The following is a 281658-nucleotide window of genomic DNA, read 5'->3' as shown; positions in this document are numbered from 1 at the left end:
TAAGACTTTTCGTAGCTTTTAGGATGAGAGAAGCGGACGGTTAAGTAACCGTTTTAAATGCAGACGTATTATCAGGAGTGTCTTCCATGTTGTGCGATTAAAAGTCGTATTTTTATTAAATTTAGAAAAAATATTTCCCCATTTGTCTGCTTTAATATTAGTAAATGCTAGTTTGATAAGATGATGTGACTAAAATATGTCGTCCATCGTCTTTAATAAAGCTGCTCAGATCTTTTTATTGTTCCCCTCCTTTCACAGAGAATCAAGGTGCATGAGCTTTAGTTGTGTCTTTTTGTGTGGAACCCAAATAGATGGGCTCCACACATCTCTTTTATCTTCCGTCTGGTCAGAGGGAAGATAAAGAGGACACGCCAAGGACTACCATGATGCAACACGGGCCTCACTTTCTGAGCCCTGCAAACATCAGCAGGGCCTGCAGGCTGAATTGACCCCTGAACCCCTTCTGAAACTTCCAGATGCCCCCTTCCTCTCTGGTTCTCTCTCTCCCTGGTCTTTTCCCACCTCTGTCTCCCCTTAAACGCAACTCCCCAACGCTTTCACGCAGAGGCACCAGTGAGCGCAGAGCAGCCAAATGGCCTGCCCTCTGCTTCATATTGCTGGTGGTCAGGTTTTGTTTTTTTGTCTTTTACGGTTTGACTTTCATTCACAAAGTCCAGGAGGACTCGGATAGCCCAGGGACAGACACACACACACATGCACATGTACACTTGCACCAAGCTGAAGAGTTTCGCTCTGAAACCTCGGGCATCTTCTCCAGCTTCTGTCAGAGCCATGATGTCATTATTAGGAGACACAATGCCTCTTCATCATCCCCTATTCACAGTCTTTCTCACACACTCACCCTTACCACAGAACAGGCAAACACACACACACACACAAACAAGCTTCATGGTCAAACACATCAGGACCAGCAAAGAGCTAGACACAGGTGAACAGTGGTGTGAAAAAGGTAAAAACAAGCGCAGGTACATTAACCTTTTGGATTCACTATTTCCTGTCAGTGAGTCTTTGTTAATTTGAAGGAAGCATGTATGCAAGATAAGTCCCAAAGGCATGAAAAGGCCCTTTATTACTCTTAAAGTCTTTATATAAACAGACACATCTTAATATCATTTAAACATTTATGCATTTTATAAGTGAGCCCTTCAGGGAACTGAAAATGATCCAATTAAATCAATGGACCTAGGAGTAAAATAGGCCTTTCTTTTGAGTGTTGTAAGGCCTTCTGACAAAAATACATAAATAAAAATGTTTTAAGGAGAACACGGAACATGCCACTATAATTGATTTAAAGCTACAGTCTTTTGTGGCACAAACATATAGTTTTATAATAAATATATTTTGAGCAGAATTGTGCAACAATGAGAAATTAATTAAATTTCTTGCACTTTACAGGTTAATGTTTTACAATTATTTTTGCCATGCACTTTATGTTAATCTATGCATTATAATCCCAATTAAAAATACATTGAGATTTATTGTTGTATTGCCACAAAATGTGGGAAAAGATCAAGGGGTGTTAGCACTTTTGCACATCTCTACAACAGTCATATTAAACCATAATATGACCAGTGGTCCTGCTATACATTATAAAGAAGATTTAATATCAAAATCTAAGAGAATATCCAAATGTTCGCTCTGGTGCAACAACAGTGACTGAGCGGATTTGGCCCTGCAACTCTAGAGAGCTTTCAAATATGCTTAAAAACTCTTCCCAGTTAACAATAGGTAAAGACTCTGGAGGTAAAAAATAAAGGTCTAACTAAATCTCCTCCTGGTCTGACTTTAATTAGCTGCTGTTATTCTACGTGTTAACGTGGGTTCACTGCTCTTCTGCCTTAAGGCTGTGTCACGTTTTCATCTGATCAGATGGCACAAAGCAGCTCTGTCTCTTGACTTAGCTCCTTTCATTGGATGGAACATGTAAAGCACTCCTCTCGTAATAAGGTTACCATGCTAAATACTTCATCTGTCAGCTTACAATCCATTTCTCATTGCTGTTTCAGCCACAGATTAACTATAAATTGATCGTAATGTCAGAGCGATCTTTGGAACAGATCACCCAGTTCGTCCCCCCTCCTGCAGTGGTCCTTCGTTAGCTGTATGGAGGCCGAATGCGATCTGATCTTTGCCTCAAGACAACATGGCAGGTTCACTGACAGGCCACTTGAGAGTTGTTTCTTTTGTAAGGCAATGGATAACTAGTCTCTAGTCTCTAAAGTTTGTGAAATTACTCTGAATAAAACTTTTTCCGTTGTCATTCGGTTGGAAATCTGTTAGACTGAGAATAATAGTATTTCTAGGTACAATTTACTGCGGTTTTTCTAAATAATAATTTTGTTTTCACAAGTGCTTGATACACAAACCTAATTGTTTCTGATGAGTGATTAAATAAACCTCCAAATTAAGTTGATGCAATTAAACAAAATATAACACATAAATTGATATGTAGAAGGAAATACGTCACTTTGGCCACAATTCAGACACATTTCAGGGCCCAGATGATGTCTGTTAATCCTACAGTGTCACAGATAATAATGAGAAATCTGCTTTTATTATCACACAAGGGATATGGCAACCACAGAAGATAATATAGACCTTTAATCCTAATCCTTGGAATAAATTATTCGAAAGTTTCCTGAAATAATTGTGTATTTTTGCTTTGGTTTGCATTTCAGTGGGTAGCATGTAAAATGGGTTAAAAGTACTCAGCCTTTTAACCCATTTTCTCCCACTGTGACCACTATTGTCAATGGATTTTATGTGGCAGATCAACACACAGCAGTACATAATGTTCTCATGGCAGGAGGATACATGACTTTCAAAGCAGTTTACTAAAACAAATCTAAATTTATTTTAGAGGTGTAGCTGGAATAGTCATTGCTGCAAGGTTAGAGATGACAGGAACATGGATGGAGCACAATGTAGGCGATTTTGGAAGAAAACCTGTAAGAGGATATAAAAAAACTGGAGACTTTAAATGAGGTTCAGTTAACCTAGAGCTGGAGCTAATTTGAAAAAAAGATTGGGCAAAAATGTTGTTATATTAAAGTGGTTGAAAAACACTTACAGTAGATCTTTACAGTAAAAGGTCGTGCTACAAAGCATTGTCCCTGGGGAGACTTTTTTTTCCCTACAATCACACACTTTTGGTTTTTGTGTTGGTGCATTGTATACAGTACAAATAAAATCAATAAAATAAAAAAATAAAATTCTTGGGGTATTTTTAAGGCACTTTCTTAGAATGACATAAAGACAGGAAACAGTAGCCGTTTAAGTCTGGACTAAATGCCTGCCAACCCTTGGAGATCTCTCAATGTGCTCCAAGTCATATTACCCAGGGTGTCTTACTGCATAAAGTTGCCTCTTTATACCTCAACTTGAAGTGCCAGTTATTTTCCCTGCTCTGAGCAATGTTCTACCTCACCTTCCCCGCCACATTGGATTTAAGGGTCTCTTTATATAACCCACATGCCTGTGTGTGAGTCATGCTAGAAGAGGCTCAGATGGTAAAGGAGTCCCAACCGGGGCCCAAAAGATGTGTCACTAGTAATACCGCCCCCCAGGCCCGAGGTGTCTCCTTTTGTTGCGCTCTTGGCTCCAATGATTTGTGTGGAAAGGCAGTGCGCCACGGCTCAGGCATGCCGTTAGCGGCTCACTAACATAGCATTAGCTCCGCGGTCATCTCAGTGGGTCCTTGCTGTCGCAAATATTTCCTCACGCTTGACTACACCCCGCCTTCTGTGGCTTCACACCACTTGTTCGCCACAGACCTCCTCTGTCATAAGATCACCCTCCTCTCACTAATTTCCTACGATCATGTCTCCTTCATATACCCCTTCCTACTTACTTTTGTGCTTCACCAAAGGATGCCATCAGATCACTTTTTCCTCTCAGTGTGCTTGGGGTTGCCAATTGCTACCCGGGGGGCAATGCTTGTTAAGGAGGAGACATTGCTGGGAATGCAACTCAAATGCTGTGCTTGGAGCTATACTTTGGACGCTTATCTGTCTGTTCCTCCAAGGGGCAAGTCTTCCTGGCAGTGATACACATTCTCTTACTGGATTCACACACAGACACACACAGTTCAAGTTAAAGTACCAGCCAGATGACATCTCAGTCACCCTGAGGGGAAAGAGCAAAGGAGGATACTTGGAGGGGGTGGAGAGGGTGGTTGGGGTGAGGAAAGGGACAGCAGATTAAGGGAGGTAGATGACGTCTCACAGATTTATACACTAGGGGCATTAGGTGGAAAAGAGGGGATAACAGAGAGGTTTGAGAAACCTGGATGGGAGAAGGCAAAAGGGGGGGAAGAGATTAACCAAAGAAGGAACCAGGTGGGGTGCCCTCATCTGCCTGAGGCTAGAAAGAAATGGTAGTACGTCAGTGATGAGTGACAGGGGCAAGAAGGAATATAGACCAGCTTTGGGGCATGAAGAACCGAGGCTGCAGAGTTTAATGGACGTCACGATTTCACGGCGTCTGAGGTAAAAGTAGAGAGCAACATCTGACAGTGAGGTGGGAAGAGGGTAGAAGGGGGGTGCAGAGTGAGGTTAAGCAGGGCATAGAGCGGTGTTCTTGAGGGGGTGTGGAGGATCCTTGGAGTCCTGGCACCTTATGGCATGGCCTGCAGTCAAACAGATGCTGCAGGCCTTGCCAGCCTTGAGCAGGGCACAAATGAGACCATTAGTAGCACAGGAGGAACGTGCCTTGTCTTACAGAGCAGTGAGGGAGCATGTGTGTTGCTGCAGACCTGTCTTTCAAAGAAAAAAAGAACATGATCTGTTTGTTGATAATATGCTAATGCATCCAATTTTCTTCAGTTAATTGTACTCAAAGTGGAAATTGTGATGTCCTGGCTCCCAACTGCTTTTAGAAGGTTCTTGCTCACTGAGTACACATACACAGTGATTAGGAATTTATTGATTCACTTTTTCACATTTTTGTAATGTTACCAATAAAATTCCATGTATTTTGCTGGAACGTTGCATTAGAATGCTGCATTCCACTTCCATTAAGTGCATTAATGGAAGGAGAATTATAAGTGGTTTTCAGGACTGCTTTACAAGTAAAACAATAAAATGGTTGCTGTTCCTTGGTATTTGGCTCCCCTGAGTCAGTACTTTGTAGAACTGCCCTTTGCTACAGTTCCAACTGCAAGTATTTTGGGGCATCTCTCTATCAGCCTTGCACATCTAGATATGTCAAGTTTTCTACATTCCTTATTGCAAAATAGATCAGGTTGGTTTGAAAAAGTTGCTGAACATGCATTTTCACTTTGACGGATTCAAAATTGGACTTGGGTCTAGACTTTAACTGGGTCATTCTCACGTATGAATATGCTTTGATCTAAGCCACTCCACTGTAGCTCAGACTGTAACGTCTTAAGCCTGCTGAAAGGTGAATTTCCACCCCCTCTGTCTTCTCACAGCATAATATTTTCACAGCATAATATTTTCACAGGGAAAATAGTGTGCTAATTGCTAAACTGTTTTAAAGAAGATTGAGTGAACGGGACACTGTGTGCAAACCTTTTATTCATAACAAGTCTACCATATGACTTTGTCTTCATTTTGCTGTTTGTCCACTAATGTTTTCAAAAAAATATGTTAGGACTGTATATTATAAATGGCAGTTGGTTGCAATGAACTTTATTAGGGGTATCAGAGTAAAAGGGAGCTTAGTACAAATGCATTCATATTTACAAATCATATATTGTTATAGTTGGTATTCAAATTATGAGCTAATTTTTGATGGTTAATCAACTAAATATCTTGAAATGTGTAAAAGTTCAAGGGGTATGAACACTTTTGTAATGCACATACTTTTAAATAAATATACCTTCGGTCCATCCCATCTAGATTTTCACATCTTTCCAAATAACACTGCTACGCTTGGAGGAGGTAGTAAAGCCAGGAAAAAAAAGGATCCTGAAGAATCTACGCCTCTGTTTTGGAAAATACTGACTCTAGTGGGTGGAAGCATGAAGTAAGTGGAAGAAGAGCAGCACCAACTCTCTCCTCACTGTCTATTTTCTCTCTTCCATTTCTATTTTTTCAAGTGTAAGTGATAATATCCCCCCCTTTTTCTACCTCTCACTGGCTTGAGTGATTTTGCTAAGGCGGTGTGTTCAAGTGTGTGTGTATGTGTGTGAGCGTCTCGCATTAGCCTTTTTCCATTAAAGCAATTTCGCCACCCATTGTATTCCTGAAGAGGACCTGGGAAGTCACTAATGGTGCCTTGCGTCCACCCTTGCACGTTAGCACACACACCGGCGGCGCACGCACACAGCAGAACATCTCAAAACGTGTGCTATCATCACCTGTCGCCTGATTGCTGTAAAACACACACATTAGCATAGAATGAGACACATTATCACTCCTGATTATGGGACGCTAAGAGGTTTCACAGGGGAAAAAAAAGACCTCACACCTTTTCTCCACAATGCCCGCTGCTAGTGAGATAAATGCATGTTGTCCAACATCTCTGATGCTGCTGGAACAGCCTGAAGACTTTGCTGATGGATTTAATGGCCTCTTGTTGTTCATGTTCATAACTGCTCAGATTTGTCATGTCAATACTAATTTTATTTTTTTTTTCAAACCCAGACAGTGCCGTGATCCAGTTGCCACTATGAAAAACATGTACTTTGTGTGTTTCCGGCTGTGTTGAAAGTGGAGAGAAAAGCACCAGGCTGGTGGTGATTTCAATAGGTATTTTAGTGGGATCAAATCAAAGCAGAGACGGAGAAGGCCCAGACATAATGAACACATCTGCTGTGAAGAAAGACGGTTTCATGTCCAGCAGGTGGCCTCCTCTTCTCCGGCTTTAGGTGTGCAGAAAGTGTTACCTATTCTGTCCTAAGCAGATAATTTAGGTATTCAAAGTAAGATAAACATTTCGGCAAACCAAGAAATCATCTGCAGAGAATGTGACTCGTCAAATGATCGCCTCGTCAAACTCCACAATGTAATGAGTCCGGTCAAGATTTATTTCAATTTGTGAAAATGGAGGACTGCACGTGTAAACGATATGCTAATTCATTTTATAGCAGTGTCACAGAATCATAATTTATTTATTGTGGCAGTCAGAATGGCTACTCTGTCATATCAAATGCTTTGTGGGCATCAAGAGTGAATAGTGATGCCCTGTTACCTTTGGTGAGATCTGCATATGAGACAGAGAATTTTATTTGCGATACTTGCGAAGTAGAGGAAGTACTCTGTCTATCTTATATAGAAGATAGTGGGTAGAAGTGTTTGAAGAAATTCTGTATAGACAGCCTTCGCTCAACTAGTAGATCACCTTGACAATCTCTACAATTCTGCGTGATTGATCGAGATTTATTTGCAAATGAGCAGGCTTGTTAATAAAAGTGTTCCCTGATCCATTTTTGGTGTGGGGCAGTTAGAAATGACCACTCTATCATACCAAGTGCCTGAAGAACATTCAGAGAATATTAATGCTCTTTTGTCCTTGTTGTTGTCTGCTTGTAAAATGATAAGAGTTTTGTAAATGTTTGAAGTATTTAAGTTAGATTAAATCAAAGCAGAGAGGCAGCGGACAGAGACTAAAGAGCAATCGTCTGAAGAGGTGACTCTGCATGGCGAACAGGTGGCGTCCTCTTCCCCAGCTTGATGAGTTCAGGATGTGTTGGCCATGTACAGCGGAGGCGGGAGACACTTGTTTGCAGCAGAGGTCATCTCTTTCTGCTTAATGCACTGTTTTCTTAACTTGAGAGTATCTAAAGAGGTCCTGTCATGTTTGACAACCTGCACTTAGTTCATGGGTGAAAGGTGAAAAGGAGGAAGGAGGGATGATGTTGGCTTCTATTTGCTTTTGTCTTTCCGGTATTTTTTCAGACTGGAAATGAGGAAAGGTCTTGTCTGCATCCCGATTTAGCCGAGAAAGGTCACAAGGTAACGGGTGGGGGGGGGGAGGGGACTGAGATGGGAATTCCCTTGTGTTTGAGTTTAGTTTAACTTGTGAAGAAAGGGGACTTTCCTGGCTGGCAGCAGATTTATGTCTGCAGAGACTGAACTTCATGATGTTAAAATAGAATCAGTGCTTGGTTAAAGAAGGCCTCTGGCTCATTTGGTCTTTTAGTACAGCCTTTATTGAAATATATTTATGTATTTTGTCATCAAGGTTTAATTTAAACATTGCATTTCACACAAAGGCTCTGTTTAAGATGCTTTTAAGTTTAAGGCTTTTGTTTTTGGTAAAAATAACAAATATATATTAAGAATCAGACATAATCATTATTAAGTACCCGTGTTCAATTTTTAGATTAAAAAAAAAAATCATGACCTTTTAACCATTTCAATTAAAAAGTGGCACCCTATGGCCACTTTTTTATTTTTATTTTACCATCTTTAGACATAATCTTTTATTATTATTATTATTATTATTATTATTATTATTATTATTATTATTCTTTAAATTCTGGAAACTTCTCTCAGTCACTTCATGTACTCTAGTTGTTAAAACAAAACTATCCTAGAAACCCTCTTCATGGATGGTCGTGGTTAGAGCATTTTACAGTTTTGAGGAATAAAACCAATGGAAGCTGGTGGATTAAACCATGAACACAATGTTGAGAAATTTTAAAAGCTAACACAAAGCGAGTTCAGATTTCTTTGGCACTAAGTGTCTTCATTTTCCAACCTGTCACCCAGCACACACACACACACATGTTCACGCACACACACTTACGGAGGTCTGTGATAATGACATAATTGTCCCAGAGCACACGACCATGCAAATGGGGAAGATGGTTTGTGTTGCCATCTGTAGGTCTCTGCCATCTATTTCCATTATTCTAATGCACTGCTACTTATGACCTGCTTTTACACGATTAGCAGTTAGCTGGAGAGAGGCGGTAAGCAGAGAGATGATCGGAGACAGATGGAATGCGCGGTGTTTGAGAGAACCATTTTCCCATCCATAGTTGTCCAGGTTTTAAAAAAAAGTACCACTAAGGTCTAACTTTTTTTTTTTTTTTGGTGCTTGACATCTTTACTTTTCATCTCAGAAGAAAGTTGGAGCAAGTGAAGAAAAAGGTTAAACTACTCTTGTCTGCCCACACCTCTGACTCCGTCCTCTCCTCTATATTCTTCTCAGCATCCCTTCATCCCTCCATATTTTCAGTGTGTTTGCGTGTGTGTGTATGTGTGTTTGATCTTGAGAGAATGGGCTGTTGATTCTGGTCTGTTCCTTGGCTCCCCATCTCGTGGTCTTGGCCCAGGTCTGATCCCTGTGATTGGATCGGAGGGCTTTTGTGGTGGCTGATGGGACAGAATTAAGCCAAGTGGCACACAGTGAGCACGCTCCGTGGCGGGCAGATGGACGGAAAGTGAAAGAGCTGTGATTTCTCATTGTGTCCCACCATCTTTTGGGGTGTGTGTGATATCCCCAGAGCACATCTTCCGTCCAAGAGCTCTGTTCTCAAATCAGTGGCCACCGCTTCCTGAGTCCAGGGACACGCCTCTCCAAGATTTCATCTCCGTATCGGGCCACAACTGGGTTGTAAGCAGCTTAGCGAAGAATAATGTAGGGCAAGATATGGCTGCTCAGTTTTTGTTCAAGGCTCTGTCGACTCTGTCAGAACTGCGACTGATTCCAGAGAATTTCAGGACTATATAATTAAATAACCCATTTCACTACATAGGTTTAAGCTTCACATTTGTATATATACACCCTTTTGGGTATTTTTGTGACCAAAAATTTTTTTTTTTACATTTGTCTAAAACAGAAGAAAAAAATTCTAAGCAATTGATTTTGTTTTTCTTTTTACAAATGGAGATCTCAATAGTGCGGGATGTATTAGTATTAAGCTTCATGGAACCATTTCATCTGCGATTGCTGCAGCAATCCTTTCAAATGCAAGCTGCCCGCATTTAAAGATGGACATTTTCTGCTTTGTAAAATAACTCAATCTGGATGAAGGGCATAAAGAACATGACGAAAAATGTTCAAGTCTTGCCAGAGGTTCTCAACTGGGTGTCGGTCTGGACTTGGATTGGACAAATTGGCACATGGATATGTTTTCCTCTACAACATTCCCTCTCCATCAACTCTGACCAACTTCCCTGTCCCTGGAAAAGAAGATGATTCCCATACCATGGTGTTGCCACTTCCATGGTTTCACTGTCGGGGTCACATGTTCAGGATGATGTGCGCTGATGATGGATTGAACAGCGCTCTGAAAGATGTCTAAAGCCTAAGATAATGTTCTCTACAACTTTGTCTGTGTTCCTTGTTATCATGATGCTGTTTGTTAACTAATATTATCGAAAATATTGGAATTGGTTTCTTGGGAATTTACACAAGTGCATCAGAGTAATGGAGGCAAAGTACAAATGCATGTCATACTTGTTTTTGTTCATTAAAAATGTTGAAAGCAATTTATAATTTTTCTTTGACTTTGCTGAATCCAAATCCTGATTCAATGCAATGGATTTAATTTTATCCAAATAAAATCCATTGCAGTGTGCACCTGTAATTTGACAGAATGTGGAAAAATTCAAGAGGTAATGAATACTTTTTCAAGGCACTGACGTTATGGGATTTGCGTTCTACAAAATGTGCCCAGCTGGTAATAACAAACTCATATGCTCTTGAGATTTGCAAAGTTAACAGATGCTCAAATTGTCTGTTTAAACATTTCCCAAACCCGATTACAAACACATAGAGGGGTTAAATGACTGAGGCGGTAATAGTTTCCTCCGATAATATTTAACCTCTTCCCTCTAACAGCACCCCTGCTGCCCAGCCCCTGCAGCTTAGCCTCAATGAGATTTACACCACAAAGTGTGTGTAGTAGTAATATGATTCACTCCATTTTATTATGCGTGTATACATGTGGATGAGTGACTGGGTGAGTGTGTTTTGGGGAATTTTCCGATTAGAGCAGATTACTTACACCGATGTTAAAACAGGAATTAGTTCCCAATAAGAACTGCTTAAAGGCCCATAAAGCATCAAGGATAATCATTAGGCCAAGAGTAACATCACACATTTCATCACGTAAGCATGTATTCTCTGCAGCACTCATGAAAAAAATACCTCCATCGTGAGGATTTTCAGGCTTTTCAATCCTTCGAAAATTTTAAAACTGGGTTGTCAGTGATTTGGAGCACTGTGAAATACCAAAAACCTATTCTCCCGGAAGTTTGGATCATTGAATGCTTTTGCAGGAGAAGAGACAGAAAAAGGTGACTATCAATGGCAACAGGGCTAACATGGCATCACCAGTAAGGGGCTGAGTGATCTACTTAGAAGGGTGATGGCAGGGCTGACCAGCAGCAGCCAGATAGATGCCTTAGCAGGCTGGCAGAAACCCAGACACCCCCTTTAAATCTGCTACTATGGCTAATCTCTAATCTGGAGATTTACTCTATCTGTTCCCTCTCTGTTTCTCTTTCTTTCTGTTTCCACGCCTCCAAATCTAAAAATGGAGCAATCTGTGAATATTTCAAAAATGCATTTATCCGTCCCCCTGAAATGTGTTATTAAAGACCATCTAATTCCCTGTACATCTCTCAGCTCTTTTAGCCCCACCCCAACAGACTCACACACACCCACACGCACAACCAGTGTTTTGCAGATGGCCACATAATGCACAATCAGCCAAACAAGACGGCTGATTTTGGGGAGGAATGTTGGACTCCCTTGCCTTTGGAGGGCATCCTTGGTGGACATCGCAAGCTAGAGACCATTACAAAGCTGGATGCAGCATGCCAGCACCAGCCACAACCAATCCCAAATCATCTTCTAACTGAACCAGGTTTGAGTCCAGGACTCCAGCAAGGATAAGCTTCCCTGCTTGAGAAACAAACAAATTAAAATGTTTTTCACTTAGTGAATTGAGTTAGTGAAATAAATTCACTTTTCAACACCATACACAATTATTGAATGGAAATATAAACACCCAATAATGAATAGATAATATATGCAATCTGAGTAGGAATACAGGTGTTTTGTGAAGGCCTCAGAGAAGATCCGTCATCTGAGAATATAGAGAGAGTAACGCATCTGCAAAGCCTACCAAGACATTATTCAGAGAAACAACCAATATGTCTATGGTAACACTCAAACCAGTGACTCTATTCGTTCTGCATGCCACAGATCTGCTCTTTGTGGAAAAATGGTGAGAAGAATGTTGTTGAAATAAAGCGCTAAGATGTCACTTTTAAAGTTTGCCACAAGCCATGAAGTGGACACATTAAAAACTAGGGCAAAGGTCACTTTAACAAACTTTCTGGCCTACATGCAAACTAGTGTTGGAACATTAACATTGCACATAACCCTTAACACACTTTTACTGTTCTGAAACCCGGAGGTGAAAGCATCATGCTGTGCAGGGACAGAGAAGCTGGTGAAACTTGATGGGAAGATGGATGGAGAAAAATGCTGGGCAGTGGAAAATGTGTAAGAGGCTGCAAAAGACTTGAGCGCAGGATGTAGATTAATCTTCGTGCAGGAACACAAACATTTTGATGTGTTACAATGGCCCAGACAAAGACCAGACCTGCAGAAGATTCTCCTGGGAATCTGCATCAATACATAGAAGCTCATGTTCAGGGATCCAGATCATCCAGTTGGATAGAGATTGAGGTAATTTGCTGAGAATAAGGAGGAAAATATGTAAATATGCAAAGCTACCAATGGCATGCCTCCAAAGCATTGTAGTGAAAGTGGTAGGTACTTACTTAATGGGACTGAATATATATATATATATATATATATATATATCTTTTTTTTTGTAAAAAAGAGTTAAAGCCATGTACAGTTTGCTGTTGGCGTATCACATAAATCCCCATAAAATACCTAGAGGTTTGTTGTTGCGTGACAAAGTGTGTAAAAGGTTTTGGAAGGCACTGTTGTTGGATCACAGAAAGACACACTGTGTCCCATCAATTATCTGCATGATTACTTCACCATGCATCAAATAAAACGAGAAAATGTTCCTCTTTCACAACGTTAATAATAAATCTATTAATAAATATTGCACTGATTTGGTTTGAATACACTTTAGAGCCATTCACAGCTAATAAAATCATCTTCCTCCCCGGTGGATTCATCACATGGCAGTCTTGAAACTTGCATGATGAAGACATGATGTGCGATATTAATTAGGAGGTAGACAAAGACCTGCTGTTTAACATGGAAATTTATGCAGTCCCTTGTGTTTTCCACGCAGCTAAATTCTTGCGTTTTCTTTCATATAGCGTGCTCGGGGTCTGGTCTTGATCACTTTATTTTCATTGTCCCTCCACTGAGAGTCTGCAGCGTTCAATGACACCGATGTGGTGCAGGTCAAGAGAGGAAGGGTCCTTCCTAATACATATCTTCTTCTGAACTGTTCTCTATCAGCGCTGCCAAAACAACAATGCCCCCCCCCTCTCTTGTTCCCGCTTCTTCATACTTAGACCCTCTCAGCAATTATGCCCAATCACAGGGCCTCAATAGGAAGCAACCAGGGCTTGTTTGTGCCTCTGCGGTCATTAAGAGGGAGGCGAAGAAAGGAATTAATGACTTAATTGAGGAGGAGAGAAAAAGGGGGAAATCACACAGACTCTGGGAGAGTATGAATGGGGCGCCTGGAACGCTCCTGGAGCAAGGGATTGTGGGATTGCTGAAGTGTGTCAAGATTTTGGTTGTCCTCCAGAGCAGATGGTGGCTTGTCGTTCGCATACCATCTATTCTCCTCTTTGTCAACCAAGAGCGGCGTCTTTTGTCACCCCTTAACGCGCCCCCCCCCCCCACACACACCTCCCACCTCGGAAAAGTTCATGCAGGAAAACAAAAATGGAGTGGAAAATTTTTTTATAAAAACACACAACACAACAAGACCGAAACATCTCTCTCCCCTCCCTGCTGAAAGTTTTGACCAAATCAAAAAGGATGTTGTTGTCTCAAGTGTGGCAGTGCCAGGCTTGGCGCATTGCTATTCATTCCTGTCTAATGTGGCAGTGCCTCCCCACTGCCAAGCTTCCACTCCTGCTCCACAGACACCTGATTACTGTGGATAAACACACAGGAGGAGATTCCCCCCCCCCCCTCCTCCACACAGCCTCCTCCTCTGCACCTCCCTCCCCACCAACTGAGACTTAGGAGATGCGCTACCTCCAGGAAATTCTGGCTCGACCCACTCTCGCAATTACTCCTCCTGTCCAAGATTTCAAATGGATAAAGTAATCAGGAGGAAGCCGAAAACAGAGTGCGGACTTACTGTTTTTGTCTGCTGAAGAGAAAACATCTACTATTGGACGGGCAAAGCAAAGTTAGGCTTCGGGGTCGGCAAGCTGACGATGGCAGGCTTTAATTGTCTCCTCTCTTTCATGTGTCCAGCTTCCTGGAAGCATTCCTTCTGTATTGAAAACACAACAGAGGCCCGTTTAGGGAGCGGCTTGCACCTTTTGCAGGGCTGAATAATTAATGCGTGCTAATGTTAACAATGTATTAGTTATTCAAATGTAATCCTTTTAGACAACAGAGCTGTTTACCCCCCATTACTCCCTCTGATCATCCAGTCCAGAAGGGAAGCCCATAAAGGGAAGAAAGCAAAGGAAGAGAGGAGGAGACACCGGCCAAAACAACAAAGAAATGCTGCAGGATTAGCATGACAGAGAATACCAGCGCTTCACACATTTAATACACAACATGAACTATAGCCATAACCCTCCGGGGGCCCAATCCAATGTGCATCTCCTCTACCTCCTTCTGTCTTTCTCCGTTCACACATCTCTGTGTTTTGGTCCTCTATCTCTTGTGTCCTTCACCGTCTTCTTTCCCACCCCTCTGCCCTTTCTCAGTAGACGTCTGAAGGGCCCTTCAGTGCAGAGGAGTTGAGGACTGGTCTCACTGGGGCAGAGGCCAGTACGTGTGTGTGGGAGGGGTGGCACAGAAGGAGAGGAAAGAACTGTCTCTCTGTCTGGAGGATGGAAGAATGATTAGGAGTCTGAATGTTGGGAAAAGAGGGCCTCCCATTGATATATTAAGGACCAGGTTGGCTCTACTTGAGAGCTATAGTGCTCTATCGCAGGAGGTGAGACTGGAGAGCCAGGTCATGCATTAGCATGTGTTTTGTTGTTGGCTTCACCAGCCTGGGTTTGGGGGGGTATGTCACAAGCTGAATGAGGAAAAGTTCCACAATGTTGTCTGTTGAGTAACATTAACACTGTTCAGCATTCAAAGAACTCTGACAAACATAAATATTGTCATAAATGTCCTGTTTATTGCCAATGTTTGTCTCTATCTGATAGACTTTTGCTAAAATAAAAATAAAAACCATTGTAAATAAAAGTTGAAGGAGTATGAGTGCAATAAGGTGTAAAAGAGGTACAAGTTTAACTTTTTCACCTTTTTCATCTTCCGTCTATTTTGTGTGGCTTTGATGTGACAGACCAGCACAAAGTGGCACATTTTTGTGAAGTGGAGGCAAAATTATAATAAAGCAATGTTATAATATGTTTTCATTCCAATATACAACTTAAAAGAATCACAAGCCGCCAACACTGTGTTTAACTGACAGATTTTAGGTTTGACAAAATGCCAGCTTTTGCATGTGTGTGGTCTATTTTTCCTCTCAACACATCTTGCAGGCATTAATTATCAAAAAATATATATTTTGACATAGAAGTGATTTTTAATTGTGTTTCAGAGTTTAAGCATTGCAAAATAATCCTAAATTATGACAGTAAAACACCAGGCACGAATCCCAGCAAGAAAGCTGCTCTGAGAAATTAAACACATGGGTTCATATCTTTACTTTTTTTTTCAATAACTTCCACAAGGCTTAGAGTGGCTCTACATATGTCATAAAGACGTTCTCTGACAAAATCATTTGTTATATATTTGGAGCTAAATACAAACAATTTAAAAAAAAACTGTATTTAATCTTCACGAGGGGAACTTTCTTCTCTCCTTTTTACATAAGGTTGCAAAATATGATAGATGTAGTTTATTTATAAGCCATTGCAGTTACGCATATAAACAACGTTGATATGACTTTATTCTACGTTTAAACTATAATAATTTCAGGTCACTGACAATAAAGTAACAACACAACTTCTCTGCTTAATTTTATGAAACAGCCCAGTTTCTGTCATTTATGATGATTTTGCTCTACGGGCTACTGAAAACACAAGATTAGTATATTATATCAGACCAATAAAAAACATTTATAATTCATACATTTAATACCTGCTTAACAGTTGTTAAAGTTTGACAAACCTCACAGCCTCTTAATGTGGACATAAGCTGGAAAGTTTTGTATTTTGTTGTTGGAAATGTGTAATTATCTTGGGTTTTACAATTTTATTGCAATTTGGAATTATATCAAATTGTGTAGTAACAAGAAGATGTTGGAAAGAAAAAGAAAACATTTAAAACTAGTAATTAACAAAATTAGAAACTTTGTCCCAAAACACTAACTTTATAGTGCGTGGATAATGGCCATCTGCCTAATGTTATACAGTTGATAAAAAAAAGAGGCTATTATTCAATATGGACCCAGCTCTATAGTTTATTGATTGAGTTCAATCTAGTTAACAACTCCTTTTGAACTAATCCTTACAGGGTCTCTTAAACATGTACTTTGTCACATATCAGACTCGGCGTTGCTAAGAGTACCCGAAGCGAGATCTTCAAGGTGGCTCGGTCTGCCGAATGTCTTTGAACCGCCCCTGCGTTTCTCCTGCCGACACAAAAAGATCAATGCGTTTGGGAAAGTGCAAGCCCAGCTGAGTTTATCCCACTCCCCTCCTCTTTCTCTTCATCAAAGTGGGACTTAAATGAGGTGCAATTAAGGTGCTTCCACAGTCACCATAAAACAAAACCCACATGATAGGAAAGCCATGGCTTCAACATTTACAATAATCTCCCACTAAGTTCACACATTGTCACTCAGCAGCAACAAGGTTAAAGATGTGAAGCTGACCTGCTAAAATAAAAAGTCGTTCTTGCCAATCATGGCAGCAGTGAAATCCCACTAAGGGGTTCTGAAACAAAGTCATTTAAACATTGACAGCTACACCCCTCCACAATACCCTCTTTTTGATAGTAATATCAGTAATAGGGTCTTTTGTTTAATAATGAGAACTGCTATAGTGGATAGGGAATAATAATACATTGCTATTATAGTTTCATCTGTTGGGAACAAATGAGTGGCAATGTGTCGTGCAATATTCAGCATGACACCAAAACGCACATGCTGCACGTCTGTAATTGTGGGGCTTCTGAAGTGGACGGCCACTTCGGTCAGGCGGAGAGAAACACAGAGGTCCTTGGAGGTATTGTCGGTGGTACAACAATGAATGAGATTTGGAGTATTAATCAAACACTGCCTGTATTCACCCTTTGATGAGGCTGTTTTCATACTAATTGAGAAAGAACTAATGATTAGGTTAATGAAATTGAGCTCTTTGGGAGTGATTCAAGAGGATGTGTTTGTGGTGGAGGTGGCGTGTTTTTGTGACGCAGTTCTGTCTGCAAAAGTTGCACAGGTTAAGATCCTAGCAAGTCTACCTTAGGTATTTTTTTTCATGAGTAATGTTATTTCTTCAGCTTTTTCTCAAATTTGCATCTACATGAGTTTACGTATGCTACACCACTAGATGATGAGTAAAGTTAAAGCTGTGCGATAGAACAAAAAATTGTTTCTCATGTTTCTTCTTCTTGTAACTCTCTGCTTCCTGACTTTTACGGACTGCGTAGGAACCTGTTTTGTGGCACAAAAGGCAAGAGATGTTTTTTTTTTTGTGATTTCTAAATATGCACACCAGTGTTTTTAAAAATCTCCACTTTGCAAAGGGAATTAAAAATATCGCCAATTGTTGTTTGGATGCAAACATGGGGAGCAAAGGTGCAAATGTTGTTTTGCACAAAAAAAAAAAAAAATTCCGGGATTGAAAGGACTTCCTGCTCAATTCTAAAGCTCTTGACTGGAGTGAAAATCCTGCTGCTCAGAAATCCTAGCTTTTTTTTTTAAGCAAATCAAAAGCAATAACTGAATGCAGCTTCAAATATTTCAGAGCAGCTGGTTGAGCTTTCCACGTTGTAGTGTCGAAGAACGATGAGCAGCTCCACAGCAAACTGTCAACTTTCTCCTGTGCCCCAGCTTCCTGCCAACTTCAGCGACTCCAACCGCGAGTGCCAAAACACTGATTCACAAGCTGACAAAACTAGATGATGACAAAAAGCACATTCTTAACTCTAAACGCTGTGCCGATGCTTGAGATCGAATTTCTCTCCTTTGTGGGGTGGATGATAATGGCTGAAAACAAAGAAGCAGGGTGTAAAATGCTTCAGCTGAGCGTGATTACAGCTGTGGCCGTCATTAGGCAGCCTCTTTAATGTAATTGATGGAGTGGATTCTCATAGCAGACCTCAATAGACTGGGCAGGGTCTGCTCGTTTGTTTGGACTCATCTGCATTTGGTCTGTGTGTGTCCGTGTGTTTGCGTGTGTGCGTGTGTTTATGTGTGTATATAAGCATGAGGTAAAGCCAGAGTGTGCAATAATTATGACTTCACACTCTTCAGACACTTAGAGAAAAGAGCAAAACAAAGCCCAGTAATCAGTGTGGATGTGTGTGTGTTTGCACATTTTAAGTGCAAATGTGGCCTTATTGTGTGTGTGCTACACACACATACATATATGTGCGTGTGTGTGTGAGTAAGGGATAGAGAGACTGTTTGCATTTGCTCAAGGATCCTGACCCTTCAGAAATGACACGTTTTCTCTATCTACCCCATCCTTTCCCCACACATTAGGTGCTTACAAAAGACAGAGCACTAATGCATCATCTAATTGGCCTAGGCTCCTGCCTCTGCCTCTCCCTCCATCACTCTATTAGCTCAGTAATTACCCATATGCCTCGGCGAGGCGGGCGTCCAGATAATGGCCGCCTCAAGGGCCCTTGAGCGCGGCAGAGAGGGGCCGCAGTCTGTCGCAGCGGGAACAGAGCAAGCTCTCGAAGCTATCCCAGCATCGCACTGGGAAAAAACACAGTGGCGGGGGAAAGAAGTTTGGCAACAATGTCCCCCCCTAACCGAAAGCAACCCCCACCCCACAAAAGTTATGAGTGGAATGAGCAGTGGGAATATCAACTGGTGACGGGAATTTCTCTACATGACATAATGCACACGTTTTACTTTAAAGTGGAGGCAGGGGATTAACCAAAGCTTCCAGACCAAAGAACTCTACGTCCCAAAATGTATAGTCTTTACTTTAGCTGCTAGTCACAGACTATTGGCCAGGATCTCTCAGTGTGACATTTCACAACTAAGACACGTGCATTAGCAGACTTCTTTCATTAAATCCCAGCATCCAACAGGCAGAAAACAGAACAGGTGACCAACATAACCACGCAGGAGGCAAACAACAAGCACACAGACATCCACCCAGAAGGTCAATAATTGTTAAGGAACCTAACAAGATGGCTTGCAAAAACGGCTTGAGAATATCTACAGCCATGCTTTGCCATTCTACTTTGGGCAACAAAGATTTATTTTAAATCTTTAGCTTTTTACGTTAAGTGACAAAGAATACAGGATTTTATCCCCTGTAACAAGTTCCCCAAGGTCCTGGGAAAGAGAAATTGACCCGTAGTCTTAAGTACTATTAATTGTACTTAAGAGTCGACATAAAGTGTTTTCCACATATCCTTGCTTTGTTGAACATTTTGATTAAGAGTTTCGTAGAACTATTAAAGGATGTACTGATATATGTCCCCAGGCCCATTTTACTGGGGCACATAAGAATTTCTGATTAAATCTGTGGATCAATACAGCAAAATATTGAATCTGTTAAACAGAAAATGCCATACAAATCCACTTAAAAAATTGCGAGAAAGTCTGAATGCACCACAATGTGGGAGCATCAGGATATGGAGATTCATTTCTTGAACCCCATGTACCATATTTTTTTTTACTCCAGTTGTTTTTTTTTTACTTTAGCTAATATTACACACTTCCTTTCTTCCCTGCACCCTAGTGAGTGGTCGGCAACATAATATATTGGTCATTGGGAAAGAAGAAAGTCACGGATCAATACTTAGTTCCAAGAACTTCCGATCAATCTTAAAAAAGGTGGGAAAAAAAAGACAAAAAAGCAATTTCCCCCAATAAATGTTCTCTAATTAAGGTTGTATTTTCTGTTTTAGATTTTTCACTATCTTAGCACATTTTTATAAAGCATAGTTGTGTCCACCAATAAATCTGGCAACCTCTGTGAAAGCTGAGATACTTTAATTTCTATTAAAAACTAAACGTTACTTTCAATTTTATTAAAAGTAACAGCAGTGTCACTGTTCAAACACTGCAGGTGTACTACGAGTAAAATGTGTTATCTAATACGGAAGATAAACAAATGCCCTGGGGAGGGTTTTATATTTTAAGTATTCAAAATCTAACCTAAAAAAGTTAAATCATCTTGTGTAGGTAGGAATCCTGTGTCCACCAAAGCAAAGCGCTCTTTCTCTTTATTAATCTCTAAATTACATTTTTATTGAGGCACAGTTAAGACTATATTTATACTATTGTGGCTCTTTTTGTGCTTCTTTCTTTATCTAAATCGCTCTCTAAATCTAACACTTTTAAAAACAACAAACTTCCCAATCTTCATCCTCTTAATTAAAATCACATAATCTACAACAGAACAGAAGGAGCCATTTTCATTCCATCCCAATGCAACACTTTCAAAAAGAGCACAACAAAGAGCTTCTTAAATAATTCCCAGGATCTGCTCAACATATAATATGGATTACAGAGCTCTCTGCCTCTTTCACTCTCTTGCTCCCTCAATCTGGGATATGGTCTCATCCCTTCATCCTACCCAAGGCAGATTTTGGGACACTCAGGCTGACCAGGCAGCATTATCTGTTAAAAAAAAAAAAAATCTGATAAGTATACAAATAAAGCATCCAGCAGTAATGCTAATATACGTCCTAAGAGGGTCTAAGGCTTCAGATCTGTGGACTTAATCTGGATTTTGGAGAGGTATCTTCCCTTCGTCGTTCAGAGATTTGTGAGATCGCTGTCAGCGTTGGGCTGGCTGAATTATCTTTGCGCATTGTGTTAATCTGTTGGCATGCAGATTGCGGTGGACTAAGGTTCAAGTGGGAAGGATTAGGGGAGATCTGAGCAAAGCTGATGCAGGCAGCCTTCTCAAAAACGATTCAAATGCTCAGGCACCTCTGAGATTTTTACTTTTTTTTATTGCACACTGACCAACGGGACCACTGGAGCTCTGTCACATACACACTCACACAAATCGCCTTCATTTCACCCTCTCCATTCCAGATAATTCCCCTCTTAAAATCTCCCTTCAGACCGACCACTGTGAGAGCGGGACCTGAATTGCAAAAAAAAAAAAAAAAGGAAAAACAGTGACCGTGCCCACTCCACAAATCCCAAAACCTTTTAGAGCTACTTGACAGATAGAAATCCATCTGAAGAGGATATCTACCATCCATTACTTAGAGACTAATGTCTAGTTTTAACTCAGCTGTATTTATTTACATCAGAGCATCTAAATAAAGCACATTTCATGCCCACAAAGCCTTGCTGGTAATGCCTTATTAAGACGTGTGTAACGTAGAGCCAGGACAGTGACGAGGCTTCTAACTTTAACAGTACAGTACATTGTCAGTTCGATAAGTCGGACTCTCCATGATTATCTCTGGAGAGTGATAAAATCACTTCAGGTAAATGAGTGATTGGACTGGAGGGCCGCTAAAGTACAACTTATCAGTCCTTCAGCAGCTTCTGTTTGCTAAATGGAGGCACGGAGTTGGGAGGATGAGGAGGCTGGAAGGGTCAGAAGGGTCCATGTGGACCAGCAATTGGATGACTCTCGGAGGGACGAGCAACCAATCACGTTCTCTACTAATTCTTAACCTCAGAGGCCAGGAGATCCAGCAGAAGAGGCTTGATTTTGTTTCTACCAATCAGCTTCAACAAAAGCTGATTGAACAATGCTAATCTCTCAACTTATGTTATTTGGTATATTTCTTGATAACAAAAACGGAAGACAAATAATTGTGTTAGCTGCTTGTTTTAATGACCAACAACTTTAAAAAAAAAATTTTTTTTGTTTTATCATAACATAATTACATTTCTTTAATGACAGTCATTTCGAGTCATACATAAACTAAACTTGACCTCTGACCTAAAATACAGATTGCAAAACATCACATTTATGTTTGAATTAAAGAGGTGATGATGTCTACTACTCTTCCTATTCATCATCACCAGGTCCCCACCACTCTGCCTGAACTTTAAGATCTTGATCACAAAGATTTATATCAGGTGTGGGTACAATAGACCGTGAAAGCCCATTCTACCGGTGAATATATATGGAGCCTGAAATAATTGCCTCACAACTGTTGCATCCAAGCAATCTCTCGCGACTGCAATATTGCGCACACACTCTTGTGTAGATGATTCAGCTCTGGTCCCGATTTAACGTTGATAGTTTAATCATTTCTGCTGCTTGTGTCGGTGCTGGAGTCATATTTCTATGACTGTGTAACAATAAACGAATCTATAAAAATAGTGAAATTGCAAGCGAGCCAACTGGAGAAGCCAACTGTTTGCAATGGTTGAGAAGAGGCAATGAGTTTAATCGCCACCGCAATTTATGTCGATGTGCCGCATCATGCAGCCAGTGACAGACAGACTGGGATCAAAACGACTACATAAAACAAAGACTGGGAGCTCACAGGCTGAAGGTGTAGCGGCGGAGGACTTGAATGCAAGAGCGTCAGGAAAATTGAAGAGAGGGGAAAAGAAGAAGCATTATCTACATTAACTGGAATTGGGATCCAAATTAAATTCTGCTTCTGGACCCACACAATCGCTAGCTGGCTCTGAATCAGAGTCTTATCCAGACGTTTGGTTTAAAGAGCAGTTCAGGGCAGTGATTCCTACAGTTGTCTCTGTGCACTGCCGGCCAGCTGACTGAAAGAAGGCTCCTGAAATTTTTCTCACTTAAATAAAAAGTATATTTGGAAACATTTTCCAGGAACCAAAGAAGCATCACCCATCACTCCTTTAAAGATAATCCTATTTAAAAGAAATATAATGGGTACGCTATGAGGCATCTCTTTCATCTTTTGTGCAAAAATCATGTTTGTATGCGAACTACTAAATTCAGTGAGTGTTTATTATATTTCCTTATTTAATTGCATGTGTTGTACAGAAGAGAATTAGGACCAATGAAAAAAAATGTCAGAATTCTAATGGTTTTTTTTTTCTCAGATCTCTGACTTTGTTCTCAGAATTCTGAGAACAAAGTCAGAATTCTGAGATTAAAGTCAGAATTCATTTTTTTTCAGTGGCCCTAATCCTCTTCCGTAGTGTAAGCGAATCCTATTTATTTTGTTTAAATCCTTGTGATAAAACAATGAAAGTGTTGTATTTTTCCTTAAGGCACTCCAGTTCCTTGAAAAAAGTAGAATTTACCTGAAAAGGTTTTCAATATAATTGATTTATTTCCTTTTCTTGAGCAAAATTAGAAATGATTGATTATTTTATATGTACCTGCATCTACATTCCAGCTATGTTTTTTTTTTTTCTGCAGACAAAGAGATTAACCTCTTACCCCTAAGGGGGTATAAATAATTTCCGCCTGACAAAACCACAAAAGTAATCACTTATAGCTCACAGCTATTAGATTTATAAGAACTTTTGGTACTCTGTAAAGGTAAGATGTCATAGAATGGTTTTCTGGTGTCAGCACCATTGTAGCTTTGACCCTGCTGAAATATTAGGGACAAAATACAAATATTTTGCATTTTTTTGAACCTCGCCAAAATTTTCTTTGAAATAACATTGAAAACACTACCAAAATAGTATTTGTACACAAAAAGTAGTACAGACTTTTAAATCTAATGTTGTGTAAAGTATACCAATTTGGACTCAATCAGATGAATCATATTTATTTTAGAATGGTATTAGTGAGAAATTTCTTAGGCGGAGAGGCCATTTTGGCACATTTATCCAAAATGTCACCAAACTGTGCCAAATGTATTTTTTACATCAATACTGGGGGTTTGTTAAATTAAATAGCTTATTACCACCTAATGACACTTTCTACATATAATATAACCATTGGTCATGACATTTACCCATTTATATGCAAAATGTACCATTATGCACAGTGTAATATGTATAATAATGATGATGTGAAAGCTCTTTCTTTGACTCCAATAGAAAACTTTTATTGAAACAAGATAAAACAGTCAAAATACTTTTGAATAATTTAAAAGAGCAAATAAACAATTTTGAAAATCCATCACCACCAAAAAAATGGACATCTTACCTCAAAGAAGGTGAAGAATCATGAGAGGTGGGGGAGGTGGGGGGAGGTTCAGCGTCACCCGAGCTTGATGGTTCGGCTTCCACTCGACTATAAATAAAATAAAGTATTTGAAGAATTAGAGGTTTATTACAAAGTAATGAACCAAAGTAAACATGAAATCCTTACTAGTAAAATAAACATATTTTAGTAAAACATAAATAAACAAATAACCACATGGTTTTACTTCCTGCCGTTATTACAAGCATATAATCACTGAAATAAATAAATAATAGAACCAAAACATCAAATATTTTGTGTGAAATTGCGGGGGGAAACTTACACATCACCGAGATCAAGTCTGTCTGCTGTGTCCTGCTCTTCCTCTTCCTCCTCCTCGTCCGAATCCCACAGCTATCAGAAGATTTAGCTCCACTCGTAGCAAATCGAAAACTGTTGTTGTTCAAAAGCCTTCAAAGCCTCTAATCGTCAAGTTTCTGCTGCTATGATCGATTTATCATAAAAAATCAAACTGAACTCACGGAACCGAGATAACTCCACGTGCTCAGACTCCGTATACCACACATGCTTACGCACGGAGAACGCTTGGAGAGCGCAAGAATTACGCATTCATTTAGATGGGGTTCCGGAAATACGTTATGATTTGCGTAGCCGACATCTTGTGCCATACTCTGAGAGTCTTTCCACTCTCACGTGAAGCCATAAAATGGCCGTGATGATCAGCTGATCGGGTGTTTTCCAGGCAGTTGCGTCATCGCCCGAGGACTTTAAATCTCATCAGCTGTTTTTAAATAGCTCTAAATCTTAACATTTTGGGCAAACCTTTATGCGGAATAGTTTTTGAAAGATTAAAGCCTCTTTTAGCGGATAATAATAATAAAAAAATTTAAAGGCACACGGAGCCTTTGTTTACAGAGCGAGTCGAGGTCACATGGCAGCTGGAACCCTCGGAGGTCCGTCGGGCTTAACAGGTTAAAGAAATATAATGGGTACGCTATGAGGCATCTCTTTCATCTTTTGTGCAAAAATCATGTTTGTATGCGAACTACTAAATTCAGTGAGTGTTTATTATATTTCCTTATTTAATTGCATGTGTTGTACAGAAGAGAATTAGGACCAATGAAAAAAAATGTCAGAATTCTAATGGTTTTTTTTTTCTCAGATCTCTGACTTTGTTCTCAGAATTCTGAGAACAAAGTCAGAATTCTGAGATTAAAGTCAGAATTCATTTTTTTTCAGTGGCCCTAATCCTCTTCCGTAGTGTAAGCGAATCCTATTTATTTTGTTTAAATCCTTGTGATAAAACAATGAAAGTGTTGTATTTTTCCTTAAGGCACTCCAGTTCCTTGAAAAAAGTAGAATTTACCTGAAAAGGTTTTCAATATAATTGATTTATTTCCTTTTCTTGAGCAAAATTAGAAATGATTGATTATTTTATATGTACCTGCATCTACATTCCAGCTATGTTTTTTTTTTTTCTGCAGACAAAGAGATTAATGTGGGGACAAACCAAGACAGATAAAAACTGATCTGTGCAGTTTAATCAACCCATGTGCTCCATTATCCAATCCTGCTTTATTAGAGACTGAATTTTCTTCATCTTTCTGCTTAGATTCATGGAGTTAATAAGTCTGTAATAAGGTAATTGCCTGGTCGGGGATGAAGGGAAAAAAAAAAACATTTTTAATTAAGGAGTAAGTGGCCTTTTTGTTGTCCTAAATTCATTTGTTCTCCGGTTTCCTTTAATTTACCTCCTAGACATGAAGACTTCAGGATGCAGTTGTTGTTCATCTCGCTAATTAAAACAAGCAGGCAGAGGAAGTCACTGCCTTATTTCTTACTCCTGGTCGTGATGCATGAGCGGGCAGCGTGGATACTAGTAAAACATGATTAGCAGCGGAGAGATGGACTCCTTGATTTCCGTCTCATAAACCTAATCAGGTCAAGACCTGAATGTTAATTTAGCTCATTATTTCACCAACATTTTAGTTTTGAAAAACGTTATGCAACTAATTTCCTGCTTTTCGCAAAATGTTTTCCACCAAAAAAATAAATAAAGAAAGAAAGAAAGAAAGAAAAACGCATTTAGGGCTTAATGAAGAGACAAATCCATGTAAGTCTGGCAGAAGAGTTAAAAAGAAAGACAAAAGCTTGATTTGCATTAATGTCAAACAACAAAAGCAGGAGTATTCATAAAGGGAAGGATCTTATTAACTGGAGAAAAGCAGAAAGAGCCAAAGCATTTCTCAGCTGCTTAAGCTTGAGAATTACCCAACCTTTGGTGGCGGAGAAGAACAATGTGGCTTTTTAAAAACCATTCTTCAGAGGAGCATCTGTTTGACAATTATATGCCTCTAAGCTGTTTAATAGGTGTTTGAGCGAGCTCTTTAAGTTCCTTATTCAGTGGCGGTGATCTGGCCCCCTCTGTGTGTCAGGCAGCTCTTGGAGTGGGTCTGTGTGGCGGGCGTAAGGGGGTGTGGAGAGGGTTTTAGAAAGAGCCTGACATAAGGAAGAGAAAAATGGCAGAGTTTGTAAGCCCTCTAAGAAGATCAGCGTCTTTGTGTGCGGTCAGCAGTGGCACTCAAAACTTTTCGTTGGCCCCAACTGTCTGGAGCTAATTCTTCCCTTTCTGTGTTGTGGTATGATTAGGAAAAGGACATTTACAGAATACTTGCAAAGCTACTGTTTTTGTTTGTCCAGTATATTCTGCACCAAAATGCAACATATCCGATGACTGGCAGTAAATGCTATCAGTGATGTAAAGCCAAACAGATTTTTGTTAAATTAACACAAAATCACCTATTTTGACCTCTTCTGACTCCTTAAAGCAGACCGTTTCTGTTTACAGATCGATTTTTCAAAAGAGTCAATAATCTGTTTTCCCAAACGACTTTTAATCACCCTTTCAAATATTTGTGCCGTCGCTTGTGCGGAGTCGTGTCCTTTAGGATTTCAGATGGCCACAAACAACAGCAGTAGAGTGCGGAAAAAAGAGGCAATGCCGAGAAAAAAAAAGAAAAAAAGATCAACAAACAGGCGAAGCATAGAGACAGAACAGTTTGAGGATGAGCGCTGCTAATCCTGACCCCCAACTAATGCTAATGCAAATGCGTGTTTATCAAATATGTAATCGACATTAGTTAGAAAAACAAGGATCTGCCAGCACTCTGCTCTTTGTTCCGTGATTGTGGAAGAGGGAGATTAAGATGGGCTTTAGTAATGCTCAGATGAATGGAAGGAGAGAGGGATGGAGGGACGGCTGGGTGCATTTGTGCTCATTGTCAAGTAAAAAAAAAAAAAAAGTCAACCTTTGCAATTAAATTTGCTTCTCTTCTTCCTTTTAACTGAATCAAACTGCAGCAATATCTGCTGTGATATTATTGATTTTAAGGACACTTTTAAAAATGCATTTTGAACTAAATTTATTTGAATGAATTAATTGGTCTGCGTTCATTTCCATTAACTGTGACTTGTACTGTTTGAAATGTCAAGTCAGGTCAAGTCAAAGTCTATTTATATAGCACATTTACAACTACCTCAGCTGACCAAAGTCAAAACAATAAAATTAAGGTTGATTAAAAAAAAAAATGACAGAAACTTTCCTAGGAGGAGGACAACAGGCAAGGTAAGCAGAGTCTGCAAACATGAAGAGAGGCCTGATTACCACTAATGCTATGGGACTATCTGACGTCTCCCTCAGGGGATTCAGCTCCTCTTAAACTCCTGTCTGATTGTTCTTGTTGAACTACCACTGTGGGAGCCCACCTGCCACCTGCACTGTAAGAGAGGGCAGGTGGGAAAACGGCGCGCACATACACCCGCCACTGCTCAGGTCTGTGACTATGGCACACAAGAGTACAAAACAGCACAAAAACAGCAATTGGTGTCACTCAAAAAACACCCACAGTAAAACATGGTGGTGGCAGCATTATGCTCTGAAGTTACATTTTGCCCATGCTCTAAAGCAATAAACCTGATCTTCTTTTTGACTACCTGCTCTGTCTCTTTTCAAAGTCCTTTTCTGATAATAACCTCATCATCCCTCCAAACTTGATCTCCAATCATTGGGTCTGATGGGATTCTGCTGCCGCAACAAGTCTGGCATCTTGAATGATGCAGTGTTTCAAGAGTTAGTATTAGGAGTTTGTCATGTCGAGCTTACACACTGAGGTATGCAAGTTATGTAACATCTTTGAAATTGAAGAACGACAGGAACACATTAACTTGTGCAGGTTTTTTATGATTCTGCTTGGATTCAGCTGAAACATCTCTAGTTTGTTTTCTTGCCCCTTTTTTGTGTTCATTTTCAAAGAGACTGTAAAGGATCATTTTTGATGCTGTGTACTTTTTACATTATAATGTTTACAGGGTCACTCAGGGGCAACAGCTCTTGCCAATTAGTAGCTCCCTCGAGTCCCAAGAGCAACAGAGGCAACTTATTATATTTGGCAAGGTTGAGCAGCCACACAGAGGCTGGGTTTCCCTTGTTTGATTGTGTTGCTCCGTGAGGACTCTTCACTTGCTTCTTTTATCCTCCTTTCCCTCTTTGGAAACACTTTCTCCAATTTTTTGCATCTTGATTCTCCTTTTCTCCACTGTCATAGAGGAACAAAGCACAGGTCTTGTGTGTTTTCCTGCTTGGTTGCAGGGTGTGTTGCTGGTGACAAGGTCAATAGAAGACACTCTGACTTCACCAAAGGCATTCGTCTGAAATCTTTTTCTTATACTATCCTCATCTTAATATAAATCTAGACTTTAGATGAGCTTGGAAGATGCCGGGATCATTGTTCTTTAAGTCTGCCAGAAAGTGACAGTAAAAAAATGTGCTTACATTTGTTTTTACTCTTTAAACAGTTGTGTGAGTCAGGCTCACTGAATACATGTCAGATGATTTAGATGATTTGGTGCATCTTGCAGTAGGGTGGCAGCTCTAAGTGAGCCTTTGGGCCTTTGGGTTTGTTCTCTGCCAGTCCCCCGAAGACGCCTGTGAGCTTTGGCGGACATCCTAGTGTACAGTAGCTGTTAGCGGGTTTTATGTCAAACAAAACACCGACACAATGTGTTCTGTCTCACTACAACTCAACCGCTTCCTACCCTCAAATGACTCCAGCCCTCTTTCTCGTGCTCACAGAGTGGTTGCACCTCTTTCTGTGAAGCAAACACTGCCAGTGAATTAGTCTTTCTCCCCTGCATGTCAACGGGTTTTAATTATCGGTGAATGTCAGGGATGTCTGCGAGGTCCGCCTCATCCCCTCTCCAAGCCAAACCCATTTCTTGTGTTGTGTAACACTGTCCTCCATTGTCTGAGCGCACTCATAAACATACTTCATGTGCAGCATCTCTGGAGTGTATTCCATTGTTCCTCAAGTGGCGAGACGAGTGTTACTCCTCTCCAAATGGACACTGGCGCATCTCCTGAAACAATGCGGTTCCCCCGCGCCGCATAGCTCGCGCGCGCTTAAAATCGCCAGACCTTGACCACTTACGCCTGGAAAGAAAATTACCTGAGTACAAAGCACGAGCTCTCGTCCGCACCCTAAAAAACGCCGTAGCACTCTTGTGATGGCAAGTGGAGGGTCTATTATAAACAATTATTTTAGCCCTTCACGGACAGTTTGGTCTTTTTGACGCATTGTGTTTTTGAGTGAAGAAGTACGAGCGGTAATCAATAGAGGAACCGTTCGGTCAAGGTAAGGCTGCCTAATGATCTAAACATGAGCATGGCAGGGAGAGGGACTCAGTGGACGACACTTGATTTACTTCAAACACGAAAAACCAAACAACTGTGGAGAATACTCCGCTCAAAAGGCTCACAGATTAGGTAGAAAAGGATATTTCAAATCTCCAACTTAGTTTTTAGCATCTATCGAAAGACAGAAAGAAAGAAAGAAAGAAAGAAAGAAAGAAAGAAAGAAAGAAAGAAAGAAAGAAAGAAAGAAAGACAGAAAGAAAGAAAGAAAGAAAGAAAGAAAGAAAGAAAGAAAGAAAGAAAGAAAGAAAGAAAGAGACTTTCAACAGACAACAGGAAGGTGAATAGTCTACAGGAAAAGGTGTTCTCTTTTGTCCATTTCAGCTGCCAACCTGTCGGCCATGAATGTACTGGCAGCCTTTCGGAAATCATTGATTTAAGATAACGATTTCTCTTCTCTACACAAAACACTCACAGACTGCTGTTTAGACTTACACAAAGCTGAATGCATTAGTGTCTAGTAGAACATACTAAACTGTTAAGTCCTTTGTCATGTTCTTTTTGTTTTAAAATGAAAATAAACTTCCTATTCCTAATATGAATGATAGCTCACAGCAAGAAGGCTAGAAAATGAAAACTTTGAAAAAGAATTTTTCATTCCTTCTGGTGTCATTCTTAAGAGAAATTGCAATTAAAGTTTTTGTAGGCCAGGCAAAGGAGAGAGCTAGGAAAAAGTGCCTCTAAATGGTTGATATTAATTATTTGGGTCTTGGCTTACATGACAGAGGAGCTGGCAGCCTCTTTGGTTGTTTTGTTTGTCTCAGCACTGCCACATAATTTATTTATTTTCCCCCCCCCCCCTCCCGCCCCCCGAAAAAAAAAAACAATAAACAATAAAAGGCCTAAACAATGTTAAAGCAAAAAGAAAAGTGTCTTAAAGAAGGAACAAGTGATTTCAGAATGTAAAAATCATACTTCTTAAAATTTTATAAATTAAATTTACAGTTGTTCTGGAACAACTGTATGTGAATTGCAAGATGAATTGTTGACATTTGGAATGTTTTTTTATATATTGGAATGTGAATGTTCACTGGCATTATCCACCCAACTACCCCACATCAAACAAGTTTCATCAAAATTTAATGCAAAATATGTGCTTTGTTTTCATTTTATTCCACACTTTAGTGAACAACGGGATTGTTTTTAATTAATGTCACAGATAACACATTTCATGAACACCCCTTGTATTCTTTTTATGGTTTCATTCAGACTAAAAACTTAGATTTTAAATGTTAATTTGATGTATTGTAACTGGTCCAGGGGACGTAATAAGATAGACACAACAGACAGCAGGACAGAAATAAGAGACAAAAAAAAAAGGAGGCGGAGAGGTGTGAGACGTGTGGGTGGACACCGGGCATGGTGGCAGTGGGCACAGGGGCTTAATGAGAGGTGAGCCAGAGGAGAAACGAAGCAAGGGCAGACAGGGAGAAGGCAGAAGAGAGAAAGAGAGGTGAGAAGGAGGGAGAGAGTGATAGATGGTGCAGCGGGAGAGAGGAGAGGATCGGGTACGAGAGACCGAGGACGGGACTCTGGAAAAACAGAAGCAGTAAACAAAAGCCAAGAATAGAGTCCAGATGTAGGAATCAAGAAGCAGGTGGGAGACGGGGATAAAGAGGACGATGTCGACAGGAAGAGCGAGGCAGGCAGGGTCAGGGAGAGTTGTCCTCTAAGGTAACCGCTGGGGTAAAGGAGCGAATGAAACCTCAGAGTAGCAGAGAATAAATGTGAGGATAGTTGTGGAGGCTGAAACGACTGCAAAATACCTGAAGTGGAAAAAGTGTCATGAAATGCCATTTAGTCATACGGCCACAAAACTGCTAAAACCAATTTTATTTAAGGTAGGTAAGCAAAGTAGGCCATTGCCAAAAAAAACAACGACTAATGTTAACATTTTAATAACTCTAATTAAATGAGTTACAACAACATTTAATTTCCCTCTGGGATCAGTCAAGTATTTCTGAATTTGAATTTTCACTGGATCTCAAAAGTGTATACACTACTGTCAACCTGCCAGGTTTATTGTGATTATAAAAAAATTTATACAAAACTACTTAAAAACTTCAATAAATTATATAATTTATTCTGCACAACTAACCAGATTTCTTTGAAAAAAGGTGATGTCACTTGGTTACATAGGTGTGTTTTTCAAACATCATTAGTTGGAGTCTCTCAGCCCACAGCTTGGTTTGTTTAATAGTTCCATTCTCAAATATATATTATTTGTATTTGCAGTCTCTAATGTGCTGATCTGATGAATTAAGTCCTGGACTCTGACCAAAGGTAAAGTAAGGTCATTTTATTTATATAGCACATTTTCAGCAACGAGGCAATTCAAAGTGCTTTACGTGAATTAAAAGGAAATACAAACAAAATAACAAACGAAAGGAAAGAAAAAGAGCAAAAGAAAAAAAAAATCTAATGTTAAAGTATGTAAATCAAAGTTGCTCCTCTGGTCTAATTCCTTTTCTGGGTTAAAAGTAAGTAGTCACAGTTTCTAAAAAGTAGTAATATAAAAGTAACTAAGCAGTGAGTGTTCCTGTTAAGTATTTCTGGATTCTAAGTTCGTAGTTATTCTAATTCTAATTCTGAGTCCATTTCTGGGCTGTATATTGTATTGATCAATATATAATATTGATCTAAATAGTGCGTACTCCACAATTTCTAATATTACTAATAAACTAAAATGACAATTTTCTGGGTTAAAAGTGAGTACTCCACAGTTTCTAACAAAATAAAGCAAAAAAAGAGGAAAGGACACATTAGGGCAAATGGCAACATTCACACAAAACAAAGGGCAAAACAAAGGTAAAGGCGTTTGACGTCACAGGGCCTTGAAACCACGTTGCTCAGTCTCCCGGCAGAAGTCCAATAAAGGTGTTGTTATCAAGGAACGTCCTTGGGAGCGCTCAGCTCCACAGCTGCATGGATAACAGGTGGAGGTGAGGTGGGAAGGAGCGTTATGTTTACAAATCGTTAAAGAGATTGGAAATATGCAGCCCTTCCAAGGCCAATTGGAAGGGAAAAGCCAATTCAGATACCGAATGTTTTAGGTCGGGAAGAATTTTTCATCATGCAAACATGCTGTTTGCATGTCACTCTAAAGACAAAACTTAGTTTTTTTTACAAAGTATTTTTCAGACACAAAGGAAAATGGCCGATGGACACCCATGAACTTGGCTTTGTCCCAACAAATGAAGGAGTTTGGGACACCACTGCGTCCCCCTTCACTGTCCCCCCCATAAAGGTGATGTATGGTTAGGGGATGGATGTGCCCTTGTCAGAGCCCTGTGTCTGAAAATGCTGATGGATGGAGAGAAAGCGAAAGGAGAAGAAGGAAGGCAGGTGATGGGGAAATGACATTGATGAAGCATGGCTGCGCCACACTGACACTTCTCAGACAGATGTTTAGCAACGGGGGCTGACCCTAAGTGTGTGCGCCTGCAGTATCTGCAGGTTTGGAGGATGTAAGGGACAGAAGACTTACTCGATTTTGAGAGAAAGATGATTAAAAAAAATGCATCCATGAAGATGTGAAAAACTAAACTTTCCCATCCCATCCTGCGATTAAACACAATCTCTGTTTTCAAAACAAATCTGTTGGCTTTAAACAAGAAAGTAAAGAGGGAGCTTCTCCTCTTTTCGTTTCTCACGTCCTTCGAGGCCTGACGGTTGCCTCCAGGCAAGCCTCGGGCTCCAAGGCTCCCCTCGTGTGGCAGGATACCAGATCGGACTCAGACACTCGCAGCTGTGGCCCAGGGGCCTCAGCTCCGTCCAGAGAGTGACACTCAGACTCCCCAGAGGCATATTTAAGAGCAACATTTAGTGATTATGTGTGTGTATTATCTGTGTGTTTTTCTGTTGTTTTGAGAGTGACTTTTAGCCTCCAGCCAGCAGGTATGTGAAGTCTCTTTCAAATTAGAAGTAGAGGTTGAAGGGGGGGGTGAGACGAGGAGATTAGCCGATTCCCCCTGGAGCTCAGTGGGTTTCCGAGCAAGGACTCTGGGAATATCACCCATATCTGTCAAAGCTAAACATGGCAAACATCACAGCAGCAGTCATAAATCACACAGCTTGTCCTGTTCACCAACCGCAGGCCACAGGTTGCACTGTGCGACTTTTACTGGCCCACATGTCAGGAACAGCAGATAATGACATAAAACAGGACAGAAAGAACTGAATCAGCTGGATCTAAAGAGAAAGTTTATCCCCAGATGAAATCTGGCCTGTGGAGCCACGCACTCGTTCAGGTGGTTGACGCTACTGGCTGCTGAGACGCTCGTGCTCGTCGTTCTGTTTAAAGGATGAAAGCCAAAAAAATGTTCTCACTTTATTTAACCAGCTTTTTAGACCCACGGAGATCAAAACAGGGAGACCGACGTGAGATCACCAACAATAATACTTGCTTACGTTAAAAACACTTTCCAACAGACAACGTGAATTGAAGTGATTTTGTCATAGCATCGAACTTGTTCATGCTAACAACCTGAAGTTCAGTTTATAGTTAATGCCATGAATTTCATGCTGAATTTGCAGTTCAGTTCTTGCATCAGGGATGCTAAATTTCAGAGCTGTCATGGATGGTTTGACTTCCATGTTTTCGTGTCAAAAGCTGAAATAGGAAAGGATGACACCCAAAATGTTTTTGTATAGTTGTCAGGTACGTATAAAAGTTAAACTATCTTTACAATAAAGTGCACTATGGTGAGTGGAGGCCAGGTTTGGTGATACGTCTCAGTGCTCCGTCCAACATGTGAAGACTGTTCAACATGTTCACACTGAGAGAAAAGCAATATTTGATTCCATATTAAAATTCAAGTCATTGTTTCAGGCAATTTTATTTAGTTATTAATTTATTTTTGGACACCAGCAGTTTTCCCTCATCTATGTCTTCTTTGTCATGATTCTTTTAAAGTCCTCAGCAGGAGTTGGTGCTCTGCATCACTTATCGGTATAATCAGCATAGAAATAAAAGTATGAATCACAGTTCATGTTTATATAAACAGTAAATAATGATGGACCAAGCACAGAACCTTGAGGGATGTTTCTGAGGGTATTTGTGAGATCATTTCCAAATCACCCAAGAGAAAAAAAATAAGTGATAACGTCCAAAAGAAGATCCATGAACTCCTTCCAGGACATTACAGAGACAATTTCCTTTTACTCATGTATGGTCTTCAGCTTTCTCAGAAAAAAGGCTCACTTTAACAACAAGCTGTTGATCTCTCTTGTATCTGAGCAAGACAAAATCCCTTAGCGCTGATTTTAATGTTGCTAATCCTGCTGAGACGTTTGAGTTGAAGTGATGCAGGTTGTGATTGAGACATTTCTCTGTTTTCTAGGAGGGGCTGTTGTTCAAACAAACCTCATCATTATTTGATTTATCACAAGTAAAGACTACTTAATTTCTCATGTTCGAGGGACAAGGGGTATTGACATACTGAGCTAATTTCTTTATACATTTCTACCAAGGAGCCAGACCTTCTTGTAATCTTTTAAAGTGGTCATGATCAATACTTCTCAGTTCTTTCTGAAGGTCTTGCAGGTTATTTAATGTCAGTTGATTTTTGACTGTTTTTTTTTTTTCTGTCTAACTAATACGTATGTGTACCTAGCTTTGACACACACAAAAAAAACAAGCAAGTAAAATACAAATGTGGGGGACAAAAGAAGTGTCCGGGGTTGAAATGATCTTCAGCAGATGAACAGCATCTGAAGGTTGTGCCTTTGAGAAACAAAAAATAAAATTAGCACAGTCTGAACCAGGTATAAATCATCAGTGAATCATCATGAGTTCGATGCGCCTTGCTCTTGAAGAGTTTCCTTGTTGAAGCGAAAATGTTACATATTGTCTGCTGAGCTTTGTTATGTTTTGTGCTGTTCAAACAACTGCAGAAATGAGAATACATTTTGGCTTTGTGACTGGCTTCTTCCTCTAAAGTGGTGCGAGAACTGATTTAAAATTGGATTTCTGCTAAATTGTATTGTTTGCGGAGACAAAACTGTTTCCTCCCTTTGAGTGTAGGAGCCTTTTTTTTATCCCTAAATGGGTTTCAATTAAGTGGTTTTGCAACAAAAATAAAGCTGAGACACGTTGAGCTTAGTTCTCTAACTGGAGCTGGATGGGTCAACAAAGCCGTTTCATACAGTGGTACATTTCTTTGAACTATTTCAATTCTAATCTAGACATTGAAAACAACAGAACATGGGCAGTGGGTTAAAGTTTATCACATGATATTAAGATTTCAGATAACACTCTTCAACATTACCGCCACCTAAAGGGTCACCAGTTGCAGTTATTTTTTATTTTAAATTCCTTTTATCTAATTTCTACCAACACATGAAAATACATAGTGGCTCAAACTCAAGCTATGCTTTTCCTTTACATAAGTTTAAAATATTTCCTCCTTAAATGAAGGAAAGACTTAGGAGATGAAGTTAAAAGACATGTCATGTGTAAGTTAGGAAAAAAATTGGAAGTTCATCTAAGAACTGAGGGAGCGGCAGACGCGTGTTTTGAAGAAGTGGGCAAGGGGAGAGGTCCGGCTTCGGAGAGGGAACTAGAAGTGTGTTTGCGTGTGTGCGTCTGTGTGTACAAAATGCACTTGTGACACAGAGCATTATTGACAAGTGGGTCTGATGCCCCTGAGAAAACCTTCAGAATTCAATCTCATTGATTCCCACAGAGGAGTAGAGGACGCTGCCTCTGGTCCATACCCTGAGTCATTACACACACACACACACCCGCACACACATGCCCCCAACCTGTACAACGCTGGCACATTTTGTTACAACCCACATAGTAGTTAAAGTGGAAATAGAGCCTTTAAACTGTTATTTTTTTTTCCGTTTTACTCATTTAGGAAGCTATCAATCTATAACAATCTGCATCCACAACTAAACCTTCCTCAGTCCTCAAAGCCTCATGTTGAGCATCAATATGGTTCCTTTTTTCCCCCTACATTTTCTTTGTATGTCAGCATGAGCTTGATAGAGAGAACGCATTCGCATTAATTGGCTCACGCATGTTCTCACTTCATGTGTGTTTGTGGGCGCATTAAAGGGGAGGAAGAGATTATGGTGGGTGTTGAATGGGATGTAGTGGCGGTGGAGTTGGAGGGGTGGATGTATGGCACAAAGTCCATGTGTTGTATGACCTTGGTCACCGCTGAGGGGACCTAGATTCTTGCCAAGCCAATCAATAAGCTAAACAGGCGGAGGATGGCTATTTGGAGCATGGGAAGCCAAATTCAAATACTGATAGTTTATCTGCCTGTCCCAGCACCACTTCTGTGCAAATATTGGACCAGCACATTTTTCACGGTGACTTGCATTTGGAAAAAAAAAAAAAAATGAGAGAGAAAGAGATTCAGAGAGGAGCAAAGAGGGGAGGAGGCTGGGTGTGAGAACAGATATGGTTGAGTGGATACGTTTCAGGGCAGAATCCTCCCTCCTCCCTTCATTTCCCTCAGACCCCATCAACCTACCACCCGAACATTCAGCCAACAAGTGCATCTAAACTCTTTGTTCACATTTCACACAAATTATAACAAAGTAACAAAAAGACAATCAGAATCACTCTGTTTAGATTTTTGGAAATGATAATGGATAAAACATAAAAGATTCTGTGGATTCAGGCAAGTACCAACTCTAGAAATAAAAAGTGGTTGGAGGAAAGCTGCTCTATTAGTAAACTACACAGATTGGTTTGCAATAAGTGGGATCTAAGTTTCAGTAGCTAGGGATAAATAATCTAAATAAAAGCAAGGGAGGCAGAAATAGAAAACAAAAAAAAGAAATAACTCAGGTGGAACATAAATAAACGAATAATGAAATTGCAAGCCTCAAAATCTAAAACAACCAAGATCCTTACAAGAACTTTGCAACAATAGAACCTTCCCAGGAACTGAGTGCCTACATAGAGATTTCTGGAGAAAAACATTATCAACAGTCGAGCAACATATTATTAAAAATATGTATTTCTTACTTCAAAGAAAAAAAGAGTCAGCATTTAGGTCAGGTGTGTTATGATTTTTTTATAATGTAAGAACAGATAAATTAAGCATAAAGAGTTTCCACAGACCATGGAGACCAGAAAAATAGGGAAATATTAGAGTTTTTGTGACTTTTACAATTGCCTTAAGAATATGATTTTGCATAATTACAACCAAAGTGCTTTTCACAGTGATCATAGCATAAAAGGTGTAGATAATCGCCATCATTTTAGCTTTTATCCATCATCCCCATCATTCAAGGAGTTTAAAGCTCTCTCCGTCATTACATGCACTTCGATTAACTAACTTAGAACCCGTGCTTCATTCCCTGCTATTCATCCCTTCTGCATAGTCTGTGTTTTTATGACTGTTTAAGTCAAAATGTACAAATTAAATATTTATGCTTCAAGTTCCAAAGTGTGGAGAAGGAAAATCTGTACATTTGTGCCTGCAAAAGCCTTACGCTCTGAAACACGACCTAAAACGCGACAGAACTTTCACTTAAACACACACGACGATGCGTTTCTGTGTGTGTGTGCGAGACAGAGAGAGACAATGATGTTGCTCAGAGTGATCTGTAGTGGATGACGGCAGCTGGATCTGATCAATAATGAATGAGTGACACATGCCAACAACTGTATCCCTTCCACTCTGGAGAGACGGCAGCCAGTCCAAAATGTGTGTGTGCATGTTTAAGTGCAAAAATGTGTGAAAGCAGCAGAGTGAGTGAGTGAGAGAGAGAAAGAGAGATAAAGAGGGAGAGAGAGAGAGACCCCTCTGAGACAATTCAAAGCTCACAGAAAAAGAGGGAAAAGTAGTGGAGAGGTGGATAATTAGACAGACAGAAGAAGGGAGGGGAGGGAAGTGCTTTGCTTTTCCCATCAGGTGTAGAAGTCAAAGCCAGCTCATGTTGTTGCGGCAGAGACTGGAACAATGACTTCAAGAGCAGCGGCAGCAAAACCACATTAATTATTAGAGAGGAGCGATCAAAGCGCAACTGTGACATGAAATAAATGAATTAAAGCCGGGAAAAAATATCGCCATCTGGATAAAGGGTTTCACATCCCGAAAGCAACTCAGAAGTCTGCCTTTGTTTCATCAGCACTGTGTTTTACCTGCATTAAAAAAAAATGCAGATGCAACATGGATGCAGCAGTGGAAAAATTCTAACTCTCTGCTAATTTGAAAGTAACTTACCATCGCTTATTCTTCACGAGCGAAAGAGGATATAAAGTCACTCAGAGGGAAAACCTTTTGGATTCTATTCATTAATGAAGAGTTACAACAAGTGACACTGATCTAATGTACAAAGAAAATGTACACAGTGAAGTTATTTGAAGTGGGTAACCCTAACCGCATCAGTAGAAAAATGAAGGAATCCTCAGGGCAGAGACGGCTACCAGCTAGACAGAGGAGGGGCCGAAAGCAAGACTGATGTTAAATTTTATCAGCATAACAACATCCGTGTCACCATGTGAGATTACACAGCCTGAAGATGCCATCGAGTCAATCTGCCCCAATCGGCTGGTTGTGAGTTTGCTGGGACGTTTTCCAAGCAGCTGTGCGAAGTGGAAAAGCTTGGAAATGTTCAGCTGACAGTCTGATGCAAAATCAAAAAGTTTACTTCACTTTTAGTTGACTTAAATCTTAGGGGCCAACTGATGAGGGGGAATGTAATTTTGAGTAGAAATAAAAGTTTAATAAATACAATTACACAGTGCCATTCTAGTCATACTGTCTTCTTTAGGCACTTTTACACTGGACCCACTTATATTCATACACTGATATCAGTAGGCAACTTTGAGTTTAGTGGCTTGCTGCCTAACAGCATGTCGATTTGTGGCAGGAGAAGACAGAGGAACAGAATTTATGACTTTTTAGCATATTAAACTTTTTCAGTCTGCTATAGTAAGACACACAAAAAAAATATAGAATACTTTAATAAATATATATTCTCTTTAGGGCCCTTTGACAGGGGTATGTGTTACATGTTGTGGGTGTTTGGTAACAGAGATCAGCCTCTTTTTCTGAAGCTCCTGCAGGCTGAACTGCTGGGATGTGTTCTTCCTGTTTCAGCTCCTCCACTTGCTTCTGGCTTTTGTCCCTCGTCTGTCTGTTTCCAGCTATCTCACTTTCTCCCTAACTCGCCCTCTCTCAGTGTCTCTCTCAGTGTCTCTCTCTCTCTCTCTCTCACTGACACTGGGCATCGCTGTCCTCCCTGACCATCTGGGCTTCTCCTCTACAAACGTGCGTGTGTGTTGGTGCACCGAGGGCTTGTGTGAGGCGGTTAGCGAGGAGTCGCTCCTCAAGAGGGAATACATGTGCATGTCTCTGTTGGTGTGTGTGTGTGTGTGTGTGCGTGTGTGTGTGTGTCGAGCGAGCCGTTTTGTGTGTCTGTGGAAGGGTTTTCCTCCGCCAGGTGGACAGCTGCTACTTAGTAGCCTTCCAGGCCAGCCAAAAAAGTCAGGAAGAGAGATACGATGGGTTTAACCCCTAGATGTCCAGAAGAAAGCTGTATGTGGTCAGCATTTGATTCTGTGCATTAGATTGACTGATTAAAAAAAAAAAGAAATGCAGTGTTGATTTTGCAATTTTTAAAGTTACGGGGTATTTGGGTAGCACTATGCATAGATTTGGTTATTTAAAGTGCTTTCCAGGAAACCACTTTAACCTCTGATGATGCTTTAATGCACAACACCATCAAAGATTTTGTACCCCATCATTATTTAAACTAATGATCATAAATCATCGTATTGACAGGAGAATAATCTTACACTGTTAAAACCCTCACCCATTTAAATGAATTATGCAGAAGCATTTTGGATGCAAGAAAATACAGATTGCGATCTATTTCTGTGTGGGAAACTTCTTCATCAAAACTTAGCATTTTACATTATGCAGACGATTAATTACTATTTGTTTCAAACCTGTGTTCTCATTATTCTTCCTTATTACTTACCCAGGAAACAGAATAATGTCAAAACCTGAATTATAGGTGGGTATTTTACATTAGTAGGACCAAAGATTATACTATTGTAGAGCAAACACTTTATTTTTTGAGTAAGCAGTTTGACTCAACGAGGAAGAAATCCACTTGCATAATAAGAAAGAGGCAGATAAAAACAGTCTCAGTCAAAAACTGTACCACCACTGGCTGGCTTTATGTGAATCTACACATTGTATATGATGAACATCTCTGTTTCTGAGCCTGGCAGTCAGATTTAATACTCTTATCCATCCCCATGGTCCTGCCTTTGTCTGGTCCTTAAATGGAGGTTAAGTCTCTCCATCGCAGGCTCGGTTGCAGGAGCTTAATCAAACCATTAGGGCCCTGAGCTCTGAGGAACATCTTTCCACCTCCTACTGAGATCTGCTTTAAGACTTGGTGGCAGTGGCAGGCACTCAAACCTCTGGATTAGATAAGCTCTTAGCGACTTAATGGCGTCCCTCTTGCTTTCTCCTTTCTCGGTGCTGCTCTCAGTCTGTCTTTATCCATCTGCCTGACTAAAAGCACCTTCTTTAGAAGCATTTTAATATAGTTTAATAGAGTCTTACAGCAAATGCTAGCAGAAAATAGCATAGTGCGAATGCAGCTCTGAGCTGTTCTGATTATCTTTTCTAGAGCACAGATTGAAATTTTCCAACTAGTTTGAGAAGGGAGACCTTCTGAAACAGAGAACTTATTGTATGTTATGACCTCGACAAAGTTGTACCATGTCCTTGGATTTGCAAAATCACCAGCACTTCTAAAACTTGGACCTCTTAAGTCTCCCTCAGAGTGATGATTGAGCCCTGTTTTCCATGGTCTCCGTCCTTAATTGATTTCCTATATAACATACAAGAGTGCATTGTCTCCAAAATAAAAACGATGAGTGACAATACAGCCTTGTCCCTGGTCTCTTTTCTTGGCTCCTCATGGTTCAGTGTTCTTGCTTCGATAAACAATATAGAAACAAGTTCCTTCTCACTCCCAGAGGACGGTGGGAATTAGTGTTTTCTCTCAAATCTGGAGTCCACTTCCCCTTCATCCGAAGCAGAGCAACATATCAAAACACTCCCCACTCGCCATGACTGATGCTCCATGTTAGGAGATTAGAAACAGTGGCTTTATTTGAAGGGGACAGCTTTGGAAATATCAAGAAGAGGCCACCATCCCTTGTGTTTAGCTTGTAGGAAGTGGACGGAGATATCCCCCCCATTGTGTATCTCTCACTGTGACATTTGTTTCAACAAGAAAAAAAAAAAGGAGACAGAAAAAGAAAGAAATGGGCCACATCCTAAAGCCTTTCCATTTTTGTAGGAATTAAACAAATGCAGGGAAAAAAAGGGGATAAAATCGGCTTAGACTGTTGAGACAAGTACATCTAGGAGAATGTACAATAGGAGGGGTGTAAACGGTGGATTCTTACCAGCTAGAAACTTATCAAGCACAGGCTTTGTGCTCAATCCATTTAAGTGAGTCCCTAACACACCCCTATTGTATGCCTTTAATGGTCGAAAAGTGACTTGTGCAGGGCTATCGCCTCTTCATGGGGATTACAGCTAAGTGCTTAAGTTGTAGTGAAACCCGGATTTACTGATGGCAAAGAGAAAAGGGCGAGCGAGGGAGGGCAGGAAAAGGACCCTTACGAAGGATTTGTGTCTGGATTGTGCTGTTTGTCTCATCTGTCTGTGAGCAGAGGATGACAGGCGTTTACAAACACACGCACACACACACACACACACACACACACGCACACGCAGTTATGACAATGATACTTTAAAAGATCAGTTTATTGTTTTGTATGTCTTCCTTGCCACCTCATTCAACCCTCGCTCACTCTCTCTCTCTTGCTGTCTCTTCCTCTTGTCCTATTTCAATTAATTCCTAGCTGTGCTGCCATGTAAGACTTGGCACTGGAAGTGTCTGTTTCCGCTGTTTCAGACATTATCTCCTTCAGCTGCCAGAAGATGACTCGATACTCCTTGCTTTTGGAGAAAGAATGGCGAATAAGGCAAGTACAACTACAAAGGCAGAAAACAAAATCATAACAAAGGAAGAAATTAGCTGCTCATGCACTTTGCACATTTCAAGATCACCTCTAAAAAAAATGTCAATATAAATAAAATGCATGTTTTTTCCACAGAAAAGTTTTAAACTTTGCATGCATAATAAAATCCAATTACGTGATTTTAATTCAGAATTGTTAAATATGACCCAGGTGTGTCTAATTTAATCTCAGTTTAGATACAGCTTTTGCAAAAGCTTCAGCGGCTTGTTGGAGAGCATAAATGAACAAACATCACGAAGAGAAACAGCAGATAGGTAGGGGATTATGTATGAAGCAGGATTAAAACGAAGTGTCAAGCATTGAACAGCTTATAAAGTAACTATTGATCCATCTTCTGAAAACTTACATATTTGAACAAAAATTCAAGACAACCAAAGAATGGTCAACCACAAAAATAACAATCTGGGAAAGGAGTAAGGAATCGGATTGTGCAGATATCCACAGCATCATTAGAGGGGTGGAACCATATTTAGTTATTTTAAAAAAAAAGAAGAAGCATTTTTTCAATTAGGTTGTGGATACTCTGCTTTGACCTGAGTGGAGAAGTGTGAGTGAAACAATTTGAGGCTGAGGAGTGGGTTTGGGGTGCAGATGGAGTTACTGGCCCAAGGCTCCATTCATGCAAGAACCATCACTGAATACACTTTTCAGATTTCACCAGTAGACTAAAAACAATGAAAATCACTTTGGAGTCATGCTCTGCTTCATGTTCTGTGAAAAAAGTCCAGAAAATATAAATACTCTATCAAATAATGCGCATACCTTTGAAGACATATTAGTTATTAAAGCAACCCCCCCCTGAGTAATTCTAATTCTAATTCAGTTGAATTGAGAGCGCTGCGTGTTCATTTTGTTTCACCACAGCTACTGAATGCTTGTCATCAGCGGCAGAGCTCTGAAAGTGCTGTCCTTTCCAGACATGAGCAACATGATACGCATTCATTTAAATAGGAAGACACCCTGATGACACATAACAGATGAGTGCGCAAGTGTCATAGAGAAACCCATCTCCTTGAGCATTGTGTGTTGTCTGAGCTAACAAACTGAATGAAGCCAAACTCGGGAGCACCTGCTCCTATTGTAAAGCTCGCACCCACCCACACTCGCACACCTTTCCCCTCAGCACACAACACCCAATACTGAGCAAAGATGGAAGAAAGGGACCAAGCCCTGAGCAAGGCAAAGGCCTACCTATTCATAAAAAGTCAGCAAACCCTGTGTCTTTTCTCTCACTAAGCCTTGATATGTTCCTCAAAGCCACCGAGGCTCATTGTGTGTCCACCTTTGTTGCCTTGTGTGTGAGCAGGATGATTATAAAGATGATGATGATGGTAACGATGACGGGAACGGCAGCGGCTTAAGGAGAAGCAGCTGCTGAAGGGTTGAGAGAAGCGCAGACAATCAACCTGTTTACTCAAGAAAAGGTGCGCTCTGGATCATCAAAGTGGCGGCTGCTGAATGGTGACTGACCTCCATGTGTTTGTGTACCAGTCTGTGTGCCTTCACGTCCATCTCAGACAGTTTGCAATAACTGCTTCGGGTTGATTTTTGTCTTCCTTTTTGTTTGTCTTTTAACAGAGGGCTCATGTGTGTGATATTGAATAGGAATGGGAGAAAGCAGAAAAAAATTATGACTCACTAGATAAACAATAAAAAGTGGTTATTCCTTTCCTGCAACCTGTGTTTTTCCTTAACACCTCAGAAGAGCCACAGGCCGATTGGCTCCATGCCATTCTACACTGGCATAAAAGGAGCCTCATTTAATTATTAAATGCATGAGCTGTAGAGTACATATTACTATATATTTCAGTTAACATTTCAGCATTAAAAATTATTTTCTGAGAAATTGAGTTTGGGGTTCTCATTAGCTTAAGCCAAAAAAAATTATAATAATAAAAGAGATATAGTGATTTTAAAATTGGTTAGTAATTATCACAGTGGAGGCAGCTAATACCTGCTAAAGAAAAAAAACAGCATAGTAACACAGAAAGAAACTGTAATTCCTTCGTAAGGCAATACCAGAGAGCATTTCACCTGCATCCGAAGAAAATGGCCAAAACAATCACAAAACAGCCAACACTTAAAAAAAAATCTCTATTTATTTGATAAGCTCTGCCAGAGTCCTGGCCCCACATGTTTTTAAAGACCAAAATCAAGATGGTGAAGGGTGTTACGTTTCGCATCACAAGGCCTTCACAGTAAAAATGAGTTCAGATTCACATGAAACTTCAGCATACAAGTTTGATTCTTGTAATAGTAAATCACAATGTTAATACTGATTACCAAGAAAAACTGTGTACCATCACTATGAGTAAAAGCGGCATCACTGTGAAACAAGATAGTGCCAGCGTTGTGCTGTGGGGAATGCATTTCTTCTGAAAAAATAGGAAACTGACAAAAGTTGTGAGAAATAAAAAGAAAAATGTACAAAACAGATGAGATGAGATGAAAAAACATTTATCCAGCTCTGTGCAACTTTTTTGGTTTAAAGCAAAAAGCCTCCTTCATAAGGCATGTCAGATTTCTGTGTGTGCTGCTACATTTGTGGTGGCATGACCTGCTGTCTAATCTTACAGGCACTTCTCAGGATTTGCTGTCCCCTCGCTGTGGAGGCAGTGATGTTTTCGCCCTACTTAAGCTCCAGATGCTGAGAGGCTCCTTGCGCTGGATCTGCTGCAAGTGCGCCAAAGAGGTTAATGCACCCGGGGAGGGAGACACAACCAGCTGTTGGCCTTCTAATATTTAAAATCTCCCCCACCCCACCCCCCATCCATTTCTGCTCCCCTCCGTCTATCCTTATCTTTCTCCCTTCCTCCAACCCTCAAAGGAAGACAGCCAAGGCGATCAAGAGTGCTCGAGTGGTGAAACATCTGCTGGGAGCGTTTCAGTGCAGCCGAGAGCGTCTTAACTCCTCCTGAGCAACAATACCAGTCCATTCTCTGGTCAGGGGCAATAGGGACTTAGAAAGAGATAAGATGAGATAATGGCTGGATGAAGGACTTGGGGGCTGCAAATGCACAATCAGGAGGTCCACACGGAGATGAGGGGTTGGGGAGGGCAGGAAGGGAGAAGGGGTGGAGGTGAGAGGATATGAGAATATGGGGCCGGCGGAAAATTGTTTGGTAAACAATGGCTTTGCATTAGCAGCATAATCTGAAACATGTATTAGTTTGATACAGATGTAGGTTATAGTGGGGGAGGGGAACATGTATGTATTTATGTATGAATATATGTTAAAGACTTAAGATGTTCCATGTGGTGCAAAGTGATGTCATAGCACAGCAAGGCATAAAAAATGAGCTCTATTTAAGTTTCTCACACACACATACACCACTTCACCACCAATCACCTATCACTTAAACTGTTTGCAGTATTGGCATGGCACAACTTATATTATAACAAAACTGTAAATGTATCTGAAATATGACAACTGATTAAATGAACAAACTATCCGCCAGACATTGTTTGTTGAACTCATTTCACTTAATTAATTTATAGAAGAGAATGACTAATTCATAAAAAATTACTTGAGGTTATAGGTTGCCATAAGAAATATCATCAAAGTGGGTACATTAAGCCATGGTTGGTATATAAAAACTACTCCTATTTCATACTTAAAAGTCCAAAAGAACAATGATTTCAATAGAACATCACCCTCAGGGCAGGGAAGCAGAACATCCTTGTACACAAACTGATATTCATTGTTTAAGTCTCACTGAAGCCAGTTTGTTTCATTATACAGTGTAAGATCCAGTAAAAGTAAGATACGGTGAATAACGCGTTAAAAAAATTATCTTTTTCCGCATTGTTTTGTTTAAGTTTAGTTTACAAGGAAGCGGGAGTCATAAAAGCAAAATCTGCAAGCAGTGCTCCTGTTAGGCTTCCAGAAGCTGCCTGCTGCATGTCCTCTTCACATGTTCTTGTCATGTAAACTGTGAGTGAGAAGGAGCAACAGCTGGGATTACAGTGGCGTCTCGACAGGACCGGGATGTGTGACTTTGTGTGTGTGTGCGTGTGCTCGCGTGCGCGTGTGTGTCGTGGGTCGCCCAGCTTTCTTTTGTGATAAGGGGTTATCTTTTGCCTGTATGTTGTGAAGTGAAATGTTTTGTGTGTCGAGAGAGAATCTAATTTAATGCATGAGTTTCACTTGTGAATGTGTGGGCGGCGTGCACGTGTCTCAGCGTCACTCGGTCTGATAAAAGCCCTTTGACACTCAGCTGTTTAGCTGCACAAACTGTCTATGCATGGCGGATTAATTGAGCACACACGCGGTTCTAGTGACCTTCATATAGCAAGGAGTAACTCACAAGTTTGAGCCTGTGTGTGCTTGTGCAAAGAGAGCAAACCTCCACACATGTTCAGCAGCCTGCTGAGGGCGTCCTTCGCAGCGACAGGTGCTGGTCCGTGAGACAATAGAGCTCCTCCAGAGCTGGCAGCCAGCGCACCACAGAGACTACAGAAACAGAAGAGGGTGCCGTAATTGTGTGCTCAAGAGAGGCAAAAGAAGAGACTTTCCAGGTCTTTCCTTTCTTCCCAGTTTTGCCTGAATTCAAAGGTGAGAATAAGAGGCTTTGGAAAAAAGTGAGAGAAGAGTTTAAGATACTGTTGAGATGAGAAATGGAGTAAGTGCTGCAAAGAAAAGGAGAGGTAAATAGAAAGGGAGCATGAAAGACATGCAGCTACACCCTGCTCACGCTCCTTTCAGCTCAAAAGACGACTAAAAAGACTGTTGAAAGTTTTCAGCAAGTCTTTGATTCAACCGGTCTGCAATGTGACTCCCGACAGCCGCAAAAAGTAGACATCAGAGGATCTTTTTTATCCCCCCCACCTCTCTCCCACTGACCACACAATACAAACCCCTGCTGCCAAATTGGATTTGATTCAACATGTTTGGTGGTTTCTGTTAGTGTATTTTTAGTAAGCGTGTAATGTACTGTATGTTTCCGGGGTGAGAGCATACACAAATAAAACACCACCTTATCTCGTGCTTTGCTTGTGGATAACATTCAAAGATATAAACAGACACTTTATAATTCGTAGACAGCGTTGCCCATGTGCTTGTGCCTAATTTGTGTATTTGAATTTTTAACAGATTTATATTCCCACCGTCTTTAAGAGGCATGTTTATTGTTGCCTGTTGTGCAATAGATATTTCTATTCCACCCATAATATAAACTTTTGAGAATTATAATAATAGATAAATCCTATCTTGGACTAGTACTGTTTTTTTCTTTCATATTTCTGCAAAATAAGGTCATCCTAGTCACTTTTGAAAGAGTAAATTCTGAATTTGTCCAAAAGAATCTCTTTTTTTTTAATGTCAAAATCCATGATGAAGGTTTTCTTTATTAAAGACATTTCTATATTGCAAAGACTTAGAATCAAAATATTCAAATTTCTTTATGGTGCATAATGTGAAAATGTTTCCATTGTTATTCTTGTCTTGTTTATAATACCAGTTTGCTTAATAAAAATATCACACTGCAATTTAAATAGCTCTTTTCTTAGCTTCATGTGGCTTAGATTACTCCAGAACAATATGTCTGGATAATGATTACATAAATAAACCTTGTAAAAACCAGCTGACTCATTGTTGTCAGATTACCAAAAGCGCATCCTGCCATCCTGAGATGCAGGACCATGACGAATCTGGTCCTGACCCTTCCCTTTGCACGTGCAGCTGCTCAACACTCCCACTCAGTTATTGTTCGGCCCACTTTTTGGTTTTTAAAGAAAACACACTGGCCTTTTCCTCCTCGCCTTGATTGTATAATCTCTTGTTAAATATATAGCAACATCAAAGAGTTTATTGTGATTTGTTCCAGAAAATGTGTAACTACATAACCCTAAATATTAAAAAATAAACTAATGATAATAATTAGGACATGTGGCTGCAATTATATTTTGTCCAGAATATAAAACTAGGAATATCCCAACTTTGGCAAAATAATCAGTATGTACATTCTTGCTGCTGAGTGTTGTAAAAAGCAATTAATACTTATTATGCTACATTGTCTACTTTATTATTGCTTTTATAACTGACCTCAATCAGTAATGACCTTCTGGACGCTTCATTTTCAGATTTTCTTGACATCACCAGCAGTTGTTCACAACTGGAGTTTTTTAAATGTTAAAACATGCCTGACTTAGCACATTTAGGGAGTTGTTAGCATCAGTGTGTTTAGTCTTTGTTTTAATATGTCTTGTTGATGATTCGGATCATAATGTTGTTCAATGTAGTTCCATTAATTGTGTGTGGAAGTGGCATGCAGTGAGGTTCGTGACTGGTGAGGCACTTGTTCCTCTGGTGTAGAACCTGTATAAAAACCATAACAGAAGCTTATATTTCAAATTTAACCTTAATTGAAACATTAGTTCTCTTAAAAGCCTGTATTATACTTTAAACTATTCCATTCTGTTGACCTGTACAATAGCAAAAAATATTTTCATGTCTCGTTTTATTGCTAAAATTGAAAATTGTGTATGAGCTTTCCTTTCTTTGTACATGAAGTACAAATATCTCCAATACTCTGTTGTAAAAGTCACCCTTGTTTACCTTAATTTTTAAAAGTCTGACTGCTTCAATGAAAACAATCACCAAGGAGGAGAGTTGTCCGGCAGTGCTTTTATTCTTGTATGTCTTCGGTCTTAATGCATAGAAGAAGAGCATTTTTGCCTACTTTCAGACACAATTAGAAAAACTAAGTACAGTAAGTCACACAGGGTCATGAAATATTTCAGACAAATTGTGGAAAGTGGGCATGTACAGTACATGAACTCCAGCATATATGTTTGCAATATACAGAGAGACAGCAGTGGCCTTGCACTGACTGACTGCTTCAGTTAAGTGAAGCATTTTTATAGAAAAGTCAGATGGTACTGAATGAGAAAATGTAAATAAATAAAATGTTTCAATGATGTCTAAATTAACAGGCACATACAATATGACCTCTTGCTACAATTATTAACAACCTTATTGTTGTGGAGATTATCTGAAGTGTTTAAATTAAATGATATAGTTAATTTAAAACTTAAAAATGTAACTATGGATGAAACAGTAATATTTTCGTTAGATTGAAATTATGTAACTTTAGCTTGAGAAGTCAATGGAAAATCCTCATAAAGGGGATGACAGCTTCATATTTTTTGTCTTTAAACATTTAAGTAGTTTTCTTCCTGATATTATATTTTATAATATATTTTATATATTATATTTTATGTGTCAATGCTTGGGCATCATCTTAGGATGTTGAATTAAATCTGCGTGCATATGCGTTTGGGTAAGGTCCTCAAAGGGTGCGTACTTGGCATGTCAAACGGGGGCCAGGTGCAAGGCTGGGTCACAGTCACGAGCTTCGTTTTGGCTCAGGATAAACAGGGTCTCTTTCTCATCTCTCCAGGGGCCACCGTTTCCTGGTGCTCTTTGTAATGGGAGGAACACGACATCACAACAACTGAGACGATCAAACAGCATTCATTTGCTGAGTCAGGATTAAGAAAAACCATGAAAGTAGAAAACACGTGTGACCTAAGAGGTTTGTGAGCTGAACTGTGTTCTGCCAAGGCAGCAAATAAGAGAAAGCCACTATCTTATGAGGCCATTTTCAGTTTAAGTGTGTCAGTGTGTAAACTGACTGCTTAGTGTCTTTTGAGTTTGTACAGATGTAAAGCAAAGTTTCTGCACATTGTTAAACTTTTATCTTTCTTTACAAAGTTCAGCACTGACATTTTTTTGCATCAAACTATTTTTAGTCATTCGTTTATCTGTCCAAAACTGAAAATATTTTTCTCTTCAAAATTTTCCTCTTCAGGCTGTGATTACCTGCTGTCCATCACTTTTGTGCCCCAACCCCCCCCCCCCCACTCCATAACCTCTGGTGGAGCAGGAAGTGGAGCAGCTTAGACGTACTGTACAGTCCCTCGCGTCTGGGCCGGAACCAGGATGTGTTGCTAGGCGCAGGGATGATTGTGTCAGCACTTGCTGGCCGCTTCGTTTCCTTACAGGTGATCTTCTGAATGGACAATGACAGATATACGTTTCCTGCTATTTTTCAGTGCTGCAGGACGGGATCAGAAAAACACAGCACTCAGTGACCACGGGGCCACCTTTGCGAGCAAGAAAGCGGGACTCCTGCAGTCGGTGGAGCTTGACAAAGACAATCATCCCGTCAGACACGAGAACTCGAGGTGACCTCGGGACCTCAGACTGGAGGCGGGTGCTGGGTTTGGTCATTGGTGGCTTCAAATCCAGGAGATGGAGGGTGGATGATGAGGAAATATTGAGGAAGTTACTCTTGATTTCTGACGCGTTTGATGAACTCTGATGGGTGGAAGGTCGAGGAGGATGAAAGGGGTTACGGTCTGGCAGGAGGGGGTTGGGGGATGGGATGAGGAGGGGAGAAAGGTGGGTGGCGTGTGGCAGCATAGCTGAGGCCATTTACTTGATTTATGGTTTTCTTTATGCTTTTTTAAGTGGGGAGACTGCAGAGTATATGCACATCAGGGTAAAGGTGATGTTCACGCTTTTCTGATTTATTAGTTAACTGATTTATGCTAAATGAGATCCCCTTTGGCAAAACTACTGCCCCCTTACCTAAAGCTGTATTTTGCTACATGTCTTGAAAAAAGCTATTAGACCTCAGTTTGTTATTTTTGCCTGAAGAGGGGTCAGCTCTTCTTCACAAAATGTGAAAATAAGAAGGTGTCATTACACTCACCACAGAGATTTTGAATCATGTCAGAATGTGGCTTTCAATTCCAGTAAAATTGCAAAAAAAAAAATTCTTTAGCAAGGAACATACCATATTTTCTGCACTATAAGGCGCACCTTCAATGAATGGCCTATTTTAAAACTTTTTTCATGTATAAGCACACCACATTACAAGACATATAGAATAGACGCTTCAGTTTGGTTTACCACTTTTTACCCGTATTTTATTTTTACACATCCACATTTGTAAAATAGTGGTCCCCGAGTACATTATATAGTAGGCTGCCCGAGTCAATGTTTCACTCACGGTGTTGGTGTTGCGATATTGTGTCCAACTGCTTTCTTGGTAACACAGACCAACCGACACGCTGCCGCCGCAGTCTCTGTCTCTCTTCCCCCACCCCTCCTGGCTTTAAATGTATTATCAAACTTTATTAACAAACCAGCTTTCTGACAACTATCCCAGCATGCACCGCGCACTTCTTCTTCTACGGGGGAAAATGCAGTCGGCGGCTGCTTACCGTAGTTGCTAGACCTGTTGTGGCTCAATATTGGTCCATAAGGCGCACTGTCGGCTTTTGAGGAAATTGAAGGTTTTTAGGTGCGCCTTATAGTGCAGAAAATACGGTACGCTTTTCAGTGTCTTACAAATGTATTCATTCACTGAATGTTTTCACTATTTGTCACATTGCACCCAGAAACCTGAATGGATTTTATTGAGAGTTAATGTGTCAGGCCAACACAAACACTTCAAAATGGTGAAATGAAAAGAAATAGGTATAGGTATGGCATGGCATGGTACTGTATGGTATGCATATTTTACGAACCATCTGCTGGAAAACATATGTAAAACATTTCTAAAATTATTGTTTTTCAAGCTTTGCTACAAATTCTCAATTAAATTTTGTCCTGGACTTTGCACCAATCAAGATCAGCTTTCTAGCACCGTAATGCTATGACCATGAGTGTACAGTTTCAGCTTTCCACAATATATCACGTTAGCCATGAAGCTTAGCTATATTTTTTGTCACCCTTGTTGGTGTCTTTTGTGCTCCCCTCACTGCTATCGTTTCTCGTTTTTTTTGTTGTGTCATGCCCTTTTCTTTAACAATGATCGATTGAACTGTGCTGTATGAAATCTTTCTATTATCTCAACATATTGCTCAACATGTTACTGTTTGTTTATTAATGTTCTTTTACAAACCTTTAATGCCTTTAATTCTGTAATGCCTTTACAGAACTGATGCACTTACGCTGAGATCAAATTACACACAGTTTAAGTCTATTGCTGCTTAGGTGATTTCCACCTCAACGCACTGAATTTCATGTAAAAGAGGCAGAACTCAACTACTTTGAAGTTTTTGTGGCTCTAACATGGTAAAGTGTGAAAAGGTGTAAAGCACATTTTTACTTTAACGTGCCTAACTGTACTTTCATATGTGATGGTAAAGCCACAAAAAAAAAAAAGCTGCAAGAAGTTATAAAAATTGCAACAAACGTTGCTTCTATATATAAACAACTTCCCCTCATTCACTCTGTAACTTGCTGGGTCAGACAGTCTGGAGTCTCTAAAAACAAACAATGCAACAAATCTTAGCATTTCTCATTTGATTCTAAAAACCGTGAATCATGTTTTTAATTCTGGTGCCCCAGTTAAACAACTTTTTCTCCTTGTTCATGTAAAGCACTTCATGTACCGGTTGCTTGTCTGCTCATACTTATCCTTCAGAAATGTACATGCACTTTGACAAGTGAAGAGGTGACAGGAAACCCTCAGGTCAACCCTGGTCTGGAACCTCTGCTCAGCCATCGTGTTTTCAGAGGACATAAATCACATGAAATCCACCGGTTCCTCTCGTCTTCAAAGGCCTTTGTTTTACAGCCTCGGCATAGAGGTTATCATGGGGGCAGCAGCAATAGTGTGCATAATAGGTCTACTTATGCTCGCTGATAAGATACACTGAAAGTGTTTTACTCTCACTCTCTAGGTTGTCAATAAAAAAAAAAAAGCCAATCGGGTGTTTTTTCAGGCTTTCAGTTGTATCAAGTCACTGTGTCAGGAGCTCCATTTTTTCTTTTTTTTGACTTGTCTGCCAGTGTAAACAGGGGAAAAAATTGTTTGGGTTCCTGTCTGTGGGTTTTCTACGACTGACCCTGTCAGGATGATTAAAAAGACTCAGTGCTGCAGGTCTCTGTGCCATCACCCCCGGCTGGATCAGAAGTTTATGCACGCAGACGAATACAGCAGAAATTGATGCTGTCAATAAAAGTGTCTCGGAGTTATGCTAACTGATGAGACACTCCAAGGTTAAGAGGTGTTAAGCACACCTTCTCGTCCTTGTTAGACAATGTTTGCCTCGGTGTCAATCACACCATATGTCAGAAGATTTTATGTTTGCGTGTTTACTCACACAGACAACTTTTCTTTCTCCCACCACCGAGACCCCTCCTTCCCACTAAAACATACTCATCTAGCTAATCGTAGGTCACCCTCATGGTAGAGCGTTTGTTGAACCAAGGAGTGCTGATGAGTAGGAGGGGTTGGGGGCCATCAGCTATCGCTAATCACTAACACTGTGGCTAACAGTAGCCCTGTGGAAGCAGTAGCCTTGCAGCCGTGTGATCTCCAGCTAACCTTGCCCACGGGCCTCTTTTGTCTGCACGCCGCACACGGCTGGCTCCATCCTCTCTGTGTATTGAGCGGGTTGTTGGTGAGGCGGGGGCTAAATCAATGGCAAATCACTGGCACTGTTCTCAGGACAGTGACCGAAGCTCGGCATGTTGGCCCCCTCCGTCTCCGTAACGCCATAGTTCCCCCTCTTTCTCGTGCATCCCTCAACCGGTCCTCCACCCCTCAGTCACCCCTCCAACCCCTCCCGTCTGATTGACACTTGAAAGGTGGCCGAGGACGGGGCCGGAGGCGATGTTCCACGCTCTGGAACCCTCCGTGCGGGGGAACAGCTGGTGACATCTGCAGAGAGGCCCACAAAAGGCAGTTGAAAGCGTGCAATCGCGCCCCCTCCTTCTCTTCTTCCCTTGTTTCTCTCACTCTCTCCTTCTCTTTCTCCCCCCCCCTCTGTCTCGCCAACCCCTTCTCACCCGCCTCGTTCTTTCTCTTTCATTCTCCCCTGCTCCTGTCTCTCTCCCTCTTCCTGCTTCAGATGTCCCCTCTATCTCCGAAGAGCCGGCCCTTTTGTCTGAAGCAGTGATACAGGCACCCGTTTGCCTTTGAATTGTGTGCTTTATACTTGAAGAGCGTACGCGGGAGCATGTGTGTCTGAGCAAAGAGAAAGAGAGAAGACAGAAAGAAAAAGGGGGACAAGCGTGAAATAAAAGTGTTCTACCACAGCAAAACAACAACACATAAACGCCTTTAAATCAAACTCCCCCTGGTCATTTGATTTATTTATTTGCATCTTTACGGAGAACCCCACCGCCCCCTCCGAACTCCGTGTGTTTGATCTCCTTACATGGAAAACTATCAGCTTTATTGATATCCATGAGCACGGAGCCAGTTAAAAGCTGCCTTTTAAGAGGTCCCATTGTCCCCGTTCAATGGCATTAACCCTGGCTCAGCTCGCAGTAAGTGCTTGGGAAGCGGAAGGGGGTATCGACTCCCGTTAAAAGAATCCAAACGCGTTAACTGACGAGACACACATCGCCCACAGGAATGTCAAACTTCCGAGCCGTTCCTTTTTCTCTCCTCTCTCTCTCTCCTCATCCATCTTTCTCTCACATCCCTCTGTTTCTCTATCCTAAAGAGTCAAAGACTAACCCCAACACTATCTGTCCTCTTTTTAAGACTTTTCTGTCTGACTTTTTGCTAAAGTAATGCACATCAAGGCCACCGAATCTTACGCCTGCACATCATTAGCAAAGCAAATTCCATGAAAAGCTCCCTTTTCCATCCAACCACACCTCACAAACCCTTCTATCCTCGTCTAAGGAGAGGTCAAAAGGTCGGCGTTCTCCAGGTGCCCTTTTGGCATCAATATTTCAGAGCTGTGTGAATCCCTCCTTTCAGGAAACTGGCCGCGTTGACTGAAGGTATCTTCAGGACTCAGGGGTTGGCTGATGGATGAGCACAAAGCACCCGTCAGGCTCTAAGCAGCGCCGCAGCGCACACTGTCCACGTTCTGTGTACTTGTGTGTGTGTGTGTGTCTGTAAACGGAAGGCTCAGGCAGGTCCCCCGCGGTCTCCTTTGTTGGACTAACTTGCCATTTGAATGGGACGGGAGTCATGAGTGACAGAGGAAAGTGTAGCTGGTGGTAAAGTGAGATATTGACCTCTCAATCGCCATGGAGAGGTGAGCTGGGGGAGTTAAGCAGTCAAAGCTTTGGCTTGTATATACAGGAGGTAAAATGTGAGTAAAATTCAACAGCAAATACAGTTCAGATAAGAAACAGACACTGAAAGAGGCTGATTTGTAAGAGTTTGTCTCTGATTTTTCTCAAAAAAATGAATCTCTCCTTTTGGTCGAAGATCCCGTTTGCTATTCTACTGGCTGGGTGTGTAGTAACATGAAACAAGATTCCCCCCGATGATAATATTCAGTTTCAGCTCTGCCTGCATGTCCTGTCTGCCCCTGTCCAGAGCCCCTCCAAGACAAAAGGGGAAGGAGCCTGGCGGGGGAACAGTAGCTTCTTGTTATTATGACATGTGGTAACATGAACTCCTTAGAAGACTTCTCCTGTCATCCTGACCTGAGGTCCTCTTTATTCCACAGTCAGGGGATGTGGAGGTCACAACCTCCTGGACAGATTATGCTGGAACATGCTACGCTGTGTTGAAATTGACTTGAATAAGTTTATTGGTTAAGCAGCTGACGGTCCTTTGTAGAAGTTCTCTCTGGAGACTGGATACAGATTAGTCCTTTGATTAACCATTCATATAGGATTGTTCTTAACCAGAGTTTAAGCTGACCTCAACATTGTCTCTGTGTTTACTTTGAAATGTAAGAAACATAAAGTATTACAGCCATTGAAGTGTTGACTTTAACATTCTGATCTTTGTTACTTCAGATGTAAAGAAGCATTCTTGGAGCTTAGCACGCCAGTGGCATATGCAATTTCCATTTCCGAAATGCTGTAATCAATTTTGACGAAGCTGCCACCTTACAGAACCCACACATTCCACATTGTGTTTTCTGTTTTTGTCTAGTGCATGACCCTCAATGTCCAACTTAGCTAATATTCTAGGTCTGAACTTTAACTGGGCCATTTTATGCTCTAACCTGGTTGGATGTGTAGAGTTGTGACGAATGATGAATCTCCATCCCATACTTCCTTCTTCCAGGTTTGCTCTGTATTGTACTCCATCCCTCTGCCCATCAACTTTGACACCAGCTTCAATTTTTATCTCATCTGACCAGAAAATCTTCTTCCACATTTGTCTTGTGTCTTCTACGTGATTTGGCAAACGACAAATTGTACTTTTGATCGCTTTTTTCTTGACACTTCCATATTCGACAGGTCATGACTTTTCTGCTAAGCGATCATCCCACTGTTATTTGAGAGTCCTTGCAGGTTTTCATTCCTGCATATGTGATTTGTGTTCTTTCCATTTTCATATTTTTGATTAATTTTGGCAGTGGGATATTTAAAGTTCATGACATTGCTTTTATTTACTTTCACAAGTAGAAAATTTCTTAAAGTATTTGTGAAAGAGACAAATTAAAATTTCACTGAGATACTTTTAAATTCGCTGTGGTAACATTACAAATTATTAAAAAAGTTTGAAGGGCATGATTACTTTTTAAATGCACTCTAGTTAATATGGCACTGCCTCGCCCCAATCACCTGGTTTTCAGCACATTAAGAGTTAAAGACAATAGATGAATCTATCTTATGAATCTACCTGAAAAAGTAAGTTTCTTTGAAATGGCAATTAATTGCCACAACAGGTGAGCCTGCTGGACACCAAAGTGTCATTGACACTTGGCGTCTGACAGAACCACGCTTTTTATTTTTATTGTTGTCTTTGTTGCACTATTAATATTCTTGCTCTGTAGTCCGTGGCAGGGTTCAAAGGCGCGCGTTGCAGTGTTGGAGATGACAGGCCTGCTGTGGCACTGAGCAAGCCAAAAAAGTGACAGCGACGCGGCCGCACTCTCTTGTTAACGAAATAAATAAATGTGCTCTGAAAAGCCAATAAGCACTGGGCGAGGAGTGAAGCCAAGGATTGCTGCGTCAAAAACAACCGATCTATCCATTAATCTCTTGCTCTCAGACCACCACCACCCCTTTCCCCCCACTTTCCCCCCACTTCTCACTTTCTCTCTTTCCTCTGAGAGAATTATTGCCATAGATGTATAATTCACGGTGGTTTGGCTTTAGAAGGCAGCGGTTCTGTTGGAAAACACGGTGACAGCCAAGTTAGCGCACCCTCTCATTCAACTCAGCCACCTGTTCACTGGGGAGGGGGCAGAGAGGGACGCTTGATTTATATTTCATCTTTCCACTGAGTCTAATGACTTTGTTGCACACTCGGGGCTGGAAATTGTCTCATGTATTAAAGATGACAACTTAAAGGAATCCTAAAGCGCCGACATGATTGAGCACTTAGGTGTCCACTTTTTGTTGTAGTTTAGATTGCTTGTGTCAAGTTTAACTTGTCAGCTTTCTACTCCCAAGGCCACTCGTCCCTTCAAGTCCAATATCTGTCATCAAGTTTAACAGCAACGTTTGTTCATTTACTTGTACTACGCTCTCCCTGAGCTCTCCCCTGATTTGCAGATTTTATTGCACGATTAATTTCTTGCCATAAAAGAAAGGAAACGGAGAATTCGAAGCGGAAAATGTACTTCCTTGCTTGTGTTTTATGCATGCAGCGTTGCATCTGTTTGCATGCACGCGTCACGTCAGCACCATTTGTTTGTGTGGCTTCAATTTTTTTTTTTATTTGGAGGTGAAGAGGAATAACAAGTTAGAGCCTTGGCAGCCGCTTGCGCTCGCCCATCTGCGCGGACCCTTCATCGGTCTCAGGATTTCCTCGTCCATGATGAGGACTGTCAGGGGCTTTTTAACCTCCTAACTGCCACTCCCCATCGGCCCTAATCATGCATTAATGACATGAGGAGGACCCTAGGGCTGGCCACGTTGCTGCCTGCGCAGACAGGATACTGATGAAGAGGGCAATTACTGACCAGCAAATAGCATAACCTCCACTGATCTGCAAAAGGGGTTAGGGGCTATTAGCTTGCAGGTTATACTCTCGAGATCCAGGAGGGGGTTTAAGGAAGGATCTGGTGCTGAGAGTAATTGGGGAGGTGACTGTGTGTCAAAGGAAAAAAGAAATGTTTTCATGTGTTTGTCATCCTTTTTTTGTGACTGTCTCCATTAAAGACATGCTCGAAGCCTGTCACCAAAAAAAAGTGTGACTGCTAAGAGGTCTAGCTGTGAAATACCTCTGAGTGGGAAAACTATTCATATTTCATCAAAAAGTCTTTGATTAGTCCCAGACACATGCACACACTTGCCCCCTTCACACTCTCATTCATGCTGCGCTCTCAGTCATGTCCGTTTTCTCGCTTGGAGATGAGTGAGAGTGTTTGTATGAAATATTAACAGGCCATTTGCTTCCCTGCTCCTCTGTTCGAGAGCTGGATCTTGGCCCCGTTGTCTCTAGTTCCTCTTTGAGGCCATCTGCTGGGTACAGGCACGAGGGAGGCTTCCAGGAGGGTGGCGGTGGTGGAGGGGGGCCCTTGTCACCCAGGCGGGCAAGCCCAAAAAGCAGCGGCGCCCTGGGGATCGATGCACCCGACCTGTGAGGTGACGGAGCATCAAAGCTCCGCCAACCTGCCAGATCACTGTACACGCCACAAGGACCACTGATATGTAAACGGCGCTGCTTACCATCAGACCCGTGGGGAGCCGACTGAGTCTTTGTGACACTTCTGAAGGGCTGTTTTCAGCACAGTTTAGCTGCTATTTATGTACGGCTTTGTAGAACGGCGGTTTGGTCACAGAGGCCTTGACAAAAAGCCCGGGATCCCTTTGGAGAGGCTTTCTTTTACTTTAAAGGGCTGCTTGCTTAGTTTGGAGGAAAAAAGTGGAACATTTCTCTTTCATCTTACAATAATTATTCTTAAAAAATCTGTTAGAATTACTTACTCCTTTTAAAACAGTATTAAGATTTAAAAAGATACACACAACCTGCTTCTTTAAAAAAAAAAAAAAGACTTAAGAAGGGAAATGAAGAACAAAGTTTGTTTCTCTACAAAAAACATTCTGCTTTATTGCAAAACTTGTACTTCTTGAACTTTTAACACATGTTGTCCCAACCACAAAGTTCAGGTATGGACTTTGACTAGGGCATTTTTACATATGAATATGCTTTGATCTTACATTGTAGCTCTGGTTGTACATTTAGTGTTTTTTTGCTAAACATACAGTCAGATCTACATCTAAGTCCAGATCTTTTGCAACTTCCAGCAGGTTTTCTTACAAGACTGCAGTGCATTTTACATAATCCATCTTTCTATTAACTTTTGTTAGCTTCCCCGTTCATGCTGGAAACTGCTAAGTTTCCAGCATGAACGGGGTGGCACAATGCCACCACAGTGCTTCACAGTGGACATGGTGTGTTCAGGGTGCGCGGTTAATTTTTTTAAACCGTAGTAAATTTTGAATATTAGCCAAAAAGTTTTATTTTATTTTATTAATCTTTGCTGTATTCACTAATGTGCTTCTCCCACCTTAATTGTGCACCACCTTTCTTATTCTATCACACAAAATGTTAATAATATACATTAAAACTTGATACTATAAACTGACGAGACATGGAAATGTTTGACTGGTGAATACTTTTGAAATCTGCTGTAACAGACATATTTTGGCATTAATCAACCCACTTCAATGCAAGTGTGTACAACTGTGTGTGCTCACTGACATTTGATGTCCTTGTTTGGGTAATGGATTTGTCAATAGCAGTGAGAGGGTTGGGCCAGATTCAGTCTTATGAGGCCCCTGGGTTAAGAAGGGTGCATTAGCTCACTGCTAAGTGATTACTGATCGCACAGCTGGTACACACACAGGGACATGCACACACACACGCATACAAACATGGCGGCAGACATACATCCAATATGCACACATGCGCATACTTACATTCATGTTCATATGCGATTAAAACAGTTCAGTTCCTGTAATGAAAGGGTCCACAAATTAAAAGGTTTTAATGTACACGGTAACAAGTAAATGATGGAAAGACGTTTTATGGGTCCTTAAGAAGCCCCTGCATTAATCGTGCATCCCTCTCACTGCATTTTTTTAAAATAGATAATTTGCTGTCTGCAGATTTTATTGATGAAATAAAATAAATGGTCGAAACAGAAACTTTTGTGCAAAAGCATTCATCTCTCTTGAACTTTGAGGGATTTTGCCACTTTACAATATTTTATGCTGTTCTGATTTTTATCTTTTTTACGGAAGGAGAACTCATACGAAAAGTGGAAGAAAAGGATCAGAAATCCTGACAGATAAAAATCTGGTTTGCAATCGTAATAAGAACCATTTTCTGTGTTGCGTCTAAATAAAAACCAAAACCAATTCACCTGTGAGTAATGTAAGTCCAGCTGTTTCTGAAGGCTTCATAGGTTTGTTTGAGATCGCTAGTAAGCAAACATGTGCATATTTCATTTTAAGAAGTTTGCATTCATTTATTTCTGCTTTTCAATTATACATCTGTATTAGATGTCCTAGCAAAATTGTGAAAATTGTGCATAGGAAAATACATAGTTTACAAAAGAAATAGCATTTGTATTTCTCACATTACAAAATGGACTGCAATTTTGTTCATCTAATTTCCACAGTAATTCTGGCCTGTCCTCTGATGGACCAGTCTTCATGCATGCACACTTGAATGCATTTACACATCTTGGCCCTTCTCTCGTGGCCGTTGCGTCTGTGCCAGCACACGGCAGCGCCATGCGTGTTCATGTGTGATGCTGGCAGCACCTGGGGCCTCGCCATAAAAAAAAAAACACAGACATCGTCAGAGGTCTTATTCACAGAACAGCTCACCGTTACAGAATCGGAAACACAAACTGTCACAGTTTGATCCACTACAGGCTCACACTTAGCTTGACAGTGAAGTTACTTTTATAATAGATTTGACAAAATATGACTTTGCTTAGACATGATGTACTTTTTGTCTTTCTTGAATTTAAACCCACAGAGAGGGATTTCCAAAGCTCTGCCCATGAAGACGTTAGGGAGACTGCACATTAAAGGCGCTAAAACCGTAAACAATTTGTAGAAGTGTAATACGATGGAGAATAAGTGATATGACAGTGTATTAATGGGTGATTTTGGATTCAGATTTACACCCTGCGGGAGCAACTATGTTCTTAAGGAGTCCCAAAGTCATCAACTCAATCACACAAACATGCATGATTGTTTTTTTTTTCTATAATTTTACATTGAATAAAATAGAATGGAATTAAATTTAAAAATATATATATATATATTGGATTTAGTTTCTAAGTGGCTTAGATTTGTGTCTGGCAGGTTTTGCATAAATGGAGAGGACGGGAGGATACCAAAACTGTGTCTTCCTATGAGTCTGTGTGCGCAAAAGTGAGCCAGGGAGACCGTATGCAATGCTTAAATAAGGCAGATTGAGGTGTTAACATCATTATTGCACATTTCCTCCCATGAAATAAAGCATTGTTTCCTCTGTTGCCGTCCCAATGGGAATAGCATAATCCCAGATTAAAAAGGATGGGTTAGCAGACACACAGCGACGCACAATGAGGCTTTTGTGTTGGTGTGTGTCTCTGTGTGTGCCGAAGCATTTTTTGTTTACTGTACAGCTTAAACACCTGCGAGAGGGAGAGGAATGTTCTCATGCATGCACTTTAGCAAAATGCAGGCTGCTTTTCAGCAGCGCGTTTGCTCAATAAGCGGCAACAATAATTTGTGACGAGAAAGAGCTGGAATGATTCATTTAATCAACAGCACAGCATAGAAATAAATATCTGGCAGTGAGTAAGACTGTGTATTATCGGCTTTCCTAATGTTATTTTACATATCCACAATTAGTATGAGGTTTCCCTAGCTGTGTACAGGGGCAATGTCCCCCTCTACAACTTTTATAGTTCTTGATCATTCATGCAAGAGAATTTGTGGGTCGCACAGTAAGCAGGGGGGGAGAGCAGCTAGCAAGTTTCTCAGTGTGACAGATGTCCCCTGGAACATTTCTCCATCGGTTCCTGCACCCTCCCACTCTGTTATCCACCTCCGGCACCCATCCCTCCCACCCCCAGAGGGAGCGTTGCGAGGTGATCCAGGCCCGCTTAACCTACTTCCCAAGACCTGGCTCTGAAAATGGCTGCACGCGTATCTCTGCTGGTGCTCTAGGATAACCTCCATGCAACATGTTAACGTCTGTGGTTGCAGTCAAATCTGCAGAAGAACAAGTCTGATTCTGATTGGCTAACGTTAAATCTTATTTCTTATCGGCTAGACAATGTGTCACAACTCCAACCTTGCCCAAAGGTCTGCTCCTTTGTGGCACAATTACTTGCTTTTGCAGTCATTTTGCAGTGAGACTGTTCTATGCTTAAAGTTCTGGCTTGTTCTTTGTATGGTTTCTAAAATTGTGTCTTCCTTCCTGCCTTTTACACCCAAAGTTTCTATAAAATAACTATATAGTGAAAAAAAAAAAAAAAAAACATCTGAGAGCACCATCAAAGGGTCTTGCTCTTGACACCTGAGAATTGAACAGATATTTGTTTAAATTTTAAATAAGACTTAATTCTTCCTGGAAAAGAAGACGCATTCCACTTTGAGTACAAATACACCAGCTACTTGTTCATCATCTCCATTTTTATGTTTGCCTAACTGTTTAGTAACAAGCCACTTAATTTTGTACATCACATTTTCATATAGTTTTTTAATCAGCTACATATATACATGAAGATCAACATATCTAAATATGTTTCTATGGAATATAATCTGGAATGTTAAGTGATTATTTTATGTCATCTACAGCTAACACTGCTATCTCCGTCAGACACCATTGATGCAGGAACCTTGCAGGCATCAACTTTGCGATGTCATTTGAGACAGAGATCAATCAGTGAGATGAAGGGAGAATGTCTTCAGCTAAAGAGAAATTAAACAGTGGGAGGTTGCGGCGATGGGAGGAGGGCATCCTTTAAATAAAGAGAAATTAAAACAATGACAGGGGTGGTGTCTTTAAATACCGCTCGGTGCTCCGTGCAGCTTCCCTCATCCTTTAATGTAATGAGAAGAGGTGGAATAAAAAGGCTTGTCCCGAGGATGAAAAGGTGATGCCGGTTTTTTATTCTTTTTTTTATTTTTTCAGCGTGGTGAAAGCCTTATACTAATGTAGATTAGAGGTTAAATCTGACAGAAGGGTGAAGCTTTTGTAAGTCCTCATCTCACTCCGCTCCCCCAAGGTTATCGAACAATTGTATTCTGATAATGAGAGGGAAAAGAAACGTAAAGTGGTATTACATGGGATACAAATCAAGATTCCAAAAGAGGCTATTATGTTTTGTTTTGTTTTTTCTGTAAGATGAATGGACAGCAGTTTTGTGTTTCTTATTAGTGTACCACAATGACTGTCTCTTACACCGACTTTCAAAATAAATACCTTTTGTTGGTCAAGCAGTTCATTAGTGACTGACAGAGAAGGTAAATCTCTCTGAGTGTGGGTGGGTGCGCATTTTCACCGTAACAATAATCCCCATGAAATCCAGATTTCTCAATCCAGTAGCTCAAGCTGACACTTTAAATAAAATCATTCTAATCCCACACATGGTCGGAGAAATGAAAATGAGGAGATTAACATGGTGATGGGAGTTTCACCCTCCTCCTCCTCTACTCTGTTCTTCATCCCTCTCCTCCTTGAGCCTCCCTAGAACGATGCCGACCGATTCCCAATGTAGATACGGAGAAAAACAAGATCAACTACACTGCTCAAAAAAATAAAGGGAACACTTAAACAACACAATATAACTCCAAGTAAATCAAACTTCTGTGAAATCAAACTGTCCACTTAGGAAGCAACACTGGTTGACAACGGGGACCCTCGTCGGGTCAATCAGTGTTGCTTCCTAAGTGGACAGTTTGATTTCACAGAAGTTTGATTTACTTGGAGTTATATTGTGTTGTTTAAGTGTTCCCTTTATTTTTTTGAGCAGTATATTTTACTCAGATACTATTAGAAATGACAGGATTTTGGACATTGTGCAGACTATAGTGTAACAACTTTAGAATCTGAATTAGCTTTTATACAAGTCAGTATTAGTAATTCCGCAGAGCTCCAGTGTTCAAATCTACACCTTCATGATGCAACAGATATGGCAACCTGCTTCAATTTTGCAGAGAAACATCTTAGAAATTGCCAGATGAGGAGGAACAACATATTCTGGTTGGAGTAGAACTTTTTGGCTCAAGCCCCAAACATCATTTTTTGAGATAAACAGCCACTGCTCAACTTCAACCCCACTGTGAAGCATGATGGGAGCATCATAATGTGGAAAAGTTATCATTGGACCAGAATTGGGTGACTAGTCTGTCGGATAGGACAACAGCAGCTAAATTCGGAGAGAGTCTAAGAAAACATGTTTTTTTTTATTTTGAACGTTAGAAATTTGAAAAGTACTTCCACTAAAAATATATACTGTTGATTCACAGTGACCTTCAAATGTAAGGCAGATTGTGTAAACTAAGAAGAGTCTCCTTAAGTTGAACTGTGAATGTATGGGAGCATTTTTGTTAAAATCTGCTTGTTCTTCATTTAATGAATTAAATACAGCCAGAAATTGTGCTCTATTAAGAGCACTTACTTCAAAATTGCACTGCTCAAGTTAAAATAAAATGGATGGAGCAGTAAAACTACTAAACTACTAAAGTTCAACTGTTTTGAGTCACTCAAGTGTGTATAGCTGAATAGTTGTATCTAGTTACTACTCTGCTCTGATAGGATGCAAACACAAAAACTGTTTTTCCAGTTTAATCCAACGCTTGTCCTCATCCTTCCCGCTTCCTCGTTACTTTATCTCTCCATCTTTGGCTTCTCTGCGTAAACCTTCCTCTTCTCTCTCTGGCTAGGGCACCGAACCTCCACCTCAGCTTTTCATTTAGGTATTTTCCTTCACGTCGATCTCTCTTCTCGCTTTTGCGTTAACCCCTCCCACACTCATTTTATCACTGCATGATTCATTTGCCCTCTCCCTGTATCGCTAACTGTCCTCCCAATATCACACTCCATCCACAACCCCCCCAAACCCTTCTCTTAAGCACATCCTTTTTTCTTTTCGATGTCCTTTTAAAGGATAATCTTCACATAAGTGGACAGCAGAGTCTCTCTTAGGAGACCATCCGATAATCTCAGGACTTGGTTGAACAACCCTGAGCCGGAAGAAGGGAGCAGATGAATGGGGAGGGGGTGGATATGTCAGCGATCCCGGAATGGAAGCCCAAAACTGGGTCAAGACGAGGCCAGTTCCTGGGTCCTGTGGGGCTGATTGGGCCAGAGTTGGATTGAGAAAAGGCCAATGCCAGATAAAGTTGGAGAGAGATCATCACAGCAGATGGACATAATCTTTCTATAATTCTGTCCATCCACTTTGTTCTCTCCCTCTCTATAGCTCTTCAAGGCTCAGTAATCTTACTTACATATGTTGGCCTCTGTTGTTCAGAGCTCGGTTTGCTTACAGGAACTCCAAAAATGGGCTAAAGACAGGAAATAAGGATGATGTTGGCAAGGTCAGATAAAGACTGGGTCATGATACACACGCAGAAAAGGTTGTCCTGATTACACAAGTACTACGTTGTCTCCTTAGTGGAGAGAAAAGAAACCCTTAGTCAGGCTACAAAATGCCCACTAACACACCCACTCATTTTTTGTTTTCTTTGCTTCCTCTGTTGTCTTCACAGGTCAGCAGGCGAGTAAAGCCGTTGTCACTTTCCTTTAGGAAGCGTCGGTGACAGTCAGGCCGATCAAAATAAACTTCCGAACAGGAAGAGGAGATTTTTGTAAGGAAGAGGCCAGAAGGATCAGGAACAGCCCCGGGCAGCACTTGTCCGCTGGCTTAGCAAAAGACACTGAAAACAGCAGAGTGTGTGCGTATGTGTGTGTGTACGCAGCAGGGGAACCTGGCTGATTCAATCATCACTCTGCCACTCAAAAGAATAACTACATAGCCTGAATAATAAAAAAAAAAGCTTAATGTGTTAAGGAAGTAAAACAGGATGATTTCGCCATAGTTATGCAAACTGTACTTGTATTGACAATGTTCCAAAACATAGAGAAATAAATGTCATTTTGACAATATATAGAGCAGTGAAGTTGATAAATGTGTGAATTTATAAAGCTGATTAATGAAGAAATCAGTATTACTAACATATCAAAGTCACAAGTCAAAGTATTTATATACATATTTGTGGTTCATTACATAGCCTACCTCATAAAGTAAAAGTTTAATATTTTGTATAAAGCATGACGCTCGCTCGTCTTTTTGTAATTCTTTCCAAGGTAATATGTTCACAGAATATGACAGATATATTCCACCTCCAAGTATTAACAGGGACCAGCAGGAAACATTGTTCTTATATCTATTTATATCAGTGGAACAAAAGAGACAGCTTTCTATTACTGGACTTTGTTCTGGTCTAAAACTGGATCTCTACCTGCCTGTGTGACACTGAAGCACTTTTATAGTGAGGTTAGGCCACGGCTGAGGTATGAAGTTACGGTGCACCAGTCATACAAATTATGTGTGTTGGTGATTGGGAGTTATTATTTCACAGGCATCCATTTGACTTTTCTCTGTGTGTATCTCATTGACCACACAAGTTATAAATTGCTATATTTTATGAAGTGCATTAAAAAAGACTGCATTTGGATTCTGGGTGGTGCATTTACTAAAAGAAGCACAGCATCGTGGAGGAGAAAGAATATAGTTCAGTTTTATAACTTGCTAAAGGAAACGTGGTGTGCATCAGTGTTCAGGGACCCTCATCAATACTTTGACCAACTTCTCAAGGATTTTTTATCCTCTCATGGCTGTTATTCTATGATTACTTAATGTCAGACATAGTTTTGATTGTAAACCAAAAAATTACATTTTGATATAATGAACTCACATCACTTTCTTCCACAGATGTCCTACGTCCTAGGCCAGATTGAGTACACAACCAGTGGCTGTTTTTGAAGTAGGCCATTTGGGTAGTTGCCAAGGCAGCATTACAAAAGGGGTGCAACGGATAACTAGAAATACCCAACCTGTCAGTTGGCACTTTAACAAGTTTTCTATTGCTTTGTTCAGTGAATAAGAGTTTGAACGAGAATCCCATGTTTGTCACCGAGGATAGGGAGACTGGGTTACAAACTGTTTGCTGGACTGCACTGCATTTTGCCACCTTAGCATCACAGACAATTTGTTGCAGTTTAATTAGTTGGGGGAGTGGCAGAAATAATGGGCTCTGTGGATCCCTGCAAATCCCACAGCGTTAGTATTGGCCTCTTAGCTGCTCACTGATTAATGCTTTTGTTCTTTGTTTGGGTGTGTTGGCAATTGTGCACTCTTTGCATCTTTGCAAAGGTTATGATAATTGGATCATAATCAAGCCTTGCTTGAGACCTCTCCATAGCGCTATTCCTGACCTATCTGATAAGACACTTGGTGTTCATGGTATTGTTTGTTCTCCATGATCTCCAACAAACCTCTTGGGTATTCACGACACGAAACACTAACTGGTGGACTTTACTGACCGACTGGTTTACTTTTGAAGGCTAATGGTTGCACTGAGAGTCAGAGTAAAAGAGGAATTTTCAGATTTTGTTTTTAATAGATGCTAGCAATCATTTATCACTTTTAATTCAACTCTCAAGTTATAAGCAGTACTTTTACACACAAATTCTGTAAAAAAAAAAGTATTTTGTGGCTGATAAAATGTTTAAAAGTTGACAATTTTCCCACCTATAAGCAAAATGTCTAACTATCCTGTCCCAAGTCAAGTGTCGGGAAGAGATTCCGACCTTTTGTGTGAATGCTTTGACATGCAAATACCTCTTTGCATTCACTCATGCATTTATCTGCATTTGTGTTTTGAACTTAAACAAACAATCCGCTGTATTCAAAATTCAAATCACATATTATTTTACTCAGAAAACATGTTCCATATCAGCGGAGCAAGACTAAGTACTTCTAAGGACGTGTGTATGTAACTGTACAGGAAAAAAGTTAATATTTATATTGCAAACAATGCATAGCAGATACTTTTTCTTCCAGACATTTCTTTTTTATATATATATATTAAAATCTTTCAATGGGATGCCAAGAATCAAATGTTGCGTGAATTATTTGCTCAGATTCTCCCTCTGCAGCACTAAAAATCAGGGGAAACAATCAGCAGATAACTCAAAATTTCACTCATCCTTTGTTCTCTTTCATGTGTCGGATGGCTTGTGCAGCCCTCTCCTTCTTTCCAGAAATATTACACCTCCTCTGGAGAGGGTCACGAAGGAAAGGTGCACCTCCTCAGCCAAATTCGGCACGCCCTGAGGTAAAAGCAACAGAGAGAGCTGATTGGCTCTGAACACCTGTGCCAAGCAGGCACACGACAGGATGAGGGCGTTGGCATCCTCCTGGTAACCACTTGCTTCCTGCTGTTTTGCACTGCTCCTCTTCACATTTTTTTATTCCTCTTTTGCATTCCCCTCTTCAAAGCAGGAAGTCATTTTAGTGACAAAAAACAAAGTCGGGGAGGGGAGAGGATTCACTGCGGACAAATGTTTCCCACTCCAGCAGGGGAATGGAATTGAAATTCCTACGGCTTAATAAGTTACTCTTATAGTAAGTTGCAATGAAGAGAGGACGGGCAAATGATGGGGATGGAATGAAGAGGAGGAGGTCAGTTGGGGGCATCCAGAATAGAGGCGGTGGTGGTGATGGCGGGGAGGGTGGGGGGTCTCCTCAAAGGTCATACTCAGAGGGCGTCGGGCAGCACGAGAGGCAGGATGTTATGGTTTATTCAGCCCAGGATTGGGGGCGACGTGCACAAGGTGCGCCTTGCCCTCAGCACCATCCTCAGCTTGATTTATAGCGGTGCTGGCAGACGCCTCTGTCCAGAGGGAAGTCTTTGAAAGTGCCGGGAGTGTGTGTGTCTCTGCGTGTGTGTGCGTGTGTGTGTGTGTGTGTGCCACCGTGCTCGTGTACATTAACCTAAGCTTGCGTGTATGCACTGTGCATACTTGTCTGAGGCATTTCTGCATATGTGTGTACTTGAGCACGTGAGCACTTTATGAGCTACTGACATCTAACCTGTGGCTGGAACTTGTTCGTGCATGGCCCCAACAGAGGATAGGTGGTGGAGCTTACTCTGATTAATTACAAGCAGCACACATACATTAAGTATCTAAATCCTTATGGTAAGGCACAGTCATGGGACTATAATCATTGTGTTTCTGTTAATATGTATGTATTATTATGTATGTGGCCCAAATTTTTTCTGGACACCAACTTCAAATTACCGCGCGAGCCTTCACAGCGACTGTTTTTTGTGTTGATAGCATTACCGCATGCTCCTGGAACAAATGCATCACAACCATTAAGTGGAAACCAAAACAAATGTCAGCAGAAAAGAGCATGAAGCAGCAACTCGTACCGGCATGCAGTCTTGACACGGTTTTTGGTTTTACTCTAAAGGATTAGATACTGTTGCATTGTCTCATTCACTGGCCTTTGGAAAATTGTAGGAGGAAACTTTTTCTAAACTTATTTGCGTTTTCACATAATGCAATGTAAGTATGCTGCTATTAAGCAAGAACACGGCCACCATTAATTGTCAGTTGTGATTTCAAAATGTTTTGTATAGAAAACATTTGTAATATATTTTTTAAGGTGCCTTCCTCAAATAAAAATCCTAAAGTTAAGGTTGAATTTTGAGTCTTACGCTATGCTAGTGTAGAAAAGACTCCTAACAAATCTTTACTAAGAGTGCCAACAAACGTGGCCAAGGCTAAATGTGCTATCATCCAGTGATGCCAGAGGGAATAAAAAATGATGGCTTGTTAATATTGATCTTGTGGTTAAAAGCATTGTTTGTTTTTTTAATCACTGAGGTCATTCAAAATTAATTCAAGACTTTCTTCTAAAAACAAAAAAAAAGATAGTAAATTACTAAATAAGTCATGATTACATTAAGGTTATATGTTTGAATTTAAACCTTGAAAATATCATATGTCAGTAAAACTATACAATGCAAACAATAAATAGGCATGAAGATATTTTTGTTTTAATTCAAACTCTTATTTGTCATCTGATCAATATCAATTAAATAAACGTATCAGAGTCACATGTACACCGTTTTGATAATTCAGTAATGTCTTGTCAGCCTCATACACTGGAGACATAATAAATAGCTTTCACTTTGACAAATGAGTTCTATTCAATTATCAAGCAACACACTCCTCAATCTGAATGTCTGTGTTTTCCGTCTGTCTGCGTTCGCACTCACAGACCAATTATAACTCTTACCCTCGTCCCGACCTCCCCCGAGGCGGCAGATCTCCTTTGGTGCAAAAGGTCAGAGAGATGTCACCAGAGAAAGCCTGCCCTGTCGGGTACTGCGGGGCCAAAGCTCCAAAGCAGAGGTCAGAGGTCATGCAGATACATAAACCAGACAAGAGGGTGCCAACAGGTACAAGAAGTGTGAACATTTAACTGCTGTAACACGAGATGAGACTGTTGCAGAGATCTAAACTTGTACTGTATGAGGTGAGAGAGCCACTTTAAAGCTATAGTTCGTTTTTTTTTTACATTTCACTCAATATCCTATAAAAGTATCTCTTTACAGAATTTGAGGACTAAATCGCGGCTTAATTCATTCTAAATAGAAAAAGCTTTGTTAAAGTGAATGCATGCGGCCCTGTTAACCAACCGTGTATTCATACAAGCTATTATAAACTCATTAACCTGTGTTTTATTTGAAGCCTCCTGCCCTTGTCCATCATAGCCCTTGATGTGTTTTTCCAGGAGGGTTTTTTTTCCCCCTCTCTCTCCCTTTTAGATTTAATTTAGCCACTCTTTGATTTTACGGCTCGCCTCTGTTATTGTAAGGATATCTTCTCCTTTCCTTGTAATTTTATTTTATGACATGGAGTGAGCGGAGTACAATGCGCCCCCCGGGGAGGGCCACTTACCTCCACGCCAACAAATATAATTACACTGATCAGAGGAGTGAAAACAGACCGCCGCTTATCTGCCGCACCACTTGCCTCTTTTTTCTCTCTTCGGCTCTCTCTATTTTTTTCTTTTTTTTTTATTCATCACCATACTCAGGCAGGAGGATGACGGCTGTAGTGGAGGGCTTATGAAGAGAAAAGAGAGCACCAAACGTAAACATTTTGTGATTTGATCAGACTGATGGATCACTTGTACACTTCCTGAAAATATTTAATCAATCACTGTAGATTTAGACTCAAGAGAGTTTTGTAAAGGTGACCAGATGGGGACTATTTTTAATTTTGGGGGATATGATACACTAAAATCAACATTAAAAACTATTAAACTTTCCTTAGAACTTTTCCTTAGCACCTGCAAAAATGGATTGTATCCTTTAAAAATGGATACAACACCCCAAACGCTTTACTTAAACACATGATCCTATTCGAAAAGGGGCACTTTAATATGCCTGGAATTCCTGGTTAAATAAAGGTAACAAACAACTGTTGTTAGAAAGGAAGAAATAATGTTGTTTATGGTCACGGTTAGGTCAGGTCCTCCTTGAGTAAAAAGGGATTTTAATCTTGAGGGACTCTTCCTTGTTAATTAAATAAATATTGAAACTGCATAGTAGTAAGTAATGACTCCCAGCCCCCGTTTGGTGGCGCCACTGGAAAAAAATGACACCCTGGGCAGGAGCCACAAACAGAGATTATTGCTTGTACTTTTGAGAGGGTTTAACCTGGCCTCGAAAGGCTCTCTCTCTCAAGAGAGAGAGAGAAGCAGCAGCATCACACAGAGTCGTAGCTGTGTAGCTGTGGCCTTGCAGTGACTAAAACAGGCCAAGTCACCGCCAGACGTAAACAGCTAAAGTCCTTTTGTGTTTACCAAGTAAAGTCCTCTCCTCCATGTTGACAGGTGAGAGTTCATAGGAGCAAAGTTGGACCCCTCCTCCTCCCCAGTGGAACTGCGAGAGTGTAACCCCCCAAGAAATGGTGTGTGTGTGCGTGTGTGTGTGTCAGACAGAGGGAGAGATAAACAGGGAGAGTTGCTGAGGGGGCTCTTTGACTTTGAGCACATAAGCCCTTATTTCATGGTGCCATTGTTTGTTTTAAGGACGTCGGGCTTAATACAGTTCCAGGCGATTTCCCAGCATGTCTGTCCGCCCGAGCACCTCCAAGGCGCTGCATGTGTGTGCGTGTGTGTGTGTGTGTCTGGGAGTGTGTCAGTTTACTTTTGCACATCCTACGTTCTAGTTGACTTTGGTGTAACTTCCATCATAAGCAGAGATTTAAGCACTTTCTCAGTTATTTGTAAGGCATATGTACAGGGCCGGAGTGAGGGGGACGTGGAGCCCTGGGCTGCAGACAGTTCTGGTGCCCCAACCACATGTTTCTTTTTTTCATTAAAATTACGTTAGATTGATACTTAGACACAGATGAAGTTCAAGATTGTTTGTTCTTGCCAACAGGATATAATCTCTGTTTTTTATGCTTTCTAAAAATATTCCAGAAAAAAATCTTTATCTAGACAAAAAGAGCACAGTATGCTGTTAAAATGATTTATGTTTTAAAAAAACTGGTTTTTCCTACGTCGTGATGTGTGGTCTCCAGCAGAGAGCAGCGAGGCTGAAATCTCTGTGTGGGTTTTGTTATAAATAGATGAACTTGGTAAAAGACAGGAAACATTATAAGACTTGTAGTGGAAAAAGTTGCTGTACTACAGCAAGAATTCAATTGCACATTAGGCTTTAGCAAATTCAGCTATGTAGCTAATGCTAATGTCAAACATGCAGTCAAGCTGAGCTGCTAGTGGTGTGTCTGATTTGTTAGCTTGGACTTTTGAGTGATACTATGTACAAGATAGCCTGTGATTTTGCTAATTTTGCAACAATTATTATTAGCAAGAAATAATGACAACAATCTCAAACAATCTCAAATTTTCCCTAAAGGATTCTGATCACAAACAGAGGTTTTGAAACAATCCGTGTTCAGCTATTTCAATTAGAGGAAAACCATCAGAAGTACTAAAAAATAGTTTACACATGCAGCTTTCACTGCATCTTAACCTGAACTAAGGGTTGCCTGGTTATTTCAAATTTGAATTCAACCTTCATCGACAGTTGTTTCATTTCCAACCTGAAACACAGAAAAGTCAAATTCACTCATGTAAGTGGAATTTAGTGACATTGGGGGACACCATAAAACCCTGTCAGGCAATCTCTTACATAAAATATTTTATTATGAATCTAGAAAGATAGGGGACACACTTAAAGAAGCTGTAAATCTGTAACATTTAATTAAGTAATCTATGCATTTGTTTTTATTTATTTAGTAAGTCAGCAACTCATTTATACACGTCACGTCCACAATAGCGTGCCAGTAGTTCTTAAAGTTGATTACTCACTTCTACTCCCAATCCCCTCCCCCTAAATTCGACCCCAGCTCAACGAAGCACCTGCAACCCCATGATCAACCTCGCAGTCCCCCAGCCCCAAAAAGGATCATGCATAATTCCTGCCTGTCCCCTTTTGAAAACTTATTCAAGCTGTTAGATCGATTTCTTAGTTAAATTCTAAATTAGTGTAGGATGTTTGGCAGCAACCAACATTTGCTTTTAATGGAACTGCTGCATTTTCATCAGCCACACTGCACAATGTGGCTTTGATTGTCCATTACTTCCTCACAGGCCTGATTTTTTTTTCAACTTCGAGGTCTTTATCTAAAATGTTGAAATCACAGGGTTCCTATAATCCTGAAAGGTGTTGCAAAGTGTTGTCTCTTGGACAGGACGATACAAGTGTCATTAAAGAATTGTGTTCATGTTTTGGTTTATTATTTTTGTTTGTTTGTTTTTTTGGGGTGGACATGCTCTCATATTTCATTGTGAGGTTGTGTTTAGGCCATGTATTATATTCTGCAGCGATGGCCAATAGGCATCCATGCAAATAAAGCATATTTGAATTTGTAGTGTGTGTTCATTCAGTGGACAGCCATTAAAGAGGCCACAGAGGATGACCCCCTCCCTTCCCTTCTCTTCTCTTCTTTCTTTCTGTCACGCACACACACACACACACACACACACACACACACACACACACACGCACCCCCCCCCCCCCCCCCCCCCCACACACACACACACACACACACACACACGCGCTCACACACGCAAACAGACACAAACATAAACAAAAATCACCACTACTTGTAGCCTAGAAAGAGAGACGTGAGTTGTGGGGGTTCGCAATCTGCCAATCATCTCTGCTTTGAAGGTAAAAATGGCATATATGTAAATTGGTGTTATTTCACTGCAGCAACAAGACAAAATAGTTGGTTCTTATTTTATGTTCTGGTCATGCAGGCTCCTTTTTTTAACGAAAAAACCTCTCCAAACAACCCAAAGAAGAAAAAAAAAACAATCTCTCTTCCTCCAGCATCCTCATCGTTGTCATGGATAACGAAAGCTGAATACATTAAGTCTCGGACACGAGGTCCAACAAGGACTTCAGACTCCTACTCACTTATTACACTCAAATCCTCTCCTCCTCCTCTCGGTCCTGTCTCCTAAACCTTTTTATTCAGGGACCCGGAGACCTCACCGGAACAAAACAGCTTTTAGCGCTACCATCACTGTACGTGTGTGTGTGCGTGTGTATGCGTGTGTGGCGGCGTGTCTGCGTGCATGTTTGTGTGTGTTTCTCTCTGTGTGTTTTATCTCGCCATCATTTCTCTGAAAACTGTCTCTCTGAAAAGGAATGGAACTGTTGTATGGAGCTCATCAAGTCATTATCTGATTAAGGTCATTTTTATAAGAGATTGCTTCCTCTTCCAAATAATGTTCACTAAGTTTGCTTACACTTTGCTGATTTCCTGCCTTCGAATGGCTGGGAGAGTGCCAACAGAAAACAAAAACCGTAAAAAAATATTAATCATAATAGTAATTATTATTAATGTATGTCACTCATATTCTAGCCAAACATAGATAGATAGATAGATAGATAGATAGATAGATAGATAGATAGATAGATAGATAGATAGATAGATAGATAGATAGATAGATAGATAGATAGATAGATAGATAGATAGATAGATAGATAGATAGATAGATAGATAGATAGATAGATAGATAGATAGATAGATAGATAGATAGATAGATAGACCAAATGAAGAAACACATTTGACAACACATAAGGGTTTGTGATCCTGAAAAGTTTTTAAGTGTGTCAATCTAAAATGGTTTTAGTGCCAAAACCACTATAAATGCTCCTTTTTGTACCGTCACAAGTACAAAACCAGTTTGAAATCTCTGATTACTTTTGAAAACATTTCTGTTTGTGACTGAATAACATTGTTCTGGTCTGACAAGTCTAACTCGGGAGACTTCTTAAATTATTACAAAAAAAAAAACAAAAACTTGAATGTAGCACCGAACGATATGATGCTGCTAATCAGACAACAATGTTTTAATTGTATTTACACTGTCACACCAAATGGGTTTAATTTTATTTGACTTATTTTTTTTCCCGTTTTTATTATTGCCTTCTCTAGGTAGAGCTGCCCTGGGCAGATAGCCATACTGCCAATATCACTACTCATAATAAAAATAATATAATAATTATAATAATATTAATCATCATCATCTGACACGTCATTGATACAAATTATATGAAATAAATATGTACTCTTTGCGCCGCAGGCCTGTTCGTTACTGCTCTAAATTTGATTTACAGTAAGTTTACAGCACCTCTGGGGAAAACACTGTGTTCACGGCCTTCCTCATTTCCTTGGACGATGCTCCAATAAATATCCCTGTAAATTTACCCATCAGCGCGGAATGCCGCTGCGCATTATCAGTCTCGGCCATCGAGGTGTGTTGCGCTGGACCGCAAAAAAAAAAAAAAAAAAAAAAAAAAGAACGTGGAGGTGAGGGGGGGGTGAGTTTGGAATAAATGCGGCGGGTTGATCCACCTGGAACGGGCCGCGATAAGAGCTGCCAGGCAGTGTTAAAACCATCACGTTTCCTCTTCACCTCGCCCGAGTCTTTCCTTTTGCAAACAAGCTTTTCTTTAATGTCCCGGCCCTGTTTTTCCAGCCTGTGTGCGTATCGACGGCACCCAGGGGAGCCGGAGGGCCAAATCGAGCCACGGAGTAGTTTAGGGGACTAAGGGGACCGGGACACCTGCTTTGGAAAAGCCACTCCAGACACTAAACTTTTGCTGACTTCGTTGCATTTTGTTCGTCCTAAAAAAGAAAGAAAGAAAAAAAAAATCCCACTTGCTTGCGACATGGAAAAGAGACTCGCCTTTTCCTTTTTGGCACCTGACAGAGGGGTATATGGAAAATAAGAATTTTCGTTAAGTACTTTAGGATCCTGTTTGTGCAAATGATTATAAAATGAGTGAAAGAAAAGCTGGAAATAAAAAGCAAAAGGGATGGATAACTTAAAAGAAACATTGGAAGAAAAGGAACACATTTTTGTTCCTATTTCTTAATCATTTTGACTACAATTTTAATAATAATTTTTTTTAAAAATCAGTAATAATGTTTGCATTAGTTTGCTTAATATTTTTTTTAATGTAGAAATAAGAGTTTCTCAAAATAGATGGTTCTGGCCACACCGAAAAAAGAGTCCTATGCAAAATAAACATTTTATTTAAAAAAAAGTAATTTCTTGCACATTAAAGTCGGCAAACACCGCGCAACAGTTAGGCGAAATCACCTGTTGTCGGCACCATAGACTCAAACGTTTGTTTTCCGGAGCTCACAAGCCGCACTGTAAATTTGGACATCGAGTTTAAAAGAATGAAGGAAGACCAAAAAGCAACAGCCGTCATCAAGTCATAAATCTGAAGCGTCATTTTTTATTATTCTTTTTTTTTCCACTATGGAAAAGATCGAATGTCACCGTCCGCAGGCTTTCGGGAGTTACAGGTGCGGAGATGAGGAACATCCAGCAATTCATCCAACAGAAAAAAAAAATCATTTGCATCCAGTAAAGCAATATTTTCAAGTTTACTAATGAAGCACTTTTGATGCTCTTTCGGTTCGCGGCTGTGGGTCACATTGACAGTTAAACGTTTCAGGGATAATGTTTATCACTTAGTCAAGCTGTGTCTTTTTTTTCTCTCTCTTTTCTTTTTTTCAAGAGAGACTCTTAGCTCTCCTTTTATATAGATTTATCTAGGATAATCGGAATTCCAACGCAAAAAATAAATAAAAATAAAAATACTCGAATCCCCTGTGCTGCCCTGCTACTTCATTAATCGGACTGTCGCCCTTTTTTTTGTTGCAACCAATAGGAAAACTCTGAGCATGAAGGGTTTCAGCATGCCTTGCTAACGCGCATCAGCCAGATTTGCTGTGGAAAAACGTCCTTACATTTCTGAAATATTGAAAATGTATTAGAAATAAGCATCAACAGCAGCAAACAAAGAGAGAATTCAAGAATTGGAAGAATACTTTCATTTTGGATTTTGGTGCAAAAAAAAAACTGAACTCAACTGGAAGATGTCAATAAAAACAGAATATAAATTTAGGTTTTCGTAATTTTTATAACTATTTTGGAAAAATATAAAGTTATGTTTTAATATCGTATGTTATTTCAATACTGACGTTTATGGTTCGTTTTTTTTTTATTTATTTAAACAAATTTGTTGATATTAATCAGCTTAGGCAATTTTCACTTTTTAGAACCTTTGCAATTAAAAAGATGATTAGAAGCCAAAAGACTCTTAACGGCTGCGGATAAAATATGAAATTTTCGAGCGTAGCGATGCTTACTCGCATTTCTGAAGAAACAGATAAGCAATAAGTTGTATTTCCTTTTCTTTTATTCCTCCCACTCCCTCACTTTGGCTGCACGATCAAGTCCCGTTCCTCTGGTCAAGTTCAGCGTGTTGTTCCCCCGGCCCTCGCGGACGCTTCTTATTGGTAGGCTGCGACAGTTACATCACGACGCTCGTGACGCGCACGTCTTCCTGTTTCCTTCAGCCGCGTCTTAAAGTGAATCTTAGTGGCGGAGGAGCGCTCCAGCAGCATCCAGTCCTCCGCTCTGCATCCAGCGCGCCTCAGAGACGCACACACGCACAGCTTCTCTCTCACTCTCTCTCTCTCTCTCCCTCTCCCTCTCTCTCCTGTCTTCTTTCAAGGTCTCTCACTCTTTCGACCACAGCTGAGGATAGAAGGAGAGACGGACGCGAAAGAGCCAGTTTTTCCCGTTTTCTTTTTGTATTTTTTTTGCCTCTTTTAGTTCGCGCCGCTCACTTTATTCCAGCTCTTCCTTTCCTCATATTTTTGCTCCAGCTCCTCCGCACAGCAGTCCGCGGCTCTTTTCTCCCTTTCCCCGCCGCAGGAGTTCAGGTTGTCCCCTCTTAATCTTCATCTTGGACCGGGTAAGTTACCTTGTCCTCGGATAAGCTCCCTCACTTTTCTTGTTCAGATATTGAACTCTAAACTAGCATCACTTATTCTGCCAATCACCAGCGAAGTGAATAGGTGCGATAACAAGGGCTGCACTTGGTTCCCTCAGCTCGGTGTGTGCGGAGGGTTGCGTGAGCAGCCAGTGTTTTTTGGTGAGGATGATTTGCGAACGTTAGCCCAGCCTTCCTCATCAAAGCAGAGCTCGAGTTGATTTGCAACTCTGCGAAGTAAGTTTCAGAAGTGTGATTTATTTATTTATTTAGCACTCCGCGATTCAAACCTGTTTATTTAAGGCGGAAATTTTGATTTAGACTACTTGCTTGACCTGTCTGTTTGTAGATAGATCTCTTTGTCCCGTGGGGTATGTGGTGTTCTGTCCCCTTTATTATTATTATTATTATTATTTGTTGAAAGAACTTTGCGCAGATGATTGGAGAGCGTTAAGCGCCTTCTTTTTGGCTTTGCCTTTATTTTCTATCTTCTTTGAGGTTTGTTCTGAAGATGACCAACCAGTTTGGAAACAGTGTGCGCAACTGCTGTGTGTGAACGAGCAAAGACATCCCCATATCTCAGTTGTATTTATGCAGAGCCCGTTTTATTGTCACTTCAGTTTGACTCAGGCAAAAGTTATTTTTACAAGTATGGTGGTTCGTTTACACATTTTTGCCAGAAATGTAAAATTTTTAGTGAGGAAAAAGTTTGTTTTTAAATGCCTCCCCCAAAATCCGCTGTATTTGCCATCTCTGTATTAGGGAGATGGAAAGGGAGAGGGGTAATGTGGGACAAGTGCTTCAACATAAGAAAAAAAAGACAGGTGCTGGTGACTATTTCAAGCTCTTTGTTAAGATCCCACAGCAATCCAGTCAAGTTTTAATCCTATGTGTATTGGTTCTTCTCCGAGCTGCTGTAAATGGCTTTCAAGACATAATAAGTCTTGCCCATTTGTCAAATGGTTTCATTTAAAATACTTGCTAAGGGAGACATTTTCAGAAAATCTGGTTTTCTATTCTTTTATGCAGGGTTTAAATTTTATTTTTAATTTTTTTTTAAGAAAATAAGTATGTCACGTGTGTCAGAGTACAACAACGCCAACAGCTCTGAGAGGGTGTGTGAAGTGTAAATTTGTGGATTAGTTCCATTACAGTTAAATTTATCTTGTAAAAGTGTCAAAAGGTGGGTTATTTTGTAATGCTTGTGTAAATGTCACTGGTGCTTTAGGAAATGTCTTCCAAAAATGACAAAAAAAATAACTATGTCATATAAAAAATAATAACTGATATAAATGTGACTCAGTTTATTTAACTCCACACGTCTTAAACGCTTTTATAAAGATTTAACTCATAATAAGCCTACTTTGTGGAAAAAATCCTCGTATGAAATTTGGTGTAGAGAACGATTTATTTTTTATTTTTTTGCAAAAGTAAAAAGAAAAATAAATATAAACGTCAGCTGTTTTAGTGATGTTAAAGACATACGGGTAAATAAATTGGCATGTTTAATTTTTACATTTTGCTTTTACACTTCCTTACACGTTAAATATCCTCCCAGAAATTTTTTTTAAATTAAGACAAGAAACATCTGATGTGTCTCTGACTAAGACTCCGCAACCGCTGCTTACATAGCATTATTCGCGCAGACCTGTACTGACAAAACGTTTTGCTTTCAGAGGGGCATTAGGGTTTTTGTAAGAGCGCTTTAAGTTGCTCTTTGCCAGAGTTGACCCGTGTGACCTATTCATTTGAGCAGAATTAACTGCCCTTGCCAGATGAAAAGACAAACAAAAAACACAGAAGTGAGCTCACGCTGGCACCAAAATCAATAGGTCTATTTTGTGCTTCTTTTTTGTGTCATTCTCCCTATTGAGTAAGATATGATGGCCGTATTGATCAGAGTGAACACAGGACTTGTTTTTAAAAACTGCACAATTTATAGGCACAGTGTAAAATAATTTCTTGAAGCTGATGAAGCTCATTTACTCAGCAGAGTCAAGTAGTGTCTTTATCGTGTAAAATATGTTTTTCCTCTATCTGTATTCCAGTAAAAAAATATACCCCAACCCTATTTCCTTATTATTTGAATTTGTGAGCTTCTGCCTCGTATGTGGGCTACACTGCACAATCATGGAAATGAGGACAAGTACTTAAGTAATTATCATAATTTTATGCAGCTTTGTATTCCGTGGGAACTGGTTCAGTGTCGCGCAACGTGTAACAGGGGAGAGGATAAAATGTGGGACTTTGCCCTGGAATGTCGAGCCAAGGCCTAAATCTGACCCCATCATGCTTATCTTAATGTAATCAAGGTTTTTTAAGGTTTGAGCATCTTATTGCTAAAATTTCTAAATGCAGTTGTTCATTTCAACTAGCTTACAGTTTTAGATTGTGTGTGTGTGTCTGTAATGACAAATTGCTACCTTTACAAAAAAATAAAGCCTTCGGGAGATTTCACTTTAGTGTGTCATGCCCATTTATTTTCTTCCCCTGCATAGATACTCAGAGGCTTTGACCCTAGAGGACTGGGTTTGTGGGATATGGCCCAATAGCAGCAGCCCGTGATGCCGGACCATGACAGCGACTCCCTCCTGAACAGACAGACCAAGCGACGACGTGTGGACATTGGTGTCAAGAGGACAGTGGGTAGCACAGCCTCCTCCACAGCAGCAGCTACTACCGATAACATCGCCCGCGCCAAAGCAGCCATTTTCAGTGCCATGAACTCTCTGAGCTCCCATTCTCACCACGGATCAGACAACGACTCCATGGAGTGCTCTGTAGTGCAGCCACATGGTGGGCCTGGCGTCGTGTCAGCAGGCGACAGTGAGTCCAAATCAAATGTACTCCGAAAGCTACTGAAGAGGGCCAACTCATATGAGGATGCCATGATGCCCTTCCCTGGCACCACCATTATCTCTCAGCTTCTCAAGAATAACATTGCAAAAAATGGAGGCGGACCTGAGAGAGGGGAAAGAGGAGATAGAGTTGAATCAGGTTTCCCTGGATCAGGGCTCTCGAATGCTAGCTCTGATGCCCCGCAGGAAGATGCATGCAGTAACTCCTCCCAGGACAGCACCCCTCAGGAGTGCTTGTCACCATTTGGTCGTCCTCCTGGCCTGGCCACCTTTGACATTGAACGTCTCAATGATGAACACCTGCGTGCCAAGCGGGCCCGTGTAGAGAACATTATACGTGGTATGAGCCACTCGCCAAGCGTGGTGGTGCCTGCTGCTTCCCGTCATGAGCGTGACCATGAGATGGATGGAGAGCGGGATCTAGAACTGGATTGTCCACCTCCTCAGTCCCAACAGCAAGCCCCGAGCAGTCCACGGGGAGGTGAAGTGTGCAGTAGCAGCCGAGAGAATAAGCGCAAACAGCGACTGCCTCAGCAGCAGCAGCAAAGCTTCACCCAGCTGGTGTGTCAGAGAAAGGAACAGAAGCAGGAGGAGCGGCGGCAGCTCAAGCTGCAGCTGGAGGACATGCAAAAGCAACTACGGCAGCTCCAGGAGAAGTTCTTTCAGATCTATGACTCCACCGATGACTCAGAGCACACCGACCTTCACAATGACATAGGAAACATGTCAGAGGACAGCCCTGGCAGGTCCGACACTGGTGGAGATGACCGGGGCGGAGATGACTTGCGCTCTGACAATGAGATGGCTGATTTGGATCCAGGCCATTTCCTTGACAGGGCGCGGGCTCTGCTTCAGGAGCAGGCCTTGTTGGCCAACACTGAAAAGCCAAGAAGAGATGGCCTCAGCCGAAACAAAGGACAGGGAGGTCCAGGTTCCTCCATGCATGCTGAAGGTAAACAGCTAGCAGAAACACTGAAGCAAGAGCTCAACTCAGCCATGACCCAGGTGGTGGACACAGTGGTAAAGGTGTTTGCTAAACCTCCTCGCCCTACTCCTCAGCAGGCCTTCCCACCTCTTTCTATACCCCCTGAAAGATTTCCTGCTGCTGTCAATGGAGACAACCCAAATTTCCACACCGCTAACCAGAGGCTGCAATGTTTTGGTGATGTCATCATTCCTAATCCACTCGATTCCTTTGCTAGCATGCCTGGCATACCAGGGCCTATCAATGACCAAACTGAGGCACTGCCTTTAGTAGTACGTAAGACACCCAGCGAGCATCACCACCAGTCTTCAGCTGTGGGTGCACATGGTGGTAGCCACCATCCAGCTCTCCATCCATCATCTCTCTCTGCCTCCATGGGCTTCAGCCCTCCCTCCTTTCGACATCCCTTTCCACTGCCACTCATGGGTTACCCCTTCCAGACTCCCATTGGCCCACCCACAGCTTACCCAGGCAAGGACCGTACTTCACCAGACTCCATGGACCTGCCCAGAGAGACCACCAGTTTGAGAACAAAGATGGCATCAGGTCACCACCTGGGGCACCACCATCGCTCTTGTTCACCAGCGCACCCTGGCAGCACAGCCGAAAGCCTGTCCTTGTCCCTAATCAAGTCAGAGTGCAGTGATCTCCAGGACATGGCTGACATCTCACCTTACTCAGGCAGCAATGTATCCTTTTTTAAAAAAGAATCAATGTGGGCTGTAGATTTTTAAAATTGTGAAAACCAACGTTGTTACACACTGCATTTTTCATTTTGAACTAATCTTTACCTACGTAAGAGAGGAAAATTTGCTCTCAGGTGGTAGAAGCCCTTACAGACCTACAAGAAACCATGTCTGATACACCAAGAGTTAAAAATCAAATCCTTTTGATTCTGTTTGAAACTAGCCTAAGAAAATGAAAAATTGTTGATGAATCACTTTTCCCTCCCACTACTGTTCTCTTCTCCATTGTTGTATTTATTTTTATACCCGTACCTCTTCTCGCAGCACCAAAACAGCATTTTCTTCCATCTTCAATCCTAAGTGCTTTAAAAGCTTTCTTTTGGTGTGTCACTTTATTGCAAGAAGATGTGATTACCCCATTTCCTTTTTATTAAAACATGACATTTAAAGGAGGGAGACGACATCCTGAAACTTGGGACACGAGGGTGTTGTATAGCCTAGCGTATAGTTTAACTCTAGTTTGCCCTGATGCTGCCCTGTGGATAAAGAGACTTTCCCCCTGTGGGAGGCTCAAATTGAATCCCCTATAGACACAGGGCTAATAGCTTAAACAGTAATGTTCAGTCCCTTCTCTGTTACCCTTATATCTTCTTAGCATTCAACACCCCCTAACCTTATGAAAGTTTGATTTGTCTCGCACCGGATGCCCAAAAAGAGCTTTGTCTTCCAGTCATTAACATTCATACTAGGCTTAAGAAATGAATCTTACAGCTTATTCCTTGTTGAATATATATTAGTTAAGTGAACATCTCGTTTTTGCCTTTATGTGCACCTGAATGTTTAGTCTTTTTTTGTGTGTGTACGGTATGCGTGCGTGTGCGTACGCGTAAGCATGTGTGTGTCACAAAAGGTTTGCCTGAGGACTTGGGGTAAAGATGTATATTTATGATTGCTTGTGTTTTTTCTTGTGTTCCTCTTATCATCCATCGCTGTTGTAAATGCCCACAATCATTGTCGTTTCTTTTCTCTTTTTTTCATTTCATAAAGATCTGTCAACAGCCCGGGGGGCCCTTCGGCTGTTGCTTGGCAGCCAAATACTTCTTTTTTTTGTTTTCACTCCCTGCAAATTCCCCCCTCCCACCTCTCCGTCTTTTCTTTGAAGCGGACGTTAACAGGTGTTTGCAGCGAGCTGTTTATCTTTCATTACCTCGCCTTGTCTTGTCTTCTGACCCAAGGGTGAACGCTTTCCAGAGATCCATAATCCTTTGCTTCTACGGGCTCCCGATGGAGGGATGAAAAGGAAACAAGGGAGAGAGACATGCATTGACTAAGAGAAAGTAGAAAATAATCAAACAATAACCGCATATGCCAGATGCTGTGGCTTTCATGGCAGCATTTATGAATTCAGAGCAGTAACAGATGTATTACCCTAAATGGAAGGGACAGGGAGAACATGTCCACATTTTCTCAGGTTTTGTTTTTGATTCGCCTAATGAATATTTCACTGAAAAGCTTGGCATTTTTAGTGACATTTTTTTTTCCACCTCTGAAGTCAGAGACAGCTTGTCAGACATTTAGTGAGGTCCGTTCAAGTTCACCAGCATTTTGGAGCAGATGGCCGCTATCACTTATCACATTTGTTCTGAGTTCGACTCCAAATTTTCTTGTCCTTACACCTGGAATTAGGAAGTGTGGCAGCTATTCCCCCCCCCCTCATGACTTTGGGCTTTAGGGAAGTGATGTGAGAATGATGATATCTTGTCAGATGTGGCAGGCGAACAGTGGGCCAGCTGGTGTGAGCGTACCATCATGACAAAATAATGGCCTCGCACACCACCCTGAAGTCCAATCACAATTACATTTGCAAGCTGTGAGTGAATTGGAAATGAAAATGTCTAATCAGGAAGTATGAGGCTTTTTAATTGGTAGCTGAAGGGAGATAATATTGAGCTGAAGGCTGAGGAAGTTAAATTTCAATGCCCGATAAGGGGAAGTGTGTCTAATCCTAATTGAAAAAGCATAAACAAATTAGTCTGAATATAAGTACACCTACGCTTTAAGAACAAGTTCTCTTTCTCTTTCTTTCTTCCTCTGTCTGAGAATTCATTGTATCCTCCCTGGTCGTAGCAGATGGTGTGGTGTGGAAAGTGAAGTGCTGCTCTTTTGGCCGGGCCTGACTGAGTAACACCAGCCTGCCAGGGTTTCCCCCATAAGACCCTCGCTACTTTCTGTCCCCCACTCCCTTGAATCAGACAAAGTAGACTGGGTCTTTAAGGAGCCAGAGCCCAGCGTGGTTCAGGATTTGCTGGCTCTGCTCTATAGCCCAAAGGCCAAGGGCAATCCAATCTAGCAGCTGATGCCTTCTTCCCACTCTACAGCTACAGCTACATCTGGACACTTGACTGACTTTAATGGTGACAGCCCACTCTGTACATCAGAAAGCCACTCAAGTGTAAAAGTAAAAACTTTGTGTTGCTCATTCTGTGTCGTTTTAAGTCACCCCCACCCACCTTGATTTGACTTATTAAACCAGTTTGGGGTTTGAACACGCACCCAGCCCCACCCCCGTTCCCTTTTCATAGTCTTATCCTCCAGACTGAAATTATCAGATGTATTATACGGCCGTTAATTCACCATGGAAATGGCTTGGGCCGTTCAGTGGCGCAGATGTGTTCCACTCTTCCCATCGCTGGCCGACTCCAAAGCCTCAGTGCCTCTCTTCTTCTCCTCCTTCTTTTCTTTTGCTCCTCCAAGGGTTTGGCAGCAACTGAGAGGCTTGGGGGCCAGGGGTGGAGCAGAGGGAGGAGGAGGGGGAATGTAATTGAAGGCTGGAACCATGCTATCCCTCAAGGTGCCCCCAACAGCCTATCTCCATCCTTTCCGCTGTTCAATCCAGGGGATCCATTAGGAAGACAAGGCCTCTATTTGAATATGTGAGTGCGAGAAGGTTTTTCATAGTGCCTGGAACAGTGTTTGGGATCTCTTAGACCTTATTTCGTAGCTGATGTGGCCAGCAGCAGACAGTCATGTTCAGGCTTGGCATGTGTTATCGCCAAGCCATTAGGCCTTCTTGCCCGCCACTGGCGTTAACTGCTGTCTTTGTCTGTGATATGCAAATGTCTCCTTTTTTCTTCCTCCTTTTTTTGGGAGGAGTTTGACGCAGGGTGTAGGCAAAGGCGCTTGGTTGCTTTGACAGTGAAATGAGTCTCCTTATGTAAAAGCACAGGCTGTACTGCTTTATTTACCGTGACTCTCTCACACCTGATCCAGACGATGCTAATTCCAAGCAAATGGTTTTGCTTCGGTGCACTGTCTTCAGCTCACCCCTTCCAGCAGCTCTGCATTCACGCTCATGAGAAAATTTGGTTACCCTTCATCCAAATGTACATTTCAAACTTACACCAAGTCATTAGCAAATACAAACAGTATTTGTAATATACCTATGTTTGCTTGATGTACCAGAGGTTCTTGGCCTCCAAACAGTTGTTAACATCCTTAACAGCAGCTGTTTTCAGATCCAGGAGGGCCTCTCCCCTAATCATCTGAAGAAGGCCAAACTCATGTTTTTCTACACCCGCTACCCAAGCTCTAACATGCTGAAGATGTTTTTCTCTGACGTCAAGGTGAGTCTCAGATAGCTTTTGTTCTAACTGCTTCTGTGGTCTTATACCTATTTGTTTTATTTAGCTTTGGGGTAGTTCATGACCTTATTGCAGTGATAGACGTACACAGTGTTGTTTGCAAATTTATAGGGTCTCAATATGTTGCCCATCCATCTTTACAAAATACCTCAATATCAGTCAGATTGGATCTGAACCAGTTCTTGTTTAGACTGAGGTCTGAACTTTGACTGGGCCATTCTAACATCGTTATTATTTGATCAAAGCCTTTCCAGGGTAGTACAAGTTTTATGTTTAGAATCTCACAGGTTTTACTCCTGGATTACACTGGCTCTCTATTTGCCTATCTGACAGCTTCCCTGTCCCTACTAAATAAAAACATTCCCACATCATGATGCCGCTACAACCATGTTTCACTGTGTTGTTGAGGTTTTTAGGGTGTTGTGTTAGTTGACCACACGAATCAAATTTTTACTCTCATCTGACCAAAGTCTTCATCATGTTTGCCGTTTCCCCTACATTGCTTTTTGCCTGTCTTCTCAGCATTCACAACATACAGTTCTCCCGTCTTTGTTCAACTCTAATTTAGGTTTAGGATTCCAGTTATGCCACACTGTATCCATTGAGATGAACTGAACAGTCCCCTGCGAGATGTTATTTTTGAATCCACTTAGTTGCACTGGATTTTTAGTTGGTATCAAAGTAAAGAGGAATACAACAATTTATAGTTAAGTGCTATTTTGTTGGTTTATCACATCAAATCTAAATAAAAAGCATGGAGGTGTGTGACAGTGACGTGAAAAAGGGATGAAAAATTTTAAGTGATGTGAAAACTTTTGCAACGCACTGCGTAAATGGAAACACACATTCACATACACTGTAGCTGTTGCTTCGTCTTTGCTCAACTTCTTCCTTATATTATGTTTTTGCACCTGAGTCAAAAAAGGGAAGTTGGTTGGAAATTGTGATGTTCCAGTCTCAGTTACAATGAACAATGTATTCTTGTCTGTCTTGAAAAAGGTGGATTTTCACTCGCTGCCTTATGTGTTTATGCAAAAGATGATAAAAGAGGAAGTTGAATAGGTCTGCACAATGGAAAAGGAGAGCTGCTGAGTTCTCCAGAGGTGACGCGAAGGATGAGTAATGGAGGGACAGAGGGGGGCAGAGAGGAAAACGGAGCTGGAGATAGTGGCTCTCAGAGCAGGTGTATGGAGGATGGTTTGATAAAAAGGGAGGGGCATAGAGCAAAGAGCTGGTTTAGAGACATGGCGAGGATGCACATTAGTCCCGCTGGGAGTTTAATGACGGAAAATTTGGAAAACAAAGCACGATATGTAAGCTGCACAGGAAAACAAGAAAAACAACACAATAGCTCTTGTATTATGTGCGGTGAGTTTGTGGTGTTGATTGTGTGTGTGCGTGTTTGCGTGTGTGTGTGTGTGTGTGTGTGTGTGTGCGTGTTTGCGTGTGTGTGTATGCTCCTGGACCATGATCGGGGTAAATACTGTGACAGATCCAGGCCATCTTATTCAAATCAGAAGATAAAGGCTTCCTTTCCTACCAGCTGCCCCCTCATGTATGCCATCACCAAGAACCACAACTCTGAGCTCACATCATTCTTTACAGAGGATTTCATTGGACAACTTTGAAAATAAGTGGCAACAAAAAAGGTGATTTTATTGAAAGCAACTTTCAGTGCTGATGCCCCCTCTTTTAATGATCGACATAATACCATCAAACTAATACTTAAAAATTTTTGAATAAGAAGTTAGATTAAATTTCAGCTTTGCCTAACTCATTAGGCATTCCCATGAAGGTGGCCTCGTCATGAATAGAAATCTTAATAAGGTCAAGATATTTAAGGGATTAAGTACCACATAGTTTGTTTTTGTTCTCTGTATATGACAATGGACTCTGGTTTTAAATTAGTGTATGGGAATGGGACTATCTAATTAAATTCAGCCAGCACAGCCTCTCAGCAAGAGCTTGTCGTCAAACAACAGTCTTTTAAGGTTAATCGGGTCTTGTCTAATCAGATCTGGACCTGGGAGGCCCTGGAGCTGATGTTCATCTGGAATAAGCTTATTTTAAGACACTGTTTTTTTCCCCTCTAAGTGTTTCTGAAGTGTTTTGACAGATTTTACTTAAAACCCTTGTTGGTGTCATGAATGACAGCTTATATAATCCAAGTGGCTTTATGACATATATTTATTTAGATAGACAGGGTTTTAGAGTAAGGGCCAATAGATCAAAGATCAGTTCAAAATAATTTAGTTAGTTTAATAAATCATCTGACATTGCTTTGCTGGCATGTTTTTAGAAAACATATTCATGTTTTTTTTTTGCTTGTTTGTTTGTTTTCTCCTTTATGCAAAACAATATTTGTTTTGTCAGGACTTTTGTGACGTGGCAGAGTAAAATTTTGTTTCAGGTTCTCTGATAAAGGAGCAGTTTGCAAATTTTACAGAAAATGAAGGATTTATAAGAATGTCTCCTTTGATGCATCAAGGCATCACTGATTTTTATTGAACTAAAAAAGAGACAAAAGTACAAAGTGTTGGTTGACACATTTAAAAATGGTGGAAATTGGGATAAAAAATATATCCCTTTCCAGAGTTCAATCTGCTGATCACAAATTAGATTTTATCAATGGGATATCAATCGATTTATTACAAGTAACTGCATAGCTACTTGATAAAGAAAGAAAACAAAAATCAAAATTAGATGTTTCAGTGTTCGATCTGCTGCTCCCAGAATCTATCAAGGCAAAATTGGCCGTTTCGTTAGTAGCATCTCTACTCAGCTTCTGTGTTTACGTCAGTTATGTGCCATGGTGCAGCGAATGTCAGGAGGGGTTTTGCATTTTCTGTATGTCATTCCTTCCCTTTTCTTTTTTTTTTGCTGATGTTGTGGCACGGCATGCGCACCTCGGTGGGGCCGAGGCCTGGAAAGAAAAGCCCGTGGCTGGATTTTGAGTCACAGCAGCAGCAGCAGTAACAAAAGCCCGCTTTCCAGGGCTGCGTTTTGTGTGCAGTCAGCCAATAGACAGCCCCAGATTATCTCCCACAATTCACTCCTGCAAAAACAGGAAACGTTGGAAAGCCCTGATGGCTGTGAGGGGGCTTATATGACAGAGAGAGAGACAGAGAGGGAGGCCCGTGCAGGCTTCTGTGTCTTTCTATCCTCCTCTCCGGTCGTTTTGGATGTAGCCGAGCACTCTGAGGTCATCTGTGTGTTTTCTGCTCCGCTGTTGAGAAAGCATTTGCTTTTTATTCAAACACCTTTCAGCCCAAACCGCAGCAAAAAGGAAAACACCTTACCAATTTTACCAAACCTGATAATGAGATGTGTGTACACCTGAGCACTTTCTGCAGGCGACTACAGTTTAGACATGAGATACCTCAGTTTTTTTTTGTTTGTTTTTTTTTGTCTATTTTAGACTCCAGCATCTGCAGAACATATGCATGTGAGTGTGTGTGCATGCCACTTTCTATCTTATGCTGTTAGCACTAAGCACTGACCTTTCACAGGCTCTTGAGTGTGAGTGTGAGAAACACGCTTTCACTGTCTCTCTCTGCTCTACCTCATAGCCAAGCGCGCGCACCCACACACACACACACACACACACACACACACCCTTGTATGTTTAAACACATTGTATCAGATTCAGCGCACACACTTTCCTCGCTGTGCCTCATGTCTGTGCTGGCTGACCCCTGCCAGCTCTGATTAAGGAGCTGCAGTGATGTGCTCCTTTGAACCGATTCCCTCCTTTTACAGCGAACACACCCGTCCTTAGCTGGTATCAGGGGGGGTCTCTGTGCCCCCTACAGCAACTTAATGAACCAAGACCGCTGGAAGCTGTAAGGGGAACCTGCCAAAATTTAATCCCTGAGTGTGATATGTGCAGTGAGCATGGCTGCAGTTCAGTTTAGCATATTTACCAGCACTTGCAGTTGCACCGGCCGCAATACGTCTTCTCTCAAGCTGTCAGCATAATAAAGTGATTTTTGTCCAAAGTGACAAATGCATAGAGTCACTCGGCGGCAGTGACACTAAAGGTCTCCCGACATGAGCAATAGGAACTTTCACAGTCCATAATCTCACTGTGCAATGCTCAGGTCTGTATGTAAGCACACTTTCGTGGATAAAGAGTTTCAAATGCAGCGACGGTCAACGTTGCACACAACACAAAAGGTGGTTCGGCGTCTCTGCTCTGCTGTCACTCGCCGACTGTCTGGCACAATGAGAGCCATGTGTTTAAGAATAACTCTGCACTGCCAACGTATTTGTAAGTGTCAGTAGTTTGTTTGATGCTCAGATGTCATGACCCTGGCTTGCTGACTGCTCACGTTCCGACCCCCTTATCCTCCCCTCACCCCTTACAAACTCCGCCGCCGTTACCACCACGAGCGATGCGCTATTGTCCGGTGGTGCTGACCTGCACCCATCCCAACCCCGCCCTCTCTTTTTCCCTATTTATGCTCACCCTGCACTTTAGGACACAGCCACCATCCCAAACACTTCCTCCCTATGCACACCCACCCACCCAAACTCCAGCCAAACAAACAGACTTATTCTTCTCCGGTCCACCATTATCTCATTTGCAGATCCTTCCAGGAAAGGCCACCACAGAAGAAACGTGTCTCCTATTTATCAACTTTCCCCACGGTCTTCATGAGTTTGACTGTGCTGTACTTTGTCCCAGATCACGATGAGTGTTTACGTCTGTGTTGTCGAACAATAGTCAGAGTCTAATCTCCATGTCAAAACCACTCTGCTCCCCCCAGTGAGCAGTGTGCTCAGCGTTTAGCAGCATTTTGTCTCCCTTTCTTTCTGCTGCAGAAAGAGCAGAGGGGAGTATGAATGATGTCTGCAAGGTAGAAATTTCACTGAATTTTAGCGAGTTTGAAAAGTGAAACAAGAATCCAAAGCACATAATATTATTATTAGCTGCCTAGATTTTTAGACACGGTTGTTTTCCCTTTGAGGTCATGATGAAAAGGAGCCAGGACCAGCTGAGGCTCCTAATAGGTTTACCTCACCCTATTGAATTCACCCGAGCAGCACTAGATCAGACAGCCACTGCCTCCTCGGCAGTGCTTATCGCCTCTGTCTTCTTATTTTTGCTCCCTTTTTTATTTTTTCTTCATTTCCGTTTCTCTCTGCACGGGAGGTGCGGTGAGAGGAGGAGGAACAGGGTGTAATTGGTGAGCGGGGTTAAGTACATGTTTGAGCCCCCCTGCGGGCCAGGGCGCTTCAGATGATGACTTAATCGTTTTTCTGGTCAATTATGTGTTTGCGGTCTCACTCCTCTCTTCCACCTCTCCCTCCACTCGCAGGGTTATGATAGGGGGGAGGTCTGCTCCCAGCGGGGAAGACGAACCACACACACACACAGACACACGCACTCTCTCTCTGGCGTTTATTCTTTTCTTCCCTCGCCAACCTTCTCGCTTTGCTGTCTTACTTAATATCTCTATCATCGTCCCTCACTCTGCAACCTGTTTTCTCTTCCGCTCCTCTTTTATCTCTCCCAGCTTCCTCCCACCTTACCTCACGCCTCAGCTACCTGACATAAAACAGGATTCATTCAGATCCATGTCAAAACGTTGTTCATAAGAAGCACATTGACACATCGGCCTTGTCTGCTGCTGACCTCTCTGTTCCTCCTCTGTCTTTTCCTCCAGTTTAACCGCTGCATCACCTCCCAGCTGATCAAGTGGTTCAGCAACTTCAGGGAGTTCTACTACATCCAGATGGAGAAATTTGCCCGGCAGTCCATCAACGACGGTGTTACTGGAGCCGAGGAGCTGAGCGTCAGCCGGGACTGCGAGCTCTTCCGAGCCCTCAACATGCACTACAACAAGGCCAACGACTTTGAGGTAAATGCTTCAGCGACTCGACGTAGGTTGCAGCGAAAGGCTCAGTAAGAGGAGGAGCTGAGAGGGAAAACTGAAATTTCATCGGACGCCTAATCCAATGTGTATTCTGATACATTCGCGCTGCGTCCTCGATGACTCTGGATCTGCTTTTTATGCTGAGTTCAAGTCTGATGCAGAATTATTCAAAACCCCTAAGCTTTTGTCACATTACACATGCTTATCTGGGTTTTATCTGACAGCAACACAAAGTGTATTGTGCGTACTGTATATCCTCAGTCCAGTTCAAATAACTGCTTACAGAAGTCTGTATCTTGTAAATTCTGCTTCTCTCTGAGGATTGTCGTAGAATAGTTATGAACAAACATGATCATGAAGATCAAGGAGCACAACAGACCTGCCATGATATGACCATCACCTAAACTGGCAGGGTGGAAAAGGAGAGCAATAATCAGCGAAGCAATCAAGAGACACAAAGAGGTAACTTTGGGTGAGCTTTGAATTTCCACAGCTCAGGTGGAAGAATCTGTTGACAGAACAAATGTGACCTGTGCATTCTACGAATCTAATCTATGTGGGAAAAGTGGCAAGAAAAAAGCTGTATGGCTAAGTCCCATTTATAGAGGACACAATAAAAATGAGTAAGAATGAGGCTGAGATTAAAATTACTGTCCTGCATGCATATTGCTACCTAGGACGAAGGACTAATACTGCACACATCCTGCATACTCAGTCCCTACTGTGAATCATGGTGGTCACAGCATCATTCTGCAAGGATGCTTTTCAGGGAGGCTGGTCAGATTTAACATAGAGATGGAAGGGGCTAAAAGAAAACCTAAAAAGAGCAAAAAGACTTGAGACAGTGGAGGTTTGCCTTCCAGCAGGACAAAAATCTGTGACTTGAAATTTGCTGTTAACACACACTCACCATCTAAACAGACTGAACTTTAGTTGGAAAGAATAATGCACAAACAAATCAGTATTCAGTCAGTGAGAGAAAATATAAACTACACTTTTCAGGTTTTTAAAAATAGTTTTTTTTCGATAGTCTGTCACATTGAAGCCCAATAACATACCTCAAAATGTGTGGCTGTAATGTGATGAGTTGTGGTAAAGTTTTGGGGCTATAAATACTTTGTATGTACACCCCATATACTGGAAAAGGCAGAGGAATATTTCAGCACCTTTGGCTAAAAATAATCAAGCCAGTAAAATTTCACATTTGTTTTCAGTCGTGTTTAAACCCGTTTGAGGAAGTTTCTTCTGATGAGGAAGAAACGCACAAACACCTTGCTTATTTCACCTTTTCTTCTCCTGCAGTTTCCTCTCGACGGTTATTAGCTTACACTACCTCTCTGTGTGGGGATGTTTTAATATTTTGAAAAACTACGTTGTACTTCCCTGTCCTCATTTGCCTATGAGCATCAGTTTGACCGTCCACTGCTTTCCGTTGATTGTCGTAAATTCCTGGCAGGTAGCTTCACCTTTAATATGTTCCATTTTTTTTCCTCACTTCTCCTTTTGCCGACGTCTCTTTGTGCGTGCGAAATGTTTAAAGATGGACAGCGTTCCTCTCAATGTCAGCTGACAAAAGAGCTTTAAAGGACTTGGTGTTAAGAAAGACCTGGAGTGAGCTGCCTGTGCGCGTGTGTGTGTGAGTGTTTTGTTGTTGCTGCATTTCCCGGTGTCCTGTTCACCTCGAAGGGTACAGCCGTCCCTTGGACCGGCCTGGCATGCTGGCAAAGCACTTCTCCGGTGTGTGTGTGTGGGTGAGAGAGAGTGTGTGTGTCACTTTGAGGGGGGAAAAAATCTCACTGTTATCAAGGTTAAGCGTCCTACTGTTTTAGCTAGAGGAAGGGGAAAGAAAGAGGGGGAGTGGTGGACAAGGGAGATGGATAGATAGGGGACGGAGGGTGAGAGCTCGGAGACAAAAGAGAGACCGATGAAGGGAGAAGGGGAAAGGGGGGAAACCGATGGGGAGAATGGAAGGAGAGAAGAGGGAAAAGAGATGACGTGCAGGAGCGAAGTGCCCTTGCGAGCAGTGGGAGTTTTGCAAGCTCTCACATTTAAAGGGCTTCGCTTTCTTTCCCTGTGTTTCCTTCTGTCTCTCTCCATCATTATTTGTCCACTGGGGCTGCTCTGTGTGCACCCAAACACTCACACAAACACACACTCTCCCCCACATCCATCTTCAAACCTCTTAAGGGAGGCTTTGAAAGACTCTGGCAGACAGAAGCACTTGTATATATGAGGTCTCAATCAACTGAAAGCACATCAGGGCAAAGCAAGATTTCTTCTATTTAGGCAGGGCCCTAATAAGTCCAGAAATCAGTGAGATAGGGAAATAAATTAAACAGACAGTATGTTAGAGTCTCTCACCTATGAGTTTGACTCAAATTAAGCTGCTAAAGTATAAAATATTTCATACCGTGCCATGTGTCTTAGAAAATAGGACAGATATCTACATATTTGAAGTTTTTAACAAAATAAAAAGCCATCATAAGGACTTAGTTCAAGTGTGACACCACTTATTTGGGCATTCTAGGCTCATTTTTGTCACAGTCTGTTCCTATAAAAAATTTTATGAATAGACATAGAGAAATATGTTTTCCCTCTGAGTGATGTGAAACTGCGGTTGAAAAATGAAAAACAAAGAAAAAGGAAAAGAACGCAGTTAAAAAGTGGACAGAAATAGCTAAGTAAGCCTCACATTAAGGATATTTGATTGGCTGGGACAAACAGACACATTTTCAACATTTTTTTTTTTTTTTCCAAAATAACAACTGCTTTAGATCAAATATCTATAAAACTGACATCCAGTGTTTGTAGGATTCACTTTCAAATTATTCTCAAAGCATTATGAGACTCCGATGGCTCACAAACCTCATGTTTACTTGTTGTTTAATAAATAATTGTTTCAACCTGGCTGTTAAAATAGCTTCACATCAACAGGGAACAAGTTTTTAGTCTGTGCTTCCTACAGAGAACAGCAGCCTTCACATTTATTACCCTGGTAAAACATATTAAAAACAGCTTTTCGAAAAATTATCTGCCTTAATTCGTGGCACCCACAACTTTTACTAGGTTATAAATATGACGTGACACTCCCATTTCTGTTAGACACTCTTTAAAATGAGAAGGGCCTTTCATTTAAGGCAGATGTGTGTGTTGAGGTTTTTAAGTCAAGAAGCTGACACATGTACAGTCAGAAAAAATAATTTAAAAGTTTTAAACAACTGGAACAAAGCTGGACGCTGGCCGAAGGCTATTTTGCCACCATGTCTTGGGAGGATGAAAGCAAAGGGAGGCAAAAAGAAACACAAAGTTAATTGTGAGATTACCACAAAAAGCTTTTCAGTGTGAGATTAGGCTACTACAATAAAACATACATCTTCATTATAAGTACCAATAAATATAGAGGGCAACATGAATGTAAAGGCAATGAATGGCATAGTTGACTTTCTGAAAGTGAATTGCACTAAGTTACTAACTTAATTCTCCAAACATCTTATTGTATATTTATATTTTGACCAGTTGCGGTTTAACGTCTTTCAAGACGCCTTTTAAATAAGAAGCGAGACATAAACTGTTATGACAACATTATATTTTTTGCATTTGCACATTGTAGCCACACCAACCTGCACATGAGCTTGAACGTGAAAATGAAGGCGAAATTAAGTTTGAAAATGTTGATCCTACAGGAACTAACGACTGCATTTCACCTTAAAATGGACAATCTTTGTCGCCGGTCACAGAAAACGTGGACGTGTCCACCTGTAGAGATCGAGCTGGCAACACATCCGCTCACACAGAGGAGACATCTTGTTCCCCCTTGCTAATTTTCCTGCGATACCTTCAAACAAGTCTCTCATTCTTCGCCGGGCACCAGGAAGTTACTGTTGAAACAGGCTTAAGGGGAACAGCTGATTTGCATACATAAATGTAAAAATTTGCAAGAAGACAGGCAGGGTGGGAAAGAGTTAGCGAGGCCAGGTGAATAAGTCTTCTGTTGGCCGAGGAGCTGCCTCAGTGGAGGAGGGTGGGAAGGTGTTTTGCATATTAAGGTTTTTTTTTTTTTTTGCACGCTGGGCAGGTGTCTGAGAGATACAGAAGCTGATTAGAGTTTAGCACAAGGAAAATTTGCCCAGCCATGCAAATTTCTAACCCCCCTGATGAACCGACCGCCTTGGTGAGCGCTAAGACTCTTTGTGTAAGTGTTTGGCTTTTTGGTGTGTGTGCGTGTGTGTGTGGGTGTTGTTTGCGTGTGTGTGTTTGCGAGTGCGTGGGTTGTGTGTGTGTGCTTTTTTGATGTTTGTGTGAGGAGCAGTGTGTTTGCGTGTGCTACACATGTGCGCGGACACACTCGTTATGTTTCCCGTCTTGTGTGTGTGTGTGTGTGAGTCATAGAGGTAATGTGGAGATGGAAATGTACTGCATGTGTATCAGGATGCCTCCGAGGCCCTTTTCCGTGGATCTCTCCCCTTTCTCCTCCTCCTCCTCCTCCTCCTGCTGCTCTTCTTCCTCCCCTACCTGCCTGCACCACCACTTGAAACAGGAGCCTACGCAGATTCAGCAAGCAAACACACACACACACACAGAGTTTTCTCTTTGCCAGACTCTGCATCATCAAAGTTCCATCCACCTTGGTGGCGTCTTTGGAATGAATATGTCCTCTGTTTCTCTGATCGCAAACACACACACACACACTTACACACACACGTCCGTGGCCTTTCTTGTTTGATGCTAATCTGCTCTGTCACTGTGCTGGCCTAATACGCTCCCCATCTCCCTCCCAGCTTCTCTTTTGTCGTGATTGTTTCCCCTTTCCCCCCCTTTTCATATCCCTCCTCTCTTCCTTCTGTTCCCTTCCTCCTTTCATCCTCCTTTTTCTTTGCATGTCTTCTGTTCTTGCCTCCCTCACTTTTCTCCCCTCCATTAGGAAGTTTTAATGGCATAATTGTCACATTCCTTCTGGCACAATGAACACCAGCAGTAATTAAAGAGCTTGCCGTTAATTACCTAGACCCCGGCTCTACTTTCCTCTTTTCTCAGCGACCCCCTCTTTCTCCCCTGATCCTCTCTCTTCTTCTCTTTCTTCTTCGCTTCACATTCACTCCGTCAGTTGTCATCAAAGTCCTCCGACAACACGCCCGGCCTCCCAAAGCCTTGACTTTGAGCAAGCGCTGCTTTCATGTAAGGACTCAAGTGAAAATTCTCACTTAGTGTCCTTTTCTTTGCCGTCCTTGCCTTTGAACCCCCCCCCAACTCAATGACAACAGACACATTGCCTTTCATAAAACAGGAATGTGTGTGACCCAGTAATGGGTTAGAGACACAGAAGAGAGGTGAGGTCTCTTTATGATGTCTCTGGGAAACTCTCAGATTTCCATAAGACAGACCAGGCCAAGTTTTCTCTGTCAGCTGCTGCTCCTCCCACAGCAGACACACACACATCTTGGCGTTTAAAGAGGAAGTCCATATGATCTCTATGCGAGAGGGAGGCACCGTGAAAAGTGGTGAGAAGCCTTCTTCTGCGCACTGGGATCATGTGTCCTCTCTTATCAGCTGTTCTTTCTCTTGCTGCAAAGACGTGTCACTCCTTTTGTCTCCCGTTGTCTTTTGTGCATCCTTCCGTCTGTCATTGCTGTATTTTGAAATGTACTTTCTCTGGACATTTATAGGGTTCCTTAGCCATTTTTCATGTAAAATTGCCAAACTTTCCCCAATTCAGGTTTACAGGGTTTTCTGTCACTTATGGTCGTTTTATGTACGAGAATGAAATTAATAAAAGAAGGAGGGGGGAAAGGGACAGAGGGAAGGTTGTTCAACAATAAGAAATAAAGGCAGGTCAAGAAAGAAATGGAGGTGGACACAAGAAAGGAAAAAAAGATGGGTGTCTTTTTTCCTTGTCAGGTTAGGTATGACAAGGAAAAAAGAAGGATGGGAAGAGGAAGGACAAAAGTAGGAAAAGGCAGGAAGAAAAGATGATTCTTATCTTTTTTTGTTTTATACTTATCTAGTGCTTAAAAATAGTGAAATCAAATTTCAGACTTTGTAGGCAGCCTGGACAATCCCTGAAAAAATAAAAAAGAAAATGTAAGATTTTACACCGTCGCTTCCACTTTCCTGTCTCTTCCCTTTCCATCTTCCCACTTTTCCTCCCGCCTTCCTTTTGCTCTCCTTGTCTCTCCAGCCTTTCCCAGAGCCGCAGAGAGCTGAGAGCAGATGCTGTCTGTCCAACCGCCTTGCCCCATAGCATTGTGTGCTTCACCTCTCCTTCCCCCTTCTTTCCCCTCGTTCCTCCTCTTCACGTCCCTCTCGGGGCTCCATTTGTTCTCCACCCAGAGAAACTAATGTCTGTTTTCTCCTCCTCCTCCTCCTCCTCCTGCTGTTCCACTCCTTCATTCCTAGGCTTTTTTTTGTGATTTTCACACCACATAGACCATAATATGTGTGTGCGCGTGTGTGTGTTTGCGTGCGTTTACGTGGGTGTGTGTGTTCATGTGTTTGGAGTGTGTCTTTGACCAGCGTTTGACCTCAGGGAATTTGAGGTGAAAAGGTCACAGGCGTTTCACTCTGATGCGCAAGCAAAAGACGCAGATTCAAACATCTTGAAAGATACATAAGTACCTACAAACGCGCGCTCTTACACAGGTGTGGCTCCTCCACCGAACAGCTTTAGGGTTCTCTTTGAAGAGCGATTGAAGACAAAAAAGGTAGACGAAAGAAGTGGAAAGATGAAAAAAATAAAGCTGGCGGTATAGATTTAGGTTCAGACCTGCCAAAAATACGAACAAATACAGTGCGACTTGCCAGTGGGTTTATTTCCACAGCAAGCACAAACACCTCTCCTCTCACCTTCTTCTGCCTCCTCCTGACTACAGTCTCACTCTCTTTCATTTCCCTCTCATTTAGCTCTAAGTTAAGCAGAACATGCATTAACAATGAATGCATGTTTGCACAGGCTGCAAGTAGTTAGAGGATTTAGACAATACCTGTAAGCCGGGTTTCTACACAGTCTTGGAAAATCTGGAAATCTGGAGTTTTGTAGCTAAGCGACAAACATTGATAGATAATACAAAAATGATGAGCTGAAGGATGAAACATCTTAAATGAGCCTCATTCAGTAAGCGGTGCCCTAAGGGTTTGAAAGCAAAAAAAAAGGAAAGATATCTGTTGCCTTGAATGACTTTTCTATTATTAATATTATTCCTAGTTAAGATTAAATTGAAGGTGGGTTTTATATATATATATATATATATATATATATATATATATATATATATATATATATATATATATATATATATATATATATTTTTTTTTTTTTTTTAAGGAATTTGAATAAATTATCATCTCATCAATCAATCATTTAAATATCTCTTGTTCAAAATCTAAATCAAAATCTGGTCAATCTTGAACGAGAGCGTCCCAAGATTTGTCAAAAGGAAATTTGACATTTTTGAAACCCATGTCACCCAATGCACCATTCCAGCAAAAAAGTGATTATAATCAAAGTTATAACAAAAGCACCTAAAATATTAGTTGACTTATCAAACTAATAAAAAAAGTCCAATAATGTGCCTCACCTCCAAAACTCAATAGACGAAAGTCATCACAAAAACAGCCTTATTTCCCACTTGCCTTTTGGGACAAATCTATATAAAGTTGGAGATAGTATAAAATGGATCAGCATTTAAAATGAAATGAACCTCCACAGTAGATATCCAAGATGTTTTTCTTGTTTCATTTCTGTTATTTTTTTGTGAAATTAAAAAAAAGATAATCGGCTTCTCATCTCACTGCCATTAAACCCTCCTGATTATATATGTCTTCTGACACATCCTTCCCTCATTGTGTACTGTTGATTCATGCGATCAGATGTGATTAAATGACCAGAGTGTTGTGTGTGTAGAACCTGGGGCAAAATTAGTAGCAAAGATACGCTTAAGCATTAAGACTTATATGATGTTTTCACTCCTTTTCCACACCTGCTCATACACACCTTATCTCACGGCACTTTGCTAGTGCTAGATTTCAGCCCACCTCCTCCTCCTCTTCCTCCGTCCGTCTTCCCCTCCTCCTTCTGTCCCTGGTCACCTTGTGCGGGGCAGCCTGCTCTCTGTGGCACAGCTGCTGATTATGTCATTATTTCTGGACCATTTTGGTCTCCGTCCGTGTGTGTGTCAGACTAATGAAGCGTGGCAAAGGGACGCACGCCAAAAATGACCAGGGCGTGCATCAGAGCTGCAGATGTGTCAAGACACCCCCCCGCCCCTTCATACTCCCTTTTTCCTCCCCCTGCTGATGCCAAACTCCCTTTCCTTCAATCCAATCTGCAGTTTATTATTTCTCCTTTCTTCCCCTGCCATTTCCATCTTTCGCTTACCCTCACATTCTCTCTCCCTCCCTCTATCCATCCATCAATCCATCCATCTTCCAACCTCTCTCCTGCGGTCCAGCTCCTTACCTCCCATCTTTTGTTGTTTCCAAACCCACCCACCCACCCTCCATCCTCCTCCTCTTCCCTCCCCCTGTTCTCCTCCTCTCCAGATGTCCTGCTCCTATCTTCCAGACTCCCTCGCTCCTTTCTTTCCCCACTGCCTCCTGCGCTCTCAGTCTCTCAAAGCTCGGTTGACTTCCTGACCTCAGAGGCCCAGCACTCAGTGACCCCTGTCTCTCCTCCATCATTTAGATTGTTTTCTCTCAGCTGGGGACACCGTATAATATCAGGCAGTGAATTTCTAAGTCTTTAAACAAGGCTTGAATCTATGATTTCAGTTTATTCTGAAATCATAGATTCAGAAAAAAACTGTAGATTTGTAGATTTCAATGTAGTTCCTTTCCAAATGTATGTACACTTGAACTTTTTCACACGATAAAACCACATTTTCAGTTTGTTTTATTTGGGATTTTAGGTGTTACATGAAACCAAAGGACTTGTAATTGGGAAGTGGAAGAAAAAGAATTGGCCCAGTCAAAGTCCAGAACTTGACGAGGCTTAAAATTTGAGCCCCACAGGCAATGTCTGTCCAATCCAACCGAGTTTGATATATTGCAAAGAAGATTGGGCAACTACTTCAGTTCCTATATACAAAGCAGGCAAAGATGTAGTCTCAGTATAATTGATGTGCTACTTTTAGCTTTTTATTATGGAAAATCTCAAAAGATTACATTCAATTTCTTGATTTTAAAATGACTTAGTTTAGTCAAACTCAGGGTGCAGCAGAAAAGAAAATGGATGTCAAATAGATACCAAATACATGTTCAACTAGCATGTGGCTAAGGGTGGAAGTCCAGGCACAAAGGAGAACAACTTCAGTGTCTTTGACCCTGTCCTGTCCTTGACTCTCTCTTGGAGGTGCACCTTGAGAAGACTACCATGTGACGCTAATGCTTCTGCACACAAAAACACACCAAGCTTTCCACTAGATACAAATCCACATACACATATATACACAACGGCAGCCCCTCAAGGCTCTACATTCTCAAGGCTATCAGTGGAGTGAGGGTGGCTGATGTTTGCTCAGCTTTGAGGCCCTTTTCCCGTCCCAACAGTCTCTGAAGTACAGACCTCACAAGAGATAGACCTGAGGAGCTGAATTGTATCATGGCCATGCAGAAGGCTGTGAAGACGAAGAATGTAAATCGATAAATTAAGAGTGAATTAATTTGAGGAACCGTTTCCTCTTGCCACTTGCTTTGCTTTTTGTGGCTGTTTGACGTTTCAGCCATGGCACAGTGTTATCAGTGCTAAGGGGCCAGGGGACAAGCATGGTGAGGGGCAGCAAGAGAGGGGACATGGGTTGTGTTTGCATAAAGTGACAGTGTGGGCCAAGGGCTTATCAAGGCCTTTGTAGATTATTGATTGGAGCAGATACGTGAGGTACACGGGCCTGTACGTACCAGAGTGTGTTGGAGGTTTGGAAAACTCTGGCTTGACTCAAAAAAGATGCAAAGATGTTCAACTGTGCTTCTTTTGTGAACTATTGAACTTTCTTGCAACACCGCAACCGTGGACGCCATCATTCAAAAATGTTCCTGCCACACAGATCTAAACAGGCTATGGAAAACATGGGAAGTGCTGGTATTCCCGGGCTTGGTTGGAGTTAGGAATTAACCTGGCTGTAGCGTGGGGCTTGTGTTGTGTCCCTGCATTTCATCCTTCAAGGCAACAGCTTGCTAGCAAACACACTCTCTTGTGCACGCACGCATACACACAACCTTATCTTCCAGGGTCTTGTCTTGTTTGGCTAACACTGTGCAAATAGAAGGTGCAATACATCTCCTGACAGTTCCCAAAAGCAAAGGGGGGAAACACGCTGGTCAAACAAACAGCCAACCCTGAGTCACCCAGAGAGAAGAGATTTCTCAGGCTTTAACGAAACACAGATACACGCACACACATGTATCTCTACACTTGGTGTGTAACAGTAGCCTGAATTTGAAGGCTTTGGGGCCTCTGGCTACCTTTTTAAACGTTTGTCTAAGCAGTCTTAAGACAGGAGCTGCTGCTCCTGGAGTGAATGGCTCCCAGCAAGCCATCCACAGGCTCCCTTTGTCCTCCGTCATATTTTATTATCTCATCAAAAAGCAGGAAATCCGATTCCCTCTCTCTGAAAAAGAGCTTATCCTTCTGTCTCAAAGCAACCTGTCACAAGAGGGAGAGATGGAGAGAATGGGGGAGAGTTGTTGGGCCGACGGGGAGACAGTGTAAAGGAGTGATTAACTGCCTCATTGCTATCAGACTCTCTTTTCTTTTTTCTGTCTTGCTTTGGTCCGTCCCTCTTGATTGGTATTTATCCAACACAGAGCACAATGTGAGGGGTTAGGAAGGCACAGATTTATCACCTTTGTGGATTCTTTCATCAGCCTTTCGTCCTTGTCTTCTTTTTTTTCATATAAAGTTACATAAGGTAATAGCTGCACAAATATCAGCTTTCAAGAGAGCTGTTTTTTTAACATCCTGTCACTTGTGTCCTTTGTGTTTTTTACACTAAATATTGAGTCTATATTCATAGAGAATCTGGTAATTTCTATGTTATGGGCATAATCTGGCTCCTTTCATATGAAAATTGCTGCTTTTATTTTTTATAAACGGGACAGAGGGACAGAAGTCCATCTGATGGTTGTCCCAAACAATGGTGGTTCATTCCAATCCTTGAGGTCTGGTGTCCTGCAGGTTTCAGATGTATGCTATAGGTGTGTTTCAGTACAGCTAATTCACACACCTCAATTAACTGAACCAGAAGAAGATTTAAAACCTGCTGGGCACCAGTCCTTAAAGACTGGAAAGAAATCTTTCCTGTATACATTTTTACACTTAATGGAAAATGAAGTCATTCTTGCAGCACAGAGGGGGAGACAATCAATTTCAGCTAATTGCTACAAGTTGCCTGGAATCTTTCAACTGGTTTTTGTGTTAGCTCTCACCATCAAAAAAATATATGAATCTTGTAATTTGTCAAGAATTATATGGCAAGTTATTTTTTTTTATTGCTGTGTTTTTCATAACAAAAACAGAATACTATCAAGTTATCTTGAATATTATCCAAACTGGTCACATATCTACTTCATCAGACACTGAACACTTTAGAATAATATCTGGAAAAGAGAGTGTCTGATAATAGCTGTAGAGGGAATACTTGATCTTCAAGCAAAAATGCACGACAAGGCCAAACAATGCTCTAGATATTTCGGAAACTTTTTCTTTAAAAAGATAAGATATGTGCTTACAATTTTTTTATTTTAATCAAAAAGGTTGTAAATATAAACAAAAATTAATGAACCAGTGCGTGGCAACTACATTGAGAGTAGCAGTTCAAATTCAATAGCAGAATATCCCGAGCATGGATAAAGCAGTGCTGGGTTTGTTTTTTATGATGCATATGTGGGGTTTCCTTACTGAGAGTTATACTTGAATTTTCTTCCATTTGTTATAGTGTTTCATTGGTCAATGCTTGCTGATTTATTTATTTTTTTATTGACTTGACTAATGATTTGAAAGTTTCTTCCAAAACAAAATGTAGCTTTTTTATTGTCTTGCCTGACATATTATGTTTTTTTGGTTTAAGACACTTTTTAAGCTCACATTGGAAACTTTATGAAGAGAAAGTTGTTGTGGTAGTTGGCCTTTATGCACATGGTTTTATAACATCTGGGTGACCGGTCCACACTTCAGTAGATAGTTTTTTAATCCTCCTTCCTGTTTTTGACAAAACTATGTTGTATTTACTCACTAGGGGCTTATCATCAAAAATGCTGCAAATGGCCACAGTTGGTATTTACACCAATTCTAACAGCTTTGAAAATAAAGGAGTGACACCTTTGTCTAATTTGACACAATTTACCCTTCATTTTCTCTAATAGAATTTCCTGATTAGAAGCTTATTTCAAACAGTGTCAGCTCTGTATAAGAAAGTCATAGTATTTGTGTGTGTGTGTGTTTTGGGGGAGTTTCATCATCTAAGACTCAGTTTATGTCCACATGTGAGGCTGTAAACGCACCAGAAAATTATTTTTTAATTTTTTTGTGTGTGTTAGAGGACTATGCCTCAGTCACCTTGTTTGCCTTTTCCAAGTGCTTGCTGCAAACCCCACAAAAAAAAAAAAAACTCTCCGTCCTTTATCGCCCCCCCTCCTCGTGCATCTGTGTTTTAATTTTGGGCTCTGCTGAGAAGTTGTTAAAAAGCCCTATGAAATATGTATGAAGGATTGTGAGCCACGCGATTGGCCCCATTTACCGGACAGCAGAGCAAATGAACAGCCACACTGGATAATCCCCCACAATGCCTGTGGAACAAAGGCCCAACAGCTGACCCTACAGAGAAGGATGGAGACAAGGGGAGAGTCGGGTAAAATGGTGGGGGGTGCAAACAGTTAGGGCTCACTGGTGGTCAGGGGGCAGTTCACTCGTATGCGCCTCACATGTAGTGGCAAAACAAAGGCTTGTGGGACAGGAATAACTCCCTCTGTTCTGTTGTTCCACACTCTCTCCTTAGACTCTTCTCAGCCCCTCCTTCCCTCGCCATCACTCCCTCCCTCCCTCCCCCTCTCGCAGTCAAGAGGATCTGAAATACCAATACCCTTTTCTCCTTGACATTGCTTTCTCCTTGCAGTCAGCGTTTTGCTGTCCTTTTATAGTCAAAACGTCAGGAGAAATTCCATGCAGGAATATTCTTAGTAATGCAGCACTGCCTGCATCCAGCGGCCAGGGTGCTGCGCTCCTTTGGCCAGTCAGCGGAGTCTATGGGGAACAGCGTGCGCGGGCAATTGCACAAACTTGCCGCGGCACACGCATTACCTTGCCCTCGTGCCAGGGTTATTGTGCCAGTATTTCGGAAGCTACAAACAGCCCAAACAATGAATTATATCCTCTTCCACTCCTCTGGACAGGGGGATTCAATATTTGGGGAATTGGGTTATAGCATCCAAGCTCCTTATTCATGACTCACCTTTTCACTTCCACAGAATAACATACACACCACACGCCATTCATCACCCCTAGAGGGGGTGGGTGGGCTGTCCCATGTGTGTCTAAGAGTGTGAATAAAACCCTGCATGTGTGTGTTCATCGTGTGTGTTCACTAACCTTGCTGTGTCCTGACACTCCTGATGAGTATCTGCAGGACACTAGGAGTGGAGCGCGCACTGTCAGGCGTTTAGACTAGCTGCTGCTGTATCTATATATGTGTGCGCGTGTGTGCGTGTGTGTGTGTGTGTGTGTGTGTGTGAGACAATATGTGTTTGTGTGTGTATCAAGAGAAGCGGGCAGGGAGACAGTCAGCACTATCCAAGCAGGTGACCCCTGAAGGCTGCATCGCCCTGAGCTCTGAGTCGAGGAAAGAGCCAAATACACCAGGGTAGCTAAAGTGTGTGTGTCACCATACAGGATGTGTCATCTCCTTGGCACAAGAAGGTGTGTGCGCTGGTGTGTGTGCTCACGCCTGCATAGGTGTGTGTGTGTGCGTGTGTGACAGAGTGTTGGCTTGGGGGAAGGTGTCACAGATCTTTGCCAGACTAATCATCTCCGCGGTGTCGGTGAGCGCTGCTGTCAGGGACACTAAAGAGGCGGCGTGTCTCCCCGTTCCCAGAGCATTTAGTACTTCCTCTTTCGCCAGCACCTCTCTGTCGCTCTTCAAGTCGACTCCGCTCTCTCAGTTGGTCACAGATTCGCAGCGGGAGCCATAAACATGTCACATGTGCCATGTTGCTGCAGAGGGGCCGGGGAGTGAGAAGCGTGATGAACCTGAGTATACACAAGAAGTTACTTTTTTTCTCAGGCTGCCACCTCAATCGCGTTTTAAGGAAGTACACAGAGGAGATTTATGGTTTTACATCCACAGTGAAGATATCAAGATATACTGCCCTCGAAGATATTCAATTCACAGTGGCATGCAAAAATATTTATAACTCTTTAATGCTTTCACACTTTGCTGTGTTACAACCAGAAACATCAGTTGGCCTGAATGGAGAAGTGTGTTTTCCGATCCCATTTAAAACTTTCTAAAGAAGGCACTCTAATCAGATTAGACTAACACTGAACTCTTTGTCCTAAATGGTGGTAGCAGCATCTTACTATGAGAATGCTGTTCGTTGACAAAGATAAAAATGTCGGTTGAAGTTAATGAAAAGATGGATCGAGCTAAATGCTGGGCAAGCCGGAAGAAAACCTGATAGGTGCTGCAGGCAACTTGAGAAAATCGCCCCAAAAACTAAATGCAAATGTTCCCGTCTTCTCTTTGCCCACTAAGGTCCCCGATCGCTTCCTGGAGGTGGCTGAGATTACATTGCGGGAGTTCTTTAATGCCATCGTGGCTGGCAAAGACGTGGACCCATCCTGGAAGAAGGCCATCTACAAGGTCATCTGCAAACTGGACAGCGAGGTCCCTGAGATCTTCAAGTCCCCAAATTGCCTTCAGGAGCTTCTACATGAGTAAAATTCCTCCTACACCTCCATCTCTGCTCATCTCTTTGCGCTTATTTTGTTTGTCGTTTCTGATTTAATTGAATTTTTCAAAAAAGTCCCCCTTAGTTTTTTTTTTATTATTATTATTATTTCTAACTAAACCTTTGATTTTTTTTTTCTTTTGTTCTTTTATTATTATTTTTGAATGTATAAAAGTTATGGAGTAGCATTCCCAAACTAAAGCCTCTGTGGCATTTCCTAAATGATCTAGCTATTGTGTTGTTGTTCATATATTATTATGGTTATTATATGTTTTGTTTTTCTAACATTCTGAAGTGAAGAGACTTTTATTACTGGGTGTTTTTGGACCGTGTGAGCCCTCACCTGAATGGCCTGTTTTATGAACAATTCTACCTGAGTGTGCAGAGGGACTTTACATTTACACCACTACGAACACAGGCAGGGTTTACTAAGAAACTGCATCCCTCCAGTTCTAGGGGCATCCTGACAAACTGTTTCCTGCTTGGCTGCCCAATAGACTCTTCTTTATAAGATGTCACTAAGAAGACACACATGCACACAAAATCGAGGCCTACTGTGGTTATTGACTGGACTAAAACTGGACTCGTGTTACTGGTCAGCACTGGTCTGCAGAACTTGGACTGGTTTTAAGAGGCTACTGAAGTCTACCACCTTTTGAAGTGTATTTTCCCTTAAAAGCAGGGCATTGTGTTTATTGGGTGTACATTATTTTGATTAATATTCTTATTGTTGTTTATGATTATTTGTCATTTTTTTGCTTGCTGAAGATTGGCACTTCAAGACTTGTTTGTCCCTTGATGCCGTTGCAGAAGAAAAATAAATTATTATTAATATTACTCCAAGCGCACTTAGATTCCTAAATACTTTCTCCACCGTATTTCCCTCCATCCTTTTCTTTGCTCGAGTTTCTTCATGAAAGCAATCATGTCAGGTTTTCTGTTTGATTGGAGTAAAAGATGTCCCTAATTAGTAACACTGTGAAACAGGGTCTAAAGAAGGTTGCAGTAACACTTCACATAAAAGAGTACAGAAATACAAAGTAAACACATTATACTTGTGTTTTTTTTTCTTCATACTCATCTTTAAATCAGCAACATTTCTGAAGGTGCTCCATCTGAAAGTGTACAACTGCTCATCTGTATCTGTATACTATCTATATCCAGATGAAGGAAGCCTGATTACTATTTAGGCTTCTGTTCTAATAATCCTATGCGAAGTGAAAATGACGTGCTAAAGTTGCTTTATTTGCAGATGATACTTGAATATTTCAGGATATTGTAGAGAAACTTAGGTTGAAGCAACACACACACGCACACACGTGTGCACACACACACAAACCAACTATAACAATTTGACCAGCTGTTTAGTGGTATATACAGTCAAAACTATCCATATTCCTGGTTTTAAATAATCTTTTACCAACATGTTTCTTATGACTGGAAGTGATGTTAACCAATTAGATTTAGGTAAAACTTGAATTCCATTGAGAACCTGTGAAGAAATCTAAGAATTAGGGTGGTAACTAAAAGGCCTTCCTCTCCTAGAGACACAGAGTTGATCATCACCAAAGATATGTTATCAGATACCAACGGAAATCCTATGAAAACTGGTCAGCAATTATAAGAAGGGTTTGTGTGATGTAATACAAATAAAAAGATGTCTCTACCTATTTGTTTTAATTAGGTGCTTCTTTTAAATCACTTTATTTTCTTTTGAGTGAGACTCTTGCCTACCATAAACAAACTTCTTGGTTGAACAATATTTACTTTAAACCAAAAATCTACCAGGGGTAAAAATTATCCAACGGGCGACAACCAACTCATTCATTATTTCTGACACATGGACACATGCGGCAGTGGCATCTTTCTTCCGCGTTCATCTGCCTGTGAGTGATCTAGCTTTTTCCTACAAAGCAACAGTTCAAGGTCGGAGGTGAGCACTCACCCTGAGGGTAGACGGAGAAGTTCTCACCACTACAAAGATCAGGGACAAAGGAGCAGAGCGTTGTACAACGCACACCTGGAGCTCTCCTCTCTGCCCCGCTGTCTCAAAGCGGCTTCGTTCTCAGACCCAAAGTGTAATTTGCTTGAAAGCCACAGTGCCCAGATTGCTAAATGGCAGCCCACAGAATTTTACCTGTGATTTTTTTTTTCCCCTCCTTAATTGCACTTATTTTTAGAGTTATTCATGTGTGTGTGACTGTGTGCTTTCATCCACCCTCTCTCAGGCTTAATAAAAGTGAAGGAAAAAGTTGACTTGAAAGTGCGTGCAAGCTAGCTGTTGATCTCACCTCGGAGTCATTATCTTATAGGATGTCTTTGTGTTTCACAAAAGATCAAAAGGACCAGGTTGCTTGACCTGCTGACTCGTCTAAGCGAGACAAAGCACCTGACAAAAGGCAGCAGCAAAAGACTTAGAGCTACTCCCTTCATTATGTCCCCCTCTCCTTCCCCTCCCTGGACAGTGTTTCTTCTTAAGATTGGGAGCCCTGAGAAAACGACCCAGACACTTTTCGCACTGAAGGATGCCTGAGTCTCAAAGCACCAGCCAAGGGCTCTAAAGCGTCACAAACAAAAGGGAGAAAGGAAAGACAGACTTTTATCTGATGCGCAGATTATTATCGCTCCCCGCCCTGTCCTTCCTGAAACTCCACCCTGATGTAATATAGTTTCTATGCCTAAAAAGTGTGGAAAATTTTTTTATTTTTGTCAAGTTTTCCTTTTTAATTGTCATTTGATATTTATGATAAAAAAATATATTGAAGTTCAGTTCTGGCATTTTCTGGTAATTTGTGAAAATATATACAGTTTCTCAAGGCTCTTTGAAAGCAGCTACTGAGGGTAATTTAGGAGGCAATTTTATGGAATTGAATACTTGGAAATTTCTCAACTAGGAGGAATAGGGGTAGGTTTTTACGCCTTTTTTGGCCAGTTTCCTTTTTTTATGTGTCGTTATTTTTCTTGCTACGTGTTGAATTAATATCTTGTTGAGAAAGAAATGCGTTTAGAAAATTTAAGCACATTTCAAGAGTATGAACTATTGTGGCAAATGTCAATATGTCAGGATGAAACAGAATACTTGTACAGATTTTTTTTATATGATCGGTAAGAGTGCTAGAGAGGAATGAGTGATTAAAAGACTAAGTTGGGGGCAGGGGGTGTGGGGATAAATCTCCAAAAAAAAATACAAAAACAACCAGCCCCCGAGAGTCCCCCACCCACGCACACCCCTGCCAGGCCTTTAGCGGGAGTCCATCTCCCAACTCCCATCGGCAGTACTCTTGAAGTTGCACCAGCGTTGTGGTTTCTTTTACAGAGCGGTGGGGCCATCATGGCACAGGCGGTCGCCGACATAGACTTAGACCGAATCCTGGAAATAGATAGGACCTTGCAGTCAGATTTGCCATGGAAAGGAAATTTGTACATATATGCTTTGATTAAAGAGGCTGGAGGCAGACACAAAAATCATATAGGGCCTTTTTTTTTTTTTTTGGTAAATATTTGTGGATTTTGTGTGTGCTCATCCGTACATTTGTTTGCGACACGTACTGTATACAAGTGTTTGCGTCTGTGTGAAAGAAAAGACCGATTATGAGAACCTGTGAACCACTGAGTGACACAATTCTCAACACTGTGTGCCCTCCCCCACCCCTGGGAGTACCATCCTGACATGTAAATGATTCTCATTAAGCATTGGCAACATGTGTTTTGGTGTGTGTGTGTGTGTGTGTGTGTGTGTGTGTGTGCGTGTGTGTGTGGGTGTGCGTGTGTGTGTGTGTGTGCGTGTGTGTGTGTATGCGTGTGCGTGTGTGTGTGTTGTGATAATTTCTTCTGATCTGTTTTCTGACCTGTTTGAAAGAGGATTTTGATTTAAGGCTTTCAGTGGTAAATCCTTTCTTTAAATTATTATTATTATTACTAAAATTATTACTACACTGCTCCTCTTTTATTGTAAATAATAATGACGTGGACTTACGTTGATAAATACGGCCTTTGTATGACTTAGCAATATGTTTATGTAAATAGTGTTTTGTTCATGCTTTTTCTATGACATTATTAGTGCAGTAATTCCAACTGGAACAGCCATGTTTTTCTACAGTCTGAATAGTGACACAGGTTGTAAAATAAAACTCATAACATGGCTGCTGTATTTCTTTCTCCTGTTACTGGTGTCTATTTGTCTCTGCAGATTTTGTGTAATTTATTGGTTTAATTTATCCTAATTTATTTCATGTTGTTCTATTTTGATTTCCTTCCATCCAGCGAAAGCTGCACTGCATTGAAACAAGCTGAATCAATTTTAAAGAGTTCAGACTTTTTTTTTTTTTTTTAATAAAACAAAAATTTTAATGTAATTGACAGAAATGCCGAACGAAGATCAGGCAGCTTAAAGGAACTGGATAGATAATGGGTTTGACTGGGTAGAGGGTGGAGTTAGAAAGCTTGAAACTAGTTTAAAGACTTTTTTTCTTCTCTTGAGACGTTTTATTTTTTCCTCCCTGTGTTGTTTTGGCCCAGCCCAACAAAGAACCAGTAGTCAAATTGCCTTTTGTGCCTTCACCCTCTATGAACTGAATGTATGTGCAGTATATATGCAAGCTTGTGCTAAATGCAGAAAAAGATAAATAAAAATAAAAAACGAGAGTGGAAAATGTCAACGGCATGTGGCTTGTTTATTTATTTTTTTCAAAGCATCTGCAAGATTGTAAAGACTGACACTGAAATGTAATTCTTCATTTCAATTATAAAACAATGTTTAACACCAGGAGTTCTCTAATATTTAAAAGGTCTAAATCTAATTTCTAGAGAAAAAAAATCAGATATCCAGATCACTTAGAAATAATTTCTTTTTAATACATTCACTTTCAACATACAAGCATTGTGTTCCAGCTATATTTTAACTTGATCATTTGAACTCCAAACTCACCAAAAATGACTCAGACTGTTTGACAAAATACTTTGCAAACATTCGTCTTATTCCACGTGAGATAGATGCACGTGGCAATTTCTGCTTTTTACACTTTTTTGTACCATAAATAAGTGTTACAATTTTTTATGTTGTCATAGCAGCATAACGCTCATAATGAACTTCACCTTAGCATACACTTTGTACACTGTCTGGCCGCAGTTAACACCTGTTGACTGGGTCAAGACTGACTGGCAGTTTGGCCCAGATCCAGATCAGAAACTGACCTTTGAAAATTGTTTTATTACACTGATATCTCAAAACTTGTTTCTCCAGCATTGAATGCTCCGATGCATTTAATTCATGAACCACGCCCTCTGTTATTGTGGAGAACATGCCTCTATGATGTGGCAAATAAGAGTTGCAAAAAGTTGCTTTTTTTTGTTTTTAATTAAATCGTTTTTCATCCTTGAATTAACAGCTGAAAGTCTGCAATGTTGGAACTTCAGGAATTTGATTATTATAATATATAATTATTCACATATTAGCAAAACAGATTGATATGGTATTTCCATGTCTATTTGACATGACACTGATACTTATTTACTGCAAAGAGAGGATATTATTTTTATTCTATTATCAATGCAAAGTCGTCTTAAATTGTCGAAGACATAGTATAGTAAAAAAACTGTGATCATACGAAAGCAATTCATCTCTCCATTAAGGGATTCCACTGCATAGATAATTATTGTTTTATGTATTTTTTTTAATCAAAGACTTACTAATTGCATTTTATTTACAGTGACAATAACTATATTCTGGTTTCATCCATTTATCAACTCTGGAAAAAGTTGTAATAAAATGCACAATAATCCTTCAATGATAGCTGTCCAGACATTAAATTGTTTTAAAGTTTATAAAAGAGAACATGTTTAAGATTCGCCCACAGACGTTACGTTTTTTGGTGGGGGGAGGAGGGTGGTTGTTCTGTTAGTAGTTTGGGAATTGTTTAAGAAGGCTATTTAAAAAAAAAAAAAAAGTATGGTGTTGTTCTCTCTGCGTCATTTTGCTGTTTTCTTATCGTGACCTCCTCTGTACTTTCCAACATGCCAGCCCATCGCTCTGTTCCTTTTTTTTCCTTTGTTCTCGCCTGACTTGCTTTTCTCTCTTTTTTGCTTTGATGCTCATTTTTTGGAGTTGCCTCTTTTGTGTCTTTCTTGCTCGCTTTTATTCTTTTTTACTCCCCCCTCCTTTGCTCCTATGTTCCTTTTCCCTCTCGTCCTCCGCCCGCCTCCCTCCGCTCGCCTTAACCGGAGGCTACAGCTCCTTAGGTTGGGCTGAGACAGCATCTTTGTACAACACCGACCGTCTGCTCTGTAATCAAATACCATCTGTCGCTACATCTGAAGACTCACTTTCTCGCTTCCTGCATCTCACACACACACATGCACTCGCGCACACACACCCCACATCTGTGTTTTGTAAGGTGTGTGTGAGTGAGCTTTTTATGTACAGTGACCCATGTACTTACAATCATTACACCTGGTCCATTCTTGGCCTTCAGGGTGGAAGTCACCAGAGTCACTTTCACCACTTCCTGTTTTCCCCCCGTCTCGCTCACCTAGTGGTTCAAAGGTCATTGTCTTCAGGTATCCATGTTTGTTCTGTGTGTCAGCAAGACCTTGGCTGCCGTATCACACAGGAGATAGCGGACTTTAGCTTCCCAGTCTTCAGATCAACGGCCCACTATCTCAAAAGGTCTGCCAGCCTTTCCCAATGTTTGCCCAAAGTTTGTCCCTGCTCCGGCACACAAAACGTTGACACGGCTCCCCAAGGTCCCTCGGCGCGCCCCTCCTCCCTCCGTGGTCGCTCTTTATCGCACGCTCGGGTTCAAGAGCGTGCGATAAAAAAAAAAGGCCTTTTTTTTTATAAGTTAGACAGGTTTACTTCGACATTTCAGTGCAGCTAGTACGTAACAGATGGCAGATCTTCTGTTCAGAAATTATTTTGTGGAAAGGAGGATACTAAAATTCAAAGCCAGAACTATAAGCAAACTTTGAAACCGTTTAGGGCCCCCTGCTGGTCTGGGGGCCCACAGGAGCACTTGAATTAACATAGAACAGGTTCACAAATGGTTGTAGTCATATTTGGTTGCCACTGTTTTTAACATGTAGCATTTTTTTTATTTTTTTTGCATATTAAATAAAAAGCACAGCCAACTCTAGCACAACAGATACAATTAAGTGCTTATTATTTTTGTGTAAAAAACAGAAAACATCCTGGATATTCTGCAAGATGTGAATCTCAAATATTAAACTAAAATAGACAAAGCTAACAAATGGAAAATAATCATTTTATCATACACAGTTTTATTTAAGATGTAATCACAAAGAATTTTCATATCAAGTATGGTCTGAGTCCTTTCTATAAACTATATTTATTATTTATAAGTTTGATGCTTATGGTGCTGCCGTAAAACAAGAAGCCACATGATCCAAACTCCTGTACACTGCAACAGGGGCTCAGTTTAAGAAATTTTAAAAGTTTATGAGTTGATTAAAATTGTCCTCTTGATATAATGATGTTGACATTATGACACAAAGATGGTCAGTCACTGCAACACTTATTTACATACAGTAAGGAAGCTGTTCACTATTTGAAAGTTAGAATAATGTTTGATCGCTAATGTAATCATTTCTGCAGCTTGTGTTACATGTAGTGCATATTATAAATCAGACCAACAGACAGTACTTTGTTTTTCCAGTTGTTGCTTGTAAAGAAAAGATTAAACTTAGATTCCCAAGTTGATAATAATTGAGATGAGATTCAGCAAGAGTGAGAGCCTCAAATAAACCTCTCTTTAGGGCCTTACACACCCTGGGGCCGTCCCTAGTAAAGGCTTCATTCCCTTTCTGTGTGACATTTTAAGCTTTTTATCACCCACTCCTGGGTTTGAGTGTGTGTGTGTGTGTGTGTGTGTGTGTGTGTGTGTGTGTGTGTGTGTGTGTGTGTGTGTGTGTGTGTGTGTGTGTGTGTGTGTGTGTGTGTGTGTGTGTAGGTGTGTGTGCGCGTGTGTGTGTGTGTGCAGTGGACCATGAGAAAAATGTTTACATACATTGTTGCTCCATTTTTATTTTAGCAAAAATCCTCTTTTTTTGCACAAACCGATCCAGTTTTAATTGAAGATCTTGATTTTTTTCTTTTTTTTTTTTTCTCTCTTTTTTTTTCTGGCACAGTAGGGTGTTAATTCTGGCTCACCCGTTTGTGACACCAGTGTTGGAGACACCTAGCGGTCACTATGTGTACTTTGATAACATTTTTGACTGACCCTCAGCCTTTTCTCATCCTGTTTCCCCGTTGTCCTCTTCTGCTAGTTCTTCTTATCTGTGCTTCTTTCTTCCCCCTGTTCTTCATCTGTTTTTTGCATGTGTGTGTGTGTGTGTGTGTATATTTGTTAATAGAAGGATTCCAGTTGGACAGATCATTGTGCCCTCTTTTTCTTCCCTCCCTCTGCCACTCTCGCTGGAAGGCTTCAGCGCAATTGGAGCCTCGGAGGCTCAAGAGAGGAGCCTGGGAAAGAAGGAACAAAGGGCCGTCCGTCTGCAGCAATCACCACTCCGCGCCTCCTCTCCCTTTTCCCCGTTCTTCCCTCCCTCAGTCCCCCTTCACTTCCCTCTCTCCACTGGCCAGCGCCCCAAATTAAGACTTCAGACAAGAAAATGGGCTCACTAAAAAAGGAGAGGAAAAAGCGAGAGAAAGAGAGGGAGAAGGAAGTCCAGAACAAGCCAAGAGGAGCAGTGCAACAAAGCCTCTGTTGTTGGAGAGCAGGGCCCCTCTGTTGCTCCGCGAGGAACTGTCACTGTGTCAACTTGGACCCCCTTGTTTTGAGGAACACAAACCATAAAGAGCACACACACAGAACACACACACCCAGAGACGGAAATCATGCTGCAGAGGACAGCATGCTCACATTCTTTCATATTCACCAAAACAAATGATGATTTCATTTATTAAGGACAAAAGCGTTCAAAACCAGTCTGGCCCTAGATGAAAAGTAATTGCTCCCTAAACCAACAACCAGCAACAACCGACATCAAGAGTTTGCCGGGATTTGAGCATGATTGATCAGATTTGAGCAAGAAGATCGCACCACAGCAGATTTAGGACAAGACTTTGACTAGGCCACTTCTAAACCTTTTTGTCACTGTCGTATGGTTTTCGTTATTTTGAGACATTCAGATGTCTACTTCCTGTTTTCAATGTCTTGTTGCACACCTCGCTGATAAAAAAAAACTCAAAGTAAATTATGAGTACATCAGGGAATGAACTGTTTAATATTTGTGCATATTTTTGATACATTAAAAGGAAGAACCTCCAAACAAGAGAAGTGCTAATTTTACACAATTACTCCCAAGAAGATTTCAAATTGCTGTCAAACGTACTTGAGCCAAATAAATCTGATCAAAATGAAAATAGGGTACTTTTGTCTTTTGTTTCTTTATCGAATAAAATAATTAAATATTATCTCTTTGTCTTGTCCTTGTGAGGTAAAGATGCGAACTTTGGTTCTTCTAGAAACTTTCTGTCTGTTTTGTCAACCCAGAAACGCACGTACGCACAGAGACAACATGCCAAACACGTGCTGATTCTCCAAATTATTCTAGACAGTAAAGGTGAGAGGACAGCAGCTGTGAATTCCCAAAGCAAACCTTCCCGTTGACTGCCAAGAAGAGTCAGAGGGGGGCAAACTGAGGCGGGAGGAAGTAAACTTAAAAAAGAAGCAAAGTGAAGGTTGGGGAATCTGTGCACCGAAGAGATTGAGTGCTGAAGGTAGACAATTCAAAAGGTATTTATACTATATCAGACCATTTGTTGATGCCTTACAGGTGAAGTCTGGACTCTGAGGGAAAACAACTGTTTTTATAAACAGAAGAGACCCCAAAAATACAATCCTTGTATCTTTGGACAGATTTTCCACAAAGACACAGAATGCAAGAGTATTTTCACATTGAACACATGATTTAATGTTGCAACTGGTTTATTTTTATTTATTTATTTTTACTTAATCTGGAGGCATTCAACCATCCTGAGTCATTGCTTTCTAAAACCACGTTTCACTGCAATGAGTGTCCAGTTCTGTCAATTTGGCTTTACAGAATTGTTTCAATTAGACGAAGAGCATCTGTGAACATCAGTTTTCAGGTCTTGCTACAAATTTATACCTTTGGACTTTTTGTAATGTATATAATTTAATTTAAACCATTATTGATGTGTTTCTCTGACTTTTAATTGCCAGTTGCGTGTTCAATTGATTTGGTCGTTTTAAACGATTGCGTCTTTGTCTCCAATTGTTAAATGTCCGTTTCTTTTGTCAAGAATCTCTAAAGCTTTTTGTGGCACACCTGACTGGAGAAAACTGGTTTATGAGAAAACTAATTTTTCTCTTTTGTTTGTATTTTTCATGATTATCCCGTATTTAGCTGAGTCCATCTTTCCATTTCTTCTGACCAGCTTCTTTCTCCTCCTGAAGAAATGCATCCCCACATTTGCCATGGAGAGGGTACGTTCAGGATCTACAGTTCAAGTTCCTGTCCACAAATTGTTTGTTAATTTTTGCATTTTATTGTAATTTTATGTATAAAACAAGTTTCAATTTGGTCAATCACATAAAATTATAATAAAACACACTGAAGTTTGTAGTTGTAATGGGACAAAATGTGAGTGTTTATAGGGGTGTGTATTATTTTTCAAAAACTGTCATACGTGTTCTTTACCATCACCAAACACCTAAAGCAAAAATACAACTTCAAGGATAGAAACACAACTAGCTTTAGACATCACAAAGCTATTTTAGCAAATAAAATCAAACTCCTTGTGCTCTATATACCAAGAACAAACTTTTAAAATATTTCACATTGAAATGACAGAGCTCCAGGTTACATATATTTTTTCTAAAAGTGTTTTTCTTCCCTGCGTAAAAAGAAACAGATTATTGCGAATGTGTGTGCGCCGGCCTTTGTGTGTGCATGCATAACTGTACATTGGGATAGAGATAAAAAACTGAACTAGTTTGGCTTCTTCCAGTGTAAACTGGGTCTGGTGGGTCCAAGACAGATGGCTGTGAGGGCAAAGCCACTTTGGGCTCCCTCGCTTTCACAAACACACACAAACATGAATACACATCTTTTAATAGCCGTTATTGGCATCCTTTGCCTCTTCCAGATTCCCGAGTCAAAAATCACAGAGGCCCATTATATTTCCTTTTGACCCATTTGGCGAGACGACGGGAGCATTGAGTTCTGGATTAAACGAAAAGCAGTTTATAATCCAGTAATTCTAATGTTTTAATTACTTAGATGAACAGGAGGTGTTTGAGCAAAGGCTAATCTCCGAGACATAAGGGGGGAGAGAGTGAGAGGGAGGGTGAGATTTGTTTTCTTTGCAGTTGCAGTGCACATACAAACACACGCACACGCATGCGCACGCCCACACACACACAGACTTCCTCATGGAATATTAGCTGTGTGTTAAAGTTTATCACCTGTTATCAGCACAGATTAAAAGATTCACAAACTATATTAAGGTGAGGCACAGACTGGAGGTGCAAAATCATTACCGAGCTTGTCTGCCACTGTCTATCCATGTAATGAATTGTGGATTCCTACAAGATACCACACTCTGCTTTGGAAAACCTGCAGTTCTACAGTAAAGATAGAACATCACGTTGTTGTTTTTTTGTTTGTTTTTTTATAAATCAAGATCAGCTGTATCTAGAGTGACGCTCTGGTCACAGTTGTGACTGATCCCGTGATTGTCTTTAATAGCCACCCTTCCTGTCAATCAGGCAGCAGGACAAAGGTGGCTAATGCAAGAATGATGACCTCATGCCTGAGGTTGCGCCGCACTGAAGGGGTCTTAACACCGTTCAACTTGCCTTTTGTGTCTGGTGCCTTGTTGTTTTTTTGTTTTTTCCATAGTGCAACGAATTTCATCCACGGTATTGTTCTGGAGTTTGAGATGCACGCACGTACACAGAGGCCCTTGATCCATGGAGGCTGGAGCGATTAGCCAGGAGTGAGCCTCAAGACAAGGAGTGACAAACGGGACAGCTGCAGGGTTTGGAAGGCTGTCTTGGTACCCCACAACCACCCTTCACCACATACAGACACACAGCTTCACCAGCACATCTTCAAGTCAGCCAAACAACCTATTGTCTCGCTGTGGTATTTCATTTGTCATGATATGGATATGATTATAGGTTAACTATTAGGCTTTTTTTTCTCACAAAAAACACACTGCTGCTGCTGTAACTATAATGTTTCTCCATCCTCAAACTCCTTATGCAACAACCCCTACGCTCCTTCTTCTGATCTATTAACAGATCAGCTAGAATGAAAGGTAGAGGAAGGTCGGTGCAGGAAAGTCATCGCTTTGTAAAGGTGAGAAAAGATTTCTCGTTACACCCATTTTTAATTTGTCAACCAGCATTAAAAAGGTTAGGTGTGGCCCATCGTAGCATGAATAGAGACTTACTGAGTGTTGAGTAAAGCTTGCTTAATTTACATGCCATGAAAATGTAGATGTTCTGCAACCAAAAATATTCTCCAAAAGCTCAATATATCTTTTTTTTTTTTGTATTTAAGGAAAGATATATTTACCCAGCTGACCAGCAGGTCAGAGCAACAAGCTGAAGAGGTGTAGCACAGCAGATGGACTAAATCCTTATAAGAGCTAGAAAATGGCTGTGGTCACTCAGACAATTTCTATGACATCTTGAAAAAAACTGTAGGAATGGTTTATTGGGCAATTTTAACATATCATTTTAAGACCACAGTATACCTTGATTCCTGTTAGAGGCTCATGGCAACAGTGGTTGGAAATCTTTGCCCGTATTCAGTTAGGGGGTCTGGATATTAATTCAGATCCACTGAGTAACTCGGCAACCTTTACACAGGTACTTTGATGCTAACATTCTCACATGTCTTCAGGAAAGTAACATCACTTGTGTATGTTGAACAACATGGCGCTCGCTGCTCTGTTTCTCCTGGCACTAATGAAATCAGTAAAGATGCTAGAATGTTCAAAGGTCCTTCAACAATAAGTCTCCACGTCCAAAAGAGTTCATGGGCATATAAACAATACCCCTCTATCTCCGTCAAGGGCATTCCTTGGCACAACAATAGGACTATATCCCCTCACCCCCTCCCCATATTTTCCTTTCCTCCCCTCCCTCCTCATTCTCCAGCCCTTCCATCAAAGAGCATTCCAGCTCCAGAGCCCCCTAAGCCCTTCACTCTAGGCCTGTCCATGTGACACGGCACACAGACAGTCATCTTTAAGAATTGATTCACTCTGGTATCCAAAGCCTAGGGAGCCTGGCTGCCAAGATACCCAACATAGGCGCCACTCATGGGGTCCAGGTATACGACAGCTGCTCCCCAACAATAAAGGCAAAAAATGGAAGGCACTCAGGGGGAAGATGCAGCCGTAACCTCTCTCTCAAGCCTGAACTGGTCACCTTGAGCCAGTTGTTGCCTTGCTTACTTTCCGAGACGACAAAGGATCCAGTCCAACTTTGAGATGAGAGCGGTTAAAGCGGGGTCGGGAAGGGGGATTGTTGAAAGACAAAAGGAGAGAGGCACAGGGCAAATAAGGGAAAGAGAAATATTTTTTTCTTTCCTTGGAGGAAGCACACAGTGACAGCTGTGCAACCAAGATTGTACAGTGACATGCCGAAGACCGTAAATAAGACAATGGCACGTTGTTTTTTTTCTAAGGCATATCTGTGAGCCTGGAGGTCAAGTAAAGGAGATGCAAGCTTGTTCTCTTGCGCACAGAAAAATGCACATGCAGGAGTAACCAAGGCAATGTGGTGATAGTGCAGATTGAGATCACAAATCATGCAGAAGGAGACAGGAGAGATATTACTTCACCTGAAGTGTTTCCATAAACTCCCCGCATACTAAAGCCTTGGGATGCGCCATCACTCTTCAAGCAGGTCCTAACCCCCCAACATACAGTGATTTATGCTTTTAGAATCCAGCATATCATCCATCATAAATAAGAAACATTAAATTAATAGAGGCAATGTATACAGCAGTTCAACCGCTGAGAATTTGTATGATGTTTCTTGGTGGTCTAAAAGCCAAGACACAATTTCCGGGGTCATGTGGGACAGAGGAGACATCAGTCCCTCTATGCTTCCTGTAAGCTAAGGAGCAGAGCGAAGGCAAAGGAAGAGAGTGAGGAAATAAAAGACAACAAAAGGAAGAGAGATAGACAAGGGCAGAGAGGAACTTGGCATAATCAGTCTTCCTGTTAGAGCGGAAAGACCGAAGAGGAAAAGCAAGAGCACTGGAGAGCCGCAGAGTGGGGAATTTACCAAAGCAGCTCAGGAGGGCCCTCATTACGATATTAAACAAGATTTAATAAGTGAGAGTGATTTGATGAGGTGATTATCCAGGCCCATTAATCAAGCAGGGTTCTAGCCTCACTGTAATATGGCCCATCTTTCCAGCTATTCCAAAGCCTCTTTAGATGCTGAGCTCCTTACTGCACTAACGCCGCTTCAGAAACAACACCAGCCAGAGAGGAATAAAAAAAAAAAGAAAAAAAAGCGGTATATTGCGTCTCGTCTCTCAGGCCGTAGGGTATTTTCGAGGCTCACTCATCCCTTTACCTCCCCGTCAGCTCTTCTGGTGCATCTGATAAATTGAACTCCTTAACATCTGGGTCAGAAAGTAAAGTCTTATCAGAGGCGGCTAAGAGTGATAACTGGCATTGGTAGCAAAAAAGCATCTGTTGGCTTACGGCTTTTGGTTTGAGAACAGAAGAAAGTTGTTCAGACCCCACTGGATTGTTGGGCTTTGGGAGTTAGGGACTGCATGTGTGCATGTGTGTGTGAGGAAGGGCTGATTCATCCAATGCTTTTGAGGAAAAACATAAAACTGAAAGTTGCATGTGAAAGTAAATGTATTCCACTATTTATGTTTAAACAGAGTTAAAAAAAAAATCTTTACTCATCTTTTATACAATAATCTATTGTGCTGGTTGAAATTTTCAAAGCTCCAACTTGCAATACTGACAAGAAACTGATATTTTCAGATCACAATGCTTTGAATTGGTAAATATTGTAAATTTGAGTCTTATTGAAAAGTTAATCTATTTCAATTAGATTAATTAGACAAGTGCTGTACAGGCCTGTCATGGTGTCCTCTCCTCTATGGTCATGATCTTTGGGTAGTGACTGAAAGACCGATGTCTCGCATACAAGAAGTCAAAATGTGTTTACTCTACTGGGTGTCTGGACTTTCCTTGAGAGAAAGGTTAAGAAGCTGGGTCGTCCTGAAGGGACACAGAGTGGAATCATGGCTGCTCCACATCCAGAGGAGCCAGGAGTCATCTGGTTAAGACATTACTGGATGCCTCCCTGTTGAGGTGTTCCAGGCATGTGACACCAGGAGGAGACCCAGAGGAAGACCCAGGATATGATAGAGGGACTTCCTGGGAATGCCTTGAATGCTCCTAGAGGAGCTGCCCAAGTGACTGGGGAGAGGAAAGTATGTGTCTCTCTGCCTAGGCTGCTGCCCCCACAACAACATACACCTGTTTATCTAATTAGATTCCACCACAATAGGAATGTATTTACCATTCCAACAAGTTCACAGTGATGTGACATACAGGTAAGGAAACTATTACCAACTTTAACTTTACAGGACCTGACTGTGTAACAGAAAGTTGAGTGGAACGAGAAAGTGCCATTATCAGGAGGTATCAGCGCAGCATAGAGAGGATTTGCACATCCTGAACAGCACATTGACTTACTTTTTAAGTTTTTAATGATTTTTAAGGAATTTTGCCTATATTTGATCTTCTCCGGTTCAGCTCTAAAGAACCCAAATCTGGTCTGAGTAGGTAGGATTAGTGCCTGACCTTCATTTTCAACATGAAGGTCAGGTAGTGATTATCTGACACCAGAATCAGATTGAATCATTGGTTTTGTACAAGTCATTGAAGTCTGTAGAGTTAGTAACAAGTTATGTCTTTTTATCATTAATTAAACTTTTTTTTTCCCAATCCAACTCCCAGTGATACAAAACCTTCTACAAGATTTCATCTCATTGAAATCCATGGGTAAAGATTTCTGAGACAAAGACTAAGACTAAAATGGTTTTTAGCCTCCAAAATCAGTATGTCCAGCTAAAATTAACAGTCTCTTTAGGTACCTTGACCAATCAAAATTATTGATATGTGGAAACTGCATTGCAAACAGAAAAGCATTGTATCAAACTGACTTCTTTCCATTTTCTGTTTGACCATATAAAACCAGAAATACAAACATTACAAATGTTTACCACTCAGTGGGATTTCTTTTAAAGGTGAAGGGTTTTGCCAGTTTGCTGCCAACATACAGGTTCATAACTGCATCTGAACTGAAGTGTGGGATAGAAGACAAGTAGCAATTAAAACTAAAAGTTTGGAGTTAAAAAAACTTTGGATTCCATAACACTGATCTCAGAATGTCTTATTATAAAGGCAATTCAGTAGGCTAAATATACAAACTGATCAGCAACATCTCAAATTTCAGAGAATAAAATTATTGTGATCATTATTTCATGTCAATAAACTAAAAAGGCGATTTTAGATTGTGAATAAAATGTTTAGTTAAGATATAGTCACATAGGAATGTCACTTGTTCAATGCCGGAGGGCTTGCATCCCAATGGTACACTATGTTGGCATATTGAAAGTCATGTATGACTAAGTCACACAAATCTGCCAAACATATTTGTAAGGCATTGCTGTTTTTCTTCTGAGTGAAAAACAGCAGGGTTTTTCCACTGCTGTCAATATTCTTATCAAATATATATATAATTTACAGCAAACAACGAGAAATGACAAATATAACCTTGAGAGTGAAGAGAGTAGGTATTACAAAGACAGCAGCCCCCCTCCAAACATTTTAAAAGCTCAAGTGGAAGAAGATTACCTTAGAGCAGGCGTGGGACGGAGCTTTTTCAGGGAACTGCCTGAGAGTATTAATACAATAAGCACAGAAATATAATACAAGAATGTTTTTATGAACATAATCCAGGGAGATGAGTCTGAACCAACCTGGAACATAATCCCAAGGAGAAGGTCCCCTGGTTATCTTTCATCAGGGACACACACCCTCCTACATTCACGGAGACTGACTCACACACACGGCCTCTTTTCAAGTCTCGACATTGCTTCAAATAATCGGCAGATAATCTTCAAGAGGAAATTGTCATTTCAGTCTCATCTTTATTATAATGTTCTCCTCTGCAGTCAAGAACAAGCGATCAGCTGCTCAGTTTAACTATAAATAAGAATACTTACATTCATGCAACATTTCTGACATGGTACAATATAATTCGGATACTTTAAATGATACGTGCAGCATTTCACATCTAAGATAAGTTATTAAGTTATTTAAAGCTGAACTGAATTCATCCATTACCTGTTTTTTTTTGGGGGGGGGTTGTCCATAAGGTTCTAGTAAAAACTTTTATTTAGGATACACAGAATAATTGCTTTGAGATATTCATACTTGTTGTAACCATTATGTCTGCTAAATTGTTAGTGCAAGGTGATTTAAACACTTTGAACAAAGATTAGTTTATATACTAAATATGGATATATTTTACAACGCATCATAAATGAAGCATGATTTTTGTTTTGTTGCATTAACCCCTTAACTGTCACCCTCAAATATTTACATGTAAGTCATAAGAACAATGATGTCATCATGACACTTAATGGGTTAAAATGTAATCATTAAAATGAGTTTTACCCAAAAAATGACCTCTTTGGTAACGTAGATTATGGGAATTTCTTTTTGTCATCCCACTTTTTGTGAGCCTTTCTCTTACTCATTTGTTATCTTAACCAAATTATTTGGGGTTGAAAATCCCAACCTTGTTGTTAGGTGAAATCTATAACCTAGGTAAGTAATACTGTTTTGTTTGTTTTTTTGTTATTTACTAAATTATTACATTAGGTTTTAAGACACTGGAAGTGCCGAAACTGCATTTGTTGGCTTCATAGAATATGGAAAGTCTTCAAATCAGCTTCTCTTCATAATAAAGACGTTAACGAGCATTTACAGCTCTCCTAAAGTAACTTCGAAGAGGAAGCAGGGGTTGTCTTAAAACACGGTTGTAACAACCGTTTTATAGTAGATATTTTGGAGGACTGCAAGACAATGTCGCCTTGGCGAGTAACTTTCTCTCCCTCCTGAATCCCCCTCGCTCTCTGTCCTGTATCTAAGCGGCGTAATTTGAGCAAATGACAGGGGAACATCTGCTGTGCATAAGAGAGAGGCCAACACTTTAACATGCAGATGTCTCTCTCCATCTGCATTAATTCAATAATTACCGCAATGGAGGGGGGGAGGCAAAAATCTTTTTTTATAGCTTAAGACAATGTTATGTGTGCCAGTTGGTATGGGGAGGGCAAACAAGCAGGAGGAGCAGGCAAATGCACAAGTGTATGTGTATGTATGTGTGTGTGTGTGTGTGTGTGTGCGTGTGTGTGTGTGCGTGTGTGTGTGTGTGTGTGTGTGTGTGTGTGTGTGTGTGTGTGTGTGTGTGCGTGTGTGTGTGTGTGCGTGTGCGTGTGTGTGTGTGTGTGTGCGTGTGTGTGTGTGTGCGTGTGTGTGTGTGTGTGTGTGCGTGTGTGCGTGCGTGTGTGTGTGTGTGCGTGTGTGTGGGGGTGTGTGTGTGTGTGTGTGTGCTGGAGATTTGCAAGAGGAGGGGTAGATTATTACACCATTTAGCCAGAGCAAGCTGTCACATTGCAGAGAATCTCACTAATACCATTGTGTCCTTGGTGAGTCACTGGCCGACTCCAAGTGACTGATGATACCTCAACGCCACCACTTGGCCACCTGATGACCAGCTCGCCTCACCCGGCGTGTCACCGAGTGTGTTTTATATTGAATGTGACTGAGCGTGTGTGTTGGGTGACTTATCAGAGTATTTTAATATCTGTGTGGGTATGTGCTTGGACATGTGTACAGTATTCCTTACTCTTCAACTTTTTCACATTTTGTCATGCTTCAGTTTCAAACGTCAGCTAATTTTTTATTGGCATAATACTTGGTAGGCGAACACAAACTAGGACAAAATTGTGAATTTTGATGGAGTTTTTCTTTTTTTATATATATACATATATATATATATATATATATATATATATATATCACAAAAATCTAAAGATAAGTGTGTGAATTTAAGCTTAGTAAGTGGAAATAAAACCCAGAGAAAGCAACTACCCTCAAAAGTCACCCAATTTATTACAGACAGGATACTTTTTGTATTAATTTCTGAGTGTCCTCCTCATTTTTTCACCTTATGAATGTGATTTTGAACATTCTCCATGAACATTCTCAGAAAATGTGAATACTTTTAGATAAATGAACTTTTGTAATGTCTCTAAAGGGGCAGTCAAGAAATTGTTTTTGTTTTGTTTTGTTTAGCAGAGAGATTCTGAACTTTTCCACTCAATGTACACACTTTACCTAAACTGTGTCCAATCATTCCTGTTTGATTCATTCGGGAGGTGTTCCAAGAATAGCTAAAGAGTAAACTGGTGTTGATTGTTGCCAACTCTGGAAAGTGAAGGTGTCTGAATGCTTGTGTCCCCTGTCAGTCTCTAGGTTAAGGTTTTGACATATTTACAATCTAAATACCTCAGAAGCCTGTTCCACTTAGAAAATGGCTTACCGTCATATTCTGGCAGGACACTCTGCAGAGCAGTGAAATGACTGCTTTATTTTACATTTAAACATCTCACTCCAATCAAAAGCATTTGCAAAGCATCACTGTAAATCTATTTGTAATTCCCATGTGTGAAAAACGCTTTCAAATCGCCGCCCTTTTACCCAAAAAGGCACAGAGTGAGAGACATATGCAGACAATGTAAGGATGTATCACTGTACACATATGATAACAGGCATAAATAAACAGACATCCTGAGATAATCCCCACCACCATGCACACACTTACTCATAAAGCCCCAAAGTACCTTCATCCATCCAGTATCTCACACACACATATCTGACTCTTACATGCCTGCTAAACATAGGGACAAAGGAAAATAACTGTATACTTGGCAGGCCAACTTCCTTTGATTGGAGGAGTGCTGCTGTAGGAAACAATGCACAGGCGCTATTAATACACCAAGGAGAAAGAGAATTCCTCTTAGAGGAAAGCTCAAAGGAGCCATCGGCTTGGCTATTTACAGACCTACTGACTGATTGGATGACTGACTGCACTATACTTAACCGACGTCTTTGCATCTTGTCTTACTCAACTTATTCTCTCCAAGGGTTTTTCCTGGGGATGCATTCGGTGCAGTGTGCAAGCGAGAGGTTTATTGTTTTGCACATGAAAGATTATAATACAGGCAAGTGTTTAGGAAATCCAGCAGATCTCTACGTGCTTCCACTGCTGTGCTACATCAACACACTCGTGACATTTGACTGGTGGCAAATAGCTGCCTGGCCACACTTATGATCGCCTCTCTTTTCTAGAAGTGCCCAGTTAAAGAGCATCAAATCCCATCCCACTAAACCCGCACAAGCCCAGCCTTCATTAGCATAGCTAACTAACTCCCTGAAACAGCAATAGTGGGGGGAAACAATGGCAGTCTATTAAAGGGGGAAGAGGAGGAGAAGGAGGAAGCTATTGTTCTGATCGCATTTAGCCGCTGCCGTCACCCTGCAACTGTTGTCACATCTAACTTTAGCTGGATGCTGAAGAGTAGGAAAAGAGTTTAAAGGAGGAGAGAAGGAGGGAGAGGAGGAGAAAAGGATGGGAGAACAAAGCAGGAAAACATCAGATTTTTGGCAAACTTCAAAACCCGAATATTAGCAAGAGGTTCACAAATTTCATCAATTCTCATTACCCTAATTATTTCAATATATGCTTCATCAAGGTAAGATGTTGATAAGACATTAAGGAGAACAAACTGACTTATGTAGAGGTGCAATGATTTATCAGCCAGTTGATCGGTGCTGATTTCCTTAATTTTGGGAGATCATCGATCGGAGATCGGAGATCGGAGATCGGTGATCGGTCGATTTTTAAAAAAAACTCCATCAGTGCTAAAAAAAAAATATGAGACTAGACAAGACAAAAACAGAGAGGAGCTAAAAGAAGAAACAAAGCAAAACCCAAGGAAAAAAAAAGAAGACAGGGGAAGACAGATTAGCCCAGCTGTCTGCTCATAAAACAGCCGAAGGGTAAGGCGCTAAGCCCTCCAGTGAAAGCAGAGCTTAGGTGGGTGACACAGGGCAAGGACCCCACTCAGTCCACGGTGGCCTACAGCACAGGGCCAAAGCCAAAGCAAAGACACATGGATAAACAGTGGGAGATGAGACTCCGTGCCTACAAAGCCCACAGGGTTAAGACGGCCGTGCGGCGTCGCTCTCCCCCCCACAGCCATGAGTGGAGACAGAGGGGTTAAGGCTTAAGGCTTGGCTCCCTAACCAGCCAACGAGGGCCGAGCAGAAATGCTAGACATTGTCTCAGTAGAGTCAATGAGTTCATCAAGAAGAATGTGGAATGTGTGCAACGCTTTGGCTCTTCTTGGAGGAATGCAGAGACAATTGCGTGCAGTCTTGACATGTGTCCACTCATAAAAACAACTCAGCCTCATCAATTACGCTGTCTCTACTTTCTCCACTTGAATGGAAACACAGTACTGTCCATCTCCGTAGAGCTGCCCTGCTCCTGACCCCTGGTTAGCACCAACATTAAGTGGAGAGGTCTGAGTTCAAAAGCAGAGATCTTTAACCACTCTGGACTTCACACTCAGCCCTCATCTATGACCTGGTGGCAAAGAGGAATTAGCAGCAGCTGTTTTATGAGGTCCCCAATGTGGCGGTGCTCTGTATCAATCCATCAGCAGTTTGGCCGTGAGTTATACATTTACATAGTGTTTCTTACTGAGTCTCGGCACTCAGATGGGCAGGAGAGAAAGAAGGAAGATATGAGACCATGAGGGTTAAATTTGTTGAAGGCTTTTATTTTTAGTTTGGTTTTTATCAAGAGGGTTATAGAGCATGTCTTCTACACTTCTTACACATAGAGATTAACATTAAATATATAGTCTAGTAAAGTTATGCATTTGATTGCTTCATTAATGTTTCATGGAGCACTGGGTATCTCTTGTAGAGCAGGAGAGAAAGGCAGTGGATCCAGTTTTGAAGAAAGGGGACCAAGAGTTTGTTCTAACTACGGAGGGCTCACTCTTCTCAGTTTCAGAGGGAAAGCTTTCTTTATGATGTTGTAAGAGATTCAATTATAAAACCTTGGATTCGAAGGAGTAGTGTGGTTCTTGTTCTTGCTGTGGATTTGAGCAGAATTGATTAGTAGGGTTTACAAGTTTTAAGATCTATACAGTCATTGTATATTCTTAGAATATTTTCCTCATCTCTGGTTCAGAAAGAGCTGAGTCAAGCAGTGAAGCTCTTAATTTATAGGTTTATCTATGTGATGAGTCTTTACCTGAAGTGATGATGGATTATTACCAAAGTTCTTCAAATCTAAAGATGTTTGTGCTACATTTGCGCTACTTTGTGCAGCAAAATGTCTCGTTTGTGTTGCTTTAAACTTTGGTAATAGCTTTTGAACTTTAAACTTTTTGAAGTTTAAAGTTCAAAAGGTCAACCAGTTCCCTAACATTATCCAAATCACAACTTTTTAGACCGTCCAGGAGGCGACCAAGACCCTTGTTGATCTGAGGATGTTATGCAATCACCTTTGTTGATTTCTTTTGATTCAGATAAGTAGCAACGATACAGCAAACTCCCCCTGATGGTGATTTTAATCCTCTCCATAAGCTGAGTTCATACCAACCATGAAGGATTTCAACCACTCAGGATCCAGGATCTCATTCTTTCCACCCATGACCACTGGTGAGGTGTGGAACATGAACAGACAAGTGAATCGAAAGCTTTGCTTTTAGGCTCAGTTTTTTTTTCTTTGCCACTCACAAGCATTGATGCAGATGAGGCCCCAATTTGTCTTTACATTGTTTACCCCATCTATCATTTATAAACGAGACTGATTGGTGCCCTTAGATTTTGCTTTCCTCACCCTAGCAGCAGAAATGTTGATAAGGACCTGCCTTTTTCACAAGGCCTAAACCAGAAGCTGAAGTGAATCTAATGTCTAGTTGCGGGTTGTTTTTCTTTATCCTTTCCAAGGTTGTGAAAGTTAACTTTAACACCCAGAAAAGTTTTAACAACAACAGAACAGCAGAACAAAAGTCTCCATTTAATTTGTGTATCAGATCAGTTATTTGACAGGTTTAGCTTTTTTTTCACACAATCACCTCAGGTTCAAGTTAAAAATCCAGTGAATTAATATTAATAATTCTCAAGTAAATTAAATCAACAAAATGTTTGAGTTGAACTTCAATCATATTATGGCTTGCAAGACAAAGAGAGGGACTGATCTTCTCCCAGACCAGATTCAGGATCCATTTAATTTCTCTGTCCCTGTTTCCTATTCTCTTGATTTACCCTAACAGGGTTTTCTTGAGAACTAAATCTACTTAGGATTTATTGTTTTCTTATTATTTCTCATCACTGGAAATTATAATCCTTTTGCCTAATCCTTCTACCTCCCTCTAGTTCAGATCATATTCATCAAGATCATCCCCCTCGTCTGTGAAAAAGCAAGAACCCGGCACAACAGGGAGGTCTAAAGAGATCGGGCACTAAAACAAGGGGGTTTCTTCCAAATCAAATCCGGTTCCTCTGATGTAATCAAGACGAGACGCCAGAGACGACAGTATAATCTCCCTGGGACATGCCTCCCTTGCTTGCATGTTATTAAAAAACAGGGAGGAACAAATCTTTAGATTGAAAGACCAAAAAAAAAAAAAATGGAATTATAATAAATCGCAGAAATCTGGGGCAAGGTTGGATAAAGCCTTCAGATACAGATGAGGGACAAATCTTCACTATGTGTTTGTGTGTGTGAGTTTGAGAGAGTGCACAGGCATGCACTGTAATGTGTCTGCTTTGGTTGATTATAAAATATTTCAATTCACTCAAGGTCCACCCCCTGACCTAAGCCCTCCCTGTCTAAATTTGTGGGAGGTCTGGAGGTGGGGGGGGGGGTGTATCAGAACTCACTTTGTGCCAGTCTCATAATAACACTCAGATCTGTCTATTTTCTTTTAGACTTCGTGATCCCTTGATCTAAATTCAACTTTATCTGCACTTCCAAAAACAGCCACATGATGGCACAATGCGCCAAAAGTGGACGCCTGAATGTAACCACAGGGCTCTCTATACTTTGCTGATCTTTCCTGCTGACTGTGATTTATCAAAAAAAAGGTTCAGTATTATGCATATGTCATCAAAAACTGCGGTGTTGGCATATACTCCTAGATATAATTAACATTTAAGGTACGTAATTAGATGACTATCTAATATCTCTTTCTCACTGTTTATTTAATGTCACATGCTGTTTTTATTTTAATTATGTAAAGCACTTTGAAATGCCTTGCTGCTGAAATGTGCTATACAAATAAAATTTGATTGATTGATTGATTGACTATTCCACAATCACTGCAGATGTTATTGAGAAATTGATATTGCAGTACAGACATCTACCACCAGATGGTGCTACATAGTTAAATAGTGCGACGTTTTCTTTTCTTCTCAACTCATTCATCCAGGTTGAAAATCAACCCTGAGTCAAACATTTTTAATTCCTCTAGGTATAGGATTATTTATGTAAAATTGTATGACATTTTTTTGAAGTTATAGGTTATTACTGTATTTAAGTTGTCAAAAAAAAGGTTTAGGAACTGTTTTGTTGTTGTAGTTCATTGCATTCAGAGGTAGATATAAGATCTGCCCTTTCTACTTTTTTGAACTCTGAAGCTCCTTTCACCCTTTCCTCCCTCATTTTGTTTTTGTTTTTCCTCCAGTAAATTGCCCATTGTTTTCACTATCCACTATTTATTCTGGGTCTTTGACTTAAGGGAAAAAGCAAAGACATTCACTCATATGAGTAAAGAAACCAAATTTTTGATACTTTGATTTAACTTATTTGCTTATTTTAGATTAACACAACTTGCATGTCATGATTCTTAGTCCTCTGATTTTGTGTTGTGGTTATTTGGGGATATGTGACTTATATTGTTTCATATTTAGTTCAGTTTATTTTGAGATTCCCTGTTCTTACTTGTCTTCTGTTCTTCAAGTATTTATATTGTGATTTGTGTTGTAGACTTTTATACATCCACTTTATATAATTCTTGTATTTTTATTCTGGTAATTACTCGCCTTTCCCCAAGACTTTTAGTCCTGATTTCCTAGCATCTGGCCCTGATTCAGTTAACTAGACTCACATGGTTCCCATGCCACTGATTACATTGATAGGGTAGAATGCACACTTCCTGCTAAGCATAGTGAAGATGGTACACTGCTCCTCTTCCTTAAAGGGTCATAGACTCTGTTGTCCTAAGAGTAAATTAGTCTGATAAATTGCTTATTAAGGACCAAGCAGGGATTGTGTCATAATATGACTTAAGAATCTAAGTACAGGCTTTGCATTACTGTTTTCATCATTCAGTTCTGTAAAGTATTTTAAGAGAGAGAGTTGTCAGTAACACAACACCTCCCCTGACATTTCTACCCATGAAAAAGCCAGCATTTGCTGATAAGTTGCAAACCCAGTTCAACTCTCAGATAAGCTAGAGCACATTTTAGACACAACCATGAAGACAGAATCTCACAACCCATTTAAATTCATTCACTACATTTTGCAAGACTTTTGCAAGTACAATGCGGCTACAATAAAGGACAGAGAATGAGAACCTCATAAGCTAAGAAATAAAAGAAAATTACTAGTGAAGCATAAAGTGTCTTTTGTTCTTCCTTTCTCCTTTCTTTCTGTCTTTCATTCTTTCTCCTTTTTTCTGTCTGTTACGCTTCTTTATCTTTTTCTTCCCTTTTCTTTTTCTCTCTTTCTCATTGAGATTTAAGTATTTTAATAAGATTATTGATTTGGTTTGATTGTAATACAAACCTCTTTTATTAGGGGTATCCCCTCCAATTGGCCCCAAAGCATGAAAAAGTAACATAGGTAGAATCCCTAAATGATCTCCCCTGAATAATGTGTAAATTTGGTTCCAACACTAGGGGGTACAATCAGAGCCATTACCGAAGCCTAAAAATGCAACCGCGTAGGGTGACATGCCAGCACTTAACAGCAGTGTGTCTGCCACAACCCACTCCTCTTGACAAAGCCCAGGCTCACACTGAAAGTAGTAAAAGCTGCCAGGGTTACAGAGCAATGACCGGTCTCATTGAGGGAATTGAGAAGTTCGACAGTCCCGGGAAGGGACGAGGACTCCGGGTTACCAAGGCCTTTAAAGTCGGAGAGCTCCTGTTTTCCAGCCCACCATACTCCTATGTGCTGTCAGTCGAAGAGAGAGGCAACTACTGCGAGTTCTGCTTCACCAGGTAAAAAAAAGCCCAACAGTTAATGCATTTATTTATTACTATGAATGAATGAATGAATACAACTGGAAATGTCTCTTCGAACTTGAATCTTAACTCAGTAACTCTAGATCTACCAGAGCCACAGAAACTGTCACAGCATAAAATCTATTTTAGTTCTGCTTGTGGTTCCTCTTTCTGTGGCATGGATATATAGCCTACTTATCTGGCTAATTACCTTCTAAATAATGCCAAATCCACTACTATGATGGTAATTTTATTATTGTACCAGAATATGAGAACGTGATCAGCATGTATTGTTTCGTTAAAACCACCTTATAAATAAGTTACAACATTTTCCCAGGATGAACTTGTTCTGTCAGTCAGGATATGTCCGCATAGGCCCATAAACTAATTTAAAACAAAAGCCAGTCAATGATGTAAAGCTCTACACATGAACAAATAGTTTGTACTAGTGCTGACTTATTTGGAGTCAAGGCATATTGTAACTAAAAAAATCCACAGCAGGTCAGTTTGCTAAGCATTACCAAATGTTTTCTAACCTGGTATTTCGTGAACATCCATTATATATTGCATGTATGTCACCATGTCCGCAGATTAGTTAATTCACTGAAAATGTCTCAGAAATCTGGGCTGCTTTGCTGTTTCTATGTCACGGAGACAACTGGTCCGACTTGAGGCCAGATCTATTAATACCACAGAATGCTTGAAAACTCTTTTGCAGGCCACCAGCAACTGCTTGCTCTTGTACACGAGGCATGACATTTAAACGATTGTGATACAAAACACTCATTGCAGCCTGATACAGTGTAAAAATCAGATGCAGTCAAATAAATCACGTAAATACGGGTTCATTGACTAGTTTTAATTGATTCGCGGCCTAAAAACTGTCAACAAATGATATATGAAGAGCAATTTAATAATAGCTCAATCAATCTATTTCTTTGGGAGTTTGATAGTGTTTAATTGTCTCTACTTGGATGCCTTCCAAACTCTAATAAACCTTTCTGTTATAGGAAAGAAGGCTTGGCAAGATGCGGGAAGTGCAAGAAAGCTTTTTACTGCAATGCAAAGTGCCAGGTAGGAAACATTAGGACACAGTGGGTAAAATACACATTGAACATGTCAACAACTTTCTAATTAAATACAATTTAAAAAGTACAATTGACAAGAAATTATCACCAAGTGGTTGTAGCAACATATCCAGGCCACACGTACAAAGACATCACAGAGGTTACAGAGGATGATGTGTGTCTTGTGTGATCAAATGGAATAAAATCTGGGAAAATAGATTTAAACGTGCTTACTGAAATTTATTTAAGACCTCCCACAAAAACCTGATGACAACTTCAGTAAGTAGAAATAGGTTGCCTTTATTTCTCAGTTGTGACTTTGAACCATTTTTCACACAGAAAACCTTAAACTCCTGAAGGATCTGTGTTTTCATTTTATGACTTAAACAGATGGTCAAATATCAAGTTACTTTTTAACATAATTATTTTTACTTTTGGTACTGCATCACGTAATCAGAGCAATGAAGTTATTCTTTGGTTGGTGATAGTCTTTTCCTCTAATGCAGCTACAAGCTAAACTATGTCTTGATGATGGTAAATCAACAAGAATTCAACTTAAACTAAGTAGAATCTCCAAATACACTGGGAGGCCACTGGTTGCCTAAGATGTTCTAAAGTTAAAAAGTTAACACATTTCTAATATTTCTGTTGATATAAAATTATTTTTCTTTGTTGCCAGGTGCCTCTATTGCAGTGGTTCCCAAACTTTTTCTCCTGGGCCCCCCCAGTGGTTTTCAAACTATTTCTGGGCCCCCCCTAAGGCTTACAAATAGCTGTCTGGTTGAACGATGTGTGTGAGCGAATGGGGTGGGAGGTAGATTCTTAGAGACTCCCTGTTATACTCAGACCTGGCTCCAGATGAACAAAGGGGGGGATCAATTTTTGGGGGGCCAAAATGAATCATAGCTGAACAAAGAAAACAACATCAGTAGCCTACCAGCTTAAGGTGCTGTATTGATATTAGTTAGCTAGTCATCTTTTAGCTATCATTACCTGCATCCAACAGCTTAACTCAACAGTCGGTAAGTTTGGGGGAAAAACTGTGAAAAGTTCTTTGTGTTTTGCTGGTTTGCTGCCATGATTCTAACACACCTGTGTAGCTCTGCCCAGTAGCAGCAGGTCTCCTTCGCTGCCGCACAGGTGTAAACCCAGCGCTAGCATTGTAGCGCTCATGTTACGTTTAAAGGCGGCTCGGAAAAACAAGTTACAACATGTTAACGGATTAAAAAGTTTTAACTGCTGATAAAAGTGATAGAGGACACAGATATGGGAAGTGTGGAAGCCCCTACGGTAACAAATTGACAAAGGAATAACAGAGAATTGGCCATTCTAAGGTAAAAACCCAGGGCATACAGCGTTCATGGTTTTTTTTTTCATCCAGACGGCTTCCCGCGGCCCCTCTGCAATGACACGGGGCCCCCCTTAGTTTGGGAACCTCTGCTCTATTGTATGATAATGTAATCAAACCTCCAGCAGCCCCATGAGCAACAAACTGGATATTTGAGAGCAACATTTAAAATGAAAATGCAGCCTTTAAAATGAAAATTTTTTTCTTTAAATTTATTTATCTTCTATTGCACATTTATTCACATGGGCACACCTCAATGAGAACCAGAATCTCATTTTTTTAGGGATTTGTTCATGCAAACAACCACATTAAAACACAACTGAACACGGGAGACTCTTAATACCAAGAAACAAATATATGTCACTTAAATAGTGTGTTGAGAATGAATTTAAAAAGAGTGAATAAGTTGGAGAGTTTCAGGTGTTGCTGTTGAGGGGTCAGGATATTAGATGACCATTTTATCCAGCTCTGATAAGACAGATGGAGAATAGAGGGTTATAAAGTCCTGAGAGTGCAGACTGCACCGTTAACAGGATATAAAAAGAATGACAGAAACAGTCTAAGTATTGATTTATACATTAAGTTACTCCAAAGAGATGTTTCTGTTTGGATGATGATGTCCAGTTCCCCAAAGAATGTAAAGTGCTTTGATGGGTGAGAGGATTATTTCCTGTAATTAAAGCACTTTGAAAGACTGTGTCTCCGTGTCAGACAGCTGGCAGAAGTATTCCTGTAAATAAACTCTAAAATAGATAAACTTGCTGAAACTTTTTCTTCGTTGACTGATCAAGCATAAGGTATTTTATGTGCTTTTATGTGAAGAAAGGAGACTGGGCCATGCACAAGCTGGAGTGTTCAGCTATGAATGCATTTGGAGAGAACTGGTGCCCATCAGACACGACCCGCCTTGTTGCTCGAATCCTTGCTAAGAAGGTTGGTCTCAACATGAAAAAAAAAAAAAGTATTTTTTAACAATTTCAACCAAGTACTGTTTTCCAGTAACATTATGTCAAATGTGCTTATCCTAAATCAGAAAATGATGAAAGAGCGATGTGTATCGGAGAAGATGTTGCTCATTGAAGAGCTGCAGTCGCGTGAGTAAAAACTTTTATTACATACTGATACAGAGCTTATAGGCTTTTATTGTAACTACACATTTACTTCTATTATCTAACGCAGCAGAGGTTGAAATATTTTGAAAAGATGAATTGACAAATATTTACTTTACAAATATGGCACAATGTGGCAAAGTTCAACGGGTATAAAGACTTTATAATACACTGTATGAATATATGTTTAGCTAAATGGTGACAAAATTGAAATACTTACCTCACTGCAACAGATTTAGAGGATGAAGATAATGAAAAAAGAGAGAGAAACGACACCGACATTGCTGCCCTCCATCGATTTTACCCTAAACATTTGGAGTTGCCTGACAACAAAGACCTGCTTACACTCTACTCCCAGGTACCACAAAGACTTATTTATTCCTTGTGTTTTATTAATTTAGGTGAGCGGATAGCATTTTTCTTATTTTTCATTTATTCCGATGGTCTGTGTTTAACAGGTTGCCTGTAATGGTTTTACAATAGAAGATGATGAACTGTCCCACATTGGTACTGCAGTCTATCCAGAGTAAGAACAAAGCCTCATATGCATGCTAACGAGCGTGAAATGCTGTTATAACATAGTAAACCTATGAAGAAATTGCAAAGGCAAAACAGGAGAGGCTATTGCTGAATGGGATTTATTGGTCTTGTGCTTGTTACATGGTTTCTTTCACACCAGTGGAAAACCACTCCAGTGTCTTCGGGAAAAAAAAGTAACATTACTGTATTGAAATTTGGAAAAGCTCATTTTAGCATCAACCAAAACATGACTTTTTTGTACTCTGCATTTGTTGTTCTATTTTGCTTTCTTGGCCGTCCAAAATCATAACAATAACAACTCTCCCACATGTATCACATCTAAACAAGAATGCTTCCTCACAATCTGCAGAACTTCTCTATAAATCTGTGGAGGTTTCTATGTCTCCACCATCAGTTTCAGCCTCCTTGAGGAGGAGAAAACACAATCTATGTCACATAAGCTTGTCTGCGTCATGAAGGGATGAACGTCACTACACGTCACTGCAGTAATAATTCTAACCTGTCATTAGGTACACGTTTTGACAAGTGTAATTAGAAGTCACTGTGATTATTGCTATCAGCTATTAATTCTCCAAAACCCTTTGAGCCCATGCTTACTCTTTTCTCCTCATCCATACAACACAGGGCTTCTATATCATCTGTGACGTTACGCATTAGAACTCACGGCCTTCTTTGTCTCTGAGTAACTTATTAATGTACAGTTTGGAGGTGTGTATGTGTGTGTGTGTGCTTCTTCCCAGTCAAGAGCCTCTGTACAGTGTTAAAAAAAACATAGATGTTATCAATTAATCATGCTATTGCTGTGATCAATGCTAAGTTAAACTTGTTGTGTTTTATCCAAATTAAAGCTGTTATTTACAACATTTTTTTCTCCCACAGTGTGGCACTTATAAACCACAGCTGTCTTCCCAGCGTCATAGTAACGTATGACGGCACGTCGGCTGAAGTCCGGGCGGTGCAGGACATGAAACCTGGAGATGAAGTGAGGAAAAGGCATGAATGCCATTAAAGGGGGTCACATCCTGTTCTAGTTTTGCATCAAGCGTTTGGGGAATGCTTGTTATTTTTTTTATTGTTCCAGAAAATATTCAGCCAGGTAAATGGAAATTCACTCGTAAGTTTTTCAAGGCAGCAGGGTGAAAGTGTTGTATGACAGGTGGTCGGTTCATAATGTTATATTTTTAGGTGATTATAGGGCACCAAATAATGAGTATAATTTCAAGGACATAGAACGTGCTCAGTGGTAAATGTGTGTGTTAAATCTCCTCTAGGTTCTCATCAGCTACATAGACCTACTTTATCCAACAGATGATCGAAACAACAGGCTGAGGGAGTGCTATTACTTCACCTGTGATTGCTTGGAATGCAAAACCAAGTCCAAAGTAAGACACTAGGAACAGTAAATGCAAAATAAAATTTCAGCCCCCTCCACATTTATTGGCAGCCATGGTAACAATTTGTTAAAATCCTCATAATACAGTAAGGATTTTATGAGGGAATGTTTTAGTTTTATGTATAAGACTTGTCAGGGGTGCTAACAATGTGAGGAGCGCTATAGATGGATGTTTTTTTGTGTGTGTCTTGTTAATTATATGAAGATTTTCTGACATGTTTCATCCACAGGATAAGGCAAAGCTGAAAATTCGCAAGCAGAGAGATCCAGTTGAGCCACACGCGGTCAACAACATGATCCGCTACGCCAGGAACACTGTCAGGGAATTCAGGGCTCTAAAACATGTCAAAAATATCTTTTCAGCAAAGAAGCATTATTATCTTTTAAATCAGAAATATATATACATATTTTTTTCCCATTGCCATGCATCTTAAAAACTTACTGCCTGAATTAATAGATAATGAATTCAATATTAATCAATATTAATTGATAATATTGACAAATGACTGATGCACACCTTCCTTTCAAATGGCAAAACTGGAAGAGCTAAACAAAAACTTTTGAGGACTCTTGTGAATCCTTAGCTCAGCCTGTGTGTATGCATCCTTGACTCAGTGGCACCTCCTAGTGAGTTGCTGGACATGTGTGAGCAGAGCCTGGAGAAAATGGGAGCGGTCTTTGATGACTCCAACGTCTACATGCTCCACATGACGTACCAGGCCATGGGGGTTTGCATTTACATGCAGGACGCAGATGGAGCTATCAGATACGGCGAGAAGATCCTCAAACCATACAGGTACCAAAACACACACAGTCCAGAGGTGGTAACACGCTGTATATATTGGTGCAGTTTTGTTTTAGCCATCTCGTTTTCTTTCTTAAAAATGTGAATGGTTAAATGAACATTATATTTATTCAATCAAACCATTTAATTGCAGGGGTCCTTTTTTCATTTTGTATTGGACAGCCTGCGCTGCCTTGAAAAAGTATCCATGCCCTTTGAGCTTTTTGTTGCATTGCAACAAGGATTAAATGTCAGAGACCAAAACAAATTGGTCTCAAAATGTGAAGAGGAAGGAAAATGATGCATAGTTTTTAAAAATGTTGCAACTTAAAATTTTAAGCGTTGCTAGATTTGTGTTTAACCTCAAATGAATTCTTTGTTAAATTCAATTTAGTCTCTATCATCACATCCGCAAATGTAGAGGCTGAAATCTTTGAAAAGCATGTTTCCTTTACCAATGAATACGCACTTATAGATACTTTACTGTTGGACTACTAAATAAATATATAAACCTTTGCAGTTTGAATCTACTTTTAATCTGACAAAATGTACTTTTCAAGGGCTTTATAAAGTAATTTGGTTTTCAACAGCTACACTCTACTTCAGATTATTGTTAATCTAAACATTCACATTTTTGTTTCAGACTAAGTAGGCTTTTAAAGTGGATTGAGGAGGGGTTTTGTGCTTTTGTTTATTTTGTAATTTCCATTCTTGTAGGAAATAAACACTTTCTGTTTATGTCAGAAAATGTACATAAAATATATACTTCTCTTCAAGTTTCATCAAAACCTTTCTTTTGTTTTTGTTTTTTTGTTTTTTAGAACATTCATAATCTAAATTCAAGATATTACAGACTTTTGCTTTCAAGTTTTCATATTTCTTCATAATTTCTTCCAGTTCTTTTAGACCTGGCCATAAGAGTATCTTTACTATTATATAAATAAGTGAATATGCTAAAAGATTATTTCCTTTAGCTTATTTAATCATTTCTGTAAATTTGATGTACACGATTTCTCTGATGCAGCAAGCTTTATCCGCCCTACTCGCTGAATGTGTCCTCAATGTACCTGAAGATGGGCAGAATCTACATAAATATGGACAGGAACTCAGAGGGCATCAGTGCTCTCAAGAAGGTAAGGTGGCTTCATTTAAACTTCGCACAAATTGGCATTTTGCGTTGTTTTCTTCTGATAAGACAATGAATTAAATAGTAAATGCGATGTTTGCACAAAGCAGTGTTAAGTTTCGCTGGGCATTTAGATTTGGTCACAGATTTGATTGAACTGTATTTACCATCAGCATTTTTGTCTCATTTTATGAGTTACAGTCAGCAAATGTAAGTGTTTGTGCTGTTTAACCTGAATGTTTTGATGAGGGGAAAAAGGTTTTGTTGACACAAAGAAAATACAGCTGGAAATTTGCTGACTTTAACATCACAAGTTAAAAATATGCATCTATGTGAATTACTTTAAACTAATATTTTGTTTGTTGGATAGGCAATGGCTATAATGGAGGTGGCTCATGGAAAGAATCACCCTTTCCTCAAAGACTTACGTAAAGAGATTGGACAAAAGTGAAGACAACATTGGGACTGATTTGATCTGAGCTTCATGGAACTGTGAGGGTTTTTTTTTATTATTATTTTGCTGATGAAGAAAGAGGAAGGATTTTTTCCAAAACAAAATATGTACATTTGGTCTCTTGCAGCTATGTAAGTTGTATATCATGTTACGGAGTGAAATTGTTTCTTACCACACTAATTTCACTAAAGTAACTTTTCCATGTGTAACTTTTTTATGATTATTTCTTTAATGTAAAAAAAATAAAATAAATCAATATTAGTACGGTATTTTTTTAGGCTTTAAGCAGATACTTTTTTCCCACATTTTGAACCATGCGGTTTTCTGTGGATTTTTCTTCAACCACCAGGGGGCTCTTTAGTAGGAAGTGAATCGTTAGGAGTCAAAATTGGAAATCAAAGAAGAAAGCGCTAATTTTGACTTAGAACAAGCACATGCTAGCAGCAGGCACGACGGAGAAATTTCTTCAAACTCATACCCCCACATCATGGAAACAACAAGAAGAAAAAGATTGTGAAAGTATGTGTAAAAGTAAGCTTATGAACACTTCATGGCAAAATGCACATTATTTAAATGTCACTTTCTCTCTTTCTTTGGACTTCAGTTTAACTCCTTGATATTTTTTGGAGGTTTTATTACATTTTACGTTATGGTTAAATGTAATATATTTGAAGTTACTTATATATATATATATATATATATATATATATATATATATATATATATACCACCAGGGGGCTCTTTAGTAGGAAAATAACAAAATAACAAATCCAGTTCATGCTCAAATCACATAATGGAGCAGTAGCTGGTCTGTGTGCTACACCAACCAATCATGTGTTTTGTCTGGAATTACAAATTCATACTTTGTACATGTTTATAAGTCCAAGAATGAATGTCTCACAATTTCTTTTTTTTTTCTTTCCCACAACAGGGATCAGGTTGTTAATAAATCACAGATAAAACTCAAATAATGTCACAATTCAATTCAGGGCCTAAGAAATTAAAGAAAATAATGCTTTTATTGCATAATAAGCAAGTACAAGAGCTCAATACATGTCTGGGGAGAGAAAACAAACCTTAATGCACTCAAAATGCGTATACAGAAACATATGTACATATAATTTGAAGCATATTTTGAAGGGTTTTTTTTGCCAAAACAAAAGAGAACAGAACGTCAGGCAAAAATTAAATATAAAAACAAACTGTGGAATGAAGTGACAAAAATACTGTTGAATAGAAAAGAAGTGCAACAAAAAAAAAACCTTGAATGTCAAAATTTTATAAAGCTTATACATATCTGAGATCACATACTAAAATATATACACTGAAATGTAAAAATGCATGCATAGTTTATGTTTCGGTATTTTAAAGTTACCAAGTCAATAAAAGCAAACTATATAAAACATTTGGACATGACCGTTTTGTACAGCGCAATAGTTAGCTTAAAAGCAGAAACATATGGGTTTAGGGTTTCATAAGTAGCAGTTTTTCTTCTCTTGGCAAGATGTATTGTGCCTTTTATTTTGTTCAGAGTAAAACAAGCAACAGGATTGAGATTTTGAAGCAACAAATTAAATATCAAATTTAAATTTTCTTTTCTTTTTTTTTAAAGAAATCAACAAATTCCATTTCAATAAGGCACAGTTGTAAAACCATTAATTATCTTCAGTTTAAGCACTATGACGTATAAACTTGAAACGTATAACAAAACATAATATATTATTTCTGAAATGTTCTTGTGTTTGCTTAAGCTCGCACAAAACGTCTTAGCTGGCAAATCTTCACATGAAAATTTAAGAAATCTCAGGAAAATTTCACCAAAAGCAGAACAAAAAAATGTTAAGACAAGTTCAGAAGAACAGCATGTCTGCCAATGGCAAAGTGAAGGTGACCACAGTCTTCATAGAAATAAATAAAAAACACTTGTTACAATATTGAAGTAAAAAAAATTTTTGCTGCATTAATTATTATTGTGTTGAAAACAAGTGAACACTTCTACTCAATTTGGCAAAACAGAGTAAAAATGTAGGTTAGAGTAGTAATACTGCTGCAATCTACTGTTCATGCAGCATATTGCAGGTTCTAACACTGGCTTTTAAGATTGTTGTAGAAACATGTAGCAGGTAGGAAATCTCCCACATTCACGCTGACAGCAACAAGCTGCCTTTTCACCTGACCTACATGGAGACGACGCAGTTACATGTGTGGTCAACAGAAAAACAACAGAATCAAGATGCAACGGGAAAAACAAAGAGCTAAATCTGAATAGGATATGGAAAAGTGGTTAATTTTGGAGGAGGAGGAGGGGGTTTACACTTTTTGAGTGGAGTTTGCTTTAAACTCCACTAAAATGTACACAAACTTGCTTAGTAGAAAGCTCAGCGAGTCTCTATATCTTCTACTCATCAACTTTCTAGATCTAACTTGGGAAGTACCGATCTCATCGTCTAGTTGAACACTGAGGAGTCCAGCTCAGATGAGGCGCGAGTTCTTGAGGAACTGGATGAGCACCTGGTAGACAAACTTGTACTGGGAGATGGTCTGCACCATCAGCATCCTCTGATGTCTCAGCTCCGACAACATGGTGGGAACTTCCACTGGCTAAAAGGAAACAAAGACGATGGAAGTTGATGTTAAGTCATAGAAAAGAGATACATAAAACGGCCCAGTAGGTTTCCTGATGCCCCTCATATTTTTTTAAAATGTGTTTCCTTGGTGACTCAGACACCACAGGTTTATTTCCACCAATCTGAAACTGGTGCACCGACAGCAGTTTAGTTACAGCCACCATCTACACACCTCATTGTGCTCCAGGCAGCTGATCATAAGCTCAGCCAGGATCACCACGCCGGTGCGACCCACGCCGGCACTGCAATGCACCACCACTGGAGGATTAAGGCTCTTTGAGGTATCCAGCATGGTGTTGGTGTGCCTCCTCACAGATTGAATCTGCTCCAAGTAGGCTGGAAAAAAAAAAAAAAAAAGAGAAGATGGGTGTTTTAGTAGGTGGCGTCTTTTGACATTGATTAGTAAAAGTATTGACAATAAGACAAGTCCTCTCACAGAGAAAACCAGGAACATATTCAGGGCAGCCCTGCTCAGGCCAGTCGGTGTACTGCAGGTGCCAAACCGTCCTCTCCTGGCCGGAAAGCAGGTGTTTGACCTTCAGACCCGTGGTGGCGTAGGAGTTGTACTCTGTGCGAAACTTGGTGGTCACCTTGAACTTGCCGTAGGTGGCGGAGTTGTGTTTGGAGCCCAGTTTGGGCCAGTAACGGTGACTCTTGGACCTGCCGCCCTCCTGGGTAAAAGATTGATGAAAATAGTGTATTAATTATTTACTTCTACCATTTGTAACCTTCTCTTGCACAAGTCAATAACAAACATTGTGTTGAAGAAACAAAACATAAAACTAATACATCAATAATATTCTTGTCAATGGGAAATAACACGTGAAAACAAAAGACACGTGTAAATCTGGAGGGGTGGCCGAGACGACAGCTCATGCGGGACAATCGGTCAACAAGACAACTATTATACAATTGAAGATAGTAGCAAAATGTAAAAATAATTTTAAAAAAACAGGTTTAATGTGCTTTTACCTCCTCTGCTGTAACCATAGCGATGACGTTGACGCCCTGCTCCCAGATCATCTGCCAGAAATCCCCACAGGTGTTGGCCAGTGGGCCTTGTGTGGCAATGTAGTGCCACTCCTCCCCTCTAATAATAACCTGGGAAAAACAACAGACAAAATCCAATAAGAGGGCATTAGAACAACTAATACATTTCAATGTCTTTAAAATTTTATTTAGATTAGAATAAATTTAACACCCTTAATTGGCAGACATGTGAAATGTACTGACAGTTTATTTATGTACCAGTAGAGGGCAGTATAAGGAGTTCAAAGTCAAACCCAAGGTCTTTTTTTTGTCTTTATACTGTTGTTAATTCCTTTACGGATAATAAAACGAGACACAAAGCAAAAGCAAAACTGACAACCTCGTGACTTAGCATAGAGACATTTTTACTAGTAGAGAGGTCAGAGGTTGTGAAGGTGCACCTTTGATTAGGCATATTTTTAAAAAAAAAACAAACGGTTGTTTATGTCCCACAGTTTGCTGTCAACACTGAGTTTATTTTTCTCAGTGTTGAAAAAATGAGGGCAACTCAAGTCGCTTAAGATGTTTGGACAACATTCTTTTGTAATTCCAAGAACTTGTAGGGATTAAAGTTCTGAAAGCAATGACTGCTTTTCACACTTTTCTCCAAAATAAAACCTAACTTATCGGAGAAGACAACTAATTAACTATATTCTTTACTTAGTTTAGGACGTATGATACGAGTGCCGCAAAGGGGCTTGACTTTGTTGTCCGAAAAGTTATACAGATGAACTTGATTTTTGATTTTTTTTTTTAAAGCAACAATTTTCATTGTGTGGATTTGTATTCATTTGTTTATAGCAAAAACTAAAATAACCCAAATTCAGGATGTCTTGTTCTCAAAACAAACACATAATGTGCCACCCCACAGCCTTTCTGAGCAAAAGCAGGATAATAGGCTCACACAGAAACAAAGTAACGCTTTGGAAAGCTCTGATTTCTGTCAGCTGACTGTGTTGGCTACAGTAGTATGTAAGAATGATAATAAATAAAAAATGATAAATAGAACGAGATAAAAACACAAATAAGAAAGTTAGACATAAAGTGAAATAAAGTAAGATAATAAAAACAATGTGATGACAAATTAAACTAATTATTAATAAATAAGATGATAAACTATTAAGTAAGATAATAAAATAAATAATTAAAATGAAACTGTTTAAAATGTGAAAAATCAGAAAACCGGTCTCAAGCGAATTATATGGAGTATGACACATGTCAAAACCATATTTTAAAAAGATTTTTTCTTAATAAATGCTTAAACTATATTTCATCTGTTTATGTCGATTAACACCTGAAGAATGTGAAAATAATAAAATAGTTAACTTTATGCTGAATTGCAGATATGTTTTTTTTTTTTTTACTGCTGCACTGAGAATAAGGGATTCCCATCAGATGGGCAATCTTTATGTGAAAGTGGTGTCGCGTAAAGATGGCTGCTGCAATCTTCCCTAAAACCATTTTCCCCATCTACCACTGATGCACCGAACGCACCTTGATATGTGAGGCATTAATGTAGCCCGTGTTGTTCTCTTTGTTGGGTACCAGTTCGACCCGGTTCTCCTCATATGGGACGACATCACGGAATCGATTGCGCTCTGCGTTTTCGGGCAGCGTTGCCGTGGTGAGAAGGCAGTCGGTCCTCTTCTTGGGCACCTGCTCGTACTCTGTGAAGACCCGGTCCTCCTCCAGCTTCAGCTCTAAGGTTTCACACTGAAGGTGATCAGACGGAAGAGGTTAGGTTACCCTCTTACAAACCATTCATAACAAAGAGGCTGTTAAGTCCCAAGCATTTCGGAGCAAGACCTTTGGTATCGGAGAACTTCAAACATTTAAAGTGCATTGCCACTGCTGAAAGCAAAGTGGAAGTCTACAGCGTTCATTATTGAGACAGTATGTGTTTATTAGGGTAGTCATGTCTATATGACTAGCAGAATATCTTTTCTTTCTTTTTTTTCTCGCTCACACTCTGCCGGGTCACATTCTTTGCATAGCAGCCAGCCCAGAGACAATAAGCTGCACCGTGCCACACGTTCCACAGCCCACTTAGGGGATTGCCCCCATTAGCCTGGCAACAGCCTGGGACAAAAACTGGGTTTCACAGCCCTCTAAATCAAAAATGGAGCAAACAGAATAACGAGTTGAAATTTTAGATTCACGGTAAACAAAAATGTTTACAAAAAAAATTTATAAAATGCTTGAAATTGAGCTTGGCGTTCTTTACAATTGGCTGAATGAGTTTGATGTCAGTCACTTTTTTGTTCTAAATAAATATTTGCATGACTGAGATTCAAAAGGAATACACAAATATTTGGCTTCACAGCCTAGTACACAAGCAGAGTCAGTTTTCCTGCATAATAATATCAATTAAACAAGAATGTAGTTTTGTGACATTGACTGCCAATCATCTTGTTGGAGTTCAACCAGCATGAAGGACATCATTCTAATTCATCACAATGTTCTGATGAAAGCAGAGATTTTACCCGTTCGTCTGACGTCGACTTGGCACCTTCCTCAGCTTGATTCCTGGAGACGGGCATCCTCGCCACATAAAGACCGTTCAGCGCTGCCATCATCAGCGGCCTCCTCATGGAGTCCACGGACATCTTCTGTCTTTCAAGCGTCTTCAAGAGAGAGGAAAATCCAGGTGTCATGGTTACTGGCGGCAAAGGCAAGCGACCTCTGTCTGCACATGCGTACGAACAGAACCAGGGATGGAGGTTTTAATGCCAGTCCACGGATCGAATCCTGCGGTATCAGTCATGTGTCCTGCTTTCTTTTGCCCATACTTATCTTTACTAACATACTTTTAAATGTCTGTTCTTCTTTATTTTATCCACCTACCTCTGAAGCTTTGTTCTTACAAGGAGCTCATCCACTTTTGTCAAACTCTGAGCAACATTGCCCAGTCCCTCCTTCCACCAAGGATTACTTTGCCTAATCTGCAACGCTGTTAAGCCATCAAGACAGCCCCACCCCCTTCATCCTCCGTAGGACAGTCAAAACAACAGCTTGAGGGGGTTTGAGGGTCAGGGGGGTGGGTACTGCTGCATATCAGATAAGGCAGAAGGTAGATATATGTGCGAGCAGCTTTGGACAGGAGTAAAGCCTTTCAGAGAGAATTTCAAACTAAACTTGCATCCAGGTTAGTCGTACAGAAAATGGTTTGTCACCAACAGGCGATTAAATCCATTCCAGGATTCAGACGTGGGGTCGATAATGCCCCACTCGAAAAAATAAGCTAAGGTATTTCTACGGGCTTCTGGCTGCCTGCGGGGATTGAAAGGCCAGTGCTGCCTTGTTGTGTGCTGAAACCTAGATTACTGCTAATCAAAAGCTGTGAAACCAGCAAGTAAACAACAAAAATGATATCGTTTAACATCTGTACCAGGACGGGTTCATTTGTCCAATTAAAGGCGAGTCGGTGCCTAGATAACAAATACTTAACTACAATTGGAAATGCAAATATACACAATAACACACAAATACAAATGATTAGAATTTTTGTGGTAGATGAAGGACCTTAAAGCATGACTCTAAATGATACCGTCAGTTAACTCATAGAAAACTGAGGAAGAAAGTTCTCAGTCTGACTATACGAGAACTTACTCATATGCATTTAATCATAAAAGCAGTTTTTTGCTATTCTTAATCCAGCACTATTATTATTTTACTGAATTACTAAGAGTATGAGTCCTGTAAAGTGAGACAAAACAAAAGAAACAGAACTTTTTCCTCGATTAATTACAATTAACGTCGACATAATTTTGCAAGTACTCATCACCTTCAAAAACTGCAAAAGTCTTAGAACTTTTAGAACGAGCCGGTCAGATGTTTAAGTGAGTAGCATATCTGATCGAACTTGAACTTTTTGCAGAGTGGGCAAAGAATTCAGTCCTAACAGCTGTAAGTGACTTACGTAGGCTGAATACAAATATTCAAAACATGCACAAATAATCATGTCCAAATGAAATGCATTAGCTGCGATTGCAATGTGAGTAAAAGTGAAAACGTTCTTACCCTCTGAGCAATCTCCCTTTCCACTATGCTGTCTTCCAACGAGAACATCTCGGACACCGGCCTCTCTTTCACCGGCTCCTTCCTCACCCTCTCCTTCACGCTGGTCAGGTCTGGTTCTGAAATGGACGGCCCCAGCACTGCTCCGTTTACCCCGCTCTGATCCCCTCTGGTCAGCGTCCCGCCCCCACCGGCACCACTCCCAGCCACGGGTCCGCCGACACCTTGTGTCAGAGTCAGGTCCATAGGTCCTTGGTTGCAGTGTGGCGTCTGATCGTGGTTGTGGTGGTGCGCGGCGCTGTGACTGGACCCACGGATCTGAGAGCCGGCGTTAGTTCGAGGAGGGCCCGGGTACTCCGGAGGGGGTTTGTTAGGCAGTTTAGCCAGAGCCGCCTGGAGCTGAGCGCTGATGCTGATGTTGTCGTTGAGGCCTGGGATCTGAACATCCAGCTCGGGCCTCTCCTCTTCCTCCTCCTCCTCGCTCTCACTGCTGTGTATGAGCATGGTGGCATTGGACAGAGTCTTTTGATGCTGGTAAGCCACTCCTGCGGGAGGCGCCCCTGCAGCCTCAGGTGCATTTTGGGAAGGTTTCTGCATGGGAAGCTCCTTTGGCTGTTGAGGCTGCTGAGGCTGAGGCTGCGGCTGCGGCTGGGGCTGAGGTTGAGATGGCATCACTTGCTCTCTGAGAGTATTCCTCCGGTGAAGAGCCGTGTTCATACCCTTCATCACCAAGCCTTCGATGCCGCCTCCCCTCATGCTGCTGATGAACTCCATGCTGTGCCTCTTGTCCAGGGCGGAGCGGTGCTTAGCGCCTGCAGTTAAAGGCTCACTAACTTCCTGCAGGGACTGATGCACCACGGCCGAGCTGTCCGGCTGGAAGGTCTTGACTGAGAGCTGCACCATGCGGGTGACCAGTTCTGGGCTGCTGCCTCCAATGCAGCGATGCCGGTGGCTGGCCAGGTCTGGCGTGCTGGTCGCCGGGCGGAAAGAGCTAGAAGGATACGGTGGTGGAGGTCTTGACATATGGTTTCTTAGCATATTAGCATTAACTGCATAATTTCCCATGCCGGCTCCTTGTTGTTTGGTGTTTGCAAGCTCCGGTGTGCTAACAGTGTGGGAGATCGAGCTTCCAACATCTCCGCTGCTGTCTCCGACACCGTTGATGCAGGGCGAATGACATGGACCGTGGCTGTTGGCTGGGCCCCCCGAATGGTGCCCATGGGACACTGGCTTACTGTAGCTAATCTGTAATAAGAACAATTGTTACCGATTACAAAAAGGTAAGGCTTATTTTACCAGAAGGTGAAGAAAAAGAAGTTAGTAATCTGGGATTTAGCTCTACCTGTGGAGTGTAAGGTCCAGGGTTGGGTCCTGGGCCATGATAGGGGCCCCTCTCTCGCATTTCTGGCTGGCTGTACACCAGAGCCTCTGGCTTACGGTAAGCACAGGCATTGCTAATGTTCAAACTGCGCAGCGACTGGCTGTGGAGGTCGTGGTGAGTGGGGACGACCCTTCGCTTCTGCCGCATGACCGCTTCGTACTCAGGAGTGGGCCTGTACGACGGAGCGATGATGGCGCTGTGGCGGTGGTTGGGGATGTAGTCCTGACGCATGAGCTCGCTGCCCGGGATGCTGAGGTTGGACGACATGGGCGAAGGGGGGATGAAAGTCTGGGAACGATTGAGGGAGCTCAAACTGGGGCTGCTGTACATGCTTCCGTTGGGCATAGTCCCGTTTCTGAAGGTAAGATCAAGACTGGTCTCCGACTTGTAGTAAAGGTCCTCATGAAAGATGCTGTCTGCAAGACGGAAGAGACCATTTTAAGATATAAATCACTTTTATAGGGGAAACATGCAAAACACTGTGTCGTGCAAAACTGACTTCCCATACAGAGATGTGAAAATGTGAAAAGGTTTCAAGGCAAAGCCTCTTTGAAAGACACTGCACGTCTTTCTTGAATGAGTTGTAACAAACGCACTATTGTGAGCAATTTAATGTAGAAAACAACTGTTTCGAAAGCAAAGGAGAAATGACCTAATCTCTTTGGAAAAGTATCAAATCTCCATTTAGAAGGGAGTAAAAATTAAAGACAGCAAAGAAAGCTGTAGGCAGAAGACCTTGTGTTGTTCCCATTTCTATTTCTCCTTTTTAAAACGAATGACATTTAGCTTATGGGGAAAAATACAATAAAACCTCAGATTACCAATGCGATTGTATATATCCGTCTTGTTGGTGGATGAACTGAATAGTAAAAAGGTATAGCTCTTCCTTAAGTCAAGAGGAGTCGAAAGCATTTCACCGGGGCTTCACTCTTTCTCCCCTCAGTCACAGTATAATTGTGAAACAGTTTGTTTTTTTTTTTCTTCAGACTACAGCCATACCATCAATATGCTTTTCCCCTTGGGATTAGTAAAGTATATTCATTCATTTCAATCATTCATTTATTTATAGTTGTTGCACCTAAATAGTACCAGTGTTCACATGCTAGATATGCTGATAGAGAGATGGGAGACTCGCAGGCGAAGCGCTGGATTTTAACAATGTGATGTTAAGAATAAATTTAGTTAATCATTTAGCACAGTTTTATAATTAGGCTTTACAAATATGACCAAATGCATATTGTGGTAAGAAATAGCCTTTAAGCCTTTAAGCTGTAGTTCTATACATATTTTGAAATTCATAGTGCTTATAGGGTAGATATAATCCGAGAGGCCAACAAGCAAAACACTGGTGTGCAAGTCCAGGTGCTTTTTAAAACCTCACCCCAACATGTTGTCCCTGATTCTACTAAACACACAGAAATTGTGTATGTAAAGTTCAGAATTTGAAAAAAAAAAAAGGCAGCTTAAAATTTCTCCAACAATATCTACAAGAAGAGTTTAGTCTAATTTAATAAAAACAAATGAAACAAGTAGGAGCTAAATGGTGTTTGTTAACTCAGAAAAATGTCAACGGTATTTTATTTGAAAGCAAAGCGGATACACAATCTTGGTCCGCACAAAGAAACTTAAGAGTGATGCTTGAGATCAGCCAGCGGAATGATCCCACACCCACGTACAGTCTCACACCCTGAATGATTTTCCACTCCGTTTTTCTTTTTTATTGTCAGCCCAACGTGAGTAAAGCAATTTGGATTATAAGGCAGTCTGACTGAGCGAGCGAGTCGATGAAAGAGCGTAGCACGCATGAGGTCACCGCTCTGCCCCTCTCCCATCAACAAAAAAAAAAAAAAAAAAAAAGTCAGGCTTCTAATTGGCTGGGAGACTGTTAAAATACAAAAACGGGCCGTGAGTCACACGCCTGATGGGAAAGACACAATTAGCCAAACTCAAAATGTTTGAGTTATTGTCGGGGAGGCAAATAAATCTTGAGGCGGGCTGTGGTCTAAGTGGTAAAATAAAGGCAGTGAAACTTGCTCTAAATGTGTCTACGCGAGAATGTGTTTCACAATTACCTTGAGAGCTCTGCATGTCCTGATAATGCTCGTGCACGGACTGGAAGTTGCAGGACTGGGGCCGGGGCTGAACAGAGAAATGAGTTTAAATACAAATAAGTGACAGCATGAAAATAAGGAAGCGAGCGAATGTGACAGATTTAGATGTAAAATCATCTTCTGTGACAATTTTTAGCCGAGCCATTGTCTGGTCTGCTGGGAAGAGGAAGCAGAAATTACTGCCGTATTTGTCTCACTGGGAGCTACACCCTTAATAACTTTTAAGACCAACCCACATTCAAGCCGAGGCTGGAAGAGCCACGGCTTATTGTGTAAGTAAACTATTTCATTCTCTCTCTTCTCACTTATAAACAGTCATTAATTAGGAATAAATGGAAATTACTGGTTGCAGACTATACCAGAGATAGGCGATGAGTCCATGTGGGTCTCCTTCTGATTGGCGCAGGAGAGTGAGTGGGCCTGCACAGAAAACCAACAACATAAATGATGATTCAACAAGAAAACAGAGCAATGAACTCCATTATAATAAGAAGAAAAATAATAATATTAAAGAGTTTTGTAAACACCTGTGTATAATCAATTTATTAACAAAACTGCAATGTAAAGTGCTGGAAACTTTTATTGGCATCCATGGTAAGAAAATGTAAAAACAAAATAAAATAAAAAATTTCACGCTGAAAATTTTGGACAAAATTTCTTCCTACGCTTTTTTGAACTGGATATGGAAATTTTGTTTTTATGTTCAACACTTATTATGATTTTTTTGTTGTTTTCTTCTTAATTCTTAATATTTTTTTTTCTCTGACATTTTACTTGTTCGTAATAAATAAACATTTCATTTCAAAAACACCCATTTTTTTTCCCACTATTTCTGTTGATTTGATTTGGTTGACATTTCAGGCAGAGGCCACCAGAAAGTACTTCAAGAATTCAAGACACCAAGAACTTTAGCAAGTTCCTCAGGAACCACGGACCATCCACCGTACTTAAGAACTTCCCTACGTGTTCATTACTTGTGCCCAAGAATGCGTCATTCTCATTTGACCGAAGAACGACATTCCAGCTCATCCCAGTAAAGCTTTAGGAAACTGCATGTTAACATTTCTGATGGTAGAACATGAACTGTCACCCCAAACCAGCCAGCAGGCATGATAAAAACATCATTTAATGGTTGTTAAGGAAACGTTTTGTTGCAGTTTTCTAACAGCGAGTTTTAGTGATTTATTTCTACCTCCTTGCTCACTGTGTACAGTCATAAGATAAATATGGGTCTTTGGCCAGCCTGTTAGCCAGAAATATTGGCTTATGTATCATATTACAGTTCTACCCCACGAAAACTTAAAGTGATTAATTACTAATTCAAATTTCCCTGGATTTTCCCCCAGCTGGATAACTTTACTCAAAGTAAGCAATGGGTTTTCTACATGTCTCACTGTGAGATTATGTCACTGCAATAAAAGGTTAATTCATTTTAAGGATTTATAGAGATCTTTAACAGAGCCAGCAAAAGAAAAAAAAATGTAGCTGGCATCGTATGCTTAGCCATTACATAACCTTCAAAAGGTTCCTGCACTCGGTTCTACAATGGCCTTTTGCTCGGCCTCGAGACTTACTCTGTGCAGATTTTGTTTTGTTTGTAGAATTTGTGTCTGGCCGTGAAAAGACGAGCAATGTACTTGGCCATTTCCATATCCTCCTGCAGATACACACACACACACACACACACAGGAAGGAAAAACATTTTAAAGAACATCAACCAACACAGCAGTTCCGTTTATTGGAAATTATCCTCCGCCCCCATATGCAGTAGTAACCTTCCACCTCCTAGGATGTGTTTTGTGTATGAATACCAAGAGCACCTGCAGACACAACACTCACCATGTGAAAATTGATGGTGTCGTCTCTGCTCGTTATCTCCACTGTGATGGCTGACTTGTTGTGTGCAATGGTACCGATGTCCTTCCACCTGTTGCACGCGTGGAAGTACATCCAAAAGAAGGAATGGCGAAAGAAAGGGGAAATACATTTTTACCACTTGGATTTTGTGCATTTAAACCAGCAAACTTTCTGAAAGACGGGTTCTGAATTGGCGCAAAATAGGCAAAAACAAAAAAAAGGGGGGGGACACTAACTTGTGGAGCATGATGGATCTGCCATTTCTGTGTTTGACGAACACTCCAACAAAAGACATGCCGATGAAAATGTCGTTTGTGTAGTTGTCCTGCAGGAAAAAGGAGAAATTTGATAAGAACACAGTCAAGAATTACTTCTAATAAATTTTTTTTTCTACATATGTTTGGTTTTATAGCCACCTTTGCAGGAAAACTCTCCTGGCCAAAACCGTCCAGTTTTTCCACCTCTTTGATGTACAAAAGTTCTGCTTCAGCTGGTGGCCTCCCGCTTTGTGGCAGAAACAAAGCATAAGACAGAACCGTCCCTGTTATCGGTGTATGTTTTTACACCATTTAAATCAAGGTCAGGCTTTTACATTCACTAATCTTCAGAATAAATGTCATTAATTTCCAGTGTTTTCTGAGGGGTAAAATCTTCATACCTCAATTAAGTTAAATGCATTTTATGAATAAAAATTAGGTGCTCTACTATGAATTTGTTGTTCCTTTTCTGTATTTCACCCAATGTCGTAATTATACATGTGGCTCAGATACATAAATACATATTGTAGTTGGATGATAGTCACTCACTGCATATTGGATAAATTTGATCTTCAGAAATGGTCAAACTAATTTAACCTGACTTTCCCGGTACGCATACCACACTTAAGCAGAGTTCATAAATTTACAACAGCACTAAGTCAAAGCCAATCCAAATGCTTAATGTTAGCATGCTCTTTTTTTATTTTTGCAAAACAAGACATGATGGTTGTTTGTGATTTCTGCCCAGTTGGAACATGCAACTCTGTCAAAGTTTCAACCTGGAAGCTGTTGCTCTTCCACTTGCAGTGGAAAAGCTGTACAATAAGTTTTAGCCTTGGTTGTTTATTATCTAAGTAGAACATTTTGGGTTATATGGATGAAACTATGGCACATCTAGCACAGTGACCCCAACAATGCCCCAAAGCATTGAACTGCATGTAAATCTCTGACCGGAACTGTTAATACAGATTAAAATGTGGAAATGTGTACCAGTGACTCTTATGCTCCTCAGCAACTTTCTTAGTCCACTCCTCCAGCACTTCATCCCCATTGGGCCAGTTCTACAAGGAAGAAACAAAGGCAAACAAAACAGCAAATTAGACAAAAAAACAAACAAACAAACTAAATATCAGCCAAGTAGAGCGTTAGATGCTGAAGATCAGAAAAATGATAAAACTACTCAAAAAAGAAGATACCAGTGCAAACTGCCTGTGAAGATTCAACAACAGTTTTTGTAGCTGCATTAATAAAAAGCATCTAGTTCTCATATGATTTCAACAACACCACACACTTCAGTAGCAATCTAGCCTGTCAATCAAGTGTGCAGGGGAGTTAACAGCACACAAGAATGCATGCCCTCAGGCAACGCATGCATGGAAAGAACAAGGCATGCGATCCTTAGCTGAGCAGTAGTAGCAGTTTGAGGACTCACCACTGGGAAGAGCACATACTCTCTGAGGAAGTCCTGAGATGGGAAGTGGGTGAAGTCTCCAAAGTCAGCTTCAAATCAGAGACAAGCAATGAGAATAATTTAGACCAAAGCAACACATTTAATATATAAAACTTAATTCCGACAGATCGTTTTGTATGAGATCTGATATTGAATACAGCAGGAAAGCTTGACGTGTTATCATTTTTATTGTAGTTTAGATTGTTTTGTGAAATTTAAAATCAATTTGACATTTAAAGCGGTCTCAATTGCCACTGATAAATGTCCTTTGCAAAACGGGGGATCATTCTGACACGTTAACCACACCTTTATAGGCTAGTGTGGCAAAGCAGCAATGGCATAAAGAAAGAGCCTTCTTTTATACAAGGCAGTTGAAGGGCTAGAACAGAAATAGTGGCGTTCTCATTTGAGATGAGTCCTTCAGGTGACTTGTGTTTCATATGAAGTCTTAAATTTACATCAAATAAAGGAAAAACACTCCTTCAAAAAAAAAAAGTTGATCATAACAGTTCAAGAAAGTATCACATTTGATGTACAAAAGACTTATCATCACCTTGAAAAGAAGTGAGTCTAAGCTAGTTCAGCTTGTTTTATTTTTTAGAATCCCTATTTCGACCTCGTCAAGATCAAACAATTAGACACCGCTACAAAATATTTAGTCTTCATTACGTAACTCTGTCGTTTGTTTTTCTGTTTGAAAGCTTATTTTTGTGGATGTTCATAAACAACAATTTGGTGCAAAATATGCTAATAATTTGTAATAATACATTTGTGTTAACTGTTTTGATAAAATGAACCATTCAACAATTTTGTATTGTACTTGTAAAAGATTACAAAATCTTTTACAAGTACAATACTTGTACATTTTGTGTTTGGACACACAAAAATGTGTGTCCAACACATTATCAAAGCCTCGGGCAGCAAAATATCTCCATGACCTGCTCGTTCCTTAGACAGCGCTTGTACTGAGCACTAAGTGCTGCCTGTTGAACAAAAGGAGGCCAAGTGGAGGATCTTGTCTCCTTACAGATAAGAGTTTTCCTGATGCTATAATGCTAACCTTGGAGCTGCTGATAAGCTAGCACTCTGTTTACATTCCGCCCTGGGACACAGACTGCATCCAGGAACAAGCCAGAGAGCACTAAAAGGGCATATTTGTGTGTGTATGTGTTAGGATTGATACCATAGGAACTCAAGTGGACTGGATTCCCCTCGTGGTATGCAGCCATATAAGGTAGGAGAGTCAAGACGACCCGAGCAACAATGAGTTTGCACTATCTTTCTAGGAATTTATTCACATGATTTTTTTGTTGTTTTTTTTTTTACCTTGTACTGCTAGTCCGGCTAATCTTATCCCCCGCTCCACAGTGCACTGTAGATGTCCATCCAGCACCTCCTTCTTCACTTGCAGATAATACTGATACCTACAGAGAAAAGAGAGTACATAAAAAAAACCTCTAAGACTCTGAGGCTAAAAATTAATGCGTTTAATGTATAATAACTGGTGTGCAGAATTATATGTTATACGTCCAAATGTTTTTTGGCTAAGTAAAATGGATGAGTAGGGAAAGACAAAAAAAAGGGGGAAAAAAAGTTTTTAAAAAAATTTTTTTACAGCCATTTAACAAATGTCAAAGGTCATATTTTAACCTTTTAGGCCACCAGCTTAAAACAAAAATTTCAATTTAATAAATAAATAAAAATCACTTCTTTTTGAGAGATTATTTTTCACCAATCCAACCAAAACAGCTTTAAAAAAAAATGGCTGGATTACAGTAAATTTGCTACAAAACCTACTATAAAGTGTGAGTAAAAGTAAATTTCTTAAAATCATGAACTGTCAAAAATAGGTAAGAAAAAGTCTCATTTACAACCCATAAGTGGATACTAATATTATGAGCTACTATTTAAGTTCCATTTGGGATGAGTGAAGTATTCTTGACTAAAGGCATTCTAAATAGTACTTGAGAAATTTGACTCTTATTTTGAAAACAGAAAGGAAGTATTTTGGGAGTTGATGAGTGACATTATATGACCATTAAAATATTTTGGTTTTTATGGTAGCAGATTTTTAAAAAACAAACCAAAAACAGTGACAGTGTATAGCAGACTAAGGATAATATTTATGAATTGTGTGAGTAAAGGACAATGATTAGCTACTTCACAATTATGTCGCGAAGTAGCTAAGGTGTGGATATACTACACTGAGCTGTGAGCAGGGTTTTCTAATAACACAGTTGCAGATTTATGAAACTTTTATTTCATTTGCCAAACATAAAAAAGAATAATTGTATTGTTTTTCTCTGCACAGAGTCAAGCTAAAATTATTCAAAACTAAAGCCACATCAAATCAAAGTTCTACAACGGTTACAATTTTTTTAAAAACACAGCGTGTGAATTGTAGACAATTCCCTCTATTTGTGTAAACTAACAAACCCAACTTCTTCACGCCACTGATGTAGGTTGACGATGTAGGTTATGCTATTTTCAGCCGGGCAAACCTCGTTAGTAAATGTTTAGTTTGCCAAAGCCTGCTTGCTGAAACCGGAAGTGCTATGAAGTTAATGAACAGCAGCCTTGGAATCGTTAGTAGCTTTAAAAGAAAAAACTGCGGGCAAAATAAATCCGAGTAGGTGGGTGGTGACTTATTAACTCTCAGAAAACCTCCAGACTTTGTTGGGAGTTCATTGTTAGATTTTTCACCAAGCCACAGTCTCTGAACAGCAACCTATAAAAGTCCCATGCTGGAAACTATGATGTCTTGAAGCGCGACACATTTCTCCACAGAATGAGAACGGAGCTTGTGTTTTACCGATGGAAGGATTGCAAACATGCTGACAGCACACACACAGAAGACGTATTCTTCTGTTTCTGGTCGGTGCGACAGAAAGTGTGCGTCAAGACTATTCTGGCTCTCCTGAACAAAGCCAAAGAGGCCTGCTGCAGAAGTGAGGGATGAATGAATCACCCCTGTTTGAAATACCACTGACTCATTTTTGACTCTTGTGGAATGCCAAGTGGAAGCTAAACTAAATGATTTTGTAGCTCTGTAATTGTTCGTGGAACACAGAGCATGTTGAACTGAGTCGAATATTTAGCACAACGAGAGAGAGGAAACTTGAAGTTGCTTTCTAAGGCAAACTATGACAGCTTTCACTGTGGTTTTGGACGGCGGTGGTTTCATCAAGTGTAAACCAATAAAATGACAGAGCTCGGACTGTTAAAGCCACGCTCTGCTATCAGAAAATGTGGTGAAATTCACCAAAAGAAAGAGAGAGAGAAAAAAAAAAAAAAGCCCCGAAGGGAATAAACAAAACTCCTAAAGCTCCAAGCTGCTTTCTGTCCACTTTTAGCCGCCATCCTGCTGGATGTTTGTGTTTTGAAGAATGAAAGTGGCCACACAGGAGGACAGGAAGGCCCGTTGGGGCGACCCGGCTCAGCTGCGTGAAAACTCCCACAGTGTTTCCCATTGTGCTGTCATGGCACACTATTCTTCCTGATGTGGGCTGTGAGCCACCTTCTCTGACACATGGTCAGACGTAAGTTAATACACAGAGAGCAACCAAGGCGCTTTAGAAACCACACAGTCGCATGTTTGGTCACTCCCTCAGATGAATAAAATACACGAAATCCAGGATTTTTTTATTTATTTATTTTTTTTAATTTGTAAAACTTTTCATTTCCCACCTCGCATCGCTCAGAGTTCATATACTGTCACATTCTCTCTGCTGTTTCTTTGTGTTTCTTTTCTTTTTCAAGCTCCTCTAGGCATACTCACAGACCTATAATCTGACCCCGCCCTCCTCCCCTCACCCTGTCATTACACCCCGTTGGCTAAGATGCCATTCTGTTCCCGTGGCAACCCTCTAATTAAGCCAAACCCAACCACAGAGGAGGCTGGAGCAAACGGAGGGGGGCGGGGCCTGATGTGGTCAGGAAGGGGGAGGAGCCTTTCAGAACACAAAACCTTTCAAACGATTGTGGACTTTGTTTTTCAAAACCCCTCCATGTTTTCCCTGCTGTCTCGGTGCGGCGCTCGGGGGACGTTAAAGTTGGCAGCGGTCGGTTCTTTTCTGAGGTTGGATGGGAAACAACATGATAGTGTTTACTCATGGTTGAGGCCAGATGAATTAGATGACAAACTGTTAAAATAGCTGTGAAAGTAAAGATGTGGTTAAAAAAAACACACAAAAAAAAAACAACAAAGGCTCCACATGGAGCGTCCAAAGAGAAAAAAAAAAAGTGCTATCACCTTTTTACCAGAAGGTAAAAATGGAGATTGTTATCTCAGTTAGATCATTTTATAATCTATTGAAACTATTATAATTGACAGAGGCAGTCATTGAGGTAACAGTAAAAAAAAAAAAAAAAAATCCTAAACGCAAATTCAGCCATTAGTGAAGGTTAGAACTAATCAGACCAAAGTCTTAAGCTCTTTGAAAGACTAAAAACTTGGCCTGAACTTGCCACTCAAAGACTTTGAACTTGACTGGGACTTGGGAAAAACTACTTGTTCCTTTAGCCCCTCTTCAAATAGACAAGACAATAGAACATGTCAGGAAATGGCGAGAAGAAAACAGCAACTCCCTCTGAACGTGACTACATGTGAAAAATTAAGTAGTTTAAGCAACTGGAAGCACTTAAACTTCAGCTCTTTTCACAGCATAATGGAAAACGATAATGATCTTGGGGTTAAAACTGTAAATAGCATAACAACCTCCCAGGTTTCCTGGAGAAACCTTTCCTGCCCTGCCATTCGACAGATAAATCGGTGGAGTTTGGAAGGCTCTGCTGGGACTTTAATTGGAACTGTGTGCTCTGGACAGATGAGAAGGTTGAACCTTTTGGCAACACTCTAGGTCAGCCTGCCATAAAGCAAAGGATAAATATGTGAAAAAGAAAGCATGTCATGCTCACTGTTAAGAATAGATCAGGATGCTCTGGGCCTGAACACCTTCAAAATGCCAGGAACTTTAATAAATAAATAAAAAATCTGCTAGTGAGAAAACAACCGAAAACATATGGCCAAATCAGCACAGGCTAAATCTAATTTCTTTTACATTCGTCTACCGGTACATAATGGGCAAAAAGAGATGGGTTATTGGATTCTTCAGGGGGATCGTGTTGTGGCAAAATATTTTAACCCCTCACTATTTCAAACAAAGGACCAGCAACCCACTAAAAAACTAGAAGCAGAGGACACACATCTAAATTTGATTGAGTCTAGGAGCAGAATGGCATAAAGAGAATCGTCTGACAATTAAGGAGTAAACTCATACTCATTAGTATTTGCCTAAATGACCCAAACACATGCAGAAACATTACTGCATACGCTCGTTCACATAAAAGTACCTCTGGAATCTCAAACAGGTATGTCAGAATGACTTCATGCTGCTGTAACAGCTGGTGAATCTACACACCTATACATGAGGTAGTGCTTTCCCTCTTGGAGTTTCTTCCTCAAAGCAGAATATTCTGCTGGATGTCCAGGCGCAGTAACAGGAACAAAGAGCCTTTTATACACCCACGCATGTCCAAGCCCCGGTAGTAAAAGACATGCAACCAGATGTCCGAGTGGCTTGGACAACAATCCTGTAAGCATGTGTGCATGCATGACTGGATGTCAGTATGTGTGTACATATGGTTGAGATCCCCCGGGCCCACCCCCCCCCGTGCCCCTTCACTCCCTCCATCTCTGCATGGGTATCACCCTGAGCACCCCTCAGCCCTGTGAGGGTTTGTGTGGGTGGCAGGAGAATTTCACTTTGAAATGTGTTGAATCAGCAAGAGGCGCAACAGAGTACAGCTGCTTGTGTGTGCGTGTGTAACTGTGTGTGCGTGTGTTGGTGAAAACTAGCTGAACAAAGCTTCAATTTCAAGGCTGCTGCTTATGGTGGCCTCGGGGGTCCGCCGGGGCCAGCTGGCCTCGCTCCGGTCAACAACTCTCGTTTACGGTCTTCACTCTCTGTGAGACGCTTTTCCTCCCCTTCACATGGGGGAACAGAAGGTTTGGACCACACACCGACTGCAACCCGCTCTCTGAAAGAGATCTTCTGAGAAAAGACCCTCAACATATCTAATTGCAAACCTGGTCGTAAAATGTGTCGGCGTATTAAGGAATAAAGCTGTTAATCTTTTGACAGAGGAGAACTGATTATCTATTACAACAAAAGTTCTGGTATTTGTTTTATTGTAGCCTTTGAAGCCAGGATAAATGGAATTTGTTGTGTTTTTTATTTTTACTTTTTTTTTTTTTGTATGTGCTAGACACAAAAAATGGTCCGGACAGGGACACTGATTGTGTCGGCAGAAACAACAGAGGTGACCAAATATTCAACTACAGCATCACTGAAATCAGGAAATAGCGTTCCTCTTCTTTCAAACAAAATAGTTGTTATAAACCAACTGGCTCCTTTCCTGTAATCTAAATTTGCTACTATAAGGTTTTCGATTCTTTGAACACTTTTTAACGTCTTCAATGAGTTCTTGTATTTCAGGCCCTTAAAACTGAACACTGGATGAATGTGAAGCGGATATTCATTTGAAAGACAATTTGCTTCCTGACAACAAGCAAAAAAAACAAAAAAACACTAAACTAAAAGCTCCCACACACTCCGACATGCCTTGCGTATTCTGTGAGCCACTCAGACTCTGCACACTCTGTGTACGGATAGCTGAGATTTCATAATCAATTGTGCTGACTGCCTACATTTCTTGTGACAAATTCCTTCACTTCCCATAATATGAATGGATAATACCAAAATTTGAGCACCTTGCCATGGACACCTGTCAATGTGGCATAAAGTGGCAGTCTGATGTGGAAACGCTTGACCTTATCAGTTTGGTGTCTTATGCAAAACAGTTTCATGTGGACACCATTTCTCACTGAGCAGTGTACTGTGTGACACTGTGTAAAAAAAAATCCTTTTTTTTCTTAACTATTACCAATTAAAGAGCATCCTAGAGAAATGGACCTGTGTCTCATCATATTCATACCCCAGTGAAGCAAGAAGTTGTGGATTAATAATTAAAGGTTCCTAGAAATGTTCCCTGCTTAAACAGTAAAATATAAACTGAAAACTTGCATCAGTTAAATTTTCAGTCTCTGAATGGATAGAGATGTACATAGTTGTGACACCAGTGATTTTCTTAACTATTAAAAGACTTTTATCTAAGAAAATAAACGTTTTCCGATTTTCTTTCTCATTTAAATGAGACTAGAGGCAACTTAAAACTTGCTTATTTCAATGAGTTTTGAACATCTTTACCAGGAGTGACAGTAATTGTTGAGGTGGGTGTAAATCTATTTTAAAAACACATCGAAATACTCATCCAATGAGCTTGCATGGTGGAAATGGATGTTTGAAAAAAGTAGGAATGATGATGGTTGCAAAAACAAAACGGTATGACCGGGATTGTTACCTTTCCTGCTTGAGCTGCTGCTTTTCAACCAGCGCAAATATAAAGTAAATGTTTGTTGTTAACTACAAACTACCTGGAGAGTAACGATTATTTTTAGGACATCATGGCAGAAATCCAGTCTGCTAATTTATAAAAAAAGAATGAAAGAAAAATACAAAATAATGTATTCGAGGTGAACTGTAAACTAGCTGTAAACTAACATTCTATTAAACTACAGCTACACATATACAGCACAGAATTCAAGTCCATGTTTAAAAGAAAAAGAAAAAAAAGCGTGCAGAGATTTAAACAGTGCTGTGGTTCATTTGTGCAGCTGCATGGAGACAGGAAGAGAGTGAGATCCAGTTTCAGGTTACATATCAGTCAAATCCTGCACTTCAAAGACCTGACCACATCAAAACAAGTCACATTACACTCAGCAAATTTACACAAAGACACTCAACGCTTTGCTTTTTTAGGCAAAAAGGTTTCGATTTTTTTTTTTCCTTGTTTTTTTCTTTCCACTATTAAAGTTTAAAGAATGTTTTTCTGTTTTGTCAGCGGTTATTTAATAAAGTAGACCATAAATCCCGAAAAACACAAGAACATACAATTCTCACTATCTAAAGCCAAAATTTGCAGCCAAACTTGTACTCTCTCTGTCTCCACTTGTGCCTGTCACTCATTTAGCTAAAGTCTACCCTCCCCCCTTTTCCCTGAACCAGGTATGTAGTTCAGGGAATTTGCAATTTGAAGTCAACCTTCAAATTGCAAGTTATCTGAAAGAATTGCACTTTTAGAGAAGACGGTGTTCGGTCTCGTGAATTCTACAAAAAAAAATCTGCAGATGCATAAAAAAAAGGTTAATTGCTCTAAAACTTTTCAAATTTCTTCAAAATGGTTAATCATTCTCAATTTTTAAACTCCCAGGGAGCATGTATGATCTTACACTGCGCTGCATTATAGCTAACGCCTCTGACAGGGCTGCAGCTGGCTTCTTAGGGCAGTGTGAGAGGAGTGTGTGTGTTTTTAGTAAACCAGACGTCCCCTCCCCCTTTTATCCCCGGCACTTCTGCTGTGAGGAATGTGTGGTCCGCCTCCTACGCTGGACGGCTGTGCCAGCATTCCTGACAAACAGAAGAAGAAAAAGAGGGGGGAGGAACAAGAAGGACGATGAAGGGACACTGAGAAAATGACTGAGAGCTATCGGCCCTCAACTTGGGGAGTTCTGCTCTCAAAGAGGAGTAAAGGTGACACCATGTTCAGGGTTGGCAACAAAAAGAGGGTGGGCTTAAAAAAGAGAGAGAAACCATTGTTTCCTAAATTGTCCTCAAGCCCCCATCATAACCTCCACCAACCCCTTTAACCCCTATGAACACACATCATAAAACCCTACAGGGGATTCCTGGAATACCACCCTTTAACCCGACTAACTCCTGGTTTCTGTGTAACACGAGTGTAAACACCCGCTTTCCTCCGCTGTCTCAAGCACAAGTTGCTCAAAAACAGCTCATTCTTCCACTGAAGCCACATCAGCTCATGTCCCATCCTGCCTTTCTAGAAAAACCGAGGACATTCAGCGCAAGATATGGCTAATAAACAGACACACACCTTCGAATTCTCTCTTGTGTCAAGTCGTCAAGCTGCGACCTGCCCACCGACCTATCCCACATCCAGTGGGGCAGAGGCCACAAATTCACCGGCTCGCCGCGAGGAAGAGCCGCAGAGTGCGAGCCGCCGTTTGCTTTTTCTGCGTAAATCAGTCTGACGTGCCAGACTGTCCGCTGCACATTGACCCCCGCGTGCACTCTTCACAGCTACCTAACATGTTCATTCACAACCCTGCTAACACACTCCCAGACTACACACGAGGTGGCAAGAGGAAATAATGGCAACGATTGACGACGTTGAAGCTATTTTTGTTCTGCGCTCTCGATCAGAAAATATAGCAAATTCAAAGAATAAATCTGCTGTGTATAAGAAAAACCTCATTTTATCAACTTGCTAAAATATCTACAAAAATATGTTAGCAATTATTTAAATGACTGAATAAAAAAAAACAACTCTTTGTTGAATTAAAACTCAAAGAATTACCACAGAGGATTTTAATACTTTTGCAAGATGCTGGAAATGTGATCAGGAACATGCCGCAACATATTCCTCACACAGCTGCAGATGTTTTAACCCACAATAACAAACAACAAAATTACAAAATGTAAACTTTCAACATTTGAACCATCTGCCCCCCATTGTACGCCAAACAGCCTCATTTAAAGTCACACTCTCTTTCCCCATAAACCAGAGATTTATTTAAGATTTTTTACCTGGTGGCTTCCTGTTCCAGACGGGAAACATTGGGAACATAGAACATGACTCCAAAAAACAGCTGAGGCTCATTGCCAAACTTGTCCAGCTGTTTCTTGAGGGGTTTCTCGAGTTCTACCCAGCGCTGCGCTGGTGTCTGGGTCTTTCCTTGGAACCACAGTCCGAAGTAATGGGTCTGCAAACCGAAAAGAGAAAAGAATAGAAGGTCGTTAGGTGGAATAAAATGTCTTGTCTGTGAGTTAATACCAATCAGCCGTCTCTTGAAGTTCACAAGAAATTACACGGACCTTACTGGCTAAAATGTATTGTCACCACACCTGTACATATTGCCTTTTTCCAACACAATGAAGCTTCCCAGGGTTGTGGCACTTCACAGTTATGTCAACTAATAGAAAATAAGACTGAGATTATCATTTCGGGGCCTTCCCAAATGTTAATTTTAGTCTACAATAAATGTAGTTCTGTATCTAACAATGTGAAAGACAAAAAAGCGATTAGATGCGCCAAAAGGTTTTGCACTCGTCTTTGGTGACTTTCATAAAACTAGCCGATTTAGTTATTTTCCGCCCCGAAACAGGGATTAAATTTTATCTGACAAAAACATTTTTTTTTTACTTCTACTGTCTTCAAATGTAATATAGTTTTTGATATATTTTATGCTTTTCAAGCTGTGAGAGAAATATTTTTGTTATGGGATTTAAAACCAACACTGTTGATCGAGCATTAAAAACTATAAACATTTACCTTTAGATTTTTCCACATTTCATTTTCCACCTACTTTGCTTTAACTGCAACAACTCATGAGCGTTAGGTATTATTGTTTGTGTCACTTATAAAACAGCGACCTGATCCGTGTTGCTAATTTTAAACTTTTTTTTTCCCCACTAGCTTGAAAATAACATTTCTGCGTGTCATTTACAGAGAAGCGTTGACATTTATGTGTGTGTGTGTGTGTGTGTGTGTGTGTGTGTGTGTGTGTGTGTGTGTGTGTGTGTGTGTGTGTGTGTGTGGTCATCTGTTAGTCACCGGTACCACAGAGAGATAAACACATCTGTTTCCTCTGTGTTACTTAACCTTCCTTTAATAAAATTACTCCAGCTCGAGGCATCAGCTGTCGCATACAGTGCTCGCATAACAAAGTCACTCTTATGTATACTGACGGTAAGAGATGAAGCGACAAATCCACACAACGTCCTGAGATAAAGTGCACAAAGGAGGCAGATGGCTGCTAAAGTTGTGGTGTCACGGCCCTTTCTTCATAGCATCGCTGACACCTGGCAAATACTACAACACTGTGTGAGTGTGCATTATTACACCACACCTCAGAGACTCACTCAAACACACACATTCATCAGTTTCCATCATGCTTCAGGCAAACACACATCCCCATAGCATGATTCTGCCACTACCGGGTGTCGCTATACAGACGATGCATTCAGGGTGCCGTGCCACACGTAGCACGTCACTTTAAGTCTCATCCCCGGTCAGTCTGGCGTGTTCCTTGGTCTTTATAGTACAAATGTTAATTAAAATTTTTTTTGCTTTTTTTTTTTTTTTGCTGTTTTTTAAACCAATAGGGCTGCATGATATCAGGAGGACATGCAATTGTGATGCTGTTGCTGAATATTGCAATAATATAAATTGCTATTAATCCACAATTTCCTAAATATCTTCCTTAGCTTGCAGCATTACATTTTCAGAGTTTTAGCATTTCAGCCACTAAAGCTAAGCAAATCACTCTCAAAAGATTGCACCCAAGCAGTTTGTTGCTACAGCAACATTGTAAATGTTTGTTTTAAGATGTCGACTGCGCAGCTCTACAAACAAACCTCTGAGTCCTAAAACATCTATAGTTATAACAAAAAAATTACACAATGATAAACCAGTCATTGGATAGATTCACTAATCTGCACTGGGTTTTATTTTGGGGATTTTAAGTAAATGGGACTGAACACAAATGAAGGTCAAACTTTCCAGGTATCTAATCGTAAAAACGCTTAACTCCATGTATCGAAGCACATTTCAAAAGATATGAACATTTCTGACACAGTATAGATGAGGAAAACATCAAACTCAGGACGGAAACGATGAGGGTTTAAAACCGAGAACTACAGAGGAGAAGGAAGAGAGGAGCACACAAAGGCAAAGGGGAGGTTAATTGTGACGAGGTGATGAGCACCATTTCTTTCTTGTGCCCTGACAAGAGGATGGAGGTAGCCACGCTTCGTTAGAGACAAACAACAGCGACAGCGGAGGGCAAGGAGACACACGCTGGGTGTCAGGAGCAAAGTGTGACAATCACACAAGCAAAGACAATAAGCCAATACTGTCTCTAACTAATGCCACATTATGTAGGACTTCAATTAAACCCCAGTAGATCGCACAGATTACATTCTGACCTATTATTTTGTGTTTTTATGCAGCGTCAGAAAGTAAAGCACTGACCTCCCGCAGCTCCAGCCTCTGGGCCACTGCCTCCAGACATTCCTGTCCCGTACTCTCCACCGACAGGGTGCATTCAATCACATTGTTGTCCAGCAGCCGGATTCTTGTTACAAAGTAGTTCTTGCTCAGGACGTTGTAGCGCCGTGTGCGCCGCAGCTTCAGCCCGAAGGGCATGGCGGGTCAAGGCGGGGGTCGCGGCTCAGTCAAAGGCCAAAAGTCACCCGAGGGCAAAGCGAGTGACGACGAGGAGAGGGGAGGCTCTATGACCTGCCGGTCGCCCTCCTCACTCTCGCGCGACGCCGGCCACACCACCGGGCAGAGAGATGCACCCAGGCAAGGCGCTGGCCCATTCCCAAAGATGTCCAGAGAGGAGAAGGACGAGGAGGGTTAGGACGAGGAGGATGAGCAGATGCTGTAAAGACAGATAAAACACAGAGAAGAAAAAAAAAAGTCAATAACGACATAGCAAAAATGCGTCATATTTTACCAAACTTCTTTGAACCTTATTATGACTCTCCGAACCTAGATAGAAGGAGCAATAACCCTGGGCTCTTATCAGTAAACAAACTTCTTATCAAAACTTCCCACATCACGGTTTCCAGTGATACTGTCTTGTCTTCTCTCATGAAGAAATAGAATCATACAAACGGAACTAGCAGAATTACTAACAATAGCAGCAGACGTAGTATTACGTTGAACATAAAAGCTTCACATGGATTTAGCCTAAAGCTCGACACAGCTTAGCTCTCCTCAGACCAGATCAGGCAGAGACGATAGACAGAGGCAGCGGTCAGCAGCTGCAAATATCCATCCAGAACAAGTAGCTTAGTTAAATATGCCACATCGATGAGAGCGATAGAAAACTTGTTCAGGGCGCAACTGGCAGATTGGCTATGTTTCTTTACCCCTTTCTAATTTCACCCTGTGTAACTGCCCATAGATATCCAAAACTGGCATTCCTCACGATACCAACAAGCACAATGTGATGAGCACGGAGTTTTGTTCACTGAATACATAGAAATTGCTAAATGAAAAATCCCAAAACCTGGAAATTTGTGCAATTTCAGTCCTTAAAACTCTAATCAGAACCCTGCTAAGCAGGTTAGACAGTGACAGTAGCAACTTTAAAATACTTGATTTTAATTTCTAAAGTAAATATTTGAAAGATAAAGAAAGAAATGTACAAGAGAAACTTAGCAATGTTAAAATTCGACACACACACACACACACACAAAAATCCCCTGCGAGAAGGAGATGAGCAGCAGAAAGAAAGAGAGAGGAGGAGGAGTGGATGTGTTGCTTCTTGTCCCGGGTTCTGGCAATGCGCTTCTCCTAATAGTCAGCTTGGATCCCGGCCCAGATTCCTTTCTGCCCTGACGAGGGAAAACAGAGCACACCTGACACGAGCATACACCACAAGAAGGAGCAGAGTGCGAGTGGTGTGTGTGTGATGTGGCTGAGTGAGCAGGAAGGAATAAAAAATAAAATTGAAATTTTAAAAAATCATGTACCGCAGCTTGAATGAAAGCTGTCGAGAACCTAAAAAACATTCGTGTTGATTGCTTCAATGTGAGCCACACTTTGCTTCACGCTTGCCTGTTGCAACAGCAGTAACCCTTCTGGAAGCCAAAGCACACCACATTCCTGACCTCTGAATCCAACTGCAGGTTACGCACAACAAGTTATAATCTTATTTGTACACTTTTGGGAGGCGTTCATCTGCACACACACACAACGCGAGAAAGCCACCGATGGGTTATATTTGGTGGCTAAACCAGCGTAGCTTTGGGATATGTGGCCATCGTGACCCCGGCGGTCGCCTTCGCCCCCATCCGGCTCTGGCTTAAGGGAAAGTGACATCATTACAGTAAAACCTTCCCAAAGCGTCTCAAAAAAAAAAAAACGGTTCCCAGGAACACAAATCTGCAAAATCACTGTCGACAATTATACAGGCGTAGATAAACATACAGAGACATACTTTCACTGCAGTGTGCAAACGTAGACATGCATGAACAGGGCACACCACAAACACATACAAATGATCTCTCTCTCTCACACACACACACACACACACACACACACACACACACACACACACACACACACACACACACACACACCAAGTTCCTCGGAGGTTAGCCGAAAGACTAGACAGCACTTGGTGCTACCCTAAGCCAGTAATCAGCGGAGCGGTTTGGGTGTGTGTGGTGGGGTAATGCAGACGGAGGGACGGACAATAGCTTGGGATCAGACCAACTCCTTGATGCAAAAAATAAATAAATAAAGAGAAAGAATGTTGCTGCAAAATCCCTGCCATCGTGTTTATTTCCAAAAACAGCCCCATACGCTTAGAAATTTGCACGTTGTAATTTTGTGGTGTGGCAAAAACCGAGGGAGAAAACTGAGTGAACAGGGTTTGCTTGTATTTTTAAGGGGGAGTGAGCGTTGTCTAAATATACGTGAAACCGTTTTTTTTTTTTTTCATTCTCTTTGTCCCCTCCGAAGTGATACGACAAAGGCAAACCGCTTTTTTTTCCCTCTCTGTGTGCTTAAACCGCCAAGACCATCAAGAATTATACAGGATCTTTTCTTTTATAACAGTTTACAGATGCATTGTGGGAAGTTTTTGACCTTCATCATTACGGATAATTCAAAGTGGTCAATGGAAGTCAGTTTTCCACGGAAAGTTTTATATTTTCACTGAATTAATTAAAACTGAAGCTGGACCACTGTTCCCATAGCAACGTAGAAATTGTGTTGCATTTTCCTGTCAACCTTGCAACAGATCGATATTGTATTTTTGTGTTTTTATGAGGTAAAGCACTTTGAAATGCCTTGTTGCTGAAATGTGCTATACAAATAAAATTTGATTGATTGATTAATTGATTTCCTTTTGGTGATGCACCAGGTTCTGGAAGAGACGGCCTGGCAGGTGTGCAGCATCAACTATGTAAGAGGGGGGTTAGAATTAATGTGTCAGCAGCCGACAAAAGAAGTTATAATATGAGCTAATAAACAATGTTGATACAGGTTTCTGCCCTCAGGGTTGAAACTTTTGCCGCTAACCACCTTTGTACAAAATCAGGTGTTTTTTTTTTTTGTTTTTTTCTCCCAAGAGCCACCTGGTGATATCACAAACCCAAACTTGCAAAGATATGCACTACAACCAACCAGGTGGCGTTACGCAATCAAAACAAATTGTGCATAAAGTGTAATAGCATACCTGTAGGCAAGACTAAATGACTAACCTTAAATATGATTGATTGGAAAAGGCCCCAGCAGCTATTACTGAAAAGCACTTGATTTAAAACAAAAAAAAACAAAAAAAAAAAAAAAGCAATTTATTATTCACTCCAGCATCTGCTCAGAACCAGAGCCGCTGATTTGTCTCTGCTGTTGACGCAGGGCAGCCCCATTCAGTCCCACACAATAGTGGGAACAAAACAGCACTTTGTCACCTACCGCCAAATCCATTAGACGAAGGCCACAGAGAGCCGAGGAGGCAAGTGTAGCGTGCGTAACTCAATCAATCTGATCTCTGTCGCTCTGCTATGTCTCAAATACCAACACCGTCTCATCCCGCCCTCCGCTCCCCCCTTCGCCCCTGGTCACACATGAGCGCTGTAGCAAAACAAATGGCCAGAGAGCTTCCCAGCTCATAACTACGCTTCCTCTGGCGCACTCTTTTTACTGTTTGAAGCCAAACTAGACCTGGATCGAATGTCGGGACTGCGTATCAGGCAGTGTTTAGAGGATGTGGCTTAAGAAGGGTCGGGTCGGTTATGCAAATTTAGTTTGTTTTTTTTCCTAAAAAATGAAACACTTCCAAAAAAAAAAAAAAAACCTCTGATTTTCTGACACCTCAGCCAATTAGACTTTATATTTATCTCAAATTTGAACTTTATCAAAAGTTTTTTCGTGTCATGTCTGGTAAATGAACAAGACGTTCCTCTGAACGAAAGTGAAACAATTAGAGCTAACATTGTTAAAGCCTTGGTTGTGTTATTGTAAGAACACATTATATTCGGGTGCTCTGGCAAAACCATTTGTCAGTGCGGTTGCAGGTTATCTAGTGAAGAAGAGCTTTTTGTCAGCATCAGTGAGGTCCTGATGCTGGATGCTGGAGATTAAATCAGAGGAAGCGCAGAAGGTGCAGAAAGCCATTTGGAAGAAAGCTATATTTTCTACAAAATATCAAACATGATTTTGGGTCATTCAGGCTGTAAAATACTGGCGACACCAAGGCATTCAGCAGATAACAGGAAGGTTAAAGAGAGTATAGCACAGGTGCTCTTTTATCTTTGCAAGCATTCAACCTCTGCATGTCGTGGAACATGTCAGATTTGGAAATGCTTGGAGCCTTTTAATAACCTTGGCTTTTATAACATGTTAGCTCCATAATCATTTTCTCTTTGTTTCAGTACAGTAAAAACCCGCTCTACAGCAATTGCCCCTACATCCGCTGTTTGATTTGATCTCTTCACCCAATAAAAAAATTTTTTTTTTAAAAACACGATTTACGACCGCTTTACAGCAACAAGGCAAGAAAAACCATGTTTAATGACATTATTTTAGCTTATTTTATTGTAGCCCTTAAAGAAAAAAATTCAAAAAAAACAAAATCAGTATCAGCAAGTGTAAGTGTGAAAGCTTCGGAGATGCATGTGAGTGCGTGCACACAGTTATAAAGACAGAAGTATGCACTCTACCACGTGTTGTCCACAGACACATATATCCCTACTGTCTGGCACACGCAAGCATGAGCAGCTGCAAACAGATGGTGGAGCCAGGCGACCAGACAGTGTGCTTCTAACAAGCGCATCTGCTTTCTCACTTTGCAGCCCTTTTTCTCGCCCCCCCACCCCACCCCAACTCCCTTCTGCAGCTCCGACTCTGGGACAAAGACTCACACACACACACACACACGCACACGCACACACACACACACACACACACACACAGAACATTCTCTCCGCTACGTGAGAACGCAGGGACAGCGACGAACACACAGAGTACAGCGTTCACACAGAGGTGACGTCCAGACAGTTGGGGGGAGCCATGTCTGCAGCTTTATGCAAAATGCACACGCAGACCAGATTCCCACCGATACGAGTTCATTTCACAGACTTATCCTTAAAATATAAGTTTGTTCAGAAGAAAAAAAGATAAGAAAATAAAAAAGAAAACTCCACCACACACACAACTTCAATCAAATCCTGTTTCGAAATTGCTTTTACTGTGGTTTACTGTAAGGTGATACTCTGTACCAGCCACAAATTCATGCTAAGTGTCCTGAAATCTCTACTGAGAGACTTGAACTTGGTGGATATATGTATTGGAAATAAAAGTTACTATTTCAATCATTTAGATTTATGTTTACTGTGCAAATACAGAGCAAAGATTAGCATTCTCACTAAGTTAGCTATCCACAGCCCCTCTTACTGAATAATCTATCAAGAAAAACCTAAAGGCCTTAGGGTTCTTTTTATTTCATGGAACAAAAAAAGGACAAATCAGTTTTTTTCCTAATTTCTCCAAGGGCAATCAACAACAACCACAGCAAATTAATATTTCTGGTTCAGCAGCACTTGCAGTTTCTTACAAATAAAGGTTCTTTTTGTGTTTTTTACAGTCCACTGACTTCTCACCTATAGCGCGCCTCTTGCATTTTTGGGTTTGCAATGCTAACCACTGCTGCATTCCAGTTGTCTAAGAAGTCTCTGCAATGGGGATGTCATCACACCTGAGGTCAGAAAAACCAAGGGAATTTGCTAATTGCTTTGTTGCAAACGACTACCACCAGCACAAGCCCATAAATCATCTTTCTCTCCATTGTATTTATAGACTGAAGCAATGCTCATAAGTAAAGATTCACCAGTGCTATATGCGACACTGGTTTGACAAACCATAAAAGGAGCAAACGAGCAGTGTGTTCCTGCAACGTCGCCTAAGTTTCGTGCACATGGCAGCCGCAACGAATGTTGAACTTAGGGTTGTGTTGAGGAACCGTCAACCTTACATGTTTGAATCACGACTTGCTGGGTATTCTGGTTAAGTTTGCTGACTTTGAACTTGAAAATTCTGAATACATAGCGAAAAATGAGGCGGTAATATATCACTGATGACTGTGATATATTCCATACCTACTATGAAAACAACCAATACTGTGAGAAGTAAGGAGAGAACAATATGATGAGGTTACATCTAAAGCTTACTTCATGCCTGAAACACAGGAAACGTGCTACACATCTGGGATTGAACTACTACAAACTGGCAGTTTTAGAGTAGTTCAGAGCAGGTCCGGCTGAAAATTGCACCTCCAGGGGTATTAATGAAAAACGCTCAACTCCCATACTTTTGCTTTTCCAAAATGCTTTTCTAATTAACTACTTCCTGGAAGGCTATGTGGAATAAAGCACCTTGTGCAGCATGTTAGGAGTTAGAGACAAAACAATATTTTCCTCTGTAACTGACTTGTATATTTGCACAGCAAACATGACAAACTGCTCCTTAGCACAAAAGGTACAAATAACGCATGAATGGAATAAGAGCATACACTGCAAAAAAAGAAATTTGGAAGCGTTTTTTTTTTTTTTTAAACTATTAATAAATAAGCCCAAAGTTATTCGAGATTTAGATTCAAACTTCCTGTCAACAACTGAGCAGATTGTTTCCGATTGGAAAATAGAGAGGCATCTCTAAAAATAAAACAAAACCGTGCAAAGAATTATAAATTAAAAGAAATACCTATTTTAATTTACAATTTCTAAAAAAAAAATGTTTTCACAAAAATTACTTTGGCCATTTTAAATGATCTGGGAAAATAATTTATTGGCATTACAGCAATCAAACTCATCCTATGAATTACCACCAGCTATTTGAATGTTTCCACTGGCATTTTGATGATTTTATTTTGAAAGGTGTCATTACCTTCAAGTTACTACTCACCTCCTTCTTAAGAAAACATGCAATATGAGAGAATGTCAGGATAAACAAATTGCTGTATAATTAAACAATTAAAATAAATTCATTTCTTTCTGCTTTTCTTTCTCACACTCCGACAATCTGCTGATTTGTTGCAAATAAACTCATTAGCCGTGTTGTCCTAATGACTAAACCACTTTATCACCAATCTACCTTCTAAAACCTTTGAGTCTGAACTAAACAAGCGTCACCTGAATGCATGGTAATTAAAGACTGAGCCAATACGTATTGTATTTCAAGCAGTTGTGTATTGCATAAAGGAATATTGCAATAATACTAAACTTGTGATATGTTTTAGAAAGCAAAGACTCTCCATCTGACTGGAGTTAGAACCCTGGTTGGGCCACTACACAGTTAGAACATATGCTACAGTCAGAAGAAACATGCTGGTCAAATATGCTTTCTAGTTTTAAGAAAAATGTTTGGTTGCAAACATAAAGAAATGTTGTGATGAATGTTTTAAAACATTTCCACAACATAGGTTCTCTTTTAGCCTATAACTTTTAAGACATAGCAGCAATTCATCCGCATTTATACCATTCAGAGGTTAAAATATATTTCTTTCCCACACAAATCGACACGGAAACGTCAATCACGTTGTGCTCTTTGAAGGACAGTTACTTCTGCCTACTTTGAACTAGAACAATATTCAGACTTTATTTTGGTCATGAGATATTTGTCTATTATTCAATATTTCTGAATTTGAATATCTGTAATGTTTTTTTATTATTATTATTATTATTTGATTTTTATAAAATTACAGTTTTAGTTTAATAAAAATCAGAAAGATCAGAAACTGCTTTTGAACTCTTCTGTTTTTACATTTCTGTTGGTTTTAACTCTAGGCCAAAGTAAAAAAAAAAAAAAGAAACTTGCAATCTAAATTCAACAGAAATTCAAATGGAGTCATATAAGTATATAATCAAACTCTATATTTGGCGTGCTGAATTCATATTCCAACCACAAGATGCGTGGCGAACAAGTAATGGTAAGAGGTTTTGACAGGCACAGGGAGAGTAGAACCAGGATAAATGCCAGAAACTGATTTTCCAAACTAAGATTGTACAATTACAATAAGGGCAGGAGATAAAACAAGAGTGGGTGGCGTGTAAATGTAAAGCACCAGTGATTCCCAGCACCTTGGTGAGAAAAGTAAAAGCGTTTCGATAAGCTGGAAGCAGACAGGATGTAACAGTGGCCTTATCGTGTTGGTGCAGTTGGTGAGGAGAGCAGAGAGTAAACATGGAGCGTCACACAGATAGGAGCAGAAACCTCGGACCATCAGCATGGCAGTCATCAGGCCCGCCCGCCGCTGCCAAACCACGGTGCTCCTCACATTTTCCATCCCCACCACCCCGCACCCCCTCGTAGGAACCGCACTCACCCGACTTTACTCCCAACACACAGCACGTTCTTGCAGCCGAGCCCTCGGGCACCAGCTCTGATTTTAAAGGTCTGTGAAGGCAGCAGTTTTGCTACCGTCTACTACGCTGACTACAAAGGCCAGAAAAAAAAAAATCACACTCTTTCCTAAACAAGAGATCAAATGGAAAAAATGCCTCTTGCTTGATGCTTGAACGCCCATAAAATACCACGTGTTGGGCCCCGTCCTGGTCGTGAGTGGAGGTGTGATCTGCGGAGGGAGTCGGGGCCCAGCAGCTGTGACTGACAACTCGCACGAAACACCTGGTGGAGTGTGGGAGATTTGGGCAGGTCGCTGCACGCTCTCAGCCATGTTGTTGTTCGCCAGGCTGCACGACGGCACACAACCTACAGAGCGGCAACAAAGGCGTCCCTGTGTGACACACCACTCCAAGCATCTAATTAAAATCAGCCTGCATTCTGCCACCTTGCATTACTACACAGATGGCAAGTCGGAGGTTTACACACATGGCATTGATCATTTGGGGCTTTAAAATGATGCAAATACAATATATTTTTTAAATTGACATTAATAATTAGACATCCTCAAAAGATAATGAAAAAGAACAACAAAAGGCAGTCTTTAGATGTCCGAGGCGTAATTCTTCGATGCAAGAGAAGCACACACTCAGCTACACTCAAGGGTGAAGTTGAAGCTATTCCATAAGCCTGATGTTAGCCAGCTTTATTTAGCGAATCAGTTTCGATGAGTGTTTGGGATTGCTGTCCCACTGCAACATTCAACTGTGTCCAAATTTCAAATATCAGACCCAACATGTCATCGCAAGTAAAACAAAATAGGTCAACATATTTTAGAATGACCAAGGAGCCACCAAGCCTATCTACACCTGGAAGATGGTGGGACCATTGTCCAGATTGAAATGATTCAGCATCAAAGTGAGCTGCAGTTGTGTTGACCAAGAAGGAAGGCCCTTTTTCCAAATGGGAAACCTTCAAGCATGAAGGTGTACCACATACACAAGCCTAATCCCTTACGAAGAACGGTTCTATGGTCAGGCAAACTGCGATGACGAGAGAAATGTTTGTAAGACAGAGTCAAGAGTATATTGGACTAACTGTGAAGCACGGAGGTGGTAATGTTATGCTGAATTTTTAATTTACTGCCCGTGGTACCCACAAAGTTGATGGAAAACAAAAGGAGGACAACCCCAAAGTGCTTTACCTTCAGCAGAGATTAAATAGACACAATGACCACATACAGATGGAATGAATAAAAGCAAGCTAACATTTTTAACTCTGTTGGAAAATCACACAGGCAGATTCAAAGTTTCATACATTCCCAACTGATCCTCATTATCAACAAAGGAGCCAAGTTTACTTTATTATTCAAATTGGTTCAAATGTTTTCCAATTTGATTGATTGTATTGATTTGCTGAAGGACATCAGAATATTAGTAGTGTGTGTGTATAAATGTAATTAAATACACCTTGTGCACCAATATGTTTGTTCCCCAAGAAACCTGGTTTATGTTTTGGTTGTATTAAAAACAAAGACTTATTAACCAGTTTAAACTCTATTTTTAAACTACATAAAAAGTCACTTATGTTCAGATTTAAGTTAAAATAATTGAGAGGTCTTATGTAGCAGCTTGTGCATTGAGTCACTTCAGTTATTGCCTGTTCTTTTGTAAAAGGCTGGAATTGATTTTTTATATTTTTTTTTGTAATTCAAATAGTTTCCTCAAAGATGACAGAGAAAGATACAATGCTGCGTAGCTCAGGTGTAAAGTGGATTTGGGTGACATAAAGTAAACTAGGTCAATAATTGTGTATGAAACTCTGATCATTTGTCTTTAGCTGGAGACTTTTCACAGAATTCAAATTGAATTCATAAAAATCAGGTATTACATGTTTATAAACTTATATATATATATATATATATATATATATATATATATATATATATATATATATATATATATATATATATATATTTCTTTTTTTTTTTTTGGCTCACAAAAAGTGTAAAAATAACAACAATGACCAGAGGGGCCTATTTTCATTTTTCCCGCTCTCTTTTCCTGTGGTGGGCTGCAGCGTGCAGCACTTGACCAAAATTACAGGTGTGTTTTCCCCTATATAGTAATCAAGTGGCCTTTAGACTCAAATGACCACTGCCAGTGCAAACAATAGCCACTTTTCTCTCTGAATGCAAGCACACATTATGTGGTAAACACCTATTATAGTCTTACCAGGCTGACCTTCAACAAAAACATGCCTCTGGGACTCCACAAATATCTGTAACTTTCCTTTCTTACAACCTGACAAAAATACCTCTAAAACAGGAAGCATGGGTGAAGGCTACAGCTCTAATAAGTCCCGGTGCTTTAAATTCCCCACCAGGGTGTACTCCCAAGTCACTTGCACCATGTAATTTACACAGCAGGCCTCTGAGCTTTTAAAGATAGCCAGATGTGCGTGCGTGCGTGCGTGTGTGTATGTGTGTGTGTGTGTGTGTGTGTGTGTGTGCGTGTGTGTGTGTGTGTAGCCGACGCCTGCAGCAACTATGTTCTCCGTTACAAAGCTCTCTGCTGCTTGCAGTCCACAATGTTGCGTGTCCAAACACATCCTTCTTCATGCAAACTCTGCTTGCACAGTGTGAGGGTGTTTGCATCAGATAGGGCAAACCCCAGACAAGCTCACGTGAACGGTTCCACGCATTGATGATCACATGCGTGGACTGAAAGAATTAATCCAGGTGTTTGACATTGGATCCACACTGAATCCTGACTAATTCAACAGTGAAGTCTTCCAAGTTCTCCCAGGCGCAATGATCATATTTTTCACTCGGAACGTCCTGGTTACAAAAAAAAACATCTGATTTCTACACTCCAATTAAACATGAACTTGATTTCGTTTGAAAAGTTCAGAGTTTTAATGCAGTATTTTTTTTTTTTTTTTACGCGAAGATCTGATGCAAAAGGGGAGTGGAGAGGTCTTTTGGCATAGAAATATTTCAGATTTGCTCCGAGCCAAAGCCATTTGGCCTACATGTTGTACAGTTTGGGCAAGTCTGAGTTTTCCCAAACTATTGCTTTAACTTTATAAGAGCAGAGAAGCAGTTTTCCCAAGTTTAAAAAAGAAAAAAAGAAAAACCTCACCTTTTATCCTGCGCTACATCCTGTTTTTTACTCCCAGTGGAAGAAAATGTCTCTTCGCTGCAGATAATCCGCATACAGTCAACTGAGCGACTTCAGTCCTGAAAACCTGAAAGTCTTTTCATCGTTTCATATGAGCGCAGCATTAGGAACAAAAAGCATGTCGGAGAAGAATAGGGAGTCCCGAAACTGCTGCAACTCGTTTGTTGATGAGTATTTCAAACTGATTGTTGCTGAGAACGACGGAAAAGTTTGAAATCATCTGCAAAACTTCTCCCACTTGCGTAAAAACGACGTGGTCTCACGTAGTCTTCTCGGTGGGATTCTCGGTATGTTTATAGTACTGGCCCCTCTGCTCCAATGGAGGCGTTCAGACAGGCGGAGAGAGAGCACACGTTGCGTTCAGCTGCTGAAGAAAAAAATAGGAATTATAATACTTACGCAATACAGACGTGAAAATCAGTGTCAGAGTATTTGATAATACTATTCTGTATAAAAGTGGATAGATAGATAGATAGATAGATAGATAGATAGATAGATAGATAGATAGATAGATAGATAGATAGATAGATAGATAGATAGATAGATAGATAGATAGATAGATAGATAGATAGATAGATAGATAGATAGATAGATAGATAGATAGATAGATAGATAGATAGATAGATAGATAGATAGATAGATAGATAGATAGATAGAAAAAATAAAAATAAAACTCCTTTTAAAAAAATACCAAAAAATATTATTAAGTAATCTCTTGTACCTTTTACGTTTTCCTCTTTTAAATCACCACAGACTGTGTCGCTGTTTGAAAATTTACTCAAAAAATTACTTTAAAAAATGATTAAGTAATTTCTTGTACCTTTTCCTCTTTTAAATCACCATAGAAAGGCATCGCTGTTTGAAAAATATCCCCCATGGGAAGCTCAGGTCTCCTGTCCTCGTCGCTGACCGTGAACGCATCCGTGAGTCCAGACGCCACTGGAGCCCCGTCCTCTCTGCTGTGACATCAGACACGAGGAATCCGAGAAATGCCGGGCTCCTGGGAGAAGTCCTACTCGTTTAATGGTTTTCCAGGGGCCACGGAGGAGACTAAACGCGGAACAAAGGAGACCCCTCACATGTCCATGTCCCTTCTGTCTGTCTTTAGGCGGGCAAATGAGTCACACCGTGAATGGGGCGACTTATCTGCATATAGCCTACATTTTTTAGCATGTAGGCCTACTTTTATGCAAATGTAAAACAATAAGGTGAAGTTACTTGAAATATCTTTATATTGAACAAAAAAAATAGAATACTTTCTACAGTAACAAACAGATCATATATTATAGTTTACTTACCATAATAGAGCACTGTAATATAATTTATTTATCTTTCTAAAAGCCCCCCCAAAAAATCTACATGTAAGTCAATGGGTTCACGAGGACATCAGTGTCATCATGACAATTAAGGGGTTACGTTTATTCAACTGAGAAGTAGTCAATGAAATGTCAAATAATTGGAAATTTACTGGCTTTGTATTTCACGGTTATTGACAAATCTATGAGAAAGAGAATATTTCATAGAGGTACAGGAGCAAAAAAAAAAAAAAAAAAAAACAGGTATTTGCTATCAAGAAGAGAGTGAAAAATGTGTTAATTAAAGTGAGACATTTCTATTCAGAAGCAGTGTGAGGCTCATTTGTCAGAGATAGCTGACAAATAAGCTATCTCTCACACATTTTTATTTTTTTTCCTGCATTCTTGATAATGATTTTTTATTATTATTATTTATAATGATTCCCTTGCAGAATATCCTGTAAAATGAACAGCTTCACTCTGAGGAGACAGAAGTCCACAGCTGTCGGATTTGTGAACAAATTGCAACCTCTTGTGGCTCTCCTGGAAGTCGCAGCAGCAAAATCCCAGTGACAATCGTGTTCCTTTGTCTTCAGATCGTTTTTATATATTTTATGGCTTAATTATAGGGCAATGTATATATTTGCATACGCGAACAGTATTGCACATGGTTTGAAAAGAAAATGTGAAACAATTAGCGTTTTACATTCCCTTTAATGACATTCCCAAACAGGTCCATCAATTTATCAGAGGCAGCTTTGAGTCTGATTAAGCTTTACAATCCACAACATTGCTGAAACATAAAAAGTATTCACTTAAAAGACAGCATGAAAAACGAAAAACACCAGCATAAGATAACAAAACATTATTTCTTAATCTGTTTGCAGTTTCAGATTCTCATGAAAAAGTAATTTGATTGTTTTTTTTTCTCACTCTCTCGCTTTCTGCAACTTCATTGCTTAAAACCTAGCATTATCTTTAATAATAACAACAATGACGTATCATTATTGGGGGGGTTTCTCAGCATTTCATCTTGTATTGCTTGGTTCGTTCACAACTGTCTAAACAAGTGTCTCGGTTTATAAGGAGATGTTGGATACCAAACTGCCTTTTTAATGAGGTATTGAACTTGACATCTCTCTTTTTATCTCTTAATAAAAAGCAACTTGATGAGAGATGAGAGCAGAAGATAAAAAGAACCTGCAGCATATCAACAAGAATCATGACAGAAGCAATGCGGGGAATAAAATCGAAGGAAGTGACCAAACGCAGCGGCACAAATACTACAGGGAATAGTGGGAAACAAACATGGCAAATGATTGACAAAGGACAAAAACCAAAACAAAAGTAAAGCATAAAGTCCACAGAATCATGACCTTATGAAGTTTTATCATATCCCCTTTCCTCTTTGCTTTAGATTTGCAACAGATCTCATGTATTAATTCAGCCTAGTTTGTTTGTGTGTGAGCGTGCAGTGCTGAAAAAGAGGTTTACCTTTAAGGTTAGAATCTAAGTGAAACCATCTGGAGAGATATGTTCAGCCAGAACTCCCTTTTCTAAGCCCCAATTCCTCTTTTTCGGGTTTATCTGCCACGGTGTGGGCCTTACGTAAATGTATTATATCAGAACCTCAAGCACTTGCTCCCCCCCCCCCTTCCATAGACTGCGAAGTGTCCACGTCAGAGAAACACTTCACACATATCGGGCAATAAACTTCACTTGTTTCCTGAAGGAAATGGAATTAGTCATCAAGGAGACACATAACCGTGTCTAGCAGACAAGCATCAGTATTAGCAAGCAGCAACAATCCATAATCTGAGTTAACTGGCCTGAGGGTTTGAGACACTGATCAGACCATGTATTCACAATTTAACTACAACATTGTTACCTGATCTCTATCCAGTAATTTCCTGTAAGCTCTCCAGTTTGCTTACTTTAATAGTAGGCTGCTTCATCTGAAGTCAGACCAATTAGATCAAGATTTATAATGGTTTACAAATATATATATATCGTTTTTTCACATTTGTGACGCATTTGCATAAGTCTTTCTATCTCAAAAATACCTTCTGCATTTATATAGAACCGTGACTCAAATTTACAAGCAGGACCTGTGAATAACAATCAAAAACTGAAAGTCACGCCACCCTGTCCATTTTCAGGCCACAAAATTGTGAATAAACAAAAAGTAAAAGTGATCATCGGTTTAATTTTATTTTTACCATCAGAGCCTGAGGCAACTTTGGACAAATATTTGAGGAGTCATGCTCTTCTCCTCATGCAGAAAGGTTATTCTTGCTGTTTATGATTAAGGCAACAGAATAAGGATTCGTCTCAGCTTTGAGAAGGGGGAAATCGTGAACACTTGACTGTCATATTCAGATTAACTTTGAAGTTAAATTCATCTAAACTGTTTCCTTGCTATCCCATCTTTGAATTCGCTCATGTCTGCACTTTTTTCATCTGTCTTTAGTAGAGTCGTATTTACCGATAAGGATTTGTTGCTGTCTCACCAAAGAAGATTTATATTTGAATGTCTGATATTGTAATCGTGGGAGCGACTGCCAATGCTAACTAAAACAGTTTGCTGCCTTCTAGCACCTCTGCCTCCTCCCCATGTGCTTCCCTCCTCTTCCTCCCATGCTGTGCGCGTGGGGGTGTGCACACGGGCCTGGCAGACAGCGCTAAGCTGGAATTCTTTGCACATCTGTGGTTTATCACTACAATCAAGCAGCAGAATATCTACACTAATCTCTAAGCCTCCTCCGTTGTTTCCAGTACACTTAATATTGTCGTGTCTGGCAGAAACTTGTTGCAAACGTACAATGAAATGCTCCGTTTCTACTTTAGAACTCACTTTCCTGCAAATCAGAAGTACAACGCTATCTGAAGGGCAGATTTTGCCTCACATATTTTATCCATCTATTGCTGTTGACTTTCGGTCATATTTCTTGTTTAGGTGCCTACTTGTTTTTTACAGATGTAGTGCAAGTGCTGATGGGAACTTTCTCAGTTTAAGGAAATGAATGCACTCTGATTTTAGACAAGATCTATTTGGTTTTGTATTGATTATTGTAATTCACTTAACAAGGCCGACTATGAATGTCTTCTTCAGAGTGCTTCTCCAAGGTCTCTGACTAAGTCTGCTGAATTTCCAGTCACACAATGGTTATTGCAGTTGCTCTGCGTTCACATTGACTCCAAAGTCAATTTTCAAGATCTTGCCTTTGCTGACAGAGTCTGACATGAACAAGCTACAGAACGTAGCTGCACTTAAAGTGTTTCATCCCCCACTGAGAGGGGGTGTTTGTTGGAAAAGTTCAAATTTGTTCAAGTATTAGCAATGAGCAATCCACATACGAACTGTTTTTGTAGTCGAATTAAACTGACATTAAAAGGGTTGTATTCAAATACAATGCTCTCTGCGAATCAGGTCTGGTCCCAGACACACATAATCCAACCAAAAATGTCATTGTCTTCTGAACTTTTCCCTGAGAGTAGCTTCACAAGTTTAAAATCAAGGAGATCGAGACTAAAGAAGTTCAGAAAGAGGAAGTTGTCAGTGGCCGCCAACAGATTCTCGAGGAGGCTGGTGGTCAAAAACCTCTGACTGACTGCAAAAGGGCAGACTCGGTGGCAGCAGCCACTGAGGTTTCACTTTCCACAGAGAGGCATAAAATAAAAATACCGGAGGGCTCCATGCCTGAACGCCGCAAGCAAAACAAGAGAAGACAGCTCCAATGTAATCTATAAACGAGGAGAAGGAAAACATTTCAGGCCTATGAAAAAGGGGCATGTCTGGAGGCACAAGGATGAAGCATTCACTGACAAGAAGAGGTTAGCATGTGGGTGTTTCAGTGATGCTCCGGGATTGCATCATTTCCTCTGACACTGGAAACCTGCAGCATCTGGACGGCAAACTGGATTTAATCAGGGCAGTGGTCCCAAATACACCTCACAGTCCACCGAAGCTTGGCGTCAGAAGATGCCGGAGTAGCCATCATTGTTGCCTAATTTGAATTGTTAAAAAAAAGAGAAAAAGAAAAACTCTTGAGATTTAGAAAAAGTCACCTGCAGCACCCAAAAATCCAAACCTATGACTACTGATGAAGTGGAGACCTTCCCCCGTTCCTCAGTAGGTGTGTCTGACCGTGAGAAACGTTTGTTGCATGTCGTAACAGGAAAAGCGTGCTCTGCTGAGCGGTGTTTTGACACAGGGTTGTCATTTAAAAGTAACCTTTTGTGTTGAATTGGCAGAAATTAGAAATTCCAAACAACTTGGAATGTTAGCTGTGTCGTGCTATTTAAATTGCTATGATTCAATTTGTTGATAATTTGTTGCGCACACAACCACATTTGCAGTGGGGGGTTAATAATTTTACCTGCAACTCCACATTAAAGAGCTTTCTTGTCTTTTGACATGTTGGTCTGTTTTAAAAAAAAAAATGCAGATAACACAACAATTCTAGGCATCTAACTTCAGAATCTGTTTGTGAAATAAGGTGTTCAGGTTTTGCCATCGCTCAAGTCCCCGTTTGCGGGTTCGAAAGTCCCGAATCTGAGCGAGTCAGCGAACAGCGTGAGGATTAAGCACTTTGTCGTATCTTAAGCCCAATCAGGGAACACGGCAGCAGATCAATGTGCTGCAGCAAGCTTTGATTTCTATGGCTGAAAAAGCGACCTCACAGAAACTGAGTCTGATAAATACAGCAGGATCACAGCCTGAAATTCATTCTCATCACATTTGAAATCATGAAACCCTGTCTTTTTTATTATTATTATTATTATTATTATTATTATTATTATTATTATTATTATTATTATTATTATTATTATTATTATTATTATTATTATTATTATTTATGACTACATAAATATTGAACACCTATTCAATATTTAGTTCTTTTTGGATGAAATTTTGATATATTGATGTCCAGTCTTACTTTGTATTTATCTCTGGAAAGGGATAAACGTCAACAAATACAGATTTTCTGAGTAAAAGCTCAGGCACAATACTATTGAAAATGTCTTACTGTTTGTCCAGATGTTCTTGGAGAGCAAGGGTTTCCTTCTCTCACTCTTCCCTACAAGGTGCAATATCTTCCTGATTACATAAGTCTGCAACTCTACATCAACAACAGCAAAAAAGTTACCTGTTCCTCAGCAGAAATGTATTCCCCCCCACATTTTACAAAGAAAATTTAAATGGTCTCTTCTTTAGGTTTAATAGTTTGATTAAATTCATATAAATGTTCATTATTGTTAAATTTGATAGTAAAATAACCATGTGTTCAAAGAATTTACAAATGTGATGGGTTATTTACTCAGCAAGTGTCCTAGTCACATACAGCAACCTGAAGAAAATAAGGTAAATCTATTGATTTTTTTGGGGGGGGGAGGTGGAGAACGACTCCTCAGTTTAATCTGTAAATGATCAGTGACCCCGATCCCAGCTGGCCTTTTGAAATCGACCCTGGAGAGGACGGGGTGAAACTCTTCCCCGTCCTCTCCAGGACGTTCTATAATCTCAGCTACAAATGTTGCTTTGATGTGGAAAGATACGTTTAAGTTTGAGGTCATGGCTATTTCAGGGTTTTACTCTGCAACAACAGCAACAGGAATCAACCTATTATGGTGTTATGGCTGCAGAAACAATACGAAGCTCTCAAACTAGCTGCAGTTCAAGCCTCGAGCGGAAGAAGATGTAAGACTCAGGATTTCCGACGTGCAAAGTTTAAATATCTTTGGTCAGAGGTCATGATGAACGAGTAAATAAAAGACGAGGAAGATGAATGGAGATGTTTAAGGACACGGCAGAATGGGTTTAGACTAATAGAAATTCTATTCAGCTATTCTATCTGAATTTGATACACTTTAAAACCTCTTTCATAACAAGCACACATCTCCCTCCTATATCAAGACCAGTCCGCTCCCGTTTTATGTGGTTTGTCCTTGGGCAAAATCTGAACACTTGTGCAGGTGACGGTATATAAAACTTCACACTGAAAAAAAAAAAAAAAAAAAAAAAGTGAATAGGTTGAATTTTTCTCCCTCTCTTCTCCTCCCTTTGTGAAGTCCTGTGTTGGTGTGCTTCTGTCCGTGTGTGTCTTCGTCTCCCATGACGTCTGGCCAGTGACTCAGACCCTTATAATGAAGTTTCCATTCAGGGACACACGCACAACTTCCAAAAATAAAGAGAAAAAAAAAACAACAAGAAAACGATTGAATTGGTCAGGTTGACTTTACAAGCCCCCTTAATTGTGTTCACACATGAGCAATTAGGTTAAGCCTTTTAGGGATTCTGACCCAGACCTTCCAGTGTTCACAGCTAAAGAGCCACTGTTTTAATGGTCATGTGTTAAAGGCGAACATCAATTCAAGAAATTACCGGAAAGAACAAAAACATCCCAATGAAACACTTCTTGGGGATATTTGAGGCTTTCTAGAAGTGCATTAAAATAATAAAATAATAAAATATAAAGAGCACAGTGAGGTAAGGTAAGTCGTTCAGTCATGTTTGATTTCTTCTACTTTTTTTTTTTTATTCTGGGTTGAAGAGAGCTCGCAGTATTGATCAGGAGCCGTGTGGGTGGCCGTGCACAAAAGCGCACACACACTCCTCCCCGTTTGGAGCAGAGAAGTTGATGCCGCACCTCAATCACACCCAGAGGCCTTGAGACTCAACACTCTTTAATTCTTGCAACTATAAAGAAAGAGCTTTCCTCGTCAAAAGAGACAACAGCGAGCCTATCTCCTACTGAGCGTTTTATTACTGGGACCGGACAAAGCGGGAGCCAGAGAGTGACTGTGACTGGAAGTCTGCGAGAGCTGAGGAGCCAAGACAGAGGAGGGGAAGGAAGAAGGGAGGACAAGGATTTTTAAAAAGGTAAAAAAAAAATTTTATAAAATGTTATTTTAATGGCACTGATATGAATGGGTTAAATGTAATGACAAGCAAGGGTAGCACTTTGAAGTGCATTTTGGGCAGATGTTTGAAAAAGTTTAAGGTCTGATTTTGATTGTTTTCTAATGTTACTTAAAAAAAAAAAGAAAAGCATTTCATTTTATTGCAGCTTTGTAGGCTCCTCTTATCAAAGTGCGTATATCAGTGCAGATCTCAGCTGAGTGAGTCATGCTGTAGGAAGAGATGAGTCTCCGCCAGAGCTACAAAAACAAAAACCCACCAAGGAGTCACAATAACAGAGCAGGGAGGCGAAAATGCACCAGGAGCCAGTTTCTCAACAAAGACAAGATTATTATCTCACACAATTGATGCCTGTTTTAATCACCCAGGAAACTGGAGAAAACAAAAGTAAGAAAAAAAAGTTCTGATTGAACTTTAAATGTTTAAAAACTTGATAATGAGAACAATTGTTTGAAAATTGTCATTTTTGAACTAAAATCTGTAAAGAAAATATCCAAAGAATAAAGCGAGGAAAGAAAATTGGTAACACTTTATTTGAAGAGGTGTGCATAAGACTGACATGACACTGTGATAAACATGACATAACACCTGTCATGAATATGAAGAAGTCTTTATGAATGTCTATGACTGTTGTCATGAAGTGTCATTTGGTAAATAATGATACTTTTAATGCAAAGTTGCTCTAAAAGTTGCATTGAAAGTCCATTAAAAATGCAAACTTTGCATTAAATTATCATAATTTATATATCATGCAAAGTTGGCACCTTTAATTGACTTTTAATGCAACTTTTAGAGCAACTTTGTATTAAAAATGTCCTTATTTACGGAATGACACTTCATGACAACAGTAGACATTCATAAAGACTTCTTTATGTTCATGACAGATGTTATGTCAGAAAAAAGATTACAGAAAAAAGTAAGTACATTTTCAGATTTAATAATTAAAAAAAAAAAAAGAAAGGAAGGCTATAAAAAAAATTTCTCAGCATTGTAAAATAAATGTGCATTGTCTGTCCAGAATGCACTGGGTTAAAGGCTGGTACAGAGGCTCAGAAATAGTCAACAATGATATTGAAATATTTATTGAACCACAAGTTTTGTGAATTTATTTCTACCATACAGTTTTTGTTTTTACCATGAAACTCAATAAAAACGCACAAGATTTATTTAGTTTGCTTTTTTTTTTACAGCTGCATTAGGATTTTCTTTTGTACAGTCTTATAGACAATGTGTAAAATAATAGCAAAGCAGTAAAGTTTTTAGATCCAGTAGCTTTTTTGAAGGGATTCCTAACTTTCCTAAAGAAGTAAGGGTCTAAAATGTATCAGAATTTTTTTAATGGAACAACATATGTTTGATGTTACAGCTTGACAAAGAAAAGCCGTAACTGCTGCTGGCTTGGTCGGTCATCATTACTGTTACTAAGGCAAGCAGTCCTGCTGATGGAGCCCTCCTGATGCATAGATGGAGGAAGTCTATAAAAGCACAGATGCTTAACAGCTTGTGAGTTCGGGCATTACAACATCTGCAGTCAAATAATTCACCAAACCATAAACTGCCCCAGTGGGTTTCCGGGTTAAACACAGGAGTGGACATGTTCTCCTTTCCCACATGCTGCTTAACTATGCTGGCTTATGATTGGCTAAATGTTGCTGAACTTAAGTTGGCTCTACCTATGCTGGTCTTTGGCTTAGAAATTCCAATATTGTTTTCCTCCACAAGATCTGAAAAAAAAACCCAGCTCTTATATGTAGAAATTATTTCAAAATCAAAAAGCTAATTTCTAAAGTAAAGGACATATGTTTGTGATTTGTTTTTATGTAAGTTTTGCAAAAAATAAAAAGGTAAATGTAAAATAAAAAGTGGTGACTCCATGTTGTTTTCCAGCTGTTCCATTGAAGTAAAAACTTCAACAATTTTTTTTTTTTTTTTTTGTTGCAAACGGCTTAACGATGTGAATGTTACATAGAAGGCTAAAGTATTTTTATAGGTATAGCTGACTTACTTTTAAAGTGACAGTGACAGGCCAGACGTCAGTGCTCAACCTTGGAGTGGCCGAGACAAAGACGGGCTTTGTTTGTGCGTACAATGAATCAGTTTCATTTGAAAGCTTTGAAATAAGCAATCAGAAAAGAGAGCCCAGATGTTTCATGTCCTTTCGCTTTTCTTCTGCAACATCAGAATCAAGCCGTGAGAAACAATCGAGTAAGAAAGCATCATAAATAGGAAGAAAATCTACAACTTTATAAGCTTTTCAAAGATCTTCAAAAGTTTGTCTTTGGACTTAGCAGGTCACTTTTTCTAATAATTTCAATGAATTCTCTGTACATAACTCTGAGGGCCTATTGTGATGTCCTCTCAAAAAAACCTCATAGTGTGTCTTGGTCATCAGCTTCCCAAGATAATCCTAGTTAGAAAACAAGAGTAAAGCCATAATTTATTTTTTTAAATGATTAATTCATTGTTTAAAAGTGAAAAAGACTATTCAAATCAACCATGTGTGGAAAAGGTGAGTGGCCACTTTGTCAGCAACAAATTTCATCAGTCATCTTTGATAACTTTTAATATGTCTTTGACGTCACTGTGGAGGAATTTTGTCTCTTGTCTTGCCATATTGGAGGGTTTTTAAGCATGAGCAGCCCGTTAAATGTCATGCCACAGCATTCAATCCTGGACTTTGATCAGACCGTTCTAAAAATCTTAATTTTGTTTTCTTAAGTGTGTGCTGTTCAGAGGTAGACTTGCTGATTTGCTTTGGATCATATATCACAAACAGATGGCTGCACATTCTCCTTCCACGTTTTCTGATAGAGATAAAAAATTTCAAAGTTCTACCAATAATGCTTTTATCTTATCAGTAAATGGAGCATTTTCCCAAAAGTCTCTTGGTCCATCACTAGTTCTTCTGGGTTGTGTTTTGATCTCCCAGATGGGTTACTAATGCACCTTTGAGTCATTTTCGTCAGGCCTTTGAATATCTGTCAATCAGAAAACGATGCGCTGCTTTTTCAGATATTCCATTTTGTCAGACAGGTTCAGTTTAGGTAATTTTTTTTTTTTTTTTTGGTCCTACAAGTGTGTCAGTCAAGTAGATGGTGAAATCAAACCAGAAATAGTTAATCACAGTTTAAAAAACCAACAACACATTTTTCACTTGATAAGTTACATCTTCTCTTGCATTATCATTGGAAAACTGCATGTTGTATTTACTCAAGTTCTCTTACAGTAAGCTATTTGACGATGTGAAACATATAAAAGTGACAGCGTTTCCCCTTTGGTAGATCTGGTTTAGATAAGACGCATGTGATGAACACGACCATCTGCTACAACACGGGCTCAGGAACGATCAGCGCTGGTATTTGAGCTCAGCTATTATTCAACCATGACACATAGCTATACAGATCATCTCATCTCAAAGACAGCATTAAGGCAAATTGAGTTATATAAGGGAGGAATGTGTTACACAAGAATAAAGATCAAAAGACTCTGTTTCTTCTAGTGACCAGCAAAATTCTTCTCCCCAGTGATCAAGTGAAGATTTACCTCTGCTGGGTCAGAAACATTTCCAGTGCTCTTAAAAACTTTGCGCTTCTTTTTTTTTTTTTTTCCAGCTCTGAGTTGGAGAGGAAGATGGTGTGTCAGTGCTGGTTGTTTATGGTTCTGATGGGATTTATGTGCAGCTCTGGGTCTGGCTCGGTGTGCTTGGAGAGCTCTACATGCAACGACTTGAGCAACAAGAACATAATACAGGTGAGTCAAATTATTTTTAAGCACTATTTGCTGTGCCTGGTCACTTATTTCCTCTCATTTTCTGCCATAATGACAAAATAATGACACATAATAATGTCATCATTTGGAACAATGATGGAAAATAAGGATCCGCAGCTTTTTCTGGTTCATCTTTTTAAAGATTTTCTAAAAGAACATGAAGTCCTTCTGAATATTTTTGTCATAATCTTAACTTATGTACCTTTTCTACCATTACAAACTTAAATTACACAGGAAGATAATTTAATAAAAATGAAAGAGTTGATTATCCAATTGTTTCTTGTTTTTTTATTTATATATATATATATATATATTGTGAATAAAATTTGTCCAACTTTGGTAAAGAAAGCAGATTTAAAACTAAGCAGTTAGAAGTTATTTTTCAAAAAGGGAAATGCTACAAGTTTTAATAATTTATCCTTGATTCAATGTTAAGTTTGCTATTTAAAAAAAGTCCAAAAGATGAATCATTAAAATAATGTTCATCTATCGTTCTTGTGCTTGAATTTTTCAGAAGATATGGGGATCATTTAGAAATCTTTTTGCTAAATTTTTAGCTGACACTCTAAATAAAAACGTTTCGTGGTTTTGTTCAAGAAGAAGGAAACAGTTTCCCGCTGGTTATGAATCAACCATTTAAAAACTGGTAGCAAAACTCACAGAGCAGCACTTAAAAGTGTGTACACTCCAGTAAAGATGGCGGGGTGGGGGGTTTGTCAAATAAAAATACGAGGCCATGATAAATAATTCACAGGCTTTTTCCACAGATGGTGGGACGTTTATCTCAAATGAACAGACGAACAAAATAATCTGTCATGTAAAAAAAAAAATGAAAAGGAAAAAACCTAAGATATAAAAGCTGGTCGGAAAAGCATGCATACCTTTCTGAAGCTCCTTCTGATTCATGGGCTGCTTCATTTCACATCTGCCATTAGTTCAACTGATTATGCTTAACCAGAAGTAGAGCTCATCTATCCGTGGAGCATTTCCCTCACTTTCCCACATTTGCAACTTTAAGCCAGAGTCATAGTTGTCAGAGAGGTTGCAAAGGATCAGAAGTGCCCCATTGTTCAAAAGGAACGGGCCAAGAGGGGTACGCTGGAGGAAATGTCTGGAAGGAGTAACATTAAAACGGGATATTTCTCCAAAGTTATTGGGAAGAAAAACCTAGAAGCTGGACAGGAAGCCTGCCGAGAGCTGGACAGCATAGGCTCCCGAACAACAAATGTTTCGCTCGTCCATTTTATGACCAAAATAAATCTCTTCACTTCCTGCAGTCACAGACTTATAAATTGACACAGCGGCACTGTAGGAGCTGCAGCAGTTTCCAACAAGGACGTGTTGTTTTCTACATGTGATAAGTATCTCGTGTAGTTTCCACATATTAGGAGTAAGGAGCAGGGCTGAGAGGTTTTCTTTCTCTCCAAAGATGAATTAAATTTTTCAACATAACAGCGAGTCGAAGCGTACATCCAGATCCATATAAGGGTAACTCTAAAAGACATATTTTAGAATAGCCAGAACTTGTAAGTATAGGTTTAAGAAATATTTAGCTGACACTCTAAATAAAAATGTTAAAATAGAACAAATAGCATTTTTACATGTTGCTGCTGTCTGTGTGGTTTCCCCCCCGACCCACAGGACTGCCTTCACCTCTGCACCCCCGAAACCGAGCCTGAAATCAAGCCACCCGGGGTCAGAGGTCAGCAGGAGAATGACGACTTTGGTGATCCTGAGGAGAGCCACAGGGGTGACCTGCTGCTCAACATCATTCTCTCCACTCTGGCTTCTGGAGGCAAAGTACCAGAGGGAGATCTGAAAGCCCACGACGACCGGCGCCGCTCTTACGCAATGGAGCATTTCCGTTGGGGGAAGCCCTTCGGCAGAAAGCGCCGGCCTGTTAAAGTGTTCCCCTCCGCTCTGGATGAGGAGGCCTTCCCCCTGCGGGCGCGCAGGCACTTGAGCTGGAACAAAGCTGAATCAAAGGGAGGCGTTGTTAAAGGAAGGCATCAGAATAAGGATCTGCTCGGGCCCAGAGCCGGGTTCAGGTCTCGGGCCACGCCGGAGAGAAAAGCCGAGACCTACAGGATGAGTCACTTCAGATGGGGCAGCCCGCCTGCATCCAAACAAAACAATGGCTTCGGGAAGCTGTGGGAGGAGAAACCTCGGGAAAAGCTGACCAAGTTATTCAAGAACATTTTAGTGAAGGATGTGAAAATGATAATGGGCTAAAAAGAAAAAATAAAAATAAAAAAAAAGGTAGACCAAATAGAGTAAAGGTAATAAAAGGTAAAGAGCAGAGGGGTGAATTTAAAATGACTCTTGGCTAGTTTCTATTTGTCTTAATGTAAATTCCATAAATTAGTTGTCATCTTTAGAATGTCATTTTTGGGGCCCAATATTTCATTAAAGGCCTATACAAAGACAAAAAAAATTAAAAAGCACAACCTGCTTTCATTTCTTGGAAATGACTTGAGAGCTTCAAAGTAATAACTCTTATTGGAAACTCAGCTAATGATTTAAATGTTAGCTGTACAAATACTTCTTCGTGGATGGTACGTGTCGAAGTCATTTAGTGGCAGACTGGTTTCTTCTTGTTATTTATTCTGAAAATAAATATTTCGTTTTTGCAATTGACAATTCAGACTGATTTTGTCTTAAAGGTAACACGTTTTATGATTAACAACTTCTGCTAACAGCCCATTTTGTTCTGAAAGTCAAAATAAAAAAAAGACAACAAATACTCTTTATGTTGGCATTTCATATCTGAAAAGCTTTCAACGTGATCAGTCTAGTTTTGCCTACATGTCCCTCCAGATGCATAATAATAATAAAAGGAAACTCATCCTGATGAAGCAAAAGACTGAAAATTGGGAATTCCAGGACTAACTTAATTCAACACAGATCATCAGCTGTGGTAAAAAGGCTGCAGTCAGAAATGAAAGCCTTCTGCACTGAATTAGAGGATCAGATGACCTGCTGGTTGAGTGGAAACTTGTAATACAAGTAATAATGAGATAGTGCAGTGAAGCTAAAACAGATGAGAGAACCAAATTAAAAACTTGCCATTAAATTTGCTATCTTGCAAAAGCATCTAAAATGCTTTGAGCATTTTCCCCAATTCTTTCATGTCACGACCACAAACTTTACACTATTTTACATAATAAACCGATGCAAAGCAGCATGTAATTGTGAAGCAGATGTAAAAGATTTTTTTGGTTTTAGGTCAGGTGGAAAAAGCTGCTGCCACACGCTTTTTAAACTTTAGCACAACTTTATCACTGCTCGTCTGCTTTATTCCCCCAATTTCATTTGTAAACGTGTTGAAAACTATCAATCATTGCTCTTCGGCTTTGCTCATCTTAAAAAAAGACAAATACATTCAAGTCATTCGTGGTTTGAGATACATTTATTGTATAACACAGCTACGAGTCGACTAGCATGCAAAGTCAGGTATGACACATGTAAGGCATTTTCTCCATGTAAAAGCTGCCTTTGTCACTAGGTAATCCAGTTTTTAAAGTGCAAAGTCCACAGAATGAATCAATTTGTACTACAGCACTACATTGCAAATGGATCTATTGACCACACATGTCATGAAGAAAAACTAAGTCAGGATTGCCGTAAGCTAGTATCACATTACACAAAGCAATGACGACAAGCAGACAGATTTACAGATCTGATTCTGAAAAGGCGGCATTACGACGCGCCACCGTGTTGCTGCTGCGGCATCAACGGGTTGTTCTTCATGAACCAGGAGGAGTCAGTCACTGGACAAGACTGTAAACTGTGTCTGAAGGGTTTGGTCTCCGGTAACGACAATAAAGACACATCTGTGTTTACACAGACACATGAACAAGCACTCTCACTCACACTATTTAAAAAAAAAAAAAAAACAGAAAAAGAAAAAGAAAAAAAGGGCAACAATTTGGTAAACTGATGGACACATTTGACTCTACATATTTAAAGAAAACAACAACAAAAAAAACTCTGCATCTACATTACATGAGACAGATGCAACTCAGTCAAAGAAGCGCAAGAGAGGGAGTGCATTCCTTTAAAACATCACACACCGAGCCATCACAGCACCACGACGACAAGAGGCACGCTTCAACGACGCACAAAGGAATCTGCTACCAACTGTTGGACTGCGTTTGCCAAGCTCGTGCCAAATTATTGCCATTATACCTTGTTTTTTTTTTTTTTGTTTCTTTTTTGTACCTGTGTGTGTTTACGTGCGCTCCTGCGCACTAAATGGCTTGTTAAAATCTCGACAAGACGGATGCACTGCTGGGAAGCCAATCCTGCAGAACCGAGGATGCAGTGGCGACAATGTGGGTCAAGGTGAAGCTGCTGGAACCAGTTTCTGTTTCGGAAGTGGACTGCTCATTTGGATTTTATGTGTTGCTGGTTGCTTTAGATTTTTTTTTTTTTTCCCCTTAACTTATTGGAGACAACCAGTGCAGCGACAGTTAAAAACAAAAATATACACACAGAAAACATCCCTGCTCTGTACATAGGCTTATAGACTTATATAGTTCTCTCTATATGTACACATTTATATGGGACGAAAAAAATAATTATTTTTATAGTATTTTCCAATGTTGTAAACATTGAGTTTGTGTGGTCACGTGTGGCACACGTTTTGTTTTAGCGGTCGTTTCTCAGGTAAAAACTATTCAAATCAAAATAAATACGAGTAAAAAAATAAGGAATTAAATGCCCATCACAAAATAAAAAAAGCACTTTTGGCCAACACTAAGAAGGCAAAGAAAACCTACAGAGTAACAAGAGTTATTCATGGATAAAAAAAAATGAAATAGTCAAATACACTCACTAGTATTTAGATCTAAATAAATAAACAGAAAATGCTAGCAAAATGAGACTGGTTAATCTAACTTTGTTAGGTATGGCACTCCGTCTGGGACAAACAAAAAACAGAAGGAACATCCAGAGATTGCAGAACCGATAGCATTCCCAGATCCAGGAGACACACACAAAGCTTCTCTGTCACAGTTCTTGGAAATCTCTAAATTTGACAATCCAACCAGTGGAGTTTCTACAAATAAAAGTAAATCAGGAGAGTGTTGTTGTGTTTTAATTACTTTTGCCAGCTTGTTCTGGTTGCAATCAAACCATAAAAGACTATTTCACACAACTACGTTAACCATAAAGTGTCTTGCTCTAAAGTTTCATCTAACGTCCGATTCCACGATCGAGATCAGTTTACAGTAAAGATCGGTTGCTCATCCCTGAACCTAAAAAAAGGTTAATCGGTTTTGTCGAGTCGCTGCGAAACTTTGTGCTCTAATACACACAAAGGTCGGGAAACTTCATCTCATAAATGGGAACAGATCGACTCTGGCTTTGGCCGTAACCCGAGGAAATGGTTCCAGACGGGCTGGGAGGGGGTCTGGAAAGAAGAGGAGAAAAATTAGTCAACCTTCAGTCAGCTTTCTCAATATGTGTGCAGCAGGGGTCCAAATTACACAATTTTTCATACTCAGATTTCAGGGGTTGCAAATTCTTGACAGCACATTTTTAAAGTATGAGTACAAAGGTTCACTATAAATTTATGGTTGAATAGAAAGAAATGAAACTATGGGAAAAGCCCTTTCTTTTGCTTTCTCCCATTATCATCCAGATCAGAAAAATACTTCTACAAATTTTTGACGTTTCCAAAAGTATTTGAACCCTGGAGCTGTAAAGTTACAGCCAGTTAAAATCTTTGCTGCTGAATACACGTGAAAACTCATTTTTACCTGATTGTGATCTCAAATATCTGATTCAGTTTGTTCTGCAGCATCGTGGCCTAAAAGAGGCAAATTAACAATTACAATTATTACATGGTTTATCAAAAAAACTAATGAATAAATAAATGTAAAGATAATTCTTTTTGTACCCTGGCACCACAATGGGCAGCGATTTCCTCGAATGGTGCCTTCTGAAACTTCTCCACCACTTGTCTCCGCCGCTCCCTCTCCTGCTCCTCCATACCAGCACTGTCCACTAGAGGGAGACAGAAACAGAAAAATCAATTTCAAGCAATGTTAGTTGACTAAATGATTACTGAGGAAAATCTCAGCTCAAACTCTTTCTAAAAAATATACATATATATCGAAATGACCTTTTTTTTCCCCCTCCTAATTTTAGCTCACAAGAACTCAATTTCACTGTTTATTGAATTAAATAATTAGACAAATTCAATTCTTGGGAACAAGCACAAATTCACTTACGGGTGAATTGTATTTGCAACTAAGAGCCAATGAGACAGTAGACTTACCAATGGCACTTTTCAGGGTTTCAAATGTGATTTCTTCTGCCGGAGTCCTCTGAGAAACACAAGCATCGAATGAATGTCTTTGTGTCAAAGAAATGCCTTCGACCTCTATAGATCATTGGGGTTTCTTGATCTTTACCTCTTCTTTCTCTGGACTGTTTCGGGACTCGACCTCCACCTGAAGCGAGATGGTCTCCCCAATGCTCTTTCTTTTGGACAGCCGGTCCTCATCTAGAAAAAAAAAAGGGGGAGACAGTGTAGCAACTTATTGGCTGGCATGATTTGAATCAAGTTCTTGCCATTGATCAAAACTGCCAACAACATTTTTAATGTGGTTGTTAAAACTGAGATCAAAGCCCCATAATGACTTCAAGGGGGTCTGGCATGTTCTGTGGTCTTCAGCTTCACAGAGTCTAGTTCACTGCCAGACTCTAGATTTTAATCTCCTGAACCAAAAACAACAACTTGTGTCTTTCCAGCTCAAGCTGAATGAAACTCTGACCCATATACTGACTGACAAAGACAAATGAGGGACTGAAATCATGTGATGAAACAAACATAAAGCTTTGCTCACGTATGGTAAGATGATGTACGACAGTCTGAGATATTGTAATACTTTATAATCTGATTTGTAGGCGTAATGTTTTCTGAGTAAAGGTGACCTGAGAACAGAGCCTTCAGGAACCGCAGATGTGATCCTGCAGCCTGGACTTCTATAAGAAAGCCTGATATAACGTGGAGCAAACTATAAATTTGATGAGTACTGGAATATTAACTTGCACCAGTTTTTCTGTCATTTCATTCTGAAAATAATTTTGAGATGACTTTTTTTTTTTTTTACAAATTAAGTCTATGAGGTTGTTCAAATGTAGGCCTAATATCCCAACTAGATCTGGTTTTCATCATGCTCTGGTTTTCAAACTAAACAGTGAATGAAGTATTTGGATTTTTTTTTCTCCTAAGGCTTCCTACCGGTGTACTGCGGGACGTAGGGCGTTGCCAGTCGGTCCGTATTGTAACCACTTCCTCCCAGGACCTCTGCGATCTTCGACTGGAGAAACAAAACACCACTTTCCACCTTCTCGAGCGAAGGCGGCAGCCTATAAACAAGAAAGCGCAACACAAAATCTTTACATAGGAGAGAGCAATAATTCACTGCGTGTTTTGTAATTAAAGACAATATTTGCGACAAAACAATGTTAAAAATGTTTTATTTTCTTACTTGGGATGCTCAAGAAAGACGCCCTCAGGCAAAAGGTAAGGACCTTCTTTCTGTCTCACCTCAATTACCTGGAAAAGAGCAAGAAAACAAAAATACTGTTCATGACGTGTTTGTCTGAAGACACAAAGATTCACATAAAGAAACCCAGACACGAACTTCATGTATGTGTTGGCAGAAGGCTGGGACGGTGGTGAGCTGGCAGATGAGGTTGAGGTAGGCGGCGGAGAGGGCATGCACAGCACAGCGGTTATAAATAGTCAGACCTTCGTCCGTGGACAGGGCCAAGTCCTGCGGAGGACACAAACAAAATAAACAAAACTCCCTGATCGTTTATTCGAAGCGGATTTGACGAAGTGTTGTGTTCATCCGTGCCTGCAAGGCGAGTGCCAGTCGGATGAGGTCCACCACCACCTCTTCGTTCGCCAACTCCACGCTGAGAAGACCCAACAGAGCATAGAGGGTCTCATAGTGCTGCTGGTCGCTGTTCGGTTCCTTACAGCCAAGGTAGATGTGTCGGCACAGGTGCTGGCCATGCTGCGAGTGGAGGTTAATGTTTTAGATCCATTCGTCCCAAGGAAAGTGCAGATTTAATAAAGAATTTCCACACGTTTCCAATGTTTTTCGCTTATTTTCAGCATGGTGGAAAAACACAGAAAAATGACTAGAAGCGTGATGAAGCAGTACCTTTTTCATGAATAAATTGTCCTGTCTGGAGCACTTGTCCACTTTGAGTTTCAGCACAGAGATGTCAGAGATGATGCTACACAGGAAGACAGCAAAACAGGTGCAACCTGTAAACTCAGCCGCAGACCCGATCTTGCTGCTGCAAAAGAGATTTACTCACCGGATTTTTGAGAATTTGGGCCTGTTGTCGTGCCTGTCGATGAGGCTGAGGAGAATCTGGAGGACGAGTAGCCGGACCTCCGAGTGATTGATTAGAGAGAAGGACAGCAGAGGGTCCAGAAAAGTGTCCGGCAGTGCCGTGAGCATGTTGGTGTTCTGGAAACCCGTTGTCACCTTGAGAGGTTCATTTTGAAAGGAAAGTATCTCTTTATGAAGGAAATTTGACTACAGTACAGATATTTTTTTGTAAATGCTACAAAAAGAACCATACATTAAAATCTTGTAATCATTTAAAGGAAAAGCAAACATTTACCTGCACCAAGGACTTGAGCAACATAATCTGAATCATTCGTGTTCCCTGAGGCCTGGAAATGGAAACAATACATTTAAACTCGAGTCTAAATACATTTGTATTCAAACAACATTTAGAACATAATTCTTGGTCATGGGGAAAGAGGTACTGTGCGCAGAGTTGTGAAAAAAACCTACACAAGTTCGTTAGGGAGAAGAGTCAGATTTACTCCGGGGACCGGGATCTTTCCCATGATGAACAGCATGACCTCCGACCTCTGGTATGTGGGTAAGGTGTTGGCAAATGAACCTGGAAACAAGAAGTAAACATTTAATAAGTGGAAGAACAGATGTATTCATTTAAAGCTGCCTTATTTACACATAGAATTAGACAAGAAGGCAGCAGGCTAACCAATGGTCCTGATGACAGCCTCCTGCAGCTGCCGCTCCTCGTGAGCTTTGATGATCTTGGTGCCGATGTTGGTGGAGCCGTCATACGAGCCGGTCAACTCGTAGTCCACGCTGAGACGCAGCTGCCTCAGCAGGGTGTTGAACACCTCCAACACAGTAGGGCCTGCATTCACACAACAAAAGGCTCAACATTTTTTTTGAAATCCTCAGCATTTTCCAGCAGATTTTAAAAAGTTGCCAAGCAGAGTTTTTTTTTTTTTTTTTTTCCCCCCTCCCGGTGTGACACACCTACGGAGCCGCTGGCTGCGATGGCAGCAGCCTCCAGCAGCACTTCCACAATGCCAGCCCGCACTTTGGCCGAGTTCTTGCTGTTAGCATCCAGATGGCCCAGGAGTTGCTGGATTACTAAGTGAGAGTGTTGGGACTATAACGAAAAGAGCACAAGAGGGACTGCCTGAAACATGAGTGAAAAATGAAGGAAACTGATGAGTAAGGGCTGTTTTTTTTTTTTTTTACCCAATAAAATGTGAACACATTGCAGAAACATAAATCTAATCAAACCCAGGCTGTATCCGCTTTTGGCCTCTTGGGTGTGTGTGATAAAGCTTGTGATAAATAAAAACATGAGGCTGCCTGAAAGCAAACAACACATTTCATGATAATATCTGAACTTGGATAGCATGAGAGCAGAGTGAAGCAGGGGTTAGTCAGGAGTGTGAGCGGACATCGTCTCCCTCACCTGGATGGAGTACATGATGATTTTGAAGCAACGCACAGCAAAGGTCTTTCCCTCCCATAGAGCGTGGTTGTCCAAGTGCCTGGAGCGAGAAGAGACGGAGAGGAGGGAGGAGGAAGTGGAGGCCAGAGGAGACGGAGAGAAAAAAAAACCAAAGATAGAACTGAGATAAGAAGGTAGCTATAAACATCTGAGAGTAAATACTGAATAAAAGAACAATTTAAGTCTTTGATGGTGCTTAAAATATGAAAGGTGCAGATTTACAAGTGACTGTAATCCATCGTGAATAAGCAAGTTCTTACATTTTGTAAATAATCGGACAAGATGTATCGATATAATTGGTCCAGTTTAACCACTAAAATGTCTCTAGTCAGTTGGTGGTTTGACGTTTGTAACAGATTCTTTGGAGTTCTGCAGATAGTAAGACGTCATGTTTTCGTGCAGGATTTGGAGCTTTTCTATGCAGCGATACCATAAAATAAATAAAAAATAAATTAAAAAAAACCTCAAAATGAAGAAAAAGAACCAAACCCTTATATTTCCTGAAGACAAGGAACACAAAAGCGCCGCTCGGTTTTTATTACAGTTTCACCTAGATGCTCCCTTTCCGTGCAACAAATTCTCAAACATTACTAAAATGATTGTAGCTGTATTTTAGAAGAAGCAGAAACAGTAGCTGCTCTTCTCATTCAAATAAAAGATATTGTTTTTTGGGGGGTTTTTTATGTAAAAACTCCAAAGTTGTGGCACATTTCCTAGAGGTTATCACAACAGATACGTTGCAACCAAAGAAGGTCATCATCTTTGTCATTGTCTCTTGAACTATATAATCTTTCAGGGTACTTTGATGAACACTGCATTGCAAATAAAAACAACAGTATATCAGTGGTAAAATCCTTTATGTTGTACTAAAGATTCAGTTAAAAAATACCCAAATGTAAAATAACTCTAAAATTTACAACTGTTTTCCTATTTAGCTTTAATTGTAATTACGGTCATTTATTTCACTTGTTCGGTTTCACCAAACTTTCACTTCAAAAAAACAAAAGCTCTGGAAATCTTTAGCTTAGAGGCTGAAAATGTAGCCATGAGGTACAAAACCACGTAACAAGCAACGAAAAGATATAAATGTGTAACAGACAAAAGGTAAAAAACTATGAGCGATCCCAATGCTACATACAAGAGTGAGAGAACTGATGCAGTACGGGCTGCATTAAAAAGAGGAACGCGGCTTTAAAGGGATCAGGCAAAGATTTAGATTAGCAAACTATTTAAACCAAAAGAAATGACTCCAAAAATCAAGAATATCCTGCCAAAAACGATATCTGTCCAGTGATGTGACCTACATATAGCATCGCCACAGTAATATATAATTTAAACACCCCATTCACAAACAAAATCTCAGATCTAGTCGATACCCTTGCACCGCCCTTGTCGCTCTCCTCTGAACCGATCAGAAGAAAGATAAAAACGCTCCAGCAGAACAAAAAAACGCAGGATTTCCCCCCCAGTTTGCCGGCGTGTTTGCATATGTAAACAACTGCACAAGAGAGGCACAGATCTTTAAAAAAAAAGAGCCAGAAATTTGCCTTACATCAGGACGGGCGAGACGGCGTTCTTGATGTTGCCGTAGGCGGCTCGACCCAGCAGCTCCCTGAAACAGCGCTCCGTCAGCTCCGCGGGGCTTTCCTTCTCCTTCTCCGACGCCTGCAGCGGAGAAGGAGAGCGGCTGGTGGGGAGCGGCGCAGGTGATGAAGCAGAAAAAAAAAAGAGGAGCGAAGGGAGAGGAGGGACCGGGAAGGGAGGAAGAGAGGAGAGGGAGATGGAGAGGAGTGCAGGCGAGAGAGAGAAAAACAGAAATGTTGGAATCGCTGTGAGTCAGTAAAGCAAACGTACACAGAAAGAGCAATTTCTTACTAAATGAAACGCTCAGGATCGGATAAACCACCGCATCACTCAGAACTGGGTCGACTTTACTGACTGCAGTTCTTCTGCAGTAGGAACTAAGACAGCGGTGTGTAGACGAGCACATCTGCTTTAACCATGGGAGACATGTTCACGCCTAAGTCTGTATACATTTGTGGGTTATTCTCATGCATAATTAAAATCATCAACCCTTCCATTATGTCTTGGTCAAGACAAGCCTCTGGTAGTCCAGCAATGATGGCATTATTTATTCACGTCCTGTCTCTTTTATCTCATCTGCTGCTGAAGGGGAGGAAGAATCTTACGGTAACTCATTAAACAGAAAAACAATAAAGAAGATGATGTTTCTGCTCACAGCTTTGATATTTTCTCTAACGCTGAGAGAAAAAAGTCCAGACACAAACTCCACAAGTCTGAAAAAAAAAACCTAGAATCTAAAGCTTTAGTCAAAAGAGAAATTTATTCTGAGATATATAATAAAACTAAACAAACAAAAGGATTAAATACAACTAAATCCTAGGACAACAACTATAGTTCTCCTTTGAACTCTACAGGATGATTCCGTGTTTGAATGAAACCTTTTCAGTCAAACTGCAATATGTTGACTTTAAAAGCAATCAGGGTCAGTATGATCCTCTTCTTGTTTAAAAGCTGCTGTATTCTGCTCCTACATGAAATCCAAACATAAATATTTTTATCAATATTTTAGAGCCGACACAATGAAAAAGTGACACGCTAGCTAGCTTACAACTTTACAGTGAGGAAGACAACTATCAAAAACATTCATTATTCTTGTTAAAACAAATTTAAGTAACACAGACTGAATAATTTGTCAAAATCGTGCTGTTGGCTGTGATGGTTTCTGCTGCAATAAAGAACAAATAAACTGTGTAAACATCACTATAGCAGTGGTTTGTCCTGTATGTCCTAAATGGGACATTTCACTCATTCCACATTTTTTGATGTCCACCATTAAAAGCTTTTGCAGCAAAACCGGAAATGAAGAAAAATAATTCTAATTCATACATAGGCTCCAAAGTTATGAGGCATGAACAGTATCAGAGTGAAAAATGCAGATCTTTACTTATGTGTATCTATTTGGAAGAGGGGGGTGTTAATGATTTCTTCTCTCTCATTACTCATTCATGGCATTACATAACAAAGCATACTTGTCAGAACAGTGCCATCAATATGACTCGAGTGAATCTGAACCTAATAATGTCTGAATCAAATATATTCAGGACCCAGAGGGTGAGATCTTCAGATTTTATTATAAATTAGTACAGTCCTGTTCATTTTCTAAAACCAAGTAAGGAATTCAAAGGTTGTGAGATTGTCAGTGTTTTTAGCAACAATTTATCTCATGGCTTTATTCTTGTACTAGATTCACAAAGCAGACTGTACTAAATACACACTAGAGTAAGAAACCCCATCAGAACCAGAAGATTTATAATAATTTGTATAATAATATAATAATAATTTTGTATTCAACATAAAACTCCAGGATCTGACCCAATGAGACATTTCTCAAAACTCAAAGAACAATGGACTACAGAAATGAATCCATACTGCCTCGTTTGAATGTGAACGCAGGAAGATGCTATTTGCTGGGAGGGTGTTTTAGGAGTAGATCTGCCCTTATGTTTAGTTTCAGAACTAAAAAGTTGCTCCAAATCAATTTGCTTGTTTTATTATGTTCAGGAAAGTAGCATCAAATCATGATTAATTAAGGTTTAGTAACATTTGTAAAAAGATAAAGTCAGAGCTCTCCACAAGTGAAGCAAGGAACTTCTCATTGCCAGGTGTTTCCAGTCTCTCTGTTCTGCTGAGTTAACATGTCAAGAAGAGTTGCTAGTAAAGGAAAAAAATATATATTTGCAACATACAGTCACAGTTATTTCCTGGAAGTGAAACTTTCAAAGTTAGTCTGAACTCTCCGATGTTTAAATAAAATAGCCCATGTCCACTGGGGCAGCAGTGGAGGAAAGATTTTGACCTTGAGGTAATTAGATTCAGCACTGATGGCTGTGGGTAATGACAAGCAGGACACGGTGTGAGAAGGAAATGAGGATGCACAGCAGGAGCAGAACCACAGAACATAAACAGAGAGGAGGCAAGCTGAGCGGGAAATGCGACCGTGTTGGAGAGTGCCAGTCTGTCTGCGACTCCCTCTGTCAATAACCTCCCTGTTTCTGAAGCTCCATGCTCTGTTATCCATCCTTCAGTGTTCTACTTCCCCTTCCCCTTGCTCCCTTATCCGTCAGATCTTGGCGTTGACGTCAAAGGGAATTTCAGAATGTGGAACGCTGCCATCAGAGTGAGGCTCCAGAGTCTACAGATTCTCTCACAAACTGGCACCTTCAGACTCCTACTTGAGCTCTTATTCTCCTCCCACTCCTCTTTTTACTCTCCTTGCATCCTCCTTTCATGCTCCTCTCCTGTCTTCTTAAATATTTCAACCCACACCGCAGCATGTTTGTTCTTGGATTCTGCTGGTGGTTTAATAAACCCCCTACCCCTGAGGAGAGCAGAGCTGTCAGTGGGTTCATAAAGTGACAATAATGATAAATGGCATGAGTTATAGGTGAGACTCGGAGGCTCTGGACTCTGGGCTGTCGAGGTTTGGAAGGTCAAGGCTGGAGCTTCAGCTTAATCACCACACATTAAAAGTGACTGATCTGCTTGATAATAGTTATGTAAACGTCAGATGACAGTTTGCCTTTAAAAGCAAAAAGTTAAGCTAAAGTTAGGCATTGTGCTGTGCAAAAAGTCTTGAGTCGCTCCTTTTATCTGACTTTCTGTGATCAGTAAATATTCCAGTCAAGTTGTAATTTTTAATTTTCTAATGCCTATAAGTCGAGTTTTAGTTTATAATTTAATATAATTTTATGGCTATTTGTTAGGGTTTTTTTTATTAGCGCTAAAAACTTACGAGATATGGTTGCTGCACTATGATTTGATCTGAAAGGATCCTCATATTCAACTCTCTGACTTGCTAATTAAGTGACAAGTGATGATTTTTTTCCCCATCATTTTTCTCACCTTTTATTATGTATTTGTGCACTGAAGTCATGTTTGAGTTTGGCTATCTGCACGTCATGACAGAATCATGATCCTGCTGAAAAATGTTTGAAGTTACCTCAATTTAAAGGTTAATTTGTAGAAAATAACACAACAGGTCATTTGAGGACATCAGGGAAATGTTTTATGTTTGTTTGTTTACCAATCTCTTTCCACAGTTCTCTGGTCTGTGTTGAGTGATTTTATCATGTTGCTTAATTTAAAACTTGTTTCACAAAAAAATATTTGAGTCATATAGTCGGTACCAGAAAATGGCACAAACTTCTTTCATTCCAAAAGATAATAAGCCAACTTTTCAAATACTCTCAGTTCGTGGTGGATATCATTTAAGGCCAGACATTTTTGCTACATTTTTAAATAGTTAATTAAAGAAAATAAATAAGCAGAGACTGAAACATCCTCAAGAGACTACTGTACAAGAAAGTCTGGTAATTAGAAAAAATATATAGCCAGCTGTCAAATGAGTGCAAAATTAAATGAGCTGGATTAACTTAACAGGAGTTTGTAAAGACGCAAGTTAAAATGTTTCTGAAAGGAAGAGTGCTGGTGGAAGATTAAATTATAACTTCCTTAGAAATTATCATTCCTTAGAAATACAACACATTTAGTTAAAAGTTTAAAAGTAGAGTTTAAAAGTTAGTGAAATACAAAAGAAGTACTTCTCTTAAACTTAAGAGAAAAATCTAGTAATGACAACAGAAGGATTTATTAGATCAGCCTAGAGAAGATTAAATCAAAACCCAATATTTTTTCAATTAACACTTTTGTTGTGGAAATATTTTACTAAAGCAAAAAGACACAAAGTTAGCTAATTTTAGTTGTGTAAAGCAAAGTCAGAAGGACAAAGAAATGAAACTTTCTACAACATATCGAGTCGTGTTGGCCGGTTTAACAATAAGCGACAGAACAAAACATTCAGCAGAAAACATGAAGGGCAAAAACTGTGTGAAACCTCAGAGTTAAGCAAGAGAATATAGATGGTGCTATAGTAATGCTAACTGCTTCAAATGTCAACTCCATATTCATTTTCCATATTCCATATTCATTTTCTTTTACCTTTAGATTAATGGTAAATTTCAGCTTTTGTTCAAATATGAAACTATGATTAACGTTGTCCTTATAATTCCTATAATTAAATCTGGATCCACTAAAATCAGCAGGTCAGAGCTTTATAAACACCAGAGATCAGTAATTGGAATCACACTTCTGATTGGCACATCTCTACTCTAACTAGATATTTCTTATGTTTTGGTAATGCTTCTAGACATTGTGTCTAACAAAAGGGTTTCCATATACTTTTTAGTTTTTTCATTTGGGTAAAAACCAAAATGCTAGCTTCAATACAGATGCAATAAATAGCGCATGAACACTCACCTCTCTGTGCGCTCTCCACTCTGCAGGTTGAACAGCAGAGAGGGGACAATCTTGTCCATGTGCTGGGGATCCCAGATATTTGCCTGCAACTCATCATTCACAGTCTTCCTCACCACACCCTGCAGACCTTTAATCCCCGCCATCCGAATCCTGGTGGCAACATTTACACATGACAGAAATCCCTTAATAGTAACAGGGTATAAAAAGAGTTCCAGTTATAGCACTGTGTATTTTTATCTACTTTTTGATTAGTTATTTAAAAAATAACTATTTTTAAATGAGTTCGTAAAAGAAAAGACTTGAGGCAATTCTAATCTAAAAAAAAAACTACTTTGCACTTAATCTAAAAACAGCACTTTGTGGATATTTTTGTCTCCAGAGAGCAAACAAAGCAGCTATTTACATACTTGGTACGGATGTCGGGGTCCTCATAGTTGGAATGGCACATCTCACTGAAGCGGGACACAAAGAAGTCGTAGCTGCGGTGGTACGATGGAGTGTCCTCTTCTATATTGGCAAACTTTACAAACTGAACAAGAAAAACGGCAGAAAAATTGTCAGTTACTTTTAAATCATATTGACAAACCAAAGTTAGTCAAAAGAGTTTTCATTTAGCCAAAGTCAAACTGTAGCTATGTAACTAATCTAATTAGGACTGAATAATGCAGAGCGGAGGGGGAGCTCTCCCACTGGGCTGGCAAATGTCAGCAAAGTCAACCGGCTGACATTCAGCTTCAAAACATCATCAAGTTAATAAATTATCAACTGGATTTTTTTTTTTTTATCAAGCTGGATCTTAAGGGTACTTGAAGTGATGATTAAATGAGGAGCCGCCACCAACGTAGATAATAATAATAACAGCTAATAAAATCTTATGAAAAACACCATCTGGATTAGTGGGAAAACTGAAAAATAACAAAACAATGTTGTTTAAAAAAAGAAACAAAAAAACCTCATTGATCTACTTAAACATTAACGCCTGGAGAGGTTTTTAAATTACAGTAAGTATCCAAATTGATGACTGCTCTGCTCTGATGATGATTCCTGAAAGGGATCCAGCAGCTGGCAATATGAAGCATGTTCCAGGTATGAAAGTGGAACATATTTGATGAAAAGCTTTAATCAATAGTTGTTAAAAAGGAGGAGAGATTATAGTGATTTTGGTTGCGGTTCCAGGCAACACCAGGAGAAATAAAAACCTTCGTCAAGCACTGTTCATAACAGAGCGGTGAAATAAAAGAAGCTAACCATTAAGCTCATGACAGGAGCTTAATGTGTGAAAAACAAGACATCTGGAGCCACGTTTGGACATGGACATTTATCAAACTCTTTGATTGGTCTACATTATGACAGTAAAGTTTCCATATTTCATCAGTCTGCAAAGCTTTGCACTTGAAGTCTATAGCTAATTTAATTTCCTTTATGTGCCTTCTGCTGGCACGGCCAGCAGTGCTTACTGCTGCTCCCCACACAAGAGGAAACTCATCACTCTTTCTTCCCAATGTTCTGTGCTGAGCTCTGATCTTTCACAGTACACATCTCTCAAGGTTTATACGTCTTACCCTTTGAAATTTCAACATGAAAGTAAATACGCACTGAATCCACTGAGATGAATTTGATGCTGCAGGATGTCTTCGCTGATTTCTGCAAAAGCTACGGGTCATTATATTATCAGGCAGCTTTGTACTGTATATTTATATGTTGAATGTGTTATTGGTGGAGAGCAACATGGCAGAAATATTGTATATTTTAAATAAAACTACAATTTCATCTTAACTTCCCAATTTAAAAACTCAAGAAAACAGGATTTTTAACAGTTTGTGCAATTTTGTCAAAATTTTTTCAAGTGCATTTGATATTTAATACATTATAACAGTACTTGAAATGCACTCAATCTTGAACTGCTTTTCTAACTCAAATCCATGTTAATTCAGCTGAGTAACAACTACAACACCACCAACCAGTACCTACCGTTATGTAGTGACATGTGCATTGTCGTTACATAATAAGAAACCTGTAGAAAATAGAGCACATGTAGTGCCAGACATTCTTGAAATTTAGTTCCTTTGCTTTCACTGCCTTCTCTACTACTCTTCACTGCCTTTACTACTACTACTAAGTAGTAGTAGTACTAAAATAGTAAAATAGTTGTTGTAAACTAAGTACCATTTAGTAGCCTTAATCAAAGTTAAATTCAAGTAGCCTCAAACCACTTCATCCAATTTTCTCGCAGTAGATGAATTTTTAACGTGTGTGACGCATAAGTTCCTTCACAACATTAACAAATATAAAACAAGCTGCTAACTGTACACCTGTCATTATTGTCTTCATCCAGAGTACTTACAGAGTTGGTTCCTAGGATCTGCAGGTTGGGTTTGTCAGACTCCAGGAGCTTGCGCACCATCTTGAGGAAGCTCTCCACAAACAGGTTGATGCTCTGGCAATGGCAGGCCATCAGCAGCTGGTCCAGGGCTTCCATGGCTATACACACATATCTGAATAGAAAAATAAAAAATAAAAAAAGGAGGACATGTTTCACTTTCTAAAAAACGGAACCTTATTATTCCCAAGAAAGCAGATGCTTGTTTTAGTTTGACACTTTTTAGTGTAACTATAACATGCAAGGTTATTTTTTGCAGTGAAAATCAAAGTATTACAGTCCTAAACAAACATCACCGACATTTGAATCAGGTGTGGACTGAACAGACTGATGACTAAGGGTTTTATGTGTTTACAACACACGAAATCATCTACATGCATCACCAAGGAGATCTTCTTAAGCCCTTTGATGAGTTCTGATTTTGTCTAGAGATCAGTGATATAAGAGGATTATAAATGTAACACATGCCTTATTACGTCATGGCGTGGCTATCTGAAATTCTTCCTAGAATTGTACAGTTTGAACTTTAATGAAGATAAAAGATAAATCCTGTCCAATCCTAGCCAAATTATTGGAACGTGAAAACTGTAAACATTGGTTTCAGAGCAGAGAAAATGGAAAAGATGCATCAATTTTAAACTCAAAGAAGAGAGAAGTTGAAGCTTACCCATATCTATGCCGGGCCACATCCCGTGACAGTCTCTCAGACAGGTAGGCCCCGATACGGTCCAGTTTCTCTGGAGCTGACAGGGCATAAAATGTCAGCTTCTCCATATTGGCCTTGACCAGTCCATCCTAGGAGTATCATGGGAGGAGACAGAAGGACCAGAGGTAAGCAATATGAATAATAATTAGGACGTTTTACTCTACGTAAGGAGAAATATCCATGTTACTCTTACGGCAGAGTAGATATTTATGTTGTAGGGTTCACTGCAAGTCAATTTCTGTGTTTTAAGAAAAAAATCTGATAAAATGTCAATATAAAATGTAAAAAAATATATATATATTAAAAAAGGAAACCGTTCTTCTCATTCCAAGCAACTTAATATAAGCTTATAACTGGATCACCAAGTTTCCCTTTTGCTCTCCCCTATGACCTACTTCACCGCTCTTTACTTCGGCCGAGGATGGAAGAGAGCTAAAAACACACAGAGTCCACTGAGAGTCTAATTTTAAAACCCAAAACAGCTCAAAGTCACAATCCAGATGCAAGGAAAAATGAAAAAATCTAGTCCAACTTTATAAAACCAGAAGTGGTTTATAACTGTGATTGGAGCAGGAATTAAATAGAAAATATACAGCTCAGCCAGCCAAATTGATATTATTTATTTAATTATGATTGGTCATAATCAGAAAAACCAAAGACTGTATAATTCTTGGCTCTGAGTCAGCTGGCGTCTTGATATTACTAATATTATTCCTTGACTATATATTATTTTCAGCTCTGGCCTTTTAAAATTCAATAAAACAAGCATAACAGCAAACATACAAAGGACCAATAAAAACCAATGAACTGGAATCTGTTTAGGTTTGTTTATTTAGCTGCAAAGCACAATGAGCGGAGTCAATTTAAAATGTAATAACTTGCTCGCATTCACGTTATTAAACTAACATCCTGAGGTAAAAGGTGGATGAAGATGAAGGAATATTTTCACTGTGTTTGTGGGATGGAAACATTTAATGCTCATATTATAAACTGGAATTGTTAACTGAAGCTAATCACATCTATGCTGTTGGCATTTTTTTTGTACCAACAACTCACTGCACACAACATAAATATAATCTAATTCTTCTTTGCACAAACAAAATTAGGTTAGCTATTTGTACTTCTCCATTTCTTTCTGAAAATTTCAGGCATCTGAAAAATGTCTGAGTTCCTCAAACTCAACAATTAAGCTGATCGCTCCCCTATATAAGCAATAGGACTGCAAACATTTAGATTTTGCAAAATGAAACATTTCAGTTTTTATTTGTAGTCCTTTTTCATAATCTGATGCATCTTCTGCAACTGAACACCAAATTCGTTTCTTGCAGGCAAAATTCTTGGAATTGTGGCAAATTGATGCATTTATCACAAGCAAGAGACTTGAAACAATATACCAGATATTGTTCACTTTAAGCTACTTCAATACTAGCTGTCTGCAGCAAAAATGAAGAACCTTTCCAATAAGTTTGGAGAGGAAACTTATTGGAACTTATGTTCTTTTAGAGATTTTTATAGCTTAGTCAATGCAGAAAATGAAATCACAGCCTATGTAGTAACCCGGCACCCAAATAAACATCGACAATATCATAAACTTAAGATTTTTATTTTGAAGTGTAAGTGCTTTGCAAACAGCTATTATAGGTTCTCCTGATTCAACAAAAGCAAAAAGGGAGCATTAGCATTATTAGCTGACTGTGCTTTTTATGTTCTGCAAATAAGGTACAGACTTCTAATCGGATTTATTTGCAAAATCAGCACAGAGTAAAAACCTTTTGCCTTCTCTGAAACACTTGCTGACCGAGATCTTAAATCTAACAGGCAGTTATGATAATCCAGCTCAAAACAGGCCGTCTGAAATACTTAAAAACTGTCAAAAGCTTTGGTGTAAATAGAAATGCAACATATAATTACTCCCTTCACCAACAGTTATTCTGTGGAAACCGTGGAATAGTGTAAATGTGCTGACAGGCGACCACGTGCTTGCACAGTCAGTAATGGAATAAACATTCGAAAATAGCTCAATTTGTTCGAGTTTCCTGGGTCACCATTAGTTACAGCAGCTTGAAACCAAACTTGGAAACTATTTTTGGCGCCGCAACATGCAGGTGCACAGCTATATACACCCAAAAATAGGAACTAAAGTGTAAAATATGTTCTCATGCAGCTGTAGTAGAACTTCTTGGCATATTTAAAAGACAAAGTGGGTTGTTGCACTTGTAATGCAGCTTTAATGAAAAGTTTCCTTTGCAATTTAAATCAGCCTCTTCATCTCCACCAAAATGAGTTTTCTTTATGAGTCATCGGAGTCAGATTCAAGTTAATCAAAGGAAATTGTAGCAAAGAGGAGGAAGCAGTGGAGGATACAGCTATGCATGTTCATGCATTTTTAAATCCTTGGTTCCTGCCGCTTCATTACTCTTCCTAGATCAAGAAAATTATATTTGGGCTTGCTATATATTCACTTAGGAATTTAAAAATGTTGTCAAATCTCGGGGGCGGGGGGATATTATTTTGCCGGCCATTGGTCACAACTTTAATGGGTAAGAAGCTCCAACAGATTTCTATGGAGTACCTTGAAAAAGTGTTGCTATTCCTTGAATTGTTTCACATTTTGCCACCTTCTGACCACAAATCTAATGGATATTATTGGGATTTTATGTGAGAAAACAACACAAAATGGAGCAGAATTGTGAAAAGAAAGGAAAAGGACATGTGTTCTTTATACATTACGGATTGGACTTTGACTAGGTCGTTCTAACATGAACATCCTTTGATTTAATTGTTCCATAGTCGCTCCGGCTGAATGTTTTGGGTTGTCGTCTTGCTGGAAAGCATATTTTCTGCCATGAATAATAAATTAATTAAAAACCTGGTATCTATTAAATTCCACTTTACAATTATGCACTACTTTGAGTTGCTCTACCACATTACGTCTCCATAAAATACACCAACGTTTGTGGCTGTAACGCGACAAAATGTAAGAAAGATAAAGGGGTATGAATACTTTTGCAAAGTTCTCTATGCAATCACATCATGACAAGGACATCAGGAGGAAGCATCAGAAAAGAAACAGAGTGCCAACGACGTTTCTCACCTCCGGATCCTCTGGGAAGATGTTGTCGACCAATCTCTTGTACCGAGGCCTGAGTGCCCCGCAACAACCACAAACCCCTGAAACAGAAGACAGACAGACATGACCAATTAGACCTGTATGAGAAAAATGCAATAAAAGTGACAGCTCATTTTACACATATCTTTCCAAAAACTGCTCCACTTCCCCCTACAAATAATCTAAAAGTAATAAAGTCTCGTGCACTCCAGGGATACGCTTAGAGACACGTCAAACAGTAAGTCCGTTATCTTTGACTCTGATTCATTTATACCACTGAAGTGATATGACCAACTTCATTCACAGTAAGGTTGGAAAACTAGCAACAGTGTTTAACCAAGAGGCAGACGCACAATCTGCTGCAAAAGGGAGCCAGTAAACCTGTCAGCAGCTGCAACACAACTGCAGCTATTAAAATAATAATGCACCCACTGAAAAAGTTGACGCACTGCAAAAGCAAGATATGCAAAGAGAGGTACAGTGTTGGCCTCGGTCACATAACTAAACACATAAAAATTAACAGGAACAGATACACGCAGCCCATCAAAAACAGTCTTGAATCGTGCAACACACACACACACACACACAACATGAGAAAAGAGGGTGGTTTTTCACAATTTACATTTGAGAGACAAACTAGACACCCAGACAGAGCTGAATTCTGATTGGCTGGGAGAATTCAGCAGTGGTGAGTCATAAGCACAGTCAGGGAGAAGGAAGATACGAAAAAAAAGGGATAACCTCCAAAACCCCCCCCAAATGAATGCTGTATCCATTTTCAGGTACAGATAAAAAAAAAAATCATACATTCAGCATGCAAGTTTGAGAGCCTTAAAACCTAATGGAAAAAGTAGGTCGTTCCACCGTCAGCAGTGGAGTCGAGCGATGAGAGGTATGATAGTCTGACACTTCATACGGGCAAAGGGAAAAGAATTGTGCAAGGCAAACACAGACAGTAATTCTTTGATTCTTTTTATATAAAGTCAAACATTTTATCTACTTCTAATTAATGAAAACAGATTTATTATAGCTTCCATTACATAAACTGATGCCCTTCTCACTAATGTGACAGCAAACCTCATTGCGAGAGCACCCTGACCCATCATTAACAAGATTACCAGCTGCCCAATTACCACTCCACTGAGACAGCACGCTGCATCCAGCCTCCAGGAAGTCCACTCAACAACACTATTCAGATTTTCACAGAACCCCCCGAGAAACTTTCAGGCTCCACGCTTTAAACTAACATAGTTTTGTGGCTCACGATAAGCAGCACTTTATGAAACACCCAGACTCAAACAGAGGCGAGATTTCCCAGACCAGCTGTCAGCTGGTGCCATTTGTCCCAAAATCACAGTATTTATATCCTCGATAAATAACCAACAATCTGTGCGCGTCTAATGCACATCACAGAATAAATATCTCGGAGTTGCACACAGAACAGTCGACGACGCTCTTCTTTCAGAAAGTTTTCACAATATCCTTAAACCGTAAAATGGTACTAATAAATATTTTGGCATAATAATAACAAATGCCTATTTTATTACATTAGGAGACCTGGCGGCATGAGACCATATTTTAGACCTTGGCAAAGAGATACATTCTTCAAAGTAACATTTATCTAAACTTACTGTTGTAAGCAGATTTCCCAACTAACTAATAAAGTATCAAAATAATAAAATGCTATCAATAACATAGGAATACTTAAAATATTGTGTAAAGACAATACAATAAAACAGTAGTAATTTTAGCTAAAGTTAACTTGACAGCTACGCTGCCTGAGCCTCGTCTGGTTACCAATAATCTACACCACAACAAAGAGGAATCCTTGAATCTCCCCTGGCAACCATTCAAGAGTGGCTAAAGACTTGGTCATACAATGCACCATTTATTTAAGCAAAGCTGCTCCTTGGAGCTGCAGTCTCCAGCCAAGTTTCCATTCCACAGAGCATCCCTCCCCCATGCCTTCAACACTCAGCCCCTTCAGACTAGCGGCAGTCGCATTTAGCAAACACCTGATCATACAAACTTCTTCTCAGTCCAAAGCTCCTAAGAATGGTTGTAAATGGAGAAATGGAGAAGGATTGTTGTGATGATATGTTGAAGGCGGTGTGACGGAAAGAGCAGGAGCTTCTTAAAGAGACAGGAGTCAAATTTATTTTAAGCCATGTTTGACAATACAGTATTTTTTTAACAACTGAAGTTAGCATAGTTACTTGATTGTGCTATAAGGTAACACTGCGAGCCTGGAAGATACACAACACTCGCTCTTTAATCATTGAGTGACACTGAAGAAGAAAAGCACCTTACACATATTTACTATAAGAGTTGTTGAGTTTCAAGCTGTTTTTTGTTCACAGCAGGAACTCCACAGCAGGAATTGTGTTGGGGCTTATCTCAAAAAGCTGTGTGTCTATTCATAGCATTTCTCCTCCATCACTTCAAACACTAATAAACCCTCTGCACCCACTTCCTCTACCTCTCTCTCCCTCATGCTTGCAGTACTGGACTGGGGCCTGAGAGTAGGAGTCACTGATGAATTAATGAAAATGCGGCAGGTCCCCGGTGCGGTGTGGAGAAGAAGGGGACAGTTGAACACAGAGAAACACGGACCAGGCCGTGGTAGGGGATAAACATGGCAGTGTGATTGGGGAGGTGGATTGAAATGAGTCACAGATTAGTGGGACTTATTGTACCTTCCCCATCCATCACAAATCTGTCTTGTCCCGTCTGCTCGCTGGACAGGAAATAAATTTTTCGAAGGTGTCAAACTCAATTTCTCCGGGTTGAAGGTTCAACTGTCGTAAAGTTCAACTTGTATAAATTCAATGGTCCTACGGACATGGTAATTGATGCGATGTTTCATAAAAACTTTGCTGCACAGCAAACATTTGCATTTCCACTGCTGCTTGTTGATGTAGGCAAGTTATTACTCAGATAATGGCCTCCGTTTTGCATGTAACAATGCGTCCACCATGTGTTTATTTTGCCAAGCTAGGTGGAGGGCTAATTGTAAAAAAGAGTGTAAGGTTTTTGCAGCATGGCTCATTATAATGTGCGTTTGCTAAAAATTGACTCATTAGGAGAAAAAAAAAATCCTGGTGGACAAAAAAACAAATAAGGCAAACTGTTTTGTGTGGCTGGTAATGATGGGTTGGCGTGGAAGGAAGCACAACAAGGTGGGTGGACAAGGATTCTCATGGCAGTGATAAGAACCACACATAGTGGGGGGGGGCTCACGACATCCACCTACTCTGCACAGCAAGCTGACCGACACATACGGGCGACACACCAAGCTCCTTCACGCCTACATGGACCCTCCTGAACGGTATAATTATAACCACAGAAAATAAACATGGTGGCACACAGACAGAATGAGTCACCGATAAAAAAACTAAAAAAACTAAAAACGTGTAGATAAAAAGTTGATGGACATCTGTGAACCGTCAGACTCAGAAAACTTTCTTGCATGGATGAATATATAGCAGCTTGCAAAAGTATCCCAGTTCCATAAACCTTTCTACATTTTTTTACTTTGTATCCTCAAATTTATGCACATTTTACTGGGACATTTTGTGGCACAACACATTCTATGAATGTGAGGAGCAAGAAAGTTGCTGAATTGGATTTCAAACTTTTCACAAATAAAATATGTGGACTGTATTTGTGCTCAGCCTCCCTTATTCTCATACTCCCGAATAAAATGTGATGCAAACCAGCTACTTTTACATGACTTGTAAATGAGATGTACGAATAAAAATCTCAATCTCCACAAATCTTTTTGGACATGTCTCTACCAGTTTTGCACTTCGAGACATAGAAATCCTTCTCTTGAAGTATCCATTGAGGCTTCTTCAATTTAGCTCCATCCATCTAGATCCCAGATCTGTCTAGAGAGGCTCTGAATATAAAATATTTTTGAAAACTTTCCACTGTATCCTCCCACTTTAAAATGATGTACCAGTTTGTGTTGGTCTAACACATAAAATTTCATGAAAATACACACTACTTTGTTGCTGCACCATGTGTGATGTGAAGGGTCCCCAACCCCTACAATCACCAAGCCAATCACAAATTTATTTTTATCCTCAAAACAATGAGCGGGTACATTAAGAGATTACACTCTCCATTTTCCCCTGAATGTCAGCTTAATATTTTCACATTAGGTTGCGGGACTAAAACACAGGGAAAACAAAATGAAGCGAGAGAAAACAAAGGGAAATAGAAGGATAGATTTTCAAATATTTAAACTTATTGTTTTGCATTTATACCCTCATGTGCTCATGTAGAGTTTTGCAGGACACACTTACTTAATATTCACAAACATACAAAAGCAAAATATAACCCATCACCTCCATAAATATACATCAAATTATGACAAAGCATACTGCCCTTTAGGGTTGTCATTACATAAGAGCAAGGGAGGGGGGGAAAGAGTAACGTTTGTGCTATTTTTACATCTTCAAACATCTTCAAAGGGTGAATTTGAGCACAAAAGAGATCCTTCAAAGTCGGGATGGAAAATGAGACAAAAGAACAACAGAATGCAAGCAAACAAACAAAATTAATGAGCAGAAGCTGATTTGGCAACATTGAGCACATAAGCTGTTGCTGAGAGTTTGGGAAAGCTCGAGTATCACAGAGAGCAGGTTGGCGGTATTACAGGAGCATGACACAGGCTAAGAAATGAGGGGTTTTTTTTATATGCGTGTGCCTCGAGGGAGCGTCAAGAGAGTGACACAAATTCGAATTCGGTGAATATTTATGACATCATCAATCAATCCCTCCTTATTTCTATCAGAGTTATAGACTCTTCGGGACATATACCCAGTACACACACGTCAAGCCAATGAATTATGGAGCAGTGAGACAAAGTCGGAGCACACACTCCGTCCTGTGTGGGTGGCAGCAAACACAGCTGGTATAAAGAGACCAACAAGCTGGTGTCCAGCAAATTCTCAAGACATAAAGCCATGCTGACACACTTTAAATCAGGGCTAGATAAGGCAAACTACATTGCAGAACTCTGTTTCTTTTTATCTGCAGTGCACAGTGTCTCCAAACACTTAAAAGTATAGTTTGTAGCTAAAAATTTACAGCCCTATAAAAGACCAGAAAGACAAAATCTTGAACTGCTACAAAAAACCTCTCCAGGCTCCAATTTCTCAAGAAGTGCAGGTTACCATACTATCTATGAATCGCGACTCAAGTCAGCACTTTTCAAAGAATGTTACACCGCTCCCCAGAAATTACAGAAAGAATAATATGATTTAAAAAGATTTAAGCAAATCAGGGTCCATTACAGAAAAAGAACATCCTCAAAGCGGCGTCTTCTTTCAGTCCAGCAACGTAATTGAATAAATCCTCACAAGAGCCAGAGTTCCCATAATGCGCTCTCGAGAGACATTACACTTTGGTAACAGCTTTAGTCTATCAAAAGGAAGCTAAGCAGGAAAGCATTTGCAGAATGTAGGAAAACTGGCTCAACGTGAGTTCAGGGCATTACTCACACGCTTTGGCAGCCCAGAACAAAACACACATAAAGGCACAGTGGAAAAAATGACAAATTATATTCTTACCGTACATCGATTGTGATGTGGGGAGTTTTTCACTACAAGAACTGTATGTTTCCTCAGTGCAGCTTCAGTTCCTCATTCAGACACGCCGCTGTGCTGAGAGGCACTGGAGACGTACACAAATCCAATCGCATATGCACACACACACAAACATACAGAGAGCGAGAGAGAGAGGAAGAGAGAGGCAAAGAGAGACAGAGAGAGACAGAGAGAGAGAAAGCCCACTCTGGGATAAATGTCTGCACGTGTGCTCTGAGCTAAAAAGCATACAAACGTGCACCGTGATTGGTGCATAGCGAGTCTCAACGCTAGAAATCACTCACCGTGACACACGCTCACACACATACCCTCTCTGCCATGCAGACACACTTGCGCACGAACGGGAGGCTAAAAGACAACGTCAGAGAGAAATCACGCCGTGATGACCTTGGATTTTCCCCGTTCTTCTGCAATAGCTTTCCTTGTCAACAGAGCAGTGCAGATATAAAGAACCAAACATGCAACTATGACCCTCACACTTCTCCTAAATCGGCTGCAGGAGGAAGAAAAAAGCAGAACACGGATTGGAGAAATAGATATGACGAGTAGATAAGATAGATAGAAAGGGAGAACACCTCTCCCCCACGCAACCTCCTCTTTCCTTTGGTCAGTGTCCCACATTCCTTCCTCTTTATCGTTACATTACACAAAGCTTATGTAACTTTACGCCATCCTTCTGATTCGTTTTGCTTAACAATTAAGAATACATTTAATCTTCTCTGACTGTATTTCTACACACCTAATGTAAAATATGAAAAAAAAAAAACAGATAGCATTACATAACAAAGCACATTTTCCGCACCAATACAGACATGAGTGGAATGCAAACATTTGGATTCTATTCTTTAATTTTTGTTGGAACCATAAACAGTGAGGGTAATATGAAAAATCACCCTGAATTCTAAGATTTTGCATATCCCTCCACAGCATTCATGCAGTACAGTAAAAAAATGCAGCCAGATGCTGCCAAACAAACCGTCTGTTGGCAACGCTACGAAATCAGGAGTTTGGTGCAATGCCAAAAATGAAAGGCATCAATAATGATCTTTTGAAAAAAGCAGTGGTGTATTGAATTTCTTGGAAAAAAATTAAACCCTTTCTATTTTGTTGATCTAAGGAATCTCTATTCCCACTTTAAAATATGCTCAATGTGAAATATGTTCAATAACACAATAGATCTGCTGTTAATACTGTGCTCAGACAGCTGTCACTGTGGGAGAGCAGTGGAAATATTACAGGTAATAACAACATTTCCTTTTAGTTCAAAGAAAAGCACTAAGTTTATACAACAGGAGAACAGCTTTTGATGTTATTCCTGCACACTATTAATCAAGATCGCACTGAAACATGTTAACTTACGAATAATTCATTCATTCATTGCAGAAAATGCTCCATACGACAACAACAACAAAAAGTCAGCAGATAGAACTGTGAATTTATTGAAGACAGCAAAAGATATAAAGTTAAAATATAAACACAGTCCTGCAAAGACTTTAGTTGGGACAATTAATCTGGCACTTTCAAGAAAAACAAAGTCGGAGTAAATGATGAGTGAGTTAGGTGGGGCACAATACAGACCATGGAACACTGACAGTGTGTTCTATGATTCAATCTACATAACACTGATTTTATTAATAAATGGGTCAGTGAGATCTGGAGTGGTATCTGAGAAAAAAAAAAAGATCAGATAACTTATAAGTCAGCGAGTCCTTTTCTAAAAACAAAACTATAATTCACTAAAATACATTCAAGAGTTTCCTGTAAGTCAAACAACATAATGCTCAGTAATATAAAGTTGCATTTCATTCTCACAAAGCATTTTACATGCCAAGATTCATAAAAGCACAATTTAAAGAGAACTGTCCGAACAATCCACTGTTCAACCCCCTTGCACAGTCATCAACTCATTAGTACTGCTGCCTCACAGCAAGAAAGCCTCCAGATTGAAGCTAAATTGTACCAGGCTTTGTGTGTGCGGAGTATTAATGGTCTTTTAAAGCCTGCCCGCATTTCCTGTGAATTCTTCAGTTTCCTTCCACGGAGCAAAAACATGCATGAACGACTATTCAGTGACTTCCTGCTGCCAGTACAAACAGAGATAGGAATTTTATTTCTCCATTTTCTGAGAGAAAATGTATAGTTTTAATTTAGTTTGGATGACAAATATGTATTTGAGTTCAAATTAGGTGACAATTTGAACTCAACTTCCATCCTTCTTATTGGCTCATATGTCAAGAGTCATTTTAGTTCTTGTTTAATATGAAATCTGCAATAAGAAGAAGATGAATGGATGGACCTCTTAGTCAGGGGGATAGGGAAAATGTTGTTCATATTGTATTATTTCTCATACCTATTCATACCCAACAAACACAATCAATGCTTTTCTTCACTGCCTAAGACCCATATTGGGATATTTTCTATTACCTTAGCCAATGCTCCCGTAAGTTTGGAACAACTTGTGTGTTTGAATTTACAAGAAAAATAATTTTGTCTTAAGTTGCCAAGGGAGCAAAGAGCAAGAAAACAAGAGAAAAGTGCCCCTGGATTTATTTTTTTTACTACTTTCACATCAGTGAAGAAAATTTCTTTTAAAGCTTTCTTTCTCTATGTCCAAAGAGAACAATAGAAGTGGTGTTTTCTCTTACCCTTGCCAACGCGATGGTCCAGAAGGGTACGGCAGTCCAGTGCCAGCCTCTGAGTGGCTGGGACATCAGTTGCAGGCAGTGGCATAGTGGGCAATATGCACACACACACTATTCTACTTTACCCAGACGCAGTAACTTAAAACACCAAAGCCAAAATTACTGATCTTAACCTGCAACCATCAAAGTGAAACAGTTCTGCTATTTTAAGTCACTAGAAATTACGTTTTCTGACACAAATAAATGAGCTTTTTAGATGCAAAAAGCACCACCACCAAACCATGCACTTTTTTCCCCCCTGACAAAACTAAACTGCAAAACCAACTTCTGCAGAACACTTACAACCACCAAAAGCAAACGCATACACCATCGATCTCTGCTGAATACCAACTTGCATGTCCCTGTCCTGAGGCTCCTTCGTAATTTATGTTACCACAGTCAAGTTGTCCGCATTAACTAAGAGATTAGCAACAAATCCTTCAATAGCAGCTCCAGGCTCAGTGTGAATCTCGCTCATTAAAAAACATCTCACAGACACAATGGAGCTCACTATCCAACCACAAGGAGAAGAGGGTGGAGATAGGCTGGGAACGAGGGGCACCGTGGGACTGTCATTCAGTGAGTGGGTTTGAAGTTCATGGAATGTGGACTTGGATGTGATGTGGGTACAAGTACAGGGGAAAAAATGTGCCAGAGTTCGTCTGTCCTAAGATGACTTGTATCATGCACACATCTGGAACAAGTTTATACTCGAAAAGAATAGGTGGTTTTTCCTTTCACCAGAAGCTGAGTGAATATTTTTATGGAAATTATCTGACATATTTTTCATGCGGATTCTTTAAAATCGAACTCATTTCTGGTGCAGGTGTGAAGTTGACGAGAGTAACTTACCTGTCATGCTGGACTTCAGTCACAAGGCGGCGTTGCTAATCAAGCAGACGGAAAGTTGGGTTGCACCTCGGCTCTGGGAAGAGTGTCTGCCAGGGCTTCGAGAGTCAGGAAACCCGCCGGCTTTTCTTTGGCCTGCTAATGTTAGTTTGCCAAACTTAGCTAGAGCGTGAGCAAATTTAGCTAACACCTGAATATCTTTTATATTAGTCGAAGCTATGATTTTTTTTTAGTTAGTCTTATAACTTTACTGAAATGCAACGAGTGAATTTAAAAGATAATTCGGACAGCAATGTTATGACAACGGATGTACATTGCTAAAGGTTAGCTATCCTTGCTATAACTTAAACATCACCAATTATATTGACTTGGTGGCTATGTAGTGTGAATGTTCACATGATATGTGAACAAAATATAAACCCTGTTCCTTATTTACACAACACTGTTATAAGTTAACCTAACGTTTGTTTATGCTACTTGTTAAGCATGCTAACACCTTAGCTTTTTCTACTATAACGTTAATGAATGACAGCAAAACTGTTTCTTACCATTAAGCGAAATCAAAATCCTTAAAGCCTTTAGCATACAACGAGTTAATGAAGACCACGTTATTTAAAGTTAAATTATACCAGGGGGAGTATTCATTTGGCTCAGGCCAGCGTTAAATCCCTTTAGCCCCGAGCAGATGACGCCTAGCTAACTGTGACAACCCACCAGGGGACCCCTTGGACACCACCTTGTTGTCATCAAGTTTGAACATAATTAGCTCACATCCTGTGTTGTCTGTCTGACAAAGCTGTTGACTTCATTAGTTGGATGTATGTACAAATATGATGTTCCAGAAATAGTAATTGTCAGAATACTAATACATATTACATACAATTATTAAACATGGTTATGTGAATATGAATCAAATTCTGAAAACACCCTCTTAAACACCCTCATACTGAAGTAATCTGTCTGATGTTTGTGATGTACATTTGGATCTAGAAATTAGTATAGTCAAATAGGCTTATGTTTTATTTCTAAAGTATATACCTGCTGTTACAGCCAAAAATGTCAACATTTTATTTTCATTTATGTGATAGACAAGTACAAAGTTTCACATAATTGAGGAGCTGAAGAAAAAAGATTAATGGTTTTCCGTACTGTTTTACAAATAAACATCTAAAATGTATGGCATGCATTTGTACAAGCATTCAGCCTCCTTCCACTGGTCCGCCAGTGTTTTATATTCCCAGAATAAGTACAGCAGTTCTGTGAGGTTTGTGTTCCGGTGAGTTTACATAATGATGAAGACTGTAGAGTACGCCATAAGTTTAGCTAGTTTAAAGCAGGGTTAGGTTTTAAAATAATATTCCAAGCTTCAAACATATCACAGTGTGCTTTTCAATCCATTGTCACAAAATATACAGAGTAAGGCGCAACAGCAAGCTAAGAGTTGGTAAAATTAACTTAAAAGTTTAATCACATTATTTTGTGTTACTTGTAAAAGTGACTACTAAAAATCTTTACAACTTATTTGCAGACTTTTTAGGCAACCTTATGGCTGTGACTGCACTACTAACACAGCCCCACAAACACAAAAGCTATTACCTATTATGAACGTAGCACACATTGCTTGAATTTAGATGGAGAAACAAAAGATAACCCAAAAGTACTAAAAAAGATGGTGAAAGTGTTGTAAAAACTTAAACTCACTCAAAGAACAAAATAATGTGTTGGAGGATGGCTTGTTTTATTTTAGAGCAAAGATTATATGTCACACTTCCTGAAACTAATTTGTGAAATACTATCTAAATGAAATAAATGGTGTGAAAAGTTATGTGAATGTGAGTGGGATAATGCCACAAAAAGTGTTTAGAAAGACTGAAATCAAGCTAAACCTGTTACTTCAAATAGACCTGAGGCAGAGTCCTTCCATGACTCTGATTTGTCCCCAATTGATCTGCTCTTTATTTATAGCTACTATTTATAACCTACTGTGCTTTATCTGTGCAAAATAGAGCTTTGTCCAACTACTACTAGCATGCATCTTCCTAAGTTAATGCTTTAAGATTCCTGCAATTTGATCCGGAAATATGTAATGTACCGCATGCAAGACGCAAAAGTGCTAAGAACTATCGTTGTTGCATGCCGGCGGACATAAATAGATGTGTGTCTGGTATCAGTGAGGTTCTTGGCATGGATTCCCAGGCCATAGGATCAGTTCTGTTGCTAGTTTGGCTTCGGTGCAAATGAGAATTATCTACTGGGCATCCAAAGCAGTTGGTCTTAACACTAAGCTGTATCTAGGCTTGTGCCCAAACCAGTATCACTCGTTGAATGAAACTGTGAATTAAATGCAAGCAGATGATCAACACTAACAATCAGAAGATTTCAAATCCTAACACGATATTCGCTGCTTTCCTCCTCCTCCGCAGCCATTACATGAGATGCATCAAAAGGCTCTTCACTGCCTTGCGTTGCTTTGTGAGTAGAAGACGATGGTTTGCATTTCAGTTGTGGTATAAGCTATGTGCTCCAGACCTGACGGCCAGCTATGTTTAGAAGCACAGTAATCGGTATGAAAGGTTTCAGCAACACAGCCGCACAGGGACAGATGGAAGCATATTAGATCAGCCTTAGGGGCTTTGAGTGTTGCCTGGAAACAATTAGCAGTTTAAAAAACTTTAAACAGCTTACCAACACCGAGACGCGGGAATTATGTGGCAAGTGAGAAAACGTGTTCCACAATACTCAGCACTGTTGCTCTGGATAATACAGATTTTATTTATTATACACAGGATACCTCCAGGCATCAAACCCTCTCGTTTATCTCCTCTTTTTCACAAACAGTTGAGATAAAGTGTGTTCAATATTTTGTGACACAAGCATCTAATCCTAATTTTAGTTTTTCTTCGTGAATGTTTTTTATTGATATTCATCTCCCTTTAACCTTGTCTGATTTTGAAACATTAGAATCATGCTTTTTATTATTTCACAAGACAAACCAACACAAACTAGGAGTACATTCTTCCACAATTGTTTTGCAATGTGGATGGATGGATTTTTATATGTAATAAAATTTAAATAACCAGAGTTTGGATGTGGGGCATCCAAACTCTGTAGATAAAGTGTAGATCAATTGGGCACTTGCATAGAAGGCATAAACAGTGCTGGATTATCATTACAATGTGTAAAATTTAAAATTGGTTTGGGTTGGTTATTATTTTATGAAACACAAAGCAGAGGCTTAGCGCATAAAATCTTAAAGAGGCATCTTATCTTTATTAGCCAAATGAATCGCTGTTTTTACCTTTAAAACAGTCTGCTTTGAGAGAAAATATAACACGGGTAGTTTCATTTGCACCTGCATGCAGCCGAATCCCTTCTGGGTGCTGCAGAGGTGGTGGGTGAGTCAGCCTGGCTGTTTTTTTTTTTGCGCTGGCAGATTCTAAAGACCTTTTGGCAGTGTGTTTATTTGTATACAGCCTGTAATTGTACAGACAGATCCTCCAGTAAGCAAGGGGGCAGAAGCAGTGTGTGTGAGGCGTCGCCTCTGTGACCCAGTGAGAGCGAATTGTACGTGAACAAGACTGGATGGAAAAAGAGTTGTGAATAAGGTTTTGTTTTAATACTATTGACATAAATAGATTTGTTTTGATTCATTGATGTGTCGTTGCTGTCTTAAATAGATGAGAGCGTTGCATTTATTCCTGGGCCCGTCTTGAGGACAGTGAACTCAGCTTTGCAGGGCAGCGAGAGTGGCTGCTGACTAATTAATCCTCTTAGTGTTCTTCACTCCGCAGCTTCACTCTGTGGCAGTTGTTGACTTCATTTCAAAAGCGTCCAGGTGGTGACCTAAAACTTAGAGCGAGCAAGTTCACGCATCTTTGATGGGAAGATAACTTTAGTGCAGGAGTCCTCATTACCTCAGGATTTACACTATTTTTTTTTTCCTTGTATGGGATACATCTTTATTATGATATCTGTCTACAATTTCTGTGCAATGGAGTCAGCAGAGGTGGATTATGACAAGCTGGTTACATCTATCCTAGGACAAATGCTGGATTTGAGGAGTGGGGGCATAATATGTAAAACAAAAGAGGTTAGTACTCTACATGATACAAATTACACAGAATAGTTATAAAAACAGTATACAGGACTCCAACATTGAAACAAACAGGTATTGGTGACTGACAGACTCGAGTAACTAAACATTATTCACAAAGACAAACCGCTTGTTCCCACTTTTATTTCCTTTTTTTAAAAATGCCCAGATGACAAAGCATTTGTTTTAAACAGATTTGTTTTTCTTTTTTTTTCTCTTTTTTACATCTAAACTGTTGTGTGTGGACACAGAATCTTAGAGAGAAGGAGATTGGTGACAGTGGACTTTTAGAGGCTTGGAATGCAGGCAAGAAGGACCTGGAGGAGTTTAACTCTCCATAAACCAGCTCAGAGCTAATTCTGGCTACCAGATAATTCAGTTGAAAGCTGCCTTCCTCGTGGCGCACACTTTGTCAACATGTGGAGCCAAACAAATGTTATTTTGAGTGTTTGTTGCATACCCAAATCTGCCTCAGGAATCTCAAAACAGATCAAGTAGATTATAAATGCTTGCTGTTTTGTAGTTGGTAGAAGAAGGTATAAAAACAAGAGCTAAATCTGAGCTATAATTAACATTACCTTGTTATCTTTAGAATTTTATTTAAGAAATTATTCCTTTATTACCTATTCATAAGTACTAAAACTGTGTTGCGGTTTTGTAGATATAATTAAAGTAAATTGTTTTAAGGAAAGTGGAAAAACTGAACTAAATATATCTCTTACAGTGGATAATATTAATTGGTGCTATAAAGGCTCATCGGGGATGCAAAGCTCCACTTTAAATCCTAAAGCTTTGTTCAGATATGCATGAACAGAAATGTTGAAAACATTTCAGTTCCTTTTTCTATTTGCAATGATACAACAACCAGCTTCAGTGATTTTTAAAAACAGGAAATGACAAGTTGGAATTTATTGCAGTTTGTCTCATATAGACATACATTCCCAATAAATACTTGGTTACATGTTCCTTAGTAAGCTACAACTCTACCCAAGCTTGTTGTATCACCAAGACTATGGCATAATTCCAGGTGGATGTTTGACTGCTATGCTTGTGAGATATGATTAAGATTAACATGCTTTATCTGTCCCAAACCAGTTCTAATTTAAAAATAGTTTGTCTTTTTTGTCATCAGCTTGAAAAGCAATGCCTGATTTTCATTGCTTAATTTTAAGTTGTATTTTTATTATTATTATTGTGAGCGTGTTTTAATTGTCCTGTGGCAAGACCAGGTTTTAATCAAATGGATATTGATTTGAGGTGATATTGAAACATTTGGAGGTAGTCCCTCATTTCAATTTTTCCACCTAGATTGTGCAATGCACAATTGAAGTGTTCCCATGCTTGACAGTTGGTAAAGTATTCTTAGGTATAAATGTCTAAATAGACACAAGGAACCATCGGAACACATCCAGTAAATTATGAATTTGTGCACAATGTTGATATTTTGAAGAATGAATCAACACAAATTGTATATTGGATAATCATTCCACCTCAGAAAAACAGTTGTTCAAATGCACCATTAAAAGCCAAAGACATGAACAACACGGTTTATGTTAGATTAGGAACCTTTATTACCTACTGTATTACAGCATCTGTGAAACATGAGTTTGCTGCATGAGGTCCAGGACAGATTACAATTGATAGAACCTGCGTGTATTTGGAAAATGCTTAGATATCAACAAACGGCTATACAACTTGGACAAGTGCTGAGTGGTTAAGAACAAAAACAGTTCTTCTCAATAGTCAAGTCTAAGTACTGACCCGAATCCAATTAGAAAGGTTAAGTGTGAGTCTGAGTTGAAGAGTCTACGAATAACATTAGTGTCTCAAAAAACACTTTAGCGTCCTGGAAATAAAGCTTCTCTGCACATAGGAACTGGTAAAAAAAAAATGACAAGATCCACATATCATTTTTCTTAATTCAAGCCATTTTTCTGAAGAAGTTTGGTATGTAAATGTAGCAGATTTGAGTAAATTAATAAATTCCAATGTAGTTGCAGTAAAAGCGGTATCACATTTTTTATTGAAATTGATTTGAAAACAGTAGAAGATTTTAAGGCTCCATGTTGAAATTGTTCACTTCTGATTTTTCTCCTTTCCCCTGGTACACCTCAAGTCTGCAGCTTCCTCCTGATCTAAGCCCAACAGGTGATGCCAGCTCAGGTCACCATGGTGACCTTTGCTGACACCAGGCAGGTCTCTCCGATGGAGCTTCATGAACCTCCGTGTCTGAGTGCCACGCTGTCTCCTGGGATCAGGCGGAAAAAGATGCTGTGGCAGAACGCAGTGAAACACATCATTACCCAACAAGAGCTCAGCTCTCAGGTGATTCACGGTTCAATCTAAACCTTAGTTTTTCTGTATTCTAGTTGTTGATTGAAGTTGAGTAACGCTTAATTCATTATTCCACCCATTTAAGTCTTGTAGTAAAATAGAGCCTACACATGACGTTTCACAGTCGAAACCATGAAAATGTGCCAGTTATTTCATTCACTTTCTTTAGAATATGACAAAAGTAGACCAAATATAAAGAGAAAAAATTCTAAAACCATGTTTTCTTTCTCTCTAGTAAAGCCATTTTCCATTGCAAACCACTGATTTCCTTTTTTCATCAGGTGGGTGTGGAACCAGCTCGCAAAATCTTTGTGACCGATACCTACATAGATGAGATCAACAAACAAATCCGCAGCAAGGCCTCCCGTGGAGTCACAAAACGCCGCTCCTCCACATTCAAAGTCCACAGTCGAACCTCCACCAGCACGCACGGCAGCATCAGGGTCCCAACGCAGCACTACACCAGCGACGCTGACTTCTTTGTGCACTGGTGCAACACTGTTCACAGCGTTTACATACCCATGCTGGGGCACACCTTTAAATCCCGCGATCTGGAGAAACTCTACCAGCAATACTCCTCCCACCAGCGGAGGAACTCTCTGGCTGTCACCAATGTAATCGATGCAGTGACTAAGCTCCACATGTTGGTCCTGTATCTGGCACTGGCCCCGGACGCTGTTACGGATCGTTTGCGTGGCTATTTGACTGGCATCTTCATGGTGCTGGCTATAGCGCTTTGCATACTAGTGTTAACTTGCAAAGACTCCATGTCCCCACAGTGGCTTCATTATGCTGGCATTGCAAGTTGGCTGTCACAGACCACGCAGATCCTAGGGGGCCTGGCTTATGGACTAGAAAAAGACCCATCATGGTATATTTTGTTCACACTGTTTGCAACATACACACTGCTGCCATTACCTCTGCTGTGGGCAATGTGTGCTGGCTTCCTCACCCCAATACTGCACATTTTGATGGAGATATGGTTCCACTACAATGATGCTTTGCTTTTGAATAAGGTAAGTAAAGCAAATGTTAAAAGATTAGTTTCCCAACAAAAGAAAATCCTTCTGGAGACTCACAAGAAAAAAAATGACAACATGGTTTCAGGTGTGCTGGACAATGTTGCAGGAAATGGCTAAATAAAACCCGTCTCTTTTTGTTCTTACTTTGGGTTTATTTGATCTTGTTAGTTAGTTATTTCCTTCAACCGTTTTTTTAATCCAAATGTTCTAGATTTTGTCGTTTGAAATAAAATTTAACACTCTGATTCCAGGTGTTTGCCAAAGGCCTGCTGTACATGGGCATGAACACAGCTGGCTTGTTCATCCACTATCTGACAGACCACGCCCAGCGGCAGGTTTTTCTGGAGACGCGGCGCTGCATTGAGGGTCGCCTTAAACTTGAGCAAGAGAACCAAAGACAGGTTGCATAGTGACAAAAAAAATCGCACGTTATTAATTTCTCAAATTTTTTATTTTCATTCAACCTTTTAGATAATCATCATTCTTTTACATTTTTCTCCTGTGATTGTCCTTGACTTGCCAGTCATTGATGACTTCCTCGTGTTGTTGCCTCACAGGAGCGACTGGTCCTGTCTATCCTCCCTCGCTTTGTTGCTTTAGAAATGATCGCTGACATGAGCTCCATGGAGAACGAACTCATCCCCCACGAGTTTTATAAGATCTGCATCCACCAGTATAAAGATGTCAGGTACTTACACTGGCACGCATTTGTGATTGTGGATCTGCAATTCTTGACCTTTGTGATGGTGGACCTCTTGATTACCACCCATATTAAAGCAAATTAGGATTTAAGGGTGATTAAATGTTTAAATCGTCCTTTAAATTCCATTCTTGTTTCTGTCTTCTGTCTTTAGCATCCTTTTTGCAGACATTAAGGGCTTCACCCAGCTGTCTATAAACCTGTCAGCCCAGGAAATGGTTCTAACCCTTAATGAGCTCTTTGGACGCTTTGACCGACTTGCTGAGGTTAGAACCTGCATCATTTCTCTGTGATCTCTCATATTGATCTGAGAATCATCAGTCTGTTATATATTCATTTCTTCTCTCTTTGTAATGTTCACCTATTGACTTCTAATCTTTTTTTTTAATCTTTAGAAAAACAAATTAATTGGCCTTAAAGAACAAATATTAACCTTGTGTTACTCATGTGTTACTCATGTGTTATGTCCTAACATTTCCTAATATTTAAACTATATATCTTTTTCTGCTGGCTGTATTCTAAAAAGCTCTTTTTTTTATATCTTATCACAGGAGCATCACTGTTTGCGGATAAAGATACTGGGAGACTGTTACTATTGTGTTTCGGGGGTACCGGAGCCGCAGCTTGCCCATGCACGTTACTGCGTAGAAATGGGCCTGGCTATGATCAGCACAATACGGTCAGAGTTCATGTCCTTACAGAAAGAGAGTGATATACAATGAGGCTACGTACCTGGATTGTCTGAATAAATGAAAACGCAAACGCTGGTTCCTTTGAACAGGCTCTCAAGATTGCTCAGAGTTTGGGATCTTTTATGCTTTCTTCTTTTTGACTTGCTCAACTAGTTTTTTTTCCAGTTCAAATCTGATTCGGAAATAATTGGTCCTAATGTTTTATCTAATCAGACCAGAGTAAACAATCCCCGTTAAAGTGGGCTTGATTTTAGCACTGAAGTTTCATAAAATCCACAAAGAAGTTTGATAATAAGAATCAGAATGTGCACTGACAGCATCGTTCATTGGAGACCAAGTTCAGTTTGCTGCTGTAAGAAAAGTGCCGGATGTAATTTTTAACCTACACTGAGCACCTCTGTGACAGAGCTGTTCTGGACACAGAGAGGACGCATCTCTTCTGCTCCTCTCTATGAGGGGGCGCCGACGATGATTTTAAAAGGAAATGCCTCTAAAAATGTACTTAAAACTCTAAAACAGTATCTGGTGATGTTTGATCGTGAGTTTTATAGTTGGTGGGATCAGTCAAGCTTCTTTAATTGCTTTAAAAATGCCAGACTTGTCCAGAAGCAGCTGAACATTGACTTGGACATGAGGATCGGTATCCACTCCGGCTCCGTCCTCTGCGGGGTCCTGGGCTTGCAGAAATGGCAGTTCGATGTCTGGTCCTGGGACGTGAGCATCGCCAACAAGCTGGAAGCGGGAGGAATACCTGGGTGGGTGTACCATGAATAAGCACAGAGGAGCACCTGAATGGTCGCTTTTGACATGTGACGAGAAGATGCGTAACCCGTGTTTGTTTCTTGTCACTTATCCAGACGTATCCACATCTCCAAGGCCACCCTGGATTGCCTGGGAACCACATACGAGACGGAGGACGGCCACGGTCGTGACAGGAATGAGTTTCTGCGAAAACACAACATCGACACCTTCCTTATTTGTCCTCAAGAAGGCAGGAACCATCCGGAGCCCATAAAAGTCCAGAAGAGCATTCGGACCTGGAGCCCAGAGATCCCTTTTGGTCATGCCATCGATATGAACTGCGTAAGTGTAGGGACACAAAACAGATTTGAGGAGTTTACATTTATGTGCTTATTATTTAGCCTTTTATTCGCTTTAGTCTTTTTTGATGTTGTTCCTCTACAGATTCTGGCCTCTTTCACCAACGGCTCTCTGCCCAGCTTATGGCAGTGCACCTCCAGAGAGATAAACAAACGCATCAAACACGCTACCCAGGTCCGAAGCAGTGAGCGCATGCGCAAGGAGCACATCACTGCTCTGACCCTGGTGTTCAAAGACACACACATAGAGAACAAGGTACAGCATGTAGTTGCAGTTTATAATCAGTCTATGGAGGTAATGTACTTCTTCTTAGTATTAAGAAATGGTCATCGCAGATTTTTCTAAATAGTTTAAATGAACTCAAACAAGTTACTTTGTTGTATTTAGTTCTCCCAGATCAGAGATGAAATGTTTAACTCCAACATGGTCTGCTCCTTCATCGTGCTCCTCTTCCTCATGGCTGCCCAGGCTGCCATCCCTACTCCCAGGTGGGAAGATGTTGAGTTGTCTAATGTTTTTATTGTGTGTGTAATGCAGGAAGCATGAAGAATTAGAGTTGCAGACTATTAAAGATATGGAGCAGAAATATTTCACAGACTGTTTAACAGTCTACCAGCATTTAAGACATGTGATGACGTCTCAAAAAACAGCTGTGAGATAAAGAGAGAACTAAAAAAAGACTTAAGCAAAACTATACTTTTTAGAATTGTTCCCAAGTAGGTAAAACTTTGAGTGAAAAAAAAATAAAAACAATCAAATACAGAATGTATGGGAAGGAATGACAGGAAATGACCAAACTGCTATGCCATTCTGTCCAATTTTCTGTCCTGGATGAACATTTTTCCTCGTCTTCTCCCTACTGGGTGTTCCACCTGCAGACTGTTCCCCGCCGTCCTCCAGTTTTCCCTCTTCCTTCTTGCCTACTTGCTGCTCCTGCTGGTTGCCCTTGCCGAGGAGTTCAAGTGGACTCCAGCCGCTTTGCAGAGGTTCTGCTGCTGGATCCACGAAAACAACAGCGCCCGAAACCTCCTCACTCTCACAGCCATCATCGCCAACTTTGGCTTGGCTTCGACTGACTTGGTGAGAGTTGGAATTTGCACAAGGGCTGAGAAAACTAACACACTTTTTGTTCATCTGCTGTTTCCCCATCTGCTTTTCTGATCACCGGATTTGCATTGTAGTTTTATTAAAGAAATAAGACATTTATTTGACACGTGTATAGACTGAAAACACGTGTTTTCAGTCTATACACGTACTTTACAAGTATAGTACCGTACATAGTTTAAATTATGACAGCTTGTTTGTTGCTGCCACCATGTGGCCACAGATCTCCTGCTGCAATTTAGCCAAAACAGTTCAGCACTTTGTCTGCAAGCGTATGGAATAATAAAATTTAAACAGATCACGGAAAGTGAACGTTTTTTTTACGTTGTGTGTTGCATCTAGGTGTGGTGTGTCCTAACAGCCTCTGAAGAAGCTGACATAATGGAGGAGAAGAGCCCAGGCTCACATTCAGTCTCCGTCTGTTCTTATCCTGAGGTAGAGACAGAACGGTTTCGTTTCATCTTATATACTTATACTGGCCACATCACATGTTATTTTCTTTAACACATTTTCAAAAAGGTATAGTGCAGTCCACACTCTTTGGCCCTCCGGATAAAGACGTGCAACACTTCTTTGTACATCGTCTCTTCTATGTTTCTTCAGTTTTTGTATCACATTTGGGTAACTCCAAACACCCTTCAGTGACCAGTTTTCCATTTTTTGGCAAAGGCAGCAACAACATTTGTATTTAAAACTTTCTAGTACTTAGGACCTCATGATGTCTTGATCCTTAATAACATTTCCCAGAGCTTTCTAATAGAAACAGTCCCACAGCATCACACATCATTACTGCGCTCAACATCGGGCATGAAATACTTTTCCACATATTCACTCTTTGCTTCAGCACAGATCCAACCAAAGTGTTTGTATGACGGTGCTGCAAAAAGTGCACATGCGAAGACAAAAAATGTGTTTATTGCAGAAAATAAGGTAACTTTATTGGCAAATAGATATGACTTGTTCTTGGAAATCTCAATAGCCTCATTTTTATTAGTTCCTGTCAGGGTGGTAGTTATGTGAGTTTAGTTACATTTGTGATGATAGGACAGAAGTTGTCCTATCATCACATGTGAATGTGAGTAGATATGTGAGTAGATAACTCTAGATTAAAAACTTCCTATCCTCTCTGCTACGTCCTCGTCCCTTTAGATCTTCGTGCTGAGCGCCGTGGTCGCCATGGTGACGTGTGCCGTGTTTCTGCGCCTGAACTCCCTGCTGAAGCTGGCGGTGCTGCTGCTGGTGGTGATGGTGTACTCCTACCTCATACACCTCGCCTTTGTCACGCTCACACGCAGCGACGCCCAGCACAGGTCAGTTGGTTTACGCTCGATTTTACGTTTTGCCAACGAGCCGGTCCGCTCCAATGCAAGATGAATTTGTAACATTTTTTTTTATTCCTCTCTGTTATTTCAGGTCCCACTATATCAGGAGAAAATGGATTTCCATTCTTCTCATGGCGATGTTTATTGTAGCTGTCTTCTACAACGGGCGGCAGGTATTTGTGAGCTGATCACTTTCTCCATATTCCCTGTTCAGTGTGTAGCCGAGTCATCTTCATGTTTCCAAGCTGCATTCCAGAGTGGATGGTGACTCTGCCTCTGTTTGCGTTCCAGTGGGAGGCCACCGCCAGACTGGACTTCTTGTGGCGTCTGCAGGCTCAGCAGGAGGTGGAGGACATGAGGGAGCTGCGGGAACACAACGAGTGTTTGTTGCACAACATCCTGCCCTTGCATGTCGCACAGCATTTTCTGGAGCGCAGCAGACACGATGAGGCAAGGGGTGGAAGCTCTTCCCAGAGGTCGCAGAGTCATTTTAAGGCCCATTCTGGGAATGCACAACCTGGGCTAGCGCTGAATGATAAATGTAGACGCACCGATCGGGCTTTTCCTGGCCGATACCGATGTCTAGTTTTGTTGTTTTTTAAGTGGAAATCGTTCAGATTTTACCCGACTCTGATCTTTTGTATTATAAAGGCTAAACTTTCTTAGAGAAAGGGGGAAACGTGCAGCGAATTCTTCGATAGAGGTGATGTTTATGACTTTTCACAAAAAATGTAGGAATCACAAGATCATGCTGATTATGTTCCAAATCATTATCAGATTTTAATAACACGCGCGTACATGTTGTCGGTTGTTGTGCTTATTGACCAAAACTGGTGCAATTTCTTAGTTTTAACACATTTAATGAGTAAAGGAAAGATCAGCAATCAGAGGAAAATTGGTTGCTTCAGCTGTTTGATCGATTAATCTCTATTAATGTGTTTGTCACAATTTTCCACTGTAGGACCTTTACTCCCAGTCCTACGAAGAAGTGGGTGTTATGTTTGCTTCTGTTGCCGGGTTCGATGAGTACTTTGAGCAGAAGGAGGTCAAACATGAAGGAGTGGACTGCCTCCGACTGCTGAACGAGATTATAGCCGGCTTTGATGAGGTGAGCATGCAGCAGGATCTGTATTAGTTTGCCTCTTGGAGTAACTACTATGTGCGTGGCAAAAAAAAAATAAAAATACAGAAATAATTACAAAGTATAGATGTGAAAAGTTACGCTTTTGCTCTGTTGTTTATATCTTCTAACAAGCTATTGGAGGAATCTTATTTCCACTACGTGGAGAAGATCAAGACAATCGGAAGCTGTTACATGGCGGCGTCTGGTTTAGCTCCGAACAAACGGGTGAGATTTTACACTTTCATGGTTTTGCCTAAAACAGAATCGGTACTCCCAACATTTCCGTTCTGTTTTTAGTAAAACAGAAAGTAAGACAGAATGACTGCCGTGACTAAGATGAAGTGTATACAAACTTCTTCCACTGTTCTACATAACTGCTTGGATCATCAGAATAAGCTAGATTTTTATCTCTGGCACATGACTCGGCTTCGCAGGCCCGCATCAGTCCGCTTTTTTTTTTTTTCCTAGGGATCGTTGGATGAGTGGAATCACCTGAGCGAGCTGGTTTTATTTGCTTTGGCCATGCAGGAGATTTTAAGAGAGATAAACAACCACTCTGCCCAAAGCTTTGAGCTGCGTGTGGGTAAGTAACTGAGCTCCTACATGTAGTTCTTTTCACCCCTGTAAAAGAGGGCTACAAAAAACTAAAATGAACTCAACTTTACCATATCCTAAGACAAAAACTTACAATTTAGAAATGTTTATGGTGAAAACAAACCGCCACACACTATCATGAAATAATAGTTGGGGTTTATTGTTTAGTTTTTTTAACACCTTTTTTTTTTCCTTTAAAAACATTTCATATCTTATGCTCTCTTTCTGCTCATGCCACAGGTTTTCTCTAAGTCTTAGGCCTAAGTACTGAGATGGCTATGGAAGATGACTCACTTTATGTCTGTCTTACTTATTTGGCTAAATCAGTTGATGACGCCTTTTCACTTTTCTGGTAGAAGCCACCAGATTTCTATTGAAACTTTTCAAGATGCCAAGCAGTCCAAGAGGGTCTTAAAGGTCTATGGACGAGAAACTGTGACGTCCTTGTTGTGATGTCTTTGGCCACAAACCTCCAGCCAAATGCTTAATTAACACTGGACTCGTCCAGGTATCGCCCACGGACCGGTGATTGCAGGTGTGATCGGTGCCAGCAAACCCCAGTATGATATCTGGGGATCCACAGTGAACTTGGCCAGTCGCATGGACAGCACAGGTGTGAGCGGACGCATCCAGGTTCCTGAGGCCACCCGCAAGATCTTGGCAGAATGGGGATTCGTTCTGCAACTTCGAGGAGAGATATTTATTAAGGGGGTAAGACAAAGTGACTCATGGAGACATTAAGTCATACAAAGGCAATTTTAAGTAATTTCCAGGCTCAGTTAGGTATAAAAATATTTGAATTCACACTAGTAGCTTTCTAAAAGCAGAAACTGTCATACTATACAATAATATTCACACCATTTTTTTTTCACATTTTGAACTGAACATGAAATCTCTGTAGCATGCACAAATATTTGTGGTTCTAACATAATAAGATGTAGGAAAAAATAAGCCTCAAAAGTGATGAATACTTTTGCAAGACTTCGCTTATACCTTAGAAAACTGCTTCGGCTGCGACTTGAAAACGATCCTTTGCATTTTACTTCTCCTCTTGATGCCTTAGGTGAGTGAATGCCAGGGGAAAGTCCGTACATATTTCATAAGCACCATGCGCAGTAAGAGGGGCAGAGTTGGAGGAGAGAAGTGTTCAGGTGGCCGAGCGGGAGGTCGCATGACCCTGGCCGGAGTGGTGCACGGCCTCGTCCAGGCCAGGCACAAGGAGAAGATGAGAGAAGCCAATGGGAATTTTGGTTTAACCCCCTGCAAACTGCAGTGCTGAGAAGTAAACCACGTGGTCCACAAATGGTGTTTCTCCAAGTTTACAGGACAAAGTAAAAACTTGCCAAAAATCCTTGTTCCGGTTTCGTCTGCACTCCTCCGACTGAGAAAGTCCTTTGTGACTTCTTAGTCTGTGTGGTAAAGGTTCAGAGTGGTGTTTTCTGAGCATTGCTTTGAAATTAACTTGAAGACATCTTTTATGCCATTTTGTTTAGTTAAGGAAAAGCCAACGATTCTTTGCTGGAACAATATTCTGGCTAGATGACAGACTTTTGAGCCAAAACACAGAATACCTCAATAAGACCAGCTCAAATGGCCTATTAAACTGTGAACAAATGTTTTTACTTCATTATTGTTCACCCACTGTTAACAGGTACATTATGTGTATTCATGTTATCTCCTATTTGGTTTCTCTCTTTTTTTTGTCTGTGTATTAATTAAAAACTCATGTAACTCTTCTCTTCTTGCAAATCAAAGTACAAAGAATGTAATTTGTTTAAGTAACCATATATTTTATATCAGGTCTGACGCAGTATGTGCTTGCTATTTTGTGCTGTTATTGTGCAGTTTTAATAAGTAATATACATATGTTACATATATGTATATCTGTATGTCATTTTACAGATATACATTGTATTCATTTCTTTTTATAATTTCAGCCAATAAAATGGGCAAAGGGGAATTTGTGTCTCCTGTCTTTTGTTTGTTTAGGGGTTTTTTGTTTTTTGTTTTCTTGCTTATATTAATATGTGTACTACTGAGATGTTATTAAAACTCAATTCAAAGTTTATGTAATTTCTTCCTCCAACTTAGTACCAGTCTTACATGTTCTCTTTTGCGATTAAGTGGAAATTCACTTTTTTTAAAAGAAATCCTCCAGAAAATTTGCTTCAGGATTTAAAGTTAATCTGAAATGTAAGTGTGGATTATAAATCCAATATCTTTAACATATAGAAGTTCTTGTTTTTCTCTTAAATTTTATCAGAACACTGGCACTAGGACTAGATTGTGTAAAGACATCGTATTTTTTAACAGTATTAGTGAAATACTGAGTTCGACTTTTCTGCATCTCCATTAGTCATGACTGCAGCTACCGCGGGTATTCGCTGACAATCGTCTATTTCGACGAGGGTTCACTCGCTGGTATAAAGAATGTAATCACAAAAGAGATTAGCTAAAGACCTAAGTAACTAAGGTTCAGACCAGAAGATTTTCCCCAGAATATAAAATATAGAGACGTGAAATGGTTTTAATAAAACAAGACAAATTAGTTGATGTGAAATAAGACTTGTTAGACAACAATAAGAGTTAATACTAAATAATAAATATATACAACATTTAAAGATTACCTGATGCAATGTGAACACATAAATGAAAGATGTGGAAACAGAAAGATGGTAGAGTAATAAAATGTGAAACTACACAGAAAAATCTTCAATATTTAAAAAAAAAAAAAATTAAATACATTTATATTCATACCCCCATTACTATGATGCTCCTAAATGAAACTCAGTTCAACTAGCTGTATTTAATTGTCATATAATTAGTAACTAGAATGTGCCTTTATGTAATTTTACCTCAGTAACCTCACCTTCCCATAACTGCTATTGTGTAAAGACTTCAAGAGGTCTTTTATAGACAATATTATTGAACAGGCAGCGTCAGGAAGACCAAGGATACACCAGACCGGTCAGGGATTAGGGTGTAATCGAGAAGTTTCCAAACTTTGAATCTGACAGAGCACTGCTAATCCATTGTTTGAAAATGGAAAAAGTGTGGAAAGGATAGCATTAATCAGAAAAGCAGCTGAGAAGACCCAAGGAAACTCTGAGAAACTGAAGAAACAGTTCAGGTGTGAGAATCTGCTGATAACTATTAGCCATGGACTACACAAATCTGGCATTTTGGGGGAAGGGACAAGAAGTCCTGTTTGCAGCTTGTCACATTACAAGTTATTGCTTAATTTGAGTCTCTCAATGAAAAGCTTTTGTGCCCTGAACTCATGATGAAACACATCATGAGTGTGTTTCATCATGAGTTCAGGAATGGTGGGAAGATTACCACAGGCATCAGGGAAAGGCTAAATGAACCCTGTGATGGACAGCAAAAGGCTTAATGCTGCGGTGAAGGACAATGACCCTAAACGTGCAGTGAAAGCTGCAAGGGGATGTTGAAAATCTAATCATATCTATGTGTTAGCATTCCTCAGACAAAGCTCAGACATTTATATTTGCTCGATAATAATAATAATAATAATAATAATAATAATAATAATAATAATAATAATAATAATAATAATAATAATAATGTAGTTTTATTATAATACTTAAAAAGGTTTTTGAAAATCTGTTCAGAGTGAGCGCTCTTCGTGCAGTTTCCTCTCTGTGGAGGCACGCGGGCTTCGCTGACTCCTCTGCCTGTGATTGTTGTGTCGCCGGCCGGGAGAAAGTTGCTCTCACAGTCTCTACGCTTTGTTTTGCTTCATCACCACACACAGCCATGGCGGACAACCAGGAGGAGAAGCTGTACAAGGCGGAGTACGCTAAAAGCGGCCGCGCCTCTTGCAAGAAATGCAAAGATAGCATCGCTAAAGACTCGCTGAGGATGGCCATCATGGTGCAGGTGAGGTCTGCTGTTGATTTATCCAAGAAATCTCCCCTGTGGGGCAGCTAACTAAATGCATATTGGCTTATAACTGATTTGGCTTATTGTGAACACATGGAGTCATTGTGAACTAGATGGAAAGCTGGAAAATGATGATGAAAAAGTGGTTTCTGTTCAGCACAGTGAGGCCCTAGTTAGCATTTAAATGGCTGACATTGTGTGCTAAGTTGTTGCTCACAAAGAACCGTTCAGCTTTTCTTTACATTTGTTGTCTTGTACTTCCCTGGACGACTCAAAAGGTGTATATCAGTAAATAGGCACAGAATAATGCAGTTTAGACTGAATCGACAGCTCCTCCAGCCAGTGCACACTGCTGCACCTCCCCATGGAGAAATAATTATTTTAAGAGTCTAAAACCTGCTTATGAGGCTTCTTAAAGTCAGACTCCTGATTCATGGCCCGTGGAGCAGCTCCAGCTTTGCAATCATTCTCCCTTTTTTTAAAAAAAAACAAAACTCTAAAGGGTAATTATTTAGTTCAGGTTTAATTAGTGAGTCCGTACTTTCAGCAAAAGTCAGCAGTTCTACCAGTTTTATCACCTAATTGACGCTGACAATGTTATTGAATGAGAACTAATCATCAGGTTTTATTTTTTTTCCTACTCATCCTCTGAAATAATATGTTTATTATTTCTTAGGATCAATCAGATTTTAGAAAAGCGTAGTTATTTTCTGACTAGAAATTTTCACTTTCTTTCATTTGACTGATTTATTTACATCATTGACAGCGTAACCGAAGATGATCACTTCTTAACCGAAAAGCTACAAATATTCGAATCTCCTTAGATATTATTTTCTTTTTTATTTCTAAGCGAATTAGTGCACCTTCCAACGTTGTGTGTGTGTAAGTTTGGGGTTTAATCAAAGCTGCCTCCTTTTTCAGTGTAAATAAAAAACATAACTCATTTAAAAATAACTGATACATATGGCAGAAATAAAATACTTTGTAAAGTATTTTATTTCTAAATACTAACATGGGAGAAAATAGTTGAATTATTTTAGATTTATTTCAATTCATAAACATACATTTAAACACAAATTTTCCAGTTGTATTACCTTCGATTAAGATATAAATTTTTTTACAATTTTGTCTAAAGAATTACTTTCTGTACCAACATCTTATTTGAAATGTTTCAAAAGTGAAACAAATTTAAAGCAGTTGCTTCCAAACGGCTGTATTTAAATTGAGCTGTCAGTAAAAATAAAAACTTGTGTAATATGTTTATTAATTTCAAATATATGTATATCTGAACACAAATAATTCCCTGCTTTTTGTACAAGATGTAAACAAAAACATAACGATAGAAAAATATTCTTTACATTCGGTAAATCAAGTTATTATTGAAAGAATAAATTCCCATGCTGTTCAGCCATTAAACCGTTAACAGGAAGTTGTTAGAAGAAAGATTTTAGATTTACTATAGTTTTCAAAATATTTTTAACTTGGTGCACATGCACAGTAAATAATCCAGTTGTAATTATTTCAGTTATCCATTCAAAATATAACTACATTTTATTTATTCAACCTTTTTTTTGTTTTCAAATAACGCAATAAGGACCATTTAAATCTTTTAGGGGAGCAAAAACGTCAAGTGGTTGTGTTTACATCTCCTCGCTGAAACGTTCTCATATTTATGTGACCACACCCCCCACCCGCCATATCTAACGTCTGCTGTTGCTTCGTCGTAAACCTTCTGTGGACGCTTTGTGACGTTCGTCCTGCAGTCGCCCATGTTTGACGGGAAGGTCCCCCACTGGCACCACTTCTCCTGCTTCTGGCTGCGAGCGGCGCCTCAGTCCACGGCTGATATCGCTGGGTTTTCCGATCTGCGCTGGGATGACCAGGAGAAGGTGAAAAAGGCCATCGAGAGCGGTGGAGCAGTCGGAATAGGTCGGTGCTCGGTTCGCGAAGACGATGGCTCGTCAGTTCTTCTGAGCGAACCTAATTAAGCTGTCTTGCTTTAAACGGCTCGTTAAAGGTCTTGTTAAATCAACAGTGTGTTTTTTTTTTTTTTTTAGCGATCACAGTGCAAAGTGGAAAAACATCTGCTGATTTGTTTATGATAATTGGCTTTTCCCGATTATTGTTCTACAGATATTGCTGGATTAGGTTAATACATTTTTTGATATACGTTGTCATTTTTGCAGGAAAGGGTAGCCAGAAGAGTGCAGCTAAAGGAGAAAAGACTCTGAACGATTTTGCGGTGGAATATGCCAAGTCGAACCGCAGCACGTGCAAAGGCTGCGAGCAGAAAATAGAAAAGGTTTGCACCCATCTTGTGCCCATTGGACAATAACTAAATTTAGTTGCTTCGCAGATCTTTTTCACACGTCTGGCGTCTTCTGGATTCTCGTTCAGGACCAGATTCGTGTGTCCAAGAAGACGGTGGACCCGGAGAAGCCTCAGCTGGGCCTGATCGACCGCTGGTACCACACGGCGTGCTTCGTGTCCCGCAGGGAGGAGCTGGTGTTTAGGCCCGAATACGGCGCCGCCCAGCTGAAGGGATTCAACGCGCTGCGTGCGGAAGACCAGGAGGAGCTGAAGAAGAGGCTGCCTGCTGTCAAATCTGAAGGGTGAGAGGAGAAACGGAGCAAACAGGTTCCTAAACAGTCCGGGTAAGCCGGAGATCAGAGTGCTTTCCAGGCCTGGAGAATAAATATGGAGAATAGAGCTGCAACTGTAGATTATTTTAGTAATTGATTTTCTGTCAGGTATTCAGATGAAAAATAGGCAAGTTCTGCAGATTTTTCATTTCAGCATCCTTTTTTTTCATACTATATTAGCAATACATTAAAAGCAAGGGTCGCGTTAACGGAATATATTCCGTATTTGACCGGTATTTTTATTTTATTTTTTTTAAATCGACTGAAAAATCTGAAGCCTGTCCGTCATTTTGACATATTACAAATTCACACTCCTGACTATACGTGGTTCAGACGCACGGACGCTTTCAGCTGTCCGCACAGAGTGCATGGCGGACGTAACTAAAATCGCTGAAAAGATAAAAACAAATCCCTTTTGAGTATCATCCCTGACACGGACACTGAACTACATGCAGCTGACCGGGAGCCGGCGGCACGTTGGAGAGTTATGAACAGGATGCTGTGGAGCGCGTCTGGTGAAAAAAGCACATCCCAAACTTTGTGTGAAGTGGCGCGTTTAACATGACGACAGCATATCTAGAACGAGCTGGAGAATGCTATGTTCTGTATGTACAGAGTTGTGAAATCTTAAAATATTATGTCAGGTTTACTTCATTGCGTAATTAAAATTCACCTCTAATTAAAATTAGTCAGGTTGGATCAGGCACAATGCTTATGGACTCGGTGCGGGTCAGGTTTGATTTATTTTTTTATTTTTTGGTCTGATCTAAACTTTAGCGCAGATTTCTCCTCCCAGTACGGACCAGGAGGAAGTTCTTTAATATTTGGAATTTCTGCTTGGAAGAACGGACAGTAATATTTACAGGTTCAGTGTTTGTTGTGGATCACTGGTTCGACCTGGTGTTTCTTTCTTCTCCTCTGTTCTGCTGGTTCGACTCCTCTCCGTCTCCCAACATCCTGCAGCACAAGAAAATAGCCTTGAAGGTGTCTCTGAAAGCCGTCATGGTGTACGCGTACAGGAACGGGTTGACGGCAGAGTTGGCGTGCGACAGGATGATGGCGGCGAGCAGCAGCTCGAACGGCACGGGGCAGCGCGGACAGAGCAGCAGGAAGCAGTTGATGATGTGAAGCGGGATCCAGCAGACGGTGAAGAGAAAAAGAACCAGGAAGAGAGACGTGGCCATCTTCATCTCCCGCCGCATGCTGGCTGCCGCTCGGCTCTGGCCCTCGGCGCGGCTCCGCTGCTCGGGCCCGATCCGTCGCACTTGCTGCTTGACCGTGACGAAGATCTGAGCGTAGATGAGGAACATGATGACGAGGGGCGCCAGCACGCAGGCGAAGAAGTTGAAATAGACCATGTAGGTCATGTCCACCACTAGCACAAAGAAGCAGTAGCCGGAATCGGGCGGCGTCTTGTGCCAGCCCATGAGAGGCACCAGCCCGATGAGGAAGGCCAGCAACCACGTGGCGAGGATCACCAGGACGGCGTTGCGAGGCGTCATCAGGACACGGTAGCGGAAGGGCATGAAGATGGCGACGTAGCGCTCCACGGCCACCGCCAGGAGGCTGAAGATGGAGCTCTGCGTGAACATGATCAGAACGCTGAGCATGAGGAGGCACAGGTAGAGGTTGTAACGCGGTAAGCCGGTGTCCGTCAGGATGGCGCAGGGGATGGCGATCACGCCCACGCAGATGTCTGCGACTGCGAGCGACACCAGGAAGTAGTTGGTGACGGTGCGTAACTTGCGGTTGAGACCCACTGCGGCGCAGACCAGCAAATTACCCAGAGTAGACAAAAGGGCGATGATGAGCTCAGCCGTCATGTACGGCACATTGGGGGAAACGGCAACATCGGCAAGTGGACGGGATGGAGACGGGTAAACGGGAAACAATGAGACGTTCAGTGGATCTCTGTGAGACGAGTTGGTGCTTAGCAACAGAAGAGCTGTTGGGTTCTCCATCATTCGCCTAAAAAGACAAATTAGACCAATCAATCAAAGTCGCATGAATTTATTTTTGAAAACAAATAAACTGTCTTATAAAAGTATTGTCATAACCGAGATTAGAAGGACATCAGTATGAAGCAGAAGGAAACAATACCTGATTGTTTTTACAACTAACCTGCAAAATATGGCGTCTGTTTGTATTCATTCTCTGAGTCGATACTTTGTAATATCACATTTCGCTTCAGTTGCAGCTGCAAGGCATTTAGCGTACTCTAACGCCTCTGCCAGCTTTTTCCAATAAGACACTGAAGTTTCTGTCCATATTTTTTTTTACAACAGTTGAACTTTAATAAGATTGGATGGAGATAAAATTTTTGAAACAATTCTTAATTTCCTGAAGCTCCATCCACCTCCCATCATCCAGATTTTCTGTTACAACTGAAGAAAACCATCCCAAAACTAGAGTTAATCAGTTGATCAACCGGGTTCACGGTGACTGATGATTTATGACCACTGACGTCGATTTGTTGTTTAAGAACTATTTTGGGGTTTCAAAGTTAAAGTATCAAAATCTGGCATACAAATATATGCCAGATTTTTCAGATTTTATATGTAAAAAGTGTTAAAATATATTTTTGCATTTTCCTTTTGATTGACAGTTATTTAGTACTTTGCGATGGTCTGTCAAAAACTCCTGATTAAAATACAGAAACGTTTGTGGTAGTAACATGACAAAATGTGGAAATACTTTTGGAAAGTATTGTAAAGCAAAATTCATTTCATTTTTTGAGTTTGACGAAAATAAGACAATTTCATATGCTGTGCTAATATTAGGGGACATTTGGGTGAATCCAAAAATTGGAATAATCTTGCAATGAATTTTCCTATACATTTAAAACTACTTCTATCAAAAACATTTTTTCCTTCTCACCTCAGTCACTGTAACAATATTAATTATTTGAAAACTATATATATATATTTAAAAAAAAGTTACATAAAATGCAGAACTGGAATTTAATGTGGAAACATCAGATAAACATTCTAAACGTGTATATATACAATTTATCATCAAAGACAAATGAACCTAACTTCTCTTATCTTTATGGAATAAAGATGGCGGAATTTAAAATATCAAGTAGGAATAAAAAGACAAAAATGATTAAATAAATAAGAAAAATAAAAAAGGGAACAAACACAAATGATATAAAACAAAACATGCACTAAAACTAAGACCGAAGTTAAAGTGAATTTGCTTAAAAAAAATTTAGAGCCAGTTGTAATTTAAAAACTCCTCACCTTGAACTTAACTTCTCAACTTGAGGAACCAACAGAAGGACTTTCTCAGAAGAACGGAAAGGTTTGGAGGACTTGACGGGGAAAACAAATCAAATAAATTGGGCCAAATTAAAACAACTCATGAAAACACAAAGAAAGCAAACCTAAAATGCAGTAATGGCTAATTAAATAGCTGGAATGTCAACTTTTTCTGGCTGGTATCCTTGTAAAACTTTTGTCATTGCATTAAAGTGTAATTATCTTTAATAATATGATACATTACAGCTGTATGGTTACTCACTGGTTCATAATGTGTCGTTCAGGATCGTTGGAGCACCATTTGTGTCGCCCAGACAACAGCCATCTTCTTTATGAACAGATCTGCAAGATTCAGATTTAAATAGCTTCTTTCTTTACTCCTCCTGTCACCTGCTGTCCGATCAGGGAGTTTTTTTTTTATTTGTTTTTTTTTTGTCTTGTTTTTCCTAAAGTGGAAATAAATCAGAGTGAGGACGCTCCTGACGGGCGGTCATTAACGCTGCGCTAATGGTCTCTCTGGGACGGTAATTTTTCCTGTCCGGACATCATCAGTGACGCCGGGGAAGGCGCAGACGTGCACCAGCTTGCGTTTGGATGCGTGTCCGTTAACCGATGGGGCCCTAATGAATTAGTTTTAATGAATAAAGGTGTCAGATTCAGGCTTGTTTGGTTCTCACCTTTGTTGTTGTGCTCTGTCCCACTGCGCCTCATTTAGGAAGTTGATGATGATGTTTTCTAACCTTTTTCCTTCGTCCTTTCTGAGCTCTGAACATCCGCCAAAGTTTGCGCCTAAACTTGGATTTGTTCCCACAGGAAGCGTAAATCCGACGAGGTGGACGGAGCATCAAAGAAGCAAAAGAAAGAGGAAGAGGAGGAGAAGAAGAAGCTCGAGGAGCAATTGAAGGTACTTTTGTTTGCTTCTTTATACATACAGTAATGTTTAGAGATCTTTGGCCTTGATAGACTGGTTTGGGTAATCCACATCATGTCTGCATATGTAAACAGAATCAAAGCCAGCTGATTTGGGGTATTAAAGACAAGCTGAAGAAACATTGTTCAGTCAACGACATGAAGGAGCTGCTGATTGCAAACGGCCAGGATGTTCCGTCCGGAGAGTCCAACGTAAGAGAATAATAAAAAAAAAAAAAAACCTGTACTGTTGGTAAAACCACACATTTTGTGTATCCATGGTAAATGTGCATAAGATTTGTAAAATATATTAATCTTTCGTAGCGGCACCATAATTCAATCTAATTTTTATTTAGGTCCACAGTATCTTTCATTTGACATAACATGCTTTAGGTTTGTTTTTCAATAATTACTGGCATAAATACACATTCATTCAAAATTAGACAAAGGCAGTTTCATGATTATTTTTGGCCTTTAAACATTCTTAGACCAGAATCTCGATGTTTGCATTGACATTATCTTTTTTAATTCAATTAAATTTTTTTATTACTTTTGCTCAAAATATGAGTCAATCTCAGATGCACAATCTCAGCTTTAAAGAGTCTGTATTTAGTGTAAAATAATTCAGTGCGGACTTCACAAGTCAACGTATAATAGGCTTTAGTTGGTGCTGATCTTAGTTGGTACAGATTTTAAAAAAACAACTTTGAAGCAGCTTTTAATAAGGTAATAAAAACAAAGGTTGGTAGTTTGTTCTCAAATTTGTAGAATGTTTTTTAAAAATTCATGAAAAATCTAGGACTTTGAGTTGGTAGGAAATTAAAATTACAGAATTTTAAAGAGGTAAAAGGTTTTGAAAAATTAAAATTTATTTTAGGATTTCTTGCACATGTTTAAATTTCTGTAGTTTGTAAAATGAAGCCCTAGATTTAATGCATGTTTTTTCAAAACAGTTGAAATGGTTAGAAATAGAGATTTTTTTTTATGTGAATGTCAGTGGCTTGGGGTTTCCTAGAGTCTGAAGAGAATGTCGTCTCCACCCAGGTGCTGGACAGCCTGGCTGACGGCATGGCCTTCGGTGCTCTGGACTCCTGTAACGAGTGCAAGGGCCAGCTGGTGTTTAAAGGAGACTTGTATTACTGTTCTGGAGACATTTCAGCCTGGACAAAGTGTGTGTTCAAAACCAAAATTCCTTCACGCAAAGACTTTGTCGTCCCTAAGGTGGGTCGCTGTTTGTTATTAGCATTCCGAAAATGAAAAAACACACACTTGCTTTGTATTTTTATTTCTATTTCGTTTGACCGTTTCAACGTGTCATTCCAGGAATTCCACGAAGTTTCTTTTCTAAAGAAATTTAAATTCAAGAGGCAGGACAGGGTTTACCCCAAGGAGGCTCCCGCTCAAACTCTGAAACCAGCAAAAGCCGAAACCCTGGCGAGCGCTTCCAGTGCTCCCAGTGAGCGACTGCTGGAAGCAGCACCTTCAGGTCAGGGAAAACTGAACTTTTGTTTTTAGGACACTGTGGGCATCTGTTTTTAAATATCTAATGTCCTCTCATTTATTGTGGCATGAAAATGTTTTCACAACTCTTTGAACCTTCTCATGTTTTGTGTTTATAATGTAGGCGAACACAAACGATCTGTGAAGTGGGATGAAATGATGCATGGTGTTCAATTTTGAGAAAGAAACAGACGCAAAGTTGCTTAGTTTGCACACCGACTGGCTGCAATTAAGGATGACCAACAGTGCCCTCTTCTGGGTGGCGGCCAAATTAAAACAAACAAAGGTCTAAGCAGACATTAATCGATTGGAACTGATTTTATTCAAATAAACCATTAAGACAATTAATTGTTTGCAATCCTAATTTAGATTAAGGTTGCATGTGTTATAATGGTCTGCTCAAATCCTGGACCTGACTGCAGTTCTGGCACATCAACAGACTTGACTCACTCAAATTCATCCCAAGCATTTGAGATTTTAAACGCCACGTGTCCTTCAATGTCCACTTCAGTTCCTTTTGCAAAGCATTGTGATGAAGCTAGGATTTATTTAGTTTTCTTTTCATTCAAATAAATGTATCCAAATGGATTCTTTTTTTGGATTCAAAGAGTGAGTTATGGAAATTGTTCTCCAATTTTTATTAAATAGACAAACCTCTAACTGGTATGAAGCTGCTGGCTGTCGGCAAGTTATCTAAAAACAAAGATGATCTGAAGGCAGCCGTGGAGGAACTGGGTGGAAAAATTACCGGCACTGCCAATAAGGCCTCTCTCTGTCTCAGCTCCAAGAGTGAGTAACAATCTACTTTGGCCTGTGACGATCAGAAATGTAATTTTTAATGGGATATTGTTTGTTTTTTTTTTTTGTTTGTTTTGGGGTTTTTTGTAACCATCTTTTCAGAGGAGGTGGAGAAGATGGGTAAGAAGATGGAGGAAGTGAGAGACTCAGGCGTGCGAGTCGTCTCGGAGGATTTCCTCTCGGACATCAAGTCATCGGGTAAAGCTCTGCAGGAGCTGGTGTCTCTTCACGCCATCTCACCCTGGGGCGCAGAAGTTAAGGCTGAACCTCAGGCTCCAGCTGCAACCTCCAAATCTGGAGCTCTGTCTTCCAAGAGCACCGGCAGGGTAAAGGAGGAAGAAGGTAAATGGTGCTAGTTGCGGTAGTTATTGGCGGTGTAAGTGCTAAAGGAGGGTCATTAATAAGTGAAGCTGTCAACATACAGGTGGTAGTAAGGCCAAGAAGATGAAGCTGACAGTCAAAGGCGGAGCTGCTGTGGATCCAGACTCGGGTAGATATAAAACTCCCGGACTGTAATTATAATCTTTGTCTTTTGTCGTATTTTCCCCCTAACTTTAATGGGTGTTTTTGCAGGTCTTGAAAACAGTGCCCATGTTCTGGAGCAGAATGGGAAGATGTACAGTGCTACTTTGGGTCTTGTGGACATCGTCAGAGGAACAAACTCTTATTATAAGCTGCAGCTGCTGGAGGATGACGTACAAAAAAGGTAACATCCCATTGTTGTAGTGTGATATTCACACAGTAGGTGCTTATGCTGCTTCTCAGGCTGTTATTTCGCTTCGCGACCACTTTGGCCCATGTGTCCTTCTGCTATGTGTTTTGTAGATACTGGGTTTTCAGGTCTTGGGGCAGAGTGGGCACCACCATCGGAGGCAACAAGCTGGACAAATTCCATGACAAGAACTCTGCGCTGGATAATTTCCTTGGTGTTTATAAGGAAAAGACTGGAAATGACTGGGGTACCTCCAACTTCACTAAATATCCCAACAAGTTCTACCCTCTGGAGATTGACTATGGACAGGTACCAACACAGACCCACGAATCTTAAACACAAACCTTCCAATGCAGTTTGAGGTTTTTGTTTTGCAATGCTCTCTTTTCAGGACGAGGAAGCGGTGAAACGGCTGACGGCCTCTGCTGGCACCAAGTCTAAGCTGGACAAACCAGTTCAGGATTTGATTAAGATGATCTTTGACGTAGAGAGCATGAAGAAGGCCATGGTTGAGTTTGAGGTAATCCTCCCTCCCGCCCCCCCGTTTTTCTCAGCAGTTTTGACTAAGTACTAAATATTAATTGCTGAGCTTTTTATAAATAGTTTTTTTTGTCTGTATTGCAAATTTAAGATGCTGATTTAGTTTTACAATTAGTGAGGTCTTTTTGTTCTTGTCCTGTTTACAGATTGATCTGCAGAAGATGCCGCTTGGCAAACTGAGTAAGAGACAAATCCAGAGTGCCTACGCTCTTCTGACTGAAGTACAACAGGTTGGTTATAAACAGTAAATATCTGATATTCTTGCTACAGCTGGATAATATGGCAAGAATATCAAGACTTTTTCTTTTAAATTGAAATTATAATCACATTTTTCAGCAGATTTTCATCAGGTTTTGCAACAGTTCATTAATATTTTTGTGTGGAAAAAAGAGAGTTGTAGCATGTTTCATATGCTACATGAATGTGATGAAGAACCCCAAATTTTCTTCATGTAAACTTAATATTCAAAAATATTTCAACTAAATTTGCTATTTCTTCAGCACAGATGGCTACAAAACGTCTTTAGTAAAACAGCGTCTTTATTTTACATAGCTTTTTTTGATGATTGAGCAGTTTGCTTCCTCCCTGTTTTGATACGTCTCGCTGATAATTCGGGTCACAGCATGCAGCTTCAGTTCATCGTGTGCAGCCAATGAAAGAAAGCCGCAGTGACCAATATAGTCTGTGGCTGTTGGTTCATTCGAAACGTTATTGCAAAAGTTGAAAAGGTTTTCTTTCTAATTTTTTATTTTTTTTACTTGGGTTTTGTTGTATCTGTGAATTTTTCACCATGCAGATATCATAGGGCCCCCACTTGTAAACATTCTTATTAGGCAATGTTGATCTGTTGCTTCATTTATTGTCAGAGTTTGTATCTCTTACTATTATTGTTGTTGTTATAGGCTGTGTCGGACAGCGTACCTGAGGCACAGATACTGGATCTCTCCAATCGCTTCTACACCCTCATTCCTCATGACTTCGGCATGAAGAAACCTCCTCTCCTCAACAACCTGGATTACATTCAGGTGACATTTTTGTCCCACTCGCAATAGTCTTCTTCTCTTCACGTCTCTTTGATGAGAGCAGTTCTGAATTCTGGACCAAATGCCCATTTCACAAATGTTACTCTGCAGGCTAAAGTTGAGATGCTGGACAACCTGCTGGACATCGAGGTCGCCTACAGCTTGCTGAGAGGAGGAGCTCAGGACAACGAGCACGATCCTATTGACATCAACTACGAGAAGCTCAAAACTAAGATCGAGGTAAGAGGTGAAACATTTTCTTATTTATTTCCTGTTGTCCGAGGACGGTGCGTAACGTGTCTTGATAAATCCGCAGGTCGTTGACAAGACCACGCAGGAGGCTGAGATCATCATGCAATACGTTAAAAACACCCACGCGGCTACACACAACACCTACACCCTGGAAGTGCAAGACGTACGTCACTATTACACGTTTGTTTATAAAATCTGCATAAATAGCTTGTTTTCTTCAAGTAGACCTCTTTTCGCATAACAAATTTAAGCTCACATTATCTCCTCTTAAGATCTTCAAAGTCGCACGAGAAGGAGAGCAACAACGCTACCGTCCGTTTGAGGAGCTACACAATCAACAGCTACTGTGGCACGGCTCTCGCGCCACAAACTACGCTGGTATTCTGTCTCAGGGTCTTCGCATTGCACCTCCAGAGGCCCCTGTGGTGAGTGTCTTGTATGCAAAGAAGGTGTTCTTTGTCGCATTTGTTGCTTTTAAATACTAATTCTTTCCACTTTAACTTTTCAGACTGGCTACATGTTCGGCAAAGGTGTGTACTTTGCCGACATGGTGTCCAAGAGTGCAAACTACTGCCACACCTCTCAGTCGGACCCTGTGGGACTCATTCTGCTGGCAGAGGTCGCTCTAGGCAACATGTGAGTGGCGATTTGATGTATATATTTAGTTTAGAAACAGCTGATGTGATTGTGTATAAATGAACACGATTCTTTGTGTTCGCAAACACAGGCATGAACTGAAGAAAGCCTCTCACATTTCAAAATTACCAAAGGGAAAGCACAGTGTTAAAGGTAAGAGCCTTCACTATTGCTTCATCAAATACTAGGTTGATCATGTGATGCACATTTTTTGTGCAGCCCTAATAAAATTACATTTGGAAGAGTGAATAATGGAAATGGGTCACTGTGTCATATTATTTTTATTTTTTTGTTAATGAAATTAGATTTTAGCATGCTTATAAAAGCAGACATGAAGTCTTCTTCTCTTTTTATAGTTGTTAGGCATCCCACAATTTGTGTCACTGGTGGTTTTCTTAAAACCAATTATTTATTGATATTTTCTCTTCCATTGAATAAATGTTTTTAAATTAAAAATGTGACTTTTCAGAAAATTTTAGTGAGGTTGTGCTGCTCTGTTTGAAGATTAGTTTATGTTTAGACCTTTTGCACATCGCTACAAAGAGTGTCAATTCTTGCGGAGGGCACTGTTAATATTATAAAGGTTCTAAATTTAGGTTGTACTGGAGATGACATTTTTTGTTTCATTTGTGTTTTTCGTCTTTTTACTTTTTCTTTCGACAATTCCAGGTTTGGGTAGAACCGCTCCTGATCCAAATGCATCTGCCACTTTGAACGGGGTGCAAGTGCCTCTGGGAAAAGGAGTCAATACTAACATTGATGACACAAGTCTACTGTACAACGAGTATCCTTTGGTTGTCTCGGTACCTGTGAATGTAAAGATTGTTTTGAGAAATTACCCTTTAATTTTCTTGTTTTGCCAGTTTTCTTTCTGCTGTCTGCGGTTTTTTCTTCACCTCTGAACACAAAAAGAGCAATGTCATCATTAAAGTCCAACTAACCCCCATCTGGAAAAAAACATGGCAAAGTTTGAAAAATTCCTGCAAACTGGGTGGAGTCAAAAAACGGCTGAGTGTGGGAATGAGCAGAGGGGTGAGTGGCGTTGTGGTCAGGACTAATAGAAAAAGCCAAAAATAATTCTATTATTGTAATTTATGCAATATTCTATTTTTAAAATGACAAATATATTAGATATGAAAAAATGCTCTGGACTGTATTGTCCATCTGGTTTTCCTTAACCACTGCTCCTCCAGGTACATTGTATATGATGTGGCTCAGATAAACTTGAAGTATCTCCTGAAGATCAGGTTTAACTACCAGACATCTCTCTGGTGAAAAGGATCTTGTCTGGACCCTTCAAGGAAGAAGAAAAAAAGACCACTGTTGCAGCTATATGCCTTGGCTTCATTTTCTGCAGCAGATGGCATATAGAGGAGTGAAGCTATACTATGCCCTAATCCATGTGAAGTCATTTTACTTTATTTTCATCAGTTTCTGTAGCCTGTAGCGCTGGGCATCAACAGTTAGTTCGTGTGTGGTGCACACGGCGGTGCAGGAAAAGGACTAGTGATAAACCATGTTCATCAGGAGTTGATTGTGTTTGATCCTGAACATTAAACTCTACTTAATAAGTAATACCTACTTCATGTTTAAAAGGCGTTTTGAGCTGTGTCCATGCACGCTACACACATGCATACCTGTGGTTAGTTTTGTTTTTTTCTGAATTAGAGTCTGTTGCATTTTGTAGACTGACGATTTTAACGTTTAACATGTACATAATTTGGTTTGTTCTTCCTATCATGCTGTTTTTTTCCTTTAAAGGTTTCATTTTTCTTGCTTTCCTCCATGGCAATAAAACGAGTTGCATCCTAAAATATTTGTCACTTTGGTTTCTTTTCCTGATCGCAAAAACAAATTCTATTCTTTGACAAGTTCTGGTAGATCATGTGACTGTCCAGGACTTGGTCGACTTTAAACCACGTGATAATTATATCCAGATATTTAGGTTTAATTCCTGTTTTGCATAATTCACCTCACACAAACTGGTTTGTTTTTCCTGCGTACCTTATTAAAGTTCCTTGCCAACCTGTTCATGTTCCCTTAGCCTTTTCTTGTGTTGCTATATTGAAACCACAAATTAGATTGTAATTTTATGAGAGAGATTATTACAAGGTAGCATATTCCTCTGCAGTGGTAGAATACATGGAAAAGCGAAGTCTACATCTATATTCTCCCCCTTTTAAGTGATTTTTTTTTGTAGAACCACCTTTTTGCTGTTACAGCTGCAAGACTTTTGCAATATGATTATTAAACAAACCTGGAGAATGAAATTTCTGCCCATTCCTCATAAATTAGGTGAATCTCAAATCGGATTGGATGGAGGGCAACTGAACAGGATTATAATAAAATATATATATAATTCCACCTATAGAAGATACTTTGTTCAAAACCTCAGCTCAGGTAATGGAGCTGAGAGGTTTAACTACCAGACATCTCGGTGTCATGTTTTTTTGCACCGTTTTATTTCCTGGATTTCTCTATATAGCTTGAACCATCTTTGAGTTCTGACCAACATTCCCTGCTCAAAGAATTAATCTCCATAGAATGTTTTTATACTCATGTTTCACATTGGATGCAGTTTGTGGGATCTGCAACCTGTGGCAGGCTTCAGGCTTTCTGCAGTTTCTCTGATTATCTTTGGTGTTGAACTGGTGTTAAATATAAACATAATAAAAATCAAGTTTTAAAATATTTCTGCAGCTTAATGTAATATAAGCAAAGAATGTCTGTATATACATTACATTATTTGATTTTTTTCTTTTGTTTACTTTGTTCTTAGTTTTTTAAGTTTGACATGTTCAAATATTTTTTTTAGATTTGGTGTTTTATGAGCTGCATGCCAAGAGCAGGAGTAAGACTGGTTTGTTAACCACTGAAACAAAATGCCAGGTACTTACAAAACAAGATGAAATGTCTTTTGTTGTTTTGCAAAGCAAAATTTGATTAATTCTAAAGAAACAAGACTCCAAGTATCTCTTTGGAGTAAAGGTTACTGATGCCTATAATTTTTCTGCAAAATATCTTTCACTGATATTTTGTGAGATTTAATTTTTCACATGGGGTCTATGTATATTTGAGTTATGAAGGCAATTTGCTACTGAATCAGATACAAAAGAGTAAACACAAACACTCCAGTTTTGTTTTGTTGTTTTGTGAAGAAAATGTGAAAAACATGTTTTTCACATGACAGTTACTTCACTTGGTTTTCCCAATAACATTGAAGTTTGTGGTTGTAACAATGCAAAATGTGAAAAAGTTGACCATTCCTCATTAGATATGATTTGAGCGGATGCCATCTGACATTAAGAGATCCACTTAATTACCTGTACCATCTCATTCAATAAAAATGGCTTGTCTGAGAATGTGTTATTTCACAAATTATTAGTTAGGAAATTCAACATAGGATCATTATAGTGTGCTTATTAAGGCATTATACCCTCGTAGTTCTCAGGATGTGCTAAGCCTCTAACAAAGACTGGTTGCTGAGTGCCCGAGGCTGAATCTGGTTTTGATATCATTCCCAACAGTTTTTCAAATGTGTCCGGTGAGAATTACAATCCCCTTTGTGGATATGTGTAATGAAAAGTTTATGTCTAATATAATTCAATGAAACAAAACAACTTTCCAGCCACCAGTTTGCTGAGTTATACAATGTTTATTCCTCAAATCGCCCTCCACACAGATTTCCCACCCAGAATGCATTTTGACAACGTCTTTGAAAAAGCGGCGCGGCTAATTCAAGATGGCGGAGATGGACCAGCTGTTAGACGAGAGTGAGTAACAACACAAATTTAACAGTTTTACAACGGAAACAAACTGCGGTGCTCTGGTGATGAGATAAAGAGCGGATAAAAAGCCAAAATCACATTCATGCAATAGAAATAATGATGCCGTGGTCTGTCTTCATGAAGTCCGTTTTAAACCTAGATGCACCGGTTTGTTCTAGTCAGCTACCGTTTGTTAGCACGTCAGGCTAGCCAGAGCTAACGTTAGAGTTGAACAAGTTACTTCACCCCAACCGAGTAAACAAATGCCATTAGCTTAGCTATGAGCTAACCGATGCTAACTTCAAGACCCTATTAGCAATAACAAAAGGACTACAAAAGCGACGTTAGCTATAAGGTATTAATTTGTGTACTTGGGCATAGTTTCTTTAGTTGTGTTTCTGCCAGTGGCTTAGTTTTATCCCAACGGCTCGTTAGCTACGGTGATTTCACCTGGTTAAACGCTACGTATCGGCTTCTTAAGTTTTTTTATTCAACAACTGAAACTATCGTTGGCAATGTAATTAATTATTATAATAACTTTATAACGCATTAACGTTAGCTGGTTTAATGCATGTTTTCGCGTTACAGTCCACACTTGACAGCTCAAACTTAGGGTGAAGGCCTTAATGACTTCGTCAGCTATTTCTACTGGAGCTGTGTGGATGCTGTCAGGGTTAAAAGGTCCGCCTTGGATCAGTGGTTCATGGGAGTTTGGTGTAATGGGAGGGGAGGGGGTAGCTAGGATATTCTCAGAGATTTAAATTCCGTTTAAAAATTGATAGCTAAAAAACTACATTTTGTCTTTTTTTTTTAACAACAGATAGCATTTGTTGTTAACGATACAATGCTTGAGTCAGTTCCTGTTGTTATACCTTTGTGTTTACAAGTCAATTTAGTTAATTGCGATTAGCCTTTAAGAGCTATAAGTAGTGTGTTGTCTATTTTCTTGAAAATGCTCAAATGAAAATGAAACACTTACTGACTTCTGAAAAGCAGTCTAAAGTTACTGAGCAGTCTCTCAGTATCACTGATATCCTGACAGTTACTTTAAGAGGCAATGTTTCACTTGCACTTTTTCTGGAAATCTGAAAATGCAGTGCGCACTATGTCACAAGATAAGATCATTTCAAAGTAAACAACAGATGTGTTCATCTTAATACAGGAAAGGAAAATGGACTCCATTTATGTTTTAGGTTAAGTCACTTCACTCATTTTAGCAGCTACACATGTGCTTTAAGCATCACATATTGTCAATTTAGTCCACTTGTAGACAGATTCAAAGTCATTTGTATTCATTCTAGTTCAATCCAAGTTCTGAAACAGTACTGTTATTTAGTTTTTAATGCTAATTGGTTATATATATATATATATATTAGTAATGAACATGGTCAGAATTTGCTATATAGAGCTGGCCAATATTGGACAGAAGGTTCAAAATTGCTGTATTTTTTTATGTTTTTGAACAATATGAGCTGCGTTTTCTGTATGAACTCTGAGAACTCCAAAGTTCAGTTCCTCACCTATTAATACACATATTCAAACACTGATGAATGTCTGTGAATGAATAATTCTGCTTATTACCCCAGTGCAGTTTCTGAGATTGAACCTGTTCAAATACAGACTGGGAGAAATAATTAAAATAAGCATTATTATTAACTAATTGCGCCCATCTTCTAACATTCCTATAAACTAAGCACACAATTTTATGTAGGACTTTTTGGGGAGTTTAAGATTTTAATAAAAAAATACAACTGTCAATATATTGAAGAAAAAAATATATTTGCTGTAGTGTTTAAGAGCACAGATATGTTTCTCTACAAGCATGAAATCTTGGAAATCGACTTTACATGACAAGTTATGTAAAGCTCAAATCCAGCTTTTTAAAAACAAATGCTCAAATAATGGTAGGTCACATACTGGCAGATAGGGCACATGTATTACCTGCCTTCTTGAATTGTAACCCCCCTCCCCCCCACCTTCATCATTGTTAGCATTTTCTGTTCCCCAATTAAATATTGCCTCTGTTATATTGTACCTGCAACTGAACAATACGAATTCCCTAAGACTACATTTTCTAAGCCACCATGTCACATGACAAATATACTGGACTCTGATACAGGTTACAACTGCTGTAATTTGACTTCCTCTACCTGTTATCTTCTGTGGCCGAACTTCCGTTTTAGTAGCTTGAATGAACACCTGATGCGTTTCTGTTGAAAATACTGTTTCCTTTGTGTCTTGCATCTTTTGAGCTTCTTCTGACTTACCTTTTATACTTGATTAATAGTGAAAATGACTAAGTCTGCTTTGTCTTGTTGTTTTAACATATGGATGAAGTGTGAAACATCCGATTCCAATCACCTGAAAATGTTCCACTTCATCATAGTTAAAAGTATTTAATTTAGTCTTTTTGTGGGGGAACAAAACAAAAACAGACTGTGGGATATAAACGTCTTAAATTGTCAAAGTACACAAAACGCATGGGTATAAATTATAAAACAAATTATAATGTAATTTCATTTCTTTCTACACTATTTTGTTTTTATTTCACATAGTAAAAAAAAATTCCCTTTTCCTCAGGTTCCTCAGCTGAGGCGCTCGTCAGTCTAAAAGGTCGGTGGTCACTTTCTTTTACCGTCTAGGTGCTGTCAGCTTCAGTTTTTCTCATGTGTCAGACAACATGTTGATTTTTCTTTTCAAAACCTGTCATCTGTGTTTAGCAGTGATGTTATTTTAAACAGGTCCACTGACTGTTTTACAGAGGGCAGTTTGTCCAACACATTAAATGAAAAGAACAGCTTCACAAGAGCACACAACACCAGAGGACGACATTCTTCCATCACAATGGACACGGTAAGAAACACGATAAGGGTTAAGACTGGAATGATCCGGATCATGTGGGTTGTTATTGTACCAGTCAGTTATCATATATTAAAAGACATTTTAATAGTTTGTTTTGGTATGTAGTAACAGAAGGACAAATTTCTCACATTGGTCTAAAAGAAAATCAAATTCAATTTAAGGGATTTCCTCAATATTTATTGTTTTGGTTTTTTTTAATGGTTTGCTTTAAGAAAAAATGAAGACTTAGTTTAGTTTACTTTTATCTCATCGAATGCCAGGTGTTTTATCTTGGTACTCCTTATAAATTCTTAGAAAGAGATGAAAAGAGAATGTCTAATAACTGTTTCCTTTGAGCCATATTAAGTCTGTTTAGAAACCCTACGTTTGTTTCCTCAGCCCACGCGGAGTTCTAAGAGAAGCCGCTTGTTTCGGGATGAAGACGAACCGCCCCAGCAGCGAATCTCTTCCAGATCTCCTCGTAGGAGCCAGAGGGTCACCACTACACCACAGGTGAAAAGCTCCTAACATTTCATAATTAGAAAGGAGAAGTGACATATACTTTCCCATTCTGGTTGAATTTCTGGAATGGTGCCTCAAGTGTGGATATTTGGCGACTGACAATTGTAGCGTTGTTTCTGTAGCCTTGAATATTATATATGGGACGACATCAGAGCGGAGCTCTGTGTGTGTATTCAAAGACACTTCATGAAATATTCAACAGACTAAAAGAAAATTATTCACAAGGCCGAGATTCATATATTGTTACATAGGAATTGCCTCAGCTCAGCTTTGTTTGTTCTTTTATAAAAATTCTGACTTAATACCTTATTTTTCCACATCCGTTTCTAGTCTTCTGCCAAAACATTTGTATAAAGCTTGCCTTTAAAAATATTAGATAATAAAAAGTAATTACCGTATTTTCCGCACTACAAGGCGCACCTAAATACCTTCAATTTCCTCAAAAGCCGACAGTGCGCCTTATAATCCGCTGCGCCTTATATATGGATCAATAATGAGCCACTACAGGTCTAGCAGCGCGCAGTGCATGCTGGGATAGTTGTCAGAACGCTGGTTTGTTAATAAAGTTTGACTGACCTATCTACCTACCGACCGTCTAGAATCAGGTCGTCTGCTTTTAGCACCACGTTCTCCACCAACATGCTGTGCGCAAACGGAGAAGGGTAACCATCGTCCTGCCACGCCCCGGCCAAGTCGCGGAAGGCTCTCCTCACCGACCGGAGTCGGACTGTTTTGTTGACATTCTTTATGTCAACAAAGTGGCTTTAGATATTCATCCGGGGTGCTTTGACTAGAGTTACCAAGGGACCAGTCCCTATACATTTAAAGCCGGGGGGGGGGACAGAGACTGCGGCGGCAGCGTGTCGGTTGGTCTGTGTTACCCAGAAAGCAGTTGGGTACAATATCACAACACCAACACCGTGAGTGAAACAATGACTGGGGCAGCCTACTATATAAAGTACTCTGGGACCATTTCTTTATTATTACACATCCACATTTGTAGAGTATGGAACAAATCGCGGGATGGGTGGCAACCCTTAACTGTAGCAGTTTTTTCTCTATTCTATGCACCTTATATATGAAAAAAGTTTTAAAATAGGCCATTCATTGAAGGTGGGCCTTATAATGTGATGCACCTTATAGTGCGGAAAATACGGTAGATAGAATCTGAGAGATTTGGCATTTTTAGTTGTCTTGCAAAAAAAAAAAAGCCTTGTAATGAGTCCATTAAACTGAATGTTCACTTATTGTGTTTGTATATTTACTTAAATGCCTATTTTACTTGTCTTGCAGAAGTTTTCTAACATCGTAACACCAGATAAGAAGGCGTCACAAAAAATTGGGTTGAGGTTGAGAAACCTTCTTAAGCTACCCAAAGCTCACAAATGGTGCATCTATGAATGGTTTTATTCCAATATTGACAGGTAATTTCTCTCTTTTACCCATAGTAATTAATACTTCTAGATTTAGGACACATAAATCAGGGAAAATTAGTTCTGCTTGTCATTTTAGACACAGTTCATGCCAAACTGACATTCATGTTTCGAGATTAAGAACATTATGTCATACTAATAATAGTTTTAATACAAAAATGTGGATGAAAAGTATATTTAATACCCACTTGAACCTTTCAGTGCTACTTTTAATCTGACAAGCAAGCCTCATCGGAACTTGTATTCTAATTATGACTGTGTACTTTTGTTTATAATCTGTAAATATCTTTAATTAAAAATAAAATTAAATAATTGTGTTTTCATTTATTTCCCTCATTAAACTATGTTCGTTTATTTTTCCAGGCCTCTTTTTGAAGGTGACAATGAATTTTGCCTGTGCCTCAAGGAATCTTTTCCCAACCTAAAAACAAGAAAACTGACTCGAGTCGAGTGGGGAACAATCAGGAGGCTGATGGGGAAACCAAGACGGTGCGCTTTGAGTTTTACAATAAAAGATGAATTTGCTCATTTTCATTAGTTTTTTTTTTTTTTTTCGATGAGCAACTCTGAACTCTGCAGTGGAAAAGAATTGGCATCTCATTGCTGGACTCTAATGATCCACCTAGGTGTTCGTCTGCCTTCTTTGCTGAAGAGCGAACGGCCCTGAGACAAAAGCGTCAGAAGATGCGTCTTCTGCAGCAGAGGAAGTTGTCAGACGTGTCGACTTGCAAGGACCTTCCCGATGAAATCCCGTTACCGCTCATCATAGGAACTAAAGTCACAGGTAAGGTCACTGCAATGAAAACGTTATGTGCTTTAACTTCAGTCACCTTTCAATTTTGATTGCAATCAAATATATATATATATATATATATATATATATATATATATATATATATAATTTTTTTTTGTCCTTCAGCTCGGCTTCGAGGTGTCCATGACGGGCTTTTCACGGGGCAGATCGATGCTGTTGACACCAGCGCTGCAACTTACCGTGTCACTTTCGACCGCAGCGGCCTGGGAACTCACACTGTGCCTGATTACGAAGTCCTGGTAAAGCGTTTACCTTCTTCTGTTGCTGATGAAATAACACCACAGTAGGCAATTGCTCTAACAAATATATAAGCATAGGAAATGGTGGATCAATTTTTTTTCTTAATTTAGCAATGTTTCTGTTTTTCAGAGCAATGAGCCCAATGAGACTATGCCCATCTCTGCCTTCGCACAGAAGCACCGGTCAACACGCTACATACAGAACCTCATGACTCCTCCTCGAGCGCCCTACCCATCTGTTACCACTCCTGTTCAAATGGTAAACTTACATCCAACAAGAGTTTTTGGTTAACTGTCTGGTTCTCCTCAGTAGGCAGTGCCTCCTGAACCTTTGTCCATTTTGTGATGTTACAAACTTCATTGTATTCTATTGAGAATTTAAGAGATGATCAACTTTCCAGAGTCAGAAAGGCCTAGCATGAATTCTTACTCCGAGTCTGTATTTTTGTAAAACTAGCTTCATCTGCGGTTACATTCCCGTATCTGACTTTGTCAGTTTAATACATTTCTTAGCAAAGTAGTACATGCTTAGTTGGATGTAATTGATAGCAGTAGGAGCTAATATTGGGCTAAGAAAACTCACTTCAATCAGGAACGTGATCTAACACAATCACAACTTCCAACAACCCCCAGAGGATTGAAGCAAACACTTGATGGTCATTTTACAGCAAAATAATTTTACATTTTGTTGTACTTTCATCATTCTGTGTAATTGCCTTTTCTTATTGTCTGAACTGGTTATCAACATACATTTCAATTTCTTTCAAAAACCAGGACAATGATCCTCTTATGAACGCTTCACCATGGAGGACCAAGCTGCCCAGCACAGATGGAGAAACACTGGGTGGATTTCCTGTAAAATTCCTTGTCCAAGTTGTAAGTATTTCCTGTCACAAAAAAAAGGTTTGAATCATTAAAAACCAGCGTCACTTCAAACACATTTTTCTGCCTTTCAGACGAGGCTATCTAAAATCCTCATGATCAAGAAAGAGCACATAAAGCACTTAAAAGAAATGAACACGGAGGCAGAGAAACTGGTAATATGACTAAAAGTAAATTCTTAGGAGATGGAGCTTAACCTCATTGCATGTTGGCTTCCTGTGTTCAGAAGTCGTACTCGATGCCAATCGACCTGGACTTTCAGAAGCGATATGCCACCACTGTGCTCGAGCTGGAGCAGCTCAACAAAGATCTGAACAAGGTGCTGCATGAAGTTCAGCAGTTCTGTTGTGAAGTAAGTCAAAAATGAATGCTTTTAAATCCAAGCAGGCTTAGTCACTGAGATTTATTTTAAATCCCACTGTCTGCACCACTGTTTATCTGTAACCATGTAGGTAGTGAAAAGTGGAGGACAAGAGGCTTTGCTACATAGAGTTGTTTATGTTTTCAGCTCTCTCCAGACCAGGGCATGGTTCCAGCTGACCATCCCACAGATCTGCGGCGGCGTTGCGAAGAAGAGGCCCAGCAGATGGTGCAGCTGAGCAACACGCAGCGGGACGGCCAGCCGAGCGTGACAAACGCCAGCCTCACTCACCTCGTCTCCCGCCTCACCGCGTTGCTGCTACAGATAAAGGTTGGAGAACAGAGAGACATTTTGCACAGCAACACCTGACAGAATTAGACTGGTTATGCTCATGTGTGGCAAATCCTTGCACGGTGTCCTGTTTTTGTTTCAGTGTCTTGCAGACGGAGGAGATCTGAATTCATTTGAGTTTAAATCTCTAACAGACTCCCTGAATGACATCAAAGCATCAATTGATTCATCCAACCTCAGGTAAACCACCTACAAATAGTTCCTTCTGCTTTTTTGTAGTCATTCTCCAGGTGAATAAAAATGTGTAATTTTGACATTAAATATATTTATCTATTCATCACATTAAAACTACAAATTATAAGGAATTCTATTTGGAGTTTAGTTTAGACTTCACACCACCCTTAAAAATATTATGCCATGGTGAAACACTGTTGTAGTACCATCATGCCATGAGGATGGTTTTTTTTTTTAACCAAATAATCTACTTTATTTGTTCCAATGAAATATTGTATGTTTAGTCTATAAGCAAGCAAGTTACATATATTGAAAACTAAAATATACATATATATTTGTTTTTATTTAAGTAAAGTAGTTCAGTTTGATATTTTTGGCCTGGCAGCATTTTCAGCTAAAGATTTGGACACCAGTTTTAGATCAAAACATAATCGTATGTTAGAAGGTTCCAGTCAAAGACCAGACCTCAATCCAATTAATAATCTTATGGCATTACTTGTATGTATGTTTGATTGGGCTCATATTGAGCTGATTTACAAACAATGGTCTATAGAATTCCGTGTCCAGATGTACAAACTTGGTAGAAAATAACGCATGCCAAACTTTTAAGATCTTTGTTACAACTTCAATTATGCTACTAACTGGTGTTGATCTCTCACATAAAAACTGTCTATAACCACAATCCATACGTTATTTTAAAGTGACAATTTGAAAAAAAATAAAAATAAAAAAATTGGATATGAAAACATTTAGGAGGCATTGCTTGTTAATTTTTTTAATGACTTTTTAATCTTCTTTTTCCAGTTGCTTTCAGAATAACGTTGAAATCCATGTGGCACACATCCAGAGTGGTCTTAGTCAGCTGGGCAATCTGCACGCATTCGCTGCCAACAACACCAATGCGGTCTGAGTCTCTGCATCCTCCCTAACACACACACACAACCACACGCGCGCACACACACACACACACAGGTGCATGCACACACTGAAATGAGGCTTACTATTGCCGTTTCCTGAAAACGGAGCTGTTAAGGCGACAAACATTGGGCCGTGTTGACACTGTGGCTCACCGTTGTGCAAGCCCAAGTTTGGACAAAGTTTGTCTCGGATTCCTGGGGTTTTCTAAACGGAGGGAAGATGTCATGTATTTTACCCACCCATCATTTTATTGTATAAAAATGTTTGTGCAACCAACCAATACAAGCCTGAAACAGTCTCCTGTCATCACTAATCTGTACCTTTACCTGCCACAGTTGAGATCTCCAAGCTCTTAGGTGTTATTTATTGGTTTCCATGTGCCAAACATTGATTCTAACAGTTTTATAGTCTGTATTTATTTATTTTTGCATAGATGTGTATGGTTGTGAAGAAATATTTCCTGTCCCTAATGTTTCCCCCTGTAAGTGTTTTGTTCTGTTGCTCCGCCGCTGGCAAGCACAGGGGAAGCTGAAGAATGTTTTATAAAACTGATTGTAGATAATTGTATATTATATGATTATTAGGACTATTGTCAACATTTCTGCTGTATGTTCAGAAATGGCTTTTGTAATTTTTGTGTGCACTGAAAAGAGATTTTGGTATTTTTATAAAGGAGAAATGTTGGGTTTCGATGCCTTTTACTCTCTAAGATCTTAGCATTTCCACCTCAGGCATGGCTGCTGCTGCAACTCCCTTTCCCCCCCACAAATGAAGCCTGCATTATTGACTTAACCCTTAAGATCTCAAGTCAACACTTCCTTCCTGTTTGTTTTGTACAAATGTATATGAGAGCGCCTCAGGGCAATTGTATATAAATGTTTCCCTCTTTTTTATATTAAACATGCGATTTCAACTGCTTATTGTTGTTGAATTTATTCAAAAATAGATTCCAGTTAATACATATGAAGAGATTTCTTAGTTCTTTGGGGGTTTTTAACACTCAGTCTTATTACAGCTTTATAATAAATAAAGATATTATCATTAACATTGACTCTTTATACACATCACATAAAGCCATGAAAGCCAGCCATGGCATCACTTTCCCAGTCAGAATCAGAGTCACTGATGTCCTGTGCCTCTCCACTAAAGACTGGAGGAAACTGGTTGAACCTTTCTGTGGCCTTCGGTTGTGGATACCGCATTTGGCCTTCCTTATCCTGCGGGGATGACCTGCTGAAGCTTTCTTGGGTCGGTAGGGGAGGAATCACAACTTTCATCTCTGGTCCAATCGTTTTATTTGGTGGGAAATTGTCATACTCCACCAGAATTTGTGGCCCCTGGTTGCCAGGCATGCTGGTTTTGGTTCTTGGATGGTGCTCCAACTCATCGGGATAAAGAGGGATGCAGCAGCTTGGGACGGCCCCGGCAGGCTTGATTTGTATGTGCTCTGCTGGGGCTCTGGTTCCCTTGTCGTAGATGCAGGAAGGTAGCTCCCGGTCGTAGCTGCTGGATTTGAGCTGAACGCCGGTCCAACCATCTTCCAGACCTCCTGACCTGTGTACCTCAGTACCATGGCTATCGTAGACTGGAAAAGAAAGAAGCCAAGTAAGAAAAGATCCCTGATCCAATGGGGGAGCTGGGGGCTTTCTACTGATTTAATTTAATAATTACCTTTCTCTGGACACATTCTGCTTTGAAGTTGCCCAAAGGGGCCTCCTGATGGTGCGCTGGATGCTTTTGTGGAGCCAACTTGGCGACGTGACTTGGCCCTTCTGTTCTGAAACCACACCTGAGGCAAGAAAATAAAAAAGAGTGGTTCATTTTTGTCACAAGTAATTATTGAAAACCGATTCTCTTGAGTTGAATCCGTCAACCTAAAGCACATTACCTGAATCCTGGACTCTGGCAGCCCAGTCAGAGCCTCCAGTCTCTCTCTCAAGTAGATATCTGGGTATTTGGTGTCAGAGTAAACTTTCTCCAGAATTTCTATTTGTTGCTGGGTGAAATTGGTCCTCTTTCTCCTGTGGGTCAGTATAGCAACGCACTTGTCCTCTCTCGCACCAGGTTTTATTGAGGTAAAGTAGTTTGTAACGTCTGAGGCTCCATAGTCTAGAAAGAGTTTGGGGGGAAATGCGTAAATGACACGAAGAATCAGCTAGAGTGTAGATGCATACACTTTGCTGAAATTATCTATTTTTTACAGAAGGCTAAAGAAACTGACCTGACGATACGGCGCTGTTCAACTGCAGGGGCCCCTCTTGATACATCTGGAAGTGACTTTGATCCCCGACGCGCATATTCCCACGAACCGCAGACATGGTCCTCCGCGTCCTATACCTCTAGTGTCCAACTGAGATTGAATCCTTCGAGTTTGCTCGAGTTAATATATCCCTCCGCGATCAAAGGTAGTTGCTATCTGGACGTGTGAATGGGTCAGCCATCGGGGCCGACTGGCACTGGAGCGACCGCGCAGCGACTTCAGACGCCTGTGGGCCCGCGGAGGTGTAAACCATCACACCCGGAGCGGTGGAGCGGCCGCGGGCTTATATGAAGGCGGGGGATAATGGAAGCTGCGGGCCTCAATACACATTGACAGAGAAAACATTTATCCGCTTCTGAAATGGGTGAAGCTACACTAATGGACCGGTGGTCTTCAAAGGGAGACAGTCGGAAACTGGACGGAAATATTCCCAACAGGGCACAAGTTCAAAGGACTCGCCGTGCGACAGGAGGAAGACAGAATCCCATGGCTTGGTACTGAATTTGCAAACCCAGTCCATGTCAAGTAAAACAATGAGAAATGATCATTTAACTTAAAGTTTGAGTTATAGAATTAACCCTGACGCCTTAAGCCTTTTCTCAATTTGTAATGTTATAATTGAAAACTTCAAATATGTATTGGGATTTTCTCTGATGGACATATTTTTCAGTTTTTTAACCTTAAAAGCCTGAAAAGTGTGGTCACTTAATTAGCATGAAATGGAAGGAAGTCGTAGCTTATCGAAATTGCCTTCCTCCTAAATTGACAGGTAGAGTTTAGTATTAACCATTTACATTTATTCAATTACATTTACTTGAGTAACGTTTTAGAAAAAAAATTACCTTTAGAAGAATTTTTACTACATTGTACTTTTTACTTTTATTTGAGTAATTTGGTTATGAAGTAAAGCTTCTCAGAATTTTTAGATTCTCTACCCACTGAATGAAAAACAAACATGTTTTAACCAAAAATGTACTAGGCACAGGCATACACCCACAGTTTTTGTTAAACTTTCATAAGTTTTATATCGAAAGAAAGTGATTTGGAAAAAAACCAAAACATATTTTACCTGATTTTATTATTTTTTGTAACTACTTGTGAATTTGGTCTTTAAACTACCAAAATTTTCTCTTAACTTTAGATTCTAGTCTGTTCAATCTGACTGATTTGCCCTGAAAAATTGTCAGATTTTCCCGAATGGTTCACAGCTGTAAGGTTGTAGACAGCTTTGCCTCAAATGGTATGGATGCAAATACATGCCACACTTTTCAGACTTTTATTTGTTTTTTAAAATTATTTTTCTTTTACACAATTACGCATTGTGTAGTAAATTAATAAATACATTTGTTTACAGCTATAACATACATATTTATTTATTTATTTATTTATTTATTTATTTATTTATTTATTTATTTATTTATTTATTTATTTAAAAGATAATGTTGTCCTAAAATTATACTTCACTGTCTTCCTAAGTGAAACTTCCTAAGTTCCTAATGTTAACTGGAATACACAAACTCCAGTTCAAAAGAAGCCCAAAGGAGTGGCCAATTGTTATTAGTAGACTCACCTGTATAGGAATCAAGTCAATAGCCCATCTAGGATCGCAGGCAGGATAATTCGTCCCCTTTTGTTTGACAAGATTAGTAAGAATTAGCTTTTATTCGGTTAACAACTTAACAGTGCACTTGATCATTAGTTTGGCGGCTTTTGTGCAAATGTCCTTTGAAAAATTTGTGTTTTACCATATATGAAACTTCTCTGGGTGTGGGTTGACTTTAACATTGCAAAACTGAATCACTAAATGAAATCCAGACTGTGGATGACTCACAAGACTTATAATTTCATGCTGCGGTAAACCACGGGATAAAGGCTCTATGTTTGGCAATATAATTATAAAGTCATCAATTTTTTTGTCATCTTATTTTGAAAGAAAAAAAAAATAACTGAGAATGCAGCGAACTTGCTGGCTTTGTGAATTTACAGCTGCTGTGTAATATCCCATCAACATTAGTGCTTATTGATCTCAGCGCTTTTACGCCTTCACCTTTGTTCAGGTAGGATGCTCTTGTCGCTTAGGACGTTCACAGCTTTTTCGGTCGCTCTGTCTGAGGACCCTAATTGGGTATTGCCTGTGAACACAGACCATATTGCTATGCAAAATCAGGGTGTTAAACTTCCAGCTCCCTTGTGACTGTCAGTGACAAGTTCTCACTGAGCAATATGCTTCCTCGAAGCAATTCTGCAAATCCAAACAGGTAAGAAAGCTTACAGTTTTACTAATATTAAGTAAAGACAAACAGTTTTGTCTTGATTCATTTTTAATTTGGGTTATCATTAAGCTTTAGGCTACAGAAATTAAACTAAACTGTTAAAAGAAATCAGTGTTTGTGTTCAGTCAGGACTGCACTTCAGACACCAGAGGTGCGTATAGGGATTAATGGCTATTTCTAGTCAGCAGCTGCCTCACGATCCAAAAACAGGTTCACAGCTTCCAAAGACTTGGCAAACGTATAGCTTGATCTGGCCCACATGCATTTGTTCTACAGTCAGGCTGGTAGATCAACCTCAAAGGTTTGCAGAGATATGTGAAAATGTCAACTCCCTTATGGGCCTTTCCTTTCAGTGTGGTCTTTGTGTATTTAACAGGTATTTTAGTTTACCTGCAAGAATGGTCAGATTCTTGTGGTAGCCCATTCATCTACTCCAATGTTTTTGAAACTGTCTTAACAATTTTTTTTTTAACTTTTGTTTTTGAGGGGCTGGGAGCATCTTCCATGATTTCTTTATTGGTTTAGTTGATTCAGATGAAGTCCTTTGGTATTTGAACTTTACACATGACATTGCAACTTACGTTTTAGTTGCTAAAGTTATTTCATAAATAGATATTTAATGATGAATGATATTTCATCATTGTCATTATAAGGTACATGTTAGAAATCAAATCTTATCAAATCTTTTCCCACACTTCTCGTTGCAGCATTGCTTTATTTCATACACAGTACAAATTAGCCATTGGTTAATGTGAATGGTTAGATAAATCAAGCAATGGTCTTTCTTAGCATGTGTAGGGTTGTAGTTGGAATGGTTTGACTGGTTTTGAATTATGATTTATGTATAGAATTCAAAGATTTTATGCTGGTTTTATCAATTCAGTTTATTAAATTATACTTGACCTCAATCTGCACTGGCACTACAGGTGGAAATTAGAATGTTTCCTTTAGAAAATGTCGATCAAATGTTGTACATAGTCTTTGTGTAAAATAAAGAAAAAAGGTTGAAATTAAGCTGCAAAAAATCAAATTGTGCAAATATGGGCTGATAGTGAACACCAGATGCAAGAGAGGCAGTCTGACCAGGAGCTAAGGGAATGAATATTTTGGCCGGTCTATGTCCATAGTTGGACTCTCCATTGGTTTTAAGTAATGTATATTAAACTATAATTGTCATTCACTTTTTCTGTGATTCTACTGCTTTTTATTTTAGTTTGCTTTAAAATGAAGTAAATGTGTAAATAATCCGATATGAATGTGTTCTGCCTTTCGGGTTAAAGCCTCGTCACTGTTTACTTATTTAAAAAAAAAACGGATCTTCTGTCAGGTCTAACCGGAAGTAGGTACGTGGCTGCTTCAGCTGACAGTCTACAATGATGGCGACAGAGGTTCAGAGCGGCGACCTCGACAGCGCTACGACCAGCCGGCTCGAAGTTTCCATCGACGGCCTCACCCTCAGCCCGGACCCCGAGGACGAGCAGAACCAGGTGGAAGAACCGAATCTCGCTCCTACTCAACCTGGGACAGATACACCGGCGGACGAAGAGGGCGACGATGGAGAGTCAGGCAAATCTGCGATAGAAAGGAAATGGGGCTTTCCTTTACTGGAGCTGTACGGACTGGCCCTTAAATTTTTTAAAGGTATTTTAAATTCTTATGATGTATCAGCTCTGGTGCTGTTATGCGGGATTTTTTTTTAAAAGCGCGTGATGTATTGTGAGCCCGGTTTTCTCCTGACTGTGGTTAGCATTTTGCTACAACTACCTGCTAACTGTCAGTCGCCTATTAGCTCTCTAGCTAATCAGTAGCTAACGACATGTTAGCTGACCGTTGAGGCGTAAAACAAGAGCGAGGCGCTTGAGGTTTTGGATTGCGGTTGTGTTTTCGGAGTTTAAGTTATTCAGTAGGAGTGATGGATCTTGTCATGTTGTCTGAAGCAGTTGTCCACTCTGAAATGAATGTGGCAGCTTACAGCGACTTGTTTGGGGGCTTTTTAACACGCCCAGTCTTTTTACTGCAGCTCTATAGAACGTTTATGGGTGTATTTCAATGAAGTCAAAGAGTTTCAAATGAGGACAGATGCAGGCCTTGTTGCTTTCAGCCGAATTTATATAAATGTCGGACAGCATAACTATGATTGCTTTCTTCCCTACTACACTAACATTGTTGCCAATTATAAGGCTCTGCGAACTCTACAGAATAGCAATGTTTCCGCCTCTTTTAATTCCAAGTCCTTCACTTATATTTTAAACCCGTGCAAAAATAAGAGACGCTTAAACGCGTGAGCAACTCCAGCACTGGCCATGACTGTGCAAACAGCTAAGTGGCCTGGTTGCCACTCTGCACAAAGGAAATCTCTGCTTTGTATTTTCTCCCCAGTTTGTCAGTTTGGGTTCGTTCTACTTGTTTAAATATCACACAGTACATAAATCTGCTTCTTGATCTCCTTAGTTTGCCAGTGCCATTATAAATCTATCTACATGTTGTCTCTTCACTGAAAAAACTATGTATTGTAGTGGTAACATTTATTAAGTCCTAAGCATTGCCTTTCTGACCACCTTTTTTCTCAAAGCAGCCCTGCTTAGTTCATACAGATTGTCATGGTGACCTCCGGGTTCAGTCATGTAATTGTTACCAATTTTCTGCGAATATGCTCATATTGATTTGAAATTGCAGCTTCTTCTGTGTCCTCTTTGTATCACATGTTTGTTGTGATATTCAGAGGCTTTCTTTCAGCATAGTTTAGCTTTAAGAATATGCTAACTAAATTCTTCCACTTTTTTCTGATCAGATAAAGATGGCAAGGCCTTCCACCCTACATATGAGGAGAAGCTTCGGCTTGTGGCCCTTCACAAACAGGTGTTGCTGGGCCCTTATAATCCTGATGCATCCCCGGAAGTCGGCTTCTTTGACGTCCTGGGAAACGATCGAAGGTAACCGCAGAATACGACTTTGCTTTCATGTGAATTATGTAGTCTTTGTATTTGTTTTTGTGTCGTTATGAAAACTCAACATATTGACTCAGAGAGGATGGTTTTGGTCAAATATCAGTTTATGACCCTTATTAATAAGAGCTAAATTCAGTCAGAGCATTTTATGAGTTTGATGAATTTCTTTTACTGCACTAGATTATTTATCTAAGTTTCTAACTAGCAGGTAATTATTTTGCCTGTTTGTTCATGATTTAATTGTGCTGTTTACCTTCCATGTTACTTTCTGTGCAGGAAGGAGTGGGCCTCCCTAGGTAATATGGAGAAAGAAGAGGCCATGGTGGAGTTTGTCAAGCTTCTCAATAAGTGCTGTAACCTCTTTGCTCCTTACGTCATATCGCACAGGATTGAAAGGGAGGAGCAGGAGCGGAAAAGGTAAAGTATAGAAGTTTGCCGCAGTTTCTAAGCATTAATTTGGCCAAAGTTTCATCTATATGCAATGAAGCACAATTCAGTTAAGGGTTTTATATTAATATAGCAACCTAAAAGTTTCTGAACTGCCATTTTTATGCCTAAAAAGATGCTTTTGATTTTCAGTCATGCATGTTTGAGCCCACGTTCTCCGTTTTTGCTCATCTTTAGGAAAGAAGAGGAGGAGCGACTGAGGCAAGAAGAGGAGGAGAGGGAGCGGCAGAGGCAGGAGGAGGAGAGACGGAGGCTCGAGGAGGAGGACAGGTTGAGAAGAGAGGAAGAGGAGAGGAGGCAGGCAGAGGAGGAGAGGCTACGGATCGAGCAGCAGAAGTATGTGTCGCTGTGAGGTGTTTATAGAGTTCTAGCGCAAAACTGACCTCCAGATTTCTCTATTATCAAGATATTTACAGGCAAACCTGTTATTACCGATCCTGACTTTCAAAGCTTTCCTTTTGTTATTTCAACCAGACAACAGATAATGGCGGCACTGAACGCCCAGACAGCAGTGCAGTTCCAACAGTATGCGGCGCAGCAGTACCCCAACAACCCAGAGCAACAGATGAGCCTTATCCGCCAGCTTCAGGAGCAGCACTATCAGCAGTACATGCAGCAGCTCTACCAGGTCCAGCTGGCTCAGCAGCAGGTAACAACAACAACAAGAGAGAGAGCAGCTTGCTTTGGCCTTGAAAAGTATGCATGTCCTTTTGAACTTTTTCACAATGCAACCACAGGTTTTATTGTATTTTATTGGAGTTTTATGGGACACACCAACACAAAGAAGCAGAAGGAAAACATGGGTTTTTATAACTCCTGTTAAAAAAAAAATCTGCAACTCTATGTATTTTATTTGTTTTCATGCAGACAACTTTTGCAATAACACCAACCTGAACACACGACTTCCACGGCCAAATACGGTGGCAGCATCATGCTGTTAGGACGTTTTCCTCAGAGTTTATGGGAAGATGGATGTAGCCGAAAACAGCACATTTTAAATCAAAGCATAGTCATGTGCACGCATGCTGCAATCAGCAGTTAATCACATGAGAAATTAAAACAAGCTTGATAATTTCCTTGTGACGGTCAATATTTTTTTGAAGGACAATATTTCTCACGAAGACTTCATAGTGCCTTATTTTATTGTTTTTTTGTTGTTTGTAGTTTCTATTTCCGTTTTATTGGGTTTGGTTGTTGTATTTTATTTTGGATATTTAAAAATATCTTCCAGTTCCAGTGTGGCGTATTCTGCGTGATGGTTAATTTTTTTTGCCGTTCTTTTGTCTTAGGCGGCTTTACAGAAGCAACAGCAGCAGAATGATTTGTTGATGCACGGCTCCTTGGATGCTAACAGCTTTAACAGCGGCGATATGACCTCCGCCTCAGCAGCTGGGACGTTTTGTGCCGCTTCACCACTTTCCAGCGAGGAAGCTCCTACGGTCAATGGAGGCCAGTCGGACTCATATTCGGAGAGCATGGACAGGGAGCAGGAGCCAGAGCTGGCAGAGGAGGTCTCAGAGAACGGGCCTTTATTAGGTTTGTTGGCTGTAGCTTTTTTTTTTTTTCTCTCTCTCTTGTTGGGGGGGGAAAAAAGAAAAAAAAAAACACATGCAGGATTTGAACTCATAAAGAAAGATCCACATTTTCCTTTTAGCTCAGCTAATGGGAGAAGGAAATGGTGCACTCTGGGCTTGCTTATGTGACCTTGAGGGCAGGGAGGATAAGTGCTGGACCAAGTGATAAATGATATGTTTAGGTATCCTCTGGCCACAAGTCCTAGTCGCAAAGGAAAATAAGTCATGCAGGAAATGTGCAAGGCATTGATTTTATTCCAAAACACAAACCGGGACAACTGGTGTCCCAGTAAGAGATAATGTGGAGGACAAAATGTCAGAGGGGTAGCTGTGTAAGCAAAACCCCACCACTTCTGCTGATCATTCACAGGCACATGCACTTTATGAACAAATTATTCATCAGCCTGTTGGATCTGGTAATTGTCATTCAGTTTCTATGAACTGGAATAATTGCTAATGGGGAGTGTAATGTGTATCCTAAGGGTAGAGAGAGAGCTTGGTGATGTATCTTAAAAATAAAATCCCAGATGTGTATATATATAATTATTTCCTTACTTTTTGTTCTTAAAAAGAAGTTACAAATGATCGAAAATATCCTATTTCAATCATTCCCTCTGTGAGTTGACCTGAATTAAAGGTTGAAATAAATGGAAACTATAAAACATGCTTGTGAATAAAGATAGTTTTGCTTGGGTGGGTTATCATTACTATGGAAATTCAAAGATTGCATTGGTGAAAAGAAATCCAGATTGTCCACAAAATTCAATCTTTAAAACCAGAAAATTTGCTAAATCGATGTATCACAGAGGAGAAGGCGAAGAAGGAGGCAGAAGGGTTGGGCTCTTAGTTTGGTAGCAGATCCCTTCAACAGATCACAAATTGCTTCTTCTCCCTCAATCACAGCAGACTCCCCACCAGTCATCGCTGCACCGTCGATGTGGACGCGGCCGCAGATCAAGGACTTCAAGGAGAAGATCCGCCAGGATCCCGACAGCGTGATCACGGTGGGGCGCGGCGAGGTTGTGACGGTGCGCGTCCCCACCCACGAGGAAGGAGCTTACCTGTTCTGGGAGTTTGCAACAGACTATTATGACATTGGCTTTGGGGTGTTCTTCGAGTGGACAGACGCTGCCTCTGCTTCAGTCAGTGTGCACGTGTCGGAGTCCAGCGACGAAGACGAGGAGGATGAAGGTAAGGGCTCTCATTCCGTTAGTTTGCATTTGCTAAGCCTTGAATGTCCTGCACTCAATAACACTGAGTAAAAATATCTTTAGTATTGCTAAAAGTGGAAAGAACAGAGCAAAAATACATAATGTTAAGCGGTTTATCAAAGGAATAGTTTTGAAGTTCAAACTTATACCTTAAACTGGACTTAATTCAATAATTTCTCTATTATTTAATTCTCCGGTCTAAACTTTCCCATTGTCCTTCTGTCCTCAGGTGATCCTCCCACTGAGGAGGAGAAGGCGAAGAAGGAGGCAGGGAAGCCTCACGTGGATGAGATTGTGCCGGTTTACCGGCGGGACTGTCACGAGGAGGTGTACGCTGGCAGCCACCAGTACCCCGGCCGTGGAGTCTACCTGCTAAAGTTTGACAACTCATATTCCCTTTGGCGCTCCAAGAGTGTTTACTACAGAGTCTACTACACCAGATAAGCCTGACTAAAGACACAGGGAGAGTGTTTGTTCATGTTTCGTGTGTGTAGGTGGAGATGTATGTAAAAGGCTGGCTGTATCTGTGTACGAAGGACTAAATTGAGCCGTTATGGAGGAAAGAAACCACCAGAGGGAGACAGAGAGACCCTTAAACTGGAGATTTTACTGATGTATTCTGTATGTGCAGGCCTGAACCAAGTTCCAACCATGCTACACATCTTGTTTGAGCCTTTTTGGGGGGAAAAAAAGAAAAGAGTGCGCATTCCTGTTGTAAATTCACTAACTGTCCTTGCTGCACTTGCATACACAAAGCTGTAGGAGTGTCCTCTAAACTTGTGTTTTACCACTTTCCCCCTCTGCCACTCTGGACTCCTCCTCCTGCTGACCACACCGGCCCAGGACTTCCCAGCGTGGCCTTGTGTGACTGACGCCCATAAAAACGAATGGAAACTCGGCATGTCCAACACTGTGAGCCGACTTTTCCTGTTTGTCGGAAATGGTGGTCATGTATTCCCCTCGGCCCCCTTTGAGAACACAGATGATTCTGGAACTCCAGCGATACTGCGAAATGTGCTTCATAACACTATGCCTTTTCCAGAGATCCTCTGGTTCGCTTAAACACCACATTAAAAAACATCAGTGTACACAAACATAGTCATGGCTTTTGTTGTGAAACCATAATGTGTTCTGTACCATGGTCACTAAGCTTAAGTAAAGTCCAGGGAGGATTGTTTAGCTAAGGCAGAGGAGTTTTCAGATTACTGCTTCCTGTACAATTTTCATCTTCATGACTTGATTCTGTATGACAGGCAGAATGCAGCAGCAGTACATTTTCTTTAATGGAGACTGCTGGCCTAATTTATGAAGGACAAGTGATAATTGAGTATGTTCATCTGAAGTGTCAGCCTCTTCGGCTTGTGAGCAAATTCATCTAAGTACAAGGTGCAGGAAAACTTTACTTCTAGGTCCAGTTACTTCTAAATGCAGTTTTTTTTTTGTTTTTGTTTTCAGGCAGCTGTTTCCTCTCTCCTTTTCCACAATGGGTCACGCGTCTGACTAAAACAAAAATCACTTTAAATGAGACGGTGGTGTCAATATTACTTGAGAGAGTTGTGTTTGACTCCATTGTAGATAATCTATACCCTGAGCAACAATCCATGTTCCTTCAGGTCACGACACTCTGTTACATCTGCGCAGAAATCGCTGTTGCACAAATGCTGTTTCTTCTCTACTCTTCCTGGTGTGGATTGCCTCACATCTGCACCGATCTTCATCTCTGGTGTTTGGAATAAAAGTGAGATGGCTGGCTTGTGTTCTGCATTCAAATTCATCTCCCATTTATGCATCCACATGTTTTTGTGCTCTCAACGTTTGTTTAAACTTGGGGTTTGTTAAATGGCCGAAGGAAAAGGGTTCTGTTTATTTTTGGCTTTATCACACTGTGCATTGTGTGTGTGTGTGTGTGTGTGTTTATCCAAAGGCAAATAAGGGTTTGTTCATGAGTTTCCAGTAATTTAATACGCCTGGCTCTAATGCAGTTAGTGATTTGTGGATCAAATTGTCACTACTTATGGCTCAGTCAACGCCATTCCTGTACCTAAAGACGTGTGTCTGTTAAGTTTCTTATTTCTAACCAGTTTGGTTGTTAGTTGGTCAAGCCTTGTCTGTAAATAATTCAATGAATGGGTTTATGTGTGGGGGTTTTAGACTCGGAGAAAGGCGATGGTTTTGGAAATTGATGCACTGTATTATAAGGTGAATGAGAGTTTCATTTTGCCCCATGACTTGTTAAAAGGACAAAGGTATAAGACTATTGGTATGACAGAGAAGCTCATCGTCTTTACTTAGTTTTATGTTGTTTTTTTTTTAATTCATAAGTTGCAAAATCCTTTTGGGCATATATTTAATCTTGATTAAACTTCATCTTCTGACCCTTGTCTTTGCTTATTTTTACATGTACACACATATAACTGCAATGTGGTTTTAGCGCTGGTATTTCTGTTGAAATTTAAGGATTTTATTGCTATTCCGTATGCAAAATATGAATGTTTTTTTTTTTACCCTCACAAAATCGTGTACCGGTAATAAAAATGCCAATTGTCTAATTTTGCTTCAGGGTTCAAACAATGTAAAAATTGACACTTTTTCCAGCCTCAAATTTTGAGTCTGTCCTTAAATGAGTAAAGAGAGGAAGAAAGGGCATGAAAGAAAGGAAGGGAAAAAACATAAGGACAGGGTGAAAGAAGGAAAAAAATACACAATATAGTTTTTCCTTCGATATGAAGAAATGGGAGAAGCAAGGAATAACAAATAAGGAGACTGGGAAGGAAGGATTCAAAACAAGGATGGACGAGGGAAAGAAAATGATAAAAAGAAAAAAGTGGGAGGAAAAAATTTGAGAAGGAAGAAATGAAGTACACTAGCAATAAAGAAAAGAAGGAACAACTTACTGAAGAATTAAGGGAACAATAATGGCCACTATTATTGAGATAATGGGACAGGAAATAAAAGAATTTAAATTACATTATTTTCTTTTTCCCAGAATTATGCAGGCTTGGAAATGACAGGATTCCAGCAAATTCCAGGCTTTTCTAATAAAATGTGTCAGCCCTGTTTGTTAAACTATGAATGCTTTTCTAATCTCACAGCTGTACCTCCTACTCAATAACAAGGACATATTTGCCATTATTTTCAAAACAGTTTCCAAGTGATAAAAAAAAAAACTTCAGTTCCAGAACATACATATGTTAAACGAAACAAAGGAAGCAATGATAGGAATGCAAGGACACAAGTAATAACCTTGCAGCGAGTAAATACTATCAGACTGGTTCCTTTTCCCACCGGTGTTGAGTCATCTCCGTGATGGGTTGGTTTTTCTGTCAAACCCATTTTCTTTGGTTTGAGGGACAAATGCGGATCTTAATCATGCCTGGCAAGATAATAAACCTTGTCTTTGCTGGGTTTTTTTTCTAAATGAATCACAGTGGGTGTCACACGTTCAACACACTCTTAACAGTGGGTGTATCATTGTATTCACTACTAGTGAATGTGTTGGTAAGCTGTTGCCACTTTGTACATTCTTGTTGGGAAGGAAGGGAGAAAGGAAGGAAGGAAGGAAGGAGTTTCCAGTTTGCTGAGTAATGACAAAATACTTGCCTGGGTCACATGCTCAATGAAAATGCTATGTTCCCTTACAGACACCAGGGGGCGCATCTGCTATCACATAGGTCTACTGAATTTGTTGCTTCTTATATTATTTTCACAGAAAAGTTGAATTGAATGCCCAGGAGGAGTAAAT

The 281658-nt window shown here is 40.1% G+C and overlaps 11 protein-coding genes and 1 long non-coding RNA gene across 21 annotated transcripts; 7 read left to right on the top strand and 5 right to left on the bottom strand.

Annotated features, from left to right (window-relative positions):
• The first annotated feature begins 78546 nt into the window (after window positions 1-78546).
• On the top strand, window positions 78547-113101 carry LOC103457567 (prospero homeobox 1a). Of its 2 annotated transcripts, none has more exons than XM_008397819.3 (5): window positions 78547-79445; window positions 81962-83995; window positions 87508-87615; window positions 93303-93497; window positions 108248-113101. In XM_008397819.3, the coding sequence occupies exons 2-5, from the start codon at window positions 82028-82030 to the stop codon at window positions 108431-108433; spliced, it is 2457 nt and encodes an 818-aa protein (XP_008396041.1). In that variant the 5' UTR covers window positions 78547-79445; window positions 81962-82027; the 3' UTR covers window positions 108434-113101. The 2 variants fall into 2 exon arrangements, with proteins under 2 accessions (XP_008396041.1, XP_081458433.1); XM_081602307.1 differs by lacking the exon at window positions 78547-79445 and adding an exon at window positions 79536-79700.
• Window positions 113102-134569: 21468 nt separating this feature from the next.
• Window positions 134570-156951, top strand: LOC103457564 (N-lysine methyltransferase SMYD2). 3 transcript variants are annotated; one of them, XM_008397817.3, is made up of 13 exons: window positions 134570-134862; window positions 135876-135939; window positions 138103-138213; window positions 138314-138374; window positions 138623-138747; window positions 138848-138915; window positions 139809-139911; window positions 140201-140311; window positions 140553-140673; window positions 140944-141118; window positions 142131-142239; window positions 142603-142724; window positions 154713-156951. In XM_008397817.3, exons 1-12 carry the CDS (start codon window positions 134573-134575, stop codon window positions 142681-142683), a joined length of 1419 nt encoding a protein of 472 aa, XP_008396039.2. In that variant the 5' UTR covers window positions 134570-134572; the 3' UTR covers window positions 142684-142724; window positions 154713-156951. The 3 variants fall into 3 exon arrangements, with proteins under 3 accessions (XP_008396039.2, XP_081458506.1, XP_008396038.2); XM_081602380.1 differs by lacking the exon at window positions 154713-156951 and adding an exon at window positions 143036-143368; XM_008397816.3 differs by lacking the exon at window positions 154713-156951 and having other exon boundaries at window positions 142603-142938.
• Window positions 143687-181487, bottom strand: LOC103457565 (protein tyrosine phosphatase non-receptor type 14). Its single transcript, XM_008397818.3, has 20 exons — window positions 181115-181487; window positions 169587-169998; window positions 167141-167316; window positions 158742-158839; window positions 157398-157465; window positions 156956-157026; window positions 156125-156212; window positions 155945-156033; window positions 155691-155778; window positions 155426-155508; window positions 154211-154271; window positions 153813-153879; window positions 151702-152156; window positions 150363-151604; window positions 148826-148966; window positions 147837-148055; window positions 146286-146414; window positions 145750-145984; window positions 145486-145649; window positions 143687-145287 (listed from the first exon to the last, which is right to left on the bottom strand). Exons 2-20 carry the CDS (start codon window positions 169758-169760, stop codon window positions 145159-145161), a joined length of 3777 nt encoding a protein of 1258 aa, XP_008396040.1. The 5' UTR covers window positions 169761-169998; window positions 181115-181487; the 3' UTR covers window positions 143687-145158.
• A 6337-nt stretch (window positions 181488-187824) lies between these two features.
• Window positions 187825-197076, top strand: LOC103457563 (pro-opiomelanocortin-like). The gene is made up of 3 exons (XM_008397815.3): window positions 187825-189331; window positions 192982-193120; window positions 194780-197076. Exons 2-3 carry the CDS (start codon window positions 193001-193003, stop codon window positions 195368-195370), a joined length of 711 nt encoding a protein of 236 aa, XP_008396037.1. The 5' UTR covers window positions 187825-189331; window positions 192982-193000; the 3' UTR covers window positions 195371-197076.
• Window positions 196529-224777, bottom strand: LOC103457561 (protein EFR3 homolog B). Of its 4 annotated transcripts, XM_008397808.3 has the most exons (24): window positions 221397-221696; window positions 221077-221179; window positions 215483-215559; window positions 212350-212477; window positions 211647-211797; window positions 209710-209831; window positions 209303-209452; window positions 204516-204650; window positions 202925-203003; window positions 202474-202609; window positions 202187-202348; window positions 201973-202084; window positions 201797-201848; window positions 201485-201657; window positions 201325-201400; window positions 201013-201174; window positions 200797-200928; window positions 200641-200708; window positions 200391-200518; window positions 199558-199649; window positions 199422-199470; window positions 199041-199147; window positions 198901-198950; window positions 196529-198551 (listed from the first exon to the last, which is right to left on the bottom strand). In XM_008397808.3, the coding sequence occupies exons 2-24, from the start codon at window positions 221081-221083 to the stop codon at window positions 198446-198448; spliced, it is 2454 nt and encodes an 817-aa protein (XP_008396030.2). In that variant the 5' UTR covers window positions 221084-221179; window positions 221397-221696; the 3' UTR covers window positions 196529-198445. The 4 variants fall into 4 exon arrangements, with proteins under 4 accessions (XP_008396030.2, XP_008396028.2, XP_008396026.2 ...); XM_008397806.3 differs by lacking the exons at window positions 221077-221179; window positions 221397-221696 and adding an exon at window positions 224646-224777; XM_008397804.3 differs by lacking the exons at window positions 221077-221179; window positions 221397-221696 and adding an exon at window positions 223758-224221.
• On the bottom strand, window positions 206327-209296 carry LOC145549712 (uncharacterized). The gene is made up of 2 exons (XR_014085556.1): window positions 208985-209296; window positions 206327-208942 (listed from the first exon to the last, which is right to left on the bottom strand). It is a non-coding gene; the product is annotated as an uncharacterized LOC145549712 (long non-coding RNA).
• Window positions 224279-240687, top strand: LOC103457562 (adenylate cyclase type 8). Of its 3 annotated transcripts, none has more exons than XM_008397811.2 (21): window positions 224279-224372; window positions 230852-231060; window positions 231351-232085; window positions 232343-232492; window positions 232649-232779; window positions 232946-233057; window positions 233343-233470; window positions 234080-234238; window positions 234341-234566; window positions 234669-234839; window positions 234972-235072; window positions 235463-235664; window positions 236031-236123; window positions 236838-236998; window positions 237102-237183; window positions 237302-237460; window positions 237972-238118; window positions 238266-238358; window positions 238602-238716; window positions 239236-239438; window positions 239791-240687. In XM_008397811.2, exons 2-21 carry the CDS (start codon window positions 230887-230889, stop codon window positions 240004-240006), a joined length of 3558 nt encoding a protein of 1185 aa, XP_008396033.2. In that variant the 5' UTR covers window positions 224279-224372; window positions 230852-230886; the 3' UTR covers window positions 240007-240687. The 3 variants fall into 3 exon arrangements, with proteins under 3 accessions (XP_008396033.2, XP_008396034.2, XP_008396032.2); XM_008397812.3 differs by lacking the exon at window positions 224279-224372 and adding an exon at window positions 224780-224965; XM_008397810.3 differs by lacking the exon at window positions 224279-224372 and adding an exon at window positions 227133-228732.
• A 1678-nt stretch (window positions 240688-242365) lies between these two features.
• Window positions 242366-256715, top strand: parp1 (poly (ADP-ribose) polymerase 1). Its single transcript, XM_008397803.2, has 23 exons — window positions 242366-242627; window positions 244394-244559; window positions 244817-244932; window positions 245028-245242; window positions 249346-249436; window positions 249538-249654; window positions 250486-250662; window positions 250765-250927; window positions 251590-251730; window positions 251842-252081; window positions 252164-252229; window positions 252313-252445; window positions 252565-252760; window positions 252843-252971; window positions 253138-253221; window positions 253894-254016; window positions 254125-254253; window positions 254330-254428; window positions 254538-254690; window positions 254774-254901; window positions 254993-255054; window positions 255571-255685; window positions 256095-256715. Exons 1-23 carry the CDS (start codon window positions 242505-242507, stop codon window positions 256174-256176), a joined length of 3048 nt encoding a protein of 1015 aa, XP_008396025.2. The 5' UTR covers window positions 242366-242504; the 3' UTR covers window positions 256177-256715.
• Window positions 245251-247116, bottom strand: adorb1a (adenosine receptor B1a). Its single transcript, XM_008397802.3, has one exon. It carries the CDS (start codon window positions 247093-247095, stop codon window positions 246157-246159), a length of 939 nt encoding a protein of 312 aa, XP_008396024.2. The 5' UTR covers window positions 247096-247116; the 3' UTR covers window positions 245251-246156.
• A 1721-nt stretch (window positions 256716-258436) lies between the features above and the next one.
• Window positions 258437-268121, top strand: lin9 (lin-9 DREAM MuvB core complex component). Its single transcript, XM_081602379.1, has 15 exons — window positions 258437-258674; window positions 261249-261281; window positions 261430-261521; window positions 261909-262022; window positions 263325-263455; window positions 263828-263953; window positions 264091-264248; window positions 264384-264517; window positions 264648-264776; window positions 265292-265393; window positions 265474-265554; window positions 265626-265751; window positions 265908-266090; window positions 266194-266291; window positions 267090-268121. Exons 1-15 carry the CDS (start codon window positions 258644-258646, stop codon window positions 267193-267195), a joined length of 1644 nt encoding a protein of 547 aa, XP_081458505.1. The 5' UTR covers window positions 258437-258643; the 3' UTR covers window positions 267196-268121.
• A 7-nt stretch (window positions 268122-268128) lies between these two features.
• On the bottom strand, window positions 268129-269500 carry mixl1 (Mix paired-like homeobox). The gene is made up of 4 exons (XM_081602806.1): window positions 269435-269500; window positions 269092-269358; window positions 268875-268992; window positions 268129-268788 (listed from the first exon to the last, which is right to left on the bottom strand). The coding sequence occupies exons 1-4, from the start codon at window positions 269498-269500 to the stop codon at window positions 268268-268270; spliced, it is 972 nt and encodes a 323-aa protein (XP_081458932.1). The 3' UTR covers window positions 268129-268267.
• A 3563-nt stretch (window positions 269501-273063) lies between these two features.
• acbd3 (acyl-Coenzyme A binding domain containing 3) lies at window positions 273064-280291 on the top strand. 2 transcript variants are annotated; one of them, XM_008397797.3, is made up of 8 exons: window positions 273064-273377; window positions 274528-274669; window positions 274961-275101; window positions 275309-275467; window positions 275606-275780; window positions 276421-276667; window positions 277612-277896; window positions 278146-280291. In XM_008397797.3, exons 1-8 carry the CDS (start codon window positions 273110-273112, stop codon window positions 278358-278360), a joined length of 1632 nt encoding a protein of 543 aa, XP_008396019.1. In that variant the 5' UTR covers window positions 273064-273109; the 3' UTR covers window positions 278361-280291. The 2 variants fall into 2 exon arrangements, with proteins under 2 accessions (XP_008396019.1, XP_008396018.1); XM_008397796.3 differs by having other exon boundaries at window positions 273065-273377; window positions 277609-277896.
• Window positions 280292-281658: the final 1367 nt, after the last annotated feature.

The sequence above is a fragment of the Poecilia reticulata genome, chromosome 21, assembly GCF_904066995.2.
Source record: "Poecilia reticulata chromosome 21, P_reticulata-male-v2, whole genome shotgun sequence".
Lineage (NCBI taxonomy): Eukaryota > Metazoa > Chordata > Actinopteri > Cyprinodontiformes > Poeciliidae > Poecilia > Poecilia reticulata.
This window is presented reverse-complemented; position numbering and strand designations above follow the sequence as displayed.

Coding starts and splice junctions, on each gene's coding strand:
- LOC103457567 (XM_008397819.3), top strand. CDS start 82,028: ATGCCGGACCATGACAGCGACTCCCTCCTGAACAGACAGACCAAGCGA. Junction 83,996..87,507: donor CACCTTACTCAGGCAGCAAT/GTATCCTTTTTT, acceptor AGCTGTTTTCAG/ATCCAGGAGGGCCTCTCCCC. Junction 93,498..108,247: donor ACAAGGCCAACGACTTTGAG/GTAAATGCTTCA, acceptor TTGCCCACTAAG/GTCCCCGATCGCTTCCTGGA.
- LOC103457564 (XM_008397817.3), top strand. CDS start 134,573: ATGCAACCGCGTAGGGTGACATGCCAGCACTTAACAGCAGTGTGTCTG. Junction 138,375..138,622: donor CATTGAAGAGCTGCAGTCGC/GTGAGTAAAAAC, acceptor TCACTGCAACAG/ATTTAGAGGATGAAGATAAT. Junction 140,674..140,943: donor GGCTCTAAAACATGTCAAAA/ATATCTTTTCAG, acceptor ACTCAGTGGCAC/CTCCTAGTGAGTTGCTGGAC.
- LOC103457565 (XM_008397818.3), bottom strand. CDS start 169,760: ATGCCCTTCGGGCTGAAGCTGCGGCGCACACGGCGCTACAACGTCCTG. Junction 157,466..158,741: donor AGCCGGACTAGCAGTACAAG/GTAAAAAAAAAA, acceptor TCTGATTTGAAG/CTGACTTTGGAGACTTCACC. Junction 155,779..155,944: donor AGATCCATCATGCTCCACAA/GTTAGTGTCCCC, acceptor CGCGTGCAACAG/GTGGAAGGACATCGGTACCA.
- LOC103457563 (XM_008397815.3), top strand. CDS start 193,001: ATGGTGTGTCAGTGCTGGTTGTTTATGGTTCTGATGGGATTTATGTGC. Junction 193,121..194,779: donor GCAACAAGAACATAATACAG/GTGAGTCAAATT, acceptor CCCGACCCACAG/GACTGCCTTCACCTCTGCAC.
- LOC103457561 (XM_008397804.3), bottom strand. CDS start 223,842: ATGCCACTGCCTGCAACTGATGTCCCAGCCACTCAGAGGCTGGCACTG. Junction 215,560..223,757: donor GGACCATCGCGTTGGCAAGG/GTAAGAGAAAAC, acceptor CTTCTGTTTCAG/GGGTTTGTGGTTGTTGCGGG. Junction 201,658..201,796: donor TGCTCAAGTCCTTGGTGCAG/GTAAATGTTTGC, acceptor GAACCTCTCAAG/GTGACAACGGGTTTCCAGAA.
- LOC103457562 (XM_008397811.2), top strand. CDS start 230,887: ATGCCAGCTCAGGTCACCATGGTGACCTTTGCTGACACCAGGCAGGTC. Junction 233,471..234,079: donor GCTATGATCAGCACAATACG/GTCAGAGTTCAT, acceptor TAAAAATGCCAG/ACTTGTCCAGAAGCAGCTGA. Junction 238,359..238,601: donor GTTTAGCTCCGAACAAACGG/GTGAGATTTTAC, acceptor TTTTTTTCCTAG/GGATCGTTGGATGAGTGGAA.
- parp1 (XM_008397803.2), top strand. CDS start 242,505: ATGGCGGACAACCAGGAGGAGAAGCTGTACAAGGCGGAGTACGCTAAA. Junction 252,230..252,312: donor TGCTGTGGATCCAGACTCGG/GTAGATATAAAA, acceptor GTGTTTTTGCAG/GTCTTGAAAACAGTGCCCAT. Junction 252,761..252,842: donor TGGAGATTGACTATGGACAG/GTACCAACACAG, acceptor CTCTCTTTTCAG/GACGAGGAAGCGGTGAAACG.
- adorb1a (XM_008397802.3), bottom strand. CDS start 247,095: ATGACGGCTGAGCTCATCATCGCCCTTTTGTCTACTCTGGGTAATTTG.
- lin9 (XM_081602379.1), top strand. CDS start 258,644: ATGGCGGAGATGGACCAGCTGTTAGACGAGA. Junction 258,675..261,248: donor GGACCAGCTGTTAGACGAGA/GTGAGTAACAAC, acceptor CCTTTTCCTCAG/GTTCCTCAGCTGAGGCGCTC. Junction 264,518..264,647: donor TGCCTGATTACGAAGTCCTG/GTAAAGCGTTTA, acceptor TCTGTTTTTCAG/AGCAATGAGCCCAATGAGAC.
- mixl1 (XM_081602806.1), bottom strand. CDS start 269,500: ATGCGCGTCGGGGATCAAAGTCACTTCCAGATGTATCAAGAGGGGCCC. Junction 269,359..269,434: donor CCCTGCAGTTGAACAGCGCC/GTATCGTCAGGT, acceptor TCTACACTCTAG/CTGATTCTTCGTGTCATTTA. Junction 268,993..269,091: donor TGCCAGAGTCCAGGATTCAG/GTAATGTGCTTT, acceptor TTCTTGCCTCAG/GTGTGGTTTCAGAACAGAAG.
- acbd3 (XM_008397796.3), top strand. CDS start 273,110: ATGATGGCGACAGAGGTTCAGAGCGGCGACCTCGACAGCGCTACGACC. Junction 274,670..274,960: donor GTCCTGGGAAACGATCGAAG/GTAACCGCAGAA, acceptor CTTTCTGTGCAG/GAAGGAGTGGGCCTCCCTAG. Junction 276,668..277,608: donor AGAGAACGGGCCTTTATTAG/GTTTGTTGGCTG, acceptor CCTCAATCACAG/CAGACTCCCCACCAGTCATC.